General features: G+C 42.0%; 5 protein-coding genes and 1 long non-coding RNA gene across 18 annotated transcripts; 3 read left to right on the plus strand and 3 right to left on the minus strand.

Moving 5' to 3' along the window:
- The first annotated feature begins 32056 nt into the window (after positions 1 to 32056).
- CAPN7 (calpain 7) lies at positions 32057 to 66183 on the plus strand. Of its 4 annotated transcripts, XM_026098615.2 has the most exons (21): positions 32057 to 32302; positions 36777 to 36885; positions 38554 to 38711; positions 40969 to 41036; positions 42291 to 42491; positions 43081 to 43167; positions 44012 to 44138; positions 44934 to 45019; positions 46116 to 46209; positions 47870 to 48016; positions 49460 to 49566; positions 51091 to 51211; positions 51462 to 51606; positions 53161 to 53260; positions 54910 to 55045; positions 55576 to 55651; positions 57991 to 58136; positions 58899 to 58961; positions 60692 to 60822; positions 62076 to 62168; positions 62250 to 66183. In XM_026098615.2, exons 1-21 carry the CDS (start codon positions 32075 to 32077, stop codon positions 62392 to 62394), a joined length of 2568 nt encoding a protein of 855 aa, XP_025954400.2. In that variant the 5' UTR covers positions 32057 to 32074; the 3' UTR covers positions 62395 to 66183. The 4 variants fall into 4 exon arrangements, with proteins under 4 accessions (XP_025954400.2, XP_064362163.1, XP_064362164.1 ...); XM_064506093.1 differs by lacking the exon at positions 43081 to 43167; XM_026098616.2 differs by lacking the exons at positions 32057 to 32302; positions 36777 to 36885 and having other exon boundaries at positions 38582 to 38752.
- A 487-nt stretch (positions 66184 to 66670) lies between these two features.
- On the minus strand, positions 66671 to 133952 carry SH3BP5 (SH3 domain binding protein 5). Of its 5 annotated transcripts, none has more exons than XM_064506095.1 (11): positions 133806 to 133951; positions 120897 to 121030; positions 119536 to 119729; positions 117077 to 117139; positions 106655 to 106783; positions 86576 to 86740; positions 78703 to 78833; positions 74552 to 74594; positions 72941 to 73160; positions 69372 to 69632; positions 66671 to 68709 (listed from the first exon to the last, which is right to left on the minus strand). In XM_064506095.1, exons 2-11 carry the CDS (start codon positions 121027 to 121029, stop codon positions 68528 to 68530), a joined length of 1521 nt encoding a protein of 506 aa, XP_064362165.1. In that variant the 5' UTR covers position 121030; positions 133806 to 133951; the 3' UTR covers positions 66671 to 68527. The 5 variants fall into 5 exon arrangements, with proteins under 5 accessions (XP_064362165.1, XP_064362166.1, XP_064362167.1 ...); XM_064506096.1 differs by lacking the exon at positions 133806 to 133951 and adding an exon at positions 130746 to 130767; XM_064506097.1 differs by lacking the exon at positions 106655 to 106783 and having other exon boundaries at positions 133806 to 133952.
- Positions 133953 to 149230: 15278 nt separating this feature from the next.
- Positions 149231 to 158287, minus strand: METTL6 (methyltransferase 6, tRNA N3-cytidine). Of its 5 annotated transcripts, none has more exons than XM_064506103.1 (6): positions 158092 to 158287; positions 155523 to 155902; positions 154744 to 154878; positions 153390 to 153560; positions 152096 to 152237; positions 149231 to 149742 (listed from the first exon to the last, which is right to left on the minus strand). In XM_064506103.1, exons 2-6 carry the CDS (start codon positions 155862 to 155864, stop codon positions 149579 to 149581), a joined length of 954 nt encoding a protein of 317 aa, XP_064362173.1. In that variant the 5' UTR covers positions 155865 to 155902; positions 158092 to 158287; the 3' UTR covers positions 149231 to 149578. The 5 variants fall into 5 exon arrangements, with proteins under 5 accessions (XP_064362173.1, XP_064362172.1, XP_064362171.1 ...); XM_064506102.1 differs by lacking the exon at positions 158092 to 158287 and adding an exon at positions 157802 to 157847; XM_064506101.1 differs by lacking the exon at positions 158092 to 158287 and adding an exon at positions 157275 to 157399.
- EAF1 (ELL associated factor 1) lies at positions 157408 to 177911 on the plus strand. The gene is made up of 6 exons (XM_064506105.1): positions 157408 to 157541; positions 161151 to 161245; positions 164432 to 164568; positions 167134 to 167300; positions 173937 to 174167; positions 176270 to 177911. The coding sequence occupies exons 1-6, from the start codon at positions 157439 to 157441 to the stop codon at positions 176314 to 176316; spliced, it is 780 nt and encodes a 259-aa protein (XP_064362175.1). The 5' UTR covers positions 157408 to 157438; the 3' UTR covers positions 176317 to 177911.
- An 11238-nt stretch (positions 177912 to 189149) lies between these two features.
- On the plus strand, positions 189150 to 214783 carry MTURN (maturin, neural progenitor differentiation regulator homolog). 2 transcript variants are annotated; one of them, XM_064506106.1, is made up of 3 exons: positions 189150 to 189449; positions 195176 to 195298; positions 213974 to 214783. In XM_064506106.1, the coding sequence occupies exons 1-3, from the start codon at positions 189288 to 189290 to the stop codon at positions 214115 to 214117; spliced, it is 429 nt and encodes a 142-aa protein (XP_064362176.1). In that variant the 5' UTR covers positions 189150 to 189287; the 3' UTR covers positions 214118 to 214783. The 2 variants fall into 2 exon arrangements, with proteins under 2 accessions (XP_064362176.1, XP_064362177.1); XM_064506107.1 differs by lacking the exon at positions 213974 to 214783 and adding an exon at positions 202011 to 204101 and having other exon boundaries at positions 189178 to 189449.
- LOC135327453 (uncharacterized) lies at positions 204187 to 213926 on the minus strand. The gene is made up of 3 exons (XR_010387596.1): positions 213832 to 213926; positions 205109 to 205210; positions 204187 to 204268 (listed from the first exon to the last, which is right to left on the minus strand). It is a non-coding gene; the product is annotated as an uncharacterized LOC135327453 (long non-coding RNA).
- Positions 214784 to 250193: the final 35410 nt, after the last annotated feature.

Here is a 250193-nt window from a genome sequence, read left to right on the forward strand (position 1 = left end):
TTATACAACTTATATATACACACACATAAAAGCTACATAAGATACTAAGACACCAACTCTCAAAAATCTAAGTCTACTTTAACGATATTCTATGAGATTGCAGTACAATAATTATTAAAAGCCCTTAGAAAAACAGTGTACATGTTCTACAGCCCATTTTACTGCCAGCATTTTTCCTTCTTGTTTGTTCCCAGAGGCACACTAATACATATACAATAAATCTCAAAGGAAGAAACAGATCAACAGCATTCCTATATTCTTTAAATGCTTCACAAGGACTGCTTGCAATTACATTTTGCTTCTCTTTTTTTAAATGACTAATGTCCCAGTTTTATCTTCAGTTGCTTCAGTGCTTTATGCATGTGAAAGCCATTCTGTAGACATTTGCTGCCAGAAGGAAATATGCAGTCAAATGTTAATATACTTCTTAAGCACACTATCAAAAGCATGCAGACTTTGAAGCAACATCTTTCACCTATAATTCAGAACCATGTTGCATGCATACAACCAGTAGCATCGCCCTGCACAACCCTCCTGCGTGCACATTTTGCCTCTTCTGTTTGTGTATATACAAAGAAAAGAGTTCTTGTGGCAACTTCAAATTCTATTTCTGCCAGTGCAAATGAATGCAATCATGTTGCTTTCTCCTACCTACTGAAGCACTCTGGCTGGATTTCTTCAACTTCTACACGCCGATTTCATTCCTCAGGAAGTCATTTGCAAAAGCTTGAGCCCTGGAGTACAACAGACAGACAGCTTCAGCCCACGTATCCAAGTTAGTTCTCTCTCTTTTTCCCACCCTTTCCTTCCCTAAAGCAAATTTAAAGTCTGGATTCCTCCTGTGTGACTTCCCTGTTTTACCCAACAGTAAAATCAGGAGAAATCTGTTCCACCCCTGACCTCACCACTCTCTTCATAATGTTCATGTATTGAACTTTTGCCACTGAAACATACTAATACCAGAAGAAGGATAAATGTGGTTATACAAATTAAGTAAAATATGTTCCAAATATCAGGTCTCCATGTAAATGAGGAAATCTTTTATCAGTTAATTCTCTTCTCTACAGGCATTTTTTTCCTACATTATCTTTTTGTTAGCATTGAAATGTCTCAGCAAGAAAGTTGCAGCTTCACCCACTCCAGGTTCCTCGAAGGAAAGCACAGTTTCCTAATGGTTGCAAGTACAGCCACATGGCCAGACACTGACTCAAGCAGCAGTCCTAAGGAAAAATAAATTCATCCTAGTGGGCCAATTTACCTGTCTTTGGAGCTCAGTGTAACCGTCATGAGTTTACAGGTGATCCAGAAGGTGCTTTTGTCCAGAAAGACAAGAGGCCACAGCTGGAAAGGATGTGGCTATGAGGATGGGTTCCTCCCCTCCCCCCGCAAAAGTGTGTACACCTAAACCTGACTGGAAAAAACTGACCGACACTAAAAATCATTTTTGTTTGCTGTTAGACTTGCTGTCTTTTTGACAGCTAGAGGGATCAGTTTACTTGCTGACTTGATTCTGGAGAATAGAGAAATGGTCATAATGATTCTCTATTTCAGTATTTGGTGCAGCTTTTGTATGCTTTTTTTTTTCTTTTCTGAATAGAACTTAATGATTAGCATGTTATTTTTCTGCAAGGATTAAACATTCATTATATCTGTATTTTTCCTGCTGGCTTAAATAGCACAAATTGCAAGGGGTACAGGTTAACATAATTAAAACTATGAACCCTGATATCCTGCAACCTCAAAGAGTTCTTACCTACCCCAAAATTAAGATTATAGTTCATCTCTTTCATCACGAGGATCCCCCAAACCCAAAGAATCTAACAGACAGCCCAGTTAATTATGATGCCTCCATATCTGATGCAACCGTATCTGTATAGTCCCTCCTGAACTCAATGTGTTGAATGTATTAAGCACATATTTATATTCCCTCAAAATCAGGACTGGAGCTCTCAGTACCTTTTAAAAGTTTGCCCCATTTACTTGTCTTCCCCCTACTTCAACATGATCAGCCTGCACTTTCCAGAAAGCAATGTCCTCTCTCCTTCCTAAGGAAGAGGTAAAGCAGGCAGAGGAGTGCACCTGTCCATGCTGCTTGCCAGCCTGCCAGGTTTCAGAACAAAAATTTCCATATGACTGGACAATAAAATATCTGAGCTTTTTTTTTTTTTTACATGTATTTTGCTTTTGGGAAATCTCCAGTCCATTTTTCCCCAGAAAGTTAAAGTTTATCACATAATAAAATAAAAAAACCAAATACCTGAAAATCCAATCAGCTGGAAAACAAGGTCTAACCAGAATGGTTATCAGATCTAAGACCCTTGTTGACTATTTTGACAACCTGACAGGCTTCCATTTCTCATGCTCTGTAAATACAGTTATTAATTATTTACAGTTATTAATTAGTTTAATTGGCTATATTCCCAGTTGAAGTTGATTAAAGTTTCCCTTTAGGTGTATGAAGTCAGTGAGACTAATTAAATTGTCATTAAAGTAGGACTATTACCACATACAGGAGCATAGCTTTAGACTTTTCTCCTCTTTGTTTTCCTCAGAAAAGTTAGGTGGAATGTTGCATTTTACCATTCATCCCAGATGGGAGAGAGAATTTGAAAAATCAAAGGCTGTAAACAGAGCTATGAAGTTGAGGAGTTAACTTCATTGAATGAGTTCTTACCTGGCAATGACTCACTCTGTTCCCTAACAAGCTCACTTCCAAACTGCTGACCATTTTCTTAGTTGGCCTTGTTAAAAGAAGGGAGAAGGGGGAATCCCACGATACTTTGGAATTGTAATCTGTGACACATATGTATTTATACATATATATTTCACAACAAGATGGGTTTGCCTGCTGATGAGGGATTTGTTAAAAGGGAGTAAGGGAGGTCAAAAGAGCTCCTTGGCATGAGAGGCACTTTTCCAAAATCAGAAAGTCCTTATGGAACAGGACATGTATTTGCTTCTGTTGCTCTTCCTTATTACCAGCTGTGGCCCTGACTTTGGACATAGTTTGCAAAAAACACATAGTATCATGGTAGTACCAAGGATCTCATTTGTTTGCTCATGGAAATGAATAGAAAGGTGTCCAATAAAAAGCATTAAAGCAAGAAACATTTGACTGGGCTTGTGAAATAGGTCAGCTAAACCCCCAGGATGATACAAGTAATCTGTAATATCCTACTTTCCAGTCAAGGAACTGCCTAGACCAATGTGAATGGTATAAAGGCTAAGAACATCAACTTTACCTACACGTGCTTCACTGACTCATTTAGAAAAGGATATTAAGTGGACTAAGTACAAGCATTTCATTCATGAAAGCATCTTCTCATCAAAGCCAAAAGTGCTTCAGAGAACTGGCAGGTGCGACTCTCCCACTCCCAGGAATACTAAGTGGGAAAGCATCCTATCCACAGGAGTAAATATTCTAAGCCAGCCTCATCGGGAATAAATTATTTTTATCAAAAGCCTTGCTTTAGAGGAGAAATAGTGCAACACAACATTGCCAAACAATTCATCATTAGCCCAGCTTATGTTTAATGTTACAGAAGACTTTGAACCACCACTATGTTACCCACTAACGTGTGCTAGACATACCTTTGGAATAAGACTCTAGCAGTCTGAGCTTACTGGTGGTGGCAGGATGCAGGTTCCTGTTTTATAAAAGTTTTAAGAAAGAAAATTGTGATCTTACAATAGTCATGAATGCAAAAGTTCTGCTACATCACTTGGCTAACAGAACCTAATTGTCCTATCAATTCTAATGTCGGAAATTATGCATAGTTTTACCAGCATCTACCACTCTTCATAGCAGGAAAACAAAAAGCTAAAAAGAATCAGGAGTGTTACTTTGAAAAATATCTCCACAAAATCTGCCCAGGGGAGGGGAAAAAAAAAAAAAAAAAAAAAAAAAAAAGGAAAACCCATTATTCTGTAATTACAGAAGTGATTTATATCTCCTCCTTTCTCCCCTGTTCTAGGCATTGGTTATAACTAGTCTTTTAAAATAAGTAACTAAAAATTAAACCAAGCTTTCAATTAGATTAAAAAAAAGAAAAAATCTATCTTGTAATAAAAAACAAAGCAAGATGTCGTTCATCTTAAGGTCTCCTCTGAAACTTTCCAGTGTTTTTCTGATTGCCATATTTCTTGGACAACTAAAAACAATAGTTCTCATCCTATCTTTCCTGACCACAAACCACTACAACTACCTTTATAGTCCCTGTTGCCTTTAATTAGTCAAAACTCATCATGTCTTACCAAATGAAACATCTTAGTAGTATCAGCAAAGCAGAGGTTTTAGACCCAGGACACATATGTTTCTGAGGTATCCTAATATATCATGAGGTGCATGTTCTAGCCTTAACCATTTTGAACACCTTTTGTTTATCCAAAGGCCCTTTGCTTGTCCACTGAAGCCAACAGGATTTGTTTGACTGAGGAATGCTGTATTTGGCTCTGAATGCATGGAAGAATCACGAAAATGATTCTTTGCAGGCAAATCAAATCTAAATAGTTTTATGACTATCATCTTCATGACTACAGCTGTTGAAAGAGTGATAAAAATTAAGTAGTATGTTTTATATATTCCCACACCTTGAGAAAAAAAACATAATAAATGCTAGAAGTATGGGAAGCCGATGCTTTCTCAGATGCATAATGATGAGTTCTTATACAGGTCACTTAGAAAAGGCTTTTTGTGACCCTCACCACATCATGCACTAGACATAATGTAAGGAGAGGTATATGCAAACATTCATCATTATTCTTCAGAAACAGTGTCACAATATGAGAGCTCTTTATAGGAAAGATCTTCTGTTTTGCAAGGAGTTCAGAAATTTTAAGATGTGGCTTCATCCTAAACAAGAGTGAAATACAAAATTCCAGTTTCTCCTTAAAGGGAAATTCCTTTGAAAATAATTTTACATCCATCAAAATACTGCATTTTCTCAACAGGCAGTGTCCACTGATTTTTCTGAAATACTATTATACCAAGCTTTTAAGCACTGCAATGAATCAAAATCAAACAACCTGTTTTCAAAATGACAAAACCAGAACATTTCAACATCCTCAGTCTCTTTTAAAAAAGATAAAAACTCAGAATTAAAAGAAAAGAAACCTAATTTCTTGAAACATTTCCATTTCAGTGGAACCAAGTATCCCAAGAGAATACGGTTCTGCCGTGTTTTCTCCAGCCAGGTCTAATTACAGTATTACCTCACACTAGGTACAACATAAGTACCCCTTACGTAAAGACACATTTGGAGATTAGTATAATGAAGACAATGCAATCTTAGATCACAGCTTGCTTCTACTGACACATGCTTGGTAGACACTAACTAAAACACAGGGTCTGACCCAAAAGGCCACAAAAATGATGGAGGAAAAGTAGGGTAACTCAAGGCCAGGAAGTTAGCCTTAGGAAAAGGTGAGGATCAGTAAGAGCCACACGGACAGCCTTAAGGCAGAGATGTCACCACAGTTTGAGCTGTTTGGGACTCCTTCCTGTTCCCTTTCAAAGTCTTCAGGAGTTTCAAAATTGGTTTCCAAGAAGCAGCAACAGGCCTCCTCAATGTTCAGTAGGTAGACGCTGGCTTTCTCACTTCACAGTCCGTTGGGGAATCACACTCAGTGATACCCATCAAAGTATCTTTATGATGATGGAGTATATGTCAAAATGTATACAGCATTAATATGTTATATTTTTTGCAGAGATTTCAAAGTTCATTATACAGAGGTCTATACAGCAATTTTCCTAGTTGGCAGATAAAATACAAGATATGTTTCATGCAAAATAAGATTTCGCAAGTAATTTACAGTACCATCTGAACTGCTGGACAAAGACTGGCTCATCTTACAGCCACTGACAGGAATTAGAGTTTCAGTTTTGATTTAACAGGAAAACCCCAAATACTTTTCTAGGAATAAAAGCTTTCTTCATGCCAGCCCTATTTTATTTCAACTGCCAAAAATACCAATCCTGTAATTCGAACCTTACACTCTTTTGCCATTGATGTGAACATTTAGATTACATTAATGTCCTATATTTTCTTCCCTTTATAGGAAGGGAAAGGATCTGCAGCAGTGCTTTACAACTGCTGTATCTGAAGTAGTGATTTGTCCTGGAGATGAAATCAACAGCTGTGAAACATGCTGTTCCTCTTCTCCACAGAATAAAAGATAAAGTGCTATGTTTGAGATTTGTGAAATCACTTTGTTTTAAAGGTAGCAAACACACACAATGCAATGCTTACTGTTTTGTGGCCCTCCTCTTCAGGATACAGCTTTCGAGGCAATTTATATATTTTTTATTTTAAGAAGTAAGCTGCACATCTACCATTCCTTCAAAACTCTTTCCTGTGAATGTTGCAGATGTAAATGTCATCTGGAAACTCTAATTTGTAAGAAGAGGTAATTACTTAAATCATCTCCCCACCCTGCCCTCAGTCAGGAACAACATAGCTGCTGTCAGGGTACTCACCTTTGTTCTAAGAATTTTTCATACTCCTACTTTTTGTGATAATTAGAGTATATTAATACCTGGGTTAGAGAAGGAACATGCACTCAGCAGTCTATGTGCGTGAGAGCAAGTGAAAGCCTAATGCAAAATCTTATGTATATCTTAATGATTAAAAAGAGAACTGAGCTTTCCCAAATTCAGGCAGAGCTATGTGTCTACTTAACAGAGATTGATCAAAGGAGGCTCCTTTCAGTGATTTATAGAGAGGAAACAAATAACCAACAAGCATTTGTTACTGAACAATTCTAAGAAAAAGGGAAGTATCTTCTCTTTAGAGCACTTGTGTAACTCAAACTTTTACAGCTTGTGCAGAATTGTCCATCAGGATATGTAAATCCGTGTATCACCTGTTCTTATTTCTATCCATGTCAATTGCCTAGTTTCCTAGTACTGATGATGCTTGCAGCAGTCTGTCTTTAAAATAATACTATGTATAAGGGAGCATATCCACTGTAGTCATGTATCACTGATTCTAGCATGATTATCCATAGGAAGTGATAACCTTTTCATTGAAAGGCAGCTGGCAGGAGAACAATAGACTACGCTAACATGATCAAAGTGCAGCTAGAGCATACATTGGTGTTTACCAGACAGAAAGGCTAATTTGACCAGCATAAATAAGATTCAATGATTATAACATGTTTGATTATATATGTTTGTATGGCAGGGAATCAGGGGAGAAAAGGAACTATATTCTAAAATACTGAATATTCTACAACTAGTATGCATGGTGTTTTCTCTGCATGTTTTCTTGCAGTCAATCATTAGTGCTATTAATGATACTAACGAATGAAGAGCATGGTTTGAATTACAGTGGTTCTAGCCATAATTTAAAGGCAATATAGAAAGTGCCAGGTGCGAGGCAGACCTGAAAGCAATCATGTCTCTGGCCAGTTTCAAATGTATCTCTAGAAGGTGTAAGTGGGGTAATCTTTCCTGGTCTCCCTCTCTGGTTGAGTCTTATCAAAATCTTTAAATTCCTGCAAAACCTACTGGCAAAGTATGGGCAATTCCCTCCCAGGTGCATTTTGTTTGTATAGGGTATTACGACCCAGCATTTATCTCCAACTTAACCATTTCACAGAAAAAAATAGGGTATGGTGTTGATGATTCACACAGAGGAATGGGAAGGCCACAGATTCTACTACAGAAATTCCTGATTTTTTTCCAGGTTCCTTTTGTTGAAAACCTAGAAAATGTGAAACACATACATGCACAACTTCAGTCACACACTCCAGCTGAAATGCTGTAATTATGTTGGGCTTAGTTTACTCTGTACTGACCCCCTGCCCAGATTTGTGAACCTACATTGCGATATTCTCTTTAATGACATGATCACTTATTCCACATGATTTTTATCTCATTGAGTACTTAGAGCAGGCAAAGCCTGATTACTGAGCAGCTGTTCAATATGCTATTTTCTCTTCACCATTCAGGGAGTGGTTTTAGGCCTTTTTCACTGAACAGTCAAATCCTGCTCAGAATATGATATTATCAACACATCTGCAAGCTTTTCTGTAGTGCTGCTTTACGACAACAGTTCAAAACCATCATTTTGTCTTCCCAGACCACTTGAAAAAAGAGGATGTTGTTTTCCTTCCATTTTACAGAGGGAAGCCAAGGAACCAAGATGTTAAGAACAAAAATATCTGCTAATATGGTGCACCCAACTTTGAATGTGACATTTCAGAGTACCTAGCACTCAAAGCAAAGCTCTTATTGACATCAGTTGCAACAAGTCAGACCCCAGCATGTCAAACTGGACAGCACACACACACAATTAGTGACTATCTGTGAAAAGTCTGTCACATGATTCGTCAGTATTATACAGGAGTACCTTGGTAGAGGTAGGAATATCATTTGAGTTTCTAGAGCAGCAGTTGAGATGCTGAGTTTTCTCTTCCTTCAGAGCCCTGCCCCTTTTGTCACAATAAATCGGGGAAGAATTGTACAGATAACCTCCTTCACTACATCCTTTTTAATCCATAAAGCAAGTTCTTCCTATACACTGAAAAACCTGCGTGGGAAAATACTTTGAGATGATGCAATTAAACAGCGATTCATATTGTATATTCACAAGGAGCCAACTACAGAATTTGGCTTCTACAGCATTATTTACAAAAAGAGTGAACTGTTTCCTTAGGAACACACACACACACACACACACACACACACACACACACAGAGAGCAAAGCAACAACTATAGCATCACTGTTTCCCCCTTGAACTCCACTAAAATTTCCCGGTTGACATTTCTGTTTACCTTTACCATATGCCTTTGTTTATTTACTGACCAGAATTTTTACATGAGCAAGTATCTTTATACACTATATTCTTGCTTCAGGAGGTTGTTGGTTCAGTTCAGTTGCACAAGGGCTTCTAAAGGAATGCTTCTACTTCTCCATGTGTCAGAAAATCCAAAAGATCTGCCTCCCAAAATATGAATGCAATGCACATATTCTTAAAGAGTAAGCACAGAGATTCCATAATCTGGAATCTGACACACTATATTGACAAATATAATGATAAACAGGTGTTTTAACTGCAGTTCAGTCCCTTTTTAAAAGCATGCTAATTACTTTCAAACACTGAAAGCCGGGCTCTTGTGACCCTCAACAAAGACGAGCATGAACATGGGTCTCAGGACAACCTGGTGATGCTTGGCCTCAACAGATAGTAAATATCCCCTTCAACAGAAAGGAGACAGCAGTAACTTCTGTTTAGTCCAATTTATTAGGACTTGTTCTAGTTAAGAAAAATGCATGTAGATGCTGCAGAAATGTTTGAGATGTCTCAGATTTAAATAGAAGGAAAATGCTGGAAGCTCTCTTGCCTAGATCAAAGACACCGATTCAAGGAAAAATCCCTTAGATTAACCAAAGGAGAGAGAGCACAAGTCTAAGTCTTAGAAAAAAAATTAAAAAAAGAATACTTCACTTTGTATGATATCAAAATAACAGAGTCTACCGACACGTCTTCTCACTTCAACAGTACACCAAGCCCTTGACTTACCAGCTATATATACTACAGCTATATCTGGATACAGCTTTTTTTCCCTCTATTCTTTCATATTTAATGAATGGGGGATGGAATAGCAGAACACTTCAGAATTGTTTTCATGGGGGTTATATCGTACCTCATCAGCTTTTTATAACATACTCATCAAATGCACCATTTGAAAAAAATTTCCTGGCTTCTCACTCCCTACTTAATTATTCTAGTCTCAGGATACAGTGTGTTAGCCACATCTGGAACACACACACACACACACACACACACACACACACACACACACACAGAAAGCCTCCCACTTGCAGTGTCACAGAAATAAAGGACTCATTTATGTTCTACTGAAGTTCACAGAATGTTTATAGAAATCATATTGTTGTCAACAGCTAATTAAAGAAATCCCAGATCTTTGCAGTCAACAAATTATGCATTGTATTCCTGAGGTTCAAAATGTTTTGAGTGCTTTATGAGGGAATTAAAGGTTCATCTATTTTTTAAAAATTGCCTGCCAAAAGTTAAACAGATAAACAAGCAGAATGGAGGCACTGAATGTGCCCATAGCTTCATGTGTGTTCATCACAATTTCATACAAAAGATATGACTTGCATGAATACATAAAAATTCTAAAAGGTTAAACTAAAAATGGTTAACTGTCTCAGCACAATCTCATCTGTTGTTTAGATAGATAAAAGCCCTGTATCGCTTATTCTTCCAACTACTAAAGCACATGATCTCTGCAACTGCATCCTAACAACTTAAAAGTATAATTATTACCTTAACCAAAATACGTAGAAATAAAAGCAATGAACTGGAGGAGAATTTTGGGGTAGTTTCAATGCTACATTTTTATAAAACAGCCAGAAAAAATGGCCTTTCCAACTGCTTCCTCAGGGTATTTCCAGTACTTTCTCAGAGATTCATTGAGCTGCTGGGTATCTCTAGCACACTGCCAGACCACACCTGCAAAGGTGCTCTTTCCAGATAGGAAGGACTCTATTTTGAGGCAACCATTCTAAGGAAAAGTTTTCAGGAGAATCTGTTCCTTCTGCTTCTGGGACAGCAGGAAGCAGGATTGTAAAGGCAGCATGAGAGGATCTGTCTTTATTTCTTCTCCCAGTAACAAATATGCACAATAATTCAGTTTTCTGAATCCATGCCTGTTTGAGCTAATCCACTGATGAGTAGCCTGAGCAGTCATATAAACTTAACATTTTGCATCTGTGGATCCTGAAAGCAGAGAACAGTGTTCCTTGTCATTAAGTCTTAAAATAAAGTATAAAGCTTTCATATCAGCTGAGGGAGGCTCCTGCATAGATTTTCTCTGGAGCTCCTTCTGTGCTCTTTAAGGTTCTAAGAACAACATGAACAGTCCTTAGCACAACCAAGAAATAAACCTACTATGGTGGCTATGCTATTGCCAATAATTTTCCTGATCATTTCTGATGCCACTAACTCAGGTTCAGTCATGAGTTTGCATCAAGATCAAAGGAATCCAAAGATGAGTCATGCATACTCCCGAGCCACATATCAGCATGTCTTTATTGGCTGGGGTCCAGGATTAGGCTCAATATTGTAAACTGTAATTGCAAATGGGCACAGTCAAGAGTGAACTTTCAGTCTCATTTCCTCTCTGCATTCCATAATCTGTAAACACTAGATTTAGTCTAAAATTGCCTTACATAGCCACTTCAGGGCTTTCGTATGAATGGAACACATGTTCTATTCTGCTATCCCACATTAGCATGTTTATTGTAACAGCTACTCTGCAAATACTAAACCCTATTTAGTCTTTTAGTAAACTGCTGCCAAAACACAGTGTAGATGACAAACATGCCCTGCTAAGACAATCAAGTCTGTCCATAGGGCTTTCCAACCTGATTTACATTCACATCATCTCATACCTGTGAAGACCAGCAAGACTAGGGACATTTTTTGATTTCTTACTCTGTGTATCTGTGCAAGAAGATCTACTCCAATTTCCTCAGCTCTTACATCTCTTGTACCAGTATTCATATTCCAGAGGAACCCAAATTGCTACAAATTCTAAGAATGTGTTCAGGAAAGCATCATTTCAGGAATACCAGTCTCCCTGACTTCAGTGGTGTTCTCTTCTGAGTTAGATCTGAGACTGAAAGTTCACTCTTGACTCCATAATAATGCCTGATCTTAGGCCCACCAACTTTAGCTTCAAGTTGAAACTTGAAAAGGTGGTAGTTGGTTTAAGAAACAAATCACTGAACTAGAATGAAAAGCTGTATATTTTTTTCAATGCCTGAAAGACTGAGGCTTCCACCAATTTACCATCCCTCTGTGGTTCCTATCATAAAAACAGCCTCTGCTCCTCTTAAAAGCATGCAGTTAAGCCAGACAGCTTGCTAGTAAGAGAAATGAAATATGATAGGTGTCAAACAGCAGGAAAGACTTACTTGGTTAAGATTACATAACCATCCAAGCACTACAATGCAAACTTCTGGGAAAGCTACTATCATTCAGCCCCCCTTCCTCCTCCTTCCCGCTTATAAACAAATGTACATAAACACTTTGTGGAAAGTGCATTTCAGATCTGAAGATTATGCTCCTGGAAACCCAATTCTGAGGGCCTTGCTTGACAATTAACATCTCAAAGGCCAGTGCTAACCTAAACAGCATCTTCGTTCCTTCCCACTCCCAGCTGTGCCTTCTCACTCCTGTCTTCCAGAACTACGTCAGCATAAGCATTCACACAGCCACACAAGAAGCTGTACCATGGAAGTAGCCTCACAGTCAAAAATCACATTTATTTCTGCATAGGGTATTTCTCAGCCTGATCAGTTCTGTAAGCCAGTTTGCTACCAGTCTACAAATGTAGTTGCAACTCATGGGCAAAACCCTGAGATAACAGAAAGCTGTCAGAGGCAGTAAGGTTTGGGGGACAGAGATTATTTAGATCAGCTTAAAGAGAAGGCATATGGTGTTAACATCTCACCACCTCTGATAGGTATTGTTCGTGTCTCCCATAACACACTCCTCACCAGATATGCCTATTGTTTAATTTTCCTCAGACCCCTCCCTGAGCAAATTTCATTCACTAAAACACCAAAGAACAAGCCAAAAAACACAGAAAGCAAAAAGAAAAAAAGCAAAGAACTTTTTATCGTGTTAGTGAGCAAAACTGACAAACAGAAGCCTCTGACAAATGCTAGGCAGTGCAAGGGAAAAGGGGACAGGACTGTGTGACCTCAAGTAGAAAAAGAAAGACAGACCATCGGAGAAGAGCATGAGACATGCAAGACCTTCCTTTTCCAGCAGCAAGCCACTGATTCAGCTGTCCCTGGAGCTGCAGCATAAAGCATTATCAATTGAGAATCAGCTACGTCATCTCCAATGCAAATAGCTCATATATCATGCATGCCTACAACTCAAAGGAACAAATCACCAGCCATCTGAATAATATTCATGAATCTTGAGAGCAATTGGTTAGCTCACTCAGCATGTCAAGCAGATCAGCTTCAGGGAGAAGTGAAAGACAGGCACTAGTCACAGAAAACCACCAGGTAATGGGGGTGGAACTGCAGCTACAGACAATCTTACTTTTCAAAGGGCAGAGTAAGACAGAGTTCATACATTCATTCACAGAACTCTTCCCCTCTGAGCTACTTTGGATGTGGCTTATGGTTCTCTGCAAGGTGAGGAACCTGTTATGCACCTCTGAAGAGCAAAAAAGTTAACCACTCTGATGATTGATAAGACAGTTCCCAGTCACCCAGGTGCTGTCAATAATTACCTCTGAGTATAAATCAATACACTCAGCACTGCCCAAAGATACAGGCATGTGGAACTGTGGGCACCTGTGAGAGGGAAAAAAAATTTTTTTTCTTTACACATATAATCTTTTCAAAATGATCTTCCTCTAAAGTAAAATATTCTGCAATGCAAATTTTCAAGGCTTTAGTCATCAGGAACTTTTTACACGTCAACATACGCTTGCCAGAGACCAGGGCTCTTAAAAGAATACTGCAGAAGTTGACAACAGCTCAATGAGATGGTTAATTACACACTGCACTCCTGTAAGGAAGCAAATGGCCCCACCATATGATACCCTGCCATACTTCATACTTTCTGAACAAAACCACATCTCAAGCTGTTTGTGGCGAAGGTTCTGGAATTTCACAATAAGCTTGTTTTCAGTCACTAAGCAATGTTTAAAGTTTTTGAGGGTTTTTTTTTGTTTTGTTTTACAGTGGAATATAAAGCTATTTAAACTCCATAAATAAGATTACCTGATAAATCTGTAAGACTGGCTAGCAAGGCACCCTGATTTTTAAATCATGAAAAGGATGAGAACAATCTGTCTGAATATAGTATTTATTCAATGTATGGAAGAAGGAAGAACCTTGAATTAACCTCTTCAGTTTTTCACTGTATTTTCAACTTGCTGTGACCTACAGCTGTGTAATCTTTTTTCCAGGAAAAATCTTCCATGTATCATAACAGTCTCAAAACCCACTCATTTTTTCTTCTGTTTTATAGCAATCAGCTGTCTCAAGAAAGAGAGGCAGCAATTTTGCTCTTTCTTTTTGCAATTTATTTCCTATCCAACATGTCCCTGGGGATATGAATCACTAAAGCACCACTGACTTCAATACCACAGTTATCTGTGGATAAGGATCTGGCTTTCAGATGGGGTTTTTGCTCCAATGTTTCCAGCAATCTCTTTTTTTAGGAGGAAAAAGTAAAACTGTTGCACGTTAGGTCAGTCACTAGCAATGATCAAAGTAACAAGAGTCTACCAGCCACACTGCTTCAAAGTGCGAGAGAGCTCTTTTAGTTTACTTCCAGTGGAAGAGAGACTTAGTAGAAAAGTCCATCCCTCTGGATGAATCTATCCCTGCTCCCATCACAAAGAGCTCTGCACAGCAGAGTATAGCACACCAAATAGTAGGGCAGTAGCACTGTTCTGTTTCCTCAAAGAAACGTAGTGGGTTAAATTTCTAGAAAATACATTCCTTCCCACTTGCTGGCAGATGCATGACAGTTGTCTGTATGAGATGAGGAGCAACATAAAGTCATCTATTCTGGGTTTATGCAATTGCAATAGAAGGGAATCTCTTAAGATGAGCCAGAAAGAGCAATAAGCTAAATTGGTGTTCACTGCTTGTAACAGATTTTCGTAATGGAAACAAGAATCATATCATGACATTGATTCCAGGCTCCAAATTTTAAGTTGTCTTTATACACACCTCTCCTTTTACATTCTGCATACTTAATTCATCAACACTAGTGCTGTCATCAGTGTCAAATTAAATTTGGTAAAAAACATGTCATGGGCAAAGCTATCACTAAACTTACAATCATGACAGCTGATGATAAAAACTAGCTAATCCACTTGGAAAACTTAGAATGCAGCAAAAGGAGACTAAATGACTGCACATAGACAATATCCCTGATTGAAGCATCCTTTTCATGGCTGCAGGAAATTTTAGACTTGCAAAAGGTGCTAAAACCTTCCTACTTGAGACTGATGCCATCTTATCTTTTCATGAGACTGAACAGCTCCCCAGTGAAAACAGCTTTCAAGGTAGACACATAAACACTTGCAGTAAATGTACTTATGGAAGGATGTTTAAGCAATTTTTTGTGCTTTCTGTGGAGTTTCTTGCAATGAAGATTTGTCACAGCAAATGAGGTACAGAAATCTGTTCATAAATTCAACATTTAACTTAAGGGACACTGCAGTTGCCCCAAATTGTTCAAAATCTGCATCAGAAACTAACTCTGTCATATCCCTGCACATCAGCCCTGCAGCTGGAAGAAATAAATCATGTAAATTATAAATTAGATAGAAATTGTCTCAGTTCACCTGACAACAAGCACAGATGTGAACAGCTTAAAAGTAAATATTCTGTGATTTGCACCAACTTCTACATCTGCACTGTAGTGCAAATGCCATGTGAAGACAGGGCCTGTTAGTCTGCCACTGTTTTAGGCAGTTAAATCCAAATATGAATTAAACATCTCCAAAAGCAGCTGTTTATTAGTCAGAGTTGCAATGTTAAGCTTGCCTAATAAACTCTATGTGGTATAGCTCCTAATACATGAGTTAGTATCATCTCATTTCATAACCCCTAAACATAAAAGAAAAAAAAAAAAAGAGTGAATTAAATGATAATGGAAAAACTATCTTCCTATTTTCCTGCAAATGACAAGATACTGTTGTTTGACTCGCCACAGTCAAGAGTGGAGAGACAAAACTATAAATCATTCACTAAATACCAGAGTCTCTGACAAAACAATAAGAGCACTGATACAGATTTGAACTGGCAACATAACTGAGCTACAAAGCTTTTTAAAATAAATCTGATGCCAGAAATACCCCTGCCCCACCAAAAACAATTTTCTGTAAGGCAAGCTTCTCACCTGAAAGGGTTATGATGTTTTGTTTCATGAGTTTGTTGCATTGCCATTTACATTCCATTGTCCCAAAAGACAATAAAGGCTCATCCACAATCCTTTTCATTCTAAAGGCATGTCAGATCTATCACCGGCTGTAAAAGGCTAAATGATCATTTCTGGACGGCTACTATTTTAATGTACCTTTAATGTGAACAACTGATTTTGGGTATCAAATGCCATAATGTTTGCTAGTCCCTCCTATACAGGAGGATCAGTGTCTGGGACTGACACTGCTGAATGTTTACCCTCCCCAATGGAACAGTTAAACCATATCTACTTGCATGCACACCTGAAAAAAAGCTGGACCACTACCATCCCGTGGCACATTCATAGCAGGACAACATGCAATTGATTCCTTAATCCTGTGCAGACATGAAATCTTCAGTCACTAGGAAAACCATATTTGATGAGTCAGTAGGGGAAGATGAGGGAAATAAAAGTACATTCAAAAAAGCGCATCAGGTAAATTGACTTGAAGCGCCTACAAATTCCACTAGCTCACTCTGCAGCCCTGCAGTGACATTGCATGGCTCCATGGTAGTGCCAGCTGAGAATACATATTGTCAAAGTGCAGGGAGAAAACAGGGGGACAAATAATCTACATGCAGAACACTAGGTTGCTGGCATTGAAATGAGATGATCTAACCTCATTAGTTAATTAGGTGCAAATCATTTATCCTCTCAAATAAAGATAATGCAACACAAAATCCTGTTACAGGGCAGTTAATGTTGTTTGCACAAACTGGCTCACAAGGCATTTATGTCAAAAAAGTTAATTTTAAATAAAAGGAAATAGTGAATGGGGAGGATACAGTTAGAATAAACCAGGCAGAATTTAGTGAAGTTAAGGAACAGGGCTAAAGGAGCAACACCAACTGCTGGAAAAACTGATTCTCATTCTCTAACACAGAATTTGCTGCCTCCAGCCTGCCGCTCCAGGTGGCCACCTACTCTAAGTGGAGGGAAAAAGATTGTATGTTAGTTTCAGAGACATTCATCACATGAATATCATCACAGGGAGCTCTACATCTGCTTTGCAGAAGCCAACAAGAGGCGAATCAATATTCTGTGTTAATAAAGTTAACATTTGTGTTCTCACAAAACAATTTATCAGAATGTTCTGTCAAAACTGAGTCCTTGGACTACACCCATTCCAGTAAAACAAGTCACTCTAACTCTATACTTTCCCACAATTACTTAGGGGATAGAGATTGATCTTGCATTTAACTCAAACCACAACAGCCTTTTCTGGGTCAAAAGAAAGTTACTGTATAATTGATCTTCTTATGATGAATAGCAAAGCTTCTAACACTAGATCTCTCAGAAGCCTAGTTTCCTTTTGCATACATTGCTAAAAACCTTACGTACTTCATTGGAGGAAAAAGGGGGAGGGGGGAGCAATAGGCAGTCCAAATAATGAAGGTATACTTTCACAGATAGGCTGAGTCAAATTTTTAGGTTGTCCCTAAAAAAGAGAGATCTCATTCTCCCTCCTTGCCCTGTTCCATAGACTCACTGGCACTAGTTCTCCTCCAATCACAGGGAGAATCAATTCAATTTCCTAATGCAGAAAAGAAAAAAATCTGGCAATCTTGATATTCTACCATTCTAGTGAGTTAAAGTGGCTCATTGTGACAAGCACAAGGGTTGGCACAAAGTAAGTGGTGATAGCACATGGCAGAGCCATCAAATGGGAAACATGGAAACAGGCAGTGGGAAGAGAGACTGGACCTTCTCTTTCTGGCAGCAGCAAACCATTCAATCAGCTCAAGCCATTGTGTGAAATTATATCTTAGGAAAGCCTTAGTACTAGAGTATTTATTGTGATTTTACCCTAAATGCATCTGACTGGCTTTAACATTTAGAGAAAATGAATCCTGAGCTAGGCACTTTTTTCAGAGGAGGGGGGGGGGGAAAGAGTTTTAGGTTTTGAGCCCAATATAGCTTTTGAGTGATTATTTGCGAAGGGATCAAACTCAGGCTTAGGATGACAACTCAACTCCTTTTACCTATGCAGTGTCCTGGCATCCCTCTATCATTACATTTTCACTCAAACAGATTTAAACCCTCAGAGCATGTGTTTGTCTTTGGGTCTTGGTCAGAATGTGTGAATGAACTATCTAGAAGTACATATGTTGATCTAACAAACTACATTTCTATTTTATTTTGTGTCCTACTACAGATGTTAACAAGTCTGAGTATTTCAAAACAGGAAATGCATGAGTGAAAGCTCTATAGCTTGAACAGCTAAAGAAGTATTCTAAAGTTGAAGGCTATACATCTTGTTTTAGCTCTAAGCTCTTGGCTTTTGAGGTAGGTAATTACTGAAGCTAAGCATTACTGTCACATTTTTTGGTATGTAGTGCCAGTAATAGGGATTTATAACCAGTGAACACTGTTAAGAAAAAAAAATCCTGAAAGATGCCTTCATTGTCTACAGAAACATTTTTTCCTCCTCCAGCAAATACTGCTTTTAGTACAAAAGAAAGGAAATTGCAACATCTGGCAAAATGACCTTTGCATATTCCTAGGAATGGAGAATTTACTGAGCTCCCTTATATAAACCAGAATACTTCCCACTTCATTAACGCATAAAAATGAGATTAAATCAAATTAATAAAACATTTAGAATTCCACACCCTTATTTCTTTTTTGATTTGCCTTTAGTGTTTCATAACCTTATAACCTCCACCTAACCACTGATTATGCTTGTTCTTTATTTCTCTTCTTCTTGTGACATGTTTTTGGTTTTGAATATTTGAATCTATTGAAGAGCCTAAGTTTATCACAGGGTGTCAGAGAACGCTTTGGTGGCTAGTACCATATATAAGGGAAACAGAAGCAGTAAATGTTTACATAGCTGTCTCTATGCAGGAGAACATAACTTCACAACTCAGTTTTAACAAGCCCGTGTGTTCTTTTTCTTGTTCTTTTCTTCTATGTGACCAAGTCTATGTTCCCAGCAAAGTAAAGTTATGGTCATTTCAAAGAGTGGCAGTGATTCAACAGATTCACTCAAGCACAGAGAAGAGCAAAAGGGCTGACCAAAGATACGGAAAGATTTCTGAATGAAGAATAACCACATACACTAGCCTATTCAGCCAGGAAAAAATGATGATTGAGAAAAGGTATGACAGACTATAAAGCCATGAGCAGCTTCGGGATAATGTTTCCTCCAACACAAGGATATGATATCAAATGAAGCTACCTGGTGGCAGGTTCACAACAAACAAAACAGAGGCTCATGTATTGTGTAGTTAAGTTGTGGAACTCTTTGCACTAGCATGTTGTGAATGCTGAGTTCAGACAGGCTCAAGGGAAGAAAGGACAAACTGACACTAAAGCATATCAAAAGTCATTAGATATAGCGACGCCACCTTTTGGCTGTAAGAGTCCCTGATCCATGAGCTGCTGGAGGATAGGAAAACTCTGGAAGAGTATTACTATATCTGCTTTGTTCTTATACTCTTTAATACAGACACACTTTTATGGATAGTTATCCAAATGCCAGAAGTGCCATGAGAAGATAAGCCAGCCACCCAACCCTATGGATCAAATGCAGCCCTGTTACAGCATCATTGTTTCATTTATTGCCTCTGAAAAGCAAAAGACTATGCCTGTTAAAGAGCAATGCCAATTTTTACCAAATGGTACTGGTACATGCCTAAGGACACCAGCTCTTGTAGTGGCACTTAGCCCGCACAGACTTCGGGGGTAGGGGGGGGGATTTATTAAAAAAAAAAATAAATTAAAAAAAAAAAAAGTTGTGCTCAGTGAAGGATCTGACATTCACTGACATACCGAACAAGAATTCCTCCTGGAACTTGAGCAAAGAAAGATCACTTCAGAGAGCCCAAAGCTATGCCCCCTCTGTCAGTAAGATCCACTTAATCTATAAGAGCATGTGCAAGAGTCACTTATAAAACAGCACATGAAAGACAAGTTTCTGTAACGAAAATTGGGGATTTTCTCCTCAACAGTTATACCTTCTAGATTGCTCTAGTTCCAGCCCTAAAATGCTTACAAATGTCCCTCCATTTGTCTGTTTCTAGGCAGCAAAACAAAGAAACATTCATCTACCAACAAAGTTGGAGGTCCTAGTTCTGGTTTCCAGACTATTTTCTGTGCCATCCTCCTTGCCCGAAGTACCTAGAAAACAAACAAAGTGCAGGAATTGTCTTAGCTCAGCTAGACATTTTCAGATCATGCTGTTGTTCACTCAATCTTCTGAGGGAGACATATTTCACTGAAAGCCAAATGAATGTCCTATTGGTTAAAATTTTTAAATATTCAATGCATACATAAAATGCAACAAAAAATGAGACATGTACAAAGCTATCTCCAGGTGGAGAGGCTATAGGATGAAGTGTCACTTCCAACCTAAGGTTTTTCTGTCATTAATTCATTCCGATTGTACTGCTCAATTTTATGTTAAAAAGACTAAATATTTCCAACTAATTCTACTGGCAGTTTGAATTCATTTTGATAGTTCAAAGTGGAAACCCTGTAAAGAGGAGGATAAAACTCACTACACACTTGTGTTATTTTATCACACAGTTACATATTGCACACTGGTCCCATAGGGCTAAAGGGACATTCTGGTTACTTACAGAAGGAAGGAAGAATGGCTACCTTTTCATGTGGAGAACTGACTAGATTTTCTTTTTTTGTATGCTTGTTTTATTAATAGCTCGAGTGTTATGGTTAAGGGATGCAAAAGTAAAGTGCACAGAATTTTTTGTTGCAGCTGTGTAAACACTTATGCACATAAACAACTTTATCCTTGAATGTTTCACTAAAATTACTCAAAAGTGCAGTATATGCAACAACTGAATAAAGTCCGCCATTATATCCACATTTGTGCCACCAGGACTTCATTATTTTTTCTGGTGTCTGTCCTATGCAGTGCAAGTGGCATTATTTTAGCACAGAATCTTCAGCATAAACACCTAGCTAGAGAAATTAAAGCAAAGTCAGCCAGTAATTGTTGTTGCAAGATGTGCCTGCTCCTTGTCTGCTTACATGCCTGTAAGAGTGTCTGGCCTCTTGCCAAAAAAAACACAAAAAACAAAAAAAACCCAAAAACCACACACCCCACACTCTCATCATCCCCTAATGTTTAAAAATAGAAATATTCTATAGAAAAGGCTTGACTGAGCACAAGTTTATTTGTACACAAGGGGGAAAAAAAAAAACTGTGGAAAGCTAAAGATGCAGGCTTGGTATTTACTCTGTATGCTGTCAAATTAGTTCTCTGCATTGATGAGGACAAGTTTTCTCAGCAGTGACATTTACCAGGATTGGTAAAATTGTCTTGGAGGAATTCCTATGGCACCTTCCCACTAAAGATATTCTGAGCAGTTTTTTCCTCCTTCCCTCCTATATTTGTTCTTTTCACCTAGATTTTCTAGGTGAAAACATTTTTATATTAGAAACAAAAAAAAAGGAGAGAGATCTCCACAACTAAATATTAACTCCAGTGTTTTCTTGGCCTCTGTCATTAGTACAGTAATAAAGATCATCCATGCATCCATGAAGGAAAAAAATCTTCAGCTGTCCAACATCTTGCTGACCTTGAGTAAGAGTAAGGAAAATTTGATGAGATCCTTCAAGAATTTACTTGTTGTTTAAAGAAGCATCTTAATTTTAAAAAATGATTGTTTCTCAATGACAGTAAGCATATCAAGCAATATAATCAGGTAGGTTACAAGGGAAAGTTTCTGGATCAATTTTATTATCAGTAGTGGCAGGGGAATGAACTACCCAATCATCTGCTAAACGAGCTTACTCATGACCCACAGAGACAATTACTGTGATCCTAACTATTTCCCAAGAAAATCAGTTTCCCACAGTACACTCAACTGACCTTTTCATTAAATCCAAATGATACTGTGAACTTTCTTCAAACCTTCCACATTGCTTGGCATGTCCATGTTTAAATGAAAGCTGATGTTTAACCCATTTTGATATAACTGATCTATCTTTTGATCTTTTTGATCTATCAGAAGGGTTGAAGATGCAATAAAAATTAAAGAATGTTCAAAGCTTAAGACTACAAAGTGAGCTTGAGGTCTTCCTAAAGGGATACAATATCAGCCTTGCAGCTAGATGTACACAAGTATCAATGAATTCCACCTGCCCAGATTCAGCTGCAAGATTAGAAAATATTTTTTTTCAGACTCTGGAGTCTCATTTACATTAGGTATGCAGTTTTCATGAAACAGGCATTAATACCTAGATTGTGTGACTATGTGTAAGCATGCTTCTACAGCTAAAGTTAGAGCTGCAGTTTGGAAGTGGATGTTTGACAGAATTCTTCAGGGCCACAGAGTTTATGGGAAGCAGGAATTAACAGACTACATACTCCAGACATTGTAGTACAAGGTCCAAAGTAAGCTCACTCAGCGGCTGTCCATGTTCATTACATGCCTCAGAACAGTAAGCGCAAGGTAATTGTTCCTTCTCACTGACCTTACACTTATTATTCAGTACTACAGAGTCAAAGCATGTACATGGGACTTGGCATGGTGCAGCAGATTTTCATCAAGTTTACATTATAATTTGCAGGCAAAAATATTCTTACAAAAACACCATTCCAGCAGCAGAACCCAACAGTGTTAACATCTAAACCTTCACATGACCAAGAGCCACAGGAACAAATCATCCAAGAGGCAAAGCATTTGGAGAGTCAGTGGTTCTAACTGATGTCCCCTTGATCCATGACAAGTTACACCTGGTCTTCAACAAGGACCCTCCTTATGTGTTCCAGCAACATTAGCTTCAGCTGTCCTGCCAACTTTCCTTCTGCAGCTGTGAATTCAGTTTAAAACCACAACCTTCACCTCACAGTACACCCACTGCAAATAATTTAAGGTAGCCCTGGAATGGGAACAAGATATAATTAAAGAACTCCATATACCCTCTCCATAGATCACTGATACCCTCCAACAGGTAGTTCAACTTCAGTCACACCTTAGAAGTGTAAGATCAAATGGCAACTAATTCAATCTAATTAGCTGCCTTAGCTTTACTAAGCTGCCTGCTAACAAATCTGAGGCTAAATATATTTCTCCTTATTTGTAATAATCTAACCTCTATGTGTCATCAGACTATTCCTTTCATTCGTATGAATTTTTAAATTTTCACACTGCTGGAAACCTCATAAAAAGGCTGGATGAAGAGATCCTTGCCCCTCACAAGTACAAGTCTTGCAGTTTAACAACAGCTTCACTGCAGGGCTTGTTTTCTTAAATTTGAATTTCTTGCAAATAGCATTATTAATGTTAACTAAGAATCATTCATCAGAAATAAGAAAATACGTAGCACCAGCAGTACACCTAAAGAAAAAAAGAAAAAAAAAGGGGTGGGGGGAGGAGATGACCAAGGATCACCTTGTAGTACTTCAAGTTAGACAGTAGATACACAGATGTAGAGGCTTAGGTTTACTTAAACTATTAAGGCAAAAGATGCTTTCATGACACAAAAAGAGGTACAGAACCTAATACAAGAACAAATAAATTACTAAGCAAGTGAAAGTTACAGAAAGTCTTATAGCTTTTGGAAGTAAGAGGTTTTTATCAACTCTACAGGACCACAGAGATTCTTAACAGATTTCGCCATCTACTTTGACCATCAGTGTTGGTCAAGTCACATAAAGAATTCACAGATCTTCTCAGCTGGCTTAAACCACACAATCTCCATGATCAACTGCAGCCTCAAATCCCATGCAGTATAAAACCTGTCATTGAGACTGTCTTTTCTTAAAAAGAAGCTTCGGAGTACACAACAAACGAGGCTTCAGAATGAATGATGTACAAAGCTGCAGCCATACACAGTGCAGTTTCGTGTACTAGGGAGTTCAAAGATGCATGTAAAGCATGACAAAGATACAACAAGATCTACTCAAGCAGGTGTTCAAACACACTCAGCTTGAACTAAGCTAAGAGTATTACGATACCAGGTCAACACTGACTTTGAAATATCTTGTTCAAAGGAAAGGTACCAAGCCTCATCCAATTCATGCAATTTAAAGCTATCAGATTAATTGCTTTGAAACATCCAAATGCAGCATATATGTTTAAAAAACTAAATACAGTGTGCTTTTGCTTAAACTTTTATTGAACTGTCCTGGATTTTTTTCCATGAAAAATGATTTCAAACTATGATCTGCAATAAGCAAAGTGTTATTTCTGAGAACAGAACAGTGATAAATTCAGCATATGAGTAAGTTGCTGTAGGGTTTTATTTCACTCCCTTAGCTTTTCCAGGAATAACCATACATCGTTATCACATTTTTATTTCTAGATCAAAAATGGGACTGTTCGGTTTTTCACTGTGGCTGATTTTAATAAATTAAGCAAGCATATATAGCCTGAATTATTATTTTTCTTCCAAGACATCAGACAATATAAATCCTTTAAAAGTTGCTTCTGGTTTAAAAAAAAAAAAAATCTTATCCTCTAAGGAACCCTGCATTCCCTGCAGAAAATCTTTTTCAATGGAGATGCATTTCAGCCTCCATTTTATTATTTTTTTGAAATTAAAAAAATAAATTCAGGATAAGTTCATTATTTTGACTATTTTTGATGATTTTTAGAAGTAACATAGGAAATAAATAGTAAGAAACTACTGGTGTCTAGGTGCCAGTTTGCTCCAGAGCACTTCCTGGGTGCATAATGCAACACGTGCAGAAGAGAGTATCTGTTAGGCAACAATCTAGCTTTTATGAAGACTGCTGCACAGACCTATCTATTGTAATTCACTTACTGAAGGGGGAAAATTAACATTGAAAAGTAGACACCGAGTACAATAAAAAAAGAAACACTGAAGAAAAGAGTTTCATGGCAATAAACTGAAGTAAATCACGAAGGCCATGCTGACCAGCACACTATACCTTCTAGTGCAGATCAGAATAACACTTCTGATCACCTATAAATAGTGAAAGACTACAATAAAATAAGTGAAAGACAACATAGGAATTATTCTCCTTTATACTGTAATGACTCCATTGTCATCACAGAAGGCATAACAATTTGAGTAAATTGAGAAATACAACCCTGCCATCACTCGCCACAGAACCTTCTCTTACTTATTATACAAGATTATATCAGACTGGAATGATGTGTGCCATTTATATATATACATACACACACACAAACAGCACATGAGGTTCTCTTAATTAATGCAGTAGTTCCTACAATGCCGTTTGTGCTTCTCACTCAAACTTTTCACATGAAGTCTTCCTTTTCATTATTATTTTCCCAGGCAACACAGTCAAAAGAAAGAATGTGCAGAAGCAGTTCCCAAAAGTACTCTACCTACTAACAACCGCAGGTAAAGAATATTGTTTCTATCCAAATACTTTTCCCACTTTTCTTTCCTTTTTCCACAGTTAAAATTATGGGCCCTTTTATCATGACCAAACAGATTTGCAAAATTACAGCCTCTAAGAAAGTTCTGAGCCAGTAACCCAGAACTGTAAAAAGAGGAAGTCTTTACTTTTAGAGAATCATAGTACTCTGCGAGAGAGCAATTAACTAACATCATTTTATCTCATGCTGACATTTCTCCCTTCTTTGGGGGTGGGGGACCTCCCCAAGTCTTCTAGCCACTGACTCCAAAATGCAAGCCTAAACCTCTGTTACTCCAAGCCTAACAAAGCTTCAAAACAGAAGTGAACCAGAACTTCAGCCATAGCAGTAACTAAACCAGATCCAAACTAAAAACCTGTTTGTTCAACTTGTGTTGTTTTAACCATCCAACCTCAATCTAGCAGCTACATGGACATCTAGTGGTAGAACACAAGCAGTTTCATATATTCAAAGCTCTATCAATAAAAGTGCTTTATAGCATAATAATTATAATACTACATGCACACTTCATGGTTTTATTTTCAGCTGTTCTTTACCTGGCTTCTTGATTTCTACTAGTGGTATCTGTATGAAATCAGATTTCTGGGGTCTGATTCTGAAGCCTTCAGTCAAGGAAAAATTTCCTTTTAAAGTGAAAAGTGTTTAATACAATCAACAGGTAAGAATTCAGCCCTGAAAAATGCAATAAATGCTAAGGCAGTCTATTTAGCAACAACTTGGTGATACAGCTCATGGGCTGTTTAAGACATTTTATGCATTAGAGAAGATACACAAACTCCAATCACCTGTTAGTCAAATTTGTTCTGGAACCCAACCAAGGCAGATCCACAAACATAGACATAAGGAGCTGCTTCTACATAGCTGATGAAAATATAGGCAAGATTTCTGTAAGTTATTGCAGTATCGGTTTAATCATTGCTTATAGAGGTTGAACACCTTAATGTGGAAATAGGCATTCATTTTCAGCAATGTTCTGCACCATAAGCAGACACTCATGATTTGGAGAACTCTTCCCTTTAACTTCTTACTCTGGTGCATGCTTAGAGGTCTAAGGCCTGCACAGATCTTTAAAACACTATACATCACATGCTTAAAAGAATTTTACCTGGTTCCAAATCAAACTGGACAACCTATAAACCTACAGTCTTTTAATGCAGAATAAAGAGATCATTCAATAATAATATTAAATATCAAAAAGGGGGTTCCAAAACAATTACTGATTATGTTGCAGTGGTGAAATATAGTCCTGCAGTACTTGGAACTGTAAAAATAGAAGGAAATTACCTGTAGTCTGACTAGACATAAAACAGCCTAACCAAGGGAAGCAATCAAATAATGCTGTTCGCCAAGCTAACAAGGTTTTGAAAGTACCTTGGAAAAGGAGGGCCCTAGGGAAAGAAAGCATAGTCTCCTATCTCTGATAAGAGAATAGGAATTTGGAAAACACTCAGTACAGAGGCACTTAAAAAGATTTCCACATGGAGCCTTTCTTCAAAGAAAAGAAGATAGAAGATGTATCTCAGATTTAACCACCAGGGGAAGATATGTGATACCAGTTTTCAAAGTGGAAAAGGAGGGAGGCATCTAGAGAACCTGGACACAGCAAATCCAACTTCTGTTCCTGAGATAAGTGGTCAACCATTGTAAAAAGACCTCAAATTATCTGGAAAAGGCAAAAAATAAGTGATAACGTATATTAATAATACAGAAATACTCTGGTTTGTCAAAGACAACTACAAAAATTTGCAGAAGGATCTCATATCAGTATATATGCAATAAACAGATGAATTTCAAAGTTCGTAAATCATAGGGGAGAAAACACCACCTTAAGGACATAATGACAGATGCTAAACTACCTATCCCTTCTCAGGAAAGATCTGAGTCACTCTGGAGAGTTCTCAGAACTCCAGTCAACACTCACCAGTGGTCAAAAAGTCAAATACAATGAGGAATGCTTACAAAAGAGAAGAAAAACAAACAAAATAACAATACAAGGTACAAAATCAATGATATGCTTACAACTCTAACATTGCACATAGCTGTGGTCACCACATTTCACAGAATAAATAGAGGAAAAAGAACGGTCCATGAGGATAGATCAAAAGATATTAAGAGGATTCTGTTCAAGAAGAAATTAGATGGACAAGGGAAAAAAAAGCCCTGAAGAAAAATGTGAAAGAAGAATACCAAGCTATAAGCAAACTAAAAAAGATAAATGGGATATAATCATCATTTCTTATGAGTTTGGAGGGAGGGAAGGCAAAAAATGAAACTAAGCAACCATATAAAAAAAAAAAAGGTGGAAAGGGGGAAATCTTTTATCATACAACACATTTAAACTACAGAACACATTTCCAAGTTTTTAGAATGCCAAAAATCAAAACTGAGCTAAAGCAACAATTAGACAAATTCATCAAAAATAACCAGTAACTCTAGAAAGAGCTATCAAACATGATTATGTAGGTTCAACCCAGAGGCTGCAGGAAGCTGAGAGAAACGACTACCCTGAAATTGTCCTATTACACTCTTTCCACAAGCATCACCTGGACACAAGTCAGAAGAACACAGGATGAGATGAACCTTTTTTCTGACCCCATGTTACTATGCTGGACAGAGTGAAAATAAAAAAAGAAAAATTTTCAGGAAGAGACTTGATAGAAAACAAGACTATGATATGATTTGGTCTTCCTCATGGTTTGCTATGTTGATTATTAAAAGCTATGGCTGTAATCAAGTGAAAACAGGTCAAGCAGTAAGAATAACTAAGGCAAGAACCATCATCAATATGACAGTGTCTATCACTGCAGCATGAGCGTAAACAGTGAGAAGCAGAGGAGGCAAGGTAACAAGAATCAAAATCAAGGAAGGTAGGAAGAAAAGCTGGGGGACAATAATAGTGTCGCGGAGGCGAAAAAGAAGAAAAAAAAATCTCAAAGAGGAAAGCCAAGTGAGAGTGAGCTGATTCAGTCTTTTTAACAGCAAAGAACTAGGAAAGAGAGAAACCAACACTCGGATTCCCTCGTCTGACTTTGCCTCTGCAAAAAGGCAGGAGCTGGAGGGAATAAGCTACAAAGACATCAAATATAACAATAGTCTTCTCAGAGCATGTTGACAGCAAAAGACAGACAGGAAGGAGAGAAGAAAAATCATGAGATGAGGTTAGGAAGGAATGTACATAAGGAAAGTAGATGGTGGAAAGGATAGGAATTATAAAAGGGTAAAGGTGAGAGATGGTAAAGAGCAAACTCTGGACAAGTATCACCAGAGGTAAGAAAAACCTGAGGCACAGGAGGACCTGGATGTGCAGTCTGTATTTATGCCAGTATGTGGCAGACAGATGAGTGAACTTTTGCCTTAAACATTTCTTGGTACATAAGGTGCAAGGAAACCATAACCCCGAACAAGCCATCTGTTTCCGGCGGAAACAGGACTGAGCTGCTGCGACCCCTGAAATGGTCTCCCTGCGACCACCTGGGACACACCGAGCCTGCACCGAACCAGGGCACGATCGGGCAGAGACTTTGGGACCTGGCCCTCAGTTCAGTGAGAAAGGGCCCCAGAGCTGGTGTAGGCTGGAAAGAGTTACAAGCAGTCTGCATTCCTATGCTTCACACTCCAGGAGGGAGGATGTGAAGGCTTTGAAATAAGGCCTGCTTGGGCGCCAGGACCCTGGGAAACAAAGCCTCCCCTCACTGCCGAAACAGTGTTAATTGGGGGGGGGGGGGGGGGGGGGGGGGGTGTCTGGATTATATCCTCTTCTTCAGGACCTTGGAAGATAACACCTACTGTCACTGCTGGGGCAGTGCTAATTGCTGGAACAACACCTCTTTGTGTTTGTGCCTTGAGAGACAAGGGTGGGACCCAAGGAAGCAAAACACATCTCTCAGCAGAAACCGCAACAGTAAAGATAAGGGAGAAAAACAGCCTGCCTGGGAACAACGATGAGACCCAATAAGGAGCAGGAGACCCCAGACCTAAAAATTACTATTGGTCTGAACTACCGCGTGAGGGGTGGGAAACTTAATTTGAAAAAGCTGTAATTGCCCAGGGATTTCTTTGTTCGAGGTCCCTCTTCGGAGGCACCCAACTCGAGCTGTAACTACTGCACGTGTGTCATTACAATTTATTTATTTATTTGCCTTGATTTGGCTCCAAGCTTTTCGGCGGGAACCTAGGGTCAGACCCTGCTCGAGTTGTAATTACTGCACGCGCATCACTAAAATTTACACCCAGGGCGAAGAGGACCAATGGGACGCCGCTGGATCCACGGGTGGTGATCTCTCTCTCCCCCTCTCCCCCCCTCTCTCCCTCCCCCTCTCCCCCCCTCTCTCCCTCCCCTTTGCCTTTCCCCACCTTTTCTGCCCACTTTGTGGAAAATAAAGTTAAAAGGTTGTACGATATTTGACCAGTTTTAGCGTCTTAATCTCATCCTTGCGATCATAACGAACCCCCTCCCCCCTGCCGATATTGGATCGGGACACAGTGAAAAATGATATGTCAAAAAAGGAGTCCAGGAGACCTACTAGGAATGTAGCTACAGGAATTATAACAGGAATAGGGCAATTAAATTAATGGGAAGAAAACACTGTAATGCAAAACAGCAGGGTAGGGAGGGACTGGCAGGTTTAAACACATACAAGCTCAAAGAAACAAGGTTCCCCAGTACTTACACAGCAAGCCATTGTCAGATAACTGGAATGCATCTCTCCCAGCAAGAAACAGAGCAGACCAGTCAACATCACAGGCATTTACCAGATTTTGCCTCTTGCAAAGCATCACTCTTGCTTATGAATGGATTCTTACCACAGGTGCACATATTTCACACTTCCTCCAGCCTAATTTTGAGTGACTGAAGTAATGGTGCTTCTGGCCATCAGCAGCAGCTCAAGTAAAGTTTGTCTGTTTCCTATTACTGCATAACAGCCTTTTGCACAGATAGTAACATTGCGTGGTATTTAACAACCTTAGTAACTGGAAGCAGTTTTCTGCACAGTATCATGGAAGACAGCAAACTAGAGACATAAGAATCCAAATGTCTGGAATATGCTGACACTGATGGAAAGAACATATACTTATAAGCTAGGAACAAAGGAAATCAGTTTTTATATCTGGCTCCAAAACTAAAATGCAAAAATTGATACATATACATAAAGTCTTGGCCACAGTCAAGACATCACTATCTCACACCACCTCCTGCACCTTTAATATCATATTGTAGAGTTTTATAGCAGACTGAGAAGAAGCAGAAACATACAGCTCATTTATTATCTGAAAAAGGTCAAACATCAGTGTCCATTAATTAACAGAAAATTAATTTTCCAAAGTGACAGAATTTCTGAGAATTTCTTTAACTAAAAGACATACCTTAGTTTCAGTTACAGAGTAAGTGTCTGGTATATATGTATAGCATGAAAAGGTAGATATGATAGAGTGAAAACACTAGCTCTAGATATAAGAAAAACAGTGGAAAAAATGGATTTTAATATTTCCGGGTTTAGCTACCCTCTCTTATGAAGTCTCTAGTCAGAAAACATTGAAAGGGTGAAAGAGTGACATGCTCCACAAGAAGACAGGCTTCAGAATAAGTTTCCTAGGCATTATTTTTACACCTCATGAAAACAATGGCTAGTAACTGCCTGTGTTTTCAGGCAGAGGTAAACTTTCATAATATCATGATAAGTAGAAATGCTGAAAGTATGAATGCATAGCTAAACAACAACTGAACTGGTTTTAACATTCAAATGCAATTTAGGTATTCACAGAAACAACTATCCTAGGGCACTGCCTTGAAGACATTCCTCTCAGAACACATACACACAAGGTTTCTCAGCCCAGAGCTGTCAGACCAGGTCAGCCTTCCCATCTTGCAGGAATTCATCTGGGGAGTGCAGGTGCTATAATGGAAAAAATAAATAAATAAAAACAAACCACAAGCAGCAGTCTTTGAAAGATGATTTTTCCTGAAACTGCTCCTGAGGAAGACAGAAAAGATAAACAGCCTAGATAACAGATTTAGGCTACAGAACTGCCAGTACAAAAACTACCCAAGTTGCCAACCTGAAGCACCCCAAAAGCAATGAGATTTTTGCGAGGGGATGATGCTACAGGCCTTTTTACTTGCTTTCTACTTCAGACTGGCATGGCATATAACCATAGAGTCAAAGTGCTGTGTACAAGGCTAAAGGAACCAGCCTCAAGCCCAAAGCACCTCTTTCCGTGAGAACTAAGACACCCATCTGTAGAGCTTACAGCTCCTAAGAAACCACTACATATTTTAAGTGCCTCCACTAAAAACACCCACCATTAGTACTGCAACACACAGAAGTGACACACTCAAAGCTTCCCCCTACCTAACCAGGCCCCCAGCTCACTTCACCACTGGCTTTTAAATGGGGAGGTGGAAGGGTTGGCAGTTTACACCCCCCCCGTGTTCCCCCCAACCGCCGTCGCACGCAGGCGCGCACCCCGCACCCCGTCGCGCGACACGCGCGCGCCAGCTAACGCCGAGAGCCCCGCCCTCCCGCCGCCCCGCCTCACCCGTGCCCGAGCATGCGCAGTGCAACACCCACGCAGCCCTCGCGGAGGGCCGCCCTCCCACATCGAAAAAACCAAAGCTCCGCCGCCCCGGCGCGCATGCGCAGCTTCTCCCCTTCCTCCCACAGTGTCGCCGCGAGGGGCGCGGCGGGGTTCGGGTGTCCCGGCTGCCGCTGTCGGGGCAGGTGGGCGGGGCCAGGGGGCGGGCGGGGGCATGGGGGCGGCGCCGGCGCCGGCGCCGGCCACAGCGGGTTCAGGAAGGAAGCGAAAGCGGGTGGGGGTCGAGCCGGCGGGCGGTAGGTCTGCGGGGGGGCTCGGTGACGGGAGCGGGGGCCTGGCCATGGATGCTACCACGCTGGAGCTGGACGCGGTGAAGTTCGCGCAGCTGGCGGTGCAGCGGGACCACAGCGGGCGCTACCAGGAAGCGGTCTTTTACTACAAGGTGGGGTGTGGGGGGAGGAAGGGAGACTGCGCGGCAGCCGCGCCCCACTGCGTGTCCCTCGCCCTCCCGTCGTGATTCCCTCAGTCGCGCCACCGCCCCCCCTGCCCCCGCGCGAGTCCCGCTGTGCGCGCGGGGGGAGGGGGCGGGCGCGAGCCCCCGCTGAGGCCGTTGAAGCGGCCGTCGGAGCGGGGACGGGGGATGGGTGCGGCCGTTAGAGCAGGAGGCGGCTTTTGGCTACCGGCCTGTTCGCTGCCCTCTTCCCCCACCCCTCTCGGCCTGCTGCCCCCTTGCCACCGCAGAGGACGGGCGGAGGGAGGAGTGGCTTGCCGCACTCCGGCGGGGGGAAGGTGTACTTTCCCTCGGCTCGTTCTCCCGTCGTGGGTATGCCCTGGAGACTGGGTGGGTTGCTTGGCCGCGGATAAGACATGGTGTTTCCGGCAGGAAAAGAAGGCGGAAGGCCACGCATGCACCTAGAAAGTTTAGCTGGGTCTGGAGGAGCCGCGTCGTTAAGCGCAAGTTGCGCAATATTTTTTCCGTGTGCTTTATTTTTGGATGAGAACAAGTACTGTCTGTGTGGTGCTGTTTATTAACGTGCTTAGACTCACCACCACAGCAATACTTGGAAAGTGGATACATACACTACTTCCACCTCGTGGAAGCATAACCTCTTTGTTGCATCTCAGCAAGCTTTGTGCTGTTTTCCTGTAACCTAGGTAAAAATGTCTCTGACTCGTTTGTCCTCGGCTGTCATTCCTGACACCCACCTCTCCCCTCCATCATGCCAGAAAATCTCTGTTTTGTGTTGGAGATGTAAGGGCTGAGCATTTTAGAAAACTGCAAATGGGCAGATTGAAGCTGTTGAGCATACAACTGGGAACAACTCTATTGTATAGTCAATCACAAAATAAGTAACAGAATTAGACAAGTACACAGGGAAATACAAGATTCTCAATAATAAGCTGGCTTCAGACCACATGCTACGTGTTTCTTATGCTTTAACCACATACAAATATCCTTTGCACTGAAACTGCTTTTGAGTTTACTTTTCCAGCACAGCTTCAGGCCTTTGTGACCTGAAGTGTGGTTAAGTTGCTTCAGTGTCATGTTCAGTATTTCCAGACTTAATAATGGTATTTGATAGCTTCAGTGCAATATACAATATTCTGCATGTGTTAATTTATTTTGTTGGTTTTATGCTTTGCAAAGTTACATTAAAGTTATATGTTTCTCTTACTTTTCACCTGTAAGAAGGGATTTTTTTTTTGAGCCGTGTATTTGTCTTTGGTGCAGTGATTGTTACAGATATTCCATTATCCTGCTGAAGTAATTCTCTTCCATTAACTTACCAAGTGCTCTGCAGTTGGCCATTTATTTCCTGAATGCTAGATGTCTGTGAAATGTATGAAGAATACAGTGTTTATAACCTTTGTGGGCCTGTGCATGTAAGTGTGACAGGATAGGAAGGGGAGTATATTTTTTTAACCTGGCTGTTAATGTAGGGTAGCTGTCATCATATTAAACAGCATGCGTACATGTTTGTAAGAGGCATAATTACAAGTAAACAATGCTGATAAGCACAGGAGTCCGTAAGTGTATACACATGGTCTGATGGCTGTGTACAGTACAGCTGCTTATTACGATACTTTTCTCAGCATATCTGGAAGATTGTTGAGTGCTCAACAGAAGAAAACCATTGTTATTTCTGTACAATTTTTGTACAAGGAAAATCTTTCTCACTTGCTGTATGTGCATGATATTATTGCTAAGAGCAAAGATGCATCTCTGGTAGCATTGGTGCACCTCAAGCTACATGAGTATAATCTAGAAAATGCATTGTGGTTTACAGAAGCTAGGCGACAGAGTAGCGTGAGTATGGATGCTGCGTTGTATGAGGAAAGCTCTGAGTCTCATCTCTGCAGTGAGCATTTCTAATATTCAGACAGGTGGCTGTTGGCAGTCTAGGGCTAGGTATTGATTCTTGCATCAGGTGATATGTGAAGGCATTGGTATTCAACTTTATTTTGACTGGGGCAGGGGAGAGCAAATTCAGCATGTATCGATCAAGTGTTTTTTGTACCTATTGAGCAAGTATACATATATCAATTGAATTCTTTGTACGTAATTTAGACTAGATAGGTTTGGCTTTGCAGATGTTGCCTGAAGAATCATTGACAATATTAGACTGAACAAAAGTAGTTATGAAATAGGATCTAGTATTTTGGAGGTGCTTTATGCATGTTCTGACAGTGCAAGTGAACTCAGACCTGTTACCAACTTCCTCACTAACTGCTCGAAGCAGTTCAGTGCACAGTGGTGCCGTGATTACTTCGGACGTGGGAAAGCTTGAGTACCAAATTCGATTCTGCAAGAACTTGACCTAGGAAAGAAATGTGGGAAATGCTACATTATGCTGTTGGTAGACAGCAAACTGACTTGTCTGAGTGGAGTGTCTATGGCCAGCAAGTACTGTTCACTTTCAGCTACAGTGGAATTTTGACAGACCTACAGAGGAGGGCTGCATGTGAACCAGCTTAGGGTAACAGTGCTGATAAAGATGCTATACAGAAATGTCAGAAACAGATTTGAGCAGCTGATGACTTCAGCAAAACTGCCGAAGAAAGTTGCCAAGCTTGACTGTCAACCAGCAGCTACCAACTTGCAAACTGATGACCAGCAGTTAGTTTAGTGTGAGTGTGGCACACTCGTTATGGCAAAGAACAGTAGTGATATTGAGGAGACTGTGAATACCGACTCTGAATTGCATTTCAGTCTTTTCACTGGAGACAGCTGACATGCTGCCTCTGCAGGCAGTTGGTCGAGTGCTTCAGTCCTTCAGAGGCTTAATGCACAAATGACCTTTTTTCCTCTGTCTGCATCTAAAAAGCAGGCCAAGCAGTTGTGCTTGGAATCACAGAAGAAACATCAGTTATGTATTGTTTTTGTAGCACTAGTCTGAAAATCCACATTGTTTTTTTGTATTATATGTAGACAACTTACCATTATGATAGAATACATATTTTATCTGTACTTGTGTTATGCCACAGAAACATACGTATACACATTCTTTGAGCAGATTTCTGTAAGTGCTTTGTTTTTCCCAAGGATAGCTGTGTGCTAGGCCTTAACGATATTTAATTGCTGCATATAAATGAAACAGAACTTCTCTACCTTTGTGTTGCTGTGGACGCATTTTATGTGATGTAGTATGGTGATGGATTTTGACTGTGGTGCTTGTCAGTAAAAAATTATCCTAATAATAAGCATAGGCTGTGCCAGGATCAGCTTTAAGTTTGGGCAAAACAGGCAGATGCCTAGGGGCGCAGACTGATAAGCAGGACCAAATCACAGTCATAAAGCAAGCAAGAGACTCTCTGGCCATGGCTCTGTCCTTGCTCTCTGCAGAGCAGCCTTTCTGAGCACCATCTTTGTGGAGCAGCTCCCTGACAGTTACTATTCTGCTTCCTACATGCTTGGCCTGCTCTGTGACTGCCTCTGTTCTGCTGCTGTTGGCAAGACAGGCACTGCCACAAAAGTGGGGCACTTTGAATGCAAAGAATGAGGACAAAGTAAGATATTTTATCATCATTTTGGGGGTTGACAGAATTCAGTTTTCCATATGTTTCTGAGACTGAGTCAGCTCTGAGCTGTTCATTACAGTCCCGCCAAACCTTATGTATTTTTCATAAATTCAGTGAATGGGTAGAGAGCTTAGAGGATTGAAAGTATTTTTTCATAATAAATTTGTACTGTATAGAAAAAGTCTTAATGCAAATAACATACTATGCTTCCAAGTTAGAGACCTATGCTCCCTCCTGGAAGTAAGCTTCCATCAATATCCAGTGTTTTGTGTGCATACAAATCTTTAAAGATCAAAGTGTGAGGAGCTGAGAACTTTTAATTTTGTAGAACTTTAAGATTTGATAGCTTTATTCTGGCCATACTAATAGAAGGTGATTTCTAAAACAAATTTCATGCATTTTAGTTTGAAAAGCCTTTATATTGATTCATTTCTCATTATTTTCAGATTAAATGCAGGTAATGTGAGTAGGGTTTGTTTTTTTCCCCAACCTTAAATCTGAAGCCTTTCAAAAATACAAGTCAGATCATGACCTGTGGGCTTTACTTAAATCAGTAAGTGCATGCTTGAAAAGGTTTGTTGTTTAAAATCCCTTAAGCCATGCTTTTGGCTAATACAGACAGACCTGACATCTGTATTTATAGAATCTGAAGAGATTTATTATAGTTTTATAGGTTGTCCCATGTGCAAGAAATTGAACAGAGGAGAATTGGTTTCATTTATTATAATTTGAAGCTTGTTCTTTTCTGGCAGATTTTCCCAACAGCCACTGAGCCTTTATGCAGATGTGGCGGTTTGCTTTCAATACAGCTCATCATTCCTATAGGCCCTCAGCTTACGTAAAGTTATTTTCCAGGCAGCAGATGTTAACTATGTATCAACTTCTTCTCCCTGCAGGAAGCTGCACAAGCCTTGATTTATGCTGGGATGGCAGGGTCAAACCTGGAAAATATTCAAGAAAAAATAAATGAGTACTTGGAGAGAGTTCAAGCCCTCCATTCAGCAGGTGGGTAAGGAGCTTTCTAATCAAACCTCTGCTTGAATTAATTGACTAGAAAGCCTTTTTGGTGCTGTGAAATATACATCTGTGATTTTTGCTGTTTTTCATGATTATCCTTCTCTGTGAAGGACATCAGGTACAATGAGCATTCAGAAATGAAGCACAATGACTTCCTAAGGACTTTAGTGCAAAATTTCTTTCCTTTTAAATATTCTTAAGAACCACATCTGTACAGCAAATATGAAGAGATAATGAAACATAGGAACAAAAAAATGATCAGGAACAAATCAATACTTGCATTTAAGACTCAGCTGCATGATGGATTTAAAGCAAGTGGTTTTGGCATTTTGAGAGGGAGAGAGCTGTCTGCTCTCATAAGGGGTTTCCTTGTTTGATCCCACTTCAGTATTTGGGCTTAGCGCAAAATCTCCAATTCTTGTACATGTGTAATTCTCATTTAGAATCACAGGATTGCTGAGCATGGAAGGGACCTCAGGAGGTCTCTAGACCAACCTCCTGCTCAAAGCAGGGTTAACACTGAATTCAGACCAGGTTGATCAGGGTTTTGTCCAATCAGGTTCTGAAAACCTCTGAAGACAGAAATTCCCCATCCTCTCTGGGTCCCGCTCCAGTGCATATTTGTCTTTATACTGAAAACTTTTTTCTCTTTATAGGCAGTTGGGATATCCTGTTTCAGTTTATGACCGCTCTCTCTTTCTCCTGCAGTGCACTGCTGTAAAGAGCCTGACTGCGTCTTCTCTATAACCTCCTTTCACTGACTGGCAGGCTGCTGTTAGCTGCTCCCTGCCCTGCCACCCAAGCCATCTCTTCTGCTGGCCGAGCAAGCCCAGCTCCCTCAGCCTATCCTCACATCCCCCATAAGGATGCAGTATTCCAGCTGGGGTCTACTGAGTGCCAAGGGGAGGATGATAATCCCTTCCCTCGATCTTCTGGCCATGCTCTTGCTGATGCAGCCCTGGATGCTGTTAGTCTTCATCCCTGTCAGGGCTGTGCTGGTTCCTGCTTATCTACCATCCCTCAAGACCCACAGGCCCTTCTCAGTACAGCTGCTGTCTGGCCAGGCAATTGCAACCTGTACCCTGCAGGGCGTTAAACTGTCCCAGACACGGGGCATTCCATTTGTCCTTGTTGAATTTCATGCGATTCCTGTCAGCCCATTACTTTAGTTTATCTAGGTCTCTTTGAATAACAATCATGACTTTGAGTATATCGACTCTACCTCCTGGTTTGCCATGATCTGCCAACTTGATGAGGGTGCACTCTGTCTTCTTCTTCAGGTTATTAATAACGATATTAAATGAGATAGATGCCTAAGGAACTCATGTATTGCAGCAGGTGATGTGTTTTCAGAAATATTGCCGTATTTTATGTAATTAAATAACTTTTTCCTTAATTTAGTATGAAAGCTATTTTATTTACATTGTTATTTGATGTGTGAAATATCCTGAGAGCATATCTCTGGTTCCTGTGTGGGGATTTTTTTTTCTTCGTTTTACTTTTTTTGTCCTTGCAAAGATGTCTTTAGCAAAGCTTAAAAAGTTTCAGTTTCCAGCCAAAAAAAATAGATATTACCCATCTAATTAGAAGTGCTAGTGTTTGTGAGTACCTTATTAAGGATGTTTTTACATGTTAAATACTTCCTTTTTCATTTAGTTCAGTCACAGAACACAGACCCTCTGAAGTCAAAGCAACAGTTGGACTTGGAGCGTGCTCACTTCCTAGTTACGCAGGCTTTTGATGAAGATGACAAAGGCAATGCAGAAGAAGCTATAGAGTTGTACACAGAAGCGGTGGAACTCTGTTTGAAAACAGTATGTTAAGCTACAAGTTAACTTGGTGGAATTATGTGATGGTAAGAAATTCTTCCACTTACACAAGTAACTGACCCTTAAAGGCTGGCTTAAAAATGGAGTACCTGTATTTCCAAAAACTATTTTTGAATCTTTTTTTCCAGTGTTTTTTTAATGTTTCTTCCAATCTTTACAGCGCTGACTAACAGCATAGCATTAAGTTATGGGGACTTGTGATTTATTTTCTCTGAACCCCGTTATACTAAAACCTAGAAATAACCTTGGAATGTTTTTTTTTTTTTTCATATTTTGTCTGGGAGCCAGTGAGACACTAAAACAGAAATTTAAAAACAGTTAAAACTGAAGAAGACAACTTGATAATGTGTCAGCTATTACTTTCTTAATATGATAAAGGAAATAATTTACGGGAAAACTTTTAGAGTAATACTTTCCAAAAATGTAATGGTCCATTGATGCCAAAACTAGTAAAAATGTTACTCAAATTAATCACTGCTCAACATTAAAGCTGTTATGAGTGAATTCAGTTCACACTGAAATAAGTGGTACAGACAAATTGACTTGGCCATTATGTGAGTGCTATAGAGTATAATTACAGGTACTGCTTTTTTCTGTTAAGACCAGTTGCCATAACTAACTCATTATAGGAAGAGCTCACCACCATGATGTAACTCCACCAAGTCTGTTCTTCTTCTTTCTCTTCTGTTTTTATAATGTAAATATATGTGGGGTATTGGGAGGGGAGCATTCCTGTTGCTACATACCAGGGTAAAACCTTCTATGCTCTGAATTCCTGGTTCTGTGTAGGCTCAAAAACCCTGCTCATACAGTGTAACCAGACTAAGGGCTCATAAAACTGATGTAGTTCTTCCATTTGATTAGCGGGATCAGAACTTCTTCCATCTACTATATAAAACCTATTGTGGTGGTATACTGGTTTTCCTCTGTTATGTTCCTCTTTCTGTTATATCAGTGCATGCAAATATTGCTTACATATATAGTAGCTAATCTGAAATTAGGTCAAATAACAGGTACTCTTACCTGGTCTTTCATTAGGTGCAGTTACTGGTGAAGTTTCTTTTAATCTCGACTAGCTTATTTTTGATAAGATGATTGTAGGCTTTATCCCTCAGGTGGATCAAAAACTACCTCCTTCTTCCCAGAATGAAAGAAGACTGAAGGAATTCTCCTATCCTGAAGCATTGCTTCTGTCCTGCTTTCTGCTCAGTATATTCAGGTGGAGAGATTTGTCTCTTTACCCTTGAAGTACTTGGAGAGCAGCCATTCCTTTTCTTCTGTGGCTGTCTCCTGGACAGGTCTGCTGGTGCGCCATCTCTGCTGCTTACCTTCATACATCTTTCAAAGTCTTTTCCAGCCAAGAACCCCTCAGTGTAATTTCACAGATCACAAAAAGTAGTCTAGAAAAATCTTACAAAGGGTGTCTCTAGTTTTATTTCACAGGGTGAAACTAGCTTGCCTCTTGTTTTTCCCAGTGGACCTAACTGATTGGGAAGAGTGAGTCATGATACAGAGCTAAAACCTGAAACCTGCTTATGGGTGTCACAGGAGAAGCCACACCCCATGTTGTGCTTCTTGCAGACTGCTTAGCTACACTAGCCATGCTTCACCTGTAAGAAAAACAAAAGTATAAATTGATTGTATGACTAAACTGTTGTGGCTGACTACCCAACTGATAATAGAAGTTAGTGCTCTTAATACCTGTTTTGGTGCCCTGTCATAGATAATTTTATGCCTTAGATGTGCAAGAACAATATTTTTAACTTGGAAGCAGATTTTTCTTTTAATGAAGAAAAACCTCCAAGTTTATTTTATTTTCTCTTATTTTTCCATGATTATTTTTGACTCATGGTGGGGGGGGGGGGGAAGGAGGGGAAGGAATTGGAATGCACCTAATTTCGGTAATGTTTTAACATAATGTGTTTTGCCTTCTTCCTGACATAGTTTTAATATGGTTAATTCTTCTGGCAGACTTTTTACGTATGCAGTGTTTCTCATGCTCAAGCATTTTAAATATTACTTTCATTCTGTGAATAGTCACTAGAACAGCAAAATGATACTCATTTACTTAGTATGCTTTTTATGCCAACATTAAAAACCCGTATCTATTAATTTCAAGGAAGAATTGGAAAAATAGCTAATTACTGTTTTATGCTGTAACTTACAAGTTTGAAATTTGACAAACTGATTTCTTTTTTAACCTGGCTTTTTTCAATGTGTAGCTTTTTCTTTTGTATTTAAGGCTACTGAAACTTCAGAAACCGGCCTTCAGTCAAAACTAAAACAGCTGGCTCGACAAGCACTGGATAGGTGAGTATAGCCAACATTAGCATAAGTATTTGCTATCAAGATTTAACGCACCCTATGAACTGGATTATCTAATCCAGTCTGTCTGTTTTGTGCCGTAAAGAGCATGGATTCTGGCTAGAAGCAGCTTGTGTAGTGTTCTTCTGGTAGCTAGCTACTAGTTGCTATACAGCTGAAAAAGTAACTTGTGTCAGTCCTCTGGGGACCTTGGGACGTGCCAAATTAGGGAGAGACGGTGTATTTTTTAGTGCCGATGCACCGCTTCAGTCTCCACAGATACAACTCGTAATAGTGTGTTATAATTTTTGGCTTTTATAAAGATGTCAAATTCAGGCAAGCACTATGTCAGCATCTCTTCATAGTGATGACACCTTGGAAACTGGAAAATGTTTAGCTTAAAGGTGGCAGTGTAATTGTAAGGGTAGATCTACTGATTTGTGTGTCTAAAACCAGTTACATGAATGCAAGTTCAGTATAACTCCTTTTAAATTAGATATATAATGGGGGTTAGAATACTAGTCTCTGTGCTTTTTCGGTATAAGCTGCTTTTGAGCACGTTTCAGTCTGTGTTCAAGAACAATATATTGATTCGTATACATGTGACTATCCATCATCTTAATGCAGCAAAAAATATACACAATCTTCAAGCAGTTGAACTGCAAGTCATATGCTGATTTGTGAGAATGGCAGTGGGGCTTTACAGGTGTGGTAGCTGCTAGACAAATTAAAACCTGAAACCCTGAGAGGAAGCAACACAGTAGGAGATGCTGAAGCCAATATTAACAGTCTGTTCCTGGCTGATAGCAAAGTGGGGGAGGCAGTTAGGAATTTGTTTTTGTTTCCTGTTTGTGAATTGTTTTAAAAGGAGTTTTCTCTCTCTGGATTTCAGTGGTCTTACTCTGAGATTCCAGATAATGAACACTTGCATGTATTCTCTTACTAGCATAACTTTTAATTTTAAAGGTGACAAATCTAATGAGTTCTGTCAAAAGTAGCTTATAAGTGAGTTACAAATGCTGTATTTTTATTGACTCTATAACAGGAAAATAAAGAGGTACTGGCATTCGGAATTTTCTGAACATTTATCTTCAATCTATATTGTTCATGAATTGATTTTCTCCGGATAAGCAGTATCGGGCCAAGTGGGCGTTTGTTCATCTAATTTAACATATGTAGGAGCATGAAATAGCAAATAAATAATTGAACCATAACCATATGTTTAATGTTGTTGTAAACAGAATGTGTTTTTTGTTTTAGAGCAGAGGCACTTAAGGAATCTATGTCAAAGTCATCTCAGAAGGAGAAGTCAACTGTAGTTAAACCGAATCAGCCAGTCAGAACATTCTTTCCATTGGGACCTGATTTTTCTTTAAATGATAAACCACAGACAATCAGAGCAGTACAAGCTAGTGAATCTCAAGGTCAGAGATACACTGCAGAGGAGATTGAAGTACTCAGGTGAGATGAGGACAACTTTTCTCAAGTGTTACCATTTGTGCAAGTGTAACACAATACATTGAAGCAGCATGAGTATGAGGTGCATAAACAGAGGGTTGCAAAACTGTCTCTTACAAACCCCATTGCTGCTATTTTCTACACATTAATAAATTCTAGTATTCTCTTTGGTGATGTAATTATTGTCTTTTATTCACATAGTGCATTTTCTAGAGTGTGTGATACTCTTTTAAAAGAGAGGTAAAAGATGACTTGGGAAGTCTATTTAGATAAATGAATACATTTTTAAATGCGAGTTCTAGACTTAAAAAAAAAGGTGTGTAGCTGATAATCATTTTTCTGCAGAGTCACGGTGATTTGTCCACAAGTATGCACTTGCAGGATTAGTGATCAAGGCATCAAGTACTGCACATTTCAAGACCAAATAAGTACAATGCTTGTTTCCTTTTCAAGAGGTAGAGTGCTTTCTGTCTTCAGAGGCACTGTATCTTTGTAGTTTTTAAACATTAAATTCTGTTGTTATCTCCTGGGGCTTAGTCTTTGAAAGATGATAGATAGGTTTGTAACTATATTTTTCTCTTATGACTCGCAGAAAGACTTCGAAAATTAATGGTATTGAATATGTCCCATTCATGAGTGTTGATCTGAGGGAACGTTTTGCCTTCCCTATGCCGTTTTCGTAAGTGCTATTCAATTACTAAACCTGCACTTGTTTTTATTTCCAAAACTTTTCCATATCCCATACAGTTATGCTTTCTCTTTTAGAACTTCAAATTTTTTAAGTAGGATTTTAATCATAATTCAGGTCAGGATATTTAGATACTACCACTTACTTTTCCAGGCTGATCTTAGGACTGTTTAGTGTGACCTGATCCTGCTCTGTAGGGCTTTTGGTGTTGTGGCCTGTAAGGGGAGCATTAGTTTTGGCTCCTTGGAGTACTGGACTGGGCTGGCAATTCGGGTCCATTCCCTAACTCTGCTGCCTCCCAGTCAATTTAGTTCCCTCTGCCTCAGGTATCCCATGTGTAAAATGAAACTGATAACCCTTTCCTCTGCGAAGGATTATGCAGAGGAAGAGTACTATTTAACTGCTAGGCTTTACTCATGAGCAGTGATACAGGTTCAGATCACATAGACATAGTAGACAAAGACACCTCTTTTTTCTTTAGTTTTCTACTAAAGGCTTGTCAATCGAACAAGTTCATTATTTTCAGGACCAAGGGAACTTTTTAATATTAATTCATTGTCTGCAAGTAAATAGGAAAAATTGGGTTTCTGCTTGTGTAGTCTTACATGAAGGAAGCGCTCAGGTTTTATTTCATGATTTTACTGGCTTTTGCTTTTTTACCCCAAATCATCAACTTTACAGCATTGTTCTTTGCAGTTGTTTTATACTTGTGTATACAAAGCTGTGCAACTGTTTTGCATGTTTTCTGCTATGTATCAGTTATGTAAGATGTACCATGAGAAGTTTTTTCTGAGCTGCTGTTGATTTATTGATACTTCTCCTTTCTTAAATCTAGTGATAAATGTGGCAAGTTACCATTATCCCCCAAACAGAAAGCAATGTTTGCCAAGTGGGTGCGACCAGATGATCTAACAAATAACCCTACGATGATTTATACTGTATCAAGTTTCAGCATAAAGCAGGTAAGTTGTTCCTAAAGAGAAGTGTATGCTGTTTGAGTTTGTTGCAGACAGTATGGGACCTTCTAAAGGTGAAAAGGAATACTTGTTCAAAAAAGAACCCCTAAGTGTGAGAGCGCTTTTCTTGACCCTCTTAAGGACAAATAAGTAAATCAGTAAATAATATCATGCTAGATTCTGTGTGTTTTGTAGTTATGACAACAGACATGTTAACAGTAGAAATGAAAACCAGAATCTGAATTCCAGCAAAAATCCTTTTTTCCGAGAGCAGTGGTAAAGTTAGCATCAAAAATAGTAAGGCATACCCCTGTGGTAAATTCTTCTCTTAATTTATTGCATGTGAAAAATATTGGGCAAGATTTTCTACTTTTTAGTTGACAGGAAGTGGAGTAGCCCATTAAGAATAGTGGAAACATCTTGTTTAACGTTAAGTTGCATAATGGGCCAAGTTATTCTGACATCCACAACAGATCCTGTCATTTGAATCCGGCTTATGTTGCACAGTGTGTTTTGGAAAGGTGGGTTTAAGTATATGAGGATGGTGAAGTGAGATATCTGCACTTTTCTCTGGTTGTCTTTAGTAAATCTTTTAATTCTGCCTTGCTCTGTTGGGCCCTAGTGTTGAGCAAGCATACTTTTCCTGCCTCTTTAGTAGTAGCTTTGCTTCTCTTGGGTCAAATTCCTTCCCTTTTGAAGGGAACTACTAAATGACAACTTTCCTTCCCTTCCCACACATTGCATTTGTCTTTCAATATCTAAATATTAGTAAATGCCCTTGCTATTTTCTTGTATTTACAGACAATAGTGTCAGATTGTTCGTTTGTGGCATCACTAGCTATCAGTGCAGCATATGAAAGAAGATACAACAAAAAATTGATTACGAGGTAAATAGCTGTCCTTTCTAAGATTTTGTCAGACTTAATACTGCCAAATCTTTGAAGTATGTTTTACGGGGGTGATGTTTAAACTGATGTCTGTTAAACTTGCTCTTGATCACATGCAGTTTTTCTAATTAAGTCAAAGTAAAAATATTTGGATTAGTATTCTCAGCTTTCATTAATTTTGGCTGAGGTTCTACATCCCTATCGTTGGACAGGTCAGTAAACATAACTTAGCGTTTGTTTTCCTCTTCCCTTGTCTGGGATTCATGTGGCTTTAGCACATGAAAGTGAAGACAACTTTATGTAGATATGTAATGCAGACTTAAGAGTCTAATTGTAGATACACTTTTAGGGAGAATAAATAGTTTGGAGGGTTTTTTATTTTTTTTTCTTTCTTAATAGAAATTTTACTTACAGTGCTTTATACACCTGTTTTCCTACTTTGCTATGCCAACTGCTGTGCAACAGATGGTCCGTCTTGCATGTTGTTGTACAATTAATGTTAACAACGCTATCACAATACCACTTAACTAGAGTCCTGTGATAAGTTTAGCACAGGTTTGACAGACTGTCTGTGAGGAGCCCATTGCAAGACCAGTCTGCAAATGTTGTTTCTGGAATTTTTGTTTTAACCCATACTATTTAGAGGTGGATGTGGGTATGGGTCTTGTGGGGTTTTATCGTTTGGGGTTTTTTTTGGGGGGTCCGGGGGGGAGCGATGACTTCTGTACTATCTCCCTGTTGGTCATATCTTTGACTTATCAGTTGTACAAATACTATATTTGCACTACAGCTATAGAAATACAGTTTGTTTAATAGTAAGATACAGTTACTTGCCTTGCTTCTGCTGGAGGAACAGTTAGGTTAATTGTGTTCTTCCTGTTACTCTGTTATGTAGAGAAATGCAGCAAAAGTAAGGTCTGAAAAATAAAATTTAGTTAAACATCATTGACATTTTTACTAAATTTGAGTAGCTCTTTTTTGTGAAATTATAAATTCCAGAAACAGTCCATGTTAATCCAACTCAATATCAGTCTTTGTGTACATACAGCCCAGTCATTTACGTCATAACTTTCTCTTTTTTTTTTTTTTCCAACAGTATAATTTACCCTCAGAATAAGAAAGGTGAACCAGAGTATAATCCATGTGGAAAATACATGGTGAAACTTCATATCAACGGTGTTCCTAGAAAGGTAAATGATCTCGGGGAAACTGAGACTGCTTAAGCTGTATATTTTAATGATTTACTCTGCTTCACTGTGAAGTTGTGCTTATCTAGCAAAAACTTTGAATCCTTTTTTTTTTTTTTTTTTTTTTTTTTTTTTTTTTTTTTTTGAAAACAGTGCTCAATTGTTATACCTTTTGGGTTTCATTCTGGTTATGCAGTAGGTAACAGACTGTGGGTATTTTTTCTGCAGACATACCCTGGAATAACCTTACTCACTTATGTTAAACTCACAACATTTCCTTACAGTGCTTAGAGGAATTATGAAACTAATACAGGAGAAATTAAAAAAGGGGGGGGGGTTTAACTCATTACCACTGTATAAATTTGTGGAGCATTTTCATTTGGGGTGCAAATAATTCCCTTTTTACCCCATGTCAGAAAAGAAGTAATAGAACTAGAAAAGGTCCAGAGAGGGACATCCAGGAAGAGTGTAGGTATTGAATGACCACAAAGGAATGACTAAATTGACCAAAGGTTTTTCATAAGGAGAAGAGATGTCTGACGGGGTATGACAGAACTTCATAAACTCAAGAACACCTTTACTTTCTTCTCAGTATAACAAATAGGGGCATAAATAACATATTTCTTCGCATGATACTTAACTGTACTCATTGTTGCAGATGATGAAGGTTTATGAGATTTCAAAAATTGAGTGGCTGTATTCATGGGGAAAAAAAGCCATCAGAGGCTATTAAATTCCTTCTATTATTTCCTGACTTGAAAAATTCTACAATCTGAAAGTGTGTTTCAGGGAATTATCATATATGTACTCACCCTGCTCTTAATACTCTTTCTGAAATATCTACTATTGGTTGCTGTCCAAGACAGGTTGTTAGGCTGAACAGCCATTTGTTCTTGTGTGAATAGGATTATCCATCCTTCCATATGTAGCACTTGAACAGAAAATGTGCTTTCTTAGTAGTGTGTATTGGTGACAGACAAATGTCAATGTAAAACTGAAATACCTGTTCTGGGAAATGATTTCAGACTATTGCAAATACAATAGTAACAATCTATTAATAATGTTGAGCATATTCTACCTAATTTAAAGGAGAAATGTTAATACTTTCACAATCGCTGCTTTGATAATTTTTTTTTCTTTCCAGAGAGAAAAAAATTTAAATCTGGAACTAGAGACTATGAAAGTGATGTGACATATAGTTCGTTTCCCTTTAGATAAATAACCGTTTATTTTTCTGCCAGCTACAGAGCACAGTCTGTGCTCTGTTTCCTAATTAGGTGAGGGATATTGTTAGGCTTTTCTCTACTTTTTTTCATGCTGGTAATTACACTGAACTCTACTCTGGCTACCTCTTTCAATAGATGCTAAAGCAGTTTACAAAAGACTATTGTCATCACCCCCATTTTACATAAGGGAAATTGAGGCACGTGATCACAGCTCACCCAGTGACCAGTGAAAGAGCTGGCAATAGAATTTACTTTGTTCATTAGGCCAAACTACGGCAGGATTGAGAGAGGTATTCACATCTAAGGAAAAATGGTCAGGTCTGGTTGTGTGTCAGATGTTGTATGTTAATGAAATTCTGGTTTTACTATCTTTTTGAAATATTTTTAAAATACATTATTATCTTTATGATGATTTTCATGTGTTTTATTTTGCACAGGTTATCATAGATGACCAGTTACCTGTTGACCATAATGGAGAACTTCTCTGCTCTTATTCTAACAATAAAAATGAGTTATGGGTATCATTAATAGAAAAGGCTTACATGAAGGTAATGGGAGGATATGATTTTCCTGGATCAAATTCTGTAAGTACTGGATTATTTCTAGCAGAGGCAAAAAATTCCTTTTAAATAATTTCAGATCAAAAAATTTTCTTTCTAGTGAAGTCTAAGTGAATTGCTTGCAGAGATGAACATCGGTTTTGGGGGTGGGTTTTTTTGTTGTTTTTGTTTTTTTAACAAATGTGTTTGTATGCACTTAACTGTGCTTGATCAGATAGATTCCATCAAAGTAGAGTAATAGGCAATTCTTGCTCATTAGGAGGGAGTCAGCTAGGAAAGGAACAGAGTAATTGGTTAGTCCTTCCATGTACATAGTGGGAATAGGTATGTGGGTCTGTGAAATTTACCATTTACAAGATTGTTCCACTCATTTATATAAATATGAAATATGTTCATGTAATACGGCTACTAAAGAAAAAGTCATAATGGCGCAGCTAGGCTGACATGCAAAATATTCTTTTAAAAGCCTATTTTACTGAAATGAGTAGACCGTATAATTTTCATTCATTGCTTAGGAAGTATTTCTGATTTTTCATTCCAACTTTTTAAAAACTTTAACAGTATATTTTTGATTTCCTGATGCTGTTTGCATTCTAGATGGTATCTTGATAATCACATTCACTGAAGGTATTCTAGGTAATCACCTTCTGAAATATGATTATCAAGGCAAATATGGCCTTGTAAAAGAGGTAATCGTAGCATATATTTTCATGTATGTTTATCTCAGTGTTGGGCTACTTTGTTTTGGAGAAGAGAGAAGGTGGTGACACGAAATAGCTTGGTGTATTCTCTCTGTCCTCCTCTAACTTGCTGTCCAGAAAAACAGCTTTACTCGTGCCACTTAATTCTCACCACGACCCCACCTGCCCCCTCTGCTTTTGATTATTATGGCTTCTGTGTATAAGCAAAGAATTACCTACTGGCTGTATTGTATTTGTAGTTCCTGAAGTTCCCACCTACCGGTAATAGTCACTGATACTTGAAGCATTTATAGTCTCTGCTTTTGCTTTGAGGAGTACAGAAGAAAAGAAGGGGGAGGAAGTAACATTTAATGAATATGAAATGGAGAGATTAAAGCCTTTTTTTTTTTTTTTTTGAAAAGCATGCCAGTGTTAGCTTTACCAAGAAGAATAAAGAACCCCTATCCTGAGCCTTAGAATAAAACTTAAATAATTAAAAGTGCATGTATAATAGCAAGGTTCCAAATAGTACTTCTGAGAATATACTTTAGAAGTCCATGAATCAAAGAAATAAATAGAACACATCATAGAATTGAACATGGTTAATCATTTTCTTATTTTCTTATGCATGCATCGCTCTGAAATTCCAGTACATTAGTTTGCTTCATCAGTTCACTTTCAAGCGTATGCTTGATTTCTTTCAAGGCACTCTTATAATTTATTTACAGGCATCATATGCTTATAGACGGGTTATCTATTATGCTTTCATTGAATGCTTGCATTTCAGAATATCGATCTCCATGCACTGACTGGTTGGATACCTGAAAGGATTGCTATGCACTCTGACAATCAAGCTTTCAATAAAGATAATACTTTCAGAATGCTTTATCAGAGGTAGAAGTTTGTTCTTTCCTAAATAATCAAAATGCTTGTTGTGCAGTAGCTGAGTTACCAATATAAAAGCAGTACAATCACCACAGATCCTTTGCTAGCATTGTGGTACTACCACAAATTCCGCTTTATAGCTGCTACATAGGCTTTCTGGAAGAAAAAAATTGAGGTATTGGTGTCTTTGATAGAATCAAAGATTAAAAGGTTTGAGGAATTTTTTTGAGATATAACTTTTATTCCTTGCTTTTGAAGAAGAAAAATAGCCCATTTCTTCAGTTACCAGTTGATGAAGAAAATGGAATATGAAGTCAGAGGAGAGCAGGTTGGAAGCAGTGTAAAAGTTAAATATGTTAAAAAGCAGGAGGAGATGTAGGCAGAGCTTTTCCCAGAACTTTGGCATTGAACTGCTGACATTATGGAAGCAGATGGGGTATGGTATTTCTAATCATATCACAAAGTCTTGGTAAATACATCCTGTTAGTAAATCTCTTGGAGAAGTGCAGTACAGAAAGTCTCAAAACTGCAATACTGATTTTCAGATCTACCATAACAATCCTACTTATGGTAAAAGATGCCAGTGTAACTTACAAATTTCAGCTAGCAAGTGCTTTGACTTTCTTCAAAACTGTCTGGTTTGTGCAGCCAGTTTCTCATTTCAAGGACATCGAAGGGGGTATTCTATTGACTGAAGCCACCTACATTCATGATGAAAGAGCGTGACTGTACATTTCTACAGTGCTGTCTTCAGTAGGTTAGGAATTCTCAGTTGTTTGTTATGGACTTTTCAGACATTCTGGCATTGTAGTTGGTGATTGCACTTTGGATGAGATCTAGCCATAATAGCATCACTATTATGTTAGTCTGTGCTAGACTGAAAATGAGTCAGTCCACAGTCCAGTGACTCTGCAAGCTGTCTAGTGTCCCTGAGTATGGATTTTTATTCACTTATTTATTATTATTATTATGTTTTAAGACATTGGAACTATCAGTTGAGACCCTGTCCCTCTGTTGAGGGACACAAAACCTTTGTGTAAACTCCTACAAGAATACAGAAGCATACGCTTCTCATTTTTCAGGTTTTGGCAAACTTCCTCAAAATCATTGGGGGTACTGGAATTATTAATTTGCTTAAATAACACGATTAGCTAAGTGTTGATGAAACCACATTTGTGATCAGCTGAAGATCTGTAAAGCAAATCTTTAACAGATGACACATTGAATTTCAGGTTTGACAAACACTGCTTTTATTGTACAATGAAAGACAAACACTGCTTTTATTGTATAATGAAAATAGTCATTTTTCACTTAAAGCCTACACTTTAATACTGAAGGGATATAATTCCACTTTCTCAAGCTTTCTCAGGAGTGACTTCTGCTTACAAAAGAAAAAAAAATCATATTCCAGTTTTTATAAGGCAGAATCTCAGTAATGGGAAATGTAAAAACACACCATTACAGTGTCTGGCAAATGTTAGTTTACAAGTGCTAAAATCTAAATTAAGCTATTTTTTGCCTCTTTTTGAACAGATTTCACAAAGGAGATGTTCTTATTACAACAGCAACAGGGGTGATGTCTGAAGAGGAAGGAGAAAAATGGGGTTTAGTTCCAACCCATGCATATGCAGTCTTGGATATAAGAGAATATAAGGTATCAAGTAAAACAAAATATGTTTTCAAATGCCTATTCGAGACCTGTGTGCAATGGGTATCTACTTACTTACTTATTTATTCCCCCCCCCGTCAATGGCTCATATGGTTTACTGTATCTGGACTTCATTGGGAAATTCCAGAAAGCTTTATAATACTATATTTTCTTAAGCTATTGGTTCATATGCCATGTTCATATAAATACAAAATTATCATGATGAGTTCAACAGTTCTATTTTGCATTTCTTTAGGGCCTTCGATTCCTTCAGTTGAAAAACCCTTGGAGCCACTTACGTTGGAAGGGACGATACAGTGAAAATGACACACGAAACTGGACCCCAGATCTACAAAAATACTTAAACTTTGATCCTAGAACAGCTCAGAAAATAGACAATGGTAATAAGGTTAAAAATCACTGTGTATTCAGATAATATTGATTTCTGTGGTTTATCTCTGCAGTAAACTGGAAAAAGAAGTGTAAGCAGGAGGGGGGAGGGTGAGGGTAAAACAAATACTAGAAACTAAATAGTCCAAAACTTCAGGGAGCATGTGCATATTTTAAACCATGATTTCAGGTTTGACTGGGTTTAATCTGGACAATTTAATATATTTCAAATTCAGTGGCAAGAAATTACATCTTAGCTTAGGCATTTCTATCTTAGTATCTTGGGGAGAGTTCAGTGCAAAGATAACGTACCAAGAATGTACTTTGTAATGCCGCTTTTTAATATGTGAATAGACTTTTCTACATTTTTTTTGCTGCATGGGTTTGTTAGTGGCAGGGCAGACTGCTAACAGTTTCCAAGTTCTGCAGAAGCTGCTTTTTAAATTCAAAAGAGAAGTTGGTTCTGTTTCTGGTATCCTAGTTGCTGTTTGTTTATCTTTGGCAAGAGAGCCTTTTGTTTGGTGCCACTTACCTTGACAACAATAAGTCCCATGCAAATATGTAAGGAAAACTTTTATTTAAATACAAGTATAGCAGCCTTAGCTTTGTGATAGTAAAGAGAGATTAGCTCATTATTTAGTTGGTGGTTCAATTAGTAAGTAATTACGTTTGTAAAAACTAGTCATAAATTTATATAAAATTACCTTAATGATTTTAAGGGATTTAATTTTTCTGATTGGACTTACATTGTACAGGTCTCGTTTTCTAAACACAACTGCATTTTCTTAGTGCTACAAGATGTGCAACTGCCTCTGTCATAGACTTGTGTTACAATGCTGTTAACTTTTGAGAGTTTATTTCAGCACGATTCAGTAATTTTGCAGGCATTGTTGTTGGCTGGAAGTACAATTAGGTGAGCTATAGATAATTAAAACAAATAGATGAGAATGTTGTAAAGACAAAGTACATCCAGTGTGCTAAAGCAAGTCACATGGGTGCTGGATGAAGTACCTTGAAATGTATACAAATATGCTTGCATGTTGATTAAAGATTTGGTTGTGTTGGACAGCTGTTGTCCCTATTTGATGGACCTTCAGTTGATGAGCAGACTAAAGTAGGTTGCTGAATTGAGGGAACCTATTTGACTGTGTCTAAATTTTTTTCAGAAACCTAGGAGAGTGGAAGGCAGCTCAGAATCAGTTAATAATGTCTTTTTGGATAAAACATATTCTCTCATGCCTTCCGCTTGGTACTTGATAATGCCAAATACCCAAACTGCTTCAGAAATTCCTTGGCCTTTGAGCCATACTAAATGATACTAACTAAATACTAAATAAACGATACTAACTAAAAAAGATACTAACTAAATGGTTTCTCTTGGTTTAACTTGTTTCTTTTGGGGGTTAAGCTTAAATTTAGAAGTGTGGGCAATGCAGACATTACTACCGAATTTTACAGAAATGTAGATTTGTATAAGCTGTATAGTTTGCCTGAAAAGAGGCTTTTGAAAAATGAGTAAAATCAAGGTGTCTAGTAAGCAAACAATAACAGCAGCTCCTTTGTAGGAATTTTCTGGATTGCTTGGGAAGACCTGTGCCAGTATTACGATGTTATTTATTTGAGCTGGAACCCAAGTCTTTTTAAAGAATCTACATGTATTCACAGGTTGGTCCAATAGAAAAACTTTTGTGTTGAGACATCACTAAATGTTTTGATGTGGTGTGTTTCCTTCCTTCCACTCTTCCTAGTTACAGCTGAAGAGGTTGGACTCTAACTATGCTCTCTTGAACCTGACTTGACACTTTTAAATTCTCAATCCAAACTTTGCTTTTGACTGCTTCTGTTGAAACTGCTGGGATCTCTGTGATGATGCTGTGGACCTAAGGCTGTGTAGCCAGATTCTGACATCTGTCCTATGTCTCTTCATCAGAATAGCAATCAGCCTTCTGTACAATCTATGTTTGTTTAAACAGTCACCAGGCAGTGCTCGAGTGGCATAACTTTTATCTGGAATTCATTTTGCTGGACAGTTGCAAGTCATTTGTGCAGTGTATGTTGTCTTTGAAGATGTGGTCAGTGATGTCAGAGTATTTTACTTAAAGTAACTATGACTGATAAAAAATGGAGTTAGTTAATCTTCCTTGCTTATTGATTTTTTAGAACATGACATTTCTCTTCTACCTTGTATTCATTGTATTCAGTCTTGTCACTCAGCTTGAGAGTGCCTCTTTCTGTTTCTGAAAGGAAGGGTTTCTGTTTCTCTGCTCCACTGTACTGTACTCTGCCACTGCTTCCACCTTCTTTCTGTGTATGTTAGCTCTTCAAAAGCTCCTTCATCCGTAATAAAACTGCTGAGTTTCATCTGTAAAGGCTCCCTCCATCTTCATGTTCAAACTAATTCTGAAATAGACTGCCATGATATAACAAGATGAAGTAATGTGTGCGTTATCCTCAAAGCTCATCTGTTTGTCTGTGTCTCTTACACTATTAGTGATCGTCATACCTCTGTGTGGGGAAATGCTAAGCACAGTGGCAGTCATCATAAACAGTGGTGTAATGATGGCAATAGTTTGAAACTTGATTGATAACACAGCCTTCCACACATGCTGTTCAGTTAAAAAGTATGGGGAGGGAAGGTCAAGGGGATTTATAGATAGCTTTATCCACTTCTGTTCTCAGTGTGCCAACTTTGCATTCAAGCATCAGCACCTTTTGTTTTTTCACACCAAAACCTTGTCTAGGCAGTTCATGAGGCAGCAGAAAGATTTTGAAATAGAGTACCTCAAAGATTTTCAGTACATCTTGCAGGCAGCCTTCCAAACATGAAACAAACTAATTTTTAAATAAAAGTCCTCTGAATAAAAAACTGGAGGAAACAATTTGGTTAGATTTTGGAACTAACCATAGCTTGTATATGGAGTCCTACAGTTACGAAATCTAGGGTATTTTCCCTTCATATTAAATTTGGCATGTGCAATCATGACAATAACTGGCTAGTCCCAGGCTCCTTGAGTTGTTCAGCTTTTGCTGTGCTTTGTGTAGTTGCAGTCACTGTACCAAACAGTCAAGCTGTTTGTGTTTAGCATTTCCGATCATCACACTTGCATTGTAGCAAAGTCATTTATAAAACAAAATTGTAAGATAATGCTTCTCATACTGCTGTATTCTGTAGTCACTGTTACAGATTCCAGTAGAAAATTAACCTTCAGTAATTTTGTTACTGATGTTAAATAGCTCCCTATATATTTGGAGTTAGATTTCAAAACACAAATTAATGTCTTGCTCATCTAATAAAGTATCTGTATTACTTCTAGTACTTGGGATGCGAAACAAGGTCCAGTGAAGGATGCCTACAGCCTGGCCAATAATCCTCAGTACAAGCTAGAGGTCCAGTGTCCACAGGGTGGTGCTGCAGTCTGGGTTCTGCTTAGCAGACATATCACAGATAAGGTGCCACATTCTTTTTCTTATTTTTTCTGTATTACGAGTTCTATAATATCTTCTGTAAATCTTTCTGTATAGCTCTCTGTATTATTAGAATATTACTACTAATACTTTCCTGTTTTTTTTTTTTTAATTCAGCAGGTACACATACCTGAGTACAAGTTTGTTGAAACAGACCCAGAATAAAAGTTGACTGAGGTCATTATATTCCACTCCTAGTGCATGGATGTGTAGAATGTAGCTCTTACAGCATCTATCTGTTCACTATGTTTAAAAAGAAGTTAAAAAAAAACTTTTTATGGTACTGAAGTAACTCTCCATTCAGAGGCCTGAACTCTTTCCAGTGAAATTAGTTGCAATCTACTTATTTCAGACATTTTTTTAAAGAATTACATTAGGTATCTCCATAAATAAAAATACCATATCATAACATGTGGTGGTCAAAAGGGGATGATTAAAACATGTACTTGATTCTGATCACACATTAGTTACATTCCATAGAAGTGTATAACTCTTCTTAATTTGTTTTTTTATAGGATGACTTTGCACACAATCGGGAGTTCATTACAATGGTTGTGTACAAGACTGATGGCAAAAAAGTTTACTATCCAGGTTAGTGCATCTTAATTGCCAGGAAGATGATGCTTAGAAATGAATGAAGACTTGAAGACTTGCGGGGAAGAAGAGAGGCATGCTTTGCTTTAAAACTGCAGTTCTCATTCTTATAGGAGAGGATCAGTCTTCTGAAATGGTCATTTGGCCCTCTTTGATCACCTTGAACAATCTACACTGAAGGAATGAGCCCAGCTGTACACGGCAGAGATAGAAGGGGTTAACCCTGCTGACACTAATTTTGGCACAGCATTTTCTTCGTTGTTTTGTTTCTTTTGCAGTGGCGATAGTTGATACTTGGAAGTGATAATGTGCTTCTAATTATCAAATAACAATTATCCCCCACATTTGTGGAATTGTTTAAAGATTTACAGCTTCCACTAAATGAAAATAATCAATGTTAATTGTTATATGAACGTGACTTAGCAAACCACCTAAGCAAACTCGTGAAAGATGTGTTTAAGTGTTCAACTTCAGGCACGGAATGTTTAAGAAAAATATTGAGATGCCCAACTTTTACTAAAGCGTTGGTCTTTACAGGTCAGATTCTATTTGCCTTGAGAAGAAGGGGGTTGGTTTTTGGAGCTTTGTTTTAGCTGCAAAAACACTACATATGTTTTATCTCAACAGACAGATAGCAGGTCTGAGACCCAGGTTGCTTTTGTCTTAACTTAGGAAATAGATGCAATGCCCAGCTTGAATGGACAGTCAGACTGCAACTTAAACATAGAACTGCTAATACCTTATTTGTTTTTTAGATTGAGTTAGAGGTCTCAGTGTAACAAATATTCCTTGGATTCATCCAGTGAAGATGCATCCTAGGAAAGGCAGGATTTGGCCTGTTGCTTTTGCCAATGTGGAGCCTCTTCAGTACTGTGCTTGAATTTTTAAGGTAGCTCCTCATACAGCAGTTAGAGATTAGAGAGTACATTTTAAAGTTGTTTTGAACAGAGTGGAATTTGGGATATTTCTATCGGAACAGCTGGTGAGGGCTGAGTTGTTCATCTGTTGTCTTGTTTGGTGAACTCTGCAAAAAATTCTTTTAGAATCCAAGCTGTCTTTCTGCAGAAAACATCCTTTGAGACCTGAGCAAATCATTGTCTATTGTTGCAAAGTCCTGTTAAAGCAACCGCTTCTCCTTGCTGCCCAAGACATGCTTCTGATGTTAGTAGTACTACAGCAGCGCTCACTTTTACATGTTTGCTTAGAGCAAACCGAACAAATTGTACAGTGGAGGGAACTGTTTCATTTGTGCTTGAAAGATAGAGTTGTCCAGCAGGACTGTTAACAAGAACTGGATGACTCGTGTTTTGTCTTGCTACCCAAATTCTTTTATAAACTTTTAATCTCACCAGCTCAAACTTGTTTAAAACCTTTGTCCATGGAAATAGATTTGTCAAGCTACAGTATTATTTTCACCATCTGTTAAAATTAGATCAGAACAAAGCTGTTTAATCCTTTGGCACTGAGACTGGGATTTCCCATTCCTAAACTTCTCATTGTTTTATATTAATCCTTCCCTTCTTGTGGAGAACATAAAGGGCCTGATCCTGGCTCTTAAAATAATTGGCTAGACTTGTTCCTGCTTCACCGAAATCAAAAGTCTGGAAAGAACTGATTAGAGGCCAAATAGCAAATTACATGGTATCACTGTGAAAGCAGTTACTTAAAATATTTATAATAAATAGTGCATTTGCACTGATACTGGGATGCAACTACATCTGAGTCATGATCACAGGGATTTTGACTGTCTGTCTGTCTGTGTGTGTTTGTGTTAGGGAGAGTGGATGATGATTAAATAAATGAACATGTTTTAAAGTCGTCTTTACCAAGTGGCCAAAGATTTTAGCAGTCTGCATTCTGGAACTGCCCTGCCAGTGGAGAAGGGGTATCTGTAACAGACTCCTCTTCAGGAGAATTTTAAGGAGTGTTCAAAGATTTCTTATCTTTATCCTCACATTTTATTTAAAGAATCACAGTAGGTCTCCTTAGAATAGAGACACTGGTGGGAGATGGATAAGCTGTTCTTGCAAGACTTGGGATTTAAGCTGCATTTTCTAGTGCAGATTTTTTTGTCCTTTGATGTGTGGTGTACCTTTCCTGAAAATGATAGTTGCTCTTAAGGTTTTTTAATCCTTTTTATGAGCAAATCTTTAATGCTCTATTCTTTCTGAAGCACTCAAGTCTGGTTATAGTCTAACCTTAATACCAACAATCTGACTTTCCTGGCAAAATTCACTGATATAAAATGACTAAGGAATTTACTGAGCCAGGGGATTTTTTGATGAGGAAAAGTGTTCATCTTTTTTTTTTTTTCTTTTTTTTTCTTTTCTTTTCAGCTGATCCTCCTCCATATATTGATGGTATTCGGATCAACAGTCCCCATTATCTGACCAAGATAAAGTTGACCTCTCCAGGGTCCCATACGTTTACCTTAGTGGTGTCCCAGTATGAGAAACAAAACACTATCCATTACACCATCAGGGTATGTACTGTTGATTTCATAATGAATTTAAGCAAATATACTAAAGAGAAAGTGAACTTTCCTTGTAAATTTGATGAACAAATATACTTTTGCATTGATACTGTTATTTTGGGGAGGAAGGAAATGAGTGATGCAGCAAAAATGCTGATGAAGTGCTTTATAATGTTCTCGATTATAGTTAAGACAATATAGTGCCCATATATTTAGTAATGAAATTTTAATCTTCCCTACTTTGCAACACAGGTGTGATGTAAAATTGTAAACAACAACTAATCAGCTGAAAAATACTTCTATTTCCTGGAGTAAAAATTTGGTATCTGCATACCGGCAGAGCATTGGCTCTCTATGTATACAGCATTAGCCTATTTTAGATCTCAGTTAAGATTTAACATTTTCTGATTTCTCTAAGTTATTATCTTTTATACTCAACTCCAAGGGTGAATTTTTTCCTCACCTACTTTGATCAGCCACCACTTCCTTCTCCTCCCCCCGATGCCATCTTAGATGTCCTTACCAAAGATGCCATCTGGGAAAGGATGGGTAAGAAGGAAAGAGGTGGTTGGAGCCCAAGTTTTAGAGTCTCATTTCCTTTGTGGTGATGTTTTGGGCATGTAGTGAGCAAGTCTCTAAAAATGATGTGTATGCAATGCTGTTTCGTTTTTTTTGTTTATTTGTTTTAAGGGGGGAGAGATTTAACTTTTCATGTTTTCATATGAAAAGGGCAAGATGAATGCATGACCAGCTTCTTCTTTTACAACATAGGTGTATTCCTTGTGCAAGTTTACCTTTTCCAAGATCCCTGCACCTTACACTATTTCTAAACGGGTAAAGAAACTTTTTTTTTTATGGGTCACTGGATAACAATTCTGTTTTGGCTTCTCCAGATTTGAGATGTACAAGGTTGTTAAGTATATTTTTATACTAATGCCTAAAAATGTCAGGTTAGATCGTCTTCCAGCAAATGAAGCTTAACAAAGCTAACGAATGCTCAATCTGAGCATAATTAGCATAAGACCAATCCTGTACTTAAGTAACACATAACTTGCCCAGCAGTTAGCTGCACTGCAAGCATAATTCATACCAACATAAAAGTTCTTGGGCTGGCTGACTCTGTTCAGGATGGTGGCTTAACTTTTACTGGTGTAAGAATCCTATTTGGTATATAAACTTCGTCTTCACTGCAAAGGAGGTTGGTAGAACTGTATCAATGCAAATACACCATAAAGCCTTTGGAGAATAGACTGGCCTTTAGAATAACAACCTGTGCCACAGTATGCAACTACTCTGCAAAGATCAGATTGTGCCACTAGAACTGCAGAGTAAAAGCCCTGCAAGTGTTGCTCGTTTTCTCTTGAGACACATGCATGATTTTCTTGGGAAAATTCTTGGCCTTATGGGATAAAATCAGCAGTGAGAAACTATAGGCACCAGTACCAAGACTGTGACAAACAGACTTAGATTGGCAGTAACATAATACATTACTGTTCTTACATTTTGTATAAGACATCTCAAAGGACTGTTGTCACTAGGCACAGCACTCATACTGTCAAATAGTATCATGGCAACATTTCCATGGTTCATTTCCTGTAGAAATGCCCCTTGAGAGTACAGCAACAGGGGCAAGGGCAAGAAACTTGACTGAAATCTAGTCAGAGGCCCAGGCAGTTTGGGGGCCAGCTGCTATTAGTATTTCAGCTATCTACATGAGCTGCAGTTATACCTTCAACTGAAATGTAAATATAGCCAAGAGCTCACAGGATAGTGCAGCTGGCTTCCAAACTTGTCATCTTTGAGGGTTTTGAGCACTGAGTAAAGAAATTAATTCCCTGGAAAAAAAATCTGTTCACTGCTGGTTTGATATTGGGGGGGAGAAGTAACATACGAGGAGTATATCTCAGCTAGAATTTTGTGTGAATGACTGGCTTGTCTTACAAGTCTAACCTTTCATTTTAATGACTATTAGGAGGAACTTGCAGACAGATGGCCTGTATTTCAAAGTCTGAGCAGCATTCTTTCTCTTGTATTTATTTGTCTTGTTGGAACCTGTCCTTATGGATATCTTTGATGTGCCTGGAATGCTGGTTCTTAACGTGCGTACAGGTGACTGGACAGTGCTGGAAAGAATGTCTTTGAAAGCAAGGGTTACAACACCAGTATTGTACTCCCCGCACTGCTGTTGTTTCTCATTCATTACAACAGAACGGTCTTTGAAAAAAAAAAAAAAAAAACCCTGCATAGTCCAGTAGTCATGGAATAGGTGAGAATATAGGTCCTTTGTTGCATGTAATTTCTAAAGGTCAGAAACATATAAATGTACTGAATACATCTATATTTTCCACTTTAATAAAGGATCTAAGGCCTTGATCTAAGTGGCTGTAAGACTGTAGCGAGACTTTCTGAATACTTAAACATTCTGACTCACACTTAAAAATTAGGAGGGATTACTAAAATCAGTGGCATCTAAAGTGAGAGGAGCCTAGTCTTGTTTTGTCTGTACATACATGCAATATAAATCTTCTTCAGTGTATAAAATGCTTTCTGTACTTTTCTGTTAGGTTAACGGACAATGGAAAGGTCACAGTGCTGGAGGATGTGGAAATTTCAGAGACAGCTACAAAAACAATCCCATTTATCAGTTTCAGCTGGACAAGAGTGGGCCATTATTAATTGAACTACGGGGACCAAGGTTTGTAGAGAATAAGCATGCATCAACACAGGGTATTATGTGCTAATGATAAACTTTGTTAGTATCCTCCAAGGAGATGGTAGGAAGCTCTTTGAAAATCGTGAGGTGCCATTTACTCTGCCACTAGTAGACCAGAGGAAGAACTGGATGTTAGTGCCCTATGGAGTATCTTTTATTTTGAAAGTTTCTCCCCTGAATTGCAAGGAATATTCATAGTTCAAGGACACACAGCTGTTACTGTCATAGAGTATACCTGTATTAACCACTACAGCCCAGCTATAAAAAGGGCTCAGGAGGGCTGAGTGAGGGAAAACTTAGAAAGTAGAATATAAAATAAGGCTTACAGTTCTCACAGTCCCATTCATATGACTTTGCACACAACACAGTGTTTCAGTGTGTTTAAAGATGCCTCATAAAGGACAGGAGAAATTGTTTACTCAGAACCGGTAGCCCCACTACTGAGATTACTTCCATGGATTCTATACAGGTCAAACTCCTGCAAAATTCCTACCTCAAAATAACAGTATTCAGAGTCTCTGAATACCAACATCTCCTAACATGCAATCAAGTGTGGGGGTTTTGTTTTGGTTTTTTCTTGGTTTGTTTTTTTGTGGTGGTGGTGGTTTTTGTAAAGCTGTATTACAGGCCCCCCAAAATGGCAGCGCTTCTATCCATCCTCTCCCCTCTCTGACCGAACTCCTCTCCTCATGAAATGAGGATGAGTAAAGGCACTTCCATGAAGGTGTGGCTCTGCTGCTCCACTGTTTCTTTTGTATGTATTTATTTCCTGCGTTTTGATCTCGTATTTGGGTAGTTTGAATGACAGGGGCAAGGGTGCCTGATGGCTACATATATTAAGAGGTAGTGCACAAATTTTCTTAAGTTTTATAGTGCAACATGAGAAATTCTGCTGAGGTCACCAGCACTGATAGTGATCAGATCACGCCCCATGTCCTGTGCCACTCAGCACATTCAGTATGTCACCTCTAGCTTAACCACTTGAGGTATGCTTACGTGCAGAGGAAGAAAACTAGCAGAGATTCCCCATGTGGTATAGTTCTGAACCGAAATACGCTGTCTTCCTCCAAAGTCTATATTCATATCATAGTAAGTTTGACTAGCATTTGTCACAAATGTGACGGAACTTTCAGATGTGTTCCAGTTCTACTCTATAGCTTTTAATAAATCGGTCTCTCCATGATAATCCCGACCATCCAAATAACTAAAGTAACAACCTGTCACTTTACTTGTAGGCAATACAGTGTTGGTTTTGAACTTGTCACTGTCTCAACAGTAGGAGATCCTGGTTCCTCTGGCTTTCAGAAAAAGAATAGTGGTGACTACAGGTAATAGCTCACTTAATGAAATCTTAGAGGTCAGAAACAGTATTTCAGATCTTAATTAACTAGTGGTTTCTTTTATCGTAGGTGTGGATTTTGCTACTTGGAAGTGGAGAATGTACTTGCTGGAGTTTACAACATCATCCCCACCACCTTCCTGCCTCAACAAGAGGGTCCCTTTTTCTTAGACTTTAACAGTGCTACCCCTCTTAAAGTATCACAGCTTCAGTGAGGAGACAGATCTCTGTGTTATTGTTTAAGGAGGTAGTTAAGATCTATGCTACAGCCTGAGAACAGATGATTCCACATGCATAAAAGAAAATTGCCCTGTAAGTAATAGCCAACAGCATGGAGTCACCGCCTTGTCAATTAATTGCAGTAGACAGTTACCTGTGGTTTTTGCTGTTCTGGTATTAGAGTGAGCACTGTTCAAGAGGTTTGTGAACATACTAAAATGCTTATATTCAAATGAACAAGTAAGACTTGCTTTACTCAAATTTTTCATGCTTCCAATCATACCCTGGTGAGTTAAGAGAAAAACTAACATTGGAATTGTCTTCTCCTCAACTACAAGGTATATGGGTTTAAGAATTTATTCTTAAAAAGTAAACCTGTAAGAAAAAAGTATTCTTGTGTATTGCGCTTATTCAGTTTCAGGACTGAGAAGTAGTAAAAGCTATTTGTGCTGCTCTCCTGAATGTTTTCAGAATTGAAGCAGTACTCACATCTAAATGGTGACTTTACCATTGCTGAGCATGTACTATTCCAGACTGCCACTAACATCTTCAGCTTATCTATAATATGTACATAGGAGTAAAGCAAGAGGAGCCTATGTGAGGACTTAGGGAGTGTTCCAGCTTTAGCTATTTCTAAGAGAAAATTAATGGCTTCACTCATATTACAGGTAGTTTCAAAGCTGTTATTTCATGCCTATATTATTTTAATACATAATAATCTTAGAGCACAAGGCACTCTGTGGCTCTCTTGTCCTGCTAGCTTTAAGAACTATGTTGATACAGATCAGCATTAAAATCAGGGAGAGTTAACCAGCAGTGCAATCCAGGCAGGATAATGTGCCAGCACACATAGCAGGTGTGAAAGGCTTTCATCCAAAGGTGCATTATTCTGTCTACTGAAGTAGTCTCATTTGTTGACGCTAAGAGTTAGTGAACTAACCACCGGCACCATCCTAGCAAAGAAATATTTGTAAATGCTGAGCATGTATAGGAAGGATCATCTAAAACTCTTCCCCTATAAACTACACCTGCAAGTACTGTGCTTGCTAGTCCAGTGACACGTGACCATCTCTTTTAAAAGGTACCCTTTTCTGTTATATTACCTTATATTTACATTATTTTCTTCTACATTTTTTGTTTTTGAATAAACAAATGGCAGACATGTAACTTCACAGTATCTGACAGTTTGGGAGAGAGGGTGTCTTTAAAATAGCCCCAAGATGTTGTCGTTCAGGTTTGTTTGGCAGTTTACCAAGAAAAAAGGTAGTTTAAATTTATTTTTGGAGCACAAGTGCCATTTGGAAATTGGGGAAGTGTGCACATGCTACAGAAGTACTAGAAAGTTGTGTGGTAAAGTTATTCCTATAGAAGTCTGCTACTGCCCCTGTCTCAGAAGTACAAGATCCCTTTTGTTTCATCTCCATCATTAGGCAGCTGATTGACAAATGTGTAGCTTGAAAAGAACATTGAAAACACATGCTTTTTTGACTGCAGTTCTCTCAAAGACCATCTGGGTTAGGAAGTTCAGGACAAGTTTGTCACAGTGCATCTTACCTTCTTATATAGGAAAGTTTCGGATTATTGTAACAAAGCAATGCAGGAACAGCATGGGCATGGGCTTTTTGGAGGTAGGGTCAGTTGCCTCAAGGACTGTTCTCTGCTACAAAATTAAAATTTCATTTGCTTCACAACACTTTTCCTATAAATGTGTGTTAAGTTTTTAGCTCAGGCTGAACCAGAGTGGCAATACAATCTTGTATCTGTTTTATCACCTACAAAATTAAAGCTGCAGAGGTAGTTATGTCATCTAAACTGCATGTATTCTGACAGTACAAAAGGCAGATGCCAACAACTGCCAACTTTCAGAACAAAGTACTTGCATATCCTCTGCTGTCTGAGGTCAAGCTAGTAAGACTTGTCTACAGTAAAAGCTGTTGTTCTGTAGTTAATTTCTACTCTGCAGTAAGGGTTTGGTTTCGTTTTTAAAAGACAGTCAAGCACAGCCAAGTGCCAAAGCTCATGCTGGTAACTTAACTTGAAGATGAAACAAGCATGAAACTTAGCTTCCATACTGTAGCACAAGTGTATTTTTAGTACATACTGCATTGTTTGCAAAAGAAATGAAAAGCAAGGAATGTACTCACTTTCCTAATGCCAGAGAAAGGCTGTTTGCACAAGGCTACAATAAGACTTCTTTCTTACACAGTACAGTCAGTGAATTGGGCTCATCATCATAACTAACTGTAAAGGATTTAAGTTCAGGATCAATACGATATCCTTTATAAAGCAAGTCATCTTCAAATACTGCAGCCTCAGAGTCTAGTCTCTGCAGTTTCTGGTTGTGACAAAGTAATTTTGGAACAAAATTTTCTTGTACACTTTTCTTACAAAAAAAATTGTTCACATAAGCACTTACGCTTCACTTTACTGTTTTCTGTCTAAATATTTACTGCTATCATTTTTTTCATAAATCCAGAAAAGTTATTGGAGAGTGAAATGACTGATTCTTAAATTATAATACGCTCAGAGTGTGTACGCTGAGCTTTTCTTTGCCCTTTACGATTTAGTGAGTTGGATCCATAACACAAGAGAATATTACATGCTGCATTAAGCCCTGAAATGTTGCATAGCAAGACTTTTACAAAGGAATAAGGCCTGTGTGTACAAAAAAAAAATTGAAAGAGCTGCACAATAACAGATCAGATTTTTTTTTACAAAGTCACATAAGCATACTTCCAGTTGGAGGACTGTAACTCTTCAGGCTTAAGTCTTCTCTGCCTGTAACCATGCTATTGAAGCTTTTAAAAATTAAAATACAAAGCCGCTCAGAATATACCAGCAAGCAAACTGCACCCTTCAGTTGTTGTTTGTCACGCTGTACAGTTCCGACCACTGTCTAAGCTGCAGAATGGTGGGGATAAATGACAAAATGAAAGCCAGTTGCTACAGGGCCTTTGAGAGGATTTACAGTTTCTTTGCTTCACTAGGGGAAGACTACGACAAAGAAATGATTTTTGCATTTCTCTGCATCACTGGTGCTGAGGGATAACTGGCAATATATCCTCTTCATAAGTTTTCACATTCTCCTTATTTATGCACTGCAAACCTTTTCCTGTGTTTTTTAATCCTACCGTAAAGCTCCATGCAGGATACCATATGCTGCTGTTCTATAGCTCAGGGTAAGATTTCCCCCATGTTTTTTTGTTTTGTTAGGAAGGCATGGTGCTAGTCCTTAGTAAATCCAATCCATCAGTCTCAAAGACTTGCTGAGAGTTAGTACATGGATGAATCAACAGCTTCTATCCCATCTGCCCCATGATCCTAAGATTCAGTCCTAGTTCTCTGATGCAAGTTTCATGTACTTATTTTGTACAGCGATTCTGCACCTGACCATGCCATAAATAAGGTGTTTGAACAGCCAGTTATTTCAAATTAAGTTTGTGTACGTATAGTAGCAGTGTTCCTCATTTAGTCAAAAAATGACATTTAAACGGTGTGATAATGCCAAAGAATAGAAGAATTCCTGGATTAACATTTGCTTTATAGTACATTCTCACTTTAGGACAACTGAAGTGATCACATACACTTTAATACATCAGAGACTTATTTTTATACCTATGAAGGTAGCTACCATCATGTTACACTTCTTAAGAATTCTAACAGAAAAGTAACTGGAAAGAGCTTACTCATTTTCCTGTATTCCAAAGTGATGTAAGTTCATTTGTCATACTTATCATTATGGCTTTTATGGAAGTTCAAAATAAAATGAGTTTTCCTTTAATTTATTAGACATGTAGTTCTGCCTGTTTGCTTGCCTGAGTGTAATTTACCCACTAAGTGGTGGTTTGGCCAAGGGAAGAAGTCTGTAACAAGTTCTTTTATATACTTCTGCAAGATTGGTAAGGTAAGGTACCTTGGTTCCCACACCCTCTCCTACTTTCTGATCAATAGTTTTACCCTCCTGGGAGCTGAACCCAGAATCGGGGCAGTTACAAGGCAGCACATACAGTTCTGTTTTTGTATCCTGCAGAATTTAAGATTAATCATGCCACAAGTGCAGGGTGCTTGGGTTTCTAGTCAGAACAGGAACTATGAGAGAGAATTTGATAGCAAGAGAGATTTTAAAAGAAGAGAGGGGGAAAAAAAAGTGTAGAGGTGGGCTGGCAGGTCTCCAAAAGTAGGTATTCAACCACAAATATCCCTGTTGATTTCTCCGACTGTATGCAGCACAGACAATAGCTTATCTACAAAAGTATAAGTAACAAATATTAATACAATGCAACAATTCTGTACTGTTTTATTTCAAATTTAAAATACTGTCATTTCATGTTTTTCCTAAGTTACGGTTACATCTAAAGTTGGAACCACATACTTCTTTCCTAAGCATTTATTGAGCTGAGAAATGCTACTGATGGAGGAGTTCAGCCTGTAGATCACTGGAGTGTGTAAATGTGTATCTGTTCAAAGTCTCACCTTACTAGCTATAATGTGTTGAATCTAATTTTTCTGTAAACACGTTTCCTTACCTTCAATTCTGTGTGGCCTTATGGCAAATTTCAGCAGTAAATACAGAGGTGTTATATAATGTAGAATAACCTTCCTCTTTTGTGCATTGAGGGATTTTTGAAAACTTGGCTGAACCTCTGGTTTTACGGAATTCTGGATACAAGGCCAATCATGGATACAGTGATTTGGAAAGCTGGAAGGAGGTAACAGCTGTCGACATACTATGAACGATTTTTAATGTCAGAGCTAAGTGATGCTGGGCTGCAATCTTCGCCTGAATGAGGATATTTAAGGACTAACCTTGCTCTGGGAGAAGATTCAGTACTTAGCAGTTGAGATACACTTAGCTTGCACAGACTCAAAATGAAATGTGAAAAACAAAAATGTTTACTGTAGTGTGAAGAATTTTACATTAACTTTGAGAATAGATACACAAGCTGTGGTAGGGACAAAATACAACAGGACTGCAAAAACATAGAATAGAAAATACTTTGGGCAATACTAAAATTGTCATCAAATTAACAATATAAACTGACATTTTAGATAAAATGGTGCTTTCAGAAATGCTTAGCCACCAAAACTTAAGAGTCCTAGGATTTTTACTACCACTTATTAGCATAATTACCGGATACTACTACTGCCTAACAGCTGCTGGCAAAACATGCCTGTGCCCTTTCTAGTTTTATTGAACACTTTCTCTAGGGCATACTAAAATCTCAAGTCCCTTTAACAATTATAAAACCCCACACAGTACAACCTACAGAGAAATTTAAGAACACATGGTCAATCTACACTGGCAATTCCTTTTCTTCATGCATATTTTAAGGGTGAACCCCTTATCATAACTGTCCTGAACACATCTATGACTCCCATTTTCGAGCAATAACACTTAAAGTGCTGAAAAATAATACTTCACTTCTCAGGGGAGGGGAAGGGCAAGGGGCCAATCAACTCTTTTTGGTCACTGGAATCACCCTTAAAGTCCAAGCCAGACTTCATAAGATGGCTAGAAAGGGCCTGTCACTGCTGAGTGTTACCATCCCATTTCTGTCTTTCTCTTATGCCAATTTTTAAAGGCATGACTAATCTTTATCCTTTCTGTGAGCACCAAGGGAAGAGTGAAGGCTTTTAGACCCACACATGCAACAGCTTTCCTGTATACAAAATATTTCTACAGTTTCAGCATAATACAGACAAATACAGATGTTTAAAGAATATGCCACTTACACTCGAAAGATCCACTGTATCTAAAGAGCATTTCATTCTACAAAACTGAAGCCAAACTGCTCACTGCAAATGTCTGGCTTAGATTTCAGACCCCTACTGGCATGAATTTACACAGGAACATTACTCGTTATTGCTTCAGCCAGGCTGCTACAAAACAACTTACAAAGTCTGTGAAATATGAGCACAGCTTAAACGTTTGACAACTTGTCTGGCCTACAAAGATTTACTGAATAAAAACTTCAGCCCTCAACATCAATTAGACTTTTTAGTGCAGTTTTAAATTCTTAGAGTAAACGCTTAAGATTTGGCATTTATTATTGGCACAATGTTCTTCAGACACTTAGAAGTTCATGTATAAATATTTATACTCCCATTAATCAGGATAGGGCACAAGACTCAGCCAATCTGGGCAGCTTTTCTGCCTGCGCATATTCCCTCTTTGATTTTCATGCACTGAAGGGAGAGCTGCTTCATTCGGTTATCCAAAGCCAACCCCTCAGTGGAGCTGCTCCTGTTGCTGCTCCTATTCTTGTTCACTCTGTCGCTTGTCTTGTTTTCAGCCCCTTCTGCCCTATCCCCTGCAAAGAAAGGATTAAACTAGATGTTAAACCCAGGTTTCATTCTGCAACTTAAGGTTCAAGCGGGTGCCTCTGCAGCTTCCTTTGCCAAAGTGTACAAAATTATAGGAGCAGGAGCAAGACGTAAAGTAACCGAAGTTGGCCTTCCAAGCTGCGCTCATCTTGTGCACTGTATCAGCAAATTACAGTGTAAACAGACTTAAACTGGAGTACACAAGAGCAGTCTGAATTTGTCAGCAAAGGCTTGCACAGCTACTGCATTAAGAGGTTCCTTTTGGCACCTTACTTGATTTGTTCTGGAAAGCAGGATTTTCAGCAAGCAGGACAGCGATTAAAAAAAAAATTAAGCTGAGCTTTTCCTTAAAATAAATGTACCATCAGAATCCCACTGATCATTTATTTCCTGGGGAACCTCTAACCCCATTGCTGTACTGAGACAAAACTGGGGAACCTCCCCAGCTAGCACATGAATAGTTAAAAAAAATTTTAAATGTCATCATTACTGTGGGATGAGGACGTTCGAGAACTGCCTTCCCCAAGGAGGTGGCCAGTGGGTCAGAGCTCAGCGAGCTGGCAATATGCCTAGGGCAGCTGAGAGGGTTTTCCTGCTCCCTTTATAAAGCTGAAAAACATTGGCCCAGGGCGTATCCAGCTGTGCGTACCTCGTTCAGCTTCACATTCAGGGGATGATGCCCCGCTGCATTCACTTCGGGGCCCTAGGACAGGAAAGACGATCCCAAACTCAGAGAGGGAGACAGGGCTGGGCAGATCCAGGCTTCCAGGTCGTGTTGCAGGAGGAAACTGAGCAGGGACCTCACAGGGGCTTGTGGGACCAGAGCTGAGGCTGGACACCGACTGAGTTTCTGAATCTTCTTCGGATACAAAGCTACTGCCATTGTCATCCTCAAACACCTCCGAAGCCACTGCAATGTTTAAAGAATACTCCAATTAGCAAACCTATCTCTCCCCCCTTTCCAGGGAATTTCAGTTACTCAGTTTTGCATCTTCTGTACATGCATGCACTGCTATCCCACTCTAGTAGTCTGTTCCCTTTGCAAAGCCTTAACCCAGCATTTCATAAGTAGATCATGAAGACCCGATTCTGCCCCATTGCCAGAGAGCAGCTCTGAGAAACAACAGACTGAACAGGACATGCCCTGCAAGACCGTATCAGTATCAGCTACTACTCCTTATCCTAAGACACTCTTGGTTTTTTTTTGTTTTGGGGTTTCTTTTTTTACTGTTCCCTGCTCACATGTCACCTTCTGTATATAATGTAGGACCACAAGTAGTCCACTGTGCCCATCTCAGCCAGCAACATCTCAATCCCACCAAGGATTTCTGGTTATTGACAGCACTAATCAGAAAGCAGATGTGGCTGCAGGGGCAGACTACTTCCATCTTACCTTCTCACTTTTACAATTAAAATCCAACATGAACTCCTAAGATCTTCTTTTGGATGAGGATCATTAAATGACAACAAATTTAAAAAAAAAGCCCTAATCCACATAAATCATTCTCCCTGCTTACATTCACTCATATGTGGAGTTCCAATTACAGCAAACCAAGTCCAAAACTGTCCAGCTAGATTAAGCTGGAGGCTCTTTGTTAGAAAGAGGAGGAGAAATCCATTAATACAAGTTCCATTTTGTGCAACACGTATGGTGCAGATTTTATTAAAAAACAATGTTTTCAATTGGGGCTTATTGCAGGATGGGGACCTATGAACCAAAGGCTTCTGCCCACAAGTAGTCCCATTGGGATGACAGTTACTTATGTGCATCAGCCTCTGCACAACAAAAGTGTGTGCAGGCACTGCATAGGTTTGAAGATGTCCCACAAATAGCAAGACATTTATAATGACCTGAAGTTTTCTTCAATTACACCTCCTTGCAATTCCCACTACTGTCAGAAAGACTCAGAACCAACTTGAAAGAAGAGTAGGAGCAAAGTAGCAGCATTAACAACAAAAAGGCTTAAAGGAAAAGTTTCAAAGTAGTTCTTCTGTTATCTCCTCAGCCTGGGGCTCATGTGCACCACTCAGACATGAAGGGGGCAAAGAGAGGCAGCTACCATCATGGTTATTTCAGAGATTTCAGCCTCTTTCTACTGTATGAATTACACTGCAGAACTGACCTAAAAGGTTTCAGAAGATAAAATGGATAACCAGCATTATCCACCTCCCTGATGCCACCTCTGGGGCATTTTGCACTTGGAGACAGTTTGTTGTGGTTTTGTTTTTAATGTCAAATCCAAGTTGCACAATGACCCTTTTCACTTGCTGTGTTTTATCAGTATATGGAGAACAATTCAGATAACTTGGAGGGGGTAAAAGCAAAAAAGGTTGAGCAAAAAAGATGTTCAAAGTTGCAGGGTCCTTTAATTGGTAAGGAGCACTGACACCAGCTAGCCTAGAGCAAACACAAATTATAGCTTATTTATTACCATCAAAAGTTGCTATACCACACAAGAGCATCTGCTAGGCCATTAAAAAAAAAAAAAAAGAGACAGACGGACAGACAGACGGACAGACAGACAAAAACTCGGGCTGAATGCTGGAGTGTTTTACTTAACTCCAACAGACAGAAATCAAGACATAAAGAGGGCTTGGTGGAAAACCCCATGTTACAGTGCATGAGAGCTCAACCTTTTCATGCGACTTTGGTTATGTCTGGCAGAGTACTAGTCCAGCCCTGTCATAACCCAGGTCTGGGGCTGGCCATAGACACAGCTTGGAGTCCTTCCACACACGTAGAACTGTATGGTCCAAAGAGAGAGATCAGCTCAGCTGCCAGTCCTTGCCTAAAGCCTCAGCAGTGGCCAGGAGGGCAAAACCTGCCTGGCTGTTTCTGCCCCTACGTACCAGGCCCCTAAACTTCTTCAGCATAAGAAAACTCAATTAAGCCAAGGCTCCTGTGGGGCCTGCTATGCACCAGCTTGTTTGCAGAGGGGGGAATTTGTGGGTATCCAAAGAAGCAAACCCTGCCTAACTCAGGAGGACTCATCCTAGGGACTTCAAGGAGTCACAAAGTATACAGCCATGCTGAAACCTCATTAGATCAGCTGACCCAGATACCATACTCACTATTGGGAAGGGGCTTGAGCACATCACGCAAAAACTCATTCCGCTGTAGAGGACCTAAAGCCAGCGCAGGTCTGCCCCCAGCTCCCACTACACAGTTGGGCTGTGCTGCGGGCAGGCCTGTGGATCCCGAGTGCTGGTGTCTACATGGGCAGTGTAGCTGTCTCTACACTGAGACAGTGAAGGCACTGGGATCATGCAATTATGAACTCCTGCAATCGTGACCTAGACTCTCTCCTGCAGGAAATGGAGCTGAAATACAAACTGAACTGGGATTTGTGGGTCTGGACTGCGAGCAAATAATTTCTGCAACAGGAAGGCAGAAAAATGCCCAGCAGGGAGAAAAAAAAAAGTCTAGGCCACAAGCAATTTCGATCTATATTCTTTCTCCCAGAGCAGGACAGAAGTAAATTCACAACACCGTAGACTGCTCCAGTCTTTGCAACTCAAACTCCCCACATTCCAGTGGTTATCTAGGCTGGAAGCTCGCTTATGTGCTGCCATCACCCAAGAAAAACGTGTCTTGCACAGAGCCCCAGTACCTGGCCTTAACATACTGCAGCTTCTTCGCTCTCCTTGTTTGAAGCACACATGCTGTGCTAAAGTCAACGTATTGACAAAAGATCCCACGGCATGAAGGAGCTTAATCTTATACTCACTCTATGCAATGTCTCGCATTTCTATATGAGTGTAGCTGCAGCATGGCCCCCCTACCATGGGCCCAGGACTGTACGTACATATGCTTGATCCAAAAAGGCCTATTTCCAAACCAGTACTGCTACCTCAGCCCAACTGGTTAAATGATCTAATACAGCCTGCAACCACCCCAAACAAAAGTCACTAACAGCAGCATCACTGGCTAAAAAATTAAAAGCATGCTTTTAAGTGGATTAATTTTATTCCTTTCATGCCTTTCAGCAGCAATGCTAAGGCAACAGCTGATGTACTTCAACTCATTGCTCTTTCCTTTGAAAACTGGCTACCAAAAACACAATAAACTCCTGTAAAAACTGGAAGTGTAATGAGTTAACCACAGCCACACAACAGCCAACTAATTTCAAGCTGCAGTACACACAGAGCAGCCTTTGTCTTGCCATCTCTTACAATGCCGACGGGATACTCCCTGGCATGGGAGCGCTCTGTACTCACTTGAGATGGTGTCTGACTCCAGTTTACTTGCAGACAGGTCTTCCACAGAGGTATTGCTCCCTTCAGCACCCACACCACATCCTCGTGGTCCCATGGCAGTGGACCGTCTCCTCTCATGAATCTCATCTGAGATCATCTCCAGGTTTTTCAAAGCAGTCTTATACTCTCCCTTTGCCAGGGCCAGTTTTGCTTGCAGGTCATCCACCGTTTTCTTCAATTGCTAACAAGGGAGACAGATATTAGACATACTTTCATTATGAATGAAAAGCATTCAGTTTTCCATTAAGTATTCAACTGATTTAGCTCTGCATAAGCAAGCTAGTGTCAACTAGTGTTGGTATCCAGGCGATCAAGGGTTTGCAATTCAAGGGCATCCTTGGTCCAGGATGGATGGGAGTTCAGCCCTGAGCAGAGGTTGCTGAGCACAGCCATAGGGGCAGGCAAGATGGGGGCCAGGGGAAGCTAGGCAGCCCAAGCCTGGGTCCTGGGCAAGGAAAAGGCACATCCCAGAGTTTCTGTGGCTTGTGAAGAGCTGTTGCACGTTGGGCAGCTGAGGGAAGGGCCCACACAAAAGGTGTGGGACATGCCTGGCAGGCCAGGCAAGGCACGGGAATCTGCTTTTAGCCAGGCCCAGCTGGCTGAGCACCTTGCCAGAGCCTTCCTGAAACCCAGTGGTCTCCAGGCGCAGGACAACGTGCCCCACTTGTGCCCTGCACCCATTCCACACACCCACAGCACCAGGCATCAGCACTACCCTTGAACTCGGAGGTGCCAGGCTCCCAAGTTTTTTCCCCCCTATACAGCAAAGCTGCTCTGGTAACTGGGCAGAGGCCATCGCAACAAAAGTCACTCAAATAGAAAGACCGTATGGGATAATCCACACATTGCATTTGAATTTTTAATGCTACTTTGCTCTCTCACCTCTGGCAGCTCCAAGAGGAAGGAGCCATAGCAGATGTGCAGCATCACACCCAACTGCCACATCTAGCCTGAAGCCACCATGTCCCACAGGGTGCTGCACTGTACAGAAGTGCTGGCTAAACATCATTGCACTGAGCAGAATACAGCGTAGAGATACCCAAAAGCCCAGGGAGCCTGCGGCTGCTTATATCCAGCCACAAGACCAAGCTCAGGCCTTGGGCTTGACATCCTGTTTTTTCCAAACCCCAAATCTGAAGCTCACATCGGAGTGATATTTGAGGACTACGAGCAGGTTGTTTGCTCTGTTAATTCACCCAACCAGCGAACCGAAAAGAGCAGCCCAAGCACAGTTAAGCAGCCAGAAGCATTAAACACAGGGGGGGCAAAAAAAAAATCCAGAGACTTCATAAAATACAAGAGGCAAAGACAGGGAAACTGTCTGCTCAGTTCTGGCAGTGAGCAGCAGGGTACAAACAGGGCTTCGGAGCCCTCCTCCTTCACATGAGGAAACAAAGCCTCTCAAGCTTTTATCTTTAAAATGTGCTTAGTAAATCGCACAAGATAAGAGGTTTTGAATGGAATTGGTTTTGTACAGAAATGTGACAGTTATTCTCAGAGCACTTTACATTTAATTTCAATATTTACCATAAGCAGTGAAGAGTTTCAGATGCGTCTGAACTACATACGTACCTCTAGCTGGACGTAGTACTTTGCCTTGAGTTCAAAATAAGGTCTGAGGAAAAACAAAGAACAATTGATTACAACCGCTGGGACTAAACATAGAGTACTGGAGTGGGAGTTGGAGCTCTCTTCATAACATTAACAGAGCTATTTTATGTTTCACTGTAATCCTGAGAGACTACTGATCTAGATCATAAAACACCTACGTTTGCTCTCAGCTTGCTTTTTTTTCCCCCCACCCTCTGATACATCTATTTCTCATGGGTCTCTTGGCCTAAATACAATTTTCAAAATTCCAGTTTTTGTAGCTGACAACAGAATTCCTTCAGGCCTAGATTCTGCAAGATATTTAAACACAACAAGCTTTAGGCATGAGCATCCTCTCTGTATCTATCTAATTTTAGAGCTCCAAACACATGTAAACTCTCTGCAGAATTTGAGCCTTACACTTCTCCATGTTCAGGATTTGGGGGTAGAGGTGCAGTTCCTTGTTCTTCTTCAGTGAAGGAAAGGATGAAGGGAGTTTCAGAGCACCAAAGGCACAGCATTTCCCTCCAGCTGCACAGCTCATCCACAGTTTGCTCAGACACAGATTACAGTGTCACACCCAGCCCATTTCCCACTATGGGCAACAGAACCTTTTTGTAAGGTTGCAGGATAACAGGGGCACAAAAGGCGCAGTACAAAGCCCAGAAACCACATTCCAGCTTCAAAGTTTCGAAGACTGCAAGTCAACATATCACCTGATGGGACACTGGGAAGCACCAAAAGCACTGATTTGCAACTGGGCTTGCTGCCCTCCTTACCTTTTGGAAGCTCTCCTGAAAAGTACAGGAGAGATCAGCAGTCAGATGCATTTTTACGTGAAACATGATGTTAGCCCTCCTTGCATTTCCACCCTGACAGCAAGCCTTTTCTGAGCAAGTAACACCACCTTCCCCTGCTCAGCCTCCCACCACGGCTGCATTTTGGACTGTGCACCAGAACTCAAGAACGCGAAACTGTGGTTTTCCAGTCCTATGCACTTTGATGGGTTGAATTCAACACACAGTCATCAGGGTTTCCCTGCAACCAGGTTACTTTATAGCTTCTGTTCTTTCATCAACCCTCCTACCACTAGCAGTGCACAGTGAATGAGCTGCTCTGTGACGTTTCCAATGACCCAGTCAAATTGCACCTCTGTCTTCCCTCTGCTGGGACTTAACCCTGCCAAAGTCTGCACAGATGGGCTTGCCAGACACAGCAAAACATCGCATTTGTGAGCGGGGGAACACAGCCAGGATCAAACAGTAAAAGGACTCCTGCAGCCTTATGCCAAAGCAATGGGACTGCAGAGACACTGACAAAATGGTGTTGTCACTTCATTCGCAGTGTGTCTGCCCACTGGAAGGGAACAACCAGGCTTGAACCCTAACAACCCATCAGCTTCCACAAGCCCGGGAGAAAAGTCTCTTGCATCAGCAAACAAGCATGTGTGTATGTGCAAATATATATATTTGTGTGTGTGTACATATGTAAAAACACACACACACACACACACACACGCATGTTTGAGTAGGCACTTTTACAGCCAACAGGCAAGAAAGATGACATCATGTTCCCCTAAGCCAAGAAAAGGATGCCAACATGTGGGAGTTCAAACCTAAACACTCTTCCTCACTCTCCACATGCCTGAAGCCAGGCCTAAACACTAGAAAGCAATGCATTAGCAGGGTAGGGACTCGCATCTCCATGGGTCACTTCACTCTCTTTCATCTACAGTCCTGTAATTATTGAAACCTGGTTCATGACACAGCAGGGCCGGGCAATCGTTACGTTGATGAGATCAGTGTCTTAAGTCGCCAGTGATCTAAGCCCGTGAATGGAGTTTTAAAGCAAAGTGCTTTTTAAGTAGCTGACAGGAAGACTGAAAGGCACTTTACCCAGTTCACCAGAGCAGAAAGTTACTTCCAAAAGCTGGCCAAGACAGGCAAGTGCGTTATCCTGCAGCTCAGAGGTACTGAGCCATAAGATCTGGCAAATATTAAGAATATGCAGCCATATGCACATTTATAGCTTGCAAGCGAGTAGGGAAAACAAACAGAAACAAAAGAAGAGAAACAAAGTTTAATAATTTAAATTAAAACTAAAAAAAAGTAAAATAAAAAAGAACACAATAATCACCAGCCAGCCAGCAACTTTACAGGGCAAATCACCTAAATGACTTCCTTCCAGGCTGTTCCAGTCTTATTATTTTCAAGCAGTAATGCTGTAACCATCTTAATCCACGCTGAAGCGCAGAGCAATCACAATCAGTTTTTCATGGAAATAAGTAACTCCTTCAGCACGTCTACCCAGGGCTCAGGGAGAGGGGCTGGACACTACAGCCCTGAAAGGCCCAGCTCTTGCAGCAAACCCTCCCTTACTACCAGTGAAGGACGACAGGGCAGTTTGATAGTTTCCTTCAAGAAAAGCAGCAAGTAACCAGTACCTCTTTTCACAGTTACACCCCACAAGATAAGCAACCCCATATTTGAGTCTTAACTCCCAGCTTTACATAGCCGCTCAACAGCGCTAATATTTTCAGCTCAGTTTCAATTTTCCTTTACATGAAAAATGCAATTCTGTGAGACAACTGACCTTTCCGACATCCCTAAGTAGCCTGCCTTCAATATATCTACAAAACGCCTGTCCATGCCATTAGACATCTTCCACTTTGAATACTAGGTTAGAATAACCTTCACTTCTGTGGCACCCCTTATTGGAGAATCTCCAAAACACCCTACCTAGTTAGTTTATACTGTAGTCAGCCCTGCTGCAAGACAAAAAGGAATATATTGGGACCCTTCACACAACAGTGAAAATCCACTTGTCCTGAGGTGAATGACATGAGACGATCTCTCTGCAATAGTAGTTTCAGCAAGGACATAAAGAACCAGAAGGCAGTGGCTGAGGCACTATGCTCAGCACCATCATTGTAACAAAAAGGTAGGTAGGGCCCACTGACAAGTTATCAGGGTCTTCATTTTAAATTTTATTGCACGGAAGGCACACCTGGCAGCCAAAGCATTTCTCAGATATTGCTCTTATCTAGAGGAATCTGTCATTTAGTGATCTGATGGATGACGTTTCTCACAGCTCCTGTGCAGTGCTGGACAAACAGCACGAAGCTCGCTCTATGAACCCTCAGAAAACATAGCACAGAGTTTCAGGAAAACACACTGATACACTGTCTTAGCAAACCTGTGAATCTTCCTTGAAAAGTGCTAATCCTTTCTTGCAATGAGCAAGACACCAATCAAAACCGATTTTTAGTTGACCGCTTTGTCCAAAAAGTCATTTCTAAATGGAGGGATTAAAAGCTAAATACAGTGAGCAGATTTTTCAGACAAGCCACAGTCTGGAAATAAAAAGAAAAAAGACTGAGAAATACAGGAAGGATTAAAGACTGGATGTAAACAGGACTGAAATTTTAAGTAGGTTAGGAGCAAAAATCTGTTTCACTTCTCTGCAGAGCAAAACTGCACATCAAATGCACACACATTCAATAGTGACACTTGCTGCTTAGCTATGCTGTCTGAAGTGTGTTTTCTTCCCCAAGAACAGCTCTTGCATGACTTTGCTATAGCAGCTCTAGGAAGAAAGCAAGTCTGACATACTGCATGCTACTCTGACGCAGTCTCACCTCTTTTCAGGTTTCTGTCACCTGCCTTGTTGGTTTTCTAACTAAAACTAAGAACTATACCATAAAAAAAACCTAAGCTGCAAAACATCAGCAAACGGAGTTCTGCAGTTCTGCAGTGTATAGATAGCATCTATGCAAAACCCCGTAAGCCAGTTTCTCAAGTCATGTATCACAAAAGGGTTGAACGCATTAGAAAAAAAACTAATATGCTCAGAAAACTTCTCTTATCCCATTTAGTTCACTAATCTATCGAGTCAGCTACTTCAAGATGCTTAGAGAGAGAAGGAGAACAAATGCAAGGGCAAATATTCTAGTATTATCTATGCTGTGAGGTTGTCAAATGCACAGACGACCCCAAAAGGGAGAGGTGCAAAGGGGAGCACAATTTCAGCAGTCTGGGTTAAAAAAAAAAAAAAAAAAAAAAGACAGACACCAAATCAATATGCCCCTACAAGCAGACTGCCCCTTTAAACTCATCTCCAAATATAAGACGTACTTTGATTTGTTGATGGCTCTTTTCAGCTTCTTCTCCAGCTGTTTCATCCGTCCCATGGCGGCATTGTATTTGGCTGCAGTCTCCTTGTGAACCAACTCGCTCCTCGTTTTGGTTTGTTCTGCCTCCATGACCTTCAAGAAAGAAAATGCAGGTTGAATGGTAAGCCACGACAATCTGTTTTGTATCATTTTAATGAACAGCATCCTCAATCTCTCCAATCAGCTCGTGGCAGGAAAGCGAGGAGATAGAAAAAGAAAAAAAATTGCTTTCAGTGAACCTACTTAAAAATTTTTCTTGAAAGGAGCAGCAATATACTAGGTTTGCAAGTGCTACATTAATTATTACAGAGGTGTTGCAGCTTCTTGCATAATATCCCTTAGGGGAAGTTCAGAAAAGCCTCAAATTTTAGGATCATCCCTCTTTGAACATAATTAGATATTCAGGAGTGGAACAGCGCTAACAGAAATCACTTGGTTACATTTAGCGGTGTTATTTCTGTCCCCTTCTGCCTCTCTCCCGGGAGCCCTCCCTTTCCAGCTGGGAGCCCAAAGGCTGCTCAGCACCCAGCACTGCGCTGCCATCCCCTGACTCCAGCAAACGAGAAAGGGCTGAACTCCAACTGTGGTGGTGAGAGGACTGAAATGCAGTTCAGCATATCCCTTCAGCCTGAATGACCAGGAGCCGGAAAACAGCGTGTCCAACAACCAGCCCGTTCACAGAGAGCTGGGAAACTAGCTTTGCGCTCAAAACAGTCGGCCTGCCTCAAATCACAGTTTCAACATCAAAAACAAGCAGTGCCTCAAGCCAGTGCTGACAGCCACGTCAGCCAAGGAGAGAACTTACTCATTTAAACTAAGAGTAGCGGTGATACCTCTCTCTATTGATCCCAGTATGTCTGGCAATAAGGAAAAAACAGGCAATTTTCAGGCTTCCTCTCTTGAGACTATGAAGCTTATGAAAAATGGTAGGACTTGATTTTTTGCAGTACTGGGTTTTCAGATATCTCAGCAGCGAAACCAAGTACTCAACAATTTCAACACAAATTGCTCCAACTCCCTTCCATCGCTTGGGTTATTCCAGACCAGACCAGACGGTGATGTCTGCACTGTCAGATCCAGAGAGAGAGAAAATTCAAAGTACCTAATTTTTAAATAATCTTACCCATAACGCCCTAATTTCATGAGACTGTCTTAGCCCTCAGGCTGAACTAAACACAGAGAAGAGCACAGTCAATTCTCACTTGCTTGGCATACCACGCTACTCAGCAAAACTGGTGTGTCATCCTTTTTGATGCCTAAATAAAACCGTGAAACTGCTACATGCCAAGCCCAACCTGTATCAGCATCAACTAAAAGCTCTTGCTGCCATAACTGGAAGCCACGTTTTGCTCATCTGCACACACCGCTTACTATGAAACAAGGAAGTTGCTACAGAACTTCAAACTTCAAAAGGTTTTCGAAGACTCTTTCAATTAGATGTAAAATAATTCACTCAACTCCAACACTCTTCAGCTGTTTGATGAACAAATAAGGCTCCCAATTTTGAAGAAAGGGCAAAAAAACCTTAGATTCATAGCAGACTCTCCCTTGCATCCTGAAAACAAGCTGCAGCCTCTTATCTTGAACAACTGTTAGGAAGCTAGGCTGATGCAATGACTTTCTCTAGCAAACTATGTCAGGCAAGGCTGGTTTCAGTATACGAGCGTCTTAAATTAAAATACAGTCTCCAAGGACAACACAGAAGCTGGTTTGCCTTCTTTGTAGTGCGGCAAGGAAATTGTAATTTAAAAATGCTGGAAGCTACAAAATAATGGTATAGCTGCAATTTGCCAATTCTCAATCATATGTCAATCCTTCCCACTCGCTCTTGGGGCGAAACTAGCACAGGCTTTGATATCTAGGATCAACCACATGATAAGTACCAGAGTCATACAAGCAGCAGAATCATAACACAAGTTAGGTGTCTGGCATCAAGCTGATTTTGCAAATCTCTCATATTAAGCATCACAGAAGTCCCTTCACCCTGCAAAACTGGGCTTTGAGGATGACACATCGTAATCACCTCAAAATACCTGACAAAATACAGAATTTGCTGCCAGCTGTATATGTCCACACTTTTTACCTTTTCTGGAAAGAAGGGGGGAAAAAAGGCTGTATACTTCATCCTTTTAATTTCAGAAATCAGTGATGTAAGGAAAACTATCTCCCCCCAGTCTTTCGTTTTCTTAAGAGCATTCTGTCATTGCGTTGACATTATCTGCACAAGTCTGAGGGGAGGCCGGGAACTGCCTGCACCTGTGTCCTTCCCTGGAGAGAGCAGCTCTAGGTGCATTTGCTGGGCTGAGGAGCAAGACGCAATTCTGCAAAATCTGTAAGATCCCTCCACGGAGGCATCTCCGAGGACATCCTCGGCGTCCCCAATTTACTGCCAAAATGCATTTAGGTGTTTCACGTGGACAAGAAGGAACGAAGAGTGATCATGTACTCCTCCACAAAAACCAAAACAGCCTTCAAATAGAGAAGCTGTTGGTCAGCACAGATGGATAGAAACAGGCTTGCAAACCCTCCCTATCCATCACCCAACCCGTGATCCCACCTCTGCACCTGGCAGGTTCAACGTAACACTGCAGTTCAAAGCTAAAGAAACAAAAACACTGCATGAGTAGCTTTGTGTCTGTGCCTTCCAAGAAATCTGCACAATCTGGAGTCAAATATGGACTCCATGCAAAATTTCAGTAATAACACAGACGCAAAAGAAAAACGTATCCGTGAGATTTAGCAAAGCAGACCATCCTAGCCAGGGAATTACTCTGCTGATCTGTTTCTTTTTCCAAATATTAAATTGATGGCTCTTCCAGAGGAAGAATTAGAAATAAAAGAGGTAAGACAGCCAATACAACATCAGTATACAAGAAGGACAGAATTAATAATATAAGGGATAAAGATATTGGGGGGGGGGGGGGGGGAGGGAGGGGAGCATGAAAAACATACTGCATGTTCTTTCCAGAGTGAACAGAGGGAGAGATTGGGGCAGGGAAGGTTGTTTTTGTTGTTTTTTTCATAGCTTTTTTTTTTCTTCCTTTTCCTCCAAGTAGTTCCATGTGCAGGAAGTATCACTTCTCTCTACATCATGAAAGTACCCACACGTTTTACACTGACAGATGGCACTTCATGGTATAATATCAAAGGGAGCTTCACAAGCCAAATTAAACCAAGAGGGAGCTTGCGTCCTCCCTCTTCGCTCTCCCCTCCCCCCTTCCTTTTAAAAATGCCTCATGATCAAGAGCCAAAACATTTCTTCTCCCTGCCAGAATTTATCAACATATCTCAGGGAAGACAGTAAAAGCAGAGCCTTTTAAAGACTGCATCAGCAATGAGAAATTATCATCAATTTCTCTTGAAATTCATGCAGGATCTTCTCCTCTACTCCAGCTCGTCTCAAACTGGAGGTAACACGTTTGTCAGTGCTTTCTTTTTGTACACATTTATAAACAAGACTGATTTTCTACAGGACTATCAAAGCAGAGATCCCTGCCCTTCATCCTGCCAGAACTCTCTGGTTTTTGGCCCTTTTATAGCCCTGCTCCCTGTGCCACAAACTACAACACCATAATTTAAACTCTGCTACCAGCAAATATATCACTCTTCCACTTCCCCCCAAAAATTCTAGATTTTAAAGACAAACTGCAATTGCCTAACACACTGGCAAGCCAATGTCAATCAGTGAACAGCACTCTTCTCCAGGCAGCTTAAGGGAAAGTAAAGGTGTGTACCTAATCAGATATCCTGCCTGCATGCAAGCTGCGTGCCTACTTTTCCATCATAACCGACAGATTCCTCTTGCAATGAACACCCAAACCTGGTCACGTGAATTGTTCTCTAGGCACCTTAGGCTTATTGACCAGATCTCCTTTGACTACAATGAAAGTTTAGGCAACTAACTCAGATGTACACAGGAACGCTCAAGACAACAAAACTTATGAGCTCAACCCCAGCCTAAGTGTCATTAGATTCATCTCAGATCTGGGGGAATACAGATATCTAAAAGGAGGGCAGGAATTTACCCAAAAATACACACCACGTTAAGAGTGGAGGGGGTAAAGAAGCTGCCTACTCACAGGACCACATCACAGTCCTGTGCTCTTCTATGGTCAACACGAAGCTCAAACATAGACACTTACAGGGATTAGTCGCATCTCCATAGGCAGGCAGTCATCCAGCTCCTACTTAGGCACCTAGCTTCCTTTGCTTTCTTTGGAAACAAAGCTCAAAATACAAGGTGAAAAAGTTCTTGAGTGACAGCCTGTATTCCCTACACCTATTCATGCTAGTCCTGCCTGCTTCATGAATAAAAGGATCTTCCACATGTCATGCTTCCGACCCATTCAGGACAGGCAAAATTGCAGCAAATCTCCTATTTTTAGTAAGTTTAACTGGACAATTTGCCATTTCACTGGCTACAAAAGCCTTTCTTACAGTCTCTTGTTATACACTGTGACATTAAAAATAATGGTATTAGCAGCTTTTCAATCTAAGAAGTAGTCAAAAAGCAGTCCCAGCATGCAACTCTTATCTCTGTTTCCTCCCCATGAGGGTCTGCAAATAGCGTTTCTTGTTCAATATGCTGGAATCCAAGCCTTTGTCCACATCTGCTCGGTCAAAAGCAGAAGTAACCTGGCAATATTTCCATACACGTCTGCATAAAAGAGACATCTCACTTCTTGTCTTGTGTCCCCTTTTCCCTTATGCCCTTTGCTTGCACTGCTTGTCAACTGTCAAGCTACTTTAGGGTTCAGAATTGTTCCAAGTTTCAGACAAATTCAATAGGGCCTTTTACCTCTGCCTAAGAATAGCAAATGAGAACGCTTTACTCTTGCCTGACATTTCTACCAATATAGAAACAAATGAGTAAGTAACCCACTTCTGACATTTGGTGCAGAGATGCTTTTCTACATTTGATTCACTGCTGTGCAAAGCATAGTACAAGATTGTTCTCTGTCCAACACCTATGTCATTTACAAATACACACTAAAAAGCTAGCAAAGCCAAAAAAAGTGTGACTGAAATGCAGAAACTTTCTGCAATAGTGATTTTATATGTGAAAGTGAAGAAGAACCTATTTTTCAACTGCCTACCTTAAGACACACTAGTTACAGTTAGGAATTTCTAATGTAAATAATAGTTAATGAACTGAGTTGACAGAAACATTGTGACAACCAGCAAGAATTTTGATCTAGTAGAGCTTGTCCTCCCATCTCTTTTCATGCATACCTTGGTAGGGAAAGATGATGTTTTCTGCTTCTTCAGCCCCCAGTTGTTTCCTTTATCTCACCAAACACTAAGCACATGATCACTAACTGCATACACTGAAACCAAGAAGATACTCTCTCTACTCCTGAAGAAGTCGTAAAACACCAGTGGGCACTTCAAACGAACTGATGTCAGGTGTTCAGTCAAGATTTCCAAGAGTCTAACAGTATGTTTATTTTTTATCCTTGGTTGACTCTGGCCCAGCCCTGAGATTCCCTGTATAGATAGTGGAAATCAGGAAACAAACTTCAGTGCACGTCTTTCAAAACCCACTGTATGCTAGAAAGGTGCAAACATGCACTTTCTGGGAACTGAGCTTATCCAGACTATTGTAAGCATCAGGGAGGGAGGTGAGAGTAACACTCTTTCCATTCAAAAAGCTCTCAGCTGGTCTACGCAATTCAGCACCATATCCTGTGCCTAGGCGAGCCGACATCTGCAAGGTTCCTATTTACTGTTCAGCTGTAGCCATCAGGGACATTAGAGTTTGAATCACTTTTCCGACAAATAAATATTCTGCATTCAGAAAGAATATATATGAACATCACCAGCACGACTCCACTGAACACTGCAAGCCGTTACGCAGAGCAGTTGTCATCATGTATCCTCAGCGAGCAGCTCTGCACATCTCAAGTATATTCCCACCACAGGCTGCTAGGGAAGGGTTAGGCATGGTAAAAGGCCACTGAGATCCCCTAGAGATATCTACAGAAAAGAGGAATCTGTTTGAAATCTCTAGGTTGCTGGTATTTCTTCCCTGACCCACCCTAGCATGAAAACTTCAGTATCCTCAATGGTTAAGTATTTATCTGCCTTCAGTTTGTCATCATTATCACTGTCCATCAGAGGAATATCAAGGAAACACCAAAATACACACTGCTCCTTTTTACCAAGCCTCCAAACAAGTATTTTCAGATCATCCTCCTCCTCTCCCATGTTTATTTGGCCACAAGCCATGCACTGCCTCTGCTTGTGCCAAAAGACTGTACAATACACCAGACTGCAAGCCCAGCAGATGGAGATTTTGTTTATTCCCGCAAAAAGGTAGCAGCCACTGCTGAAGTGCAGGTTTCTCTCATGCTATCCCACCAACACTGTTTCAGCACCTCCATCACTAGATACATAGTTCAGAGTGAACACTCTTTTTTTTCCTCAGGCTTGTGGGGAGAAAAGTCGAGCAAAACAATGACATACTTTGTTATGCCAGCTAGAGAGAGGCTGCTGGTATGCTGTTGCTATCACTCTCCATCAGACCTCAGCAGTTTAGCAGTCAGGAGCACTAAACAGTGCTTCCAGTTTTCTCTCCTATCCACTCAGAATCAAAAATTGTTTTTGCATTTCGGGACTTCGCTCACATCAGGGATAACAGCTAGGGAAAAATGACAGCTAATGGCATCCAAGCACAACAGTGCAAAGGTGGGGGTCCCTTCAGAAACACACAACAAATGCTAACAGATCTGCAAATACCTGATGGCAACAAGGACAATAACATAAGCAATACCCTGTGGGGTTTTTTTTCGGGGGGGGGGGGGGTAAGAATTAGTTAGTAATTTTATATGTATAATATATAATATGCATAATATACGTATTGCACACACCAGGTTTCCCATCTCTCCCTGCATAGCCAACATCATTTTTATTCCCTGTTTCATCATCTAACAGCTGTTTTTTACAATTCATTCTGAAATAGAGGCTGCCTTATAACTAAGAAGCTTCTCCCACCGAACAGAGCTACCACACTGAGGACTGCAAGACAATGAGAGCACTGTACAGCACGCTTACCGCATTTGGAATAGCGGCAAGTTCAGCTTTACTGGCATATCAAGGGAACGTTGACAGAACAAAGGTTTTTAACTTCGATTTTTGGTTCTGTCACATTAAAAAAAAAAGACAACCAAAAAAACCCCTTTCTGCATTCTTTTAACATGCAAGAAAAAGAAGAGACAAGGTAAATGACAGGAAAATTCTTCCTGACAGCTGCTAAAATGAATACTGCCTTTCATTGTTACATGGTGTGCCTTTTCCTTAGATTTAGGAAGACTTTACAAAGGAAGAGACCTTGTCTAAACTTGAAAGTTAATTCAGGATACAACAGTATGCAAGCTTAAAATGCAATATACGTTCCTGCGTAATTCTACATGTGAACACACACTGCAGGATAAAAGTGCCTTGTTCAACTTACTTCATGCTGAGAACAGGTTATACTAAAATTGGAACATGCCCCTGCTGTTCCACAATAAGAGTTTCTATAATGCATCTATTCAGAAACAGCCATCCCTATGCAGTTATTCTGGAATAACTCCAAATGCAGATATGCCTTAATATGTTGTTTATCCCTATTTTATAGATAGGAATTTTTTTCTTTGAGAGAGAGAGACTCCACACACTACTAAGCACAGTCAGATAGAGAACTATAGTTGTCCCAGTAGCAGCCTACAGCCCAAACTGTTTAACTCCAGGCTTTGTTATTGCTAGTAGCTTCATTACCTACATGCCATGTGTCTGGGAACATGTGCAAAAATTTGGTCCTTCGAAAGCTAGCCTCAGCTCTGTATTTAGATTACCCTCTGAGTAGCATGGTTGAGCATCTCTTGCCAGGCAGAGTCAAACTGACGCTTGTCATCCTCCAGTAGCCTCTGCTCAGCAAGTGAAATGGTCTCCTTTGCAGCGCGCAGCACTTCAGTAGCTCTCTGGAAATCCTGAGTCGCTCTCTGAGCTTCCAGCTGTGCCTAAAAAAGAAAAGTCAGGATTAAAGACAAAGCAACCCTCAGTCATGTTTAAAAGATCTATCACACTAATCCAGGGACTTTAAAAACACTCACTCCACATTACTGTTTCCCAACCTCTTGCTTAACAGTGACACATATCTCCTCACTGGATTAACTACTGCTAAGCCAGCAGTTCACACCCAAACAGGTCATTTGTAAAGAACTGTCTCATGGTGTTCACACCCAAAAATACACTGCTGATGACCTACAAACAAGCATTTGGCTGAGAGATAAATACCTTATGATGTAGGTTTAATCTCCGGGAAACAAAACAGAGTGCAAAACAAAAGAAAACGCAATAGCAAACTTGTGGCATGTCAAGAATACACTGAGAATGGCACTCCCTCTGCTTAAAGTCAGGGAGGATTTTTAAAAAGCTGGTGCACCATTAATCACGTTGGAGAACTGCTTTGAAAGTATTACATTGCTATGAAGCATAACCACAGTTTTCCAAGGCGGCGGCTCCCAGTTCTTCCGATGTTCTTGTACCTTGCTGAGCCTGGGACAGAACAAGCACAGCAAGCCGCCAGGACAGAGAAACAAAGGTAACTGGGGGGTTGCAATGCACTATAACATGGATATAGGCCCTGCTACCTCCTTTGGAAGCTGCTATTTTATTTTGATAAAATAAGACCAACACCTATTTTGAACAGTCATTTAAGACAAGTCACTGGTACTAACATGTAATGCTGCAGGTGTTGGGTGTTCTTTTGGTTTGTCTGCTTTTTTAAGTAAGAGTAAAGATGTCTTCTCTTTTGCAGTTATCACTCAGTTATCAGAGATTTTAAAATTCAGGCTTTCAAACCTGCAGGTTTCATGTTGTCTTCATTTATCAGAAAATTTTAATTGAAGCCTTTGTAGTCATTTGCTATTTTTAAACTAAATCAGCTGATAACTATGACTCCAGAGCCCTTTTTAGGGTAACACACAGGAATACATTGTTTACTTGAAAGACAAAATCTTGTCCTGATCTTTTATGCACCAAATTTTTAAATATGTCACAGATTTCTACTTAAAAGTGGAAAAGCAGGTTTTGAGCTACTCTGCACTGAATGAAAACCCTTCAAATGCAGGCTTCACATTCAATTAATTGAACATCCAGCATGGGTGAAGACAGTTTTCAGCTACACTTCATCAATTTTTTAAATGAAATGATCCAGTTTGCACCTACTGGAAATGCCAGCTTTGACCAGACATGATTGACAGAGCAAAATAATGAATACAAGTTCATGTCATGATATGTGGAGGAGGAGTCTGAGGCTGAAACAGAGAAAAGGACTCCGGTGTACAGAGCACAAAATTTAGGAAGATGAAGTCTTTTACTCAAGGAAGAGGTTTGAATGTGAAGAAATGGTGGTCACCCAGGAAGAGGCCAAAAATCTCTGATCTAGAACGTGAAATAAGCAGAACAATGGCGTATCTCACAAACAGCTAGTGGCAACATGTCCTCAGCACCAGCTGCACCAAATACCTTCACACTTCAGACACCACAGTTACCTGTAATGAAAAAACCCTTTTCTCCCCCCTACATTTAGCGTAGGGGGAGGAAACCACCTAATTTAAACACAAGCCTCAAAAGGAAATAAAGCATGCCAAGTTTCCCTCACAATGTCCACAAATAACAGCAACTTCTTATTTTCCTCCTCTTATCACACAAAGAGGTATTTCATGCCAAAGCAACTGCGGAAAATATGTCAGAGGGCCTTCATCTATTAGCTGGAAAAAAAAAATCAAAATCAGCACAGTAAGAGTAGTAATTTCCTTGCAGCCAAGCTCCCTGATGCACCTCCTTCTGAAGCGACCAGTGGTGCTTTGCACAGGAGAGAAATTCATTGAACCATGATGCCCTCCTCTGCTTTCAGTCAGCTTCCACCTCACAGCCCTGTCTAAAGCATCTTTTAAGAGACAGAACATTGAAGTGCTAATTTCCATGTAGGACTGCACGTATGAAAGCAGTACAGTGCATTGGGCCAATATAAGTGGAATAAGCAGCATTTAATACCATCATCCTATTGCGAATAAATTGTTAATACAGTCTGCTAGAAAGTCTAAATAAAATAAAATCTCTCCATTGCTCCATTCATCAGCTGCCCATTTCAAATGAACTGATGCATTTTATACATTCAGATACACCTGACTAATAAATATTTTAATTTATCCACTGATTAACCTGACTCACAGTACCCACCAGGCATGGCCAGGCCTTCTGAGGATCTTTAAATGGGGCTGAGTTAAGCTTTCAAAAAAGGACAGAGCAGCATAAGTGTTGGTCCCCAAAATACCCTCCACTATTTACTGAAACTTCACAACCCTTTTTCTGCAGTAAGTTTGATCTCTTAGTAAAGGCGGTCAAATGCAAATAAAAGGCAAAAGTTTTCCATAAAAATAGGTTGAGATGGGATACAAAAGAAAAAAAAAATAATCGAGTAATGGCTTGCACCAGGTATTACAGAAGGGTGCTGAGGACGTGGGGAGGAAGAAACAGGGACTAGACAGGACCAATTTTCAGGACAGACCCTACAGGAGGGACCGCCAGGTCCCTGGTTCACCCAGTAACTTGCAGGCAAGAAGGCTTTCAGAGGCCAGACCCAGCGAGATACCAGCTCCCCAGCCCCCTTGCTGCGGGAGGGGGCTGTCCATGCCAGCAGCTCCCTACAGCAGGAGGACGGATCGGAGACACGCACCTGGCACAGGCAGAGCCACACGAGCGTCTCTCTGCTTTCGACACCTCCAGCAAAACCAGACCCCAGAGGCACCGTGAGCAATGCCAGCAGAAGTACCGTTTTCTCACCGTAACTGCATCTGTGCTGCAAAGTTTCTGTTGGCACAGACACCCGGGTCAGGGATCAACACATCTAAGCCAGCTAAAGTCTGCAGAGCAATAGAGGCTGAGTTACTAAATCCCCAAGGAAAACAACATTTATTGGGAGCTTGCAGAACCAGTAGCTGTTTTGATGAAGCCTCTAAAGCTCAACTGGCTGTACTGCAAGAAGACACTCTCTGCGATAAGCAATGCAGACGCTAAATTCACAGTTCGGCCAGACTTCTAGTTGTTCAGTATCTCCAGCACCTGGACTTCCAGGATGTTGACAGCCAAAGCTGCAAACAGGCAGACCCATAATTCCAGCCATACTCACTTTCATGCCCCGTAACTGTATGCAAAAATGGAAAACTCAAAAACTACCTGGATACTCTCTCAGTTGTATTTGTTGAAAGCTACTCTGTAACAGCAGTTTGAAAACACAGTTCTGCAATGCAGAATGCCTTTTGGTTTAGGCAAAGGAGTTACTTCAGATAACAATTTAGCTTCAACAGTTATCTGAAGTCAGTCAACAACCTTTTATTTTAAACAATTCACTGAAAGGCAGGAAAAAAATGGTTCTGTCAATGTGAAAAAGGATACTCAAACACTTTTCAGTGCAGTTACTCAATAATTAGCGTTTATTTAAAACTCCCTCCGGCACGCACAAGTTGTTCTGCAACGTTACCAACAGAGTCCTCTCATGCTCACAGGCTCAGGCCTGCAAATCGCTCCATTTGATGGAAGAGGCAGCAGCTGTGCTCTTCATTTGCTTTTCACACCAGAGGGTAACAACAGGAGCTCACGTCCCCATGCAACCTCCTGACATTACAGATGAATTTCATTATTTTAGGCAGTGGCTGTTTCTCTCTCAGAAGACCAGAATTCAAATGAATGGCTGAAAAACAGGCTGTTTTGCTTTCAAGCACAAATTGGTGTTTGAGTCAGGAGAGGGGCAGCATGAGGGAAAAACATATCAGTGATTAAGACAAAAAGCTCCTAGGGAGGTCAGAGGCAAGTGGGATGTCAGCTTTCTGCCTGGCAGCCATGTAGCTGGTGCTTGGTGGAGTTTATCCAGTATAAAAGCGAGCATCCCTTACTGAAAAGGAGGAGGCCACGATACCTTGAGAATCGGGGAACCTCAGCTCCAGCTGCTATGGGGATCCAGAGCAAGTCATGTGGCTCTCGTGCCTGATCCTCAGCGCTTCACGCCAGAGAACTGAACCAAATGTCTTAACCACTGCAGACCCTTCCCCTACTAGTAGAAAAGGTAAAATGGGACCCTTTGAGAAACACAATTAAGCAGCCACTCAGGTTTCAGCTAAGGAGAATCCCACTCCCACAAGAGTCCCAGCTACACGCCGTTCGCACAAAGCACCAACATTTTGTGCTGCTGGGTCCATTCCTCCTCTGCACTCCAACGCTGTGCAAAAGATCTGCTCCAAACACATCTCCCACAACATTAAATCTCTTCCCTTCAATAAGCAGCACACCTAAAAGCCCTACTCTGCCCATGCAAGCCATTCTCCCCAGCTCTCCCCATGGCTAAGAGCACTTTATTTTCTCTTTGCCACTATCTGCTCTGCAGTTTTCCACAGAGACCTTCTCCTCTTGCTGGCTCTTCTCCCACTGATCTCCTTGGCTTCAGTGCACCCAACCCCAAACTCCCCAGCCAGCTCCCAAAGACTCAGAGGTGACACACAGAGCAGCACTCACAGAAGCAAATGGACTGCTGTGACATTATCTACAGGACAATTTTTTAAAATAAATAACACTGTAAAATTAACAGCATACTGACAGGGTTGGCAATTACAAGCTGCTAATGTATTGATGAAATTAGCTCAGTCCCGACAAATCCCTTTTGGGGGAAAAAACCTGCACCCTCACAGGCAATTCTCTGCCAGTCTACCCAGAGCCTTGCACAGAAGGGAACCATGCCCAACAGCTAGATGGTGCTTGTAGCTAATGATATGAAGCGAGCAAGTCTACAACAGTGATAAAAACACAAAAAGCCAGGCTGCAGCAAGGAGATAGAAGAAAACAAAACAGGCACTTTTTTTTTAAATAGGCATTTTCTCAGAATTGGCAGCATCATATATTACATATTTTAGGGCCAGCACAGACACATCCTCTTGTCCATTTCCAAAGCAGAAAACTCTGTGCACTTCTCTTTAATTATGAAGTGCAATATTCTGCTTAATCCACAAAGCTTTTTTTGCCCCAATCACCCTTGCTGTCAGAGCACTCGCCCAACTGGATTTTTTCCGTCCTTCAACGTGTAGCTTGAATTTTCTGTATTAACACCAGCTAGGATGTACATTCCTCTTCCTCACTTCACAAAATCTCCAATTTTTCTTTCTGCCTACCAAGTTAAACACGACTGCACAACACCACTCATACCAAACTACTGCAAAACTAGCTATAGCATTCCTCCACGGTTAGCTGACATCTGAAAAAACCTCCCGGCAGTCACTGCCCAGCCTCTGATCTCTGAACACATGTGCATGCAGCTGACAGCCAAACCCTGGTGCCAAAAACAGGTACAGCGGGTGCATTTTGTGGGAGAAGGCTGCTACACAACTTCTCCCCTCAGCCAACCTTCTTCTCCAGAGGCCCAAACCACAAGTGCTGGTACATTCATGAGAAGGGTATCGCTAACACAGCTGACAAATTTCCCATTTGATATGGAAGTCTGCAAAGCTTAGGTATTTTCAAGTATTTAAAAAATGGCTTCTCATTTAGAATGAGCCAGGTGAACTTATCTCACCCCATACAGCCAATGCATACAATCGTTTTAGTTCAGTATTTCTGTGCTTTCGCTAATAAAAGGTATTAATGATTTCTGTTTATAAAATCACTGAAAGCTGGAGCATGAAGGGAACACAGCTGCCACTCAGAGCAAGGCACCAGCAAGTCACATGCTGGCCCAAGGCCTTTGCTCTAAAAGACTCTTGTTTGTTAATATGAAACTAATGTCTCCCTTGCTCATTAATCTTCAAAACAATAGTTTAATTGCTACCAGCAAGGACTGACTTGCTTACTACCAAATAGATAATAATTAACTGGCTTCCAGTTAGACTTTTCAGGAGCAAATACTCAGATGTTTTCATTCTGGCTCTCTCTCATTCATTTAATAACACTACGCGGTCAAGTTGCTATGTGCGGTACAACAGGTAACATGTTTTAAAACAGGAGCTTTCCTACATCAGCTTCCTATCAGAGCTGCCATAACCTGTTTTAGCAGCACTGTCTTTGGGGTCTCTATAGCTGACTGCACTGCAATGTTCTGCACGGGCTTCTCGCACAGACGAGGACAGTAGGGTAACGACTCCTCTCCAAAAAGCTTTAGTAAGACTTACCCACCCTCCTCTTCCCATCCTCCACCCAAATAAAAATCTTCAGATCTGCTTTCGAATCTGATCTGATCGAATCTGACCACAGATCTGCTGTGGCAAGCCTGTCCTGCTCACCACCGTGCTGGGTTCAGTCATGCAGACATCTGCAAGGTGAAGGCAATAAGCACTCATTGCAGCATTTACAGTAACTACCATAAAGCACTGCTATTTTGGTCCCGGTTTTCTTCAATCTGTTTCAATGCAGCTGTAACAAGCAGAGCACCCCACATGTCAACACAGGCACCCAAAATGTTCAATATCTTAACAACGACCTTGATACTGACAGAGCTGCACCTGCAGCACATCTGCAGATGATACTAAGTTAGAGGAGGTGGTTGGAAAGGCAAATGGCAGAGCGTCAGTCCAGACAGACCTCGTGAAACTTGACTGGCCCGACAGAAACCTCGTGAAGTTCAAGGAGAAGTGCAGAGTCCTGCACCTGAGGTGGAATAACCCATGATCAGTGCAGGCAGGAAGTTCAGCCCTGCCGAAAAGGACCTCCGCGTTACACTGGCTGCCGGGCTGAAATAGTTGACAGTGCGCTCTTTGTGAATAAGGCAAACCATGTCCTGGGCTACACACAGAGGACTACGGCCAGCAGACCACGAGAACGTATCATTCCCCACTACTCAGTGCTGGTGAGGCTGTCCATCAAATACTGCATCCAGTTTTGGGCCCTCCAATTCTAGAGGGATGTCAAGACACTGTAGCAGGTCCAGGGGAGGTCTACCAAAATAGTCAGGGGGCAATTACTCATGACCTACAAGGAGAGCTGAGGGATATGGGCTTATTTAGTCTAGCAAGGAGGAGGCTAACGGTGATCTAATAGCTCCAAGCTAAAATTTGAAGGGGAGTTGCAAAGAGCAGAGAGTCAAACACTTCTCAGCAGTGCTGGATGATACAACACAGGGCAATGACCACAGATTAGAGCTTGGAGGCTCGGGTTGCACAAGAAAATCGGTTCTACTAGGAGGGCAGTGCAGCTACCCAGAGAGGTTATAAATTTCCATGCCTGGAGGTTGAGACCTGACAAAGTGATCATAGCAGCTCTGCTCTGAGCAGGAGGTTGGATCAGATGACCTCCAGAGGTCATCTCTGCAACCAGCATTTCTAAGAAGGAGGGGAAGAAGTATTGCATTTCAAAAGACAGACATGCTCTATTTTCAAGAACATTTCTAAGAGAAAGCATTGCCACATGTTCTTAAAGCCAGATCCTATCCAAACACCATAAATTTTATTTCTCCACATTTTTTTCTTACAGTTTCTCAAAAAAGGAACTACAAAAATTTACCTTGATGTTATGTTTTCCTAGATTCTCAGGTCCACACATTCATTTGCTCAAATAATCAGAATAGCAATTTTTTTAAAAGGAGTATCTTCCCTGACCTTCTTTTCCTCTCTCCCTACACACTAAAAACTCAGAGCCAAACCAGAACTGACAGTTAGTCGAACGACAAAAACCCCTTCTTGCTGTAGGCCACGTACAGAGGTTTATCAACAACTTCTAAAATCCAGAGCCACTGTAGTGACCTCATTTTGGAAAATCTATGAGACTTTGTGAGCTATATGTTAATCTGTGATGATTGTCTGCATAACTGACAGTAAATACAGTCTCTCTCAAGAGTCTGTAACACCCTGGTACTATTTCAGCTGTTTACTGGAAAGCTATAAAATTGTACAGAGGTTAGAACTTGCCTTTTCGAAAGCAGATCTGAAGATTTTTATTTGGGTGGAGGAGGGTGGGTAAGTCTTACCAAAGCTTTTGGAGCACAAACCATTTCCTCCCTGCTGCATAACTAACAAAATGCTTGTGGAATACAACGACCAGATGTCCCTTAGTCTCTGCTTTTGATTAGATATCTTGCTCTTGTGCTAGGCTTTTTAGTCCCATTCATGCATGCACCCCTCTTCTTTTAAAAGCTTAATTGTTACAGAACTGAGCTGACCCCTGGCTCCAAGCCTGTTTAATTTCTTGGTAAGCCTGTAGTCTATAAACAGGCCTAGGAAATCAGAGTAGACCTACAAAGCACACTCTGACGAACATCTAACTCCATGTCTAACCCTTCTAAGTCACAAAGCACACAGAGAAGCAAGCAGCAAGTACCAGTGACATGCACTAATTCTGTACCCTAATGTTAGGCGATACGTATGACCTCCCTAGGACAGGATCATTATACTCAAGTGCCCTTTCCAAACATGCACCAGAAGCCGTTCTCAGAGATAAAAGGTTCAGGGCTTAACTTCATTAGCTGCTTCTGTTACCAGCATACAGGTGGCTGGTTGGTCTCAAAGACACAGAATCCTACCTCCTGTCCTTAGGAGCTATGGAAGGAAAAAAGGAGAAAAAAAAAACAACCCACCAAGCACACAATTTCCTTAAACACTGTTAAGGTCAATCCTGACCTGGACCTAAACAATCATCTGCCAGTCTCTCTGCGTTCTCTGGTGGCTCCCATCTAGGCTCGACATTGAGACCTTGCTAAACAGGGGCAAGAACATGATCTCCGACCCTCTTCCAGTAAGCAATAAGCTATCAAAGACTACTGTCCCCACGGGGCACTCAGACATTTAAAATCTACTGGATTTCTCTCTATTTTTAATTGGTCTAGCTCCAGCTCTCCCACCTCACTGCAGTATGGATGGGACCCTCTTTGGGGCACAGATGAAGGTTTTACAACACGTCTTACACCAAGCCCTTTGGCCTGCCCTCATTATTTGAGAGGTTGTCCCAAGACGCTGGTCTGCCTGGACTGACTCACCCTCTTTAATGAGTCCTGGGCACCAGAATAATGCCAGGTTGTTCACGCTAATGCCAGCCAGACCCAGCCTTCTTGGGCTGTCATTGCCACCTGCTTGTTAGTTGTGCAATTGTTTGCAGTCAGAATTGTAAAGCTGCTGCCTTCTGGAGGAGTGGATCATAGAACATGTCCAAGTTTTCTCTCCAAGGGAAAATCTCTTATTAAGAGAGAAAAAACATTGAGACAACCGCCCCCAAATATTCACCTGCATCCTGAAGGTTTAGGCAGTGACTCAGCGAGTCTAGCATTTACAGCTGGTTTCTAGGTTTACGGAGACTGTATGTGCTCATCTGCACCTGGCAGCAGCCTTCTTCGCTGAAATCAAATATAGAAGCAAGGGACAAACACGCAGAAACACATGCTGCAGGATTTAAGTAGCCTGCCTTAGCGAATTTTGCTCTCTAATTATTCAAGATGATAACTGTTCAGCAAACCAGGAGATGCCCTGGATCACTGTCTCACCTAACGGCCACCAAAGCAGCAGACGTTTGTCCACAGAGGTCTCCAGGGGGTTGGCAGCCTGGTTCTGAAAGCACGCCTTGCACACAGATAGTAACGTATGCAAAGAGAAAACATGTGGGCAGGGGTTTTGTTCTCCCGGGCAACGGGCTGTTCTGGACAGGTTCCCCCAGTCCCCGAAAGCCTCACACCTGCTGGTGACAGTCCCATCCTCCCAGCAGGGACATGGTCTGGAAGAAAGGCTCTGGCTGCCCTTGTGCATCTCAGACAGCATGCTGACAGGTACTTTTAAAACAATTTATTGTTTATTTTATACACAATAAAATGCTTTTAATAAAAGGTAATTTTCAGAGGTGAGCCGACAACACCTGAGGGTCCATGGACTATTTCTGAGGGATCTACTGAAGATAATTAGGCAAAACAGGCCTATTATTCACATATGCTATTGAGAGGTGTGCAACTCCATTTGTAAAAATTTTAAGGCTCAATAGATTAAAGAAAAGCCTCAGGGAGTGTGTCCTGGAGAAACAAATGGATAAGTACAAATAATTAATGCTTTGAAGGAACAAGTCTAGATAGCAGCAGGGACAGAAAGAATTTCAATTCCACTTCACAGCAATAAAATTCTCCTATAAGAACCAACCATCAGCACCCTTTACTAGGTGAAAAACAATCAGAAGCAGACACAGGTAAAAAAGATGGCCCTTTCCTCCACATCCCAGCAGTGAATTTATCTTCCATTTAATGGCAGACTTTAAATTTACTGCAATTAAGAAAAAGGGATTTTCTTACAGAAGCTAAAATGGGTCAGTATAGGGCCATTCTCATACCTGCTACAGAAAAGTGAGACTCCTTAGATATTTTTTTTTCCCAGAAGGATAATCTTGTCTTTCCAGAAACAGATCAGCGGCTCATAAATCCATACTGTTACACTAGAAGTCATAACAAAACACACCCAGAAAGCAGTAACCAACATCCATATCAGATTTGTTTTGGCAGCAGCCCCTAGCATGGACATTTATTATTTCATAACAGACTACCACCTACTTAGACCACTGTACACAATAAAGACCAGTGCAGTTGAATATTTCCCAAAGGTTGCAAGACTTGTGCTGCCTTCAGCAATCCTAACTGGGCACTTATCATGCAAAACAGGTACACGGTATCTCATCACGATCTTATGTCACCCAGGCTCAAATGCTGATTACTATTTTTAACATTAGTGTGTCTGTAGCTTACACTGTCTTGAAAGGGCTCTTAGCGGCCAGAAAAGATAGGGAGTGGGAAGGGTGGGAGAGAAAAAAGCAAGGAGGGGCAACAGTAAGCTCATAGTACCATTTGAATTATTGGGGAGGAGAGTGAAACACTAGCTAGCTTTCTATTGCTACCATTCAGAATAGCTCAGAAGGATAGATGGAAGTTCTGAGGTTTGGGAAAAGTGGGAGAAAAGGAGAAAAAGAAATTAAGAAAATATTTCATCTCTTCTAGAGAAATCCTTCAAAACACCTAGCTGAAAACATTTTTTCCTCTACTTCTGGAAAGACAGACAGAAGGGGGAAGGATCTCTCATTTACAGTGCACATCTAACAAACTTAAGTAATGGAGTCCTCCAAGGCATGTCTTTTATTAACAATGAGAAGACCAATTACAGCTTTTGCATCAATGGCTTACGCAAAGTAATCCATCAGCAGAACAGTACACTCACATAAAATGGAAAGGCAGGATGTACAAATATCATCCCAAAATAGCTAGACCTCTTCGCTGGCACAGAAAGCACAGAAGGAGATGGGGCGATCTAAGTTTTAGAGGTGACACACACTCACAGAATTTATCAATACAGGTATTCCACTAAGTGGCTGAAAAATCCTTCCTACTTCCAAAGGTGCCAAGGCATTTAGAATATACTATTTGGAGACAAGATCTGATGGCTACAGATGCCATCAAGTCTGCAGGAAATATAAGTAACAGAGCACAAAATGTGAGTCTGGGGCTGCCGATGTTCCCAAATGCAGGGCAGATTCCCAGCTGCTTGGGATTAAGATGGCAGAAACCTGCCAGTCACACTGACCTACTATCCCACACTAGCAGGGCTGATGGGAAGACGGACACATTCAGGAGCTTTCCTTCACAGATCTGATCTTCAGCATAACTTTGCAAATCTCACCAGGCAGCATCTGTTATCTTCTTGGCAGTTTAAGAACAGCTAGTCTGAAACACTCACACATCACACTGCTCAACCAGCTGACAGAGCCAGAGAACAAACACAAAATCGGGGTCTGAAATTTTAAGTAAATAAAAAACAGCGAGAATAAATCAGCCACACAAAGCTCAGCTGGTTGATCCAGTGAAGTCTTCCTGACCTCCCTGCTTCCTAGGGATCGTCACGTATTTGGTCTGCAGGAAAATGCAGCATAACTGTAATGAGAGACTTAAAATACGCTTTTCAGGCTTTGAACATTCAAGCAGAGCAAGAACACATCGAGTGCAGGCTGCATCCAACAGTGACGACACGCTGAGCCAGGTGTACCTGAACCCAGGGCAGAGACTCCTACATGCTATGTACAGGGTTTCAATCACAACCAAGCAAATGTTGCAATAAGAGAGAGCAAGAGGTACTCCATCAAATTTAGAGTACGGCAAAACACTTTCTTTACCTAAACCAAAGTACATCCTACTTTAGAAATAAACATTGTGAAACTCCCTGGATTCCCTGGTGGAAAACAATGAGGTGACTTCCCATCCTCAATAACAACAAAAATACTGATCTCAGATTCCCTCAGTCAGCTTATTTCCTCCACAGATCGGTGCCTGGTCCCACAGCCAAATACACGCCATGTGAGGAGGAAGATGAATATACCAAAAATGCCCCTCGGGATCACAGCAATGAGAACTCCACATTTCGCAAGACGAGTAACGTCACATCGACACGGTCTCCCCAAGATTTAATCGTGTGTTTCATAACAAAAATGAAATGGTCAGTGGGAAGAAGGGGGTTCACATCTAGAGCAGGTCCACAGGGACCAGAAAGGGGAAAAGGACACGCAAAACTTCCCAGGCTATTAGGGACAAGCTGCCGCCTCCCCCAGCACACTCCATCCTTCCAGGCACTTCTCCTCAGACAGCTCACCTACATGGTCACCCCACCTTCCTATGCTAAACCAGAAGCCGTTACCTCCTCTTCCCTCATGCTACTGTGCAGCATCCACAAGAGCTACCAGGGCATCTCCATTACAGCATCTTCCTTACAAAGACCAAACATCAGCATAGGCAGACCACAAATAACATAACCAATACTGCCAGTTTAGACTGGTTATTGCAACTGGATGGAGGAGTAACGGCCATACAGAATACTTCCTGCTGGCTCCACTACCACAAACACGTGGAAATGCTCTTGGCAGCCTATGTCAGTTATTGTCCCTCTGTTAACATGAGTTGTTCTCATTTGATAAAAGGGGCACTCTTGTACACATCACTTACTACTTCCTCCGTGTGCAAGATGAACAAATTGTAAGAGAAACTAGAATTACAGTCCATTAGCAGCAGTGCTGGACAGACAATTGCTGCCACTACTTACAAACCACTGTAGACTATGGCCACAGAAAGCAGTCACGCATTTTAATTTTGCTTGATTGTTGTTTTTTTCTCTCTTAAACAGTTGGAAGAATTTGTACAAGGTTAATCAAAGTCAATATTTAAATATTTGTGTCCTTTTTTGAAAATATGAAGCTAACCAATTATTTTTTGGTTTCTAAACAGTTAACCAGAAGCACTCCTTCAACCAGAAGAGGTCAGTTGGCTGTTCTACTGTAACCATGCCAATAATTTTGCTTTTTACTAACTTCATGGCAAGCTGCCAAACAAGAATATAAGTCTGTCACAGTTCTGCTGACATTTAATTTTTGCTTCTCAAATTCCCCCTCCCTCCACCTTTTTGCCAAGATAAGCTTACTAGATAATATGAATCAGTCTTAACTCCTTGTTGTCTTAAACATGAGCATCAGGGCTTCAACTCACAAAACCAGGATGAAAAAGAGATTCCTTATGACATGACTACCTCCAATATACCAACAGGTAACACATCTGGTAGCTAGAAACCGGAGGGGAAGACCTGGATATGGACCCAGGAGCCGTCACCCCATGCTCAGCACTGTCCTCCGGCCGCAGCCAGGCCAGCTGGTGCTGTGATCCAATTAGCTCTCGCTCACCAAGCACACTTGGATGGGAAGCTTGGGTGCTGCAGAAAGCGATGCTGGCAAGACAACACTTTCCAGTTCCTAATTAATTTTTAGGGGTGATTGGCAGTTTTGAACCTTCAAGTTATAAGAATTTTAAAAGCCTTTGTTTTCTGAAAGTGCCAGGCAATCTACCATCTGTAGAGCCACACTTCTTGCAGACATCTCAAGCTGAACACTTAGAAACTGAGATGCAACGGCCACTTCGGAAAGTTTCGTTCATTTATGGGCACTGCAGTCCTGCCCTCTGCAAAGAATGGTATCAATCCCATCTGCTGAGGAAGAGACTTCCAACTAGGTAATTGTGCTCTTACCTGCTTACATCCTTCCCACTTACAGCACCAAGTGGCTGAGTTACTCCTTAGTTCCTGTTCTGCAGGATCACAGCAGCTTTTTGTCCTGATTCACTTTGGAAATAAGGTTTGTAGAGTCACTTGATTCAGGATTCACTTGACAACTTTTAAATGGTTAAACAACTAAAGATTAGATGTCTAAATTCCCTCTGTATTTAATGAAGACAGACAGGCATTTCAGAAGCCTGTTCAAGTGCACCTACCTCTCACCACTGATTACACTCACTGATTAAGTGCCTAAATGATTAGCTTAGACTAGACTCTAAACCTCTTGGTAGGCAGTAAGCCTAATCAAGGTGAATCCTATATACCCACGTTGGTCTACAGGTGTCCAGTATTAACTTGACTCTACCTGCCAAGTCCAACCAAAATCCACATTTGAGAGAGGAAATGATTGCTCAGTGGTAACTGGGTTGCCCCAGTTTCATGGAAACAGGCAGAATGGAGCCCAGGGCCTGAATATCTGCTAGTTCACCCTTAATCATTCTTTATCCTGCCAGCTGATTCCTTCAAACAGATGTGGCAATCCAGTATAAAATATTATATGAGTGAAAGTTTATTACAAAAGGGGGTGGCGGGGAGAAAGGAGGGACATTTACAGCTCTGCATACAAAGCTGTAATGAACTGGATATGTTAGCTGAACCCACTGAACAGAATCAATCGACTTGTCAGTCAACTGCATTTCATCTCAGGTATGCCTAGACTTCAGCAAGGAAGAAACCGTTGTACATACTGATTCCAGTATGTTTTTTCCAAACCTTTTGTGACAGAAGGGTGCTGCTTAAGAAAGTATGCCAGGAACATGAAAAGAAGAATTAGTTGTAAAGCTGAACCAAGAAAGGTGACCCACGAGGAAGCAGAACATGCCTACCCTTCAATGTATTGTGCTCTGAACACTTGCTACAGACAGGTCCCTTAGTGAGACATGCATATAGATATGACCTAGCATAGGTCTTTCATCTCTTCTTGCCTGAAGCAAGTTTACCGATACTCTTTTGTAAAAGCTAGACAAGAAGAAAAAGAAAAATCTATGATTTGGAACAAAAACATGTCCCTGTCAAACTTAGTACTAAAGCAAAGCATCCAGCCCTACCCCCAATCTGAGCCAGTACTGCGCACTAAAACACAGCTCTTCACTCTGCAACAACTCAGTAATATAAGCTACAGATTAATCAAAAGCAACACTCCTAGGGCTTTTCTTCTGCTTAGATTCACTGTAGAGGCATGAATTTTTATACTTGTCAGGGTGGGGGTAGGGGACACATTTTTATCAGATTATTTTCAGCAGAAGCAAAGCAAAAAAGGCCAGTCTTCCCATTCAGTTAGTTCCTGGGTTCACAAGCGATGACACGTGGATAACAGTGTTTTAACGGCCCCTTTCACCCAATGACCCCAAAGCACTTTTACTTCCCTTAATGAACTCAGCTTCACAGTAGCTTGACAGCTCTATTTTACATGGGAACTGAGAGAGAGATGCAATAATTCATCTAGGCCATGCAGCAACACAAATTGACTCCTAACAGCATGAAGAGTTATGCAACAGGCCACACTTGCTTTTGCACAGCATCCTGTCCCAGAGCACGTTATCGCTAGGGACGTAACACACGTCTCCCAAACTCAATCACCTGCTCAGACACTATTGCACAGAAACTTTCCTGCCCCAACTCCACTAAACGCTAAGTCAGCAGTGGCTAAAGACCCTCCCTGCCTCAGAGGCTCAAGACCTACATTGCTGTTTACATTACCAATGTTTTCTGGCAACTTCACCCTTCTTCCCCATTACCTTTGGGCAAGAAAAGTCTAATTCCCAGACCAGTCAGGGGACTGCCAGCCAAAATAAATAAATAAATAAATAGAGACACTGGAAGGTTGATCATCACAACACTTAGAGCCTGAATCACCTTCTGCACCATGGCTGCAACGTCCTCATTGCTTGCGCACATGCACACTCCCCAGCTAAGTTTCTTCCATTCCAGATGAGCATTATGGAGTAAGTTAAAGAATGATATGAAAAGAGGATATGCCAAATGCAAAAAAAAATCTTGCAGTAGAAACACATGAACATCTGATTAAACAACTAATTCAGATCAATATGCTCCAGAATAGTAAGGTCCCCCTACAAACGAGAAGAAAGGCCTACTGGAATAGCAAATGATGAATCACAATGATAAAGTCACCTTGGCAGAAGCTATGTGAAATCTATGGGGGGGGACACAAACTACATGAAATCTATAGAGGCAGCATGAGTATTAGCCTGCTTTCAACTGCAGCCTCGGCAACAGCTGAATATTAATGTTTTGGTGCCAACATACAGCATCCCAATCCTCTGTGCCATCACTGCAGAGCACAAAGCACTCAAATCCTAATGGTAAGGGATCATTGCTCTGTTACAGTGAAGTTTCATCCCAAGATAGGCCCAGCTGAAATTCTCTTGGCATATGTTACATAAACAAGATGCTACAGCACTCTTGCATGAGAGAACAAACTTGTTCCAAGTTCCTGTCCTCCTGCCAACATAGGATTGCACAAGATGAGGATAAGGGTAAGGAGACAAAACAGCTCAAGATCTTAAAGCCTCTCAAGGGAGTACTTGACTTGGGGACCAGGTTTTTGCTGACCTTGCATCAGCAAAATGACATTTTAGTGGATTTTATCTTAATAGATTAAACAAATATTTCCAGAAGAGAATCATGCCAGTGCCATCTGAAGACAGACGCACTACAGCTTGCATCAGACAACTCACCCTACAACTGGCATCTTGAATGCAAGTAACTCAAGACGACGTTGACATTTCTGCCAAGCTAGATGTCATTAGTTAGGCAGTTCTTCATTTCCAGAAGACCTCAACCTGTAGTTTGCATTTTTATTTCCCTTTAGTGAGAACAAAAGAAGATTAAAAAAACTTCCCTTTTCTACAAGCACAGTCAAGCATTTTTCCCCCTATTTTTTTTTAATTCAAACTATTTCAAGCACAGAGAACCTGTCTCTATGTTTTCAGAAATGGTCTAATGGCTCTAAAATATTTTTATAGACAGAAGATGGAGGACAATCTTTACAAGCAAGATGTTTTTTACAAAACTGAATGGAAAGATATCAAGCTATTCCCATTCTGGTACAATTTTAGGAATTAACATGTGAAAGATGATGTCAGGAGGGCACCAAAACATATCAGTATTCTGATACATTCATCTAGTTTCATATTTCCCCTCCCCTCCTGTTTATACAGGACGTTTCCTCCCAGTTAGACTCAACTTTTCTAAACTAAACTAAGACTAAAAACTCCTTGGGCAGATGCTTTACTGATGACCAGTATCAGTCCTTGCAATCTCCTGGCTCTCCAGACAGATGTTCTGTTCATTGTCCTTCAACAGTAACATTCCTCTGGGCCTTACTTTTGTATTTCAAGATTTTATTAGGCAAAGAGCCAAAAGGGAAGCCAGAAACTATCTTCTAGCTCTGTTTGCAGAGCAGATACAAAGAGGGAGACCTGTCCATTTTCTGTTATGTACTGAGTCATGGAACCAGAAATCTAATGAACAGTTAGAAGGGGGATTTACCCCCTTCCAGAAAAGAGGAATGCTATCAAGGAATTGAAAGAAATTTGAGTGCATAGTAAATTAGCAGATCTGGGTCAAGTAGCACTTAAAACCTAGCTAACAGAATGAAATGGGGGGGGGGAAATACAGGTCTCTCTAACAAGTCCAATACAAGAGTAATGATTCTGCAGATCTAAGGACACGAGGTTTTGGGGTTTTTTTTCCCCCCTTTCTTTTTTTTTTTTAAAAAAAAAAAAAAAAAAAAGAGAGAGAGAGAGAGAGAGAGAGAGAGAGAGAGAGAGAGAGAGAGAGAGAGAGAGAGAGAGAGAGAGAGAGAAGGTGTTCCCCTTTGATCTGGCTGTTTAATGTGTTTTTAAAAATAACAACTTTAGCAGAGCACAAACATCAACTCTCCTCTTGCAAAGCACCTTGGAACCCGTACAACTGAATGGATGTCAAAGGCAGCAAAGACACAAGAATAAAAATTCCATGTTCAGAACATAATCTGCTGCTGACTTCAGGACAAAGGACAAAGTTCACTGCTCTTGGTGCCTGATGTTACATGCCTCAAAGCACTCTAATTTTTTGGTACTTCAGAGTGTGAGTTTCTACCATTGACTTTTCCAAGAACTCCTGAAGCCCTATATAGTCCATCTCTCACATTGCTATTTATAGTAAGAGAAGTACAAGACCACACCTGAGGCTTTTTTTTTTTTTGCACTGTTCATATTGTGTCAATTTGTGCAATCGATTCCTTGATCTTATTTTGTCCCCAGCTTCCTCTCTTTCTCTAGATGACTACTGGTTTGTCTGCACCATAAACTTTGTGAGCAGGAATTGCTTCCAGAGCAGTTACAGATGAATAGTAAATGCTGCACTTGTTGTACATGGAAGTGAAGCTTACCTGTTTGCTATCCTGTTTCTAGCCTGAAGGATTAAGTCTAATAGCCCCCCAAATATCATCCCCACTAACTGAGGAAAGGGCTCCAAAATAACGCCATGCAATTTAAAGAATCAACAGGGTCACATAATTTCCAGTATGCCGTGTCCCATCAACCAAACTCCTGCTTTATCACTTTCTAAAACAATGAAGCTTGCATCAATGCCTCCCTTTCCTGTGTTGTTCTGAGGACATATTCTCTTCTCTCCCCTTTTCTCTTGCCCAGTGAGTTTATTTTCTACATCCTGGCACATACCTACATACATGGCTTCTCCCCTCCCCCAAAACCACCCCCTACCTCTTTTAATACATGAAACCTTCCTCATGTAATTTTTATAGATTTCACACATGCTGCACCAGCTCTTTTCCACTCTCCTGTTGCACACAATCGCATCCCAATTACCCAGCCACAGATGACAACCCAGCCATTCTTCCAGCTGAGCCAAAAGCAGAAGCTCTAGTCAGCTCTTCCCCTACTTCCTCCCTCCAGACCATTTAGAAAGTAGCACCCAAGAACAGCCTCCCCCTTGGAGAAAAAACCAAAAAACCTCAGAAACCAGCAGAACCCATTGCAGACAGCACGTAGAAGCACTGCGTAAGTCACCACACATTCAAGTCACAGCTAGTTTTTCCTAAGGAGAGAAGCAGCCTGACACTTCGCAAGCTTTCTTGCTTTCTCTACAGCCAGTAGATCCCACCCTTACTTCCACCCCTTGTCCTCCCCTGCCTTAGCCACAAAGGGCCTTCTTTCCAACTGAGCAACACAGTTTTAGGTGCCTATCAATGCTCAAGTTCGCTTTGGTGGTTGGAGCAAGGCAGGTAAGGTCCAGATGACAGAACTTGGTTTCTCCCAACACCAACACACTTCCTAGTCACATTTAGCACACTCCTGCCTGAGCACAACAAAATCAGCACCAAGCTCTGGCGGTTACCCCAGGTCTTCTCCATTCCAACTCCTTTCCCAGCAGCTTCCAGATGCAGCCATTAGCAGCTCAGCCTTTTGCTTTGTCAAGAAGATAAAGCAGATACCCAAACTCTACAGTATGTTTTCAAGCAAATACAACTGTTGATACCAAAGAGTAGGGCTTGGAAAGGTCACTATTAATGAGGAAGAACAGCACAAGTCTTTCGCTACTGATGGATTATGTCTGCTGTGGCTGCTCCTGGACTGAAGAACACGTGCAGCTGTGTCTGGGAAGGAACAGATTTTGCTAGATTCACATGGCTGATATGCAACTCAAGACATATACCAGTGTCAGCCAAATGCCTACACTTAAGACTTTATTAATAGCCCAAAAGCGATGCAATCAGTATGTGCTATCCAGCTACCGGCATAAGCTTATAAGGCAGAAAGTTCTCACCTGCCTGGCCACCCTCCGAGCTTCCCAGTAAGGTTTGGAGTCTTCCACAGCTTTTCCAATCTTCTTTACCAGCTCATCCAGTTTTACTGTTGCTTCAACCAGCACTGAGCGAAACTTCTGGCGTGCATCCTTCAAAATGTTGGGGAGGGAGGGAAAGGAGAGAAAGAACGATGAAAAATTAGAGCTTTAAAACTGGTATTTCTCCTAGTTTGTTCCTATCTTCACGTTGCTGTTCAGATTCAGACACAAGCCAACACATTCAAAACAGCTACTGCTATTTGGACTAAGCCAGAACTCTTCAGTAGAGTTAATAACAGGGACCTGGAACTGCACGTGAAAGCTAGCATGCTGGATATCAAATCTTTGTCTTCCAGGGACAGTTTTTATACAAAGGTTGCAATAGCCTGTGCTAGACGTCACGTCTGAGAGGGTTCCTCAGAGAGTTCAGAAAATGACTCAGTGGCAGGCGAACAGGAGCATAACAAGTTCTGAAAGGGAGTTAAGTGGCAAAGACATCTCCTCTACTGTGTTGTTCTGTAGCTCAGGATGGTTCAGGAGCATAGATAACACACTCTGAGGTCTGAGTCTGTCCTTACCCTTTCCAGAGAACGCTTCTCAGAAGTTTCCCAGAACTGCTTTGACAATTTAGACGGCTGGATATTTGCTAAGGATTTTCAAAACAATTTCCAGAATCCTACTCACTGAACCTCTCCTCTCAGGAAACAGAGGTGGGCTACCAGGCAGGCCCAGTCCCACTGCCGGCTGACAGCTCAGCTGTTACCAACTTCAGGGGGAACCAGCATTCCTCAAACCTCTGCATGCATCCCAGCCCTCAGCCATGTTCCCAGAGACACCATTTCACAGAGCAAATAAGGACGGACAGGACCTGCTTTCTTCAGCAGAAAGAACTAGACACTTCCCATACGGCTGTGGTATCTGGTTTGTATCAATAGGTAGACTTCTACTTTCCATTTGATTGTTATTATTTATTACTTTTAAGAAAACTAAATTCCAGCTATTTCCAGAGTGGTTGAGCCCTCATTATGCAAGTAGCTGAAGCAACTAAAATACCTTTTCCATTCCACTGAAATTTCCACACCTTTAGGCAAAGTGATCCTGACTCCAATCTCAGCATCCAAAACAGATTCTAAATCAATGCAATTATATCAGACCGAGAGAGATGCAAATTCAGCCTGGGATCTGGCCCAGGATTTAATGAGACCAAGAGGAAGGGGCCACGTGAGCTCTTGACAAGCCTTGTAATTCTAATTAGACAGCAGGATTTAGATAGACTGCTGGAGCAACATGCTGATTATCAGGAAGCAGCTGGCTTGAAGAAGTGCTCTAATTCCACAGGTTTTTGTCATTATTTTTGAGGATTTCTAGAACACACAGCTGTTTAATCATTGGAAGAATTAAAATATGTTGGAACCTACTACTGCCTTCACAGAAGCAGGCAACAACTGCAATAAGACATTAGTTTTACAGAAAAAGAAATGTAGTTCAGTAAAAGCTTTTTTGGTTCCTTCTCAGTGTTATCTAAAACCTTAACCAGAATTGGTAATGTTTTTGTCCAACGCAAATAGCTTTGCATTTTTAAGACACTGCAATTTGTTCTAAGGAAATAGTCAGATGGATAAAAGGGTCATATTGGAGAGTTAAATCCACATTAATTTAGCATTCTACTAACTCCAATCCAGTAAATAATCTCTTAGAAAAAGCATAAAGCACATCATTCAAGCAATATGTAGTGAGTCAATGAGTTTCTCAATGACAAAAGGTTGAGCATTGCTAATTAAAGTATTGAACGATACATGGTTCACTGCTCAAAATGAGTTTCACAGAAACTGAAATAAGATTGCAAGCATGACGACCATACTGCAAGAAAAATTTTAAGTACTGAAGTATATTTAGCAAAAAATTATTTTCCTGTAAGCGCAAGAACAAAATTATAAACTCATTTTAAGTGAGACTGCCTGAAGGTTTGTTTTCTCTTTTCTCCATGAAAGCTGTATAGCTGGATACTAGTTGCACACAGTGAATAGTTTAAGAAAAACATAAATACGTATGCATTAAGTAAAAAGAGCCCTATGCAGTGATATATCAGAAAAGTTCAGTTCCAATGTCCGTAAGATAAGCACTGGGAACAAAGAGACCTATTGACAGCAACTTGGCATTATCACTAAGAAATCTGTGTATAGAGACGCAATCCAAATTTATTCCTGTACTAACTACGTGTACTCTTATCCCACAGGAAGACGACAACTGGTCTCCACCTGGAATTAAAAAGACAAAGCAAAACCAAAACAAAAACCCCCAAGCACAGAGCAGTCGCACTGACAGCAAGTCTAGTGAGAATCCATGGATCTCCCACCAAATGGGACGAGGCACATCCCAGTTACCAAACTCTAACTAATCCTCTGACTGGCACCTCAGGCACAGGTCTTGCAAATGCTTAAGTACATGCTTAGTTTTACCCCGAAGCATAGCACCACTTAACATGATAATTACACAAAGTTACACAAAATAGGAAGCTTCAGCTTAAGAATATACTGGAGTGAAGTTGCACTTTTTATTTTCCCCAAAAGATGCCAGCTTTGTATTTTGAGGCTTCATCTGGGGCCTACCACCCTCATTTTTGCCAGTGGAGAGCAACAATGAAAAACAAGAAACACCAAAACTGTATACCTGTGTCGCCCATCACATGCCATATTTCAAAAGGCATGTTTATCCTCCAGCGCCTGACTGTCAGGAACAGAAGCCTGCAGGCTCCACCACCTTCTGCACAGGAGAACAAGCAGATGCTCCCACTCTGCTTGGATCGGTCACGTCCAAACATTTCCTTCGGACTCACTAACAAGGTGCCAAGGTCTCTCAGAAGGGGTAACGCCATTCCCAAGCCCTCTCCTCTCCTGCACTGCAGATACACTGCTGTTACTATCCACTAGCCCTGCCAAGCAAGAGCAAACCATTTCCATGTTAAATATCCCCACCCCTGTCCCAGCGTTGTGTCTTCCCATGGCAACCTAGTGCAATCACCAACCAGCCTCCCCAGTCTGAACCAATTCAGCTCTCATGGTTTCAGTGACAGCAGCTCTATCTGGAAACTGTGGTACCATCTCTTTGATGAAGAAATAGTCTTTGGACTATTCACGTGAAATAGGGGAAAACAGAAACACCAAGACAACTTCACCAGGAGCAGGGGGCTTGGCACGCTCACCACTTACACGACCTGACCAGAGCATCTGTGGTCCACAGGAAGGATGGGCCTGTGGTCAAGCCAGTAACGTGGGAATCAATCCAACACCTTGTTCCACGACCACTGTAAGCAAGACACTTTGCCAACCCGCATGTGTAGTAGCTCAAAGCTATAAATCCTCATAACGGTGTATGTTCCAAGGACACTCGCTTCAAAAACTGAAGAGTTCAGGGACAGCGCACTGGTGAAGTCCACCTATGGTCCCCAACATTAGGGAAGCCTTGCATCTGTGTTAAGAAGTCAGCTGCACCATCTCCAAATTACTTACCAAGTCATCCAGCATGATGTGCCTCCTTAGAAGTGCAGCTACTTAACTGACAAACTCTTGCTTCATTCAGACCTTTATCTAGTGTGGATGCATACTGCAGAAAGGAAAAGACAACGATTCCTGCAATTCAGTAGTGTTAGCAAAACAGAGACAGCACGGTGTACGCCACACAACCTTTTCTAATAAAGTCCAAGTAATTTCTGGCTTCTGTCTTTCAGTCCCTCCAAAAAAGTTGCTTTCCCAGCACAAAAGCTAGTTATTGATGAAAGCAAGTATGTAATCTCAGGCACAAACTCACCATTTCTGTGTTTTATGGAAAAAGGACATTTTTTTTTTCCTCATCATTATAGGAAAAAAATACATACACAGACCAGGTAAATTGTAACAGAGGAACAATGCAACTGGCAAAAGATATTTCAAATGCCCAAACAGCATTTGAAAAGTACACTCTCCCCCCTACTCTGTCATAATGATCTTCTATGGCTAGTTTAGGAACATCATGTTCCCAATATTGCAAATAGAAAGGTGATACTGAAAGCTGACTGGCTAATAAATTCAACGCCTCTTCTCTCCTGTTTGCTCAAATGAGACCATGAGAAACTTTTTTAAAGGTGGACAAAAGTTGATTAAGAGACTTCACTCTCAGTGCATGTTGCAAGGTGAGAGAAAAAAAAAGTAACAGTCGAACTTTCTCACTTGACGTGACAGTCCCTTAAAAACTAGACCATGACATAAGAGATTCTGTCGTACACACACTCCAGGCTAGACTGAAAAAAATGCCAGCAGGCACAGCACTTAGTGCATCTCACGTGGACAGCTGCAGTTTACTTTTCAACCTCTTTTCCTAGGGCTGCAAGAATTCTCTTCCCATAAACTTTTCTCCTGGAAATCCTTAGCACAAGCGCAGTTTTAGGGAGCATGCCAGGCTTCTACCCCGTACATGCTTTTGGTGCCATAATCCATTATGAAAAGCAGACTTTGTTTCCAGCAACTTGCTGTTTGCTGAGCAGTGATCTGAAATGCCAAGAGCCACCACACCTAACAAGAGACCATTCATACAGCAGTATTTTGGGGATCCCACTCTCAAATGAGGAAAGGAACAAAAATACCATTTTGCACATAAACTGCACCTGCTGAAGGATAAAGCATGCTTGTTTTGCCTTTCTGATGAGTGATGGTGATGAGCTGGTGTCAGATGTCATACGACAGGCAAATCGCTACTTCTGCCTATCAAAAGAAGTGTGAATTTTCAAACAATTTTCTTTTTTAAAGGAACTCAAAATATGAACAGGGTATGAATCACCTTAGTACTAAGTGCATCTGAACTTCATTGACAGAGGTTGCTCTGTGATTGCCTGACAACTCAGCGTGCAGAACCTCCTGACAGCCCATTACCCTGGGATGTGCATGGGAACTGAGACAGCTGCCTGACAGGCTCCCTTTCCAAGAGCTAGGCAGTATTCAGCCTTGCCTTCCTCTGCTGGAGACACCTACCAGCCTTGAAAGTTCATGCTGTCCAAGTTAGAGAGCTCTGGAGTGAATATCAACAACTCTCAGGTGTGAGAAGCAGGTAGGCTCCCCAATCATACACATATCAGACACAGAGTACCCAGTACCCAGATATCTACCTCAGAGCATCAAGTAGGTTATGCAAGCTTTTAAGTATCTGTTTGGTACTTAAGCAGTTCAAATAAACCAGAACAAACCTCCGACCCTTAAAAAAAAAAAAAAAAAAGTGTAAGTAAACAACCCACTTCATTTTTTTAAGCAAGGGGAAGACAGGTTCTTACCACAGAGCTACTGATTTACCATCTAAGAACAATTAAAAATGGTGTTTGGAAGTTGCTCTAACCTCCTGCTTGCAGACAGCTACAGATTGAGACTACGCATACACTAATACATTTTGTCTTTTAGCCCTCTTAAAAGAAGGGGGAAAGAGAGAGAGGGAGGGGAACAGGGTGGCCCCTCCAAAACACACTCCTCTGGCTAACCCTTCCTCTCCCCCTTAAGCTATAAACCCATTTCTATTCTATTTCTATTCAAAAACATAAATCACGCTGTAAAGCCCTTTGACTCATTCCGGCCACAAAATCTTTCTGGAGCTAGCGCGGAGGAAAAACCCTTTCCTTACTCATCTACAGGCAAAAGCAAACGGAAAAACAACAAAGACCACACACAATCCACATGCAAGAGCCATTTCCTACGGAAACAGGCAGATTATAAAAAGACCCGGAAAAGGCTGCTAACACTGGACAAATTTATCATGCACACATGTCACAGCCCAAAAGCCAGCACGAACGCCAGCCGGTCAGCTCCCTCTCCCTTATCTGCGGGCTCTTTTATAGGACGCTGGAAGACGCTGCACATGGATGCCGATAAGGAGGCGGTTGTCTCTACAGAAAAAAGTTTCCCCAGCCCAAGCAGGCGTGCTCAGAATGAGATTGCTATTGCCAACGGGCTATTTTTCAAAAACTTGGAAGAACGAGGCTACATAAAGGTTACTTGAAATGCTTGGGTGGGACAGGTTCCTTCCTGAAAACTTGAAACCCCCAAAACAAGCATATTAACAGAGAAGTGAGGAGAGCAACTCTGTAATAAAACAGCCCTTCCCCTTCTGAGAGGGGCTCGAATGCTGCCAAAGCTCACAAGTGAAAGAGCACCGTGACCAACATACTGCTTTTCTTTGACTCCATCCAACACCAGCACAGGGTGACCTTTAAGATAAACCCAGGACTAAAAGTAGCACAAAGCCTCGCAGGTCAGGATTAGAGCATCTAGACAAGCATACCAGAAGGATCCTGCTCAGGCCCCACTTGTAATAAGCAAGGCTGAAAACAGCACCATTCAGATCTAGTTTTCGTGTACAATCATCTCTCTTTAACACAGCTCAGAGACACTGGCAAGCTGCAAAATGCAGAAACTCTCTCTCTCTAACAAAAAACGCATTTGGGATTGCTGGAATTCCAGTGGTAATTTTAATGGTATGTGCTGTGTTTCTCCCCCTATAATGTTGCCAGAGGGTACCTCAGGAATCTGTTATATCTGAACTGTATTTTTAGGAGCTGGTCAAAGACGTGTACAAGTTAGCTAGATGGGTGGGTCACGCACTTTGTTAGGTACATTTGCAATTCCTGACCTGAGTTCAGGAGACATATTTCCAAAAAACAGGAAAAAAGCTCAAGCGGCAAGGCACTGCTCTAACTTGCATTTGGCCAAAACAGACTTGCATCTCCACTGCAAGATGTTTCCTGCACTTCTTCACAGATGCTTCAAAGATAAACAGGGACATTAGGGAAGCCAAATGTTAAATCCCTTGGAGGACCCTTATCATCCTTTTGCTGTGTCAGTAATGCTCAGTGTTGCACTGAGTATGAGCAGCATTACGGATTTTCAATCAAGCCTAATCAAAGATTCATTAACAGGCAATACATTAACGCAACATATAAAGGGCACTGAGTGGCTGGTAGTTATCAGCTCCACAAGTCCTCAACAGCCTATGAGCATCATCAGGCCAGGATATTTCTCCAGGGTTTAATATGATAGGTCAAAAGAGCAAAAAATGAGTAATTATACCAACTATAAGAACAGAGGTAGTTGATTTCACCCTTTTTCAAGTCATGCCACACTCAACAACCAACACCTCTCACATGGTGCTTTGGGTGCAGAACCTTTTTTTTTTTTTTTTTAAGGAAAAAAAAAAAAAAGGCAGGCTTATCATTTTAAACAGGATTCTTCCTTTTACCACCTCTCTGCACAGCCAACTCCAATATTATCTCCATCAGTCAAACACTGACATGTCTGTGGCTACCACCAGAGCATCTCAGAATCCTAGAAGCATCTCCACTGATTTAGCTCCATAATGTCCCCATCAGGTAAGAGAAGCATTTTTACTTCCATTTTCAGATGCAGACCTGCAAGCACAGAGAATAAAAGCCTGACTTTTCAGAGGCATTTAACACCTACAGCTTTTTTTCCTGTTAATGGAAACTGGAGACAGTCAGCACTTTCAACAGTCCAGTTGTACAAAGCTACTGGCACTTCAAAACAGACTCACAGAATTTAGATACCACAAGGTTATTCTTCCTGCTTATCAGACAGTATATCAAGGCACAAAAACATGGTCTTTTTTTCAGAATTTCCTTCACAAAAATACTTTCCACTCAAACTCTCTGAGATTATTCTGAAAAGATTCAACAGTGAAAATGTATGGGCCACAAAGTGACACCACAAGATGCTGTTTGCTATTTTTCTGTAAATAGCCTATTGATATTGTCTGTGTTCCCATTAAGGTCAACTGTGATCAGAGATTAAAAACATGAAGGAAATAACAATGTAAGAACAGGATAAATATAACCCCACTGTCTAGTAAAAACCATCTTCATCCTAATGAAATATTCCGCAATAGCGGCAACAGTACAAACTAGGAAGGGACAATAAGAATTACCCAAAGCAGCTAGTAAGAGTCAAAATAGCAAATCTTCAAATGCAAACCCAACATGGCTTTCCCAGAAGCCCACATTTTTTAGCAGCATTCAAGGGCTCTAGAAGTCTTTGAAAGAGAGTTACCTCAGTTCTAAACTCCTCCTTCCAAATTCTGGATTTACTCCTGCAAGGCTGCTTTGCAGAGCTCTCTTTTCTTGTCTATAGTGTGAACACTGGATTTTTTTCTAACCACGGGGGAATGTTTTTTGTAAAATGTCCTTCCTCTAGAAACATTTAAGTGCATTTTAAATGCACTTATCAACACATATATAAATTAAGCTTTGCTTACACCATCCAACTGTGTCGGTTCTTCAAAGTGTAAGCAGATCAAAAGTAATGAAAATCTTTCCAGATGAACAATTATACAGTTGCATGATACCACAAACTGGCTTCAATCCAATAAGATTTTGGATGAAAAGTGAAGGAGAAACATTCATGGAGACACACTGTTGACGAACTTTCAATTCAATTCCATCCAATACTGCTTATAGGAATTACTACGGACAGATCTGAGGAAAACATTTAACACAGAGGTGGACAGCACCATACAATCATTTTCTGCAATGTCTGAAAGTATTTCTTACATTAAGTAAGGTAAGCAGTAACATAAAATAAAGCTAATGTGCGAAGACTTTTCTTTTACTGGCAACGGCACTGGTGGAGTTTATACTCAGGAGGACTTTGGCATTTAGAGCTCAGCGTATGTCACACGCAGAGTAGCTACGAATCTCTAGGTACTGCAAACACTTGGGCACATAAATAATTTTAAGCAAGCAATGAAGTCCCATCTTAGTCACTGGGACTTACTTCATGAGCATCCATTTGCATTATTATTACTATTCCATTTGCTTCATAATACACTCTTAATGCAAGGCTATGACAAGATTAATGAAATTCAGGCAACTATCCATAGCACCATCTTTCAATGTCAGTACCTCAGCATGAAAGAGAGAGACTGAAAAGACAGATATATTGTCAAGCTAGTACCGCTCCTGAAGAAACCTGGAAACCATTTAATTGGGACTGTTGTGACTAAACAGATCCACTAACATACTGTTTTTTAAAGTTCACTCATAAAATTTAAAACCAGCTAGAGACATTGAGCACTTTTTGCAGCTGAAATATAGTTTAATTTTGCATAACAAACAGTCCTCCATTCCACCAAGTTTATTCACCAATAAATTCACTGTGATCTACATGCCATAAAGGACAGAAAATGGAAACAAGTAAGGAGTGTCTGTACGCTGAAGAAAATAGCAGGGTTTTGTTCTACAAGAAAAGGCTGCCAAGTTTCCACAAAACTCAGTAACCCTATTACCTGTTCTCTGCTCTGTTTGGTGCATCAGGTGGTATTATCCCAATGTCTTTAAAATGCTGCAGGCAACCATCCTATGCCCCAGGTAACCATCTCATGAAAACACACACACGCACACGATTTACCCCAGTAGGTTTCAGGCTATCAGCAGCAAGATCTAAAAAAAATCAACACGGATTTTGGGATTTTGATGATTTAGAATAAATATCTATAGGCGGACTTTTCGAGTGTGTTCATCACTACACTCTTTCACTGTGCTCTGGTGCGGTATATAAAATACTTGAAATTTCCCCTGAAATGTTACTATAACCACTTTGAATACAAAGTAGCCCTTCACAATAGTTTTCCTGTAACTGCACATTCACCTTATGCTTCCACAGGCTTTTTTATCTTCTGTATTTTGCAGTTACAAGAAAACGTACATACACAAATATACCAGTTAGCTTTGACTTGGCATAAGATCAGTAAAGCTTAGCCTTCCAGAATAACTACCAAGTAGCTGAAGCTCAAATTTGGGGCTTTAAAAACAACTTCTGCAAAGCTTACTATTGTGGATTTTTAGATGTCCAAGAAAATCTTTTATTTTGACTCAGAAGGTGTTTTCCTTCAATTCCTTCAACTTTCCTTCATTAGTTTCCTTATGCAGAAAGTGATGACAAAAAAAAAATACCTGCCAAGTTAAAAAAAAAAAATCCAAACCAGAGAGGTTTGGAGGATCCTGGCTGGTAACTGTATGATTAAAGATGTTTTAACCAAACACACTTTCACTGTCTAAGATCACAAGATCACAAACCCAAACCAGTGACACTTAAAACAGAACTGGACTAAGTTTAGTTTCGAAAGCTAAGAATAGGGTTTGGCAGCAGGGGGCTGAATGCCCCACTTACGGTTTTTATACTGTCAGCATCACTCTACAGTCTCCCTTTCTGTTCCAGCTGTTCATTCAATTCACACATTTGAAAATTATTTATCAGGTCCTGGCTGCCAAATTACCATTCAGGATAGAACAATTAAGGGTGGAACCTACCAAAATATATTACCCTGTTACTCCCAAAAGCCAACACGCACAAAAGGAAAACGCAAGAATGAAATCTGTACCTCCAGTTCTGTCTCTCTCCGATTGATATCATCTGTAGATTGATTTAGTTTTTCCAGTTCCCCCTAGAAAGAAAGAAAAATCCAAACACATACTAAGAAACCAGGAAAAAAAAATCTGAGAAGCTAGCATTAAGCGAAGATTTATAACCCAGCACCCCCCAGAAAGCTCACAGGGGCTGTGGCTTACACATTCAATGAAAACAGGAAAACTTGAGACATTTAGATCTTTGCCACTGCTCTTTTATGCTGCTCTGGTTATTTTTCTCATAAGTAGAGACTCCGTAGTTTTATTTTAAGGCAGCACATTTCCTGCTCTGGTTTATTCTTCACTATTAAAAATAAACATAAGGCAGAATAATTTCTGTCTTGCTAATGAATTACGTCCGTGTGTGCTGGTTTCCAGTGAGACAGTTTTAAGAGAAGGCCATTTGCCTTCACGGCAGGAGGGAAAGAGGCCTACACATACAGAGCAAAGAGATTAAAAGAAAGTTGCTGATATTGTGGGAGATGCACACCAGCAGCATAGCACAGAGGAGAAGGAACGTACCTTGCAGCATATGCAAGGCACTTGCTCTGGATTTTGGCAAACCATTTTGTAACACAGCTAGTCAGTTGGCCATAGGATTAGGTTTGTTTAGTCAGCCTTCATGCCAACATTTTGAACTCTAACAGCAAAAACAAAGGTGTTAAATCCTTTGAATAAATACTTACCAGAAGTGGCGCTGGCATGAATGAGTTATTGTAAAAACAACGCTCATTCTTAATGGCTTTCTAACCACAAAAAACAATCCTCAGGAGCAGATTCCGATACCATTATTTATTTGAGCAACACGTTACTCTGTATGTGATCCCACCAGTTTCAACAGGAGTATTCTCTAAATCGTTATTTAATTTTCAACCAGTGTTAACAGGATCTGCCTTGAGATGTTTCACTGCATAAACTGAACATCGTAAGCTGATCGTCACTTGAGCTATTTCCCACTGGATTACAACAATTACTCTGGTTACAATCAAAAGGGGATTCATTCCAGCAACTCAGTTCTCCTATCCTCTGAAGGCAGATTTCATTTCCAGCTTCTAGGATTTTGAAGATACGTATTTGCATACCTATGTTTTCTGAAACAGAGACTTGTACAGAAATTACCTAACTGCCTTTCACTGTAAGGCTAAGAAAGTTTTGACTCTCACAGAAGCAGACACAGCAGGCTATTTTTTAACCAAGTGGCAAAGCCAACAAAAAACACATTTTTTCCAGCAACATGCAAATCAGGTATGTAGAAATATACTGCAAACTAAAGAACCCAAGGCCAAAATTAAATCAATAGATGCTAATGGAGCTCGGCATCTGGAAACCAGGGCTGCAACACGCCGGCTCACGGAGGAGGGCCTCCCTCTGTGTATCCGTGTTTTGTGAATTTTGCAATGGCTCTGCTCAGCCTTGGAAAAGACATGCTCAGGACGGAGAAAAGGAGGACAATTTCAGCAAGGAGGTCCATCCTCACGGCGATGTACACACACACGCACACACGCGCTCGTATTCACGCAGCGTGCACAGTCCCAAGGGTGCTGCAGGCAAGAGCCATAAATCTGCGGAGACCTAAAAATACATCTAATTTCAGGGGCCAGAGCGTGCTGAAGTTTGCATGAGATGAAAAAAAAAAAAAGAAAAGAAAAAAGGTCAAGGCACAATCCGGGGAAGGAAAAGCTTTGTTTAAAACCCATGACAGAATAATGAGCATTTCCAAGGCACTGACAGCAAGGAAACACCACCTTCCATTACAGCGCTTTATTTCTTTTTTCTCCTTTTTCTAATTAAAAGCCTCTTCCCCTCCCACCATCCCTGATGAATTTCCGAGCGGCAGTCCCGTTTCACGGGCAAGGTCACGCTGTCATGGCCAAAAAGAAAAAAAATGGGGGGGGCGGGCTGTATTTCCAGCAGGAAAAAGGAAGGTGCCAGGAGGACATGCAGCATCCTCGGGGGGCTGCGGGTAACAAAGGGCTGGGGGGGGGCGCCGAGAACCCCGGGGCTGCAGGGGCCGGCCTAGGTATTTTTAAAAAAATTATATATATGTATCTGAAATAAAAAATGGAAATACAAAGAATTTTTTGTTTTTAATTAAGACATCCCTCCCCCCCCCCAACGCCCGCGGAGCGGCGGCGCCCACCTGGATGCGGGGATCCACCTCCTCCTCGTCGGGGCGCGGACCCTCCTCGGCAGCGCGACCCCGCCGTCCCGCCGCCTCCATGGCGGCCCCGCTCCCGCGCCCGCGCCCGCCGCCGCGGGCCCGCCGCGCCGCGCCGCCCGGCCCGGCCCCGCCCCCGGCTAGCCCCGCCCCCTCGGGCCCCGCCCCTCCGTGGCGGCGGGGCGGGGCGGGCGCTGGTGCGGGGAGCGCGGCTCTGCCTTCTCCTTTCCCTTCTTTTTAAATTCTTTAAAAAAAAAATTTTATATATATACATACATACGCGTTTTGCCGCGCAGACCCCCAAGTCCAGGCAGCTGCAGTGCGTGAAGCCACGATGAGCAGTTTCAGGCGCGAGGCAGTGCTAGCTATACCCTGCGTGGCTTTTTTTTTTTTTTTTTTCCTCCTTTTTTTTCCTTTTTTTTTTTTTTTGTCTTCCTCGCTCCCCTCCTCTCCAGGCTCCGCTGGGGAGCCTGCCGGGAACCAAATGCGTTTGCGGAGGGGAAAAATAAAAGGGGGGGAAGAGAAAGGGGATACAAATAAAAGCAACCTTGAAAATTCAGCCTGATTTCTGCTGCATGGCAGCTGAGCAAGCAACTATTGTATCTACTGGGTGCTGGGGAAAAAGACATGGTAAAGATGTGACCTTGTGATATCAGTAAAAAGGAACTTCTTGCAGGAAGCACTGATAATACATAAATATATTGCCCCTGGTTAATAATTGAGCGCTTGGGATCAGGTTCTCTTTAGTCCCGCGGGTAGCGCCGGACCGCCACCCCGGCACTAACGCGTGGGGTGACCCAGGGTACCAGCAGGCGCCGGGGCTCCGGCAGCCCTCCACCTCGCTTCCCTAAGGCAGGGCTGCATCCCCGTCCGTGGGCAGCAGCAAAGGAAGAGATTTAAAGCAATGACTTCCTCTTCCCATCTCAAAGCAAACCCAGAGAGATTACCAGTGCATCCCATCATCATTTACACAGAAAATATATATGTATTTTGCCTTTTCCCTCCCTATGACATACGGAGGGCAGTCCCAGCAGAGTCCAGGGGCCAGACTACCCGTGTGGGGAAAACACAAGGCAAGTTCCAGCAACGGGCTGAACCATCCGCCAAACCATCCCAACCCCACCGGACTGCTTCCTCACTCCTGCTGGGTGGGTAGCAAGTCATCTCAAACAGGTGAGGAATGTATCTCCTCCTTAAAAGCATCACTTTCTCATTTAACTCTGTTTTGTTAGGGGACTCCTCAAAAGAAAACCACAAAAATTAAAAACCAAAAAACGAAAAACAACAGTCCTTCGTCTTGGTGAAGAGGCTTCATCTGAGAGACTGAAGATCAACAAAACTCTCAGAGCACAAGAAGATAAAAATTCATGTTCCTAAGGTGAAAAAGGAGGTAAAACAAAAGCATTCAAGCTCTTCCAAATGCTGTAAAACAATCAAAAAAAGATGGAGAGGAAGAAAAGAGTGACACAAATATTTGCAAATATTATAAACATAAATGGACACCAATGAACTAAATCAGGAAACAGAGGAGGTATTGCAAAAATACAGATGGGTTGCATGCAACAACATCTTAATTTTGCACAGCAGAAGAAACAATGTAAAGAAAAACAAAAAGAATGGCCCAGCCCAAGTTTTACCCTTGCAGAGGTCCATTAGGGGAACCGACATGTACGAACGGCCAGCAGTTCCCAAGCCCCAGGGAGTCTCATCACCACTGTGCCATGGGTCATGCTGAGACCGTGGTGGTCGAATGTCCAGAGCTCTAACCATCCTAAAAGGGCACAAAAAAGCATGCAGAAGAGTTAATGCTGGCAATCCCACTGTTACTGCTTTCATTTCTAAAAAACAAGGCTACATAAAACAGCAATTGTAGCTTTGCTACCTTCTTCTAAACCCATGCGGTCTCACCCGCTGCAATCTTGTGCAGAGGGCTGCCTGCTGCTCAGGGGTAGGGAAATGCTCGTTCACAGCCCATGCTCCCACTGACAGATTTGCAATGTTTGAGACAACATGACAGTCCAGGTGATTGTCACAGCTCAAAAAAACTCAAGCCAAATTCATCAATGTGCCACCATCACGCCTGAGCAAGCTGTTCCTTTCCACATTCGTACTGCAGAATTAGTGCGCTGGGAGAGCTGCCTGCACGTAGCTCAGCCCTGTGCGAGAGGCGGCACGAATACACAGTCCCCTCTCTCCAAGGCGCTGAAATTTCAAATGCAGCCCCAAGGCCATGGACATCACTTTATGTAAAATCAATACATCAGAAAAATTCAAACAAAAAAAAAAATCACTGAAAAATGCGCAAGTCATAAACTTATCACTATAGGCATCACATACTGCATAAACAGAAAGTGGCTTCAAGAGATATCTGAAGGAAGAGAGAAAGAAAAAGCATTCAGCACACATGAAGATCAGTAGAAGACTCAAAAATACTATTTTTATGCTCAGTCTTTTCTGTTCCCCACGAAACAGTTTTGGCTGAAACTGCCGTCACATGCAAAGGGAAGCAGAGCCCCAGGAGTATCCAGGGAACAGTATGTAGAGAGGCTTCATGTTCTGCTTAACTCAGTATGGCACAAGGAGTAAATTGCAGATGATGGCATTTGGATATTGCCTTCACCAAGTCATGAGTCATCTCATCGCAGCAAATCTCCTACATGTTCTATAAACAGCCAGAAACCTCCCCACCCCCACCAGAAAAGCAAGTCCGTTGCACTGACCTTTCTGCTTCCCCCACAGGTCCCCCCCACACAGGAGGCAGCTGAGCAAAGCCTGCCCGAGGTTCGACCGAGACAGTCTGTGCTTTCTGTTATATCAATATTTCAAAACCCTGGTTCGAAGCATTCAATATTTGAATATCAAGCACTGTGCAATTAAGGCAGGAAGAAACAGCTAATGGGGCTCCAGAGCAGCCGCGGTGGAGCAGCAGCCCGGTCACACCAGGCTGGGCTGCAGCTCGACCGCAGTTACGCTGGAGATTGTACGGCCCATCTGAAAAGCAGAGGGAGAGCAGTCGTCCGAGCCCCTCCGGCACTCAGTGAAATCACACTGCACAACATTTATGTTGCTACATGACAGCAGCCATTTGCGGTACAAGCTTTATCATTAATGCAAGATCCTGAAATGCAGAAACTCCTGGGCAACGGTGCTGCTCTGGCCAAGATATGCTGTTACAGTATTACTTGCATGGGAATTTGCTGGACAGCCCCATTTTTTGGTCCCATAGAAATCCCCAGCCTACATGCAAAAGTTGGCAGGGGAAAGAGGGAAACTTCTGCACTTTAAGGGAGGAGTGCAGAGAAGAATTTCCCTCTCCATTCTAGAGGATATTTTGTAGATTAGATATTACCACTTTTGAATAGACATTGGGGTACTAAAAGATGCATTTTAAATAAAATCGGCTGGTAAGAAGTATGCATTAGTGATCAGTGTGTAGCCACTTGGGAAAACATACTAACGACTGTAGCAAATTCAGGGGGAAAAATACAAGCAAATGGATAGTGCAATTTTACATATATTTGATAGGTTGGATTTTGAATGCTTTTAGGGAAGAGAGTTTTTTGTTTGTTTGTTTTTAAATCTAGTCTTGTATTCAAATTTCTGCTCATACTTGCCCTAAAAGCTTGCTTCCACCCAGGCACTGGAGGCAAAAACCTGAAAAACAAGTAAAAGTTGCATCTCCTTCCTCAGAAACAAGTTCTATCTCCTCTTTTTGACCATGAATATCATATTGAGCAGAGCTTTGGGATTAATTAACACACATTTGATTACTGAAAACACATTTGCAGCTCATGGAATACTGTGGTGAAAACCGGCTGAGAGACAGCTTTTCTTAGGAATTCTGCATCTCTTTTTCCTAAGGGGAGTGGAAAAATACTTCTGCTCTGAAAATTCTTCTGCTTGTGTTGATTATGATGCTAGAGCAGTCCAGGTTAGCCTCAAATATTCAAGTACTGTTACAATTTTGTTTTAAATAACTAACCATCAAATAAACACAGAGAAGTATAAACAGCCCAATCCTAAGAAAACAGTGTGTACAAAATATGGCCCCATAAATACATTTATGGGAATGAAATCCTCTAAGTAATTTCTATAACTAAAGTCATCCTGCAGGCCACTTTAGCACACTGACTTTTGCGATACTACACCAAAAATTAGTTTCAACCAGGGAGTTTCTCATTTAAAGGCAAAGTCACCATCTCTCTCTCTTCCAAGCTGCAGCAAAGACATTGCTCTATCAAAATTCAAACCTGATACGCTCTCCTGCCTTTCAGAAATATATTGCATGTGTTCCATTTTAAACACTAAGTAGGATCTCATCTACAATCACAGTACGTTTGAAGATCTGGTCCTCCCTGCCTTAACCTCACTGATAAGACGCTAGGCACATACCTGTTTTTGAAGATATGCATTACATTTATGGATGATTTTAAATACCCCGCATGCAGGATACACATGCAGGGTATTAAACATTAAGAAGTGATCAGAATCAAAACTTCTTCTTGCTTATTTCTCAAGGAAATTTTCATGCTTCCATACTCAAAATGGTTGTGCCACGTTTGTGCTCTGCATTTTAGGAAGTGCCAAAAATCAATTACTCTTTTTTACACCAGTTTATAGGATGCCATCACCTTATGAGCTTGCATGCAAACAATGCACACAAAGACACATTAATGGGTCTGAGCACCTGTGGTGCAAACAATAGTAGACTTCCCCACCTACAAGGAACGTACTTGGACAAAAAACTACTTCCCCAAATACCCTTTAATTTCACTGCTTTTTAACAAGCACCATTTAAAAACGATTAAAGATACCCTCCAGGCTTCACAGGGCTACAAAGAAAGGAGGTACCATTCTATTTTCTAACCACACTAATCTTAATATCTTTCTTAAAAACTAAATAAAAGCATTATTAGCAAAATTACCTGCTGGGCCACTTTCTACTGGATTTACATTTATGTATCCTATGAGCTACTTCTCTCATTATTCTGAAACCTGATACTTATGCTTTAGACAACAGATCGCATGCACTGTATTTTTATATAGACATATATATATTCACATATACTACAGTATATATAGTGCATGACTAACAGCTTGATTCCCCTTCTTGTTGTTGTTTTACTGGGAGAGGCCCACCACCACCACCGGACTTTCTTTCTTCTCTTCCACGCTGCCCTGTGGCAAGGTGGGCGGTGGGGAATTTCCCACTGGAAACCCTCGGTACAACAGTGCTAGTTCTGCACAGCGGCAGAGTAGTGCTGCTGCCTCTCTGCCCAAAACACAGTATGCTGCCTCTGTTATATTAGTAGGTATCTCACCGGTAAATTTCAGAGGATAAGCGCCTCCACCCCCCACCCCCCTATTAGTCTCTTGCCACCAAACCAAACTGCTCAGGACACCAAAGATCACACTGACAGATGAATACAGGAGGCCCCTGCAACTGGCAGCATTGTGGAAACATAATGGCAAATGAGATATTCCAGGTAGGTGGGTCTGGTTCAGAGCATTCATGGGACCGCATGCTTCCGTGAGAGCCACAAACAGTTCCCACAGCCCTTCCCATTGCTGCTGCATGCGCTCAGCACAGAGGAGTTTTCCAGTTTAGCAGGAAGGGGCTCTTCATGTGTCCAGCTGGTGGAAACACTCCTGAAAAGCGTGGTGTGAAACTCACTCTGCTCACGTGTGCCTGCCACCATCGAGGAGCCTTCTGCCAAGCAGCGCAGCACGGATGCAGGCTGGAGCGGGGCCCCGTGCAATGGCAACCTTGTGGCCGCTAAAAGCGCTCAGACCACTGCCTTCACTTCTCAGGAATCTTGCTACCAATCCGGAAATTCACCAATATCCCGTTTTAAGCTGATAAACACAGGCTGTTAACAGCTGAAGCCTGCAGAACACCTTTCATCAGAGGATCTCAGAGCATTCACTTAAGCAACAGCCATCCAGGGAAGCTTTCCCTTTGGTTTCCTGCACAATTTTCTACTTCTAAGGGGTAATAACTGATTAAATAGAGGGAAGCAGCAGGGACATTTCAAGTACAAGATGGCCCAGAAAGACATTTTCCTCTGAGAAAGAGGAATGTTTCAAAATGAGCATGAGGGACTGAATAGACCAGATAGCTACAGAAAGGCAGAGAGATTGGGGGCCTCAATATCATCACAGCCAACTAAAATGCTACGAACAAAGGCAGAAGCCAGGCCTGTACCTAGAGAAACAAGAGATGAGGCCTGACAACCAAACGGGAACTCCTGCCTCTGAGCTGTGGAGACAGACTGGCAGCCAACAGGGAAGCAGCCGGGAAGCACACGGATGGGCACAGGCCCATCCACAGCCAAGCCTAATTAGCAAGGTATTAAGAAAGGTCTTTGCATAGTCTCTCTGCTTCCTAACCACATTTGGCTGGCCCCTAAGCAGTGATAGGAGAAATAGCAAATGGTTTTTCTATCCTTCTCTTTGTTTGCTTACCAGGCCTCTAATAGCCAGTTTACCTTGTGCCAAAAAATAAGAGCTCATCAAGTATCTAGTTACAGAAACAGTTGTTGGTTGAAGAAATTTGAGTTTAATGCCTGCAAGACCCGCAGGGTCTACATTTCAAATGTCTCCTTCCAGATACGTATGGAAATCCATAGCTCATTAAAATATTCAGATAAAAAAGTCCATATCAGCTTTGCAAAGGTGACATGTCTCCTGTATACAAAGAACCTCTCCCTCCTTGCTCCCATTAATAGCTAGATTTTCTGTCCTCCACCCACTATCTGACAGAATCACACTCTTCAGATCTTCCCGTTACATAAAAATCAAGCAATCAAGCACATTGTGTGTAGGAGTGAGGTAGAGCCTGTTTTAGCACCTAACTTTATATACCAGGATAAGAAGCAATGATTACGTGCATTCCCTCTCTGCCCTTCCCCCCATGGCACAACCCAAACGTGAGTGCCGTATCCATGCACCTCCCGCTCACTTACCAAGCCCAAGGCTGTGAATCCTGCCCAGATCCAAAATCAGTAACACCAGGTGGGTTATGAAGCCACGCTGCCACAACCCTGCTGCCAGCAGGATGTGACCCACTGCCTCACATCTCCAGGAGCTCAACAAACACTTTTGGATTGCGACGTTGACACCGTCTCTCCCTCTCACTTCTGCCACTTCCTCAGCTCTGTTATCTCTACTTCTGCCTCACCATCCAGGCTCAGTCTCTTTATTTCCAACCTCTTTTAACATTCTTCCTCTTTCTACTCTCTCAAGCATCATTTAAACCATTGCTTCTCTCCTTTCCTCCACAGGTAAGGTCTCCTTCTCTCTTTATCCTCCTCTTCCAACCCCAAGATGTTACATCCTGGAAATCCCTCTCTCAGAGGCAGAATTGGCTGTTCACTCTCCCCAGTAGAATTTTTTCTTCTCATTTCCCTGTTCTACCCCATTTCTCGTTTGCTACCTCACATGCCAACTTTCCACCACCAACATGCAGCCCTGGTGGTGCTCTCTCAGCATTGCAATCCCCGAACTGATCTTCACCTACCCCACCCCTCACCAGCCCTTTCACACTCGTCTCTCACCCATCCAGCACTTTGCTGTTGATGGCTCTCTTGGAATAATCCCCAAATGCATAAAGTGGAGGCTGCTGGAGTTACCTGAGCATTAGCGAGAGGAACAGAGACAGCAGCAAGAAGCCAAGGCATACGCTTTGCAAAAATGGATGCAAAGCTGCCCACTGCTTTGGGTCCTTCCGAGGATTAAGGAATACCCCTACTGCCTCTGCAAATTGGTGTGTGGCTGGGAAGCGCAGCACAGCTATGCAAGAGCAGGGGAAAAAAAGGGTCTTCAGAGTCTTGTGACACTGAGTAGTTCAGACCTCCATCAGCTGAAGAGCTCTGCAGGCACAAGACCAAACCTTTACAGTTAACTAGATCACAGACAACTGCAGCACATGCTTTTAGTTTCCCTATTAGCAAAATACTACAGATTTTTCTCTTTTACCAGCAGATGCAGACAAGTTCCAGAGCTAGGTTTTAAAATATTAATTTGATAAATCAAAAAGAATTGCTTTCCAAGGCCAGGCTAGCTGTGGTCTCTCCTTGATAGTAAAACCAGGTGCTACACCAGAGAATGCTAACAAAAGTAGCTTTGGGTAAGAGACTGAGAGAAGACCTGTACTAGTATTATTATCGCTACTTTTTAGGCAAATCCATGAAAACATGAAGAGGGTAAATGACTGCAGAAAGGTAGTCAGATGAGAATCAATGACAAATTTCAAAGGCAGAACTCAAGAGTTGCTTTTTTTGTTCTAGTTTAACACCTCTGCTCTAAACTCTCCATTTTGGCATCATTCATCCTTGCTCCATTCCTCTAGTTCTGCAAAAGACCTTTTCTCATTTTAAACTCAAATTACCTACTTGACAGCTGTGCCTTACTTCATAGTCCTTAAAAAACCTCACTAAGATTTCCATAGCAGAAGTTATATAAACACACACAAAAAAAAATCTTGCTATGGTGATAGATTCTTTCATAAAGAGATTTCACATGTTTATATATAACCTGTTCCATAGCACTTACCATTAGCTATGGCTCAACAGAAGCATTTGTCCAAATCTGTAACTACATTATTTTCACTCATACTTTAGGGACATGTTTGCTTGCCTGTTGCAGAGACCAGAGAATTCCTGTGGTACAGTCTAGGGTCTGTTGACCCTCACCAGTCTTTTTCTGCCCCAGAATGCCTGCTTAACCCTAGGAAAGACTAAAATATGGTACTGTGACTTCTCTTCCACTGAAATCCAACGAGGGGGTAGTTTTATAGCATGCACTGTGGAAATCCAGAAGTGAGGCATTTCACCTTGGGAGTCCCTGCAAGCCAGCTGCTGGCCAGAATTATTTTGGGTTTTTTTGGGGGGCTTTTTTTGGTTTGTTTTTGTTTTGTTTTGGTTTGGTTTGGTTTTTTTTGGGGGGGGGGTGTTTGGGTTTTTTGGGGTTTTTTTGGGGGGTTTTTTTTTTTTTTTTTTGAGATGCCATCTAGATCACTAGAGTGGGAGTACCTAGATTTGATATGTGCCAGGTAACAATGGCCTCAAATGACTGGATTCAAAAGCTGCTGCCCTTCCTGTCCCCAAACGCCATTCATTGCTTTCATTGCTGCATTGACACAAAGAGGTACAGTGACAGCTCCCTTATTCTCGGCCAGTGACCGTATCAGAACGGTACTTGTTTTCCGGCTCAAATGTGCAGACAGGCCATTTCTCAGCTGTGAGAGGCAGTGTGTATTCCAGGAGCGAGCTCCAAAGCAGCAGGAAGAGACAAGGGAGCATGCTTCAGCCCTCTGGAAAACCGGGCCCAAGAGGACCATGGGGAGCCTGACAGATTGTCCTTCATTAACATGAAGATGAACACAGATCACTGCAAACTGAGGACTACATTTCTCCAATCTGTGAGATTGCCTGTGAGATTTCCCAAGCAAAACTGCAGTCAACAGTGCAAGTGCAGTCCTGCCATATGAGGATGCAAGTTGCTCTCGGTCAGTCTGGCACCTGTGCTGATCTCCAGTCCTGGGCGGCAGAACGGAGAGCGAGTCCCAGCGTAGCAGCAGCTGCAGCGGTGCCATTAGCCCTCTGACTGCCACTGCACAGTGCCGGGGATGCACGGTGGGATCCAACAACAGGAACACCCTCCACACAGCAGGAGAGGAAACTGATTTTCAGAAGCAGGCGTTTTGCTGAGAGTGCAAAGAGGACAAAGCAGATGCCTGGCAGTCTGCAATACGGCGCTCCCCTCAAGGCACCCCTTTGAGCAACCACTTCTTCACTGGGGGGCAGGGGAGAAGAAACAGCTACACAGCAATGTACTAATCTTCACAGACAGGGCAGCTTTAAAGCTGTGTAATCCTCCAAAGGGAGGAAACAGCATTTCCTTTGTGACAAGGATATAGAAACAGTTGAAGGTGGCAATCCCCAATAACATTAACTTTATTAAAGGAGGGGTATTTCCTCAAGCGCCAAGAAGGCTGGTCAAGAGCCAGCTGGAGTCATATTTCTACATCAGCATCTACTTGTAATGACAGAAAATAGCAGGCAGTTGGGAACTCATGAAAGAATATATATGCATCAAACCTGCACTGCTAGAGACTGGATATCACAGCAGCACACATCGATTACACAGCTGTCAAACAATGGTATAGCAGAAGCGATGTTAGCAATTAAATAATTACCTTTTCTTTTTCACTTAGACTCCCATTTTATTTTGCAACAGCTATATAATTAACTTGTATTTCTGAAGGAGGAAGTGATGCCCCAGGGCTATCACCACGAGAATGCCAAACCTTTGTGAGGCACTTCCTCAGCAGAAAGAGATTTTTCCTTGTAAATTGGATGGAGAAGTGAAAGGAAGAAGGTAGGCACCGTCAGTAAATTCTGAGTAATGGGAGCCTGCTTTTTAAATAAGCCTTATTTTAAATAACAGTAAGATTCCTATGTATTACTCACGACGCTTTCTTACATCTAAACATCGAACAACTATCAACTCACAGTGGCACTGAATATAAAAGCAGTCCCTACACACCTGTAAGTAACACACAGTAAGCACCATCCTGAATTCACACTGCTACATCAGTACATCTCATCCAGCCTTGTGTAAAACACATTAGAAACGCTACACACCACTGCATGGACATTCAGAGTCCAGTTGTAGCATAGACCTAGATTATTTTTTCAGATCAGATACTTTTGTTATTTATATTTGGTCTTGCAGAACTTCTGAAGCGTTTAAGAGAGTTGCAAGTATTGCTTCCCTTTAATGTAAAATGGGAAGTTAAAGCTCCAAATCAAGGATCTGAAATGCAAAGCTCTAGTATTGTAACAGAAGCAGAAAATAGCAATACATTCATCTCCGCTTCCTTGAGAACAGTTCAATTATAATCACGTCCCCAAGCACATTCTGCATTGAATCACTGTGACATCTGCTAGGGAAATGAACACAAATCTATATCTGCATGCAGCAAATATGCTGGGAAGGCTGGAGTAGGGGGAAGGGAGATTAAGTGTCACTTTTCACACAAACTAGAAAATGACAGCTTGTCGCATCCACAAGTAAATACCAGCAGAAGTGAGAAGAGACAAGATGGTTCTTCACCTTTCCCCCCCCCAGCATTACAGAGATGCAGATTAAGGACAGAACTGTGGCTTCTTACCCATTGCCTACAGTAACAGCATCTGGACGTGTATCACCCCCCAGGAATGCTGGCAATAGTGGATCATATCCGCCGCTCACATACGTCAGCAGAGCTCCGCTGGGTTCGAGGGAGCTGTGCCACTTCCCTAGCCGAAGCGCTGGGCCAGCACGCCGAGCTGGGGCGCACGGCAGGCCAGAAGGGCCACGAAAGCGAGGGTGCAGCATTACCACCTCTGAGTTGTTTGTGGAGAGCAGGGAGTTGCCCATAGCCTTCCCGGCAGTGAGCATGATGTTACCATACAGAAGCAAGGGGTTTACTCAGGACTCACCTACATGCAAAAGTCAGGATATAATGTAGTATGACCCTCTGTGTGTGGACACAGACACCTAGAAGAAGAATTAAGTTAGCTCAAATCCCCTTTTGTTCTCCCAAGGATAGGAGCATGCCCATGGACAATTACTGCAGAGCCGCTACCACGCCACAGCGTGCTTGCCCGTCTAAGCCCACAGGCAGGGAGGCAAAGACTTTTCTCACCTCTTTCAGTCCAGCATGCAAAGCCTCCCCAGCTGCATCACATGGCAAGACACACGGATGGCTTCAAACCACAGGGTGGAGGAAGGGCCATGGTACAAAGCACCTGGCAGAAAATCACCTTCCAGCAACGGCTCCCCTGGGCTCCCAGCACTACCCCAGCTGCCTCACAGCCCTGCGGCCTCTCATCTGCCCCAGTTGCAGGTGAAGGCAACGGAGCAGAGCACACCTCAGACTCAAACACCTAAGTCTCCTACGGGATGTACAGGATCTGACCTTATCCCCACAGAGGAAACAGCAATATCCTACGCTCCTTTTACGTGAACGACTGTAGTCACACTGGGTTACAACCACCGTAGCTGTTTCAGAGAAAACAGGATCTCTACCTAAAATACATAAGTGAGTACAAAAAATCTGCATCTCACACCCTCTTCTGTAAGAAACACATTGCATAAGAAACACGTCACAGTATCTTCCTGCTGGGGCAGAGCAGCACAGCACCCTTGTTGCTTATGGCTTGTTCACTGTGCATTTTCCCTGCAACCAAAAGCATGTGCTCAAGGTACTGTATATTCTGTGATTCATATGGCAAGATTAACATAACTATAAAAAGGGCATTATTTCAGTTCCTTTTTAAAGGGCTGCACAACCCTCCACTCACTCCTCCTTGTGCTCTTACAGTGAAAATTTGTTCCTAATGGGTACCCAACTGAGCACAATTAGATCAATTCCTCTTCAAAAATAGAGTGCTGCTTTTTATCCTGATAAGAACAGATACTACAGACTTCACTTATAAGATCTGATTTTAAATTACTATAATCAGGCTTTGATGGAACCACTCTGAACACAGATGTGTGGCTAATGTGTTTCCTAGTTTCATGATAATTTAACTGCAAACAAAGTAAATAAATGGCTTAAAAATAAACAAAACTTTAGGAACTTCGACATTGATGATGAATGCCAAATGCAGGGCTCAGAAGTCTCCTTTGGACTGTTATAGTCCATATCCTCCTATTTCTCCACAGTCCTAAGCTTATGTTTTACAGAGAAATGCACATAAAGGAAACTTTGAAATTTGGACTCCTGACCTGAATTTATTTTCTTATGCAAGAGAAACTTTAAGCCTTCAGAAGTTATATATTTACAGTCTGTTTTCCCACAATAAAGAACAGTGATTCTTGTATGCAGTGGGAAGACAGAAATTCTTTCTCTAAGAAACCTCGGTTCTATAGGTTACAATAAGAAACTGCTTGGACAGGAACAGTAAGATGTTTCTTTTAAACTACCTAAAAAAAGGTTATTCTCAGAAATGCAAGCATTCTTTACATGAGAACAACTTAATAAGTGCACCACAACCCTTTTCTATTAAATCATGCTTTTCAGTCAGGCACTTTAAACTGGTATTTTTGCAAATCCCCACGGTCCTACTGGAGGGCTGTTGGCTAGAGCCATCCCCGCTGCGTGTTTCAAAACGGAGGCGGAAAGCAACTGCATGAGCTGCCAGATGCCTCCTCCAGTGCTCGCCACAGCCTGACTGAGAGGCAGGCTGCTGCTGCCACCCCTGCCTCCTGCCCTGAAAAGGAAGATTGCAAGCCAGCGTGCACAGAGACAGCACGGAAACACCTGCAGGCCCTGGAGAGGGAAAATAAATGCGGGGAAAGAAAGAAAATTCAAGCTTTACAATGAGCTGTTCTTTCAGAAAGATGCATCTAAAAAGGTCTCATAGCTGTTTTACCCAAAGCCTGACAAGCAACAAAAAAAAAAAAAAAAAAAAAAAAAAAAAAAAAAAAAGAAAAATCAGTGAGAATTCAAAAGACTCCAATTGCTTTTATCTGCCACACAGTTCACTTTAGAGCCTACAGTCCTGTGTGGTTTCTCAGACGAGCAGATCTCTCTTTTAGGTAGTTCTAACACACCTACTGACTTAGATCCCTATCCTGCAAATACTAGCAATCATTAAATACACACATTCTTGTCTGCAGTATCAGTTCCAAAATACACTGTGCGCATTATATCTAGGATACCTTTAAAAAACTGTGAGGATTAAAGATGGATGCACTTTAAATATGGCACAATTCAGTGAAATATTGTTATAAAAAATAGAAAAACAACCCCAGTAATTTTTAAATCAACAAATCCTAGATAGGTTTGCCCCACCTGCTCCAGGTAATTGAGCACACCATCTCCCATCTCTTCATCTATAAGAACTGTAGGTGGAGGAAGGGAATTCTGCAGCTTCTGCACAGTATAGCTAGCTCTGTAGGTCAAATCCTCCTCCTTCCCACAAAATGACTTAAAAAAAGAGAATGAAAGCAGAACATGATTTAAGGGGTTTTATCATCTTCTGCTATTTATGCCATTGTTTCAATCTCTGCAACTCAAAGGGCTGGGAACTTCGATTCCACTTCTAATAGTGAGAACTGAGTTTGTATTACAACAGTCCTGACAGCCCAGACTCCAAGAAGGAAAAAAACAGACAAACAAACCAACCAACCTCTCCACACACATGGGAATGAGTAACACACTGGGAAGATAGCAGAAAGTTGAGGGTACACATTAAACCTTATTTCCACAGGCAGGGGCTTTTAAACACCTTGCTTATTTTCTCCTTTAAGGGTGTCCAAAGTGGATTTTTGTTTTGCTTGTAGCACATTTGTTCCCTACTTTAAGGCCAGTTGAACAACATTTTTTAGGGAAACACAAGGAACTCGGGGCAAGAAAGTGCAAGCTTCCTTGAGAGCTAAAGCCAAGTCTTGTGGAGCAGGCACTCCTCACCATTTGTACCAAGTCAGAGTCTGAGCCTCACACAACCATCTGGTACCTTACAGTGAGAGTCTTGAGCCAGTTAGAGACGCACCTGGGAAAACAAGAGCGCGGGAGTCATCTCTCACTGCCTGCAGCTCTCAGCACGCTCAGACGCCCGGGCTGTGCTCCTGCCCGAGAACGTGGAGAACCACAGAGCCGAAAACAAGCAGTCACGGCCAAGAAACTCCAGCCTCCGGGAAAACCAGAACCTCCCTCCCTCTGATCTTTTCCACGTGTCCTTACCAGAGTGGCCAGGACAGTTCCTCCAGGGCTGCTTAGGCCAGCATTGCCTCCCTGCCCAGCTCCTCACAGGACAGCACCAGTCAGCAGCCAGTTGGCCCCGGCTAGTCTCGGGACACATACTCAGCAGCGTGTGTCTGCTGGGGAGCCTGGCCCATCACTCCCGGCTGCCCAGTCCTCTCCTTCCTCAAGGAACAAGAGCTGCTATTAAAGGCTTTTGAAAAAAACTGAGAGTGCAGAAGGGGCTACCATCAGTCAGCTAGCTGGTTTTCAGTCAGTCAAGCAAGAGCTAACTGGCCAGTGGGATTTATACTGGTTGCAGCAACACAGACTCCTTAGAGCACAGCTAGCAATAGCACTTGTATTATCTCACACTGCTGTGATCTTTTGTCTGTGTTCATGTTATAGGCAAGGATCCTCACCTGAAGAGCAGCCTCTTCAACCCCTTTAACATCTCTTCACTCTTCATATCCACAATCTACAATATTTATGACTCTCCTCCTCCTCCTGCAGCCTAATACAGCAAGTCTCTAGGAGGTAACCAGCCCTCCCTCCCCCCCAACACTCCTTTCTCTGCTGCTTACAAGATTCCACAACTTTTTTGGAGCCTCAGCAGAAGCCCATGAGCCTGTGTGCCTCTTCTCATATACACAGGTGCCACTAATTCAAACAGGCTTCTCCTCTGCTTTCCCAAACAGCTAGAGCTCATCCTAATGAGGAGGCAGATGTCTCATTCCCTTTCTTCAGCTGGGCTGCTCTTCCCCTCCCCTCTACTTTCTGAAGGGGCCATGTCCCCAGACTGGAAAACAGAAAGGCACTGGCCCTTGGTCTACAGAGAACATGTGCTGTTTTTGCATGAATGTGTGCAAACATCCCTTGGCTGTTTGGCTGAAAAAAAATTACAACATAAGCTTACAATGAATGAGATCTTCTCTTTCTGTGGAACTTTCCAAGCCAGGCTGCATTACATATAGGCTCACAGTTCAGTTAATGCAATTTAGGATCAGCAGCCTAAGAGCTCACTGAGATGGGAATAAATGGCTGAAGGGAAGCGTGTGGATGACATACTCTGTATATCTGTTCATGAAGAACAACATGAAACTATTGGAACTCAATAGTCAGTGTAATGAGGAGCCAGAGAAGGCTGTTACAGCTCATATAGGAAAAATAATTTGAATTGTCAACATGTTTTTTAGTGCTCAATAGAAAAAGGAGTAATTAAAATAAAAAAAACAAAGACGCATTGAATAAGGATATAAAAAGGAGTAAATAACACTACGGAGAGTATAAAGTCATTTCCGCCAGCACATCCTCTTTGCAAGGGAGGCCTCAGCACAGCTGCAATTTGGACTAGCAGAGACATTGCTCTTGCCAGAACATTTGCCAGTAGAGCTTGTCTTCAATAAATGATAAATAAGAATGGAGGTAATTAAAACATGGTAGATTCAGTCCAAATTTGGGTTCCACTGTTCTAAGTACCACATAAACATACAGGTAGGTAAACCTCTCCCCAAACACTTCTAGTTTAAGGAAAAAAACTAGAGGAGGAAGGAAATGCATAGCACATACAAATTGCAATTTCTAGTTCTATGGTAGCTTGTATCACTATGGGGAGAAAGAAGCCAGGCAAGTCAAATTATTAGAAGCAAGGAGAATTAGAAAGAAGGGCATTATGGAGAGGGGGGAAGAGGCTAGATAGGAGATGACTTGCTTAGGGGCTCAGTTTCCTGGTTCAGAAGTCACTCTGAGCCAAGCAGGCAGAAAGGTCTGCCTCATGCAGTCCACGGGTCGCAATCACCCCACCCTGCATGAGGCAGACTCTGCAGAGGACCCTCCCAAAAGGTGCACCACGTGGCTGTTTCCCTACCCAGCCGTGCACAGCCCGCACTCAGCAGCGGCCACACGCTGCACTGGCCTGATCACTCAGCATCTGCGTCAGTTAATTTAATAAAATGCCTATCCCACAGTTGTCTGTGACCAGAAGAGAGACCTCAAGCAGTAACTCAGGCTCCCAAAGCAGCTCTCTGCATAAACCTTTGCTCCTCTTACCATTTATTGCCCTTTGCATTTTCCAGCGAAACCCTTTCAGTACCAGGAAATCCCAAATGGTAACATAAGGCTATCAGGGTTGATAAGCTCCACAATACATCCACACAGGAGTACCTATGGAGACCCTTCTGACTCCCTCCCTGCCTATGCAACCATGTTTCTTTCTAACAAAATCTAGAGCTTAAAGAGAGAAGAGGGAAGCAGTGCACACAGGCTTATCCCAGCATTCAGTCATTCTGGGGCCAGGGTGCTAGACCGAGTCCCACAGTTTAGCTACAACCTGAGAAGCAGTGTCACAGGAATGCAGAGGTTTAAATATAGGCACGTCCTGTTTTAAGCGTGTCTTTCAGAACTTCGTTGGTGCACCAAGCTTAAGAAAAGTATTGGCAATCTCCAAGCTTTTTTCATTCTTCTAGGCCACAGAAAAATGCTCCCTTTCTATATGCTTATTAAATTCCTTTGGGTTCATATGTGAAGTGGATGATTCTGGGTTTTTACGTTCTCCTACAATAATGAGCAAATGAGTATCCATTCTGCTAACTTTCTTGTTGATTTTGTGAGTCTCAGTGCAATCAATCTGCCTGTCTTTCTCTGAACTTCAGCCTTAGGGCAAGGAGAACTTTCCTAAGGGGGGGAATTACAGGACAACTTGAGTGTCTCTGTTTGGTATTGTGTTAGAGAGATTCCTGGTTTGTGGAAACTTCCTCAAATTCTTTTATCAATCATTTTTGCCCCCTGCCTCTCTAGTGAGTATATCCACACAAGGGGACTAACAACTTGGTAAGTTCCACATTCAGTAACAGTTACTGTCCTCCACATCCCATCCCACGCCCCAACAAGTTGTAATAGTGCCAGCTCACCATTTATCAAGATTCTCAGTTCACATCTCTTAACATCATCACTTAAGCTTTGAATTGTATCCGTTTCTCTTTGATCTTATCAGCACTATTTCAATCTTGATTTCTGATGGTATGTCAGCTTGTGCCCCAGTGGCCATCTCACAGCTGATACATGTCCTGCTTGCTTTAGGTGAGACTATCTAGATACTTTTGGCTGCAGTGTTATCCACTGTTCCCCTGTAGCGTTCCTTTTGCTGTGCTCTCCATCCTCCATGTGCATGCTATACACACTGCTGGCACTGGTAAATACCACCCACAGCTGTTCCTGTGTCCTTTCTCAGACGCTGTATTGTTTTGGTTCACAGTGTCTGTCACGATCTGTGCAGAGCCACATTTTTGTTTCTTCAGAATCCAGTTCTGAGCTCTAGCATTCTTTTCTGCCCTCGATCTCTTTACTTGTAGCAGTGTAGTTTGCATTTTCTAGTACATCCACAGTAGTGAACACTTGTTCACCCTTCATAAATTTTGTAAACTGGTCTGGGTGTTCTCTGATTTACAAATCATAATTGATCTATCTCAGTTTCGTGTTCTCTAATAATCTTTCTCTGATTGCTTTGCCTTAGATCCCAGTCAGCATATGACAACTCATCAGGGACTATGTTAATTCCCACAGATGGAAAAACTGGTTTCTCAGCTTTCACTTTCTTTTTGTATTCCCAGATTAAAAACAAAGTACCCTCCCTCTTACCATTCTGTGGTTCATATCATGTCACAGAATTCTGAAAGACATCAAGTGCTTCAGAATGGACCACTTCCAGAAACAAAAATCTCATGACTGTCTTCCTTTTTGCTGTTACCCCTTGTCAGCAGAGAGCAACTGCAACGCTGCACAAAAAAGGTTCTTCACTTGGCCTCTGCATTTCCAGAGAACGTCAGCAACGGTGGCATTTTTTAAGGTGCCATTTTCCCCACTCAGAATATTTTCTCAGTCCATTACACTCTGCGTACCATCTGCTGCACCACAGTCCTACACAGCCAGGAAGGCTGGCCACAGTCTGCTTTCTTTGGTGGATGAGTCCTAATTGCTTAGCCTGGCATAACGTGAGCCACTGCGTAGCGCGGCATCCAATTCCAACTGCTTCTGCCACAGTTTCTTAGGGGTACAATGTTCCAGCACAGGCTCAGAAGCAGCCGTGACCACCGATTAGCTACAACACAGAACAGTCGTGCTCCCATTCAACTTCTGTGAAGGGAGGAGAGCACAGCTAGTGAAGTAGTGGGAGGCAAAAACAATGCGAACAGCCACTCTGAAGGCCTCTGTCTCCTCTGGATGCTTTCTGTTCCCAGTTTCATGCTAGGAGCGTGGCAGAAAAGATGAGGCCACAAGGCTGGGAGCTGAGCAATGCACTGACTAAAAGAAAAGGACAGATTACAAATTGTCAGAGTCATTCTGCTACCCTGACTGGTGCTGGAGAGTGCTGGAGGAGAAGGGAACAGGGAGCTGAGTTTGTAGCGTTGTCCCCAGCTCTGCTCTGGATGCCACTCACTGAGTATGTGACAGGATGGACCAACCTGTCAAACATAGGGCAGGTGCTAGCTTTTGTAGCCCTTCTGCAGGCCGTACAGCTGCTGGCTCTGAGCACCTGGCCTGGCACAAGGACTGCACAAAGCAGACCTCCAGTCTCATCCTCCTCCCAGGTGGGGTAGCTTCGGCTCCTCTGAGTGGCAGGTCTGACGCAGGTCAACCTGCCAACAGAAACACCACAGTCCAGGGTACCACTGAACATCCCTGCTCCACTGCTGCTTCAGTGCCTACTGAAAAGAGATGCCAAGGCTGAATGCAGTCCTGATCCGAATGGGGAAGTTTCACAGACCCATGGCTCTGTGACACCCCAACAGTCTGTTAAGTGAAGAGGAAAGACCTCTATCCCTGCCCAACTACACCAGCACCCTCTCTGTTGACTTTGCCTCTGGATCTGTGGCTCTCTCAGTCTGCATGAATCTTTCAATTACATGTTCTCTTTTGATCACTGGCTATTTAGAAGACGAAACAGTAGGCCAGATGCTACTTCCATATAGTGGAAATCCAGACAAATTTGATGGTCCAAGGATAAAGAAGAATATTTACAATGCCCAGAACTCTCATTCTGCAATTTTAATAGTCACGTCTGTAAATAAACAGTCTTGTAGTTCCTCACCCCTACCCCAAGTAATCTTTTCTCAAAACATCTCACGGCCCAAGCCTGTGAGATGCTGTGGTTCTTCCACAGAAGTCAATAGAAACTGATGGTGCAATTCAGCATTTTGTAGGGTCAGATCCGTGTCAATGAATAAGAAGGTTCTGAGCAAGGAAGGCCACAGGAAGACTTAATAGATAGGCACGTGGCTTGGAGAGGGCCAGAAGGAAGTGTACCTGAAGAGGCTGCCTGTGGCAAGAGTCCTTTGCGACACTTTTCCTGTGCTCGACATGCCAGTTAGTTCCATTCACCACTGTCCGAGGAAGCAGGGAAAAGCAGTCCTCAGTCTGCTCCATTTCCACCTCTCATCCAGTCACTGAGAGGGAAGCATCAAGGTTACAGCATCTGTGCTTTCCTTGGTGATAAGTTTCACTCTAAGACGCCTTGCCATTGAGCTCCTTATTTTGGGAGTGGTAGATCCCACTCACTTCTGCAAGAAGCAAGGATAAGCTGCTCCTACATAAAGAAATAGGAAGTGTAAGCAAAGCATGGAGAGGACCTGCTTTTTACAAATCCGTTTCTGCATTAGCATTTAAATAATGCAAATATTAAATATCTAGAAGAATTATTGTTGTGTAAAATGCAGTTGAGACAGTTTTACATGTAGCTATTAGTGCTGCCTGGCAACAGATTATACTAAACACACAGTGTTTAAGTGAGACATAAAGCCAGCAAGAGCTAAATGTCATTTTATTCTATTATTCCTCTTTCCCTTGAAGTGAGGAGGGTTTGCTGGAGACAAAATGGGGGCTACTACAGTAGGAAAAACTACAAAATGGCAAACTGGACTACAGTCAAGTTCAACATAGTAATTAACAAGAGAGAGAGCACCTCTCTTATCAGGTACATCCCATGCAGCTCTGCTTGAATGGCTGTCCAACGGGAGAGTAGCTCATCTAGAAAACAAAAGAAGTGGGAAGAAAACAGGAGCAGTTCAAATGAACAGAAACATGTCTAGTATTTTTGAGGAATTAAAAAAAATACTGTGTTAAGGCACTATATTGGGAAGCTCGGAGAACTGCCAGTATCTTAAATCAGTGCAGTTATCTAAGATAACAGTATAATGGAAATCAAGTTAAACAGAAACAAACTACAAGTTGTCAATGCAGCAAATCGTCGTCTGGTGGGTAGAGGCAATTAGGATCCCAGCTGCCATTAACAGTGATAGGATTTCACCTTATTCTCCCTCAAGACTGTGCTAAGATCATTCCTTCTAAATAACAACTCTAACATGCAACTATATTTTCTTTAAATAACCTTTTGTTTACTTTCTTCAGATCCAAGAATTAAGGTAGGCAAAAAGAAGACTTAACTCCATATAAGGAAAGGGTCTAGCTCTCTTGTCTCTATATAACCCTCACCAGCTCTTCCTACCATTAGGTTTAAAGGTTTAGACAATTCAGTGCTAGAGTTAAAAGGAAGGTAGCACTAGTTAGTAGCTAGTGCCATCTTGTGAACAAAACCCCAAACACCGTTCCTTCTTCAATTCAAATTGTACTTAATGCACCAGGGGAGGGACAAAAAAAAAAACCCAAACCGTAATTTTTGCACAAATAAGTAACTTATTGATGACATCTCCACATTTAGGCATAAAATGGGAGACTAAGGCTCCAACCAGGCCAGACAGGAGCTTCACAAAATACAGTCTAGAGAGAAGAAAGATATTTTACAGTATAAAGGATGGTAAGAAAAGCTGTTCCTTTTCTCTCCATTGCAAACAATACCTAATGTTACCCTTACTCAAAAAATATACATCATGTCAGCTGCAGACTTTGCTAACAGGATACTAACGGGGAAACTTTTCTTCCTTTCCTAAGCCAGTTTCTTTTTTCAATCTGCTTCTTCAGTGGCTGGTTTTTAAATAGCAAGGCAGGGTTGCACTAAAACCATCGTGTATAAAGGGGCGTATACTATAAATCAAGCGGGCTGCCAGACATAAGGATCACCAACTCTCCACTCCCTCTACGGATGCTTTGAGGGTTGGATTTGTTGTATTCCGAAGATGGGAAGGACCAGAAGAGATCGGGGAAGAGCAGTACTGCCAGATCTCATGACATCAGTATTTTTCTTAAAGCCCCTGCTCCTGGCACCATGTAATTGTAAATTACTCCCCTCTGCTTAAAACAAAGATTAATTTTGCATCCCACATTGTTTCTTGGTAGCATAAAAAACAACAAGGCTTCCCCCCCCCCCCCTTTTTTTTTCCCAATCTGATTCCACCGACCTACCTCAGGAGTTTTATTGTCAGGACTGACTGTATCGATGGCTCCTCATTTCCCAACATCAAGGATCAGCAAAGAGAGGGATGTCTTAGATTTCCCTTCCTACTGTGCAATTCCCTTTGCCATCTTGGAGTTGCAGTGACTCTCAAAGAAGTCAGATGAAGTTTTCCCATTGACTTTGCTGGAAGAAGCAGATGGCTTTTACCATGTGTTGCCCTTTCGCCTGATCCTTTCTTCATCAAGGTACCTTTGTGGTTACTTCTTCATCTCATGGACTTTGAAAAACTTGATTATATAGCAGAATGAATATAGGAAGACTTATAGGAAAAATATAGATCACACACAAAAAACAATTACTGGTCTCCTATGTACCATTTTTCACTCCAAGATCATCGTCTCCTTCTTACAGGGCAGAAAGTGAGAAGCAAGACTTTAAATTATCCAGGAAACCAACAGCAGGATTGGGAATAGTACTCCTGTCTTTCAAATCACAGTGACAAGACATTCAGGAGCTGTGTTTCCCTTCATCAGAGCTAATATCTCTCAGTACTAGAGGATCTGCTCTGTAGCAAGATGGCTTGTTATCTAGCTGATGAACCAGGACTTGGGAAATAATTTCTTCAGTCCCATTTTCATAGTAATTTACTTTTGAAGTAGGGTAAATATCTAATCTCTGTGCCTCATCATAAATGGGATAACATCCTTCCTTCCTCTTTTTACCCATCTTGCAAAATTGAACTGTATGATTTTTAGGACAGGGACTGTCTCTTACTCTTTGTGTCTATAGCACCCAGAGCAATGCCGTCCCATTCCTGATTTGGGTCTCCAGAGATCACCACAGGCATGCAATGACCTTTGTTAAAGGGGCTTCTTCAAAAGAATCCTCTTTGGAAGATGCCATATGTTAAACTTGAAGTATGGGCTCCTTTCACTTTGGTTTCAAAGACTCTCCTGTAACCCTGTACAGTCTATCCATTTCAGGATCATATATTCCTTTCCACCTTCTGTAGTATTCAACTTATTCACCATAAAAATCACTAACAATAAAAACTGAACTAAAGTAAGGATACCCAATGTTTAAAGGCTCTAGGAAACATCAAATAAAGCCACAAAAGCAAATTTCTCAGGGAGACTCACACCTTACTCTTATTTATGAACATAGTCAACAGTAACATAATTCAAATTCTCTGCAATACTACATGAAACAACACCATATAATCACAGTAACAGACAGTTACACTGTTCCTACCTGTGTTACAAAACCAGTTGAGTGTCTCTGCAGCAAAGTGTGGCATTCCACTTATTTTTGGTGCTTAAATGTGGAAAATGCCACTGTTGCAGCTACAGTTTTACTTGTGAGTTTTGTAAGAGTTCCCTTTTGAACTATGTAGTACTAGTTGAATGTACTACAGGTACATTTTAGCTCCTCTCTTTTTTAATTTTTGAAAGTTGCTTTCTTTTTTTTAAAGGATATTCATCTTTGGACTTTTATCACAGTACTACAAAATGCTGCCTTCCATTGCTTTCCTGCCAACAGATAGGCTGGCCTGGCACATGAATAAACCATACTGCTGCTAGCACTCATGAAGTCCTGCTCTTTCAGTTCCTCAGTGAAACTGCAGGAATGAACTACTTAGTTGTTGACAAGAAGCCTTTCTTTTATAGAAGTACTAACATGCCTTAAGATCTGTTATTGTCAACGAAATCATTATATCCTCATTGATCTGCTATTGCTGACCAAAACAGACAAACAGCTTCCACACGTAAGACATTTGTATGACTGGATCAAGTACAAACTATGCATTATGGAATGGAAGTAAAAGCTCTTGGTACCAACTGACAAGCTAACCCTGTCTCTGGTGGGCCTTTGAGAACTACACTGCCCCGCTTCAAAAGATAAATGTGGTAGAGCCTGCTTGTGATAAAGCAGATTCTTTCCTTTGAAGTTGAGTTCTTCTCTGTTCTTTTAAACCTTTTATTTAGTGGGCTGGAAAAGGTCTCTTGAGTAGCAGGGCAGGCTAATATTTGCCGGTATATTTTGTATAGAAGAAAGTCTGTTTGGAAGAGGAAGGATTTTTAATATTTCTCAAATACGCTCTGGCTCTGTATCAGCCTGATTGTTTCGGGAAGTTTACTTCAAAGTGAGATCTCCTCTATTCTGAGCTTTACCCTCAGTTCTCACAGGCTTTCTCCTGGCCTCTGTGGCCAGTGTTTTCCCACAGAAATACAGATCAAAAATGTCTAGACTGCTTCTGATCCTTGATTCCTTAGCCACTTTCAAAATCAGAAACAAAGCCTGGAACTGATATTGGAAGCTGACCCAAAGCCAGCAGAGACTTATAGTGGTGGCATAGACTGTGAGACAAAGAGGGTACTTGCCTGTATGAGGCAGAGTCTAGAACACCTTTATATTCAACTTCCAGTAAGTGATTCACATTCATCCAGCCAAGAGGTGACACACTCAATGCTCCCTGGGGCCTGGTCCTAAAGGACACAACAGAGCATTCCAGAATGCTGAATGTGAAAGGTACTGAAGCCAGCGTTTCACTCCTAAGTCTAACAAGTCGATTCAAGGATTTCAGGTTTCATTACTACCTTCAGAAAAACACAGTGCTAATGATTTTGTGACTTCTTCAGGTATTTCTCTATTCCTATGAAAACTGCTTCACTAATAAAGCAACAAATAGAACAGATTAATTGATTGTATTTGTGCAGAGAACAATTCCCCCTCCCGTTCTTTAAATGCTCTGGTTTTAGCATAGCAGCAACAGGTCTGGTAAATTTAAAAGGAAAAGGCTTCTATTTAAAGAGAGATGACAAATATTCCAATTAAATGTCACTTTCCCATAAAAGCTTGAAGCCAAGGTTGAAAAAAAGACTCAAAAAAATCCTTCAAAATCCTTAAGTTGTAGATGCACAACAGTCCCATACGCATGAAGATATCATTGCCCCAGTGAGGAGTACCTTCTCTGGTATTCAAAACCTACGACAGAAAGTTAAGGGTCCGGAGAAGTTGACGCCAGAAAAGGTAGTGGAGCCTAGACAGTGGGCAGGCTGTGGTTTGTCTACTCCTAGACTTTTCCCTGCAAGTATTCTCCAGTATTCCTGTTCTAAGTTCACTAGACACTACAGATGCTGGAAACCAGAGCTGAAGTTGATAGGACACATCCAGCTTCAATGAGGATGAGACAGCACAGATGCTCCAGGGAGAGAACTCTGAAAAGCACTGATGTGATTGTAAAGTATAAATCTTGTTACAAGTCAAAGGAGAAAAACAAACCTGGATTTATATTTTTCAGTCACACAGCTGCTTTTCAAAATCTTTCACTTAACATATTCCGGAAGCATACATTTATGCCACGTTACAATTATGTCTTTGGCCAAGACTTCCAAAAGCAACCAAATTTTCCAAGGATGAAACCTAATACTTGCTGGAGACAGGGGTAATAATCTCCAACCTAGGATCATTTAAGTAGAGGTACATGAAATCACTAGTCTCTTGAAAAATCACGCACATGTTTCCTTGTGCCCTTGACTCCCTCAATGTCACAGCAGCAGTAATTTCTCCCTGCTGTAAACACAATGCATGATATCAGTAGTAGGTAGCGCTCGGTTCACCTCGAGAAGGAGGGACAAAAAGAAGAGCTCTCCAGTGAAACATCTTACCTGGCTAATGGCGTTCATCTTTTCAAGCAATGCCTCTGTGTGCTCCCCATAGTAAAGGCTTGCCACCTGCCTTGTTCTAATAAATGAACTCATATTACAAACACAAAACAGAAACATAATCATATCCGGAATCTACTGTACCCCAGAGGGCCACATCTTTTTGTCAACTGTATAATCAGTAAATGTTTGCTCCCAAATGTTTGAAATGGCTTACGATCTTTCCTCATAAGAACAAGCGTAACCAGCTAAAAATTCATCATAGCTACACGACGGGAGGTAAAAATCCATTAAAAAAAAAGACTTACCTATTTTCACTGACTATCACACACCTTTCCAATACAAAATTGAACTTCCTAAAATGTCTTGCATGTATTACTAATATTGCACATAATGAGATGATACCCTTCTCCCTGCCTGTATAATTAGTCTAGTTTTAGAAGCTGCAGGCTTTCTTCTCAAAATGTCACCTTTTAGATAAACAATTAATTTTAACTGCACGTCAGCCCTGGCCTGTGAAACTAAGAAAACTTTTTTCCAGAAGCTCAAACATACCTTTTTTCCCCTCCATATACCAATTCTAACACTGATTGCCTCCCCAGCTTTCAAATAACTCCTCCAGTAAAACCCCTAATTGGTAGTTTGTATCTCTCAATATGTACAGCTGTATAAACTGTAAAACAAAACAATAGAAAAAGTCTGTTAAGCCTATAAATCACCTTTCAGAGCCTATAGACGAATTTCCTTCTATAAGGCAAAAGCTCTTTCTTTTTCAGCTGGCTACTGATGCTTATAGATGCTTAACTTGAATCAGTTAGATTTTTAGGTACAACTTTTACAGCACGTTGTTTCATACAAATTACACACATTCAACCATGGGGATAGTGTTGTATTAACTGCTTAAATACTATGCCTTTAGAATGCAGGGAACCTTCAGATACCTACGAGTAATCCAGAAACAGCCTTTTAGCTATCAAAGGAATGACACAAAGCCTGCTGTGGTGCCATTACTTTCCCTTTAAAGTTCAAGCATATTTTTTTCATTAGCCCTATTTTCTAAGGAAACAGGGCTTATCCATGTACACAGCATGTGCATAATGTGTGCGTGGATTTCTGTTTGGTCTTAGCTTGTTTTTGAACACATCAACCAAATTTGAAAGAAGAGTAAAGAATACAGAATGGCAGAAGACCCAAAAGCATTATATTCCTGTTAATTTTGATTAAAATAGCCAAAAAGAGAAAACAGACCTTATTAATGCTCTCACTGAGGGAGAAGCTGCCACATGAACATAATCTCTTATTATTTGCTCTCCAATTCCAGTAGGAGACTGAGAATCCCACAGAGGAGAGTGACATTTATGATTCCCTAACTACAAGAAAAGCTTTGACCAGCGTGCATGCTTTATTAAACATCAGAGAATCTAATCACAGTACATCAAACCATAAAAAGCATCAGGTTTTCTTAGTTCCACTGTCATTTATTTGCTTCAATTCTAAATATTGCTCAGAACAAGGTGGTAGCATGAAGTAACTTACTGGTTATATTTATGCTTGCCAGACAGAGCAGCTAGTTCAGCTTATGGAAAACAAAAGCAGGGTCTTCTATAGACAATTAAATCAGCCCCCATTGATTGACAAGAACTTAAAGAACAGATCAACACATTCTTCACAATGATGGCATAGTAGCTTGTTTGTGCAAGGTGAGTGTGATTCAGTACATGCATTTTTTCTTTTCTTTTTTGGTCCTTTTGACCATTTACCACAATTACAAGGTCTTCCTAAGGACAGTACTTCAGCTAAGGATTACAGGTACTGAAGTCTGCAAATGCTGAAGGACTGGGGTGGAGGGGCAAGTACATGCACTTTACTCAGCACTACAACAGCCACACATATCCCATCAGTTACTGTATCTCACATGATAAGGTAAGGCCTCCTTAAAGCTCACTCAGCCCCCTCAAACTTTACATAGAGTTCACAAAAGCAGAGGTATAGAGGTCTATTAAGCCTTTACAACCATTCACCACCAAATAACCTCTGCCTTCTGTCAACTGTAGCTAAAAGGCTTTCTAGCAGGGAGCTAATGCAAGCCACTTCATTTTTGACGTCTGACTGGAAATGAGACTGAATGAAAACAAAAAATTAATAAATACTGCTGGTCTCCCTTGAATGTGTTGCTACACAAAAAGCAACAATAGTTCCTCAAGCAGAAACAGACAGGAACACTGGTGCTACAACCATAAAAATGTGTATTATTGTTCAGGCAATATTTAGTCCAGTGCAAAAAGGAAGTCAATTGCTGTGTGCAGCTAAGTATATTGGGTTGACTCAAATCTTCTGATCAATTTATTTTACTATTTGTCTACATTTCCTCTCCCAAGATGCTTGCATCTCAGTGCACTTGCCTTTGCATATGCTGACAGTCATACGCCAAAGTGATAGGGAGCCATGCAAGGCAATCCTTCAGTCTCATTTATGTGCTATACATTTGTATTCTAAAAGGACGAAGCATTCAGCCCTGCAAGGTGCTTGGTGCTGCAGGGTTGAAACCCTAAAATTAGGAGAGCTCAGGCTACATGCAGTGATTGCAGAACTGCTGTACTAGAGATGAACATTTACTGAGAGAAGCCACAAAACGATCATTGCTCAGATTATAACAATGCTATCACTGTTATACCCCTTTTTAATATATTTTTTCATTTACTGTAAATGTTACCAGACATTTATTACTGGTATGGCAGAAAGTGCTAACAACTTGCACAGCAGGGGTCAACAATTTATAAGTCCCCAGGATGATACTCTCCATGACGAAGAAGAGATGTCATGTAATAACCATCCTCAAAGAGCTGTTAGGAGAACTGTGTGGCTTAATCTCTTTTTCCTCTGAGGCCAAAGTTTGATGACATAATAAACACAATAAATCCAGCTTTAGGGCTCACAGTACCAAATCAAGAAAAGCTGTGGTGCCCTGACACAATGCAATGATCCGCTGCAAACTTGTTTAGGAACATATCAGCTGTGTAAGACCTCACACAGCTCCAATTTTTTCAAAAAATTCTGACTGGTTAACATTGTACTAATAGGCTCTATGCTGCATAAGTTAACATTTCTTTCCCTCCATGCACACTCAGCTAGTATAAGACTGCTGAAAAAATCCAGTTTTACATGTAATGGCTAGTTTGTCGTACACATAGGCAAACACTCACCTCTTCCACATCAGATGTGTATGACTGAGTCATCTAGCAACACACAGCAACACATAGGTCCAGTAGAACAAAAGCCTGAGTCATACAATCACATAGTAATTTAGGTTGGAAGAAATCAAATCATAGCCATCCTCGAGCAGGTTGCTCAGGGCCTTGCTCAGGCAGTTTCTGAATATTTCCAAGGAGGGAGGTTCCACAACCTCTCTGGGTCCCTGAGCCAGCATCTGACTTGCCTCACAGAGAAAATTTTTTCCTAATATCTAATCAGGATTTCCATTGTTGCAACTTGTGTACATTACACAAGATCAGCACAGTCCATTGCATGAGTCACCAGATTCTTCCGAGCTTCCTCTTGCACAGCAGCTGCACAAAATGCAGGCTGAAGACCCAGGCATGTTTCTGAGACTACATCATCCAAGAAAAACAAGGGCTTCTGCAGTAGAAAGCGCCAGGGCTGCTGAAGGAAGAGGACCAAGTTCCTTCATGCAGTCAAGTTTGTGAGAGGCTGTGAAGGATAGCATCAATACAGCTGCTTTTTTGCAACAGGAACACCAAAGACCAGCACTTTCCCTCACAGTGATGCACAAGAGAATCAAGACCTCTACTCAGGGAAGTGGAAGCTGAATACACTTCTTATAAAAGAAAATACTTCTGACTCACTAATTTCAGTTCCAAGTGAGAAACTGACTCACAAAACCTCAACTATTTCTGCTCAGCAAATGAAGAACATCTGAAATTAATTAGGGGTAAAGACAGCCTGATCCTTTAATAGCTTCCTTCAAGCATGAAATCAAATAAATAAGGATTATATTTAAAATATAAACATATGTAAGCATACCTAAATGCTGAGCACATTAAAAAGATACCAATTATTAAAATACAGAAACAGCTTATATAACACCACTCACTGAGCCGTATCATTCTTGCATCTGAGAAATTATATTCAGAAGTCCTAAAAAAGTAGATGAAATACTGTAAGTTTGACAGGCCTACAGTAAACATAGGTAAAAAGAAACAAAGAATATTTATTTTAAAAGAGTTTTTAATAAAAATGAAAATAACAGTAATTATGCCAGTAACAAGTAAAAAACCAGTGCTTAAAATTAACCATATTTAGTCTGCCTTACCTGATCCTCCAACAATGCTGTCCAGGATTTACTTTAAAAACAGGAATACAGAAGACGCTCAACAAGTTGCCCGCCTCACTAACCCATCTTAAAATTGAATTAGAATCAACATTCATATGGCATATCTGAGGATGAAAACCAACAAGAGGTACTGGATGCAGTCATTTCTGGTTTACCAAATACAGAAGAGCATAGCCAAGGAAAAACAACATGCTAGCTTCCATTTTAAACAAGCAGCGCTATTGCTAGTCAGCAAGAACTTCTGTTTTAGTGAAAGGCTTCCGAAATTTGCTTTGAAGAAACACTCTTGGAACACACAAGCCTTCTTTCCTATTCACAGTTTCTCGCTGAACGTATTCATTGACCACTTGCTCATATCCCTCAGCCATAAAGAGCTGAGACAAGAACTCTGAAAGAGAGTAAAAAGAGAAAAGACGCAAGATTACGTTTAAGCTATTTTTAAAACACTAGTGAGCATTTACATAAGCATATGTTATTGTGTGTTAAGAGTATGAAAAAAAAAATCACACAGGCTTTCAGATTTCAAGCTGCTCTGGTGGTACCTAGGCTACACTATGTCAAAACTGAATGTATTTCCTATAAACAAAAAAATCTCACTAAAAGTACATCTCTCTTATGGAAGACAGAAGGGCCTCACAAACACAGTGATCTAAGAAGCAGAGGAGGTTGTCCATGCTATTGACTTGTCATGTTAATTATAAGCCATTACCCTTCCCTTCCTGCACCTTGTTTCATTTATTTAGGTGGTAACTCCACAGTAAATTTAAGCCACCCAAAACTCATACTACCTGATAAAAAAGATAAGCCTCTTGTTTTTCAACATTCAGGTGGATCAGCTCGCTGAAATGGTCAATTCTGTGATTATAGGCACCCCAACAACAGAACAGGAGGTGTGTTGGGTAGGTGAGAAAAGACCACCCAATTTTGTGGTAGTACAGGCTTATATCCATTTAAGCTTGCCATGAAACCACATGCGTAGATTGTAAACTCAGTGGGATTCGTGTACACTGGGGTGTACACATCAAGGAAATACGAGTACGCTGAACTTGATTGTGCATCTATTGAAATCTCATTATGAGGAAGTTGTACATACTTCATAACACAGAATTAAAAAATATGCATCCCTCCATAATTTAAGATTATTTCAAACAGTGGGAATTACTTTGGCATTACATGGCATTCTTTGCCATGGCAAAAGATCAGTATTGTCATCTGAGGCCAGACATACTATAGATAGGCATCATTTGAATCATCCCATTCAGCAATTACTTGGTATACTGATGTAGTGCCCCTGCTAAACAAACAAAAAATAGCACTAGTAGCAAACTGCAGGAATGATGGGAGGTCATACTTCTAGTGACAAGAGTTCTCAAGCATTAAGCAATATTTATATGATAACAACTGAAATTAATCCAAGCATAATAGATTAAAAATAGGAGCAGAGGTGGTCCGTGAGGCAGTCACAGACCAGCCCAAGGCAAAACAATTGCTGGCATCAGGAAAATAAGACTAATTCTCTCTCCTCTTCTTCCTTTCTTTTCCCTCTTCCTACTACAATTCTTCTCCCAAATAAAACATTTACACTAGCAAGAAATTTCTCATTCAGAAATAATTCTAACACGCAACAAAAATGGATTTTAAAATTTCACAGCAACACCAGCGTCCTACTTCTTCCCTTCCGCAGCCATTCTGTTTGTAAGAGCTAACTGTTTAAGTAGAACTAAAATCACTCAACAAATAATAGTTCTAGAAATGCTTCAATGAAGCTATAGAACAGACTACATTATCTTAATTTCATCACTGACGTGTGAAGAATAGAAAGAGCTTGGACATGATTAATGTTTTTCATGTATTAGAAGCAATTAGGTAGTACATTATGTTATAAAATATGAATAACATTTACTTGGCTCCAAATTGTTCTCCTCGGCAGCTATATTTTACATTAGAGTAAGAACAAAAAGCCCCACAGAAACGAACACAGAGCTCTTATTACACAGTGCCCTTTAATTGATAGAGGGAAGTAACATTTCACTGAAGTTTAGCGCGAGGAATTGGGAGTTAGGAGAAAAGAGCTATAATCACAATTCATTGTGAGAATCTAAGCAAATTCCTTCATGTCTCCGTGCTTCGATTTTCCCACCAGTAAACTGCAACAATTATCTTCGTTCCTAAAGCATTCTGAACACTGAACGAAAAGCCATTCAAATACTGTATCGCATGGAAATGCTTTTCACATCATCTTTACAAAAAGACAGTAGAAAGCGATAGCAGCTAGTCAGCGCTCTCTCAGCAGGATCTGTGCACAAGTGCTTCTCAGCACTCTAGTCATGATTCTGCTTTAAAAGTCATTGGCTTCATCAGTACACCCCCATCTTGCACACCAGGAATAACCTTGCAAAAGAGGACGGTGGCAAGGTAACTGCTTAGTCACTTGATGAAGCTGATCAAATCTCTTACCAAGCATTCTTTTTCCTTTAGACAGCTAATCTGAATGAAATACAGGAAGTTCAGAAATCACTGCTCTTGTCACATAATGGCACGTACAAGAAGCTTCTAAACAAGAACTCTTAAAAGTCCTGTCAGTCTTATAAATAAACTCCCAGAAGACGGCAAATTAAATACACTAAGATTCAGCAGTTCATCCATGTAAAACAAAATTTCTACAGGCATGGTAGCAATTTTCTGCAGCAAGTTTAAACAGAAGATCAACAGTAAAGAAAACAATCTACAATATGTCTTACCTTCGGTGAAAAAATATGATCTTGTCCCATCTTGTCTAACGTAAAAGTTTTCTCCAAGCTTGCTGCCAGATTTAAACCTGAGCATTGCATGGTCATACAGCCCATAGTCTCTGAACAAGACACACTTGCCTGGTTTTAATACCTGTCACATAAGATACACATACTTTAGTAAGGTAAATGGATTTTGGCATATCTATATATATATACACACATACACACACACACATATATCTATATACCGATACGTGCACACATACATATAATGAAGACAAGGTATCCTAACACATAAGAATACAAAAGGAACAAATCCAGGAAAATTGGTTGCAGGTTGAGATTTTTTGTTGCTCTTCTGTAAAGAAATCAATCTATGAAGAGTATAAAATTTAGAAAATGTAGTCATTAGCCATGCTGACTTTAGATATTTCATGTACGCAACTCTCCTACCTCCATGAATACCAACTGTATTCTTTAGAGGAGAAAAGGAATATTCGCAACTTGTAAATTTGTGCAGAAACCTACAAGTGAGTTAAATGAGCCAGGCACCTCCACAAAGAAAACAGTAATCAGCCTTTCTGTGTGCATGAGCTAAGAACCAATCCTGACTTTGGAAAACTGTTGGAGGTATATTAAAATCTGACATTCTTTTTTTCAAACTACTGATGATAAAGTGAGCAGTATATCCTATAATATAAAAACCCAAATACACACATACAATATATAAAAAAAATGTTATGTTGACTATGTCCCTCTGTAGTCAATATGACAGGCTCGTCTCAGACAGTGAAATTCAGAACAACCACAATTCAAGTGGTTTAAACTACCCTCTGGATGGGCATCTGTCCATCAACTACAAAGGCAGCCCAGGAAGACAAGTATCACTAGGTTAATGTTAGTATCTGTGAACACCCCATTTCTAAATCACACAGATCAAATGTGTTTAATAATAAAATTCTAATTGCAAGTCACTGTGTTGTCTAGAAGTCACTTTTGATTCACGTTCATTCATATCTTACAAACACAGGCATTTCCGTAATCTGAAAATATTATTTGTAGCATACAAACAGCAGCAAATTCATGGGTCCAAGATACCATTTTGTTATGCTGATGACATGCATTACACTAGAATCCAAACAACCCTCACAATACCAAAAGCTAGCTAAATACTTCCAGGGAATATAGAGTTAATTAAAGAACACCTTTAAAAGCAGGGTTATTTTTCAGAATAAAATTGTACTTTCACGCCAAAAAGAATAAAAGTGCTCTAAAGGTTGTAAAATCAGCCATTCATGCCTACCTTGTAAATGTTCTTCAAGACAAGGTGCATTTTGTCAGGATGAATGGCAGAGAGCACAAATATAAGTGTGACAACATCCACAGAATCTGCTGGAATATTATCTGTAAGATCATCTTTAGTAAGATCACACTGGAACACTTTACATCTTTCAGTACTGTATAAGGAATTTTTCTAGGGAAATGAAAAGAATATGCTTTAACTGAAAATTAGCAGTATTTGTTATTAAAAAAAAGGTTAAAAACTTGTGAAACTAATTAGTAGAGCAACACAAAGCAAGTGGCAAAAGAATATTAACTTCCAACAGGTGACTAATGCAATACAAAATTCTTAGCTGGACACTATTATAGTGAAAAAAATGGTCTGTTCTCAGGAATTTGAGAAGGAACGTGTGTTAAGACACAATTCAGATATCATATAATTTCTGTTTTACAGCTGCTTCTATTCTTTAAAAATACAGAAGTATTATTAATAGAAATTCTCTATTACAAGGTGATCAAAGCACAGCTCTTAAGCAACAAACAGCTCGTAAACAGTTCAAGCAACCTGCAGCTTGGCAGTTCTAGTCCTTTTTTTTTTCCTGGGTAAAAGAAAACCTTGTTCTGGAAACAAGGAAGTCCAGCAAGAGCTGTGGAGGCAGACACCACCAAGTTGACCAAAAACAAGTGTAAACACTCAGCCCAAGCTCATCTGGCAGTACATCTGTGGCACCGCAGGGAGCTGCTGTCACCTGCTGTTTGTGAGCCACTCATGTATTTCTTCCCATTGTCTGGATGAGATATACAGTATGCGTCTTGTGGTTCTCAGCCATAAATGTCCCATAACAGAATGCTTTCAAATGAAAGATAGATAAAAATCTACCTCCAATTATAAATTTAACAAACCAGGAGTATTTTAAAGTCCAGTGTCCCCACTAGCCTTACTGGAAGACTCGCTTTGGATTCCAGCACTCTTTAGCTGTGAGTAAGTATAAACATACCTATTTCTGATCAGTCTCCAAATTTTCTTAACAATAAACTTTCATATCCTTGTTTTCAAGTTTATCCTCGGGACTCCCTCTACCTCACAAACATCAAGGGCAAACTTCCCTCCCAAAAAACCACAGTCTTCACGGAACATTCAGGTAAAGTAACATACATATACTGCTACTACAATTTGATGCTCAAAAATCAGGTCTTGAACAATGATTCAGCTTCTTTCAGTGGAAGCTCCAGTGAAATGGATCCATCTCTGTTCTTTGACAAATGCTAGTTTACTCTTCTTGAAAAAGAAAGGCAAGTCCATCCATCACTCCAGTCAGTTGTAAATTCATAAGCTTCTAAAGACATTTTAAAGAGGTACTGAATATCACACCAACCTTCACGTACTCAACAGCTCTAGGAGAGAAATCACAGGCGTATGCAAAAATATTCAGATCCTCTTCTAGGAGTGGAAACAAGCAGTTCCCAACCCCACAGCCTGCTTCTAGAATGGTCAGCTTCTGATCTTCAAACTGAGGAGGAAGAAATGCAAGATACAGCCCATCACTTTTGTTTTGCTCACAATACAAGCAGACACAGTGTTCAATCAGCATTTTAGAAGCAAAAATCAATCTAACTACCCATCCGTCAGTAATCTGACACTACAAAACAGGAATTTCAATTTGTGCAAAACTACACATCTTTTTAGAAGTTCTTAATATTTCTTTAGTCATCCACCCACTTAATTAACAGATTGTTGTACCATCACTGCCTTGTGTCTCATTCAGATAGAACGAACAACAGATGCATCTGACTATTCCCCTTAAGGACATTTTGCAATTAGCCTGTAATTCTGGATGCTTTCTTTAAAACAGTGTTCTAAGTGCTGCAACTTGCATCTGAACATGTCACATCACAGAGAGACAAGCTGTCTATTCAGGATGCAAAATAAATATTCTGGATTTGATTCTCCGTATAGAACATGTGAGAATTATACACTGAAACTAAACTGATTCCGATGAGGTATCTGACATTAAAAGAGACTATGCTACACAAGGTATTGCACACTTAAAATGTGAGAACTCTCACCTTTATGGCTTTGTCAGAAATGTTATTAAATCATTTGAAAACAATGAATCACATCTCTTTACTTATAGATAAGGTGTATACAGCTCACCTCCCGACATGCTTTTAATTCTTGAAACTCTCTGGTTGTCCAGTGTCTGTCTTTGAAGAAGTTGGTGCTGTTTCTTTTGTAAAATAGATCCCAGTTCTTCTGTGCCTCTTCCTCCAGTTTCAGTTGTTTGAAATCAGTCACTAAAACCTTATCTTTTGCCAGCCTCTCGGCTTCTTCTGGGCTAAGGATCCTTGCACTACGGCCTTTTTTTTGGAGGGCATCATCTTCAGTAGATGTAGTTATTAAATTTAAGCAATCGGTTGATGTGTTTTCGTGAGACATCCTAGAGTTTTTCACAGAGACATGAATACCAAAGACGTAACAGTGGGTTGTTTTTAGCATACGTTTCCATCACTTAATTTAGGTAAATAACCAAGGATCTAGAAGCACCAAAAAAAAAGAGTTACTATGTGCACTTTTTGAGGTTTTACTGTGATCTGTCTTACACAATACACTGCAAAACCACCAGACTTCCTTCTCTTATTTTCAGAAATCCTCCATCAAAGCCAACCATTGGATAAAACATTACACTGATCTCAAAGTTAGAGAGCACAGTGGACAAATTCTGCCGGTCTTCCACACGCATCTCAAAAAACTACCCAGCCAGAGACAGATGCAGCAGCTCTAAGTTTACTTTCACTAAAACTGACTAGGAAAGGAAAACGCCCATTTTGTAACTCCAGTGAGTAACACCTCTGAAAACTCACAGCTGAAAAGCAGGTGGCACATCTTTCCAAGAGTCCCATTTCATAAATCAAGCCATATTCATCTTAGCATTTTTCCTGTGCTCGCACTCCTTCCACTGCCTCTTGCTGGAGATTCACAGCAGTTTGAACAATCATGAGTACGTTTTCTTCAGAAGTTAACAACAATGAGGAAATAAAACAGTTCGACAGAGGCCAGGAAAGGATCAAAATCATCTCCCTAGTGTTAAACTAGCTCTGACCTCTGCCTTGCCACAAACACCCAGACCCTTAAAAAGGGCATATGTGAATTAAATCATGCATGACCCAACAGCTTCCCTGAAACTCCTGGCAGGCAAAATGTGCCACTGACATCCATCAGCGCACATTAGTGCCGCTTCCCAAAAACGGGGAAAGAAATCTACCCTACAGCAAAAAAAAAAAAAAAAAAAAAAGTACTACTTCATTTAGCTACTTTATCTTACAGAGCATAAACGTAATGCTGCAAATGCAAACGTAAAACCCAAACGCGTGAATGGTACGAAATGCAGAATTGTCCACATTTTGTCCCGCTTTACAGGAGTCAGCCCACATGCTCCTTTCCTCTGGGAAGGGCGGAAAAGGTTACATGAAGAGGCTCCCTTGGCGAAGAAAAATCTCCCAAAGATATAGGCATATCCTCAAAATATATAGTATCTTGAATTTTTATATTATATGCATAGAGAGAAAGGTATATCCTCAGAAAAAAAGACTAATCAGCAAAAAGCAAAAATCGGCAAACTATGTGCCAGGCACACTACAAGGGGGAAGTCATGTATACATTTTTTTTGATAGGACAAGCTGTGTGTGGGGGGGAATTAACAGTTTAAATCGCCCCCTTTACATCTGGAAAACACCAGCTAACACGGCGATAACCGCGGGCTCAGGCCCGTGTTCAGGCGTTTCTACAGGACAGGCCGCCGCCGCGCGCCCCCCCCGCCCGCCGGCAGCCGTTAGCGCCGCGCAGCGCCCCCCGCCCCGGGGCGGCCAGACCCGCCCGGGGCCCCTCCGTGCCCGCGGCGGCTCCCACCTGCGCCCTGCGGTGGACGGCGCGGCGCGGCGGGGCGGGAGCCGCCGCGAGCCCCGGAGCGGTTTCCCGGCTGCACTCGGCCCCCGGAAGGGCGCGGGGTGGCCGCGCGCGCAGCGGGCGGAGGAGGGGAAGGGAGCGGCCGCGCAGGCGACGGCGGCGGGGCCATGAACGGCGCGGCGAACCCACTGCTGGACAAGGAGGAGCACCCGCTGCAGCTGGGCGAGAGCTTCGAGCGCCGGCCCAAGGCCTCCTTCCACACCATCCGCTGTGAGCGCCCCGCGCCCCCTCTCCTGCCGCCCCGGCCCTCGCTCCTCCCGCGTCTCCCCGCCATTGCTGCCCCCCCCAAGGGCCCATCTCCCTCCTTCCCCCCCCCTTCCTCAGCGCCTGGTCCTGCCCTTGCTGCCCCCCATCTCTCTCTTCCCTCTCCCTGGTGCCTCCCTCAGAGTCCATCACCCCCCCCCCCCCCGTGCCTGTATCCTCCCTTCCCCAGTCCTGCCCTCAGCACCCATCTTCCCTCAGTGACCTACCCCCCGCACTTGCCTCCCCTCATCACCTCCCTCGGCGCCCACCTCCCCTCACCACCCCCCTCGGCACCTATCGCCTGCCTTCCCCGGTGTCCGCCCCCCCCAGCACCCCCCTCAGGCCCATCTCCCCCCCCGCGGTGTTTTCTCCCTCCGGCTCTGTGGCCGCAGCCCGAGCAGCGGGGTGGGAGGAGAAGGGCAGGGAGAGCCGCGCGGGGCTGCCCTGGCAGCGTTTAAAACCAGTGGTGCTGCGAGGTGGCTCTTCCCGCGTGGCCCACGGCCTCGGCTGAACGCACTAGTAGCGAGGAGGCGTGCGGGAGGGAGGCTGCGGAGGAGGAGCAGGCTCTGGAGTCGCTCATGAAGGGCCCGTGAGCAGTTCAAGAGCATGAAGCAGCCCCCTCCTCAGAGGGGAGGCTTCCTGTTTTCTTACGGCCCTGGTGTTACAGGTCACCGCAGGCCCCGGTCTGGCTTGTTCTCTGTAGACAGGAATGTCTGGAAAGGAGCAGCTTGTCTGCAGCCAGAGCGTCCCCGATTTGAATTTAACTGGTTATTTTCATGATGAGGCAACATGTACCGCAGCAACCTTTTCCCTAGCTGTGTTGACTCTATAGATCTATAATAAGTCATTTTGCAGGAAAACAAGCAGAAATGGTTCAAGCGCATACAGTATTGCCTAGTAAGTGGTAATGCTGAAGAGCATAAGATAAATTCTGAGGCAAGGTCTCAAGCAGTAATTTTGTTTTGGAAGACTTGGTTTAACGTGTTTTTCTAAGACACCAAACATCTTTTCCAGCTGTAGTTTTCTAGCACTGGGTACATTTTTTATCATAGTAGAAGACTATTTTGAAGAGGTGATCACTATATCTCAGTATTTGAATTCTGTGGACAAGAAATTGCTTTTTCATCCCCTAAATGAGATCAGGATTTAAAATTAGTAGTTAATCAGCAACAGGAGACGAGAATAATACTGAAATTGTATTTTAGTATCTTTGTATTATTGTGGGGAATTTATACTATTAACAGCAGGATTTTTTTGTTATATGATGTATAATCCTAGGCCTGGTTTCATGGCCTGTTTTGATATACTGTGAGTAAGTAATTTCAGTGAGGTTAGTCACCTGAGTGAACTCACCTGAGTCTTGAAAGAACAATTTTCTCGACTGAGCTGCTATTCAAGCAGGTGATCAGGGTTTTTAGGGAAATAGCTTCGCTGTATAGTAAACTGTGTCTGGTAGATTAACTCTTAAGTTTTGTGTGGTTCACTTCTTTATTGTATTTACATAATCCCACAATGCTAAAGAATACCATACCATATGCTTGGTTTGTTTAACTGTTTATTGATAATACCCTCAGTTTTATCTAGCACTAGCTCAGTAATAAATCTTCATTTATAAATAAAAGTTTTAAAATAGCCCAACCATCAAATGAGTGAGGTTGCTGTCTGATAGTATATGAATTAAACCTAAGCCATGTCCAGATGAAAATATTTTGGACTTCTAGAATTGAAAGGTCTTCGATAATCAATTTCTTAAGTGGTTGCAAAGCCAACTGCAGTTTTATTTTCAAAGAGCTTTCTGCGTACTGTTTTTTCAGTCAGTGACTTTCAAGTGAGGTCTCTTTTGCTTTCCTGATTATAACTTTTTCTTCTAACTGTTGACCTTAAATGATTAGTCTGGGATCTGTGCGTCGTATTGTTCCTCTAATCCTCTTCATGCAAACTACAGTAAGAGGATTTTGCAGGCTAAATTTCTCTCTTCCTCCTTAAAATACCTCATTGTTTGTTTTCTGTAATGTTTATGAAATTCTGAACTGAAAAGACTAGATTATCCATGGAAAACACATTTAAAGATACTTGACTTTTGGAAAAAAGACTGCAGTTACATTTAGGTGGACATACATGCACTTCATCTACAGGAAAAATTAGGCAAGCACTTACAGCTACTAAGCTTTCAAAAAGAAAACAATTTATTGTTTGAGTATTTGCTTGGAATAACTAAGAGAAGCATATTAGTAATACATTCCTTTTCAGTTAGTGACTATGCTGTTGAAACTTTTGATCCCTTTTTGGCAAAGATACTAGCCTTTCTACAGCTAGCTTATGTTTTATTTAGCAAGCTTGCACATAAAGTAAATGGGAAATAATAGCCAGAAATAGATTGTTCAGATGAAAACCAAGGATGTGATTTGGTCTGGCAGTTAAGGCATGAGGATTAACTGAAGTGTGCCTGATTTTGCTTGTTGTGCTGTCAAAGTAAAACTCAATTAGACATTAATGTCCTCCTAATGAGAATTTATTACAAAGCTGTTTTTTTCCTGCAAATGTGCTTTTCATAGTGGAATTACATTTTATTAATGTCCTAACTAATGCAATAATTAAAATTCTTGAGGTGCAATTACATTCACAGCCTTCATATTCTGAGATGCTAGGATTGGATAGATGGTTGTTTTTTAAAAAAAGCAATCCTATATCCATATCTGTCTGATATTATTTCACTTTGTCTAAATCCTCTGTCAGAATGTTATGTGTTCTGGTCACTCGTTCTGTTTTTTTATGGCTCATCAGCACAACAGAGTAATTGAGGGGAAAATACTTTGAAGTTAAAATGTTCTTAATTCAACTAAATACACTAAACAAAAGTGTCTTGCTTGGAGGACAGAGCACTCTATACAAGCCAGCAAAACCACTTTAAACTAGGGGCAGCTTAAAGCTATCACAGTGTCTTGCCTTAGTTGTGCTCTCTGTGCTCTCTATCCATGGTGGCTTTGGCCTAGCACAGAGCCTGGTTAATTAACACCAGCACCTCTTTTTCCTCACAGATGGGGTCTGAGAGTTACTGTACCCCTAAGGCAAAGGTGTGGAGGCAGAAAGGCTGTTGTATAGTCAGAAATATCAGTGAGGCTGACTGGGGTGGTCTCACTAAGTTAGTCTTTGTCACAGACAAAGGTGTCCTCTGGTTTGGAATTGGCAAGACCCATACAGAGCACTGGGGCCTGCTGGTAATACCCTTTTGAGATGCATGGAGTGGTGTTACACTTGTCTGCAAAATCAAGCATCGCTGTACTGCCTTGGGAGGGAGAAGTCTGCTTTTGGTCTTTCAAACACAAAGGTCTAGAAACTTAGTTTCATTTTAAAAAGTAAATTTAGAATCTGATGTCATCATGAGACTGGGGCTCTGAGCACAGACACTTTGCGCTGGTAAGTTATTCTACCCCTGCTGCAAACACTAGCATGTGTTTTAATGTCCCCTATAATCACAGTAAATGTGGAGTGACTTTTTACAGGGGAGGGTGAATTATGGAGGCTCTAAGAAACAGTTTCACGTATGAATATAATCCAAATTATTTTCCTCTTTAGATGACTTTAAACCAGCGTCGATCGATACATCTTGTGAAGGGGAGCTCCAGGTTGGTAAAGGAGATGAAGTAACCATCACCTTGCCACATATTCCAGTAAGTATGTTGTATGTTTCCCTGTTTACTCTCCAACAAATTTACAAGTAGTTGCTGTGTAGGTACAATCTACTGTAAATGTTACTTTCACTTTCATCTTTGTTAAAACAAGTGGATTCAATATTTGAGTTGCCAGAACTGTAATGTGTTACCTTAGGAAAGGCCAATTGAGACTTTGTAAAGGATTATATTTGTGAGGTTCCAGTCTGTTCTTTGCATTTGATTCCTTCCTTTCTATTATTCCTTGATAAACAAGAAGAATACTATTAGCTGTGAGCTTGTACCTAGTTTTCATTAGTTTTTAGTGCTGTGGTTTAAGAAAGAAAGGCAGAGTAGTTTTGAGTTGAGTCAAAATTTGATATTCAAAACCCACAGGTAGGCCTTTAAGTCTGCTAAAGCATGTTCAAATAGCATAGATTGTTCCCTGCCTTTAGGTTTATCAGTGGAAGCTAGAAAGGGTTTTCTAGCTAGTGGCAATGAAGTGTCTGTCCACTTCCTCCTCAAATTATGCTGTAAAGGTCTACTGTGTGAGGATGATGATCAAACAGCAATAAAACAAATGATCAAACTGTTCATAGATGCAGCTGTTTTGTAATTGAAGGATCAGTGATTTCCTTACGAAAACAAAAGAAAGTGCTTGCATTCTGGAACTGGATTTGTTTTTTAGCTGAAGCTAGTGTTGTGTGTCAAGCCAATAAACCAGAATTCAGACATAGATGGGTTTGGTGTTTGTGGAGGGGGCAGCAGTCACTTTACAAGCCGTGTGTCAGATCCTTTTGGTATTGTTTATTCTACTGTGTTGGTATTTTTAATTGCTAGATAATGTGATAATTCTCACCAATGAGGGTTTACCTGCTCCCCTCACCCTTTTTTATATGGCATTGGTCACCTTCAGTGCTGCAGGATGTTGCATAGTTGCTTTTTGTCTATAGAAATGTTGACTGTAGTAGTGTTAAATATAACAGAAAATAATATGATTAATAGCAGTGGCGTTCATCTTTGACTAGCAACTGTGTTGTTTCTTTATCTTTTGTATTGAACAAAATTGCTTGTAACATCCCTTTCCAAATCTCTGTACTGATTGGTTTAATTTGATTGTCTTCCCATAAGCATGAACAGCTTTCAGCTTCTAGTATGCTCTGGAGGGTTATGCAGCTAACTGCACAAAATGCAGCCACTGTGTGTATGTTTTTTCCAAGGCAGTGTTGCCTAAGTTCAGTAGAGTTAGCTGGAAAACATTCTGAGAAATTTTGAGATCATTTCATCCTTACAAGGTTTACAGAATTTCTTGGATCCTGTTTTGCTTCTCAGTTGCCCAAAAACTGGGTAGGATTCAGATTCCAACTTGTTTTTTTGAAATTGCCTGATCCCTGAAATATCTCTGATGATTTGTTCAGCAGAATTTTCTGGTGTCCATTGCTGCTTGTATAACTTGAAGTACTATTTCTACTTGTGGATTTAGTGGCTCTGATGTTTGATAGTTAGTCTGAGTTGGAGAAGTGAAGAATCTTTGCTTGATTAAAAAAAAAAAAAAAACAACCCTCACTCTTAAACAAATCTGGTTAAATGCCACCTCTTTCGCTTACCTTCTTTTTCTGTTATCAGCAGGATCTGTAAGCCAGTGTTATTTAGGCACTAACCTCAAAACATATAAATGTTTGATTTTAAGTAGAAGGATGGGACTGTTAATTTGCTTAAATAGGGCTTCCATTTCTGCTAATTTTTTAGCCCAAAATACAGACTTTTCTGAGTTAGGAGGTTTCTGGGTAGCAAAATAATAGACTACAAACTTTTATCAGTTCTCTTTGTATTTGTGCTTTATGCTTCCTGACTTATCTGTCAGCAGTGAGCTGGCTTTGACTTTCAGCTTACTTTTTATCCTCTTAAATGTTATTTTCTTCACGTAAATGTAGGAATGTTAAAAATATAAAATGTCTTTGAAGATTTGACTGTCGTGAGACTATGATCTTTTCCGAACTGTACTCTTACCATATCTTTGTGAGGAATTCTGATTTATTTTACTCTTATCGTTCCAGACCCGTTTTAGATTCAAACATGTTTTATTTATTAGCAATATTGATATTAGGGTTTTCATTCTGAGTGTTTAAAATTTAATTGTTCACTCTGCTATTTAGAGTAAAATGTGGAAGTGTGTGGGTTTTTTTCCCTCTTGGCCTTGGTTTTGATTGCTGTCCAACATGTGCCAAGGTGCATGAATAAACTATTTTTTTTAATTTCTCTTATATATACATATGAAATCTGAGTAGGTTTCACAGCTGAGAATACACTTGTGTATGTGCCCTTTGAGTAGACATGTCTTTCTTTGATGTGGCCAGGTCCACACTGTGTGCAGATAGACCATAACTGATTCTACCTCCTCTACCCCAAAACCACTGTATGGGCCAGCTTGTGCGTGGATGCAGTATGGATGAGTACAGTCTCAGCAGTGTTTGTCCGTGTGCAACACCACATGAATTTGCTTTTATTGCTTCTCAGTCTATAAGCCATTAGATTTCTATGGCTCTATGCGGCATTATGTGGACTTGGGGACTTTCCGGAAGGAGTCAAAATACCCCCATTTGCTTTTGAGAATACATTTAATTGTAATTGCTCAGCATCCGCATGCTAATCTGACTTTGAAGAAGGTAGTTGTTCTTACACAGTGTGTGACAGTTGCTTATAATCTAGTATAAAAGTATTCCTTTTTTTAATTTGGTATGTTAAATAAAAGCAGTTTAAATATTGTGTCAATTGACCGCACGCTTCTTCAGATGACAGTTCTGCTACATGAATAATTAGAATTTTATTTCTTGTCCAAGCCCAAGATTTCCAGAGCAGAAATGACAAAAAAATTCCTGACATTTGTCACAGGTAGCTATTCAAATGACCATCAAGTTACCATTTTGGGAAGGAGGACTGTAAATAATGGCAAGTAAAGAAAGGATATTTTGTCACTGCAGAGACACTTAAAATGATGAAAGGCACAATAATACTGTGAGGAAACATCTGGTCTGCTGCATATAACTGTATTTTTCCCTTTTCATGAATGAACATTTTCTGTAGGAACTGAACATTAATGTCTTAGTCCCTAGGTCAGAACAATATATATTCATTTGACTTAGTGTTTATAAATGATTCAGGTAGGGCATATAACCAAACAAATGTGCGCTCTTTCTTTGATGGCAGGGTTCAACTCCACCAATGACTGTGTTTAAAGGAAATAAAAGGCCATACCAGAAGGACTGCGTGCTTATTATCAATCATGACACTGGGGAGTATGTACTGGAAAAACTCAGTAGCAGCATTCAAGTGAAGAAAACAAGGTAAAGCTGGGGACAGGACTGAATTAATAGCATGAATTCTTGCTGAAGTTTTCTATTCAGACTGTCATTTGAACCTGAGCTCAATTTTCTTTTATTTTGTAGTAATGTTTAATTACTAAATCTTATGGGCCAATTATCTTGCCTAAAAATGCAAATAGCTGTTGAAGGTGTGAATCCAAATTCTCCACTGCTGAAAGGACATAATTATAGTTTGCAATGAAACATTTCTGATGATTTGGAGCTTTGGAAGCTGGTTAAAAGATGGATGTTTTTCAGGAATCTCTAGTTAGTTGAAGAAGATGGAAATGTTAGCCTGATTGTTGCACTTCCCAGGTTCGTTCCCTACAGCTTCCTGTGGGAGTCATGAAGCTTTAATAACATACTGTTAAGGAGAAAAACACTCATCCCTGCTTTGGATGGATGATATATAAAGTGGAGCAAAAGTCCAAAGACTCCATACTTGGGCGGGGGGGCTGAAGAAATAATGGTTGTAAGGCTTTGCCTAGACAAATCGCTGAGGCCAGGAATCCTCTCTGACCCAATACTCATACTTCACAAATTCCACCCTACAAAGTATGCAGTTGAAACATTTTTAGTACTCTTGCTGATCTGCAAGTACCTGAATTCTCTGAATCACATTCTTTCAACACCACTGGACTCATCAGTTCTTGAGATCCAATGATAAAGCAGTTATTCAGATGCCTCACGCAAAAGATGCTCTTAAATACTTTTACAGATGTGATACATTTTTAAAAAAAGAGAAGTATTTTATTGCGGTGTAGAACTTTTAGCTACTAAAGCTATATAGATATGTGGGTTACAGCTCATCAGCACTTGGCTGGAAGTTTTCCAAAGAACAGGTTGAGTTCAAAGTAAATGGGCTGTAACTTCTCTGAGTTAGTGATGTGAAAACTCATCCGCATAGCATTCAAAGGCAAGGCATCTTGTCCAGTGGATATGAGTGCATTAGAGTTGAGATTTGAAGCCCCAGCAATTTATATTCGGCTGGATTTTGGCCAGGTGAAGCAAAAGTCAGAGAGGAGCAAAGAAGTGCAGAAGGGCTTGAGTCATGTTTTGCGTTTGGATGCAGTGAGTTTTGGGTCTAGTGAAGTGTTAAATATTTCCAGTTTTCTTAAGCAGAGGTGGGCAAGGAAAAAAAAAATGGGGGCCTCTGTTGTGAGGAACTGTGATTTGGGAAGTCATTCAGTTTTCTAGATCAGAAGTGCAATCTTTTTATTACTACTTTGGTCTTTAAAGACCTGTTTACATCCTGTGGAGGAAGAATTTTTAGTGTTAATGCCCTGATAACATTCAGAGGGGAGTAAATGTGCTTTTTCTACTTAAAATCTTTAGTTCTGAACAATCTTCTGTTTTTACCTTTCACATGATCTAGTGAGTGTATTCCCAAATAGACTGCTTCTGTTGTAAACAACTATGTACACTGTATTAATGTGGTGTCTAATAGCTGCATTTCAGTAACGAATGAAGAGGTGGTTCTGTGCTCAATATTTGAAGTTGTGCTGCATCGCATCGCATGCAGAGATACTTGAGTTAGCTCTAAACACATTAGATCAGGTACTGGAGGTGGTTTAGGTGAAGTCCCAGGAAGTTCCACATGGGCTAGTTTAACTCGTTTCTCAGTGGGATCTGCTCAAGGGCACAAAATGTCATGTTGCTGAGTTGGGATCCTACTAGGACCAAAGCTTAGACCGAATACTTGAGTAAGCTGTTTCTGTACTACACTACAGAGACATATCTCAAAGGCTTTCATGATACGTGATAAGTATACCACATGCTTTATCCTGGTTATGATGTACCTTAGAGAACCTGAGTAAAATGTTTGTACGTTTATTTGTTTGTTTTTCTCTGCCAGGGTATTCACTGTTCTAGAATTTAGCAATGTATTGATTCGGAAAAATGAAGAGATATCTTATTTGCACTGAGCACCTAGGCATAGTCTTCTTCCTGCTAAGGAAAGATTTTAAACTGTGTTTTAAGGGACAGTAGCAAATGAGTGAAAAAACATGAATAGGTGCTTGTTTGCTGTATTTAGCAGTAACACCATGGTTGCTTTAGTCAGGTTGACCTGAAAGAGAGTTCAGTTGGAGAGGGTTTGGTTACAAGTGAGAAAATTCTTTCTTTTGCTGTGATTGTTCTAAGCAGGATTTTGTTATGAGTGAATTTTCTTATACTGTAGTCAGACTTTAAATTTCTGTGGTTGCTAACACTTTTTTTTAAATACAAATTTAAATTGTTAAATTAAAGCCTTTGTTGCTCTGCCAGTAGAGAATATATCACTGAAACACATCTGTTTTTTAAAATACACTTTGTAAAGATGTTAGAGTGCAGTTTTATATACACATTTGCTCTTGAAAACAGTGGTGTTGCATATAGAAAGAGAACAGTGTTTGGCCTGTGCATGTTTAAAGGTTGTAATTCACTGTGCAGCTTTACAAAACAGTGTTCTTCAAAAGGAAGTTACAGATAATGCATTAATACAAATATACTGAAAAAAAGTAACACAGCTGCATAGTGCCAATGAGTGTCTTTGGTGTGTTGTTTTAGAGCAGAGGGCAGCAGTAAGATCCAGGCCCGAATAGAACAACAGTCTGCCCGAGCCTCTCAGCCTCCATCACAGTTCAGAGCCCCAACGAAGCCAGCAGTTGGACCTAAAACTTCTCCTTTGAAGGATAACCCTTCGCCTGAGCCTCAGCTGGATGACATTAAGAGAGGTAAAGAAGGGTTTGTAGTTTTCAGGATATGGTTGGTTTTGTCTGTTGCCTTTTTAATAAAAACTTGTTAGAATGTTCAGGGATTAAAAGCTGGTACTTGACAGCTGGTTTGTCTTCTTTATTTCTTATTTTAAGGCATCTTAGTGAATTATTTATTCGCTTTTGCCAGCATAGGTATTTATACTGCAGTCTTTTCTGGCATGAGAGAACCTCCTCTTTGCTGATAATTTTCTCTCTTCCAAACTATTTCTCTGCGCTAAAAAGATGACAAAATAAGTGTGAATTCACAAAAAATTATGGCAGTTGAGTGCTAGACAAGTTGAATGGGTATCTTAGGCAACGACTACAACAACAACAGCAGCAGCTTATGGTCCAAGATCCAGTTATGCAATCAAGTAACTTGGAAAAAAGTTATACCTGCATAGAGTAAGGTTGGAGGCATTTGCTTGGGGAATGGAAGGGCTGTGTGTGGCTGTGTCCTGTCATGAGGCCTAGAGCCTGTGCTGTGCCAAGCACAGAGAGGTAGTAACCCTGCAGCTTCCCCTCTACCATGACCACACCTTGAAGCATTTGACAGGATGATTGCCTCAACCCAGTCTGCAGCTCAAGCAGCACTGTGTCTGTGTTTCGCTGTGGACATGTAAGAGTTAGGTGTCTGGGGTACAGATTCTTTGCCCCAAACCTTCCTTTCATGCTGGTGTGATGCCTAGTTTTGCTGTCAGTAATGCAATTGGAATGCAGAAGATCTAAATTTAAATTTTTATTTGGTTCTCTTGGGTTTCTTGTTTGGCATCAGACACAATCATTTTGCTTCTAAGATTGTTCTTTTTCTCTAGTTATTTTTTTTCTGTGCCTCTTCCCTTATCCATATAGCTATTTCTGCCTGTAAACTTAGCCTATGCTAATTGCCTAGACTATGTTAATTACTCAGCAAGATAATTTTTTCAGTTCATGCTAATCACTAGGTGACACTTTTACTACTAAGCCATATGAGCATTTGTGTAGGAGCTGACTGGTCTCACAGCGTCATGGCAGTAGTATTTTCAATATCTGTCAGAAGACAGAATCGAAGTCTGAGAGATTGCTAACTATAGTTCCCTTAGCTGCTTTGCCATTTTTATTTCCTATGCAATAGGTAAGGGGGAGGATATCGGGCAATATATCAATCTAATAACTGAATCAATTATAGTTTTTTTTGGGGGGGGGGTCTGTATTGTGTAATAAGTTACATAACCATGGGGGCACTCTTTTTTAGATATACAACAATTTGTAAAGGTCATGTTTTATAGTAAAATAATTATACTTGTCTGGTGTGCTATCTGTTCCAGAGATACTATTTTCTACTGCTCTAAGCATGTAAGTCACATTGTTTAGAACTGTCCTGGTAACTTTTTTGCCACCTGAATGTCTTTTACTGGAAAGTACCTCCAAATAAATAAGAAGCAGAGTTTTGTTTCCAAAATCAAGGAAAAGAGCACCTGACTTATACTAAAAATAGGACCTCAATATGGTGCTTCATAGAATCTTTCAAGGCCCCAAAAGAGAACAAGTACCTGAGCAGTTTCACAGTTTCTCTTATAAAGAGCAGTATATGCTCTTTATAACTTTTCTAAGATGCTCACCATAACTTTTCTAGGAGTTCCTCAATCCTTCAGTGATGTAAGTTTCTGAGTATCACTTCAGCATTGAATATATGGAGTGACAACATTATTAAACCTTTTATGTCATGAGAATCTACCTGAGAAAGGCAGAACCAAAATGGCACCATGATACAATGACAGTATTTAATACAACTTAACTGTACAAGCCATGAGATGGTCTCTTTTGAACTCAAAAGTCTTTGGCCATAAAGATACATGTTAAGAAAAGATAATAGGACTGAAGTGTTCTCTCCATTCAAGCAGTGACTTTCCTTTTGGTTGAACTACCTCCTTTGTAAAAAATAAATGTAAAGGTGAACGTCTGTCCTGTTTCTTTAATGGACACAGCACAGAACTTACAGTCCCCAAAGGAGGTGATTGGAAGCAGCTCTGTGACACTGTGACCTTTCCTGCTCCCAGTATGCCCTGCTCAAGGGTATGGTAAGATACAGCCATTGTGATGGTATGGTTTAACGATAGTTTTAAGCCAAGCTCAGTGCAGGCTGCTGCCTCCCCCCGCTGCCTTCAGCTAACATTCCCATATCTTCTCTTACAAGTGAGCTGTGAAATGAACCTTTAGGTAGGTCAGTTCTCACATCCATCCCATTGTGCAGCTGCCCAAATTGCTGTGCCTAAGGTCCGAGGCAGAGCACACGCGAGTTGAGGCAGTCCTTTCCTCCATGCTGGCCTTTGAGAGGGTGTCTCTAGGGTTCTGCACCAAAGGAATATCTTTCCCTGCAAGCTTTTATATTGTCCTCCTGCCTGAAAGGAATAAAAGAGAGGCTAAGAGCTTGTTCTTTTGAATGCTTGGCTACATCTGATCACATTCATTGAGCAGTGAACATTTGCACGCATATACCACAGTACCATTTATTTGCATGAAATTATTGGCATTTATCAGGCATATTTGACCACAACACAAATGTTTTTAATAACATTGACATAATTAAAGTGCGCACTAGTTGAAAAAATGCAGGAATATATGTCTATTTTGGAAACTCTGAATTCAGTGCTTAAAAATCTGAGTAGGTCTTGTTTACCTAAAATGCAGCTGTAGTCTGTAAGGATTATGCCATAGAACTGTATTTGTCTCTCAAGGACATCTCAATCAAATTTACTGCACTTCACTGTAAAATATTGCCTCTTCTAGCTGCCATCTCTGCATACTCAAAGTGCCAAGATCAAGCTGATTTCTCTCCACCTTGCACACCATTATTAACAGCATTCTGTTATGGACATAGAGCCTTATTTTCCCTAAAGCTGAATTTAATTTCTGAAAGTCCTTGGTATTTTTGCAGGCCAAGGTTAGGGCTTTAGTTAAAAGTTCTGCATAATTTATTATTGTTCAGAGAAGAAGCATGAACCCTGTCCTGTGATTACTGAAAAATTAGGATATTTGATACAGAACATATACAGAAAACAGCCCCACTGAGAAAGGTTCTGTGCTCGCATAATGATTTTTGACCTTGAATTATTTTTTTATTCTAGAAAACTGCTGCATTGACTGCCAGTATAAAACAGTAAGCTGTCTTACTTTCTTGAAAGAAAGCCTAAAGTTGTAACATGAAACGTGCAAAAGTTAAGGCTCCTCTAGCAATGTCAACCTTTTCAGATGATGTAGACTCCATTAAGGCAAGTGTTCAAAAATATACTCTATGAAAAGCTTTCTTAAAAGTAACTGCTGCACATCCTGACTCTTGTCATCTTTTAAACTTTAAAGTGCATCAGTGTGAGGCATTTGATCTCATGGAGCAAAAAGTAATTCAAGAAAGATTTGACTTTCATTGTTCAGCTTGGCATATATCTACATGTACACACACACACACACACACACACACACACACACACACACACACACACATCTGTTTTAATTGAAGGCACTGCAAGGCAGCATTTAGCCAAGGCTTCAGTAACTATGACCGCAGTAAGTGTAACAGGCAAACAGGAAAATGCAAAATCTAACAATTATAAAGCAGATGTGTTTTTTCTCTAAGGCTTTGGTATCATTGTAGGCTTAGCCACCATCTTTCACAAGGTGACACTGGAGGGATTTGAACAGACTTCCTTAATAGTCCTGTTGGAGTTCTGCCAGATGGACTTTTAAGGATGCAGCAGCCACTGTAACATTAGTGAAAACAGTTATTTTTTTTCTCATCTGTGGAGACGAGCCATTTAGAATACTGGGCACAAGGAATTAAGAGACAAAAGAGACCTGAAAGGAAGCTGCCAGCCCATGAGACTGATTAGAAAATGGACTCAAAATGAGTTCCTGTCCCTAACTACTCTCACTGATAACACCTGTCGAGTGTTGGGCCTTACTACTTCTTCCAAGGTGTCTTCCCTTTCCCTTCTCATAACCAAAACTCTTCTACAGACTCTTGTCTGCTTCCTCAGTAGAAAACAATCACTCTTCGGTCTGACACTCATCTCTAATTCTATTTCAAATTTAGTAGACAGGTTAATCTTCCTTTCCCATCTGTCAGACGACATTGCTTCCTTTCTTTGGTTATCTCCTCACCTACTATATCAAGTTCAGACTTCTTGTTCAGATTTTTTTTCTTTATTTCCCTTGAATGCATTTCTTGTTGCATCTTTTCACTTTTACCACCAAAGCCTTTTAGATTGCTCCACCACCCTTTTCTCTTTCTTTCCTTCACACCATTTTATAGCTGTTTTCTGGGCTGGAATGTTCTTCTCGCCCCTGTGTGCCAAGGCACACTCTCTTTTCAGCCTTAGACCTTCTAGCCCTGTAAGCATCTGTGGGTAATCTCAGATGCTAGTTGTTTTATAGGTTTGTTTATTGAATCTTTTCACCATATGGACTGGGGGCTGCAGGTGATTGTGCTTGCTACAATCCAGGCTATTTTAACAACACATTATCATTAGCAACTGTAATGGTCACTAGAAGCATGTGGAAATTTTACATTATTAAGACAGGGAAAATATCTGGGCATTTTAAAGGGAAAGAACAGTGATTCCTGTTTACCTTTCCTTTAGTTTTCCCCTGTAATTTCTTAGCTTTAAACAGAGAGAACATTTACAATTTGAAATCCTAGATAGGAGCAGGCTCAGAACAGTGATTTGGAAGTGCCTATTTGTCTGTATTTCAGACTTCAGGCATGAAATAGAATTTTAAAGCCAGTGAGACTGTACTGGGAGGGAGATGAGGGAGAAAGACATTACAGTACAACATAGTATCTTCTGTTGGGCTAATCCTATATTCTTCTGCCCTCATCCAGTGGTCTTTTTTGTTATTAAAGATGAAAAGGTAGGTTTACTCTTTACTATAGCATACAAACGAAATACAAGTAATGCAGGTGGTTGTTGGAGATCGAGCTTCAGGAACTAGGTTGCAGGAGCCTCACTATCCTTAAATAGCCAGCTGGAGTTAGCCACCTGGTTGTTCCCTTTTAATGTGTCTTCCTTGCCTCTAATTGAATATAACTGAAATTGAGCTATGAACTTTGAAAATTGAAAAGTAGCAGTTTTCAAACTGGTAAAAGGAAACTGTTTCTCAAACCAATACATGCTTGGCTAGCAGAACTCTCTTCAGCAAATAGAGCAGAGGCTGAAAGCTTAGCTGGTTACTTCAAAGTGTTAAGCAGCCTAAGGAAAATAGGTCTCCTTGAAAAAGAGTTGAGTTCCAGTTGCTCAGCCTTACTCCTGAAGGAGGTCAAGATAAGGAACATTAAAATTGTGCCATTTTTTCCATAAAAGAAAGATTCATTTTACATGATCTGGCCTATGCTATACACCAGTAAGATGCCCCCAGCTGAGGAGTTGGGGTTCACCTCATTTTGTGTATCTCCCATGTCCAGTTTGGGGTGAATTACTGCTGGCCTCAGTTTCCCATTTGTCGTGTAGAGATGATAACACCTGCATGCTCCCTCTCTTCTTTCTTTCTTGTCCCTGTAGCCTTTGAGTTCTCCAGGGCAAGCACTCAATTCTCATCCGGTCAGTACAGAACTGCTGGCACAACAAAAGCCTGAACTCTGAGAGATTCATATGCTTTACCTAACAGAAATGTGAATGTTGCTGTCTGTTGGAAACCTGCCTAGGTGGACTGAGTAATTAAAGACTTGACTTTGTGGGTGGATACAAAGAAGTTGTCCTATAATAGTGTCTACGATGCTATAGTTATGACAAATGTAAAAATACAAAGCGATGGTATGGTTTGGGGTGACTTACCTTAGTAGCTGTTCAACCTTGGCCCACACTGACTGTTGCTGATGGTGGTGTTGTGCTATTCCACTGTGTCTTTGTATTGGAAACCCTAAAATAGGGTGTAGCTGACTTAAATAACTTCCCAGTTTCAGAGTAGTCTCTGTATTTCCTAGCTATTTGTAAGCACTATAGCAGATTAAGGTATTGTTACCACTGTCTGACACATGAATGTTCTCATCTGCCCCACGGCAAAGTTATCTGATGTTATGTGGCTGCTTCTGAAGTTTAGTTAAAATGAATTGTGTGACTCTGCACAGGAGCAGTTTCATACATTATCTTAAGTCAGGGCAATTTCTGTTGTGATCATGTTCCTATGCCCTGTCTCTCTCCCTCTGTGTTTTCCAAAAGCCTATATGTTACTGACTTTCAATGGAATTTAGGTTCCTGCATGTTTAGATGCTTCTAAAAAAAAGGGCTGACTGTTGGCACATAAAACTCTATCAGGAAATACACTTACTTTGTATGTAGAGTGTATAACTATGGAAAATAATGAAGCAAGGAAATGCTTTCAAGAGTGTGAAGTATATATATAATAATAAAAGAAATGAAGGCTTTATGATGCTGAACTGTGCTCTTCTTTAAATTCAGCTGCAACAGCTAGGTAAAAAGTTGTCAGAATTTTTTGGTTTTCCTTCCTGTCTCTTTCTCTTATGTGCGATATTTAGATGTGATAAATTATACTTGACAAAACTATTGCATTTTCACATTCTTTTCCCAAATTCCATGGGGCCCTATTCATGGTTTCAAACAGATGAACATCCTTTTATTTCAGAGCTAAGAGCAGAGGTTGAAATTATTGAGCAGATGAGTAGCAGCAGTGGAAGCAGCTCATCGGATTCAGAGAGCTCATCTGGGAGTGAAGATGAAAGCTCCAGCAGTGAGGGGGAAGAGCCAGCACATGTTTCCCCTTCCCAGCCACCACACCAGCAGTATAACAACAGGAATGCTGTTGCTAATGGCACCAGCAGGCCACAAGGAAGCAATCAGCTCATGAATACTCTCCGTAAGTAAAGGCTTGTGTCTTACTGCTGTGGGAACCTGCCTGAGACCACCTATATTCTTAGCACATTAAGCTAACTCTGTGAAGTACAGTTTTCCAAATAGTTATCGAAGGGAGTTTCACAGACTGAAATATGCAGATGAGTTTTTTTAACAGAAGGCTGAGGCCTGTCTGAAGGTGTGGAAATTACTTAAGTTTGGTCCAGAGCCTGTGAACATCAGTGCAACAGCCCCCATTTACCTTGCTGAGCCTTGATTTGGGCCTCAAGGTGGAGTGAGTGGGCAGCAAAGCATCAGTGCAGGGGTATGGTGTATGGAAGAGAGGAACTATTTTAATGTGAAAACATGGATTAGGAATAAATAGTGGGGTTATCACATGTGTCAGTTGGTTAAAAGTCAGTAGAGAAGTGTGAATGACACAAGACTGTGCTGTAATCATAAACGCACAGTCTTTGCTCTCTGTTTATTAGCTGTAATGTTTTGTCAGAGTATTTATACTGTATTTGTTTCAGCTGCATTTTCTCAAATTTCATGTTTTGAAGTGAAATTTAAAGTGCCAGATATTTGATTAAAATGCTATAGCTATGATGTTTGGAAGCATTGAGTCAATACAACTAACTCTGTTGTTTAGAAAGTGCTAATAACATTCTTAAAGAATAGTTTTGTGCTATCAGACTGTCTCAGGGGAGGTGGTGTACATCTGTGTTGTTCGTGTTTTGTGCTAGATCAGGTGTATTCTAACTCAGTTAAAATATTGCATTAACACGAAATTAGAACTTAGTTATTATAAAGCATTCCTAATTCCTCCCAAGGCATGTTTGAGTACATCTTTCAGCACCCACACATAAGGAATTGGTGGAGCTTAAATGCAGATAAATGTAAGGTTTCCAGCTTAAAGAAGACGAGTTCTGATACTATACTGACAATACTGAAAAGGGCTGCTGAAAAACTGGAGAGGCTAGTCAGGGTGTTTTTCACTAATGAATGCCTGAGGTGACCCTTGGGTGAAATCCAGAGTTCAACAAAGTCAGTAGGACCCTTGCCTTTTTTTTTTTTTTTTTTTTTGAGGTAGGCTCTGATTAAGGCAGTAGCTTCCAAACTTTCTGGTTCTGAGATGCCTCTTCCCTGCTCCTCTTGGGCTGTGACTACAGGTACTAGATCACTGAATTTTAAGAAGCCTCTGACCTTGGGAGGGTTTGTGAACCTTTATTTGGGAACTGGTAAGGTTGCTCCTGTTTTTAGGCAGTGATTTTCGCCCTGATTAATGTTCTTGAGCATACAAGTCTCTGGTGCCCATCTACATGGGGAGAAGCACCCCAAACCCAAGCGGGGGGGGTCAGCTTTTTTTCAGCAGGTCAATTGCCATTGCATAGCTGCTCTGGGGGGGGACCTGTGTTTGGGGCAGGTCATGAGAGAATGCTCTTGAGACCTAAGTTCAGTTACCAGAATGGGAGCATTACTTTTGCACTTTTCTACCCCTTCTCCTCCCCCAAACCAAAGAGGTCTGCTAGGCAGAGCTCGGAGACTGTAGGCTTCATCCACATCTAGGCCTTCTTGTGTCTGATCTCTCTTTGCGCTTTGTGGGAGGGCTTAGCCTTTCTTCCTCTTCACACTCTGTGTCAGCTTAGTTCAGCTGATAGCCTTGAGTTGCAATTACTCTTAACATTCTTTCTGGTTTATTGACACACGGAGGCCTTGCCTTGGCTACCCAAACCCCACTGAAACAAAAAAGTCTATTTAATAGGGTCAATGAAGCCAGGGAAGGCCCCAGAGCCATATGCAGGAGTTTGGCTGGGTGGAGTTCCTTCCATGGCTGCTACCAAGGGGAATGCTGCTCTCCCACCAGGAGACAGCATTTGGGAGCTGAGGCCAAGGAGTCTCGATTTGGCCTGGATCAAGCAATATAATAGCCTTGTGCAGCTTATAATGTTCTTGAGCATGATGAGCAGTTTCATTAAACAACTGAAATGATGTTTGCATTTGATTCTTGTGTTATTCTTACTTAACTTTTTTAGTTTAAATGCGACTGTTCTTTGGTTTGATTGCAATGAAATGTGAATTAACTTCTACGCCCTTGTTGTGTTTTGTTGTTTTTGTTTTCCATAGGAAATGACTTGCAGTTGAGTGAGTCTGGGAGTGACAGTGATGACTAGAGGCTGAGCCTTTGCTGATGCTGTTGCATATACATGAAGAACTAATTTACTTTGCAGTGATCCTGTTGCTTATGAAGAGGAGCTAGCACAGGGGTAGTTCCAGGAGTGGAATTTTAACAGAAAAAATGCATCACCCTCCAAAATATCAAATGCTGAAGGCAGTTTTACTTTGTGTATTAAGTGTATATTTTGTGTATATTCTTATTCTTTAAAGTTTTAAATAGATATGTACAGTGTGTAAGCCAATGTATGTTCCTGTCTGTTCCTTATCTGTAAGCTTAATGTGTAGCCTTTTGCAGTCATCTAAAAATTTCTTCTTTGTAGGAGATACTCAGATATGCCGGCAGAATATGTGCCATTGTAACTTGGCAGGGGGATTTTTGTATATAGGGCGAGCATGAGCCAACAGTGAGTTTAAAAAAAAAAAAAAAGTGCAAGAGCTAGAGTGTGCATCGAAGTGGGATTGTCATAAATTAAGTTTCAACTCTAAGTTGATTTCTTAGGTTTGGGGCTTTTTTAATGTCTTTTTATTGCTATTTATGGTTGATTTGATGGACATGCTTTTAAACAGTTGGAAAAGAGAAGTCATAAAACTTTGTTCATCACAAACCTTGCTGCACCAGTGCCTTATAGCACGTTTTTTAAGCAGAGCTTGAATTCCTCCCACCTTTCACATAGGGAGCAATACTGAAAGCTCTTCAGATTGCTTTTGCAAACAAGAACTATATTTCACATACAGACCAAGTGCACTCTGAGAGCTGTTGCTTTAGCAGGATAAAATATATACATTAGTCATCTAAACACATCCAAATAAGAACCAGAGCAGCATTTTCTTGTACAACTGCAGTGTCTCATTTGACTCAGACATTCAGATCCAGATCTTCAGAAATATTTAGGAGCCTGATTCCCAGTGAAACTGTCTTGTCTCAAATACAAGATGTGGGACTTTGGAAGTTTAAGACCATAGCCCTGTTTGCAGTTTCCTAGAGAATGCAGAAAGAAGATAGAACTCAACAACAGGTGATTAAACAACAGAAGTCTCTCTCCCACTGCAATTGTTCAGGTAGACTTTAGTCCATATTGTTTGTTGGATGGGAGAAAACAAGAAATACTTGCATAGGGTGAAATTCACCTCCATTTAAGGGTGTTTAAAGGGTGCTCAGCTGGATTATCATTAACTTTCTTGCTGCCATGGAAAATGAGTGCCACCTCTTACAGGTTGAACCACAAGGCTGATTTTTTGAACCTGGAACTCAGGTGGCTCAGTAGTTCTGGTGTAATCCAGGAGAATGCAAAGCTGAATTGGATGCCTAAATGTCTGCTTTACACAGCTTTTGCCAGTCTGTTTGTGTTTTAACTCGTTTGTTTACTGAGCTCTTTTTCTTTTTTTTCTTCTTTTTTTAAGGCGTTGAAGAGCAAGGGGACATTTGAAGGGAGATTTTTATTAAATGGTTTATTTTTTTGCATTAGATATGTATTTAGGCATATTTTTGCATCATTGTACATATGTTTAAGAATACTTGTTTTTTTTAAAGTTTTATGATGTGGGTACATATTTTAACATACAATTATGAAATATACTTGATGTAAAGTTATGAGTGATCTGATTTTTCTTTTTCCTTTTTTTTTCTTTCCTTTCCTTCTCTGAGAGTACCAGTGGTCTGTTCTGCCAAGCTGTACCAGTTTGGGATTTTACACTTTGGGGCAAGAGATCTTCCACTGCATGGTAGTTTGTAGCCTAATTAATAGTGATACTGCTCCTGACTTTTCCCCAGCTTAAGATATGAATAAACAGGGAGGCATTCTCTGTTACCATTTCCCTGTTACTGGAGCATATCCTTGAGGTTTGTTGATGTCATTACTTATGTTTAAATGAAAAAGCGGCAGTGCAGCATTTTCTTTCTTTAGCACTTCTGGCTGCACAAGCCCTCTAAAATCCAGGACATGTCATAGGAAGTTTACTAATTTTATATAAATAAAATATAGAGAACTTAGGGTAAGGCAACGCCAGGCTACACTGATGTGAATTGCGAATTTAATCATGGTTTAAATCAGCAAGTAGGAAAGCTTCATTCAGATAATGAATTTCTGCCTTGTTTTGTATTTGTACTTTGGGTGATGTTTCCCCCCCCCAAGAAGTTGGCTCTCCTCTCTGCTCGTTAGTAACCAGACCAACATATTTTCATGCACGTGCATACCACTTTTAGACTTCTTTTGGCAAGCCTTTGTGCCCCCTGGAGATGGGTCACACCAGGGCCGGGCAACGGTAGCTGGTAAGCTGTTGAGCCGCGTGTCATGTGCTGGGACTGCGTCCTCTGGCTAAGCGCGAGGCTATGGCAGCGGGCGGCTGGTGAGTAATGCCGTGTCTTGCTCATGGGTAAAAGCAGGCCTGTCCCTGCGCATGTGACCGGCCCGGCACCTCCCTGCCACAGTGCCACAAGCAGCTCCCGGTGGCTCCTGTGTCTCCTGCCGAAGGTGCTCTCTGGGATCTCCACCCTACCCGCAGCTCTCACAGGTACCTGGCATGAGTTTTGCACCACTCAACCACATGGAGACTTCAGTCGGTGACTCATAGGATCAGAAAGGCTGGCTGCCGCTGATTTACATCAGTAAGTATATATTAAAGCCATTACCTAGCCTGACGTTTTCACTGAGGTTCTTAAGTGTTACGTTTCATACATTGAGAAGTAGTAAATGTTGCCTATCTCTTTTTGTTATTTGTTGCTCGTGCTTTGCAGCAAGTTCTATTCAGATGGAAATTAGATTTCAAATAGCTTGCAGAAAAGTGGTTATTTAGAATTCTTTTAATTAGTTGACTGGCAATATCTTAAACATGCTGGAAAAATAAGTTGACTAAAACATGCTTTGATTAAACCTGTTAATGAAACAAAATATCACTGATTATTTCTGGTAGATTCTGATCTTGGAAGATTTTAAAACTAGCAGATCTTATCATCTCATGGTAATTTTTACACAAGAAATAGAAACTTCTTTTTTATTTTCCAGTTAGTTTAAATATGAGTAAACAGTACATATTGAATGCAATTTTCTGAATAAACTGAAACTAAGAAAATATTTCTTTGCATTCATGGGAGAGCCTTCTGCTGGCTGTTGCAAGGTTAGCAGCTCAAGACATTATGGTTTCTGTTCGGTGACTTCATTTCAGTGGTCTAACTTTGCTGAAAACGTCACCAGCGAACGTGGCCTGGTTATGCCTTTTTCCCATAATTGGAACAGTTCTACTATCAATAGGCAATAATGTTTTTAATTGATTCAATTAGGTTGTCATAATTTCAATTATAGTTACTAATTATGTTTTTGAATAAAAAGTTCTAGTTTCAAAAGGAGTAAATGCAGTCATCTGCTTGTCCATCTTGGACAGCTTAAAAAAAGACTGTAACGATGCCTGAGCTCATGTTTGAAACTGTAGTTGCTCGCAGAAAAGCTCCCACCCACCTTCTGCCCTGATTTCCCCCCTGAGGGCCACCAGACCTGACAAAACAGGCACGGCTTGAGTCACCAGAGCTAAACTGCACTCAGGGTCAGCACATGGCAAAACATGGCCTAGTCTCTTGATGAGAGTCACAAGGTGTTAGCGGTGCAGCAATGCCATTTCCTGTTCCACCAAAGCACCCCCCCCCCATAAGTCTTGGCTTAACCAGTTTCATTGAGAGGAAAGTAATAGGAAAATGTTGCTTGTTTGCTTGGGCATTTGTGGAATAAATATGTGCTAGGAATAGCTCAAAGCTTCATTGTGGGTAATACACCTATTTTGGAGATACTATGTCTAAGTTGATTTGCATAGTTTGTTTTATTATAGACTAGACATATGGCTGTTTATAATTGCATATAAAAATAATTTGCTGTGCAAAGCATTATAGCTTTTTTTCTCTCTCCTTCAAAGTCCATTTATTTGAATAAAAAAATGAAGTTCAACAATCCATGTGTGTCATCTTTTTTTAATTGGGAAACTAAGAGAAATGTAGCCTGGAATTACTTGTAATGGAAAATACTTTCAGTAACTGCCCATGCTTCGCTGTGTTATGTGTTTTCTCTGTTCGCAGCTGAGTCACAGAGATCATATGGATAACGCAGATGCCAAGCAATGGTCATCTTGATGTGATGAAGGCTTGTGCTAATAGCTCCAAGGGTCTCATCACTGATCACTATGAACTGAAGCTGACATGTTAAATATACCTGGTTGTTTGCAGTTTTTTATATACATACACACACACAGAAAAGCATTGCTGATTTTTGCCTTAAAAACAAAAATTGAGATGTTGGAGAATCTTTGGGATGGACATGTAAATTTAAAGGAGCCTAGTGTTAGTGTATGCTGTACACCCAAATCCTGTTCTCAAAAGAGAAGCTGATTGAACCCTAGTTCTGGCTTATGCAAGAAGGGTGAGTATTTGAAAGGAAAAGTGTCTGTTTAGCTATTTCTTCCTATTCCTTCTACTTATACTCCCTGTTCTTATTTTGCAATACCATTATTTCTAGCACATGTATGCTTTCTTGGGCCAAAGCCCTGTAGGAATTTACAGGAAAGGGGGTGGATGTTGAAGAGCTACAAAGGCACTAGCTGTATTCACCCTCGTTCTAAATTTATTGTAAATGACAAAGCCACTGGGATTTGGCCCATCTTCCTCCCCCTCCTTGGCTTTACTTTACTAGGACTAAACAGCGTTACATGGGGCAGCAGGATGTGGAAGGGTGGAGTATCTGCTGCTGCTACGCTGAAGATGCTCTCTCGCTGAGACCTGGTTTACCTCAATTTGGCATCGTAGTCTCTTACTTCACTGTGGGTGAAGTGGTGGCGCTCCTTGAGTTTTCTTTGTGCTGTTGGACTGTGGTTGTTGCATGTGTTTAAAAAATGGCACTGGCTAGCTAAATGAGACAAATTATGGGGTAGCTTGGAAGGAATCATAAGTTTGACCTGAAGTCCTAGAAGAATCCTCAGTTCTTTTATGCCTCTCAATGCCTTGTGACAAAATGCCCCTAATGAACTGAAGGTTTTGCATTTAGGGTATCTGCCCACAGCACTGTTCAGTTACTTCCCATCTGTGCCCTGCTGTGCTGTAATCATCGAGGGCAATAGCTGAAGCTGCTTTGAACAGGGGAAGAGAGATGTGCTCTGTCAGTTTAATCTGCGTAACTATGGGGGGAAATGTTGAAATTTTCTTATGTGTAAACAAGGCTCCAATTCCAGTTTCTTTAACAAAACTTGCAAGTTTCTATACAGCTTCTGAAAATCAGATATTGGTTTCTAAGTCTCGGATGAATAATATTTTCAAAAGCAATTGTGTCTGACTTCTGATGAGACTATCAAAAGGGAATTGACAGTACAAAATGGATATACACTTGCAACTGGCTATTTGAATCTGCTAGCAGCATGAGTCATATCCCTTAGCAGCAGCTCTGAGACTAGTACGAAGGACCTCGTATCTTCTGGCCTCATGCTTCATTTATGAGACCATGTAAATCATTTGAAAACAGCAGTTCAGGAGCCTACTGACTTTCAGAGGGACGTGGGCTTCTAAATCATTTGGGCACTCTCGGACATCTACCTCCATGTCTTTGGAAGAGCATTTCCATTCAGAAAAGTCATTCGGATGCATTTTTGAGTTTGTATTGGTTACCCTGTAAATGATTTTAATTCTGACCTTTTGTAAAAACAAGAGTTTCTGAAGGATGGAGTGTAGAAATGCACTAAATATAATGTTGAAGATTTTCTGCAAAAAATGTAACCTGAATTTCTTCCAAGACTAGCTAGCTTTGTAGTAGGACTCTATGTGGAAAAACCTTTGAGGCACAGTTATACAGGGCCTGCCTTGAAGGAAAACATTCCCTGTGTGTTAGAAATAAGATAGAACGCAAACAATTGTCTGCCTCTTTGCAGCTCCAACCAGCCTGTAAATTCTGCCATCGCCCCTTGGTAGCTTGGAAGTTGGCTTTTTCCTTCATAGCTTTGATACTTTCTTAACATTCTTTTACTGCCAGACATCATTATCACTAACAAAAATAACCAAGCATCTGTTCAGGAAAACAGCTATCAAATACTGTACTGAGCAGCATGTTTTTTATTCCAGTGCTTTGAATAAGTCTTGGGCTTGTAATAGTCTGCTAAGACATGCCCTGGTTGCTACAGGCCCTGGAGATAGGAGCCCTGGACATTTTGGTAACAAAGGTGGCCAAAACTTCTTAAAAATAGAGTATGGGACACGTACCAAAATTTTCAAGCAGGCAAGAGCCCCAGACTGCCTTCCCCGTGCCTTGGGAAACCAAACGGGAGGAGAGGGTTGGGGGCAGCTTGTGTAAAAGGGGTGTCAGCAGCACCGTGCATGGGATGGAGGTGGATGAGGCACGAAGCTGGGTGTCTGTCCAGGGATGCTGGCCACGGGCCCTGCCTGGGTCATGCCGTAGCCCTGTGGCAGCCCAGCACTGCTCGCATTATGGGTGCCCAGCAGCCAGCAGAGACTTTGCATGTCCTGAGAGATGCTGGTGGTTGTCCCACCCTTTCCCTCATGATGTAAGACGTATTTAGGAACACAGTCATTGAGCAATTAGGCAAGAGAGCTGGTTGTTTGGGGCCGGATGGTGGAGAGCAAAGGCAGAAGGGAAGGGTAGGAATGGGGACCACCATCTGCAGGAGGCTATGGGGGTTCCCTGCTCTTCTCAAGGTGAAGCAGCAGGTCCTAAGACAGGGGAAGTCACCAGTTTCCACTCGAGGAAAAGATACTGATTAAACCTGACCCCCAGATGTGAACAATAACTTCCAAAACTCAGCCCTGTGGTAACCCTAGTTTACTGCAAATTAATTCTCTTGAGCTTGTGCAAAAGATGCTTTATCCCAGAAATGGAACCTGATTCTTCTTCCATGCTACTGAGTCCAGACTCAGCATCACAAATCAACCAGCATAAACAAGAAAACAGAGCCCCTAATGTAACATTACACAGCCAAGATGACAGGTTTGGCAGCTAGTTAATCCAGCTAGTCAACTCTGCTGCTCAAATGCCAATGATAGCACATTTACTGCACTTTAAAAAGCTATAGCTGCACCTATGTTAGCAAGTGGTGCAGCCCAATAGCAGCTGAGCCGCAATGCGAGTGAGTGCTGAGATTGCAATGTTTGCGCTATATGTGTTTCATCTGAAAGGAATCCACTTTGTGCCCTGGTCATGATGCAAACCAAAGCGCTGTCAGTGGGGACGGTGGGGACATTCGCTCTATAAGTGCTCTCCTGACCGGAATGAAACACTAATATGTAGGCATCCTGGGTGAACGGGCCTCGTCCCCCTCCTTGGTAATGTAAAAATACCAGGATAAAAAACATTAAGAAATACTGCTTAATCCCAGAAGTATAATATTAAGCTTTATGCAGTCTCATTGCGGTATTAATATATGAACCATGCTGAATCATAACACATGATCACACAGCTGAGACATCAATTTTTTTTTTTTTAATCTTTTTCCACAGGAGAAACTCACATTTTCACAAATTGCAAGGCGCTAGCAACATCCCTATGTAATACATACACATCTCCATCTTACAGGTGAGTAAGACATTAAGTGATTGAGCCAAATTACAAGAAGGACTGTCAGTAGCAGGGCTGGGACTGGGCTGTCAATTTTCTGATCTAATCTGAGGCTCACACCCTTGACATGAGTACATGGCTTGCCTGTGCGGGAAGGTATACCGACAGGCTTCAGTTAGCAAGCCAGTCTGACTTTCAGAGAGAAGCTTTTGACCACAGATTAATGATCAATGCTTTTTGTTTTCAGCAGCATAAGCTAAATCCGGGGAAGCGGGGGGAGGGGGGTGGATTTCCATGCAGTGCCCTGGCTTGACCCGTTTGCAGCCGCTGACACAGCCGAAGTGACTGCAGTTGCTGCCACGCTCAGTTGTTCATTGCTCTTCCCCCAAAGGGAGTGACTGTGCCTCTGTGCTGTCCCTCCCTAACCTGTTGCAACAAATTAGTGATGCTCCGAACATCAGCGTGAACCTCCTGACAGAGCAACTGCAGCCAAAGTCAGGTCGAGGTCCGGGCCAGCAGCTGTGCTCAGAGGAAGATGCCCAGGGCACGATGTGCCAGATACTGCTGAAGCTGCGTCTATGCCAGTCCACACCAGTACTTGTATTGGTATCTTTTCCCTCTGTAGACAATATAGTCAATTTTCCTGTGTTCCTCCCAGCCTTTTGAAGGAAAATAAATTGCTGTAGTTTAAATCACAAGCCCTCATAAAAACATACTTGTGCCCAGAAAGCTAAGCATCAGAGCTTGCCTGGAGCTTAAGAAGAAGTGGCATCTTTTTCAATAAATTTACATCTCTAAATAGATGATAAGTGTTGAATTAATTTCCATATGTTTAAAATAGCAGAGCATTAAGAATTCTGGCACTTCAAGCAATCAACTAATTTGGGACTATTATGAGAATATCTGTCCTACTAGTGGAGCTATTCATCTAAGAAACAGGGATAGTCTGTGCCTCTGTGCCCTTTCGGTGCCACAAAGGAAGAGCGAATTGACAAAAAGAATCCCCTTTGTTTGCCTGAAGAGATGATGATGTTTTATGGCATTCGAGGCTTCATAAAATCAACTTTTGGCGCTGAATAATCTGGGTCATGATACACCCAGCGTTTGCCGTGTCTGGTCACGCTCGTGGTTACGTGGGTCCGACGATGAGCAAGGGCAAGGTGCTGGCAGATCCTTCCCAGTGGAAAAGGCAGGAGTGGAGGTGTGCCGACTTCTTTGCCCCCAAGAGCCGCTGGGGCAGAAGCTGCGCGGTGCTCCCCACCGGGTGACTCCCATCCCTGCTGCCGCCTGGCCCCCGCTCGAAATGCTGTGCAGCCCTGTCCAGCCTGGAGCCACTGCACTGTTATTTCATGACACCCAGCAACGTGACATGACACTGCTGGTCTGGGAGTACAGAGCAAAAGCGTGAGCAGCAGCAGCAGAGGCGTCAGAACTGCCTGCCGGCAGGACCAGGAAGATGGCACTGCAGCAACAGATGCTCCCCTCGCCTTTCCAACATGATTTTTCTATTCCTAGAAAGTAGGGACTTGGAGGAGGACAGGTTTGGGGGGTGTTTGTTAGTGGGTTGTTTTTTTTTTTTTTTTTTGAGTTCATATGCTGGAAAAGGCAATGCCATCAGAGAAAGCTTCTAATTATCTAGCGGATTTTTCACAGTGCAGATCTTCACTGCTGTATGTGCTTGATTTTTTACTGCTAAAGCAATAGGAAGTCGGGCCACTGACTTCAAAAGGAGTGTCAGGATTTCCGGGGAGCAACGGGATGTTTATTCTGTATAGATTTTAAACCCTTAAAAACATAATTGGAAAACTGTCTGTTTCTAGGCCACCTTCCCTCCACAACATCTTCTCGGCTTGGATCACTCTGCAATTTCCTGCTCTTTCCTCAGCTCCATTTGCCATGGCAATGGGTTAAAAACAGAAAACCAACAGCCACAGCCTGCATTCCTCGTTAAAGACAAGATAAATACAACTCGCTGTCCAGACCTTCTGGAAAGTTGAGTATGCTCAGAAACAGGGCAGTCAAGGGGGGGGGACAATTTGTAAGATACCGACGTGCTGGTTCCTTAGCTCCAGGACACTTAATCATTTTACAGGCTTGATATAAACATGTTTATCTGCAATGGTGCCAGCAATATTGAAAGCGCTGTGCAGACAAGGCTTTTGTGGTGACAGCTAGTTTTAGCATCGCTCTCAAGCAGATGCAGTGTGCAAGGCTCTGGACATGGGAAACACATGTTTGCAGATGAGCTGGTACTCATAACAGCAAGAAACATTTTCTTTTCCAAGGTACAGGGTGTAAACAGGGTCTCTGAGGAGTGGGCCACAGGCCTCGGCAGGATCTGCCCCCTCCTGCCCCGTATTTTCCCCTTGGCTTTGCTGACCCTTCTCTGAAGCGCAGGCCCCAGGCCTTCTTTAGGAGACCAAAGTGCCCAGATAGCGTAAAGATGCCGGAAAACAAGGCAGTGCAGCACAGCAATTAAGGGCATATCTCTAGTAATTTGCCGGAGTCCATGCTAACGACCCTTCTGTATTTAGCAGGGCAGGAAGCGTGCATAATGAGGAGCAGGGGAGGACAACCGGGCTCCTACAGCTGGTCAAGCAAATTGGTGTGAATTACTTGGCAGTTCGCCGGAAGCAGACCAAGGAGGTCTCTTCATAGGAGGAGGGGGAAAGAAAAAACCAACTTGAAGGTGGCCAGTCCCTGGGCTGGATCTGTCCGATTGCAAACCCGCTGCGGAGCAGAACAGCTGGTCAGTGTTTCGGAGAGGCACCAAGGCAGCAGGCAAGTTGCTGTCATTCGACAAGTTTCAGGAGACCTTCTGCTCCTCGTCCTTACACAGCTCCCCTCTCTCCCTCCCTGGCATTTTTTCATTTAATGCCTGCGCATCGTGGGCAGCAGGGGCACCGCCAAATGCGGCAAAGCCTTCTGGAGAGGTAACGCCTGGGACTCGAGTGCCGGATACTTTGGAAACCATCCCCTGTGCACCTCCTGCAAGCCAGGCAAATGGCAGAGAATTGGCTTATCTGCGAAATGCTCATGCTGTCGTTCACCTTTGATCTGGCATGCTTCATTGCTGGGAAGGAGGAAAACCCATGTATTATCAGAAGTCACCTTTAAAATACCGATATTTATTAATTCTAATTCAGCTAGCATGGCTATGACGGTGCAAATGCTCTTTCTCCCTAGCGCTCTCCATAAGCTCTCCAAAAGAGAAATGCTGTTTGCCGTAGGCCCAGCACCGTCTCCCCGACCTCCTCGTCGCCTCACAGCTGCATCGCAACCCCTTGGCCCCGAAAGCTCGCGGGAGGCAGCACCGCGCTGACGCGGCCGGAGCCGCCGGGCCTGCCCGCCTTGCAGCCGGCCGCTTCTTCACCTCGCTCTCTGGTACTGCCCCAGGCCACCCTCCTTCGCTGCGTCATCTTTATAATCTGCTTCGAGGGGACAGGCATGAAGGGCAAAGACACCTGGCGCACATAAATAAATAAATAAAAAGCAACGCAGTCCATTTTGAACGGCCACGCTGTCAGATGTGACAAAGGATTTTGCAGCATCTGCTGCAATAAGATATTTAAAATCTCATCCCAAGCCTGTCAGATTCCCAACCCCACAGAGGGGAGATAACGAACAACACCTACTTCAAAGGAGGGCGGTACGGACTGAAAAGACTTTCACACGGGGCTCTGAAAACACACATAAATCATAGGTGTTAGCACTGTTCGAAATCCCATTTATTTCAAAATGTCGCTGCTCGCAGCTCAGCCTTGACCTCCCCTTGCCGCTGCGAGGCAGTGCACGGCCGGCCAGGACGCAGCAGGCGCGCCGAGCAGCCCCGGGCCTGCACGTGAGGTGCCAGGGCTGCCCGCCAGGTCGGCGGGGAGTCTGGAAAGGCCGTTTGCACCAGCACATCCTTACCAAATGCCATCACCGTATTTTGGAGAGGAGGGAAAACAAGGCAGGATCACAGAGAAGTGCAAAGAAACGGCGGGATCGGGGCAGATAATTGACCTTTCTCCTGCAGGTCACACATGGATTTTCTGTGGGAAAAGTTTTTCCGCAGGAGCGCTTTGCGGGCGTTCATGCATCTGCCTCCACGGGAGCCGCACGGCAAGAGGCCGACGTGAGCAGCCCCCTTTCACAGCTGCTGGAGGGAGGCTCGGGGGCACCATGGCAAGTGCCTACAAAAGTGCCCCCAGAGCCTGGGTACATCTGATCGGAGGCACGTAGGCTTTTTGGGAAACCTGGCATTTCGGGGTCGATATCCGTCTCTCAGGTCAGCATCAGATGGCTGCAGCACCAAGACCGTGCTGTGCTTCTGGCGTCCTCGCTCCACAGCAAACCGGGGAGCGTCCCACCGCCAGCAGCCTCCACCGCACATGGTCCCCAGGGCCTCCCAGCCCACTGCCTGCCTCTACGTTGAATAAAAGCAATTTCCTTCGTCGGAAAAAACAGTGCCTAATCCCACCATGCATGCACTAAGGGGCTGAATCATGGTGCATGAGCAACGGTGTCCCCAGTGTTATATGTCGTGCACCCCATGAGTGCTCCCTGGTGCTGCCTCTGCTCCCCGGGCTCCTCCTTCGCTCTCAGGTGCCACTCACACTCTCATTGAGTGTTTTGGCAGCATTCAAGTTGTTTAGGCATCAAATAACTAATACAGATGACTGGAGCGTACAATGTATAACATAGGCTCTGTCAACTAGGCAGCTGGTGCTTGTTACCTCCTATGGAAGAGCACTTAAACACCGGTCCGGAGAAAACCACCGCCTGGCAGATGTTGTTTAGAAGCTGGTGTTGCATGTGTCAGTGCAAACACCAGCGTCACCTGTCGTACACGGCTCTGTCTTACCTGCCGTCATCCCTATGAAACCTCGGATTTCTAGCCAAAAAACCCCAACCCATCCTTGTGGGGTTTTGTTTTTCTTCGTGGTACAGAAGAGACTGATGCAAATCTAAGGCCCTTCTCAAAACGCAGATCGGCTCTCATATCTCTGATGCCTTCCTAGACTTATAAATAATCGTATTCAGTCCGCTGGGAGCAGGTAACATGAACCTGCGCTGTAACCCAGCAGCCCCGGTTGGTGTATAGCATTCCCACACCGCGGGACGAGCTCGCCCGCGTTTCGGCGGCGCCCCGTGCCCCGCTGGGGGCTGCCCTGGACCCCGGCGAGGCGCCCGGCTTTCTCTGGAAGGGTCGCTAGCCTCGCTGCCTGTTGAAACGGCGGGGAAAAAATCCAAGATAAACAAAACAAAATAAGACGACCTCAGTGAAAAGCGGTTTCTGGGCATTTCCCCCCCCCAGCCGCGCGCTGTCAGCAGGCGCCGCGGCCCCGCGAGGGCTGCGGGCGGGCCGGGCCCGGCGGGGCGGGCCGGGGCGGCGCTCGGCGCGGCGGGGCGGGCGCGGAGCGCGGCGGCGGCGGGCGGCGGCGGCGGCGGCGATGGCTTTCGAGGCGCTGGCGGAGGCTGCGGAGCGGTGGTGCGCCCGGACGCCCTTCCAGCTCATCGCCGCCGAGGAGACGGAGCGGCGCATGGACTTCTACGCCGAGCCCGGCGTCTCCTTCTACGTGCTCTGCCCGGACGCCGCCTGCGGCGACAATTTCGTGAGTGCCGGGGGCGGGCGCCCGGGCGACCCCCCTCTCCTCTCCGCTGCTCTCCGCCCCGTCCCCCCTCCCCGCCGGCGCCCGCCCGGCCGGGGGGGCCCCGCTGCGGCGCCAGGGGCAGCGGTGCCGCCGCGGGAGGGAGGCGGCGCTGGGGAGGGGGCGCGGGGGCATCCTCGCCAAAACCTGCAAGATGGAGGCTGCGGGGTGGCCCCGCGGGCAGGGCCGCCCCCCCCGCCGCCGCCGCGGTGCCGGTGGCGGGGGGCGAGGCGGGCTGCCGGCCCCCCGCGGCCCCCCGAGCGGGCGGGGGCCGCCTCGGCAAATGGAGAGCGGGCGGGCGGCAATAAAATGGAGTCGGGACGGCGCCGCCGCCCCGCGCCCCCGGCCCCCGCGCCGGCAGGTGCCGCCCCCCCCCCCCCCCCCGCGCCGCTCCCGCGGCGGCGCCCCGACGGCCCCGGCCCCGGCCCCGGCCCCGGCCCCGGCCCCGGCCCCGGCCCCGGCGGCTCGGCTCGGCTCGGCTCGGCTCGGCTCGGCGCCCCCCGCTCCGCCGGGGACCGCGAGGGCCACCCAAAAGCGCAGCCTCGCTGCAGGGTTTCCCAGCTGCAGAGCTCCGCTTAAGCACAATTAAAGGAGATGATATATAGCTATATCTCCTTTATCCTATATATTATATACATATATATATATATAATTTTTTAAAATAGCTGCTAGCACAGAGTGTTACTGTAGAAATGTTGTCGCGCCTTCCCTTCCTGGAGCAACTTTCATCCCTCCTCGATCTGCCTGACAAACGTTAATTAATTCCTTTCCCAACAGGTAAGTGGAGTAAGAAGGCGCTTGGTGGATGGGTTAATGGGAGCAAAGAGCAGTTCGGTGCCTCCTCCGAGGCCACCGATGGCGGCGAGTGGGGTATTTATGTGTAATGCCGGGCAGGTGGTCGCACTGATTTGTGAAGGAAGTTATTGGGAGTTCGGTTTTGCGCCTGTCCGGGAATACGTCAGACCTTCACCGGTGGTCGCGGCGGTGCTTGGGGAGCGTCCCTGGGTGAGGATTGCCCCGGTCTGCGGCGGGGCTCACCGGGGTACGGCCGGCCACCCCGCACCCACCTGCGGGCCAAACCCTGGCGCACGCTCCCGCGGAGAGGTGCCCATGCCCAGAAAGGGCCGCACGGCTGCCTGCTGGGCTCTTGCGCTGCGATCCAATTGCTGGACTAGTCTAAAGTTGTTATTCCACCCAGGGATGCTAATTGTACCAGAAATTTTAAAGAAAGCTTATTATTTTTCTTTTATGTGGAGCGTGTCAGTATGCACTGCACAACAATTGAGAGGACCCTCTCAAAATGAAATGTAATTTTTTTTTTACAAAAAAAGAGGCTTAAGCAGTTTCAGACCCTATTCCTCTGCTTCTAGCACAGGCCAATTTTTGTGGGTTTGCAACCACATTTTCCTTTTTTTTTTCCCCTTTTCTTTTTTTGGCAAATATTTTCATTCCAGGGTTGCTGTGTGAAGGAGTCCCTGCCCAAAGCCACCAATAGTAAAACTGAGCAGAAGGGCCAGCTGCCGTCAATGCAGAATGTCAACAGCGGAAAACTAGAGACAGCGTTTTCTCCTGCCCTTTTTGGCATAATTACTTGAGGCACTTTTTGTAGTAGTAATACTCTTAAGATAGGCAGATAGGTGTCATTCTTAATTCTTTGCCTGCTGATGGTGTCTCTTTAATGCGATTAAGGACCACTAATGAGCTAATTCACCAGCATCGTGCTTTCTGCTCCTAGCATGCTGTGGGGCTTCATTTATGCGCTCAGCTTGGCTATCTTGTTTTTTGAAGACTTTTTTTTTTTTCCTAATGTTCCAGAAGATAGTCTCCTTTCTGCATCCTGTTACAGACTAAAGTTTATTTTAAGGAGACTTAATACAAGCAAGGAACTGATTCTCCTTTGTGCTTTAGCCTTGTTTCATGGTTCTGGTAACATGAAGGAGCCGTGAAAGTGAGAGTAAATATAAATAGGATTCGCAGTGGCACACTTTATGGCCTTTTTACACCCTCTGAGTCTTATAAAGTAGCCTCACATTTAATAAGCATCTGGTGCTTGATATTCCTGTTCACTTTCTTTACGTGTTCATTTCATAATAATGTGACTTAAAAAGCTACGTAGGAGGTGCCAGAGAAGTCCATGATAACTCCTCACTTGTAAGGAGGAAATGATGAACATGACGAGCTTAGAGGAGGAGAAAGACTTGGAAAGGTTGCCAAGAAACAATCTGGGGGAGAAAAACTTTGCATCCTGCCTTAAATCAGAGATTCCTGATCACAAAAATCTTATAATTTTAGCTTCATGAAAAGGTACTTCCGGGCCGCATTTTTTTAACGTGTTAGGCACGCAAAAGATGCATCTAGGTGCCTACTGGCTTTTTCAGTACCACCTGGACACCTAAACCTTGCTGCATCAGCATCTTATATAGCTAAATTACATATAATTTAGCTTCTGAGGCTTATGCTGTTCTCAAAAAAAAAATTAATTGAACTTGCTGTATAGCCATAAACAATGTGGGTGGGGGTTGAGATGCTATTCCTTACCGTCTGTATTTTTTTGTCACCTTGTTGATGCTGATAAGGCAAATACAAATGTTGTGCCACCTTGTTGCAAGATTTCCTGTAATATACTTTAGAAAAGAGCCGGTGAATCTCAGTATTTTCCCTGAGCTGAATTATCCCCATGAAGTAAAAGTTCTGCTAGCATGCTTAACAGGTGGGCTGGGTGGGAAAGGGTGATCTAGTAAGTGACTGTGTTATCTAGCAACACTGAATCATCTAAAGATGGGAGAGAAAACAAACCCCTTCAGTTGCAACCCTATGAATTGCCTCGGCTCTGTACTATGTATAGATGCTGAACTAAATAATACAACCATGATCAGTTAGGTCAGCTGAGGTGGAAATTAGTGGCCGTGTGCTTTTGTAGTTACACAAAGCAACCGTGAGCAAAACTGGGCAAGCTTGAAAAACACATACTCAGATGATGAGGTTTATTTTTCTTTAATTGCACAGCCACGACTGAGCCCTGTTGGCCACCAGATTGCCAGCAGCCCGCTTCTCCCCGTGCAAAGAGATACTAAGGCTCCAAGGTTTTTCCAGGAAAAGCATCTCTGTACGTGCAGTTTCACTGACTGCTCTAATTTCCTGAGCAGGAGCTGGATCCTCAAATTACACTTGTTGTTTTATTTTTGAGAGGCCAAAATTCCTTTTGCAGGTTCCTCTGGAGATGCGTGAGTCAGAGTGGTGCGACTCAGCTCCTACTCTGGCTCGATGCAGCACTGAACTTCCACAGAGCTGTAGATGCAGCTGCATCATAGATGATATAACGCTGGTCTTCGTTATGGTTAAGGTGGTTTTTCTTTCAGGAGGTGAAATCAAACCATTTCCAAATGAGATGCATGCACTAGCGGCATGTGAGACCTTCCATAGTAAGTTGTTGCTCTAACCAAAGTTTTAAATCTTCTGCAGATGTGGAAATTGTTGGAAGCTTCACATGCGTATTGCCTTACCATGCTATGCAAAAAAGTCTCTTCAAAGACTAAAAGATCAAGTAACTTGTTTGGGTTTTCCCCTTGTGTCCTAGATCGGCTTGTTTTGAGCCACTGCTGACAAATTCATGCTTCAGTCTAAAATCTGCAATTTGAAAAGTGACTCTCTAAGAAAAATACCAGGGTAACACAGGGTTAAGTTTCCCTGGGGAACAAGCTAGCTGTAATTTATACTTTTTAAAAAGCAGCAACATTTAATTTTTCATTTAATACGGAAGCCCCCATCTGTAGCTCTGGTAGTCAGAAGAAGCCACAATTTACACCAGAATCAGGATTTTAATAGGCATAACCATTTTGTACAGATAAACAATTACAGAACGTTTAAGACAACTTATGAATTGCCAAGCCATAAAATCCAGCTCTTAAGTTTGACTCGTAAGGATTAAGAGTAATAAAAGGGTTATTGCTAACCTCAAGTATTAAGAAATCATGAGTCAGACCTCCAAAATCTCAAGGCTGTTCTTAAAATGTTGCGATTTTAAGAAAGTTCATTTTACATTTTGAAGAGGGTTCATTTGAGTTCATTTAATGTACCTTTTGCCTTTTTAGGCCATAGAAATCACAGAGTCCTGGTTTTTGTTTTGGGGTTTTTTGGTAAACAAAAGCTGAGATTTGGTTGGATATTTATAGGACTACAAGGCCCATGGCTGTAAGATGTCATAAAATATCATGAGACTTGCGGTATGTGTCTGTGAGAGCTGGCAAGACTGTAAATAACTTACTTCTGTTGCTAGAGTGGTAAGAGACGAGACTGGGTATATGGAAAGAGCAGAACTTATTCAGTAAGACAGGCTTTTTTCTTAAAACATTTTACTACATTTATGCTTGTAGAATGCAACAGGCAGCAAAGAAAATGTAGATCAAGTGAGGTTAGTGGGAAGACATTTATACTTTTTTGTCTTAAAGAGGTAGCTTAGGTGATGTTAAGTAGGGTTTTCTTTAGATAAAGGTAAAAGTGCATTCCTGGCAGGTATTCTCCGCTGAACAGGAAGGCAACACGCAAGCTTTGTTAGGCACTCAAACATCTGTGATTCTTACTCTTTTCCTGAATGTTAGTTAAGCTTCAGAGAGACCCTCCTCTGTTCTTATTTAAGCATAACCTGCTGTTTACAGCGCAGTAAAAAGCTACATAGCGCTTTAGGGAAAAGAATCGCTGTGCAAAAGTAGAGGTATAAGAGTCTCACACCAATTTTGCAGTATTACGCTTCTCTGTTTACAGACTCCCCAAGACAGTCCTGTGCACAGTCTTCAAAAAGAAGGTCTTTAAAAATACACACTAGATTGTGTGCAGGCTGCACGTGTACGCAAGAAGCCTTGCTGTCTTGAGTGCTTCCAGCATCGCTGGCCAGCTCGCTGGTTCCAGCAACCTCATACCAGCAGAATAAGCATCAATTTGGGGGAGAGGCTTCAGTGAGCCAGGCCTCTCTCAAGCAAGAGCAAGTTGAGAAGAATATCTCAAATGGGTGTAAATGTGCCTGCCCAGGAAGAGAAGATGCAGGTCCAGGAGGAACAAGCCTGCGAGCAGAGGGAGGGGGAAGGTGTGAAGTGTGGGCATGTTGTGGGTGCTCAAATATCTCTGCTTGGCACTGCTTCTCACCTGTGATTATATTTTGCATTGTGTTTTCTTCTGCATCACCAATGATTACACACCAAATCCCATTTTCAGGGTGGCATCACCCATGCACTAATGCCAGCAAGACAAAGAGATGCTTTACCTCTTTCTGAGGGCTTTTTTGCAACCAATGATGTAGAAGCAGAGGAAACCCAACTTGACTTCCAGACCCATGCAGGGCTAGTGTCAAGCAAAAACTCCTTTACTGGTAAAAATGTGTGTGCACAAGGCATGCTCACTCTTCATGACCAATGCAATCATAGGAAGTCTTCTCTTCTGGATGATTGATTTCCCTGCTCTCTGATTCACTGTGTTAATAAAATCAAAATCCTTCCTCTGGGTGCTGCTTTGAAAATATTGGACCTTGCTTGGCTTTTGAAATAGCACACCATGCCTGTCCTCAGTACAGATCTGAACTGCAGGCCCAGTGTACTTTGGCACATGTTTACAACATGTCGCCTTATAAAATCATGTGAAAAGGTCAGCGTGAATGCCTGTTAATGTCTTTTCTTTCTTTTGTTGCTGTTGGCTTTCAGCACGTGTGGAGTGAAAGTGAGGACTGCTTACCTTTTCTGCAGCTTGCACAGGATTACATCTCTTCCTGTGGGAAAAAGACACTCCATGAAATACTGGAAAAAGTCTTCAAATCCTTCAGACCTGTAAGTGCCTCTTTTTTTCCTTCTAAATATCTGTGACTTTTAGTAGGGTATCACTGGATGGAATAAGACAGTTTTCCTTTTGCTGTGACTTATTTCTCCCATCAGTTGCCTGTGTGCAGTGGTATTATCACATAAGCTAACATCAGGCAGTTGCAAGTTGTTTCTTGGAAGTCAGCTGCCTTTTTATTTCTAGCTGTGCATTTGACAGAATGGGATTCCCGCCTGGGGTGGGAGGCCAGCTGGTGTCCCAGCCAGTGGCACCAGCTCCCCAGCTGTAAGATGGACTGCGTGCTGCCGATGCAGCGCTGGCTCGGAGGAACAGGGTACTCGGCAGCTATGCAGGACTTTGTGGTTGAGTTATTTCCTGGCACTGGAATTTGGGAATTTTGCAAGGGTCTCTACAGTGAGAATAAACCTCTGGAAAGCTGGAGAGAAACAGTTTCTCCTCAGTGTGTTTTATTTTAGGGCTGTTTTTTTTTTTTTCCCCCAAATTGAGATGTTTAGATTTTACCATTAGGGTGGTTGCTACTTGATACGTGAAAATGCTGGTTTAATCACTGCTTGAGAAGAGACTGGAGTGGAAACTGTTTTGTGGGGAAAGAGACTTGTATTTTTCTGTTGTGCTGCTGCTCAATCTTCTCTGTTCTTGCTAAACATAAGATTTGGGCTAAAGCCTATGTTTTGCCAGGGTGAGGTGACTTTGTTAGGCTGGCCGTAGTCCTTCCTGGACATTTGATTTGCCAAATCCCCCCCGGCACAACCTCTCCTTTTGAGTGCCTTGGCCTGTGGTACCTGGGGTGGTACAACGAAAAGCAGAGGTTCATTGCTAATGTCATGCTTCTTCCCCTTGTCTCCCTTGAGGTCCATGGTAGAGCTGACCACTGTATTTTTTTAAATTTAACTGAAAATGTAGACAGTTTTTCCTCTTCTGTTTTTTTGGCTGACTAATCAAGAAGACTGCAAATTTATCCCAAGTATTTAGAGCAAAAGGGAGGGCCTGGAGTGCTGATACAAAAACACTGGGCCTCCCTGCGTTCTCTGTTACACCCTTGCATTGCCGCAGACGGCCACAGCTGGTTGACATAAAAGAACATCATTTTAAAGAATCCTTTGAGAGGCTGAAAATAAATAGAACAGATGCACACTTTTCTTAGAAAGGACTGGAAATCTGATCCATCAGTACAGCTGCTTGTAATTGTGAAAACATAAAAGTATAAATATGTTTCCCAGGACAATATTTAGCTCTTGAATCTTCATAACTCTTTTCTCCTACTCAAAAAAGCTGTGTCTTAGAGGAGAAACTTCCACTGGTTTAACTAAAGAGGACTTCAAAAAGACTTGATTAAATTGGAACAAATCACTTAATTTCATTTCAAACCACATTTACTTCAGCGTAACTTAAGCTGATGAGAAACTGGCTTTGGTCAAACCATGTTAAGCTACTCTTCATAGTAAGAAGATTCAAAGCTAGAAGAACCATTGTGATACTTTAGTCTGGGCTCTTCCCTAATATGTCAGATTTCACCCAGTGATTCCTACAATCAAGCATGCAAATTGTGGTTGAGCTGGAGCATCTTTTCAAAAGGCATCCAGTCTTGATTTAAAGACTCCAGGTAACTTAAAGGCTTAAAAGCACTGCTGGGCAATTTGTCTTCCAATCATTAGTTACACTCAAGTGAAAAATTGTCTTTTATTTCTAATCTGAATTTGTCTAGTTCTGCTTCCGCATTGCTGAATTTTATTATGCTTTTGTCTGCTTGAGAACAGTGTCCTCAATTATTGGAGACCTCTTGCAGACTATACTCAAGCACCTCTGCATTTTCTCTTGGATATACTACACAGATTAAGTTTCTCTGAGTTTTCGTTAACCTAGTGTCAAGAGGTTTGCGTTGGTCTAATGAAAATAGTTTTATCATTCAATGTATGGTTGTGTGTAGACAAGTCTAATAGGAAATGTATTGACGTTTTTCTCTCATTGTAATTGTTTAAAAGAAACCCACATGGCCAGTAGGATAGATTTTAAAAAGTGAAGTGTGTTACAATAGATACTAGGAAACAGTCATTTTATACCCTTTCATGCCTTTGTCAGAAAAAAACACTTTTTATCAGTATTAGGAGATGATTTCCTTGGCATTACTTCCTTCTGTGTGCTGTCATTTCTGTTTTAGACCTGTTTTGTTAATGAAATAAGCTTTGTGTGAGTGTGGAGGTAAGACTGCATTTGGCAGTACAGTTCTGCGCCACTATCCAAAGTCCTCTGTCAAAGACCCATCTGGCAAATTTTGGCTTGCAAAAAGACAGTTTAGGAAAATTGTTGTATGATGAAGGTCAGATCATGCTCTTCTAAAGTGTCTAATGATTCTGGATACTCAATTTGGGACATGGAGAGAGAGACAGATTTTTAGAATTTGGTTGGTAAGCACTTCCTAAGAGTTTTCCATTATGGTATTTCCAGTCTAACATCCAAAATTTTTAGACAATTTTAAAAACCTTTGTCAGGGTCTGTAGAACAGAAGCGTATAGGAAATGCTGGCTGTGGTTTCTGTGGTGCGCCATGCCTGTGTACCTGGCATGAGTACATGCCCTTCCTTAACCGAAGGCTCGCAGACAGATTTGCGCCCAGTAATTCAACTCAGACTAGCTCTGTGCATGCATGAGCAGCAATGGTGTCTCTGCTCACTTACCCCAGAGCAAGGGAGGTGTCAGCTGGCCATTCACGGTCCCAAGAGATCTCACTGCCTGTATTTCTGAAGTGATGGGAGCAGTGACTTCCAGTGATTGACACCGCTCTCAGTGAATGACAGGGATATCCATCCTCTCCTTTTCCCCTGGCACAAACCCTCGAGCTGTTCGGTGTGTTGAGTAGGGAGGCAACGAGGGTGATCCAGGGGTTGCTCACCAACCCTCACTGCTTTCACATATCTCTCACTGTGCTTTATAGGGATCAACACGGTTCAGTTTACAGGCAGGGTATATAGGCAAGGCTTTTAAAAAGTGTTGGTGAACCTGTGACAGCTCACCCGCACCTCTACACCCTGTGCTAGACAAAGGGGAGAAAGGGGTAAGGTGTTGTCTCTGCCTTTCACTGCCTTCCTGGGGTGACTTCCACAAAGGTGTATAATTTGCCTTATTCCATGCTTTTTCAGGGAGTGTCCAAAAGCACCAGACACCACACAGTATGGATAGCACTCCAGCTCGGAGCGCTCCCTTGCACAGGGTTTGTGTAGAGCAAAATTGGTGTTGCCTCTGGCCTGACGTGAGGCTGCCCATCACCCAGCACGAAGCCACAGACGTAGCGGTTATGTATGGGTCAGACACCAGGGCAGGTGTTCCGGGCTGAGGCTTAGGGCCAGGTCCACTCATGGGCCTGTGGTTGGGCCCAGCTCGGGAGCAGCAGCCTTCCCTCTGGTTTGGAAGAGGAGAGCCCAGTCCTGTGGAGCTGGGGAATGGCTCCGCTTGGAGCAAGCATGATCATGTCTCCCATGCTTTTGTGAAGTGCCCAAAAAGCATTACAGAAAAGCACATTTCTGAAGGCTCACCTAGTATCTCCAAGGTTTTCTGCATTGTCCGCCATACAAGAAAATACCTCTCTGTAGATATCTTCTATCTGAAGAGAGAGAGAAAAGAGAGAATATTATGTGTTGTTTCAAATTTCAGATCAGCTTCTGAGCCTGGCTCTAGGGAACACTCCCCATCTCCCATCCAAGCCCACTGCTTTGATGGTTTCTGCTGCCTCTTGAGGAAATACGCTATTGACTTCAGTGTGTCCCAGCTCTTCAGGCATCCTTGTTTCTGTTGTGCCATTTCAGTGCCTGGGAACAGGCAGAGGTGCCCATGCTCGTGCTTCTAAGCCCATCTGCCTGGAGATTAATTCCTTCACACCAAGTTTCAACACAACCACATTCTCTCTCTCATGTAGTATCATGTGCCCTGCTAAAGCTCCATCTTGTACTTGGGTGGGGTTTTTTGGTGTGTTTGTATGTTAGCTTTCGGGAGGAGGCTTTATCACTGTAGTTTCATGAGTTTGCTACTTACAAAATTCTAGATTATTTGTATAAGATCAGGGCACTTTGGAAAAACTAAACAATAAAGACAAAAAATGCCTCAGGGCCACAACACCAACCCAAAGATTTTACACACAATCAAAACCGGTCATATAGCTTAGCAGCAAATTCCCGGACTCCTGCACTGGGCAATACCTTCAGTGCAGAAAGGCTACATCTAAACTGGGGAGACTGCAGTGTAAAAGCCCTTTGGTTCATGGTCTTCAAATTCATACATATCCCAGTGGCCTCCCCTTTTTATCTCCAAAAACTACCTAACAGATGGATAACTTGGCCTGAAAGAATAAATAGAGTTAGGGCTCTCTTTTCATCACTTGCGGCGCTGCTGTGGGTTGTTGCCTTCCTTTGCTCCTCACCACCTTCCTGTGCCTTCTCCCCGCGCATCCCACCTGGCCGTCACGCTCTCCTCGCCCCTGTGGCCGATGAGTGCGCTCCCTTTGCACGCTTCCGGTTTTGCCTCTTTCCTCCTCATTTTTGCTCTCCATTAAAGTCCCATCCAGTCTGCTGTAGAGCTGACATTTTAGAGTATGCGGTAGACACAGACTAGAAGCAGAAGCTACGTTTGAAAGAAGACGACGTGGGAGTCAGTCCAGGGTCAGCTTGCACCATCCTGATCATCTTATTGTGCCCCAAGCTTTATCCTCCCTCCTTCTGTTTTGACCCAAATGCTTGTACAGCTGCCAGCACTTTGGACCCTGGTCCTCACTGGGGTCAAGCCCTTGACTGATTTGCCACTGTGGTGCAGAAAATAATGAATGTTGGTGGGAGACCTGTGGGAGCTGACGAGACCTCACGGACTAGCTCCAGCCTGGGGGTGCTCAGGTGCACAGGAGACACCCAGAATAGGCTCCTTCCCTGTGCCACGGGATGGTGCCTGCCTTTTCGGTTCTCGTGATGTATGTTGTGGTTTTGATCCTAATTTTACAAGGGAAAGACAGCATCCCATACAAAGAAGACGAGACTCTTATTCATGCGGCTCATTTCCCTGCACATCAAGGAAGAATTATAACTATTATAACTAGAGCTGGGCAAAAAAAAAAAAAAAAAGGTGATCAAAGCTCTTTCTGCCAAACTGAGCAATACAAGACACAAATTTAATTTCAGTACACTGAATCAATTTAGCCAAAAAAAAAATACTGATGGATAAAAATGCCTAGAGTCCTTGTTTTTGCATTTTGAAAGCTGCATGCTTCAATTTTAGCTTCAAAATGAAATGAAAACCCCAAATCCTGAAAATGAACCAGGTAGTTTCACATTCAGTTAAACATTTGATTTGAAAAATACGTACAAATAGGAATATTTACTCTTTTTTTTCTGGTCAGAAAACAAGAATGTTTTCAGCTTGGGGTCTCTCCAGAAGTAATTTTAAAATGTGAAGGAGGGGTTTTAGTCAGCAAATTTTCCTTCCAGTTCCCTGCCAAAAAAACCCTACCACACAGAAACTGGTTTTCTCACAGTGACAATAAAAAATACAAGCTTCACTGGACCCAGAGACTAATTCTGTGTACTGTGTTTGTATCCACTGAATCATTTTGAAATGGTGATAACAGACGAAATTAATTCAGATCCCTAAAAATCCACCCTGTCACCACCTTCTCATTTTCATACTACCACCTAGCAAGTGTCACTCTCCTCCTGATTTTTCTGGGTCTTGTCTCTTTTGTGAGAGAACATCCGTGTCACACTCCAAACAGGGTGTTGCATGCGTCTGTGCTGCTCGCTCAGCCCTGGCAAGCTAAATACACAGTATTCCCAATAATGCCTGGCATATGATTTTGCTCTGTAGATATTAATAGCAGCTTATGTAGGATTCTAATATGAGATTTCCAGAACAGATGCATTATTTTGACTATTATTTGGTTTATCTGTCTTCTGACTTGTGTTGGCTTGGCAACCTTTCGGAGGAGAGGGGAAAAGTTCAAACATTTATATTTGCTGTTTTTCCTGTAGCGAACAAGTGCCATTGCAGTAATCTGGGACATCAGAGTGGCAGCATCCAAACATTGTCCAAGGAAGACAGATTGGCAGTTTTTCAGGAGCCCAAATCTAATTTGCAGAAATTTAAAGGGACTTGGGCAACTCTGAGTTGAATATACAGTGTTTTTCACTGAGCTCACTGCACCCAGCGTGCAAACCTTCATCTGGAGCAATGGAGGGAAGGGTTCAAGAGAAGCACTCACATGGTGAGATCTTCAGTTTGTAGGGACTCTACCTACTCTGTACTACCCACTTCTCTCTTAGGATGCTTTCTTTTTGGCTTTTATAGGGTTACTGAACACAAATCTAAAAACAGTTAGCTACTGCTACAATATTATCATGGTTCTTTTTTGAAGTTAAACCACTGCCAAGTCTAAACACTCATAAAATTGTGATATGACCTCAGGGAAAAACACAAAGCTTTTTGAAAGTGCTTTGCTTTGGTTTTATTTATCTTCCGGTCTCTGAGCACTTAATTTGGTGTGAAGACGCATTTTGAAATCTTTCTCTATCATGTGAGGGACAGAAAGAGAGTCGCAATTGTTATATAATACTATTATTCTAAGATTTGAAGTTTTCAGGAAATGGCATCTAGGTATTGTATGGAGATTTGCAGCGAAATTGCGTAAGTGGGTAATTCACTATTACACAGTATTTTCTCTTCTTTGTAGTTACTTGGGCTTCCAGATGTTGATGATGATGCATTTGAAGAGTATAACGCAGATGTGGAAGAAGAGGAACCAGAAGCCGATCACCAACAAATGGGTGTCAGTCAGCAGTAATTTTCTGAGAAGCTAAAAAATTCAGAATCCTTTGGTACCATGTGGGGTCATGTGGTCCCACGTTAGCCTATTTGAATTAGCACATCACGCTGGGATAACTGGCTCCCAGGATAAAAGTTTTAAAAATGGTTGCAAAAAACAAACAAACCTGTGATGAGCTTTGCTAAGAAGTGACCTGAATTTTGCTCCTGCTTCAGTGGGGTTTCTATGGAGTTGTCTTGGTAGCATTCTGCCATTATCAGTTTAGAAGTAGTTTTGTTGCTGACTGTCTCTTTGATTTGTATTTGAGAATAACGTTCACTGGCATGAATGTAGAGTACTTTGAATGTAGGAACTGTTGGGTTAGAGTGCTAAGTACTCACATGTGACCTTACTGAGGAAATTAATGCAGAGAATAAATGCAATCTGCACTTTTCTTTTTAGTTCAACAACTATGATTTTTGACACTATACTACCAGGCAAAGTACTGACCTTGAGAGATTTCTCATGAAAAACACTAGTTTTTAAGTGGTCAGTACTGCAGAAGTGCAAATGGAGGCTTAACAAAAATAATGGGAAGTGGGAAATCCATGTGAGTGTTTGTGTGAGACGTATTAATGTCATTTTACTAGCACCTAAATTTACAAGTGCTGGATTAATCGCTGGGCATAATTAAAGCTCAGGTATCAACAGTACACATTATAAGGAACCTTGGTACTTTGACGCTGTTCGATCCAAAGCCCAATGCTATTTTGGGGCAAATCGAATCAATTAAAAATCACCATTGCATATCTCACTTCTGCATGAAAACCAACTTCACTGTTTTTAATATGCTGATAAGTTATTATTCAAATCTTGCAGTATCCTGAATTGAAGTGCAACTTAACCTTGAAGCCATAAAGGTATAAACCAGCACCTGGCTCTTTAAACTACGCTGGACTTCTTCCTCACTCCGGGCCTCAGTGTATATAGTCTTTGAGCTAGTTGGGGCATTTACGCGTCTTCAGAGGGGAGCTAAAACACTACCCAACCAGAAGGGCAAGACCTGTCTCTTAACACTGAGGCCACTGTGTTGCTTTGGAGAGGTAAAAAGGCCTCACGGGGACTGCAGAGGTAACTCACGACCACTTTACAGCCCCTTTGTACTGCCAGGCTTCAGCCGATATAAAAGCTGGTGAAGCAGAGGGTTTCCTTCAGCTGGGACTTGCTCCCCAGAGGGGCTTGAGGGGGTCTTGTAGTGAAGGGGATTAAGGCCCCTCGTATTTTATACCTGTTTTGCATAGATTTAAATGACTGCAATGAGTGCCACACAGTGAAGATGCAGGGTCTCTTTATTTACTTGCCTTTTGTACTGAAGATGTAAGAAACCAAGGGATTCTGTTGTAATGCAGCTATTTTCCACAATCAAACAAAATGTTTCTAAATTTATTCAATTTTTCCAAATTTTTTAAAATCGTGAAATGAAGGTCACATGCTTCAAATCCCTTTTATACAGAATTAACTTTATAAAAACAAAAGGTGAATGAAGAGAAAATGCTTGGACAACTCCCAGAAACAACTCGCACCATTTTGAAAACTCCATTGTTAGCAATGTCTCCTTCTTAATGGATTTTTTTTAAGACATTTTTTCCAAGTTTATTTAAGGGAGTAAGTTTTCTTGGTGGTTTACATTTCTGATGATGGCTTGAGAGATGCATAGCACTTGATTTTTTTTCAAGCTGAGGCAAACCATCCATAACCAGGATGGTGTTTGGTATCTGAGTATGCACCGAAGTGTCTGCAGCACTGTAAAAGTCTGAGCTTAAGAATATTGAAAAAGTAGAAAAGGATCAGATCTTAACAAAACTTTGTACATTCTTTCGGCATGCAGGCATAAACATGATAGTCGCAACACATCTATGGACTAGTGATGTGAGAACTGTGGCAGTTCATTGTATAACACTGTACAGCAGCAATAGGCTTTTTGCTTACTAAAATAAAGTGCAAGACCGGTGGTTTCCATCCCTGCTTTAAGTCCCTAAGGTTTGTTTTTTGTTTTTTCTCTCTCCAGCTAAAAAGGATGCCATAAGCTTAAACAGAGACTTACTTCAGATCCGTCTTCTTCATAGCATCCAATCCTTTGGTTGCAGATCATGTAAATAGATCCTTGGGGGGCTAATTTTCCTCTGCTGTAATGCAATGGAAGACATAATTTACAGTAGCGCAAGCTGGAGGCAAAATCCTACCACTCAAGTTTGCTAGCTGCTTTCACCTGTTTTGTGTAGGTGCAAATGACCAAGTGTGCACACACGCCCATGTGCATGCACACACACGTGTGCGTACATGCACACACACGCGCGCACACACACACACACACACACACACACACACACACAAAAGCACAAGCCCAGTTCTGCCCGCCCCCAGGCACGCCACCCCCGCGGCGGCAATGTCCCCCTGCCTCCTGTCCTCCCGGCACAGCTCCGTGTGGCCCCATGTCCTGGGCTGGGCTGTGGAATTGAGCTGGCTGGGAAGTAACCTTCTGTGTTCTTGCTGGCAGACAGTTTTTTGGCTGGATCAGGCCTCTGATCCAATGCAGCGCATGGCCACGCAGGCGAGGGTGCCGGCACAGCAGCGGGGATGGTGCAGGGTGGAAATGCGTAGCCGGGGGAACCACATCCTGAGGCTGCTTGCAGCTTTCCGGCGGTGCTGGGGGCCCCTGATGGAGGTGTGGGTGTGGATGAACAGGCCCAAGTGCTGTTAGGAGTTGAGTCCACAAGACTCAAGGCAATGGAGAATCAGGCTCTGGATTACAGCAGGACTAAGCAGGAATTCATGAAATGAGGAGAGATTGGAAGATCCAGTGCTCAGTAATTGCACACAGAAGGTTATAATATATACTGCACTTTGCTACCTTTGCCTGCATTTTGATTGATGTGTAAATGAGCGGTTGAGCATTAATATGGTTGTAAGCAAACATAAGGCTGTAAATTATGTAGATAAATTATTTTCTGTATTAATTAACTCACTTTTTTTTGGAACACCATGTGCCATTTGAGTGATTTCCACAACAGAGTGCAAGTACTCGATAGCAAGGAGGTTCTTCTGCAGCTCCCGTTCTTGCAAAATTCCTGTTGAAGACAGCAAGAGTTTTGTTCAAATGAGGCACGCAGGACCAGGCCCTCCAGAGGGGTCTTGAGGCTTGGTCCTGCAGAGAGCTGAACGCTCTTGTCTCTCATCACTTTGCTGGGAGCTGAATGTGTTGAGCCCCACTGCTGAACTGAAGCACTACAAGGCAGCACTTAAACTGGGATTTTATACATAGAAAATTTAAATTTACATGTGTATTAAATGTGAATGAGCATTAATATAGAATGTATTTTATCAAAAAATATTGATTGCTTAGACTTTGACCAAATACATTTCTGTATTACCATCTCACTTGTTCCATACTTACCGAATGATGCAAGAGATGAGAAACTGTTTTAGTGGTATCACGAGATATTTTTATATTTGATTTGTATTTTAATTTTTCCTCACTCCCACCACATTTTGAGGTTAGTAGCCATTCAGTAATTAACTGGGGCAGCATGACCCAGTGGCTAGGCTGCCAGACTGAGACACTAGTTCTGCAGACACGTGTAAATGCTTGCTGGTCTGGAGACGGAGTGAGAAAATTTGGATTCAGAGCTCTGCTGTTGCCTTGCTCTGAGCTTTGGGTAGATTTCAGAGGCTGGCAATTCAAGGCAGCCCCTGGGAGATACGCATCCAGGCCTCCGTGAAATTCAGTGGGAGCAGGGTGACTCCTTTGACAGTCCCACCTTAAGCCTTTTTGTAAAAGGGGCCATTAGCATTATTTGCCCACCAGTGTCTAAAGTGCTTTTAGATCTCAGCGTGAAAAAAGATAGGCATTATCATTGCCTATCCTCAAAGCAAGCCATTAGTGAAAGGACACATAGGAGTCTCCCTTCTCCTCCCTTGCCCTTCTCTCGTAGGCATTTCATGTTCTAGCTAAATATAAACATACCAGAGCAGAGCCTCTTGCAGAACTGGAGTATCTGAATATGAGCTGCATGAATGCGATGAGCAGAGGAGTGCTGCTTGGGGGGATCAGAAGTACATGGGATGCCAGAGGAAAGAACAGATTTTAGAGATGTAACAACTGCTATGGGTAGGAGGGGCAACAAAGGACCCTTTCAGAGAGATGCTGGGATTTCTCAGACAACCTTGACCATCCTGTCAAGGATCTGCTTATTGACCCTATGGAGTTTGTAAAAAAGCTGCTCCGTAAATTACCTTTTCCTCAGGAATGTGTTTCTGTTAACATCTTGCCTGGTGAATGCATTGAGATGGGAAGGGAGGGAAGAAGGGCTGGAGAAAAATCATCATCTCCTTTCTTTCCCAACATTATTATTTATGATACTCTATGAGTATGTGGGAGCAACAATCAGGGAGCAGAAAGCTGTTTTATTAGGTGCAGAATAAAAAACTCTGAAGGAACTTGCTCATGATGCAGACAACCAATCTGAGAGACAAACTTTGCAAACTGTTTCCTAGCAGAAATGTGGGGAATACTGCACCCCAGAGCATGATGACCTGAACCCTGCTAGGCTCTTCCAGCTCGGCCTCCAGCCTCCTGCATTGTTTTCTAGACAGTTTCCCTCTTTGCATAGTGCTGTGCCTTTGAAAGCTGCATGCTTGTAAAAATACCGCTTTTGGTGGGAATAACCACAGTTAGTTTTTCTGCATCGGTGACCTGCATGCTAACCCACTGCATTTTGGTGCCATGTCGCATGTAAGGTGTGCTGCATGACACAGAGGCTTGGGGCAGTGGGGAGGATTTTCTGCTACAGCGTTGCTGAGGAGGTGGCTGGCCATTCCCTCTCTGGAAGGTGTGACAGGAGACTGTCACAGTAAAATCAATTGCAATGACCTTACGGACATTGCTTTGGAAAGCTGCCATATAGGACAGACTCCCAGCCTCTTTCAACACGTTTCCCATTTCACTAGGACCCAGAGGTGAAGTCCATGGCTATTACTCACAGTCAGATCTAGCTGTGGCAGGAGACAAGGTTACTACTTTGTCCATCCTTGCTGCTCCATTCCCAGAAATGCCCACCCCCAGAAGGGGGAAAGCAGGGAGAGGGCAAGGGAAACACTTCTTAGGCCCTGCCGCTCGCGGCCGGGTGCGCTAATGTGAACCGCGGTTTGGTGCGGTGCCGGTCGCTGAGCTGCGCTGTGTGGACGCGCTGTCCTTTCTGCACACGCAGCACCTTCTCACGGCATGAGAGGTAGATGTGGGCACCCCTTGAAGACTCATAAGCAGCCCTTGCCAGGCAGCGATTATATGGAAGAGAGTAGTGATTTTAGGTGCCAAGCAAGATCTTTTCACAGGCAGTGATTTCCAGCCAAATAACCCACTCTGAAAATCAGGACCCATTGAGACCTCTCTGGCTAGGCATCAAGAAGATAAGATCTCTTGTTGCTATCGCGGGTCCAGCCTTTAAGTCCCCTTTTCAGTGCTGACTGGCTTTAGATTGGCCATGGGATGTGGGAAATTGGGAAGGATCTCTTCAGGGGCTCTAAATGGATGCCCCTTTCTGTAGTTTGAGAGCACAGGGAGATGCTTTGTTTCAGCTTTTTAACTCTGGCAGGGCCTCCCCTCCTCCCCTACAGCCGCCTTCTGCAGTCAGCTGCAGCTGGAAAACCTTTGCTTGACAGCGAGGCAGGAGTGACTCAAGAAACGGGCTATTAGGCCCTGTCACAAGCTGTGTTTGAGGTGGTCCCCTGCAGAGTCACTGTGAAGCCAAAGGAGCAGGCTCAGGGCCTTCATTTCCCAGGCAAATATTAAAATAAAGAAGATAGATAGAGGCTGCTCCTTAAATTTGCTTGTAACCTCTGATAAGAAATACTCTGAGGCCAGAATCTGTCCCACCAGGTTTTTAGCAGACTTCTGAGACTTACTAATTGCATTGTTGGTATCTGATGTCTGTGGCAGGTGTACGTTGTTCACTGGGGGACGAAACCTGTTTACTTACCCACACTGGCCACTTCAGTGTGCCAAATAGTTATCAATAACTTGCTCTAGGCTTGAATCCTTTGTCATTGCTATTTTTTTTTAAGAGGACAATACCTAAAGGCGCATCTGCATTATTACAAACCCCGGTTTCTACAGAGCCGTGTAACACTGCGCTGTCAGTAAGTGCTTGGTCATAAACAGAAATCTACAGGTTAACAATAAGGCTGTTCATTTGTCTGCAAAAAAACCCTTCTTTGAACTAGTTACTACTCACTGTGGCTCACTGGTTTCATGTAAAAGACATTGAACTTCTGAAATTCCCTTTCTGTACTGACATGCTGTTGTTTATGTAGGCAAAGATCTGTGGTAACTTTGCATGTAAAGGACATCTGCTTTCATGTTTTGGGGTGTGGAAATGTCAGCTCTGGATTTCAGTCAATACGATTTTTTTGTTGTCAAGTTTTCCTTTACTGATGCAGTGATCAGTCAGACATCAACACGGCAAGCAGAAATAACGTTGTTTATTGTGCTTTCCACCATTTTTCTGGCTGGAAGATCTCTCTCTCTTTGTGACTGCAAAGCTGTGAAATGGGTTGCCAAAAGATGTTGCCCTTCTGCTAAATGCTTTAAAAGGTGTAAACTTTCAGTGGAGCCCTGCCTATTCTTCCATTTCTCTTTCCTCCCCCAACACCGAGGCATCAAATCCAACAGTGTAGTTACACCATAAGCTTGCCATTAAAGAGCTTACCAAACTTTGATGACTGATGGATTCTTTTCTCTGTGAGTGAAATCAGATAAACAGGGACTCTGACAGTGTAAAACACAGCTAAAAAGTGTGTGACAAAGCCAATGAGAGGCTTGTAGTTCCTGAGCAGTCTCAGTGCGTGGTGGGATAGATGCAAGGTTTGCAGGTGTAAGGAAGAGAAAATGGTTTCAGCTAAGCTTTGGACATTGCAGATTAAGCCATGGTTTGCAGGCAGGTTTCAGAATTGCCGAGTCTTTCAATTTAGTGCAATCTGAGGCAGTAGGTTTGCTGTCAGAACATGGGAATTAATGTAATATTGGTGGAGGAGCCAGTATTTCAGACCTCCCATGTCCTCTTCTGTTCCATACAGATTAGGAAGACATCTGTTCTAATTAAGAGACATGTAACGATGTTGAAATGAAAATTGGTGAATCTGTTCCGCTGATTTGTCTCATTTCTTTAAGCACTGCACTTTTAATTGCCACTTTGACATCTTCTCACCCTGATTTAGTCTGAGGACTACTATGCCAGTCTTTAGCTTTTGTAGTGAGCCTCCTCCTGTGAGCTGAAGAACATTTTTCAGTCCATGGAAGAACTTAATGCTTCACCTGGTATTTTTGCCACTTCCCATAGCATGAGCACGTAGGAGCAGTGTGCCAGCTATGTGCCCCGTGGCACATCCAGAGCCAGCAGTGAAGGCTCTGCAGCCGTTCCTGTGGCTGATGGGGTGTCTGCCAGGGCTGATTCCCTTCTCTTGGGGAACAGTCCCAGCAACACAAGTTCCACAACCTCTTTTGCTTATCGTGGAAGGTGCTGTGACAGTTAGGCTCTGGCTGCTGTCCCTGTTGGCTCCACATCTGTACTTGTGGAAGAGGTGAAAGTCCCAGCCTGTCTTCAGCTTCTCGGAGTCTACTGGATCTGCTGGATGGACTTCTCCCTGTTTCAGATGTTCGAGTGAACTTAAACAGTTTAAATAGTAGGTCTCTGCTAATACGGCCCTCAGCTGAGGGTGAACAAGCTGCCTTGCCGACAGATCTGAGGGGCTGGGGAGCTCCCACAGAAGATGGTGACAGCAATTGGGGAGCACTCTTCTTCTTACATAGCTTTTGTCACAGTCCGGGTCTGTCTGCACTGTAGATCTCCTCCATAGTTACATCGCTTCCTCTTCTGTGTCAACAAATTGGGCTGTTCCAGGACTATGATACATTTTGGCTTCGTATCAAGGAGAAAAGATCCATTAGAGGTCCATAGTTTGTGTTGTCTTTATAGCTCATGTTTAATGCATTGCCTTCCACCACAGCTGTCACCAAGCAGAATCAGTGCTAGGCAATGTAAAGTTACCCCTCTTTAGCTATTTTAAGGAGCCCATCAGAATTAACTTTGTTTACACTAGTCTTCATGTTGCATCTCCTTCTCTGTGAAAGGCTTTTGCTTCCACCACTTGTTTAGCAAGTGATGAAATGCCATAAAAAAGCACATTCAACTTCATTTCCAGTGTCTAGGTGTATGTATCTGTTCTCTTCCTTGAGTAGTGCTGTAGTTGTGACACTGTGACAATGTGAACAAGGCAAGGTTTGCAGAACGGGGTAATACCTTTTATTAAACAAACTCATGTGGTGAGGGGAAGAAAGCACACAAGCTCTCAAGCTCCTGAGTGCTTCTTCATGCTGAAATAAAAGCAGCGGTTATATGGGGCAGTCTGATAGCAGGTAATATCTCTTCATGACACCCTTGTTTTGCCTATATTCTTTTATTAAGGTATCGTGGCTATAATGGTACAAAGGGACAGGGACTGTTTTTTTTCCCAGTCTCCAGTAGTGCTAAAGGGCTTAGAAGTGGATGTCTGCTATGTGTCACTCGATTTAGGGTTCCTTGACACAGCAGTGTGAACGGGCTATAGTGCAAATGCGCTCTCAAGCCATTATGCTTTTGGGCTTTTATAGTAGTCCCCTAGAGGTCAGTATAGCCTAAGTTTTGAAGTGACTTGCAGGGATGATAACCACTGTGGGAATGGTAACAACGACTTTGCTTCAGACCTGCAAGACTGGTGCTTTGCTCTCTTGCAACCTCAGTTCTTGCCGGGGAAGCGGTCAGACTGGGTTAAAAGGAATCATGCATGGGACAAAAGCCCTGCTTTGGACAGGGACGGGCTGAGAGCTTGTCGTGGAGAAAGACCGTGAGGAGGAGGGGACAGAAGCAGCCTAAAAATCAAGACTGGCATTGTCAAAACTGCATAGGGCAATGGGAGCTGGTGCCCACCACTCTTAGCCCGGGTGGCACACATCCGTCCTGGGACCCCAGGGGCCATGCGATAGCCGGCCCAGGCCCCTCCAGAGAAGGCCTTTCTACCACTGTTAGCATGTCTGGTGCTTGGTGTGAATCACTGCAGAAAGCGGGAGAGCTGGCTCTTGCACATGTCAAAAAGGCCAGTTTAGCCAAAGTGTTTCACTGGTTTAAAAGAGCAGAGCAAGAAACGGTCCCCTCGCCATTCATTAGGATATTATCACTTCAGCTGCTGAAGTAGCACTAGGAAGAAGCATGCTTTAAAAACAAGCCTCATTTACCAAAGCCTGTAAGCAAATGGCTTTAAGCTTGTGCTTAAAGGCCAGTGCTTGGTGAACCAGGACCCCGTCAATGAATGCCTTGCCTAATCTAGTGCCCCTGCATACACAGCGTGAGGTCTCTGAGCTGTGCAGTTGGGTGGGTTTGGATTTGTCCTCTTTTATGAGGCAGAAAAAAAGCTTCATGCTTTGCTTTGCTTTAGATTGTGGGGTAGGAATATCAGCTTCTTCCTTTCTGTTTTTCTGTGGAGAAGTGCCATGGAAAGCTGTAGCCAAAACAGCAGCCAGTCCTTCCAGAGAGGCGCAGAAGATATGAGACATGGTGTCCACATGATGCAACCCTCTGGGTTGTTACCACTGGAGAGTGGCTGTGGAGATTTTATTACCGCTGGCATCAGGAGCGATGTCACATCGGAGTAAGCTACACTGCAGCCACGTTTTGTGTGTGCCTGTGTCTACACTCCAGGGTTGCAGTGGGTTTGCTGCTATTCACACTGGTCTGCACCAGTAGCCTCCCTGATGCCTAAATGGCCTCTACCGTGCTGCAATCAGTGAGCAGATGTCACCTCTCTGCATGCACAGGCTCCTGCAACGCAAAACTAGCTAGTGTGTGTACCCATTTTACCTGCCACCCCTGCCCAGGACTGGAGGTGGAGTTGTGTTTTTCCTGGACCTTTTCAGCTTATGGATTTGAAATAGTCATGTGATGGAGCCCAATGGTGTCACATTCAAACAGAGGACTGGAGGCTGACAAGCCAGCTGAGGACAGCCACTGCATGTCCTACATGTCAGTTTTCTGCAGAACCAAGAGAAGGACAGAGCTTTGGCACAAGACACCAGCACAGACTTAAACTAAAGGGCATGGAGGAAATCCTGAGTGATGAGTCCACCCTAGATGTCCCAGAAATCCAGGAGCTGGAGCAGAGCCCAGACCAAGACCCTAATTCCCGTTGCCAGCCTTTGGGAATGCTTGGACTTCTAGCAGGCAGCCCAGCAGGGGAGACCAGACACCAGCGCTGCATTTGCCTGTAGGAGACTGTCAGTGCCTGCACAGACATGGAGCTGGCATTATATTCCTCAGTGCTGAGTGTTGCTATCTTGAATGCTTGAAAGCTAGCATTCACCCAATGTACTGCTCACCCTCTCCCCAGCTACAGCTGCAGGCTAAATAATGGGCAAAAAGAGCCTCTTTCTTGCCAGTTTTTCTCCTGGTCCGTGTGCCCAGAACGGCGGCTGCATTTTTCCCCATTGTTTAGCTGGCCACCCTCCAAGCACGGGTCTCCTTTTTTCTCAGCATCCTCTAGGCCATACACTCAGATGCAGCAAGGACATTTGTTGAGAACTGAGAGTCATATGGTTCACTGAAGAGGGCAGGTTGTACTTGAAACACAGAGGATTCATATAGAAAAAACGGTGTCATTTTTCATCCCATCGCAGTGTCCCTTTTAATCAGACTAGGAAATTTTTTATTGGCTCTTCTTGAAGGCTTTTATTTTCCCATTTCTTTGTGTTTGCTCTTTATCTTTTTGTTTTTGCACAACCTTTATCAGAGCAGGTTTTGAATTTACTGAGAGTCATGTAGCAGCAACGGGGAGTGGCAGCCCAGCAGCTGTGAGAGCCAAGCACGTGAGCCCGTGCCCCACTTATATCTCATGACGAAGGCAGCTGGTCGGTGATCCAGCTGCAAGGAGCTTTCCTGGCTGCAGTGTCTAAGGTGGATGACCAGGATGTCTATCACATCTCTCCTCTGTGTGCCACCGGCTTCAGGAAGTGCATGCCTAAACCTTGCCAAATCCAGCTCTGATTTTCAGCTTTCTGAAGCTTTGGCTTGTCAATGTAGCAGACCGTGCCAAAATATTTATGCAAAGCATAAATTACAAAGCAAAAACACATGGACGTCTTCTCACCTCCGTGAAATGTCTGAACCTGAGTGCAAGACAGCTTTATGGTTGCAGTAAGCTTTGAGCTGGAGATGTTAAATGGGATAATAAAGTGCTTGCCGAGACCTTTCAAACTGCTGGGCAGGACTTCCTTCCCCATAGTCCCAGAACACGGGTGCATGTTTTCCCAGCTCTGCAGGGTAGCGGGGGTCACCATTCTGGGAACGACTGCAGTATGGCTCTTGCGAGGTTCCCTTTGGCTTTGTATATGTGTCATTTCTTTGTTGCGTCATCAAAAAAGGAAGGGAGGGAACTACCTGCAGAACCGGTAATGCAATTGCTAGCCTGGCCTCATCAGAGCTCCCTGAACCGTACCAAGCACACATGAGCAGTTAATTAGATAACTGGCCCCGTGCAGTGTCTCTGGTAAAAGATAGATTGCAGCACAGCAGCAAATCAGCAAAGGCACTTGCTGCCAGCCCTGTGAACCTGGTTTCATGCATCAGTGCCCAAAAGAGCCTGGGAGGGAAAGTAGGAAGAAGCTCACCTTCTCCAGGGTCTTCAGAAATTCCTGCGAGGCTGTGAAGATAGCATCTCAGATCTGGGGGCGGGGGGTGAGAAAAGTGCTGTCTTTGTTCCTGTGGAAACTAAACAATGAACAGCAGCGTGTTACTTTTCTTGCTTTACAGGGGTGGAAGTTCATTCAGTCAGAGCTGGAGGAACAGCGGTGGCAACCTCCGACCTGCAGGCTGCCACTTGAGATAATGGAAAAGAGGGCCAAGGAGGGGGGGCCACAGACCCCACCTCGAAGTGGACTGTGGTTCAGGAGCTGAAGGTGTATCTGAGACAAGGAAAGGGAATGATAATAGGAGAAAACGAAAGGCCTGGCAGCCCAGGAAGAGGGCATCACGATAGCTAACAAGTGACTGGTGGAGAAGGGAATCAGGTTGCTCTGCAATGGGACTGAAGAAGATTCTGTGATAATCGAGTGCAGATATGGAAATGTAGCAGCTGCCGATGGAAAAGCAGGCAAACACGGCTATAGCATGTATGTCTGAGCAGCAGTCACTCGCCTGCACCTCTTCCCCCTTCTCATCATCCCTCAGCACAGTGCTTCATGCCTGGTCCTCCACTGGCCACCTTCTGCTCCCAGAGCTACAGTCGGTTCCTGTGCTCCCTCCCTTCCCTTCACTTCTGCTCTTGCAGGAGAAAAGGCATTTTCAGGAAATAAATCCTTGCACCTAAGCACCAGCCTGCTGCCACGGTGCTCCACACCAAACCTGCTAGCACACCAAGAGAAATGGCTATTTGCTGCTGTGTGAGACATTTCTGCAGCTCTTTGTCTAAGACCCCTGCACCCTCTGCACCACCTGCCGCCACATCCATTTGCACAGTTCGGGGTGTTGTACACATTATCACTGTTTGCACTTTTGCAACCGACTATTCTTTAAGAACAATAAAGTCATGTTTTCCTTCCTAATAAAGAAATTTCTTCCCTCCCACTGGCCCCATGGCATTGCTCTCTGTGCAATGTATAGGAAGGTTTGCCTATAGACAAGGAACCTTCTCAGGCCTGCAAGCCACTGTGCTCACCCCAGCTGAGCCCTAAGAATTAATGGGACAGCAATGCTGAGAGTTCATACAAACACAAAGCAAAGTGGATGAACGCTGCCATTCAGTCACCTGTGTTGGCCTGACACATGCTGGTGTATCGAAATTCAGACAGGCAAGCAAATTACACAAAAGATGTCATAGCCCCAAATCCCCTGACCTCATGTCAAAATGCTTTCCTTAGCATAAAAGTGAAAGGGATACTAGATAATATGTTTCTGACAGCTACCACTGAAGCCAGGATGTCTGATGGGCAGCTCATATGGTCTTGCAGGTCCCTGGACCTCTGCCTCCCATGCTCAATAAGCCACTCTTGTCTTTTCAAGTGGTGAGCATAGCACGACACCTTACAGTGATTCAAGACCACTGCTGCTTGGCAGAGTAAAGCCTCCAGTTAGCACCTGTCACCTAACCTTCATTCCTCAAAATGCACATACCACTCTTACCCTGCAGCTGCCCCTGCAGTACTTAAATAGCTTCAGCCTACAATTCCAGTATCCCATTAAATGATTCATTAGCCATGATAATAGAGGTGAAGGAGAAGAATGCTGATAACCACTAGCTTCCATTTTAACCATTCTGGCAAATGACCTTGACATTAAGGAAAACAGATGAGAATTCCTGAAAAATTTCAAGCAGTCTGAATTTCTCCAAGTAATCTCCATTAGCCTTGGTAGACTTATGCTAGAGCACAATGTAAAAATAGCTCTTTCTGTGGATAAGCACTGAGGGACAGGGCAGAGAGCAAACAAAGTGAATGAGGACTACCTGTCTACTCCCATGCAATCCCAGCCATCAGCAACCACTACTGCTGATGACCGGTGAGTCTTATAACGTGACGACAGCAGAGTACAGCCGCCTCTCAGCTGCCTGGCAGCCAGTCTGCAAGGATGAAATCTGCTGACAGTGGCCATTCAGAGCAGGACCTGTGGGTTTCCCAGACGTGGTGGCCACATGCTTCTGAACGTACAACGGCACTCTCAGAGTTATGTGCTCTACTGACAACTCCACTGTCAGCCTCCAGGACAGTAGCACGCACTGGTCATAGCACAGTTCACAGCCTCCCTGATCATCAGCACTGCCCTTCCCTACTAGCTGAGGTACGTATTTCTCCATGAATTCTCTCCTGAAATGTTTGCTCACTCTGCTCTTCCGCTGTCTCATTTCCTTTGCTGTCCTCCTGCAGAGAGGACAAGTTGCAGTTGCTACTATTGCTACCAAAAGCTGCAGCCAAAATAGGTTGGCAGAGCAGCCACGTGGCTCACCAGGCCACAGCCAGCTGGCAGGAACACATCGGCAAGAGCCATTGCCTGCGCAGTGAGCAGCAATGTTGCATGTGGAGCTGTCTTGGCCATGGCAGCCGATCAGGGTTTCGCAGATCGTGGAAGTCCCTGAGAAGCAGGACACGGTGGGAAGCCAGCAGGGCTCGTAGAGTCTGACCTACCAGATGTGGAAGGTAGACACTCATGGATATTTTCTCCTTCATATCCTATTGGTCCCATATGAAAATTCACCATATGAAGTAGGTCAGACTCACCCAGGAAAGAAATCCCTACATGAGGATGAAACAATTTATTCCAGCAATCATTTCGATGTAGAAGCAGCAAAAGGCTGCTTTAATGTCCCTCCTTTGCTGTGACTGTTTGCATCCCTTCAACACGACATGAAGTGTTCCTGCACTCGCATTGTAAGGGTTAGCTGAGCAATGGAAGACTCAGCAGCACTTCTTAAAGTAAAGGAACTCATAGTTGGTGGAGAAGTGCACGTAGTGAAAGTCTTCCAGGTCTGCAGGTGGGTTGCTACTGGGCAAACCCACAGACACACTGGGTTTGTATCATCTGGGAATACACTGAACAGAAAATGCTTTGTTCCTCTGCAATGGATCTGACCCCTTGGCAAGTTAGCACTCAGAGTAAGTAGTGCCACTGTCTTTGTTTACTGATAAACTTGCTAAGAGTTTTGATTGATTTTATTGGCATAGCTCAGCAGTTATGAGAGCCTCATGAAAGTGTATAGAGCAAAAATCCAGTCTCTTCTTCTGCTTAATCCGTGAATCTAAGCTGATTTTCAGCCAGTTCCTGCTCTTTTTGTCTAACCAACCTCTACTTCAGCATAGAGAACTCTCACAGATTTCTGGCCAACCCTTTTCCTTCGGTCTTCAGGATTTGGTGGTTCAGAGGCCCCCACCATAGTGCCTCGGCACTGCCTGCGAACCCCCGTACGTGACTGTCAAAGGTGCTCAGAAGGGCAGGTGACACAAATGAACCTTGAACAACCTGGCGCTGATACCAGTAAGTCTAGCAGCAGCACATGAGGCCTCGACAACCCGCTTGGGAGGCTGCACAAAGCCTTGGGCAGAGGACATGTTCTGACCTCACCCCGCTGGAGTCGGTGCCTGAGCAAGCTCGTGTAAAAGCAGCTCATGTGGAGCTGCGTGAGCCGCAGGTTCGCCGTGCGGAGGCGGCACCGACATGCACCGCGTGCTGTGCGCTCCCTCGCTGGGGGCCAGTGCCAGCTCCCTGGCAGCACTCAGCGCTGCCCGGCTCCTTTCTCAAGAGTGGCAGGCAGTGCCTGGCCAGTGTAGGAGGCGGCCGCTCCAGCTCTGCCCTAGTGGCTCGTGCCTGTCCTCGGACCAGTTTGCTGCTCCGCAGTGGCTCTGGTACAGCTCTCTGTGGAGCTGTGCCGTGAAATGAGCTGGGTTAAAAAAACAACGGCAACAACCAGGTTTCTGGTTTCCTTTGAAGGGCTGTTTTTAACCTAGATCATTTTAGCAGCTCATTTACAGTCGTGCTGGCTCAACTTAGGGCACAGGGGCAAGGGGGCCAGGGACGGGGTATTGGGGACAGGACAGGTGGGGATGTCCTTGGCCAGCTTTGCTGCCAAAGCTGATGTCTCATGGAACAACAACCTTACATCTTGGCCTCCCTAGAAGCTCTCTCTACTCTTCTCTGGGTCCCATCACTTTACTGTCAGATTCCTGCACTGCTTGAAGGACTTGCATTTCCCTTCAGGGAGTAAATAGTTCACGTAGTTGGCATTTATTCTGTCATGGTATATGTGGAACTATCATTAACATTAACAGGAATGACACATCCCTCCAGCAGAGAATAATCTGCTTAATGGCTAGATAAGAAAGGTGTGTGTGTTAAGTTGCAGGCAGCTAGTCAGCTTGATGATATATTTTTCCCTTTGATAAAACTGAAAATCATTTCAAAACAGGAAATGAATTTTCCCTCTTTTTGTTCAATGGCTTCCACAAATATAAACCCACCCCTTGACAATACATAGAATCTCCATTGTAAATGAAATATTTATAGGAGCGGAAGTGCTGTAGATGTCTTAATTTGATACCAGCTTCTGGTTTTGTAAGAGTGATGGATTCTGAAGTGACAGATAGCCTGGAACAAAATTTATCTCAACTCACACTCTGTGCTGCTCCATGGACAGCTTTTACAGGCTACCAAACAAGATAGATTTTATCACTCAGGATGTGCACAGGTGAAAGTGGCATATATTAGAGATTAAGTTAATGGGTGCTGTATCCACCGCTGTGATAGGCATGCAGGTATCAGGGTGTGGGATGCAGTAATAACATTAAAGCATTGAAGGTTTGTACACTGGAAAGTGGAAGAGCAAGTCGATTTGAAAGAAGGCTGAAAAATTCAGATGCATGATAGGTACTTGCTTTGTAGAGGTATGTGTACCTCCAAATATTTAGCTATGGTCAAGCAGAGATTAAAATCTGGGTGCATTTCATCAGAAAATTCAAATCAGTTGTGCTTAAGCCCATGCTATCCTTTTAATAGCTGAAGTTCTGGCTACAGATTGACTTAAATAAGGTAGAGGTTCTTTGTTATACATTTTAATAAATGAAATGGAAATAAAGCAATAGAAAACAGGAACTAGGGAAAAGAATAATTAGGTATCAAATAGCAGCAAGGCCTGGAACTATGATTGGAACTGCTGCCTTCTCTGTTACACATTCAGCTCTTCAATAGATGTATTAGCAGTTGTTATTTTTCAGTATTTAGAGTGCATATACCACCATACTGCCAAAATAAATTTTTTAAGAATGCATGCAATATGCAGCCCCTGTGCACACAGTAGCAGCAGCAACATTAGCAGACTATAGCATTAACTAGATGAGACCCACATTTTTGGAGACAGTCTAGTTCAAGCAGGACTTCATCCTGCATTTTGGCCATTCATTTTGCTCCAGCAGTGCTCTCTCCGTTGTGCCAATGCAACTGTTTGTCAGGGTCCACAGGAAACAGGACTAGAGGCCTGAACTGCATTAAAAACAACCCTGCATGCACCCAAGGTCCCACCAAATTTGTGACCCAGGTTGGCTCGCCAGGCTGGTTCACCTTTCGGCCCACAAGCAAGAGTGATGGAAGAACAAGGAGGTGTTTCTAAGAGGCAATGAATAGAAAAGGAAGAAGCCACTGCTGAAGGAAATACGTGTCAAGTAACTGCTGAAGATGACTGCCTGCCAGTTCTCCTGCAAACGCTTCACTGGTGTTTGTTTCTGGACATGGATATCTGTTCTGAGTTGCAGCAAACTCTGAATTGCAGGATGAGGTTATACATGAACAGTAACGAATGTTCAAGTACTTGTATTCATAACTGTCTTAATCGATGAATATTAAGATACTACTAAAAGTGCAAGAATAGAGTTTAAGCTCCCTTTGGTTGTTTCAAGATCACAAAGGGATCTTGAGGAAACAGGACAAAGGGAGTTAGAGTTTCCCTTCCCTGCACAAATTTCCCCCATTGCCATCTCCACCATTCACACTGAATAAGCTCTTCTCCCACTGCCCGCCACTGAGCAGCTCTTGGATGCCAAAAAAGAATAAAAATCAGGCCAGATATGTGGAGTCTAAGCAAGAGTTAGAATGAAACCCTCAGCCTGAGGAGCTCACCTGAAGCCGTGGGACTAGTCTGAGCCGGAGGAGAACGGGACCTGGCGCCCTGGTCTACCACCTAATGCACCCACAAACCTGGGGGCAGCTGGGCTTCTCCAAAAGAGAAGCAGCTCAGTTTCAGTTAACTGGACATGTACTAGGCTCACACTAAAGTGCAGGCAAACCAGAAGCCAAAGGAATATCATCCTTGATATTTTGTTTAAAAAACAGCTTCCCATATAAGCCATGCATGCTACAGCTGTATATGCTACAGCCTGATAATTAACAGCTTGTTGATTATGTCTGGGATATATAATAAAAACATTGTATGCTGTCTTCTCCTTTCTCCATCCCAAATAGGGACTTATTATGAGTGCATTACAGGACAGGAAAGGATGATACTAACTCCTCGCATGGGTTATCTCCAGCAGAGGTTACAAAGTAAGGGGATAAAAAATCATTACAAGCAGATACCTGAGTCTATCTCTAGCTCTTTGCCTCCATCTGTCTTTGCAGTTTCTGACCTGCCACGTGAGACTGCTTCCCATGGGGAAAGCAGCTTCAGCATATCTTCTTCACCCTCCCCCCCCGCATCCTGACTAGTCCTGGGGGGGCAAGGAGGGAAGCAGGAGCCAGGGTGCTCCAGTCTGCCCTCCCCTTGGCTGTTGCAGCTGTAGCTCTGTGCACTGCTGCATGCAGTGGCAAAGCTGCCGTGGAGCTGCAGTACAAAGCCAGGAGGACAAAGAAATTGGTGCCTTGCAACAATGTGCATTAATATGCAATCTGCCTTCTGAGGTGTTTTCCTGAAACTGTAATCTCAGAGGATACCTCTTCTTTCATCAGCTTTTGAGACCAAAGGATTGTCCTGGAAAAGCACTGTGCTGCCTGACATCAGGACAACAAAGCTCACCCACAGAACAGAGGCTTGTGAGAGCTTCAAGTCGTAGCTCTTCTTCACTTAACACAAATAACAAGGAGCATTCATGAAAAAGCTTAGCATGGCCGGGGGGGGGGGGGGGGGGAGGGGGCGAACTGAAAACACAATCATTCTGCTGCTTAAAGAGTGCTAGACTGTTGCAGACTCATCCTACCATTTTTGGCTGTCCAATATTATTTGGAGAGATAAAGAGGGAAGATTTGCTGAAGAAGGAATTGGGTTTTGGCTGGCAGACAGACTGGATAAAAGAAGGCTTCACAAATACCACTTCATGCTTTCAGAGGAGAGGGATCTCAAGGCTACAGCTGGCTTGGGACACTTTGCAAATGCAACAGATCACATTTTATTTTTCGCTTGTGGCCAAGCCAGATGCTGCATTAAAAAATGACCACAGGCAAAAATCAGTGCTGGCCACAACCATGATATGGGGAGCAGAAACCATGCAGTTGCACATCTGCTCCCCTGACACACAGCCCAGCACAGTAACCAGCAGTGTTAGGGAAAAGGAGGGGAAGGGAGAAAGGGCTGTAGCCTTCATAGCCTCCCACGCTCTGACCCTTGGCGAAAATCTTTCTGTGCTGGTGAGTTAGTGCATCCCTGTGCAGCACACACTTAAGGCATATGATTAAATGGTTTCTTGAGTAGGCACAATCTTAGGCTTATGTTTATAGGCTTTTGTCCTGATGTCTTACCTGGGACTTGTGAAAGAGCAGGATATAAGATGGTCACAGAATCACAGAATGGTTGAGGTGGAAGAGACCTCTGGAGATCATCTAGTCCAACCCCCCTCCTCAAGCAGGGTCACCTACAGCACGTTGCACAGGATCGCATCCAGACAGCTTTTGAATATCTCCAGAGGAAACTGCACAACCTCTCTGGGCAAGCTGTTCTAGTGCTCTGTCACCTTCACAGTAAAGAAGTTTTTCCTCATGTTCAGATGGAATTTCCCGTGTTTCAGTCTGTGCCCATTGCCTCTTGTCCTGTCGCTGGGCACTACTGAAAATAGTCTGGCCCCATCCTCTTTACACCCTCCCTTCAGTTACTTATACACATTGATAAGATTCCCCCCTCAGCCTTCTCTTCTCCAGGCTGAACAGTCCCAGCTCTCTCAGCCTTCCTTCATATGAGAGATGCTCCACTCCCTTAATCATCTCAGTAGCCCTCTGCTGGACTTGCTCCAGGAGCTCCATGTCTCTCTTGTACTGGGGAGCCCAGAACTGGACACAGTACTCCAGATGTGGCCTCACCAGGGCTGAGTGGAGAGGGAGGATCACCTCCCTCGACCTGCTCACAGCACTCTTCTTAATGCACCCCAGGATACCATTGGCCTTCTTGGCCACAAGGGCACGTTGCTGGCTCATGGTCAACTTGTCGTCCACCAGGACTCCCAGGTCCTTCTCCACAGAGCTGCTTTCCAGCAGGACAGCCCCCAGCCTGTACTGGTGCATGGGGTTATTCCTCCCTAGGTGAAGGACTTGGCACTCCCCTTTATTGAGCTTCATGAGGTTCCTCTCTGCCCATCTCTCCAGAAAGAGTGGCGGGGATCCAGGCACCAGGCTTTCCAGCCCTGTGCTGACGTACAGGAAAGTAGCCAGCCGGGGCTATACAGTCAGTCTGAGAGCTTCCCCAATGATGCCCCAGGGTTGGCAGTCAGAGCAGCAATACCCCTACTTGTTCTCCAAGCAGCAGCTTTTCTGTCCCTGGGAAGCACATCCCACTGTGCTCCCCCTGCTCCCCTGTCCCTAACACCACCTCACTTGCTCTACTAGTTGCTGAAGGCCAACCCACAGCAAGGGGAACCCCAAAGGCAACGAGTTTGAGTCAGAAACTTCCTGACCTCCACCAGCCCCCTGCTATAGCTTTTTTTGGTAAACTTTCATACATGCTAGCAGTCCCCAGGAGACATTAACTGCAGGATGGATTGAGGTCTTGCGACGTAAGTGCTCTGGGGGGTTATTTCTTTGTCTGGGTTTCTATGCTGCTGCCACAGAGGGGTACTGATCCCTGCCTGAGAGCTCTGTGCGCAGCCACTGTGTCAATATTTAATAATGGTAATTAGCAACAGGCTGGATGGCTCAGGAATTCACAGCTCAGCATTTACCTCCTTGTTCATCTCACCCATCTTTTGGGGGCATAAGGGATGTGTCTACAGCAGAGAGAAGCAAGGGCTCATGTAACTGCAGCTGTCCCACTTTTAATAAACATTTTATTTATACGCATTCACAACTGCATGCTCCTTCTGCTCTGGTGGCTCATGAGCACTGTAAACCTAAAAACATACGAACTAAATTCTAGGTCAAAAAGTTTTATTTTTGTATCTAGCTCATGAGCAGCTGTCCTTTACTACCAGTCTGTTCTAAGACCTTTAAACTCCATGGACTGGTGGCAGTGCAGAAAGTACTGTAGACTCTTTCCTCTGAAAATTGGGGTAAGCTGGGACCCGGCATGCATCACATGGGTTGATCCCCACACTATAGCAAAGCATGACATGCATCCAGTTATTTTGACCAGTCCTCTGCACCTCCTCCAAAGGCATCAGCTAGCAGGAGTGGGTCCTCCTCATTTTAAGGTGTGAAGCTCAGTCAGCAAACTGGAGCTGTCTGCTTCTGAAATCTTTAGGAATTTCTACTGAGGAGAGTTATAGATTAAGGTCTCCTTGGGGACATCATAAAACAGATCCAAGACCTTCTGTTCTGAAGCAGTTTTACAACATGGCAGAAATACTCTTCCTCGTGATGTTCATGAGTTATGGTTCCAGGATATACTAACTCTTCATCTCTGAAAGTTCAAGTTAATTAATGTAATAAAATGAAAGCCAAATGCAAAGGGCTGCAGAGAGAACTCACATAGTGAATGACCAGGCAATAAAATGGCAGATAAAACTTAATGTTGATAACTGTTTCTGGGACTCTCTTCCTGCAAAAGGGAAAACACACAGCAGGGATACTAGAAGTCTGTAAAGCCATGAATGATATGAAGGTGGTGAATGGGGAAAAAGTCTTTCATTTTCTCTTCCAGTATAAGAGGTAAGGGCCATCAAATGAAACTAGCAGGAGGCAGGTTCAGATAAGCAGGAGGCAGGTGAAAGAATAGTCAAGTGGTAGAACACCGTCCTTCACACAGGAGGTTGTGGGTGTCCAGAGTTTAGCTCTGTTAGGCAAATTGATAGAAGAAAAAAACATCAAGCACACAGCTGCCACTTCTGGCTCAGGAAATCCCTGGACGTCAGAGTGCTGGAGGCTGGGGGAATACACTGAAGAAGTATCATCAAATGTACGTCCTTGTACTTGTTCCCCATACCTGTTATTGGATACACTATCAAATGGAGAAAATCATAGTAGACAGATCTTGAGAAGGGGTAGCCAGTCTCATGTTATTACCTTCTGTTTACATAACACATGTTGACCAAATGCCTCAGCTGTGAACTGGGCCAGTGAAATTCCCATTTGATGAGTGGACAAGGTAGCAAAGTAGTGCCTGTAGGAGCACATAGTTCTGAAGAGAATCTCTGAGCTGACACCTTCTCTCTCACTATAAGGTTATATTTGATTTGTTTAAGAAATCAGTCTTTCCCTTGGCTTAGAACTGTAGGAGGTAAACATTGTGCTTATGGAATACATTTACTGAGGGACCAAAAATGGTTGTACTGCCCCAGTTACAGTAGTGTCCACTCTCTGTTTAGTGACAGAGGAGAAATTGCATGCTACCATTAGAATAGGACCTGCATCAAGTCCTAAAGTGGAGAGACCTATAGTCAAAGGAAGCAAAAAAATTGCTATTCATATAGCAAAATAGTGATGGGTTCACAACGTACATCCCCATCATATACTGAAGCCTCTATGGTCAGCACGTAATGCACAAAAGAAGAGAGTTAGTGGATCAGCGACCCCCTCCACACTCAAAATCCTGTCCCACATCAGTAGTAGGGCACTGATCATGCTACATCATGTATCTAGGACACATGAGTGTTTGATCTGATATAAACATTCGAGTTGGACTCACTACTCAGCAGCCTCAGCCCTCCCCAGACACATGGATCAGTGGACAGAGAACAGACAACAGTGCTCCAAGATTCATGGTAAACTGACCTGTCACACACTTTTACCACCTGCCTACCACTAGCTTGATAAAACCCATGCATGGAGCACTAAGCTCACATAGCTGACTCCCGCCCAGGCTCTCTCTGAAGAGAAGGCTACGGTTTTACTGATTACCTTAGCTCAGCCTCTCTCCTGTGTCACAGCCAAAGAGCTGACAGATGGGACCACAGCCTGGGAAAGGGTCTGTGGTGCCACAGCAGAGCGAAGGGGACAGCAAGGCAGGCACTGCCCATCAGTGCCCTGTGCTCAAAGGAACCAGCTACATGGATCTCTCCCTTGCATGTAGGTACTGAACCATCCTCTTTGTCAGGCCTGGCGAGATCCAGCTACTAACCTGCCACTGTCCTGCATACTCCTTCACACTGTGGAGAAGATACTTGAGATACCTTTATCACCTTTCCCTGTCTAACGCCTGTGGGCATACGCTAGTGCATATGCATTAATTATAGTCATGTAAATACCTATGAATGTATTTATATATAGTTATACATAGTTATTTTTGGTCTGCTCTTTTCCAAGGAGATGAGGATTTTGAAGAAAGAGACTTTTTTCCCAGAGGAAGCAATTAGGTAGGCAGCCTATTTCAGTAAGGGTTGTATCCTGTTCTCTGAATGTGATGGCCTAGAGTTCAGTGAGAACAGCTGAGTGGCGCAGAGGGTGAGTGCTTGACTTAAGCATTTTTTGACATATTCTCGTCTCTGCAGAACAATTATAAATAATTACCCGGCTGGTGATGCAGGAATCAGCTCATCATTTCAGATCAGCTTTCTGGGGAAGAAAAAGAATGAAACAACAAAACCCAAAACAAAACCCAAAGCTTTTCTAATTAGTGGTGTGAAGCTTCCAACTAAACCTACTTCAAAACAGGGCTTCCCATTCATGTGAGGGAGCAATTTGCTGTAGATGACAGGATACGGCATTAAAGTTCCCAGGGGCTCGTCAGTGACAAGAAGGAGGAGGGGGGAAATCGCTCGAAAGCTGACGAGAGCTGATGGCAGAAGGTGAGTGGATAGGGGACTTCACTCTGAGTGTGACAGCTGCAAGGCTCCACATCTGCTCTGCTCCTGACAGCGATGCCTCCTGGAGCTTTTGTTTCTCCGCAGCCAAGATGACAGCCGTGCACCTCTTTTCACTGGGATACACCTTCCTTCCGGATGTGGATGCTCTGCAGGCGGGATCTTGCATTGTTGGAGTCTGCCAAATAATGAAGGACAGAGAAAATGGCTGGCTTTCTTCTAATCCAGACTTTATCACTTTCAAGCAGTTCAGCTTTCAATAAGACTGTGACCAGAGGGCAACTTGCCTGACTGGCCCACTCCTTGTTAGGCTGGGCTGCGTGAAAGGAAAAGGCAGGGAGTCGGGACAGGGGCCCTGTGTGGGCAGTGATTAGAAAAGAAAGCTGCCTTCCCAATGCAAATGCAAAGCGATATCAAAAGCAGATAATGATCAGAGCTTTCTGGGTTCTGCATTCTCATCCCAATCCCACCACCATTGTGTTCATCAAAATAATTCTTGCACTTTGCTTGTGCTCTGGCCCTGTTGTGGCCCCTCTGAATTTAACACAGCATCTCCTGATTTAGCACTGTGTTGGTGAGAGATGAAGGAGACTCCAATCTGCCCTGCATCATGCAGCAGAGCACAATGAAGAGACACGGGAGTCGGTGCTGACATGTCCCTCTGGCCACAGTGCAGCACTCTAGGGCAATATTCCCATCGCCAGCCTGTTCCACTTCTGAACTTTCCACCACCAAAGGTAGAAAATTATCCATGGAGGTATTCCAGGTGCGTATCAGAATGAAACAAGATCCTGACTCAGTGTGGCAGTACAGCTTTTGTCACCTAGCAGATTTTCCAAGGCTGCAAATGCTTGAATAGTTGCTTTGTTTTTATGTGGAGGAAAGAGTGAAGGCTCCCTGTTCTGCTGGGACACAGGAGGTGGATTTGGAAACTGGCTCCTTACTCGGGCAATGAGAACTCCTACAAAGGGCCTGCAGGCTTTCTTGCTAATCCGTGTCACTTGAATCACTGTGGTTTTTCTCTGCTTTTCACACCATCCTTTAAAAACAATCTATTCTTGCCTGTTCCCACCTCTGCCTCTGATCTGGAGGGAGACTGTGCACAAGCCATTCTACTTCTCTGGCTCTTGGTCTTCCCATCCACACGTGATGCTGCAGAAAGACTTGGGGGGGGACCATTCCAAACTTAGCCTAGACGAACAATATCATGCTGTGATGAAAAAAGGTGGACATTCAGTTGCCATATATAAGCTGGCATACATAAGATGCTGTAAGTAATGCAGCACTGCTGGAATACTGTGTGCGTATGTAACACCATGCCAAAAAAAGAAGTTGAGAAATTTCAGTAAGCTCAGGAGAGAGCAATGATTGGGAGGGAGGAGGGGAGTCTAGAAAACACCACAAGTGAAAGAAGATTGAACAAATTGACATTGCTAGTTGGATGAGAAAGGAAAACAGAAGACTGAGAAAAACCAGGACTGCAGCTTTCAAACATACTGCTGCAAATACTCAGAGAATGGTGTTTTCCATTGCAAACAGTACAAGAAGTCACGAACTTAAATTGCAGTGAGGGAGACTTCTATCAGAAAGTAGGATAAGTTTTCAAACAATAGGCATTGAGAGACACTGGATGAGATTGCCTAGGGTAGTTATTGAATCTCTGTCACTGGAATTTTTCAAGAACAGACTAGGCAAACATCTGCCAAAAATGGTTTATATCTAATTGATCCTGCTTTGGAGCAGAAGGATGGACTAGACGGCCACTAGCGGCCTGAGGCAGTCCTATTTCCTGACGTGCTTTTACAAGTGCTAATGATCTAAACAATTTATAAGAGCTAGGTATTTGTTCTTAATAACAAATTTGCATGCTTGGCGTGTTCTTAACCATGGTCTGGCTATGAAGTGAAACTTCTTTTTCAGTCAACTAGCAATGTCCCAAGCAAATCATTAAAAATGCCATTTATTGCACATTTTAACAACAGCTATTCATCAGATTCCCAGCCACCCAGCTTTAGGGTATGAAGCACACAAAATCCCTGACTCATGCATTTATGAAACTTGTGTTCCCATGTCCTCCTCAAGTTAGCAAAGTTCATGATTTATGACAATAAAAAGGCTTGTTTGGACTTGACCAGGGTAGAAAGTGCTCACATGAGCACAGAAGCTGTCAGGTCATGGGGGTCAGGAACTCCCAGCACAAGTCATGGACAAGTAGCCAGGGACATTTTGCTCTGTGGATTTTCATTTACTTTCCAGCACAGTGTGAGCTAGCCTGACTTGATCTACTGTACTCATAGGAAATGCACAGGTCCAGATGAGACAACATGCTCAAATCCACTGCTAACCCAATATCCATTGAAAAATGGAGAATAAAAAGTTATCTTCTTTCTGAGGACAGAGCATTTCACAAGCTCAGATGGCGTGCTCACCCATGGGTGACTGAGGAGCCTACATACAGCATGGTTTTGCAGCTGCTATCAATCAGTTCTTGAAGAAAGCTGGAAAAAAAACCCCACATAAAAACAACTTTCTGTTAACCCTTGAAGTGGTAGGATTAAGACCTCTACAGAGAAAAATCTGCTAGGAAAACCTTGTCACTAAATAGGTTGGGAATTGCCATCAAAAGGCTCTTGATTACCCTTCTTTCCCCATGCTCTCTTATAACACATGTCCTTTATAGATCTTAATACTGTACAGTTCACATTTCTTTCCTTGTCTGTTCCAACTCCAGCACCATTTACAAGGTGGGGAGAGCAGGGTAGGGAGCTAGGAAGGAAGTTGTCCAGTTGTCCAGTTGACCTGTCCAGCAGGTCAAGTGGCAGAACCAGAAGGGTTGTGGGTAAAATTACCATTTTGTCTACACTGCTAAAACCCACCTCTAAACACAGTGCTGCCTACCTCTGACCATCTAGTTGCTTGTGAACAGCCCATGCTGGCAACATACCTCCGCATATCGGGTACAGCAAAGCTTGCCACAGGCTCTGGATGGCTAACTCCCCTTATTTGCTGGTGAATCTGGATTGGAGGGTTGCCTTAAGGCAAGGAGGATATGGCCACAAGAACCAGCATTTCAGTTCGCATTCCTTGACTTATCAGCCAGCACTTTATCTGCTGCCAGATACATTTATTCAAACCACCCTGCTGTTGAGAAACGTATGAGAGAAGGTCAAAAAGCAGAGTGGTTTGCTGAAGATTGCTACTTGCTGTGGAAGGGATCTGAGGATTTCAAGAGGGAACCTGTAGGCTCTGGTTATCTGTACCAGAAGGGCTATTCAGATCCAGGGAAGAGATGACCAGGCTCGCTGCAAAGCAGCCATCACGGACAACCCTACAGCAGGCTAAGGCAGAGGGCAGCCGGTCTATGCTCCTCCTCTTCCCAGCCACAGACCCTGCTCCTAGAGTCCTATCGGAGAGCAGCAAGAGAAATAGCTAAGTGCGGGGTGCCGCAAAGCCAGCAACCTGCTTGCGGGGTCAGCCCACTCCCCCTGAGTGCACAGATCCCGCAGAAGTGCTAGGAAGAGAAACACATGCAATTGCAGTGAAAACTGTCTCAGATGCTTGCGCCACAGACTGAAGAAAACCACGTATTTCCAAATCCATATGGTGAGTAAGATGGTGCTCAGCTCTTCTGTAAGTCTCCTTTTGTCTGGAGTGCTCCGATGGGCTGGAATAGGAATTCTGTGGCAACCCAATTTAAATATGAAAATGTACAGAATAAATATGAAAATTAATACACAATTCAGAGCCCTCAGTACTGATCTAGGGCCCACTTCTGACAAGCTTACACTAAGAACAATTTAACCTTGAAAATGACCCTATTGGACTAAGAAAGTGGCAAAATTGTCTCTCTGACAGCATTTCCTGCCAGTTTCAGTTCTTTTACAGCATTCCAACATATTCCATTTCTCATCTGCTATTCATCTGCTACTGCATTTTTCCTCAAAACAGTGCACAACAAACTTGTAGTTCCCAGGCTTTGGAAGTTTCTGGGACTTGGGTTTTGAGATGGAAAGATGAACTCATTAGCTAGGTATTTGTAGCAAAATGATCAGTGAATGAAATAATTCGTGCTGACATGTAAGTGGCTACTTTTAGGTTGCAGAGCTCTCCTTTCACAAAGACAAGGAGAGCAGTCTGCCTTGGAAGTTACTGTTTCAAACTGCCTTGGACTCCGGAAGATAGCACGCTGGCAATTCACATTGGGTTTTCTTCACGCAATGATATCTAGTTTTAAAACAATGAAAGTAAGACTTCACAAAGTGCCCAGATCCCATTCACTTACACTGGCTCTTAAGCTCCTTAAATTGTCTCTTGCAGAAAGCTGTAGATTCTTACTTTCAGATTCTGCACCCCAGTTTTTCAACAAGCTATAGAGACTTTGGCAACTGTTAGCTGAGTGCAGAAAACTGCAATCCACTTTGTGAAGTAAAGGAGAGAGATGCACAGGTTAACTACCAGAATAGATAAGGGTATTCCCATTTGAAACAGTTCAGTACCACACAAAAATAGCTAGGAAGATGGTTTGTTCTCCCTATGAAATTGAACAAGTTAAGGAAAAAATAAAATACAACAGCTCTCTCAAAACTCCACATGCTCATGGGCACTGCGATCAGGCAGCTCTGGTAGCTCTACTGAACTGAAGGCCCTTTCGTGCCCCTTAATGCGTAAGTGTGAATTGCACCCCAGTGAATTACTAACTTGTCCTTTACGAGTCAGCCGGATGAATAAGATTCTAATATCAGAGCTAATGCCCCTTTGAAGTGTTGCTTTGCTTTTGTGCTTTCCTGTCTCTACATTATCAGAATGTCTTTCACATAGCTTTATTATCACTGGTAATGAAGAACTAAGAGGCAAAATTTTCTATTTAAGTATCAAGTAGTTAAAAAATACTTCCCTGGATACTGGAAAATCAAACAGAAGACTCCAGGGCAAAAGGGCTAATTAAAAAAAAAACCAAAAAAACAAAAGCCTGCTTTACTATGAAAACCCTTGAGAGGAGATAAAAGCTGAAGGGAGGTGCGTGCTTGAATAATAAGGCCTTAATGGGTTTGGTTCCGTGTCTAATATACAGCATTGATTTTGGCTGCTTGATGAAGTTAGTTATTGGATTAGAAAAATCTAATTTAAAGGGATATACTGAAAAATCACTCTGTTGGAGAAGTTTGTATTGATGTCATAAGTAACCACTAATTTATGAAAAAAAACAAAAGAGATTAGGATGGAAAAAATTCTTTGGGACATCAGTTTATTCACTTCATTCAGCTAGTAGAATCCGGTGTATGGTCTTACCTTCTCTCTTTGCTATGTCTACTCCTTGCATGCTTTGTTTGGTCTCCTAGTGGCTCTTGGGGGCACAGAAGAGAGAAGGAGAAATATAATTTAAAAAATAATAAGAAGACATGACTGTAAAACAACAGCAAAAGAGAGAAGCTGGCTACAGAGAAATCAGTGACAGAAGGCATTTCCGTAAGATATTTTAAACACTTTATTTGAAAATGGGCTATTTCTGGTTTGAAAGTGCTAACTTACGGAGGTGGCAAAAGTGGCAAAAGTAGGAGATGGTAAATGGTAGAGACAGGGCTCGCTGTGGCAGTTTTTGCCACTGGAGCTAGCCAGACAAAAAGCTGCAGGTCTGCAGTAGTGAGATTAGCAGGAGGCAGTGGCAGAGATAGTTGTAAAAGCCCAGGCAGGGAGAAGAGAAAGAACAGGGGGAAAAGGAAAGTTGGGCACCAAAACGTCTTGCTTTGACTCCTGCTCTTTAAATGTAAACTCAAACCCTGTCCCTACAATTGTACCTTTCTAGGATCCCAACAGCAGCAGCAGTGAGGCTATCTGGAGGCTTTGGGATTTGCCTACATGGAATGAGGAACAAGGCTGAAGTCCTAATATTCTTACCCAGTCTTAAGTTTAGGCTTGTGAAGCAATGTCCTCTCATTTATACTACATACTCATGCTGACCTCATGGAACTTTTTCCAAATCTTCAGATTTTCAGGGGTGGAAGTAGTTAGGAATTAGATACGTCATTCCCAGAACAAATGTATTGTTTTATTTAGAAATGACAGACCAGGCAGTGAGAATGGGCCAGTGACACACCTCAAGATATTAAGAGTAGTACTCAACTCATCTACCTTTAGACATTACAATACAAACGTCTATTTCTGCTGCTGTTTGAACTCCCTTTGTAGTCACTGGGAAGGACCTAAGTCATCTTACCCTAATGCAGACATCTGAAAGAGGACAGATGACTCATCTTTTCTAAGTACCTACTTCTCTCCACTGATTACAAAGGCCAGCTCAGATGAAGACTTATGTTGTCAGGTGAGATGAATCCCACCTTGACTGGCCAAACTACTGTAAGATATAAAATATGAAGTTAGACAAAGAACACCACATGCAGACTGCTCAGCACCTGTCTGAGGCGTGTTACCCTAATTGGTGACTTTATGAGAAACCTTGTGTCTGATTGTTTTCTCATGTCCATCAGCTGGAGAAGAAAGTCACCATTCATTCAGGATTGTATATTAGACCTGGGTATTTTCCCACTCCACAAGAAGTGACAGCCTGGATCAGATCAGCAGAAGTAACATGGTGAGTTAAACCCTGTGGCCCAGGTTATGCGGTTGTTCCGACTGGATGGTTGTAGCAGTCATTTCTAGGCTGAGTATCTGGGAGACATATGCAAAGTGATACAGCAAGATATGATACAGGAGCATGAATTCCAGCAAAGCAACAGGTATTTGGCATTACACAGAGCCAGGCAGTCACCAACCTTGTTCAATCCCTTGTTCTCAGTCATCTGGCCTCATCCTTCTCATACTGTTACAAAAGGTGGCAGTGGCCACTTGTTCATCCATAACTGGAAGAGAGCATCTAGAAACTCCTGGATTTGTTGATGACTATAGAATTGTTGCATGCTCAGGAGGCAATCTTTGCAGTATTACTCAGGAGCTCAGCCTAATTGTTAGTATCACAAAAGGGTTTTCCCCCAGGCCACCATTACAATCCCCTTCAGAGGACAGTCAAATAGTGGTTGGCAAGTTTATCTATCTTGGTAGCATTCCTTCAACCTAGTAGTAATTTCTGCATTTCAAAAGCAAACCTGTCATTTAGTTATCCACAAAGTTGTCTTTGGAATAAATGAGGGATCCAAGGCTCAACCAAAATGACTGCATATCTGGCTGTTTTAATTTCTGCTCTCTTCTCTGGATGTTAATTTTGGACTCTATAGAGTTGCCTAATCCCACTGAACAGTTCTATAAATGCTGCCAGTACTGGATTCTGGGTGTGCACTGCAGAGGCACATAACAGACACAGTCATTCTGTCTTGAAACAGTTTCCCCCATGTTACGACCAGGCTAATAAGATCTCACCAGCACTGGATCACACATTCGATGAGTATGGATGACTTCGGGATTCTTGAGCAGTACTTTTATGGCTAGCTTGTTTCTGACACAGAACAGCTGTCCAATATAAGTGCTTTAAGGATACCCAGAAATCATCCTGTAGAGCTAGCCAGTCAATATAAATAGCTGGAAGGAAAAAGCTTTGGACAGAGATGCCAGAGACAAATCTTTGACCACAGCTTTTGAGGGAGAGGGTACAGCCAACCTCGAAGCCAGGAGAGAGAAGGGGGGGCTTAAAGATAATCAGTTAGTCACATTCCCAGACATCTAAAATTCATGTGCTTAGCTTGTAGCTGTGCATGTTCCTCACAGATTGGTGCATTTTCATGTGAGTGCACAAAGAGTTGGTGCAATGATTAAAATCAGCTACCTCACATGGAACAAATGGGCATTATGACAACACCCATTAATAATTATAATAGTTGTTATATTCCCCCTGGTTTCTTAAACAGAACCCATTTAACCATTCAAATTCCCCAGGGCAAATTATGTTGTTACCTCTGTCCATAATCACAAGGCAGAACCTGGTGTCAAAGTTTGTTACAAGTACTGTCTCAGGTAGGCACATTGCTCTATGAACAACAAAACAAATGAATATTGAATTCCTACAGATTTGTGTACGATTTCCCTTCTGCTGCCTTCAGCTATGCCCTCCACAATATTCCCAGCTTCCATCTAGGCCATCTGTTAAGTCTGCAGTGCTGTTCCCTCTGATTCCATGCACTGAAGGAACTAGCATTGTGTAGATCTGATCTCTAATCACTCTTTATCCCCCTAGGTTAAAATTCCACCAGTCGTGGAAACAGGGCAGGACAAAGAGAAGAGGCATGATACGGATTTTGTGCTACCCTTTCAGCAGAATCTGACATAATATATAAGACTGAAAATAGAAAGGCTTTGCATCAGAGACCAGAGGAGGAGATGAGGAGAAGTTGCATGTCAAATTGTCTTTTTAGATGTCACCGACAAGTATTTTGAACTCCTCTCATTTAAAGCCACTTTGGCAGGTTTGTTCTCTCTCTTTCAGGGTTGTTGGTGGTGTTTGGTTTTGAACCCGATTCTTAGTTTGTTCCATCCCTGGCAACTACTGAGTCCCACTTGTGTTCCAGCATCTGCACCTCCTACAGACAGAAGCGTTAGAGATCTAACACTTTGAAAGTCCTGCATTGCTTCAGTTCAGGGGCAATAAATTTTTATGAGCACTCACAGCGAGATTCTCTGGATCAGTTTTCTTGACTACGCAAGTTCCCAAATAGTGATATTATTATTTATATCCACCAAGTCTCTCATTATTCTGAAATGCTGCCCTCTAACAAAAAGCATATAATGCCTCCTAAGGGAGGGGGTTGCTTCTGAGTCACTGGCAGAACAGCTTGTTCTCTGATCTCCTGGGCTTCCCACTGCATCTGGCATTTACTACTCCCTCTTTCTAGTTTTACAAGTCCTCTCTTGGATTGCAATCGTCCATCAGAGACCTGCAAGGTGGTAAGAAATGAACAGGAACATCTGTGTGTTTCTCTTAGGGCTGCCAGTCAGTATCACTGCTGAGTAAATGACCTGGAGCTGATTCACATTGCCAACTAATGTTGAGTCTGAGTATCAGGTGTGTTTCAACAAAGGAAATTAAAGATATGGGGACCCTTATTTTTGTAATTTGAAGGACATTGGTCAGAACTGATTAACTATTGATGCCTGCATGTTATAACATGCCATGCTAACCTGGCTAGCAATTCAGTGTTCTAGCTAAAGGAAAAGCACAGTCTCAGTCTGCTTACAGGAAGCAAAATGCTGCCGGCAGTGTCCAGCTGGCACAATAGGTTAGTGTGTGGTAGCATTGCATTTCCAATGTCTGGCTTCAAGTCCTGTGTGGGAAAACAACCATGCTGGGCCTGGGTCCTGCAAGTACTCATACGCGTGCTAAACTTTTAGCACACGGCAAGTGCTATCCAAGTCAAGAGCACAGCTTAAGTTTTTGTTGCAGGTACAGTAGTCAGGCTTGTGATTGCCTACAATGGCAAGTTACATTCAGAAGTTCCTGCTGGGAAGCAAGAAAACCACTGTGTGCCATGGGTACTGGAGTATAGACAGAATGGTGTGTAGACTTGCCCTTCTCTTGTGACCGTGATGACTGTCTCTAATGAACATCAAAGTCGCTCCCCTCCCTTAGATGAAGGCAAAGAGCACGCCTGACTAGAAACATTAGCATCACTGCGCACTTGCTGGGGAGCAGGCAGTTTACTCACCGTGACACTGAGAAAGGTGCGAGTGCCTTTGTGGGTTTTGCCTGTTTGTTTTATTGTTTAAGTTGAGAGACCTGTAAAAAGATAAAGCACCCTCTGAAAAAAGCTAATTGGATTTGAATAGCTTAATTGATGGAGATAGTCACCTAGACAAAAGAATATTTAATTTTTCCAAATAGTGGGGATCTGCAGGCTATGGTTTGCTCTTTCTCACAGCCTGGGCAGAAACTGGGCATGAAATTCCTCTTTGCTGCTGAAGCAAGATTTTATACTAATTATGGGAAGGTGTAAATTATGATCTGCAAGGCCACAAAGAGTCAAACTCAGCACATATTTTATGATACAGTGCTCAGATATAACTATAAAATTATTAATAGATAATTAGGAATTGGGAACAGTTCTCCTGTTAAGGCTCTTACTGCTCAAGTAGGCTACAAGCACATTCAAATTTCATGAGCCATATAGCAAAATATTTATCACTAAGCACAAGGGAACTTTCAAGTTTGTTTTTTTTCCCTTCAGAAAAAATATAACATAATTATAACAAAGAATTAAAATATGACAGAACGATGAACAATCAACCAACATCAACATTTATAGTTGAAGTGTTGGCCTTTGTCTGAAGTGAAAACATCTTATTCAATCTATGAAAATTATTCTTTCAGTTACGGCTAATATTGAATTAAGCTGATGCATTTTCAGTTGATGCATTTTCTTGGTCACATTTTAGAAACACAACACAACAGTGAAAGGAGAATATTTGTGTCACATTCCTGCTGACTATTAGAGCAGCAAAAAAATATGGCCTCATGCTAGTAGAGGCATGGCTGTTCTCTGAAGTAGCACCTCTTATAGTCCCTAGGCATTACCTGGCTCAGGTAATGCTTAACCAACAGTAAATCAATAAGAGTCTTTCTGAGAATATCCAGGCAATGCACAGAACAGTTGCAGAATTTCCTGTCCCTCAGACCCCACAGAAAAGGCATATCAGAAGAGGAAGACTTCTTATTAGAGGGGGTGAGGGATCACTGGCCTGGGAGGCACTAGAGAGGTGCAGAGAGAAATATCTTAAGATGCGTGCTAACGGAAGCTAAGCTTTCCAGGATTTGCTTTCAGCCAGTCACTTATCCTAAAACGTGCACTGCCAGTGAAACAGCTTGGTACTATGATAGACAAAGGGGCAGAGTTAAGGCTGTAACAGTGATATTTATGGCATTTCATCCTGACATTCTGTAAAATTTTCTTAATGCAATGCTGGATGTTCCTATGAAACGGCTGTTAAGTTTCAATGGGGTCATAATCTATCAACAGTTCTTCAGTGGACCCAGTACTTCAGTACCCTCTAAATTCCCTGCTGGCATGAAGCAAGCTTCATGCTGTTCAGTCATCGGCAAAGCTCTCTTCTCCTGAAATATTTCAGGCTATGCCTATGTTGAGGTATCACTTAGCAGAATCGAAACACTCTTGTATTTGCATGTATATATTGATAACTGTGGGGCTGACAGACTAGTTCTATCACTATGTTATGAAATTAGGCAAGAGCTTAATTGTATTGAAGGACTGACATTTTTGAAGTATTCGGTGCTCATCCCTTCTAGGGGGCCTCTTTGGAGATCATGTTTACCCTGGAGATCAAGATCAGGTCTCCTGTTTCAAGTACAAAGTACAAAAACAAGCTACTGTGCAGCAGTGCAACAGGACATCTCCTCCCATTATTTCCACTTTAACTAAGAGACTGTGGAATCTATGGCTGAATTTCTGCTGCTTGCTAGTTGTCTTTTAGGTTACCTTGGTAAACTACAAAGGACACTGTATTTGGATTTCCTTCTTCTTTTTCCAGTCATCATGAGCCGAGAGTGGAAGGAAGCACTTAAATCTGGTTGTTCCACAGATTTCCAGACATCATAACAAATACATTTTCAAAAAAGTGGCATTGACCTGGTAACACAACTTGTCAAGTTGTGTTAGGGTCACTCTAATTTCTCAGACTTCTGCAAATCTGTTGAAATTTTGTCCTCCTGCAAACAAGCTCAAAATCCCTTTAAATCCAACGTTACAGCCCTTTGAATCAACAGGCACAGTTTATAATATCCACGTAATCTAGCCTTGGCTCTTGCTTGTCTGTCTTAATTTTTTTTCAAATCTCCTCGTTAATTTTCTGCACTACCACCTGAGCATTTAATGCATTTGTCCTGCATATCCTTAACAGCATAAACGTTAAGTATGTTGTGGTCTTGAAGTAACCTATCACAAAGCAGGTTTTCCTTGAAATATAAATGAGAGTTGTGAACCTGCTTCATTTAGAGCCAATACACACTTGTACACTAACACTTGGAGATGAGATCATTCAGAATTTTTGTGGTTAATGTAGCTTTCTGGTGCTAATGGTCACCTATAGCAGAACTATGAAATAGAAATGGCTGATGTTGTTCTAACTAGGTATAGAATGCTTCCCAGAAAGGAAAAAATTCTTAGGAATGACAGTTTGAAGGAGTGACCTCTAGAAAAACATGTTGCTGTTGTATGTCTGAACTGTCTCGTCAACAAAATGGGATCTGGAATCCCTTGTCTCTGGATGCATTCATTTTAAAACAGAGCAGTAGCCTTTCTGCACAGTCCTCAGACAAAATTCCCCACTGAAACAGAATTGATTTTTACCTGACTAAAGATGGCAGGATAGGGTCCTATTTCAGTAACACAAATATCCATGACTGTTTTCTGTCTTGTTTGTTCATTTTACCCAAACCATCTATGAAACTGATCCATCCTATGTGGGCCACGTGGGAGAATAAAAATGCACCTGACACCTTTAAACTTATCTTCTTTCCATAAATAAATCTATTCTAATTAGGTCATTTGTGCCAAGGGCATTTTCTGTTCTCCAATGTTAATCCCCTTGCAAGTCTCTTCAGGTCTTCTGAGTAATCAGTCGTGCCACTCTCGGTAATCAGTCACAGCTTTCCTCGATAAACATAGGCTCTGGTGGCTCATGGTCCCACAAAATAATACCAGGCTAATGAGGGAGTATGAGAAGGGTTTTCTTACTTGATTAAACTTTGAGAGTGTTAATTCCCTTCTCACCATCCTTAAGCAACTTGGTTTTGACAGATATGGAAGAGAACTCTGGCCCAGAAGTACAGCTCACTTTAAGATGCTACCTGTACTTAAAGTCACAGTATCATGCATACTTTCCCACCAGAATGCCCAGATTTTAAAGTGTAATGTGTAAGTATAAAAATGAACAATGCATGCAATGACAAGAGACCTGACTGTACTGTGTACAAGAAAAGCACTCAAGCACACTTTCAAGTGTGGGTGAAGTTGCCAAGACATAAGCACATCCTAACTCATGTTCTAGATAGGAATAAATGTAAACTGTTTGGGGCTTAGAGTGCTCTATTACCATGTGTTTTTTAAAGGACAACTTTGTTTCCTGCATCCATTGGAAAATGAGCAAAAGTTACCACAAAAAAAAAATACTTCTGGCATTCTAATTCTGACATAGTCTATACAGAGTAAAGAAAAGCCAAAGTGCTACCATGAGATGTGGCTGACAGATTTCTTATGCCTAGTGTTGCTGTCACTAGAAATGCTGAACAGAAAATGTACGATTAACTGAAACACTAATCTGCACCTCTATTAATGATGCCACTAGGCTAAATAATTAGGATTGCATTGTGCGGTAGTTTTTTGTTGATGGTGGATCACAGAAGACTGAACTTCTTAATACTTATGCAGGGCTAATTCACTACAGCTCTGCAGTACTAAAATGCAGAATTTAGTTTCTCTGCCTTTCCTTTTTTTACTAACACAATGTTCTCTTGCAATGGGTGACTAAAAACGCCATTATCATTCCTGACAGTTACACTGGCAACAGGAATAAAGGGATTTAAAACTTAAATAGAGCCTAAAGTGGACAGCCAACTAGACAGAAATAGTACAGAGCATTCCCAGTGGATCTCTGCTTCCCAGACTTAACAGAAAACCTTGGAAAGCAGAAGATAACTTACCACATCCTTGAAGCCACTCTGTCTTGCCTTGGAGAGCTGGGAAGTGCAAATGTTGATCTTTGCTCCCTGCCCTTCCCATGACCTCGTGCCCAGGACCTGATTCAGTAAGAATGGGGCCCAGTTTTTACTCAGAACTGGGCCCTATATTAAATCTGACCAGTGGAAGTCTACAAGTTATTTTGCAAATTTACAGTCACAGAGATTAATGAAACCCAAAGATGACAAAGCTATGCAAATTAAACTCTTCCTCATCAACTAGTAAAGCTACTGCTTTCTAAATGAAGAGTATATACTTGCATGTAAGAGAATAGATGTTAAGTCTGCAAAATGTGTATTTGCATAAAAGCCAACTCCTTTTCTGAGAACTCTTATAACAGGAAACTATTAAAATAAAACACAAAGTAAATGAATAATTTAGAGACCTCAACTGTGTGAATACACTTCATAAAATACGTGTATGTGTGAAGGGGGAGCTAACTGACCATAAGATAAAGTAAAAAGATATGAGCTCACTATGCTAGGAAAGCTATTTTTAGTCAAGTTCAAAAGAAATGCCTTTTATTTGATGCCTCATATCATGCTCTATTAAATTATAAGAGTGAAAACAGGCTCTGATTTAAGAAGATATGGCATAGCAAGATGCAACGTGTCAGAAATGTAATTGTATATTGTACACTGATGCTCTACTTGTCTTCGATTTGTTGGAGGCTGCCCAACCTGGGAGGCTGATCATAGCTAGGAGAATCTGAACCCTCAAGGATGCAATCCTGCAGCTCTTACATGTAGAAGTAATACTTTTTCCCTTTTGCATGATGAACAAGACAATCCATGTTAGTTAAGAATTTATAGGATCAAGTCCTGAGGCCTTAACTTTTTTAATTGCAAGCCCAAATCCCCCCAAAATCTAGTTGCTTGCGCTGCAGGTGAGCACTGTCTCTGAAAACTAGTCCATAAAGATCAAACCTTCCACTTTAAAAATCATCTGCTGACATTCTCCCCTCTGTGAAGGGCCTCAATGGCAGATGAAGAACTACTATAGCTCAAGTATCTTGCAACTGCAAATACACTGCAAATCTGGCTCTGAGTGTCAGGAACACCCATCCGCACCTCACCAGGTTTCAGCAGAATTATAGACCCTGGTTCATCAAACCTCCTTGATCTCCAAGGAATTTAACTTGTCCGTAAAATATTCCCTGCTTCTTTTCTGAGACAACAGCCCTTCCAGTGTGTCTCACCTGGTTCTTCTGTGCCTTAGTTGCCAATACTTGACATTCAGGCAGCTGAGCAGAGGCAAAGATATGCATATGTGTATAAATAAGAAATGAAAGCTCATCTGGAGTTCAGCAAATCAGTTTAAATGCCATCCAAGACATAAAGCTTTCTGAGGGACATTGAACTACAGGAATTTGAGGTTGCATTCAGTTTGACATCCCTGGTATTTGGAGGGGAGAAAGTTTTGATTGATGTGATTTAGAACTGCCAAGCTTTGGCTCCTTACACTGTCAGTGGAGAAAAGCAGTGCCTGAGAAACAGAGGTTGCAATATCCAAATGAGGGGCTACAGCAGTCAAGCTGGTTGTAGTCTCTGATGATCATGCACAAAGTACTAACAAAATCTAGTCATGTAGGAGGGCATTCATTTCACCCAAGTTTAGTCTTCTAGAGACTAAGCATCTAGGCTAACCTTGGTAAAGAGCCTATCTCTATAACCAGTGGAGATCAGCAGCTGTGGGGGGCAGTTATCACATCCTAAGGAGTGTAAGCCTGGTAGGCTGAATGGGTCTTGGGAGATACCTATCACTAACCAGTGACCGTAAGCAGAGCCTGACCAACTATATAAGGTAAAATTAGGTGGAGGATGCCAACCTTTTCCTCCTTAATCCTAGGAGTGACCCTCTCTCCCAAGACTGTATTTTTGACTGTGTTTTATAATTCCAGCCTGTACCATATGAATGGATGCCCAAGTAGGGAAAAGAGTACATTGTCAAGGAGACCTCCTTCTCTGGAACCTTTAAAAACCACCTGAACTACAATAACTGCAGGTTCTCCAATAGGATTTCTGCTCTAACTTCCAAGCATGGATGGGATCCCCAAACATCTCTGGAGTGAGGAAAAAGAGTTGATCAGCCTGCTCAACCTTGAATTCTTTTCCTGCAGGCCCTGAAAATGGACTTCCACACTGACAGGAAAATGGTTTCTTGAAAACCATTTGCCTTCCTTACTCTCCCTGATGTTACTACTGGTGGAGCACTTATAGGCAGACTGCTGGAGGCTCATGCTACAACTTTCCAGTAGAGGCTCTTCATCTGTATTCTCTCAGTGGTTAAATAATGGCTTGTACACACAAGCTGTGCTGCTTTAGCCATTCCAGCATGAACGTGAACCAGTACAGCCAACCTGGAGAAGACACAGGGTATACACTTATGCTGCACTAACAGCACTGATAAAAATACCTGAATGGGCTTTTAAAATTATCCCCATGCTTCTTTTCACTGCCCAGTCATAAAATTAGTTCATTAGTGGTGTCCCACTTGTAGCAACAAGCGAGTTCTGATTAGAAAATAGATGCTTGGCAAGATCATATATCAGAGGTCTGAGAGAGTTGCAGGAACATGCTGGAAGACTAACAGGTCCTTAATATTTGTGCTCTTGTGGCTACATCCATAGTGAGGAAGACCTGAGAGAGGTTCTGACCATGCCAAAGAACTCACTAACTGTCCACACTGTTCAGAAATCAAGACATGTAGAGAGGAGTTGCATAATGGAATTGTGAAGCTAATAACTCATACTGTTTTGCTACTGAATTTGAATGCTTAGGAATATAACTGTTCAGGAAAAATCAACCTGAAAAAACTTGGTTCCAGGTATGGCTATTTACTGAAAAGAAGAATGAATGGCTATTCTAAACAGGTAACAAATCCAAAGACAGGAAAAAAAGAAAAAACAACTAAGCTTTTCACTTGATACACAGCTCAGAAGGCTTGTCTGAGGTTAGCTGATGAATTCACTGAGATGTTCAGTGAAGTACTTACTTCAGCCCCTACCTTTTCCTCTAGGCTCTTCCTCTTAACCCGTGATATGCCACAGTGTCATATTTATTTGGTGTGTATACAAGGCTAAAAGGCATTTGATGGTGGATAAAAGTAGAGAGAAAAATTCAGAGATGCCAGGTGCAATCTGAGAGAACAAATAACAGAGTGACTCACTTTGAGAGCAGTGAACCTTCTGAGCCTCTACAAGACTCACTCTATCCACTTACCTGGAGGCCTGATGTAGCTGGTCATTGCTACAAAACTTTGACCACAGATGGATTTTGACTTGCAGTGGTCCAAGACAATGAGTTGGAGGGAAAAATACATCAAATGGTGTAATCTTCTCCTGCATTCATGCTGTCAGAGGAAAATATGGGAGAGACTTGCCAAAACTCACAGGAGCCCTCTGGTTCCCTAGAAATGTCTTTGTGCTTAGTACTGGTGCTTTTTTGCAAGTCATCTCTTGTACATGACCTGGTCATTTTGTCATAAGCAGCTACATGTACTATCTATGCTCTAGAACACAATTTCTAGTTCCCTCAAATGATACTTCATGTGGAAGGCTTTGACTTTTCTTTAAAATCGCTCATAAGCTTTGTACTCCTGTACAAAGTGCCCTGTGTCTGACTGCACTACTGCATTAGATACAGTCAGGGCAGGTCTAGGGATATAATGGGACACCAGCTTGGGCAGTATGTGCGCAGACTTGCAGTTGCTTGTTCCTGCCTCCTCTGGAAGCAATGGAGGGACAGAAGCAGCTGATACGCAGAGGAGACAAAGTATAATACACATACAGGAGTGCTGGCTGCCCAAGCACCTTTGGTCCTGCCAGTCCCAGCGTGTATGCTGGTGAGAGCCAGCAGGCTCAGATGGTTGTTTTCAAGGCGGTAATCTATTCACGTCTGTTTACCGTTTGTTAATACTGCCCAACAGAGATGACTTGCTTTGGTCCACAGAGTGTTGTTGGCTGTGCATTGCAGTATTTCTCCACACATCAGTTCTAAAAGTGACAGCAATGATGTTGATATAGTTAGGGGGAGATAAACTGTCTGGCAAACTGACTTGTAAGCCAAATTTGGCCCTTAGATAGTGTGTTATAAGGGGAAAACAAACAGCATAGGGAGCACCAAAGTGCGGTTTATACAAATAGGCTTAATAAGAAACATCTTTCTCCAAGTCCTCAGCTGGGTGTGCTGGCTTCACTGACTTTAATGGAGTTATTCCATGTGAGAATACAGCCCACTAGATTATGCATTGCCATGTTAAATGCCTGTGAATGGTACAGTTTATTTTCTCATTTGCTGGTTCTGCCATCTGGCACAGTCGTCTCCTATCTTTCTCCATTCATTGTCCTCTGAAAAAGTCTTGTCTGTGTTGTCTATAGACATTTCGTTTCCCCATGCCAAATATTAGCTTTATGACTGAACACTTCTTTTTATTCATTTCAGAATATCTTTACAATGTTACTTTTTTCTTCCATGTATCACCCTCAGATTTCTATTAGGTAATGCTTTAATGTGTATCCAGGTATACTATGGGTTAAAAGAATTCAAGTCCAGTTTTGCAAACATTTATGCAGCTTCACAGCTTTGATGGGTCTCAGTGACTATAAATAATAAAGAAAAACTAAATAATATGCTGTTCTGTGAGAGTGACAGGTAGGTTGACTACACTTCTGAGTTCACCTATTGAAAAAAAGAATTTTGCTTCCATTGTAAGATAGACACATGTCATCCTATAATGAAATGTCAGGATCAAATTGTATCATATGAAAAGTCATGGATGTCACATGTCCCAGAATGGGAAGTTTAAACTGAAAACTCTTGTGACTGATGCAAAACACAATTCTGTGCAACCAGAGTTGTCTCTGGTTCTGTCCATTCCATGGAGGCCTACATTGCTCTCAGGAGGGATGAAATTAGGAATTCTCCTACAAAAAAATCTCACATTTTTTGTTCATTTGACTAGATAGCTATGGAAGGTAGTCCCTGAAGAACAAGACTCAAAACTTGAAGAAATCTCCTGGGCTTGCACTCCACCCTCACTTCTTACTGATTTCAGGAATACTTACGGTTGTCCACCCCTTTTGAGAGTGAGTCTAGGCCTTCGACCTTCAGGCTGATAAAACACTAGATTATAGCCTGCCTCCTTCAGAATGACTAGTAACTTGCTCCACAAGTTGTCCCCCTGACATTGCCAGTTAAGTACAGACTACCCAACCCACTGAAGCTGACAGTTCTTCTAAGAAGATTTCACTAGTCAGCCTTCACAGCTTTGTATTCATGGATTCCAGGATCCTGCGCACAATTCTGGAAAGAAAGTTAGAACAGAAGGAAAGAATAGACTAGGATCTGATTCTGAAGTCTTCAAGCACTGAGTTTAGAGAGAGTTTTACTTCGATCAGAGATTAAAAAGTTGCCTAGAAAAAACATGTCAGCTAATGATTTCGAGGTTGAGGGAAAGATGACTTAAGACAGACCCCTAAAAACTGATCTCTTTTGCCAAAGATCATTTATTGTTCCAGGAACAGACAATATTTCCTGCCATCATGAAGGACCTGGGAACAACGTAATTATCCCCTTGAATGAAGACAGGTGTTGCTGGTATGGCTATCCAATGTTCTATCTCGGGTATAGCGTTCTTCTGAAGGAAGTCATTTAATTGTAATTTCAATCACTCGTACTTGCTATTCCCTGTCTGATCTTGCCTGCTTTTTGGCTAACTTCTGACCCCTTGGAAGAGGAGTGAAACAACCACAGCTACCTCTCTAGGCAGGGAGTGTCCCAGTACAGAGCACTGGATCAACAGACAATTCTTAAATGGTTCCCACATCACTTAGAACTGCAGGAACAGATTCACTTTTTCTCATAGGTACTGCTGAGTGGGTAGTGGATATAATAAGATGTGCTATGTATGAAAAAGTGCTGCTGAACTCTTCTTCCTTTGGGCAATATTTCAAGAAATACATTGCTGTCATTTGTAACTATAAACTGATGGTTAGCAAGCAGGAAAGGTAGGAAGCAGATGCATCAGGGTAGTGTTTTACAGTGATGGTCTGACCAGCAAAGTAAAGGCACAATACAGTGAGTTACTTTGAGCCTTTAGCTCTCATGGGAGTGGGAAGCATTCAGTATCTCTTGAATGGCCCTCAGCATTTTTCAAGACTGGGACTATTTTTAGGATATTATAAATGGATTGAATCACTTAGTGTGAATAAACAGAGATTTAAAAATAATTTGTGAATGTAATGTGCACAACAGGTGACCCCTAGCAGGAAACAAACCAGAACCTTTGATCCTAAGACAAGTTGTTTCTCCCCTGGAAGGTGTCATCTGATTCAGTCTGTGTTTTTAGAATGATCAGAGAAAATGAGATATACTGCAAAAGAACAGGAGCAGCAAGAAACAAGCACAAGAGAAAACATTTAAATGTAAGGCCAGGGGTACAGCAATGGGGCCATACAGAGGGAAAACTCTTCTCCATTTTGTTGGTGATTCTTTCTCCCTCGCAAATACACTTCTGGTGAACTAACTGCATGAAGTAAAGACAAGGGTGGGATGCAAAAAGAGGAGCTATGATTGACTTCTGTGACTTCCTAATAGTTGACTAGCAAGCTGGCTTAGCTGATCACTGAATGCCATGAATCATTTGGAGATCAAGATCAAAGAATAAGGAAGACGTAGTTCAGCTGGCTGGGTATATGTGCAGTGAAGTCTTTGAATACCTGAAGCTTTTAGAAAACCAGTATTTTTTCTATTCTCCAACCCCCTTTCACCTCTGTTTCCATTAGACTCAGGAATTTACTTGTTACTCTGTCTTTTCTAGTTCTTACTTGCTTCACAATTCTAACCAAGAAGCAGAATTTCAGCTAGTTCCAATTGTTTTTACATAGAAGAAACCAATCCTAAGGATTTCTATTATTTATTGTTCCCTTCCTTCCACGTGCTGAACCTTGTATTGGGTGAAATAGAAAAAATCTGCCTTTAGGAAAAATAAGTATTGACTGGTCGTATGCTTTGCTCCTATTTCATATTTTTGCCTCCATCTGAAAATAGTGTCCTGTAATTGGAAGACCTGTGTAACCGGCAATCAAATTATTCTAGTGTATGTGTAGTTCAGATTCAAATAGCCAGGTATGGACATCCCATAAATATAAATCAAATAAATCTGAACAGCAAGAGAAATTGGTCTTACTGTGAAGATATCCAAAGCTGACAATGTTGAAGAACTCTGGTAAAATGAAAGTACGATGCATAGCAAACACCTTGGAGAAAGAGTAGCAATCAATACATTGAAGAGAAGAAATAGAAAACAGGGCTGTAAATTTAAGCATCCCGAATGCCACAATACTTTTGAAGCAAGTTTGATGGACCTGTGGTGCTTATTTGGGTACAACAAGGTCATGTCTGAGATTTTCAAAATCCCCACTGAGGCTATAGTTCTGTAACAATCCAAGGTGATCTAGGTTGCTGTAACCATATAACTATGGGCTTCTCTGCCTCACTCCGCTACTGGCTGTGTTTTCCTTCTCTCCCTTGCACTGGCACATGTCTAAATCCTGCAGTGAGTTGGTTCAGGGAGCTAAACTGGAAGAAAATGTGGATCCACTGCTCCCTTTCTTTTTCACCCTAAAATGAGTTGCTTCTCCCCTTGCTTCCCCCCCCGAACCATCATAGCCTAGGGTGGCTCATAGGCTTCCTCCCCTATGAGCCATCATAGTACAATCAGATGAGTATCAGAATGAAGAGAAGAATGGGAGGGTGAAGCTCAGGAAAGGTGGAGGGCAGACCCATCTTATTAAACTGTTGTGGAATTGCAGCCTTAAGCATACAAACCCATTCCCAATCACGTATATGTGTATATGTGGATGCTTCAAAAGACATATGCATTCACATTACTGCATTTGCATATGTTTACCTTGATATATGATTCTTGAAATTAATACCTCTATCTATCTGTCTTTTGGAAACAGCAGATGAAGGTAAAGAACATAGATTTGGAGGACATAAATGAAGGCTCATCATCCATGACTGCTGAATATTTTGAGACAGACTGATGTTCATATCTACACTTTAATTTTTAGGATTTTTGAAAATTGGCCCACTATGTAGGGAAGGTGATAAGAGGTGATTATTTCACACTGAATTTGGCATTTTTAAGTTTGAGTCATAAGCACAGAAACTGCTTGGACTGAACTCACTGGACTATTGCAATGCTGGTGATGCTGAGTTAGAGCAGGCCTATCATGTTGACCCATGCTGTTACCGCTTTTAAACACTGGGTCCCTCTGTTTTATGTGTTAACCACATGGAACTACCATACTCTTTAGAATCTAAACTTACTTTAAAAACAAAAAATGCTCTTATTTCTCATGGTTGTTCAGGAGATCTTCCAAATATGATCCAAATGTGTGGTATTTCCTTTCCCGAGTTTGCAAACAGCCTGAAACGATACTGATGAGACAGGAAAACTCTGTCCAAACTACTTGTTTCCACTGGGAGTTTGACTCAAAACCCTATTGACACCATTATAAATGTCATCATTTGATACATAATACATGAATGCATTTTAGCAGATGGAAGGGAAATGAAGCCAACATGCAGCTGAGGCTGGGTTTAGAATTGCTGGAAGGAGGAGAATGAAGAAAGGAGAGATGCCAAGAAGGAAGTGGAGCAGAAACAGAGAAAGGAAGATGGGAAAGGAAGAGAAATCACTCCTACTGAGTTCTGCTGAATCGAGTACTAAGGAGTGAAAGAATAATAAACAAAGTTTTAGCTGCCACAACAAAAGATGAGATTTTTGCCTTTACTCATTGTGTAAACCTTCCTTTGAGACCAGCAGGGTTTGTTCTGTGGACAGCAGGCAATTTGCTTGCCTACAGTTGTATCATGGCCCATCCTCCATATTCAGGCCTGGAGTCTGTTCTCCTCCACAGGAGGAAAAGGATATGCCCTATGTCAGAGACAGCATAACTAAAACAGCCTAGTGACACCTACTGTGGATTAACAAGAGTGGTCCACTGCATAAAATTTATTGTGATACTGGAGCTACTGAAAAGGTCTTGTCATAACTAGAAGTGACAATCATCCTAGACTAAACAGACATGGAATGCTACCATTCGTCACTAAGACTGTAAAGAAATGAATGCCTTTTTAGCAGGCTCATGGTTATGCAGCGGAAACACATGTAGTAGGGATAAATGGTCCACAAAATAATCATTCTGATATAAAAATGATGATTACACTTCTAGGGCTTAATAAAAAGATGTCAGAGGACAAGGATGAGCATAAATGTGCAAGTGAAAGGTAAACTTAAGATTTTGTACTCCAGCGACCAGGTTATCAAGAACCATTATGGTTCCCCATGTATCAAACAGGCACAGAATGTGATTTTCAGAAATTCCTTGACATTTTCTTAAGAGGAACTTCTATGAATTTTCTCCTTTCTTCTTCTTCTTATGTTATTTATGGGCTGAATATTCACACTTCTTTTCTTAGAAATAGAGTTGATTTGTCCCTAAGCCTTCCTATGTAAAAGATTAGTGTATTTACTTTTGGTACTCACCATACCTGATTTTTCTTTACCAAAATGTAAAAGAAAAACCAAAATCCAATACTCAAAGCAGATTTATCTGGAAAACAAGGGACCTTTTCTATTTCAGAACCTTGTTAGCTCCATTTTTATAAAGAGAGCAGATCAGTTTGTCTGCTATCCGATTCAGAATTGCTTATCTAGCCTTCAGCAAGTGGTATGCAAAAAGCCTAAGTCTGACAAACTTGATTTATGTTAAGAAATTATTTTCCTGTTGTCATAGAAACCAATGCAAGATGATTCAGGCATGAGTAAAAAGTAGCAAAGGTAAGCATCCTGGTGCTCTCGTGAGTGAAATTCCCCTGATTGTTTATGTCCCACCAATAATTTCTTTGCACCCTGAGGTGAAAAGGGCAGAAAGATCGTATCTTGAAGGATTGCTGAGGGGAACAATTTGCCTGGGGGGGACTTCAGTGTCATAAGGCAGCCACAATTCTCAGTCCAATAGAGGGTGTGCAGCCAGCACAACTTCTCCTGCAAGACTGGAACATAGGGAGCAAAGTAAATGTTTCTTTCAGATAGGAAGCCAAAAAGGACTAGAAATTCCCAGATCCTGTTATTGATACCTCCATGACACAGTGGTGAGAGAGGGGATACTTTGCTTCTCTTATGCTGAGGTCTGCTTCTATCAGCAGGAATTAATCATATCCACATTTTGATTTTTGCACAGCTCTTGTCATTGTGCTATATACTAAAACATTTCTGCTTCAACAAGAGGAAACATCCACCTGGACCATATCAAATATAAAGGAATAAAATAACCAATGAATGCTGATCATCATACCATGCTCAAGTAGAATTGTCCTCACTCAGCCCCAGCTCTGCCTGCTCAAGAGCTTCATGCCACAGTGTGGGCGGTTACATCCTACCAAATATAAATCATGGTTCATTGCCATTTTTAGCAATGAGCACAGAAATGTACACTGTGCGCTACAACATTTACACTCTACTCAATATCTACCGTCAGTCATTGACATTTTAGGGACATTTATACCAAAGACGTACAATGACAACGAACATTGCAAACACTTGCCACTACTGTTGTCAGACCGATTTCACATTCTT

This window comes from Dromaius novaehollandiae, chromosome 2, assembly GCF_036370855.1.
Source record: "Dromaius novaehollandiae isolate bDroNov1 chromosome 2, bDroNov1.hap1, whole genome shotgun sequence".
Classification (NCBI taxonomy): domain Eukaryota; kingdom Metazoa; phylum Chordata; class Aves; order Casuariiformes; family Dromaiidae; genus Dromaius; species Dromaius novaehollandiae.

What these genes read in the sequence shown, in the direction of transcription:
- METTL6 (XM_064506103.1), bottom strand. Translation starts at nt 155,864, where the DNA reads ATGCTAAAAACAACCCACTGTTACGTCTTTGGTATTCATGTCTCTGTG. An exon ending in AATTAAAAGCATGTCGGGAG is followed by an intron (nt 154,879 to 155,522) that starts GTGAGCTGTATA and finishes CTTCCTCCTCAG; the next exon opens with TTTGAAGATCAGAAGCTGAC. An exon ending in ATCATATTTTTTCACCGAAG is followed by an intron (nt 149,743 to 152,095) that starts GTAAGACATATT and finishes ACTCTCTTTCAG; the next exon opens with AGTTCTTGTCTCAGCTCTTT.
- CAPN7 (XM_026098615.2), top strand. Translation starts at nt 32,075, where the DNA reads ATGGGGGCGGCGCCGGCGCCGGCGCCGGCCACAGCGGGTTCAGGAAGG. An exon ending in CAAGTTTCAGCATAAAGCAG is followed by an intron (nt 44,139 to 44,933) that starts GTAAGTTGTTCC and finishes TTGTATTTACAG; the next exon opens with ACAATAGTGTCAGATTGTTC. An exon ending in TGGATATAAGAGAATATAAG is followed by an intron (nt 51,212 to 51,461) that starts GTATCAAGTAAA and finishes GCATTTCTTTAG; the next exon opens with GGCCTTCGATTCCTTCAGTT.
- MTURN (XM_064506106.1), top strand. Translation starts at nt 189,288, where the DNA reads ATGGCTTTCGAGGCGCTGGCGGAGGCTGCGGAGCGGTGGTGCGCCCGG. An exon ending in CCGCCTGCGGCGACAATTTC is followed by an intron (nt 189,450 to 195,175) that starts GTGAGTGCCGGG and finishes GTTGGCTTTCAG; the next exon opens with CACGTGTGGAGTGAAAGTGA. An exon ending in TCTTCAAATCCTTCAGACCT is followed by an intron (nt 195,299 to 213,973) that starts GTAAGTGCCTCT and finishes CTTGCTTTACAG; the next exon opens with GGGTGGAAGTTCATTCAGTC.
- EAF1 (XM_064506105.1), top strand. Translation starts at nt 157,439, where the DNA reads ATGAACGGCGCGGCGAACCCACTGCTGGACAAGGAGGAGCACCCGCTG. An exon ending in CTCCTTCCACACCATCCGCT is followed by an intron (nt 157,542 to 161,150) that starts GTGAGCGCCCCG and finishes TTTCCTCTTTAG; the next exon opens with ATGACTTTAAACCAGCGTCG. An exon ending in TCAGCTCATGAATACTCTCC is followed by an intron (nt 174,168 to 176,269) that starts GTAAGTAAAGGC and finishes TGTTTTCCATAG; the next exon opens with GAAATGACTTGCAGTTGAGT.
- SH3BP5 (XM_064506095.1), bottom strand. Translation starts at nt 121,029, where the DNA reads ATGGTTAGAGCTCTGGACATTCGACCACCACGGTCTCAGCATGACCCA. An exon ending in CCTAATGGACCTCTGCAAGG is followed by an intron (nt 119,730 to 120,896) that starts GTAAAACTTGGG and finishes GGTTCCCGGCAG; the next exon opens with GCTCCCCAGCGGAGCCTGGA. An exon ending in AGAGCCATCAACAAATCAAA is followed by an intron (nt 74,595 to 78,702) that starts GTACGTCTTATA and finishes GTTTTTCCTCAG; the next exon opens with ACCTTATTTTGAACTCAAGG.